Source organism: Diadema antillarum, unplaced genomic scaffold (assembly GCF_040938485.1).
Source record: "Diadema antillarum isolate AM-2024a unplaced genomic scaffold, OU_Dant_1.0 scf00000058, whole genome shotgun sequence".
Lineage (NCBI taxonomy): Eukaryota > Metazoa > Echinodermata > Echinoidea > Diadematoida > Diadematidae > Diadema > Diadema antillarum.
The window spans coordinates 356,749-617,500 of record NW_027270947.1 but is presented as its reverse complement, the minus strand read 5'-3'; the positions used below and the strand labels follow the sequence as shown (position 1 = coordinate 617,500).

Below are 260,752 nucleotides of genomic sequence, written 5' to 3'. Positions count from 1 at the left end.
GTATAAAATAGAGATGACATTAAAAACAAAGTTTCACTAATATGAAATAGGAATTTAAGTGCCAAGGAAGCGGAAGGGATAAGGAGACTTGCCATAAATGCTTGATTATGCGTAAATAATTAATGAGAATTCTGAAATTTGAAATTTGGAAGTAAAGGAAAAAAAGGGCTTCGTTACATCCTGTCACAAAAAAAAATGAGATCATGACGGATCATAATCATTAGGAAGCTGACTGCCGTGTGTCCGAACACTATCGGCATGGATCACAGCGTGTGGATCGTAAAAGAGGTGTGATGAGGCAATGGACATGTGAGAGGGGACCACAGAGTCCCAATTCGTGAAGTGGCTGGGCGACGGCTGAGGATAGTGAGTATGGGGCAGAGATGGGGGAAGGGGCTGAAATGTGTGGGTTTGCGAGGAAACAGTACAGTGAGCTTGGAGAGGGGGTTGGTAGTCGGGCAAATCAGGAGGAGAAGAGGTAGAGAAAGGGGTGGAGCTGTCCGAATCAGTCCCAGTGGGAGATGATGTAGGGGCGTCTGAGTCAGAGTTAAGGGGAAGAATGTCGCAGTCAATAGTAAGAGGGGAAAGTGGGCTAGAGGTTGGATGAGTGCTTTTCAGAGATCGGATTGGAGTCGGGGAAGATGGGGATGAGGGGTGGGAAATCACTGCACATGTTTGTGGCAGTGAGGGAGGCGGGAAAACTGAGGTGCGATACGAATTACAGGCCTCACAGTGAGAGCAGAGGTCTGCAATGTCTTTGCGCATCCCATGCCAGTAGCAGAGCCCTTCGATAAGCTCAATTGTCTTGGCTGTACCGAAGTGAAGAGCTGACATGGAAGCATGCATGACAGACAGGACAGTAGGGATCACAGAATAGGGAATGACAACCTGTTCTATCATTATCCCGGACGGATGTCTCTTCCGCCGATACAACAATCCATCACGAATTATGAAACGCTCAAACTGATGCCGGAACTTGAACAAGCATTCCTCATAATGAGGGATGGTCGATTTTGGGGGTACATGTCCAGAACGGATCCAGGCAGTGACCTGCCGGATGATTAGATTCTGGTGCTGAGCCTGATGAAGGCGTACACCATGTTCTAAGAGAACACTAAAAAAGGAGGACAGGTTAGTAGGAGGTGCGGGAGGAGAGGGAGGAGATGATATTGGCGATGAATTGGCATATGCTGATGCCGATGACGGAAGTGAAGCTACTTCAATCGGTATAGCCGGTGATGGAGATGAGGGAGGGGATGGATTATGACCTCTGTCTATTGTTGAAGGGAAAGATGAAGATACAGGTAAATCGTCATGGCCACCTTTGTAATGACCACCAGGAGAAGGAGGCGGGGGTGGAGAAGAAAGCTTTCTCACACCGGGGGTATCATGTGGAGGTGGGGGTGGAGAATGAAGTCTGGTGGAGGTTGGTTGGGGTGACCGAGGAGGGAAGGAATCATCCCGAGAATATGATGTGTCATGAAATGATGGGGTACGAGGGCGATGGGAATGCTCACGATCTCGGGGATATGCATGAGACTGAGAGCCCGTGGTTCCAGATAAAACCCCAGGAGAGAGTGTATTAGGGCCATATCGATAATGACTTGAATCATCATAACGATGATCGTGACCATACCGACTGGTTGAAGAGATGGAGTGGTTAGAGTAGTTAGAGTAATGATCAGGGGAAGGAGAACGCGAGTGATAGCGATGATGTCGGGAATAGGAAGAACTATAATCATGAGAAGGAGAACAAGGGCGATAGTGTGAACGAGAATGGGAGTAGGATGAATGGCGCTCCGGGGAGGGAGAACGGGAGTGATAGGGGGAGCGATAGGAATGATAGGAGGGTGAATGGGGTCGAAAACTGTGAGATCGATCGCGAGAGTAATTATGATCCCGGGAAGAATACATTGTGTTGAAAAAAAGGAATATCAATGTACAGAATCAATATAACCAAATGTCTAGAGTAACAATGAGGGGAAAAACAGCCAACTAAAGATAAGAACACCAACTACACATAAGATGGCAAAAAAAAATATCTAAATGTTATTTACACAATGGTAACACAAAAATGTCAATAAGGCCACGTTACCTCGAGGAATTCAAGAGAAAAAAAAATTACAATTATTAAGTGTATCTACAACACAGTGTGTTGTGTAAATAAATTGATTCAGGGATCAACATGATATGGTTCAAGAAAATTCCAATGCAATTTGAATGCAAACGAGGGGGGTGGGAATGATAGTGTTCAGAGTCCCAAATTTAAAAAAAATTAACTCAATCAGTGAACTTAGCTGCGACCACCAATAACTGGAATTATTATGCAAGGATGTGGAGAATCCGGAGGACATGTGTAGAAGGAACCAGCATGGACGCCGTCTGCTAAAAGATATGGAGGTTATAGCGGAGATCCCGACCAGGTAGATCCGCCAATGAGCTGAAGACAGGCCGTCAGCGAGACAGAAGAAGATGAAATAGGGTAGGATCATCAGATAGGATGAGGTAGCACACACCAGCACAGGATACGATGACAAAGCAGATATGACTGGGCAGGCCACCAGCGATGGACGTTCCAAGGAAAAGAAGAGGGCCGAGGTAGTGCATGTATGAAAAATGTCAGAGGAACTGGTAAAGGAAGCGTGCAGGCAACCACAAAGCGCGTGCAGGCATCCACAAAGCAATATAGAAACTTGTATCCAGTCTGAGGACAGCAGGAACACACTATAAGGATTCAGTTGTAGAGTCTTCCATGCAGAAACATACACATTGGCTAAACGAAGCACAGGTCAAGAAGATGAAGACATCTCAGGACGAGGCGACATCAAGTCATGTGGTGATGCTGCAAGCCAAGACAGCCAGGAACAAATTATCGGCGAAGTGAAATTGAAAGTCCGAGCGGTTGCGATGGCCACCAGTTTAAACCGCTGCTACCACTGTAAGAGTGCTGGTTTTATGTGTCGGTAGCGTGGTGTGCACTCTCAACTGTAGTATACGATGTCAAGCCACAGTCGAACATTAGTTAATGCAGGAGACAAGGTGGTGGTTCCAAGACATACACTTTAGTTTATTAGATATAATGATCAGGAATTCCAGAATGGTGCATAATACTGACGAGGGAATATTGTCGGTAGTATATGTAAAGAATACTGTTCCACTCCTTCTTGGCACATGACCGAACAGAGTCGGGGCCGGAGTAAGATCCATTCCTCAACTCCAGAAGCATAAGATATATAGGGACATGGATAGAAGTTAAGAGATTAGTAGGAGAGGGTCTATGATGTGGGGATTATAGGTTCATTGAACAGTACTGTGTAGGGGACTGGTGGTGGGAATTGTAAACACAGTTAGTCTGAATTTACTTAAACTTGATTGAGGACAAAGGGAAGGATTAACTATTGAGTAGAGATTAACCAAAGTAATAACAAAGATGGTTGGGTTCTGAATGGAAGTTTCATAGGAGGTTTGATGGTCTTGTTAATAAAAGGATATGAGACTATAAAGCTGGGAAGTGTACATAGGGTTTTGGATTGGACTGGTCGTATATTTAGACAGTATAATTAGGGCAGGAAATGGGGATAAATTCTTAACTTGGTCAATCAAAAGACACTTATAAATTACATGAGGTTTGTTCTGTTTTAAGGTATAAACTCCCTATTTCTCCATCTTACACTATGTATGAGGTATGTGTCTCGTACGTCGCCACACATAGTGATGGGGTGACTTTAGTCTGTTGTAGCTCCATGCTTTGTTTAAGCATAGTATAGAAAGTCTCCCCATACATTATACGATCAGTCTTATTTGAGATACGCAAGACAAAATAGGAGAAAAGGGCCATCCGTATGAGGCATTCTGCTGAGCTGCAGATAAGGTCTGCAACCCGTAATGTTTGGCGCCGCGCCTCCATCTTGTTTCGCTGCCCCCCTCGAGCAATAAGAGCAACAGATGGATGCCGTTTTGAGTCAAAATCGGACGAAATGAAGAGACATGTGACGCATTGATGTCAACTCTCGTTGTGACATGGCATGCAGAAACCTGATACCCTAAGTGCGTATGGCAGCGACTTTTCTGCTGTGGTGTTCTTGAGCGCGGGCAGCCAAAAATAAAGATTCAGGATATGTGATTCCATATTCTGTATCACAATTTTCATTCATGCATGATAACGATCGTCTCTTGAAATGTATCATTTTTCATTGAACATCCTTGAATATAGTGCTCCCCAAAAAGGGGAAAAAGACACAGTCCACAATCCAAATTTCAGCGAAGTTATCTCTAGTATTCCTTGAATTTGTGTATGTTTCATACAATTTTTACAATATCTTTTGTATGTTTTATTTCTTTGTTTGATAAAAGCTCAATTATAAGTTACGTCATCATAGCAATATGTCAATGCGTTGAAGTGAGTTTGCGAAGTTGTGACTAGTAATCAATATTTTGTCATTGTACAGATTTCCGACCAAGGATAGAAATAATGATAATTAATGGGGAATAAAATAACTGTCACCGTGCATTTCACGTCATGGGAAGGCCGCGCAGAAAAAACAAACAAAAAAAAAAAAACATTAGTTGACTTTGGTAATATACCCGTGTAAGCGTTACCGTGACTTACGTCTATTGCAGCATTTCACGAATGCATATGCATTGGCCTTAGGAGGTGAGCTATTCAGAAAATTGTAGGTAGAGATCATGATGAAACTACATTGTATTATATGATTAATTAATCATATATATATATATATATATATATATACATACATATATATATATATATATATATATATATATATATAGATATATATATATATATATATATATATATATATATATATATATATATTGTTTTTATTTTTATGTATTATTTAGGAAAGTATAGTGCACATGAATCCTCACATTTCTGCAAGTTCAACTTCCAGGCCAATTATAATTGTCTGACTCTCAGGTTGTAACGTATTTGTTATTTATTATTTTGAGAAAGATCTGGCGCTTCTTAAGCTGTTTGGGTGTAGTATACGTTGCATCGTTTGTCTCAACTTATTCAAGCGACTTTCTGCTTCATCGGAAACTGTCGAGATTATTTGGTAGACTGTAAGTTTTGCCGGGCACGGTAACATACTCCATGTGACACGACTACAATGTAAGCTTTCCAACGCTTTTGAATCGATAACTTCAGGGCGGTCGTCTTGCGTTGATCGACAATGGAACTCGTACGGATTATCCGTAGGAACAAAGAGAGGCCCGGTTCCTCCACGTAGCCCGTATTTTTATCGATGAGTTGTTAAAGCCAAACCATAGTTTTCGTATGGAGGGCGGATCCAGGCGGGGGCACACCGGTCGCCCCCTTTTTGTTAAAACAAAAGAATAAAAAGAAAAAAAAGGGGGTTCGCGTGCGCCCCCTTTTATTTTGTAAAGGCGCCCCCCCCCCCCCCCCTCCCTTCACGGAATTCCTGGATCCGTCCCTGGTATGCCATGCAGAACTGTTGATTTTTGCTCTAAAATGTACACATGTGCCTAAGAAATGCGTTAGATAACTCTGTCATAATATGATTTCAATCAGGTAATGACGAAAATGCGAAATATTAGCCAAAAGTTTCGCCGTAAGTACTTTAACCTCGAACTTACCCGATCGTGGTTACATTCAATTAAATCGATTACAATGTTTCGGGCTACAGCGGTATCCATCGCTCCCGAATCTGCATGCAATTTATGCAATGCACGATTGATCATCACGTACTATTTATAGCACCGTTCTGCATACCCATTACTAAACGGGGAGGGCGCGTCAGGAATAAAAGTCGATCGGTATACCGACTTTTATCATTTCACATCTTTATCTCAAAATACCACAAAAGTTTCTTGGTAGAACTTTCCAATACATTGCAAGCAACTATCAAATGGTGGAGGAATGAATGTTTGAGCTCAATCAAGCACATAAAACGATGAAAATTTCACCAAGTTCACAGACCCCTACAAAAATCTGGTATTTCAAATGTCTCCAAGAACAGAGATCACTGAGTCGCAAAAGCAAATAATGGAAGATGACGGTTTTATCGCTGCGCTAGTCTCCCATTTTCTTGCAAACAAATCTTCACGAGAGGCGTTTTTTCAGTGAAAACAAGGAATCAAATAGAATGAAATCTCGAGTTCAAACAATTTAGCATTGCCGACTTTGTAAAGGGATGAATGTTATCACTTGTGGAATTAGTAATGAAAATTACGATTTTTTTATTGCGCTATTTTGTAAACCAACAAATCGGAAAGCTGTGAGTCGATGACATCATCAACTCATGTTATCTGAATACTGTGACTGGCCGATTTTACTGTTCTATATATAGGAAAGAAAGAGAAACTTTAAGATGCCGGGAATTTCTCATTTTCTATCTGATCTTAAACCATCACCGTTTGCATGCTGACTTTTCTTTTGTTGTACGAATGAACACAGTACTTTGAACACAGAGTGGATTTTCCCCTCAAAGGATCTGTGCAGTGTAAATCCATGTTGATTTGCGTTGATTCATGACACCCTCAACATTACATATTGTGGCGAAACAAATATCTCGTTCAATTATATCATATTCAATGATATTTTTTCTTTTTTTTTCAGATTACTTGGATGTGCCCACAAAAAACAACAACAACAAAAACAAACAAAACAAAAACGCCCAAACCAAGATTCTGCTCGTGTGACCTCAACTGTTAATCATTGGTTAAGTTCCAATATTAACAAAAGACGTTGGGATGCACCTTCCCCTATAGATCGAGCATAACTTGCATTTTTTTTAAAAATTCATATTAGTAGGCCCTACTTTTGTAATGACTGACAGACTGATGAGGTCACCTGAGTAGAAGCTTGGTTTGAAAGTTTTTATTATTATCTTTTTTATTTGTGGGCGTATTCAAGTAATCTGAAGAAAATATTAGAAAAATTACCATAGAATATATGGAACGTATCTAGATTTTCATTTCCCCATATAAGTAATGTTGAGGGTAATATGAATCAGCACAAGACAACATGGATTTGCATCGAATAGTTCCTTTAAGTCTGGCAATGAAAGCCTCGGATGAGATGTCTAGTGGTTGACAATGGTGACTAATCGCCTTACATTATTCATTCGTCGTACGGAGGCTGCGACTTTTATTCACGCCATGCTACTAAACACATTTATTATGATAATCGTATCATTGAAATGAATAGCATTCGTCAATTAGAACAAACAAACAAACAAACTAACAAACAAACAAACAAACAAACAAACAAACAAACAAACAAACAAACAAGCAAACACCCCCTAAAAAAACCGAACAAACAACGTAATACAATTTTAGCCTTCACTGTTCTTCCACATATTCTACGTAAGGTGACAACTCTTAAACGTGTCTGACATCACAATAGCAATGCGTTTATTGAGTTGCAATGGAATTACTGTATTAAGTTGATGGATTGAATGTCTTTTGTCGCCTGTTTTATGAATATGCGAATGTTTCCTTCATATACCAGCATATGAAAAGAGACGAAAAGCAATATCTTGTCCAACTTTTTGTAATTGTCTTAATCCGTAGAAGATCTAATACAGTCCAACTTGCCTTGGCGGCTACCTGTCTATTTAGCGGCCGCAAGCCGTATGCGGCCACTAGAAAATCCCTCCGAGAGAAACACCATGTCAAATAACCTGTCTATAGTGGCCACCTCAGCTGTTTATAACGGACATTTTCGTCCTTTCGTGGCCGCTCACACACAGGCTTGACTTGTTCATGCAAAAGCGTAATTCGTCTGTTCGTCCCTTCGTTGTTTCAGTAATCTGAACCATCAAAGTTTATATAGAACGTATTGTTATACTTCTGCAATATTCGTGTTGAATCACTCATAATTTTACATCACCAATTTTATCTCTGTCTTTCCAGTTGACATGGTTACCCTGTGCATGAATTCTTCATACGCGCAAACGTTCAACGCAGAGGGCAGCATATACCTTTCGCTTCCTCTGGATGACGAGGACCGAGGCCTGATGGAGGCCTCACCGCACGATTCGCCTTCGTGTTCCTTCCAGCTCAGCGGCCAGTCCTCGTCCGATCGAATCATCCTCGTTCTTCCAAACGTCACGAAATCCCGCCACGCCGCGTGCTCCGAGTCGACGGCCGAGGACGAGGTCCACCTCATACTGACGAGACCAATCACCAACGAGGTGGAGAATGACGATTCCGCGTTGGTCTGGGACTTGTGTACGACCGCGACCACCACGACGACGACGTCGAGGGGCGGCAATGGGACCAACAACACGGTTCTGAACGACGAGTCAATGGCATTCCAAAATATGTTCTTCACTGCAGGCTCCACCGTCACCGTGATTATTAATTACTCCTCCGTCGTCGGGAATAACCCTGCGTACTGGCTGGACTCTTTTGACGGGAGGGACAGTATTTCAATCTACTTCAAGTCTTTCAAGAGTAACGAACGTTTGGAGGAGGGTAAGAAAAACATTTACTGCCAGAAGAGATATGTATTGTCAGTCTGATTCTACTGCATTGATCTTTATTTGGCTCTAATATTTATAGGATCTGCTTCTGTTGCTTCTGCTGCTGTTAATCATTTTAACATGTTGGAGTCTCTGGGTTTAGTGTCACCAATGTTGTCGGATCGTGGGCGTATACAATAGCAAGCATTCCAGACTATTAATCCAGAATAAACTAGAAGAAGAGACTACAGTTGAGTATTCTCCTTAGTTTAGGTAATGAATCAAATTAGCAGGCTATTATAAAGGTTTAAGCATATATTACGATGTAGGTGTAACATGCACTTACAATAAATAAATAAATTAATAAAAGATTATTACTTTAGTTGGTAATCGAAGGAAAAAACTGGACCTGCGCAAAAGCGAGCTTTTACAATTCACCAAATCAAAGTAGTTGCAACAATCAGTACCTAGGATATGATAATTGTGATGAGGAAGTTAAAATTACTGTTAACATTCTTTTGAGCCTGCAGAGATTAAAAAAAAAAACGGTTAGAGTGCTGTGAGGAATACTAACAGCTGTCCAATCTGTCGTTCTTTTGTAACCATCAATAGCTATGATTTCTGCAGTCTGTAAAACTCTTCTGCATTCTTAGATACTCATAACAGCCGCATCTAAAAGAGTGGAACTGAATAAAGTACTCATGAACTTCAGAAGACTGCTCCGGGTGTTGGAATAATTCCTATCCAACTGGATAGAATATCCGAATTATTCACAGGCATTAGTATCAAAACCTACTAACTGATTTTGATAGGAAGGGACAATGAACAGTTAAAATTACAACGAAGTCACACATATTCAAGGTCAAGTTTTTGTGAGACACTGTAACCCATCTTCCGCTTTCATCTCCTTCCTTTATCAAAGTTATAGTATATTGTAATTACTGTCAACGCCTAACCCTTTGTTTGCCGTCATGCAACAATCAGCATTGTAACAAGAGTAAGGAGGAAAGGTCACAAGATGGCGCTCTTTCACTAATTCAATTGTACTCCAATGCGCAGACGGGATCTTTTTCCCTCTTGAAACGCTTGTCGGAGGTGGGGATGGAAAAAAAAAAAGAAACGAAAAAAGAAACAGTGACAGCAGATGAGATGCTGGGCAAGTTAAGGAAGTCAGTGTAAAGGCTAACCATGAATATCTGTCCAGAAATGTCCTCAAGGCGCCAGGTCTCTTCGAGTTGAAATCCCCTGTATAATATTACTAGTATGTGATTGTTACAGTAGCGGTATTCATAGTATGCGTTTCATTGAGAAATCAACGCCTGCGAACCAAAGGGAAATCCTAAGGACGATCACTAGATGGCGCTATTTCATACATATCAGTGATGACAGATTGGGCGGGCGGATTTCACTGACTTACAACGCTTAGTGATTCTCCCCTATGTTATTGTAGTAAGTATTTACTGTATGTACTCATCTGCCGGTGTCGCATTGCGCAGCAATGACATCAAAATCCACTGAACAGACAAGAAATTCGTTTGTGAGAATACGTATGAATCCAATGACAAAAGCATGGCTTGTTAGCTGGTTAAATGATCGAGTTGCACGCAGGTTCCAAACTTTGCAGTAGAAAACAAGGGATGAAAACGACGGTGAGCGACGGAAATTTTTTATAGAGATACACTCAGTCCCATGACCGTGAGTTAGTATGTACATTCATAGTGACGTAGTTTCATATCGGCAATGTTGGCTGCACATCAAGTTATTTCAAGTCAACCCCCCCCCCCCATCTCCAATATCTAGATCTCAGTCAGTTGTCAATATGATGTCTTCGTATACAATTGTTATTCACATTGCATTTATGTGCATGATCATGCATAAAATTTGCATTCATGAGCACACACTTAATGTAGAGACTAATATGCGTGAGTGAATACGTATGTATATGTCCAGATGTCCAGTGCAAATTAGATTTGATCTTAAAACCGGACACATTTACAAATTTTGATTGCAGATTGCATGTAAGGGTATTGCTCAATGAAGCATATATTTGAAGAGTTTGTTTGCAAAAACCGATAGGGACCCACGTCCATTTTTGAAGATTTTGAAGTACGGTCTCTGTCATAAAGTACAAAATAATACCTTTTAAATGATATATTGGTCACTACATGTAAAGGTACATTTTTGAAGTTATGGTCAAAAGAAGCAAATATTTTCTTATTATTCTCTTTATTTTTCTTGACCTTTAATCGCAACTATCTCCATTTGGCAAATATGGACTTATCGGTTTTTGCGAACAAACTCTTCATTTGTTTAACTCCACACACAATCATACATGTATGCATGTATTCTATCTATCTCTCTATTTTGTTCCCACCCTATATAGATCTATGCTTACAGTGCGACCAGAACGACTCATGGGCGTGGCACGCGGGCATTTGTTCGGACTTCGCCCTGGATTGTACTACGTCCACCCCGGAACCCACGGAGAAAACGAATGTATTGATCACATGTATTCCAACAGGTATAACGACGGTTTATCACACATGAATGGATATATATTCTTGATGTTCTGCTTCTTTTTTTTTCCTTCTTTCTTTCTTGCTCTCTTTCTTTCGTTCTTCCTTTTTTCCCTTTCTTCCTTTTTTTTCTTTATTCACCTATTTAATCTTGTCTATTTGTTTCGATTTCTACTGGACATTAAAATTCGTGTTGAGGGAAAAAATACCTGAATTGCAATATGATTAGAAAGAATACTCAGTAAAATCATATTTCTTGACTTCTGACGTAAAACATTGCATTTATTGCAGCATGAAGTGATTAAACGCGAACCCAAAGAATAAGCGATTGATTAAGATAAACCTTATGATTCTCAAAGTGCACAAGATACGCATTAAACTTGGTAGTTTATTTGTACTTGTAAACACACTTATTCAAATTTATGAAATTCCCTGCGTCCAGTTGTTTTCATTGCAACTGACTGACAAATTGCCCTACATCGACATAACTTAGCAGTACCCGCTGTATGCTATAAGGATTCGAACTAGCAGTAGCTGTCGGGCGGAAGCCCGGCGTTCTGGTGGATAAGACGCCTGTTCGGTGATCAGGAGGGTCGTAGGTTTGAATACTGCTCTAGAATGTGTGCCCATGACTTCTTTTGCCTTGGCTACTACTAAAACGCTGATCAATTATTATCTATGTCGATGTAGGGCAATTAAGTGTCGATCATTTGCAATTGTATACACACTGCCACCACATTAAGTTGGTCTTGCATCCAATAAGGGGCATCAAAAGTTTCTTGAATGTATCTGTACAATGTTTCCTCACGTTCCTCGCTTCTTTTCGTTTTGATTATGATCAGGACAACTATATGTAGGTTATCCCTGTCAGTTTCATAATTTTGTCATTCAAGTTCATATTCCGAGCATTAAATTTCACGCATTCCACGCTCGAAGCACTGAAGGTTTATTGCCACTTGGTCTACTATCAGATGGTCTACTTACCAGATCGTTTAACACCACAACGGCTAAACTCGCTTTGTCTACTATCAATTTCGCCTAATGCCCATTTGGTCTACTTTTCACTTGGTCTAATGCCTAGTTTGGCTACTTATTGTTTCGTCTGATGACCAGATGGTCTAATTGCAGTAGTGTCTCCTTAGACTTTTTACTATTTTGTCTAATAAGCTGTGGGTATTAGACGAATTTGACATAGCCCACCTGGAAGTAAACCAACAGGTAATGAGTCTAAGTGGCAATTGGACTAAATGGTCATTAGACGAACTGGTTGTAGTGAAAACAGGATTAGACCATGTGGGTTGAGACTAAATGGCTATAAGACGAAATGGGAGTAACCCAAGTGATAGATCACCGCACTGAATCAGCAATCAAATTCAAAATTCGGTCATTCAAATTTTACTATGAAAACAATTGCGCCATTCAAATCTAAGATAGGAGCATGCATTTCTGCAATGAGCATTCATATTCAATTCAAGCGGGCAACTGAATCTCGTCGGTCATTCAAATCCGTGAAAAGGCAACCATGTTCCAAATAAGTAAATTCAATTTAAAAGTAGTCTAGCTTGTAGTTAGCTTGGAGTCGAGCAAGTGTGCTTTGTTCACTTACTTTGAATAGATTGGGCTTCATGATGAAGATTGATTATTTTGTCGTGTAGATCCACCCGTTCATCCTAAAAATAATGGCATCTAAGGTAACGCGAAGGAATATGTTTTCCTGACGTTGTGTTGTTTGGATTCACTGTTAATTGAACCTGATCATTCAAAATTTCTTGAAATAAAAAGAATACAAAGAAAAACACATAGAGCACCTTAAAACATTATATAATTATTTGCATAATCGTAAGCCTTTCTAAGTTGTGCATACCTATGCGTTTGTTCAACACTCTTAAAACATCCGAGTCAGAACTGACCCGGAACTGGGTCCGTTGGGGTCACACACCGTTCCGGGTCAGAAATGACAAGGAATGGGGTCAGATATGACCCATTCAGAGTCATGAATTGGGTCAGAGTGATCCCATTCGGGGTCTTCATGACCAAATTCCAAGTCATTTTTGACCCGGAACGGTGTATGACCCCAACGGACCCAGTTCCGGGTCAGTTCTGACTCGGATGTTTTAAGAGTGAATAAGAAACGTTCACCCTATCTCCCCCCTCACCCTATTACCCCTCCCTCAAAAAAAAAAAATCTATTCTATTCGTTTCATTACATTGATTGCACGAAGTAGGAAATTGATAACCTGAAAATGAAAAAAATAAAAGCTCACTGGGACTATCGCGTGAAGTTGAATGCACATGGAAATGTAATGCTCTCATTTGAAAATTGAACGCACATGCGTAAATTCAATTTGACGGAAATGAAACAGAGCTCCTACAAAAGAATAATTGGGGTTGTTCTGGGGGGTGTTTCATCAACGTTTGTCAGCGCTGACAATTTCAGCAAAATCCTTGGTTTTGATTGGATGAGATGCTCTGGTCACTGACTGTTACTATGGTGATTGTCAGCGCTGACAAACGTTGATGAAACCCCCCCGAACCAGTTCCCACGGCGATGAATGGCTATGATATCACATTGTGGTACTCTAACAATCCTCGTTCCTTTTTTTCTTTATTCTGCCTGAAACATCGGCTTCCTTGACAGATATGGCGGAGAAGAAGAAGCGTTCTGAGTTATACAGCATCATGATGGCCGGCGCCATCGTCATCACTCTCCTCATCGTCTCCGTCCACTGCAGCGCCAGTCAAGGTCCCGCGACACGACGACCCGCAGCCATGGACATAATGCTCCGGGACGACATATCGCGGAGAGGAGGTGGTGGCGGCATGGGCGGTGGGCGTGGCCCCTTTGGAGGCGGACGCAAGCACGGCAACGGGCCAGTCGCACACGTATGACGACGACATGGGGAGGGGTCGGCGTCGAAATGAGGCGGGACTATTGTTTGGCGTCACAATTCATGAGCGCGCTATATCGAACGTGAGGATTTCGATGCAACCGCCATACATACACGTCAGTTTTGGGCGTTCCTTGGATGACTGACAGTAGTGATGAGCTGCCTGAAGATTCGTCATTCTTCAACCATTTCGAACGTTTTCATTATTCTACATACTATGAACTTCACACTAGCCCTGGGTCCCGGTCCAGAAACCACTTTACAAAACTTTCAATAGCTGCAGTTATCACCACCGTAAGGGCGTCAAGTTAGACATCAGCCAGTTGTTGTCATACAGTAAACTACTGCTATTGCGATTGTGGTGGTACAGGAGAACACAAGAACAAACAACAGTGTTTTGTTTTTGTTTTGTTCTGTTTTTGTTTCTGTTTTTTAGTTCCAAACCATTCCTACTGTCGAAAGTGGATACTGGAAGGCGCCGTTGATATCACTTTTCTTTTACACCCATTTTGTGACAAACTCTTTAGGCACATTTTCCTGTCTCGAAGGCAGCGGCCAATTTATGTGCATGGAGCACAGTGCTAATTTTGAAACTGCCTATGGTATGACACTCTTGAATGAATATTTAAGTTTTAACACAACTTTGTTAAGTCTTCTCAATTTACATTTTGTGAGCTCTTTATCACCCTAAACAGGTCTTAAAGAAGTCAGAAATCCAATAAAGAGTTTGGAAACGAGGACTTCTTACATTTTGTCATAGATTTACTGGAGCGGGGGAGGAACTGCAGCCGACAGGACCGAAGTTTCGGTTCATCGAACAGTGACCCAGCTGCACCGGAACTAGTTTCATCATGATCAATGTGCACTCTTCCCATTGTCTCAAAAGATCTCCGTTGGACTGCACACTGTCAGGCTACGTACTAATTGCCAAGAGGCAATGGTCTTCTTTGCAGAACATTCTCCCCATGCTCAAAAGATGTCAAAACAGGGCACGTATGAAGAGCTTGTTCGCCCACAGCTAGAGTGTGGATCAGAGGCATGGAAGCCATAACACACCAAAACAGTACAAGGCCTTGAAGGAGTCCAAATCAGTGATCCAAAAAGCTGCTCGCTCCGCTTACCAGTCCCGACTACAAATGGCGTAGTATACCTCAGTCACGGCAGCCCTTGTATCCAGACTGGGATGGGATACCCTGCACACACGACGCCTCGCTGCACTATGCACCATGTTCTACAAAGTCCGCTACAATCTCGTCAACATTTCACTTCCGCCTTCCATTTCTCCAACCCCTTATAATCAATAAGCAGACACGACCACGAACCCAGCAATGCATGATATCCGAAGCTACCATATTGACCCCTACAAATATTCCTTCTATCCACGCCTGTATGGGTCTGGAATCACTTACAGTCATGTACCATGGAGCGCCATGCGGTGAAGCGACATTTGCTCCTGCGACAAGTGCTCCGGTCTGATATTTCCCCCAAGTACTTAGGGTTAGGGTTAGGGTCGGGTTGTGATAGCTAGGGTGTTTGGTCTAATTTGATGTGAAGATTAAAGGAGTAGGGTTAGGGTTATATATTGTGGGTCAGAATTTATGTTTGGCTTAACGTGCATAGAATATTTCATGGGAGCAATGTCGCAGGAGCAAACTATGGAACCGCGCCATAACATGCACCATGCAACGCTGTCACTGCACCTACTGCTGATCATACCTTTCATAGAGGGCTGCCCTACCAATCATCAGAAGGTTGCAGCCTCCCTCCTGTAGGATCCAAAACGGTGTAATCCTGACAGCTTGATTTCTACGCACGCATTTGCCATTTTATTGTAAGTAGTGAAAAACTTCAAGCCCTGTAGCCTCAATGTCGCCACGGCACAATCCATCCCAGTTAAGCTTTCTACGAGCTGCTGCAGGGGTTTATACCCATTCAAGGTTCAAGGTTCCCAATTTGATCTTGCCATTGATTGAATCAATCGCAGACGATCTCTCACAACGGTGATGCACGATTATGACGTCATGTTGGATTGCAATGAAACCAGAGCGTGCACACACAATATCATGCTTAGAACAGTGTGTGCCGTGATTACTGACACTGCCTGTCATGTCCGTTACCTGTGGTTGTTGATGAGACCTGATTGTTACGCCTCAATGCACGATTTCGAAGCATTGTCGCGTGCAGCTCTGATCCACTTTGAAATGAATATCACATAATGCATTGAGTAATGTGATCGAAGTTACATCAGTCTGATATTGATCGATTGCCGTATGACGCCTAAAGCTGCAGGAACATGACAGGAATTCTTAGGCTGCAGTCAACGAGAAAAAAAAATGTGATGGTACGTAAGTCGATCCATGTGAGCCCTGAAACTTCAAAAATTTGGCGTATGTACACTTTTTCCAGCAGGTAGATGTGTTGTGAATTAGACAGTGTTGGCTACAAATCACACAATATAACGTTTTACGAAAATTAACATTTTGATGAGTGTTACGTGGTGTAAAATCAACGTAGAGTTAGGATAGTATGAAATCGTTAATCAACAGCGCAACGTTTTTCCAGTGTCTGTGTTGGCTGAAATCAAAGTTTCATATACACTGTACACGTATATCTGCCTGTATATATTTCAGTGAGCCAAGCATGTGGACCGTATTTTGCGAATTGATCTATGACCCAACCTGTTTTCTCTTCTTTCGACATTATTTCATCTCTCTTCCTCTCTCTCTCTCTCTCTCTCTCTCTCTCTCTCTCTCTATCTATCTGTCTATCTATATATTTATCTATCTTTCTATCTACATACTTATCTGTCTCTCTAGATATTTATCTATATTTCTACCTATCTACCTATCTATCTCTTTCTACCTATCTATATATCTCTCTATCTCTATAATTCACTATCTATCTATCAATCTATCCATTTGTCTGCCTATCCATCTGTCTGTCTATCTTTTTATCAATCCATCTATCTATCTATCTGTCTATCTATCTATCTATCTACCTATCTATCTATCTATCTATCTATCTATCTACCTATCCATCTGTCTTGTTTTCACCATCAAATAAGTCCGAAGTCAGCGGTTAGAGTAAAATTATGATACGTAACTTTGATATGCTGCCATAAAAAAGCGCCGGCGTGGATTGCCTAGTGTATCGTGGAGCACGAATAGAAATATGCCAAATAAGCGATACAAAGTTTGAAATACCTCCCCCACACCAGAGCTCCAACATCTTTCATTGGAAAGCGTCTGTCAATCATTAGTGTTTCCATTTGAAATGATATATCATACTAGTAGTTGATGAGAATAGACACCGTCCTTCACATTGTTTTCGGATTCAGCACCGAAATTTTTACTGTGAATAATGACACGTTAGCATGGGTCAAACTTAAAGTGCACATAAAAATGTATTCATGTATTCAAACGATGGAAATGTGATTAGACTTTTGACCTCAATATTTCATTTTGTTTAGATGACTGAGGCGTTCTCCGATCATGTCATAACGGAATTGTCAAATTGTCAGTTGTCATACTCGTCTGGTATACCGATGTTTCTGGCAGCACGATTTAAAATTTAGATGTTATGTCTGTCTGCCACGTGGGTTGTATGTATAGGGTAAAGTGGAATGCCTAGTCAGCAGAGATTCACATGGCATCAAAGCGACGAACCGATATAAAATAATCATGTAAGGTACGTGCAAAACAGTATAAAAAGATTGATGTTGTTCATCTAATAAGGTTGGTAAACTGTGACTTAGAAAATAAAAATGGTCGTCTGGCTTTTCTGATTGTATGGTCGCCTACCTGATATTTCGAGGTTCCCATACGGCGCCATGTTGCATGACGTACTCGAGGTAATCTGCCGTGATTCTGCTGATTATTTTGCAGCAAAGGTAATTTTAAACGATCGTTCTTTTTAAAGCGACGATGGTCAGAAAACGGTAGATCGCGCCTGGCCAGACGGTGACAAACATACTACTAGTATGTACGAGTCGATCACATTCATACGGCACTGATCACATTCATTGCCGTGATGGCACTGATCACATTGTTGCAATAGCGCCCCCTTACGACAATTTTTGCACTTGGTGTAGGTTTACTGCAATTGAAGTTTACAGCATTGTGTTAAGTTTTTTTTTTCTTTTTTTAATATGAATAGTAAGTGATAATGATATGTAGCGAGTTTGTACTAATTTATTATATCAAATCTTCTTTTGTCTCTTAAAGCAACACAACACATCATCACACACACTTTGCCAGCAGACATTATACCGCCACTATACTGTACTACTACCACGAATCCTGCTCTTTGCACAATACCGATCCCTGGGGAGAATAATGCTGATCCCACTACGTCCCTCTCGACAGAGGTGTGTAATGAAATACCCGGTAATGTGGTGGCAATGACAATGACAGCGTTCTTTGGAAGAAGGATACACCCACTTGATAATCTCTCCAGGGAAAAAAAATAAGACCACAGTTTGATTTTTATCATTATCATTACAGCAAACAGTGTTTAAACTCTGCTTCGAAACGGGCTGTGAGCAAACAACTTCTCAACATAAAACGAATTATTTCGGTCCGGGGCAGTCCGTCCACTTGATGAAATTCAGAAGATGGGAATAAGTAGCGTTTATTTCAATACGAAGAAGGATCCCATTAAGCCAAACGTCAAGCCAAACATAAGAATCCATTAGAGCCTCACAGTAACTGGGAAGAATTTGCTAGGTATACATGGCTGTGAGCGAAAATGTTGGTATGACTGAAAATAATTGTCTGTTCTTCTAGCTATATACATGTACAACCGACAAATTAGTTTGTATACCCGAAGTTAGTGTACATTAAATTGTATGTGAAGGGGTGCGGAATTGTTATTATGATTTGATATTGCAACGTGATTGAGGAAATGAGTACATTATGTTCGCAGGTTTGATGAACAGTTTCAACTGCTCGACCCCATAGAGCCATCACAATTTTCTTGCTTGACAGTAATTGTTTTCATGTTTTCAAAGAAATACCAAATCGTTGTGTGTGTGTGTGTGTGTGTGTGTGTGCGTTTTTGCTGTTATAGGTGTCCATCCTTTACCAACAAGTAATACTTCTTTTACTTACTTCCCTACGTTAAGTAGCACCCATGGTTTTATTGTGAATTTTGACGTGTTATGTTACTGCAACATTGAACAAAAATAATTTGCCTTATCCTGATGCAATATTGTAATTTGATTGACTTTATTTCATTGCAACACTGGTGAGCTGAAATTCCCATCTCATTGTGTCTGTGTCCGTTTCAAGACTGATATCAAATTTAATTCCTATACTATACCGTAACCATGGTAACATAATTTGGAATCAACAAAACAGAAGAAGCTTCCATATTTTCTCTCCTTTCTAGTTTTTCTGGCTTACGTCATTATGATGTACATTTATAATGAGTACGATGGTTTTGAGAAGAAAACGCCCTAAATTGCGAGAAAGTTGTCTATTTGCTTGTTGATTTGTTGATTATTTGGTATGGTTTAGTTTGTTATTTCAACATGATTATTATTATTGCTTTCTCAAAGGCAATGAATAAGGAACTACTGATCAGTCGTGATTTTATCAAATCGTGTAAGCTATTAGAAAACAACCCGCACACTCACCTCGTAATGATGTCTTTTTATAGTCGCCCTGAATCCGCGACAGTATTTAGATTGTTTGCACCACAGTAGTCTCTGTGTAGCTTCGTTGAGGAATATCTTTATTTCTTCGACACTAATGCGTTGTTATTGTCTCGTTCAGGGGAAAACTGTATAGAGCGGTATCCATGCATGTGTTTCAAAGAGTATATCACATCATAAAAGGCGACATTTTTGTGTTTCTTCTCTCCGAGTTACTTTCAAGAGATTAGTTGCTAGTGATTACTTTTTCGCCTCACAAGGGATATTGGCATACAGCCAGAAAAATACAGCAAAGCCTCCTACATTATTATTTACCATCGATCCGGAGGGCATGCATGCAGGATTAGAACTAATGTACACATATAAATGAATCATGACTCCAGGTTTTCAGGGTATTTTCTTCTTTGTTTCTCTATTTTTTCTCGATCCTACAGGAAAATATCGCAACTGATAGAGATATGAATCTATAGATACAATACAGTGTATCCACTGTTCGTAACTTTGTTGGCTTTTCCAGGTGAATATTTTTTGGGGCATTTATGTACGTATTCTAGTGTATAAAACTAATATCATTAAATATCCTGCTGCATGAATACCAGTATAGATAGTGTCCCTCTACATAAGGTTACTTTCATTAGGAAATGAATGATAATTTGTCAATTCGAAGGCTGGGTGTTTTTTGTTTCTTTTTTTAATCTGCCTATGAATTTCGTTTTTCTTATCCTGATACATGCGACACGCATGTTAATGCAGCAATACGCCGTATTCGTGCTATTGTATTTTTGCCTTATCATACGCGGGAAAGTTCGCCTTTTGGGGGAGTGTATTTCTGACCTTCTGACATAGACACGCAAGATTCTTTCATCTGCTGTCTTTATTTTTTTTCTCACTGTACTATTGATTTTCTGTCTGGCATTGTATATGTGTTATTCTAGTTTATTTTTTATTAATTCACTTGAAATAGCAAATTGACATGGGATATTGTATTATTGTATGTAGCTGTACAAGGTGCCCATCTACATAATATGCCTAACTATGCCACATTGCTTACGCATATACATGTAATTATGATTACTATGCTTCATCTTTATAATCGATAGTGCAGTGTAATGTCGAACAATGTTGTAAATCTATATCCTTACGTGAACACGTGCGTTGGATTTACAAGTGCAGTGGTTTAACCTATCAACCATGTATGATATTGCACCAGAAAAAAAAGAAGCTTCCAAGACTTACGTTATTCATTACACAGTGCAGAGTTTGGCTGGTATATATTGCGACTTTTTGCACAATGCAATGCATATATATACTACGCAAAATTATGATATCGCCATTGTGAATTAAAGTGAAATTTATGATGTTGCAAGAAGTTACGTGTCATGTGTTGTTCATTTAGCAACGTCAGGACTAACGGCCAAGTCGAAGAGACCTTTCTTAATTGTTTACGCTGGAATGCCAAAACCAGGGAGGTGAGACACTAAACCTAGCTTGATTTCCACCAGCCACGTCTTATGCACTGTGCCAATAAAGCGATCTCTGTTTTGTGTGTTCGGGTGTATACAAGCTTTATGTATGTGTGTGTATGTGTGTGTTTGTGGGTGTGTGTGTCCGTGTTGTTCGTCCCGCTTGAAAGGAGCAGCTGTCAAGGCAGTTTGGTGGGTAATTCAAAGTCACGCACATGATCTGTAACGTGGACCTAAAATACAAAAATGCAAAATGATGAGTGTGACCAGGGACCATGGACCTAGGTAGGTCCATGGTGTGACTGATCATTATCCCTGTCGAAATAGAAATGACAAGGGCTACACAGTTCACTGATTATACTGTTTTTCGTTAGTCATGATTACAAAGCGGAGGGAATGACGACTTGAAGACTCTCGTTCCTTGGACATAATCTCACCCCTACCCACCCCCCCCCCAAAAAAAAAACAACAACAACCAACTATCTAATAAACAAACAAACAAAAAACAACACCTTAAACCAGTCTTCCATACCCAGTTCGTCATTGTAATTAATAATAGGCACAAATCAAGGGCTCTTCTACGATTATTGTGAAACGGATAGACAGAAAAAAAGACAATTCAACTACAGGTATGTTCTTTGATATAAACTAAACATTCAATACATGTATGTGGGTATCTTTCAAACATTCATAAATTAACTCGCACTTTTGAAATAAAACGTGTTTGATAGACTTCCTCGAGCCTTCAAGGTTTCCAGTAAGTACCAGACGTGTCGCAGTGTATAGACCATACCCTGTATACGCGTTCACTTCAGTATACAAGTAACTTATGAAACTGCACGTCTGACTCAAACTTATACGAGCTCTGAGCTCCATGCTTTGACTAATTGTGCTTCGCTACATGAGTGCAGTATTTACTCGGACAGGTCTGCGCTACTATAGCTCCATGCATGGGTCACACTACTATAACACCATTTCACCTGTCGAGGACGTCCGATTTTCAATTTCCCGCCACTTCCTCCGCTGGCGCGAATTGGACGCGGGACTCAAACAACACTCACGTGTGTGTGACCCTAGAACGAACTGATCGATCGGTGCCCTCATCTGGTCAATTCAACGAGTGACAATACAAGAACCCGTCGTTCGCGAAGTGTAAATACCAGCAATTAGCATGACAAAAGACTGGCAGGTCAGAATATCGCGGGAACTGAAAGCAACAGAGCAAGAGGAAAGAGAGGGAAAACAGAATGAGGAGAGAGGGGGAGAGAGAGAGGGGGGGGGGCGTGGGAGAGTTGGGGGAGGGAATATAAATAGATTTACACTGATATGATAGCGATGCACCTGACTCATTGCATCAACCACTGAAAAAATCTTCTTATTTTGGAAGCGCCACCCCCCCCCCCCCCGTTGCAACTCACAGTGTTTTAAACCCGAATAGGTCTGTAGCGAAGAAATTGGAAGTAGGATTGCACAGTGTAGTTATGAGGCTTACTTCATCACCACTGTTACTCCCCCTTCAAGAACGAGATTGGAGAGAGGGAACGTGACTTTGAACTATACACCCCTCTCCCTCCACCTCTGAGCTAGCTCATGGTGTTACGCCAGGTATATGATACACCATAGTACTTCTCTGAAGACAAAGTGCGGAATGGTGTGCGTCCTGTGTGCTTCCTACGTGCATTGTCTTGAACACGTGAATGTCACTTGATCTAGGTCACACCAAGGAGCTTCAATCGCAGTTTGCTTGTTATTTCTCATCAGACATCATTGGTTTTTGAATGAAACTTTTCCTCTTCTTCTTCTAGGCCTACTTATTTTCTTCCTGTTTTGTCTTCATCGTTTCTCCTCCTCCTTCTCTCCCACTTTCTCCCCTTCCCTCTTTCTTCTAAATCTTCCTCCCCGATTCTATACAAGTCATCGTTGTTACATTCTCTTTCTTCCTTCTTCTTTTTCTAGTTTCTAGTCATCTGCTTCTTCGTACATGTAAGTTTCTTTTAACAATAACCGCTTTCTTTCACAATCACCATATATATTTAATTTCTTACTTACTTTCTCTTTTTCATATTTGCCCGTTTCGATCAGAGCTTCAGTGATTTTTGTCCCCTTGATTCTTTTAAGGAAACGTATCTACACTGGCAGCTAGCTGTTTTCCAACATTTTTTTTTCCATCACGATGCTCATATTTCTGTCCCAGGTCTTTGTATCTCCACCTCCAGTTAGAATGTATGTGAAACTACACTGCAAAAAGTCACACCGAACTGGTGTTAAATTTCTGGTGCTCAGGTGGTGTTAGATTGACACTTCCAGTTGTCATTTCAAATCCTAAAATTGTTATTTTCTAAATATTTTCTTAGTTATTATACTGCTCTTGTTGATTTTCAACTTCAACAAGAATTTTCCGATAAAGCACTCGATTTTTTTTTTGAAGTGCGAACACATTCACACCACAGTAACACCAGTTGGTGTGGAATCCTATTGAAGGTGGGTGGGTGTTATTATACCATTGACATTAACACCAGCAATTATATCAACACCATGCGGTGTCATTGTTGAATTAACACCAGCGCAGTGTCAAAAATATCACCAGTTACAGTGTCAAATTAACACCACGAAGTGCCAGATGAACACTTTTCAACACCATCACAATATACTTTCTACACCTGTGGATGTGGTCCTCTATAAACACTTGATCCGCGGTAGATTTAGCACACATGGTGTTAAATCTAACACCGAGTTTTTGTAGTGTAAAGCCCCCAAATACGTCAAACAATATTGCATATAGACGACACGAACTGACTGTCAGAAATCAACCTAATCCGACATATTGACTGTTCTATGTGAGAAATAAAGAAAGGTGAAAGGCTGGCATATAATGTTACAACAATAATTTATACTAAATTCCATATGAGATTCACGCTTTCACTGAAAATTCACAAATTAAGCTGAAATATACATTTACATCACTATTCCTCAGGGATCTACTAGTATATTTTCATAATACGTATGATATCCTGCAGTCTGTAATATATCAGTATACATGTACAAAGCGAAGAATCTATGTACATATCTATACATACATATCAAGAACTCCTATAGCAAGCTTGAACAAAAACGGAACAGTTAGAAAGGGACGTGTTTAAAGTCTTTATTTGAATATTGCCACAGTTTCGGATTTCCTGATTTCTAATATATTCATCCCACAGCGTGGGGGCTATAACAGAAAAATAGTGCTCGATATCCTAATGTTATTTTTGTTTTGCACGTGTGTATGTGTGTGTGTGTATGTTATTATAGGTTTGAGTAGTAATGGTAGGCCCTACTGTAATAGTTAGGGGCTTGATGAACAAATTAGTGCCCTTACTATGATAGATACACACACATAGATATAATTCATTTATACATAATGCATTGTATATAATTATGTATAAATATGTAATATATGTATGCCATATATATATATATATATATATAGAGAGAGAGAGAGAGAGAGAGAGAGAGAGAGAGAATATATGTATCTTCTAGTATACATATATAATTACATGTATAATTACATACATATAAAATATATACATATATCATAGTAATATATCACAATCATAAATAAGAATAAAAGATAGAATGATATGAAAAATCAAAGTTAAAGGGATCGTATAGTTTTGGTTGAGACCTGATTTCAGGTTTCTAACATTTTTTTTATGAGATAATGAGAAACCTCTTATGAATTATTATGAAAGAGCATGTAATTCCATGAGGAATTCCATGTTTATTTGATGAAAATTGGTTTTGAAATGGCTGAGATATCCAAACCAGGGCGATTCTAATAAAATGTGGGACCCACATTTTATTACAATCGCTTTGTTTTACTTTGTTTATTGATGTTTAGTCATTCCAAACCCGATTTTCATCAAATAGACTTTGAATTCCTCTTAAGATGGTATGCTCTGTACTATTTGATAGTGTTTTCTTGGTATCTCGCAAAAACTTAAAAGCCCAATTTTCATCCCCACCATATTGTACCATCGCTTTAAGTAATTAGAATTGCATCTAACAGAAGTAAAGCGAAGTTTAACTTAGTGTTCGACTAATACATCTCAGTAGTTCTTGGTATTGATCAAAACTCACATCTCTGATATTGATAATACCTCCCGTGTTGGTCTTCTGCCAAAAATGCCCGGTATTATAATAATGTAGAAGTCACGAGAGCTTGGTGCATCCGTGACGACGCTAATACAGACGCGGCGTTAACTTGCATGTAGTCTGGCTTCTAGGCGTTAAAGTGTTTATTGCCGAAATATTGACGACTGGATAGATCGCATACTACATGCGGGCACAAACAAGAGACGTCCCAACAGATGGAGTGATCAATGTCCAATGCATTATGTTCCCAATGCAATCCTAGATGTTGCATGATTTCTTCTTTCTGAGAAAGATATGATTTAATATTTATACATGTATACCCAAGAAATTATCTAGACTGTGAGAAACAGTTTTCTTTCATCTGGCGGTCATATTGTACTAATTACAAGGGAATCAGACATTGAGAGAAAGCTGATGATAGAAATATGAAATTTTAGTTTACTTTTTGTCATACTTTTTAAAAATGAAATGAGGAATTGTTTCGGTCTGATCTGCATATCGTAATGAAATAAGGTCTGAAAAAAAGACTCAATTTGCCGTAACCCTGGACGCCAAAATGCCCATGCTGCCATTCAATACGTGTTGTATTATTTGAAATACAAAACAACTGGGGTGCGTTCAATCAATAACAAAGCTATAGGGTTGAGTGCGCAGTGCACGAGCGGACCTTAGGTTTTGTGTTTGACGAAATCACCCTATACCATCGTTGTGTGTGTGTGTGTGTGTGTGTGTGTGTGTGTGTGTGTGTGTGCGTTAGAGGAGAGAGAGAGAAAGAAAGAAAGAGAAAGAGAGGGAGAGAAGCGGTGAGAATTGAAGGCAGCAGAACAAACAGGAAAAATCGACTTGGTTTACGTTCATTCAGAAAGACACAGAGTAGATTACAGACTCTAATGAGTTTCAAATATTCGGTATTCCTTCAAATTCATCTTCTTCTTTTTTCTTGTCCGTACAGGAAGATGTAGAAAATATCAACAAGACTCATGATCACATGGCAATTCACAAGGGAATATGAATTCCCTATAACCCCTCGCTCACAGTGGTTTGAATATAAAGCAAGGCGCCCAGATCACTCGTGCGATACACAAGTAACGTGGCGGAAAGAGGTCTGCGTCGGTAAGAACTAGAGTCTCGCCTGGCGTACATGCGCACTCAGCCGCCAGGCACTTCCCTCCAATCGCTGCCAGAGCGGGTCCGAGCGGGTAGCGGGTAACGTCACAGCTTCGATAGAAGTCAACAGATTATTGTGATGAGGGCAGACAGAGGACAAGGGGGAAGTGGGCGTTGTCATTTATAATCTCCACGTGTATTTCGACAAGTATTTATAGTTCAGCTATATCTTACGAATTACTATCTCTCTCTCTCTCTCTTTCTCCACATAATTATTCAGTACATGGACATTTCAACCTCCGTACAATAGGCTAAATGTGATATTGACAAAAACAAAAATAGTCTCATCAAGACTTGTCAAGCATAATTTATTTCAAGGACAAGTACGTAGAGGCGTATCTTTCTCTCTCCCTACTTATATTTTCTTCATGATAATCATGACGATAAGTATCACAATTTTTCCATCCTATTTCTCCCTTATACCAAAAATCTGTCCTTCGTCAAATATGGTGAGATGCAAACAGGAGTAAAATGATGTAAATGAAAGTCATTATCAACACGAATGGTAAAGTATAATATGCATAAATAAAAAAAAGTCTCTAACCTGATAGTCTCAAAGGGAAATAAGACCTATACGTATCCAGAGGCAATATACAGACAACATTCTTCATGGCAACAATGGCAATGCTCTGCTAGCCACCTCAAAAAAACTTCATTAGCAGATGATATTTGGTAAGAGCAGCAATTTGGCGGCTCATCGGGAACAGTGTTGAGCTCACCGTGAGTTACATAAAATATTGTATTATCCCCAAGTTACACAATAAGATACGCCTACGGGAGATATGTCTGTTTTGTATCACATTCGGGAAAGTATAATATACCTCGGAGGAAGAGATTTAACAATCAGCTGACATAGTTGCAACCTTCGCCTTGTTATAAATCAATTTCCGGTGTCATCTCAAGTGCGTGTATAGCCATAGATGGTAGCATATCAAAACGTCATCTGGTGCAAAATATCCCAAAATCCTTTTAATGTTGAAACCTTGTGATGGAGGCAATGACGTGACATAAGTAAAGAGATGAACTCATAATAATAATCTATAGGGTCTTTTTTTACCCAGGGTATAGCCTCTTCAGTGTTCACTGCTATACCATCGAGGGCCCTGCCATTATTATTACAAAGAAAAAACAAACAAAAACGTGTATTCTCTCCTGTTTATTTTTCGTTCTTGCTTGTATATCTTTATACCCATAATATGTAAACAAATTTCTTCTTACATACCCATATCGGTACCCATTGCAAAATTATATGCGTATACATTTTTTCAAAGTTTGTTTGTAAACACGTGATTGTGTATATCAACCTTATGCATGTACATTGTATATCATATATCCATCTGTTCCTGTAGATATAATAGTATATATATATATATACATATATATATATATATATATATTCATATATGTGCGTGTGTATGTTCAAGTATGCGTGTGTCTGCCTGTATATATATCTGCACATGCATGATGTCACTTTTTTGTATTCTCAGTTGAGTTGGAATGTTTATATCATTTACCACTGGTTATTTCTTTAAACACTTTTCAATGTTCGATTTTTTTTTATTTCATTTGGAATCATAACAATATTTCAGACCTGACCCTCAGAGTGCTCGCCTGTGACACAGATTAGAATTACTTTTATAGCAAAACTATGTTGAGTAATAGCCTATAAATCAAAGTGTTTATTTGCAAATGCGTTTTTGTTAGGAATGAAATAAATGAAATGAAAAGATATGAAATGAAATAAAAAAAAAGATCAGCATTTGACAAAGTGACAATATTCTGGCAGTGACACCAACCAACTTATTTATCTATATTTCATTTTTGAAAACATTCATTATGTACGTTTATAATATTTATGGAGAAATGTTTAAAATCTAGATATGCCTCATGCACAATCATATCGATACGCTTTAACTGTTATGATCATACAAAGTTATGAAAGAAATCGTATGAGTCGAACAACTCCTTATCGTTTTTACTTTAGAGCATTAAATCTATACTATCAATCTGTAGTGAAGTTATACCTGGGTCAATGCTGGTGAACAAACTACTCAAACGCAGTCGGCCGTTTCTTCTTGTTGGGCAAAGCAACGATTAATTTTCTTTTTAGACCCATATAAACATAAGACTTGACAAAGTTGTATGTAATATAATGAATGCTGAAAAAATAAACAAAAAAATAATAAGTGTGATGCTTATTTGCTTGGATCTTGCATTTCATATTAGGCCTATAGGCCTACCTAAACGACGAAAACGACTTCAGTTCTGACGTGGTGCACCAGCTGTTGGCGAGACCGATGTAATCTGCTTTTGGGTGCATACACACCAAAACAGGCAGTGGCGTACAATCTTAACTAAAAAACTGGCTACTTGTATCAAAAAGTGGTTAAAATGAAACTCTGTACGGGAATTCCAAGGGAAGTTCAGTGTCAATATCATAAATTCTATGAAACTTGGCAGGATCTAGTCGTTCTCAGGAATAACACTCCAAAATGCATTACGTAATGCTTGGCGTACAGACGCGACGCTGTCTCCGTGCTCTGCCGAGTACTTTTCCACTCAGAAAGAGCCTGATAAAGTGGGGAAAATGCTTGAATAATGACTCGATGTTTGAAAATAATCACAATTGAGACATATTATCACATATTCATGTGAAGTTGGAGAGATTAAACTCGACAGAACAATAAAACATGACAAATACTAAGCCAAATCAGAGGGCCACTATGAAGTGTACCACGATCGAGGGAGCTTGATTTTCGTGATCACTGTCTTGCGACTGAATGCAAAATACGCCCAAATAGCAATCGGCGAGAATAACTCGGTATTCCAGTATCGAAAACTTGCCAAATTTCAGGAGAAGATACATTATATTAATATTATGTCATAAGGTGTGTCAAACTGAATGTAAAAGTCCTTTTCCGATAAAAATATGTCATTTTAAGGCGTTTCTGTTGGACAACACTGGCGGGCAGAGACCGTAGCAACCTATGAATCGAGCGGGATTTCTAGCGATTGCTCTGTGTTGCACCCCTAACATTTCGCGCTTTGCAAAGTATAGAAATGGAAAGTCTGCAAGAAAATATTCATTGATATCGTAAGAAAAGTATCTGTTCTCAATGTTTACATACTTTTTAAGTTGGAAAAAACAATATTTATATGATTTTTTAGTGGATGTTTTGCATGTTTCAATTCCAGTTCTGAAATTTCTAGTTTGTCACGGTATTTCCACGAAAATAACATCCAAAGTACCTAAATTTTGGTATTAAACTGAAGCTCAGATGGTTTTCTATCTAGTGATAGCAATGTTCTTTCCAGGGCAGGTCTCAGCTGAAGAGAAAATAAACATTTTCAAATAGCATACTAACACAGTTTATCACACGAATGCCAACATTGTGCGTACACATAGAGAATCAGTGTACGTATGGCCGCACCGAGGGAGAGGCTTTCCCCCACGTCCGCATAGAGGTTACTTATACCATGGAAACCGGGAAGTTCAATCAATTGTTGTATCGCACTCTCAGCACAAGCAACGAAACACTCCTCAGCCATGGCCCAGGTCAAGAAACCCCGTGCTAAGCCAGCACACCCCAGCTCTTCTGCTATGGTGGTTGCCGCCATCACAGCCCTGAAGGAGCGTGGTGGTTCATCTCTGCAGGCAATCAAGAAGTACATTGCTGCCAACTACAAGGTTGACATCCAGAAGCAGCTTCCTTTCATCAAGCGCGCCATCAAGACCGGAGTGGCCAAGGGAACTCTCGTCCAGGTGAAGGGCAAGGGAGCCAGCGGTTCCTTCAAGCTTGGCAAGACGAAGAAGGCCGGAAAGAGCCCAGCCCAGCTCGCAAAGGCCAAGGAAAGGAAGGAGAAGGCCAAGGCCAAGGCTAAGGAGGCCAAGGCAAAGAAGGCCGCCAAGGCTAAGGCCAGGAAGGAGAAGGCCAAGGCTAAGGCTGCTGCAAAGAAGGCTGCAAAGAAGGCAACAAAGAAGACCAAGAAGCCCGCCAAGAAGGCAGCAAAGAAGCCCGCTGCCAAGAAGCCCGCAAAGAAGGCAGCCAAGAAGCCAGCAAAGAAGGCCGCCAAGCCAGCCAAGAAGGCAGCCAAGAAGCCAGCGAAGAAGGCCGCCAAGAAGACCACAAAGAAGGCCAAGCCCGCCAAGAAGTAAGAAGCTTGCTTCCTTCTGGCTTGCACCCTTCTGCAACAAAAACCCAACGGCTCTTATCAGAGCCACCCAAATACCCAAGAAAGAATCAAAGAGTACTCTCTAAGTCTGTATACCAGTACATTGTATAGTAATTTTACTGTTACACTATTCCTATCCTATCCCTCTATTACTATTCCTATCTACTATCCCACTTACTTTCTTTTTTAAAGGTAGGATTTTTTTTTTCATGAAAAAAAAAATTTTGGGTTGAAATATAGAACTGCAGTTGCAGAAGTGCAATACAGTGCTATGCAGGTGCTTTATAATCTCTGAGACATAATGACTGTATAAATCAAGCAGTCTCTAGACTTATGCCTCTATAAAAAGTGACCTTTTTAAGATCCGAGAAAAGTTAACGAAGCACCCAAAGACACGCCACAAACCATGGAGGTATCAAGTTCTACCTCCATGCACAAACATAGCAGTCGAGGCCGAATAATGGTACGAAATACATGTACATGTACGTACGAGCTTTTATTACAGTAGACAAAAAAAAAAGAGAGAAAAAGACTCGGACACGGTACAAAAGCGAGCCACTATTCAAAGCGTGTGGCTAATTTACCATGTAGCTGTGATCTTTACACTTTACTAGCAGGTGTCATACAGCTATAATGTAACAATACTGTAAACAAAATGGGAAGGTTCTCTTTATCTTAAACTTAAAGCGCGGTTAGCACCTGATGTCATGACGTATCTAATAGGTGTACTTCCACTTTCTACATGTCTATCAAAACAAACTTACCTCAGCTGAAAAACACAGCAACAAAACATCTGCCAGGTCTTGAACAAACGTCAGGTCGTTTAATCCAGCTGAATACTCGGTACACGTACATTTACATACCCTGTACAATTTAAGGCATTACATGTACATGTAGGGCCTCCTTTATATACATGCATCGGGCAAAATTGATGCCGAAACCATTTCTGTACTGCCCTCTCAAAACGTTTGACATGAACATCAAAATCTGCTAAAAAAAAAAGACCCGAAAATGGGTCGTGTCGTGATGTCTTCTTTAAATTTATTACATTTCTCATAAACTCATTTCTCGCATAAACGCATTCGAATTGTTATTCTTTCCTAATATAGTTTTCCCCTTTGTTTTGTATTCATCACTTGTTTCTTCTTTTTTCTTCTTTTTCATACATTGTATTTGCCCTACAAATATGCTATAATATCACTAATCATTTCACTTTATTCCTCAGTCAGCATTATCTCCACAGACATCAACATCCACACAAGGTACTGTATACTAGTACTTCAAGCCTTCACAATCACTCGCCTGATCGTAACAGCCTGCATTAATGAGCAGTATACATGGGTCTACTCCATGTTTGAATTGACTTTGATAAATAGACTGATTTAGTAAACTAAAATGGATAAAATCAAAGTTAACTTCAACGGAGTCAAATAAAACCAGATGGTAGAATGCTAAAAATTTCATGATAATCCCGTTTTGATTCCAGTTTACATAAATTTTTAGATAAGACTTGGGTGTCTTGTAGATGGAAGGGAGACTTGTAGGGTGATGAAACTACAACTGTACATTGTATTACCTCAATTCAATGAAAATTGTGTACATGTAGTTGCAATACATTGTACTTGCACTATCATTGTTAAGGGAAACATAAAACTATAAATTTTATAACTTTACAAATTCTCTCAATAATGTTCGACATTGATTTTGTTGATGATTTTTGCACTTGTTGATTGTCGATTGATTGTACTGTACCTTATTCAGCTTTCTTCCTAATCAAGGTCAATCTCTGGTATGACCATCGAGTGGAATAACCCTTTCAGAACTTTCTGCCAAATTGATTGGCTCCTAAATCTGTCTGAGAAATGGTTCCATTACATTTTGCACAGCACACCATTCGCGGCAGTGAAACAGGGGAATCAACAGCTGAATAGATTGACTACTTACCGCTGCATTCAAACCTCAGAGCACTGTTGCAATGTTTTACAGTGTTTCTGCATACGGTATGTAAACTGGCGTTGCTTGGCAACATTCTCTGGTAACGATTTCAAAAAAAAAACCACTTTGGAAAGCTATATGCTGGTGTACATAGGTAATAAAGACAAAACAGAACATAACTATACATTCTCAATAACAGTCAAGAAACGTTTTTGTCGTTTTTTATTCAGTTTTAATACACAAAGTCTCCTTTCAAAACAGTTGACAAATGAAAGCATTGAATGCTTATATCAATTCATGAATGTAACATAACAACAACAGAAATATTCAAAACAAACATCAATCAGCATAACACTTTTGCTCGTGCATTGTTCCAACTTGATCAACCATTCACATTATCTCTATGATATATTGTACATCGTACTGTGATTTTGGTATACGAGCAATCATGGTACGCAGTCTGTACAGCGCTCCCGAACGTCGTCTTGTCAATGTAAATAAATCACAGGGGTCATAAATAAGTTATTATTTACATTTCATTAGATTGGATATACCTGAAGGTATTTGGGTCACTCAGTAAAGTGAAGGGCGTTAAAAGACAGGCTTTCATTTTCAGAAACAGGCAGAGAGAGAAAGGTTAGGGAAACGGACGGTTATTCCTTCCATATCTTATATGCGACAGCGAAAATCACTTTCACTCATTTTCGTTCTTTTTTCATTAGTGTTTTCACACGACGGTGCGGGTGATTAAATTCACCATGCGGATATATTTTGTTAATTAGGCCTCCTTGTACATATAGGATCTGTCATTCTGCCAGCAATACACAAGCACAGTACATGTAGCAAAACAAAACACAACAAAGCGCAAAGATCATCCATACACAATCGTTACATTTGACGATTAGCTTAGTCACAGAATCAACGAGAATATCAACTGATCCTAGTACAGTACTATAGTCATTACTCTTTCCCCGGTGAAAGTGATCGGTGATGATGGTGGTAGTAGTTGTTGGGATGGGGAGGTGGATGCTTATTTAATCTTCAAAATACATGTATCCATCTTAACACTCCACTAAAGTTGCTGGAAAAAAAAATATAGACGAGTGTTTTCGAATGAATTGCGTGTCCTTTAACTTGACATCGTTCCCTTTACAGTGTAATTTTACACATTGTTCAAGTGAACTTTCACAACATGGACAGCAAAAATAGGATGAACAGAGTGGTTAAATCTAGTCTGAATCAGACTTAGCACAATAATGTCGTGGGCTTTCAAAGTTTCCATCAGTCTCTTCACAATCCAACCCTTCCATTGGTTTGTACACAAACAATACAGTATTATCAAAACCATATTCTTCTTCGACGATCTAGCAACTGCATTCAATTTCTCCCTTAACCAACATCACAAGACAACATTTTAAGATTTATACTACATCAGTGTACAAGATTATCATAATTCAGTGCGAAGAGTACATCTCTTTCTTATTGATGTCATTTTAAGAAAAGGTTAGTATTGGAGAAGAATTTAAAAGTTTCGGTTGTTTGAATGCAAAAACAAACACGTCATTTTCAAGGGTTTTGAAGAAAGGACATCGAACTTTTTTTAAGTAAGGACATCAAACTGTTTCTTTAATGACATATACAAAACAAACTTTTGAATGCTACTGCACTCGCCCATTACAAGAAATTGTTTTTAAAGGTATTGTTATAATGACGTCAATATACATTTCGATTATTTTCTTCGATTTTCAGCAGCTTAGATCAATCTAAAATATATCAAGTTGATAAAAATAGATATATCGGTATTTGCATTAAACTCATGACTCGTGAAAACACACGAAACTTTGAAATTTCATGACTCTTTTAGTTTAGATCCGATTTAAGGAAATCTCTGTCATATACAGGCTGTTTTGATTTCATTCAATTTTTGAACACGATGTCGAATTCCACTTTTAGCCCTGTACGGCAAGATTGAGTGTGTATTAGACAATAATTGATAATACAACACACAAAATATGTGATTAAGAGTATATTATCATATCCCACTCATCCCTGGTCAGATTATACACAATAATCTTACTCCTCTTTCAGCACAGGACTATTATTATCAAACAGGCTACTCAGTTGATGAGAGCCTCGCAACCACACTCCTATCAGGTACCATATTCGAGAACTGAATCGCATCGCCATTCGTTCTTCCCAAGAACTGTAAGGAACTGGAATTCCCTGTCGTCAGAAATTGTGTCAGCGCCATCTGTGGGATCATTTCGAAACCGTCTAACGGTTGATCACAGTGGCTAGTTATTTTCGTCAAATTTTCTATGTGCTTGTAAATATCTGTAAATAAATTGTATTATAATGTAAATAGCACCAGTCTGCAAGAATCTTCAGTCTATTGAAGGAGGCAGACTTAATAAGAAGAAGTAGAAGAAAAGGGAGAAACGTTTATACATAAAGGTGTAACTTGTAAGCTTTAGCCAACTTTTTTTTTTTTGGGGGGGGGGGGGGTCGTGGAAAATATATGAAAATAATGGAGAGGCAAAAGGATTTCAAACTCCCATACAATTATTTCTTTCAACATTCAGTGCTAACAAAATGAAAGGAATCTGTATTGCGCACGTCAATTCCATTCACATCTTGTAAAACTTCACGAACAAACAAAAATATAAAAACATATTCGCCATGGTTGTGGGTGGCCAAGGGTAACTTTGTAAAGGATATACTGGTACATATTATTTTTCACCTTTACATCACTATACTGGCCAACAAAAATACATTTCTGTCATTGTAGCGGTCATTGTAGCAGTCTCATACACATATTTCATAGCTAAAACACATATACTTTAAAATTCAGTCAGTGATAGTACGTGTAAATGGTTGATGGGACATTTTTTTTTTCGATTAATTTCACAAACAACAATGTTTGTTTCGATTTTTAAAAACATGACTATTTTCTATGCGGCCAATGCATCGGACAATCATATCCAAGTCCATTGTTAGAGACGTATGGGAAGAATACGTCTATAGATAAAAACACACATATCAAAATTAGCCCATAAAATTAGCGCAACTCATTGCAGATTGTCTCATACAGGCGGTCATTCAAATAGTGTCTGCGCAGGCAGAAAAAAAAAAAAACACAAAAATTTTGAGATCAACAGATGCCGAGCTGTCGGTGTAGGGTCAACCACATCTGCAGGTTGGCTTTCACGTTGAGCAGGTCGAATTCCGTGCAGTGCGCCCCCTCTTGTTTCAGACAGTGCCCGTAATGCAGTAGGCCTTCGCAGAAGTCGTGCGCGTGCCTCTGTAACTTCTCGTGGAACGCCGCCGAGCAGGCTATCATAGTTGGCATGGTGCAGTTTCTTTCCCCGTTGCCAGCAGACTGCGCTACTTCGGGGTCATCTGTTAGTAATTTTCACAGTAAAAACAGAAAATGAATGAAGGAAACATTGCACTTTAATAGCAAATTCATCTTCATACATTTTACTTGCACGCAAGGTGAAAACCTATAAAGGCCGTGTCACACCTTTTCGGGCAAACCTTGCGTACGACTTGCGAAGAACAATTTTTACTACCCGGAGGTCCCCGCAGATGACCCGCACATGACAGTACCTAGCACGTATCTCATCCGTAGTCGCCCGGAGGTGCGCATATAAATCTTTTTACCCGCAACTATGTTTAGGCCCTGTCACACCTTTCCGGGCAAGTCACGCGGGCTTGTTGAGTGTAGGGATTTTCCAGCATACCGGACATTCCTGAGGGCGGACAAGGATTTGAGCGAGTCAGCGTATGTATCTTACTTGCTGGACGCGTTCTACCTAAATTCTACTTGCGAGTATACTGTGTGACCTTTGTACCAGTCGCGTGGGGGCTGACAACTCAGTGAAGGAATGCCTCTGAAGGAATGGCTGTAATTCCACAGAATGTCATTATCTTGGCTGCATACGAGACTGCGAAGTACCTGCGCGGGAGTTGCCTGCGAGGTGCTGCCGCTAAGGGCCTCCTACTGGCGTTCTGCGTGGACCTCTCCGGGCATTTCCGCGACTCACCTGGAAAAAAAATTTTGGTCATGCTCAAAACTTGGCTGCGGTTAAATCGGACTTGCGTGCGCACCTCCGGGCAACTACAGGTGAGATACGCGCTATATGAGGTACTTGCAGGTGCGGACCAACTACGGAGAGCTCCGGGTAACAAATTCGTTTCCCCGCAAGTCAAGCCGCAAAACTTCCCCAGATCTGGTTTGACAAGACCTTGAGCATGCTCAAAACTTGTTCCGAGTGAGTCATGGGGATTCGCTCGCCGAGGTACACGCAGAATACCAGTATGAGACCCTTACCAGCAGCACCTCGCAGGCAACTCCAAAGCAAGTACATCTCAGTAAACCTGTAAGTTGTTGTTCATTTTTGTTGTTCATTTTTCCATCTGTGCAGATGGCTGGATAGCCCATATTCAGCTACACTAAGCTGGTCTTCCATGGGGTCCAGTTGGATGTGGGGTGGGACCACTTCACCGGGTTAGACACCCTGCTCTTTGCGATGAATGAATGAAGCGGGATCTTTTACGTGCATGAGCTGTGACACTCTCATACACAGGACCTCGATTTTATGTCCTATCCGAGGGAGTCGCTCGTAACAGAAAACGGATCGGTTTCAAAGCTCTCACGCAGGTCACACAGAATACACGCAAGTAGAAGGTAAGTAGTACGTGTCTAGTAGGTAAGAAACAGGTGCAAAACTCGCAAACATTCTTGTCCGCCCGCGGAAAATTTTCCTGCGTGCGGAAAATCCCTCCTTGCAACAAGCCCGGTTAGCTTGCCCGGAAAGGTGTGACACGGCCTTCATTAGGAAAGGGTGACAAAATGAATATACATAATCGTTTTAGGAAACCTCTATTCAATGACGGTGCTCGACCATTAATTTCAACGGCGATTTATCAGTGATGGCGGCAATTAAAAGGTGGTACAATTATTTAACGCATTGGGAAATCAGTGCTAATCATATCGTATATGGAGTACATTCAAATATTAGCTTTATCTTGTTTCATTGAGTCCCAATCCATATTGTAATACAGGCTAATTCCAGTCAAGCGAGCCTCGTTACTTTTACGACGAAACAGGGCTGATTCTTCTAGACCAGTGTTGGAAATGAAATTGTCCATACACTGATGCAGATTGTTCGGTGTTATATAAACCCATCGTTTATTAACTGAGAACTATATTTGTTATTACTTAGGTTTTGATTACTTTAGTTTTTTTTTCTTTATAACTTTTCGCTGAAGTTGTTTAGTTCTATAGAGGTGGGCCCCCAAGTAATAATTGCTTGTGATCGACATATCATTTTGTAATTATTTTAATATTTTCAAATGATGTCAAGTTCAGTTCCGCGCATTACATGTTCAGCATACCCCAGTATGGAGTCCCTTAGGCGTTCACTCTCACTGACCTCTCATTTTTCATCAGGAACGAGTTGCTGGTAAGTAGTGTCTTATTATGATGGCAATCTATCATTGATTATTAGTGTGTGACGGATGGAATCGACTCACCCCATTTTCAACGATATCATAGTGTCAGAATAAGAGTTTTGTTTTTGAAACTAAAATTTACTGTAAATGATTATGAGCGTCAGAGAATGGCAGGGAGGAGGACAGACAGAGAGACAGACAGATAGAAAGACAGACACAGAGGGAGGAGGGAGAGAGAGAAGACGAGAAATTCAGGTATAATAATTATATAAAACCTGTCTTATTTACACAGGGTGAAGTCATTACACAGAGGGTCCTGCCGTTGCCATTACCCAACCACTGCAATGTAAAAGGAACACAGTAGGCCCCGTCCGAGGATCTATGCGCGCTCTCCTTTAAAGTGATGGTATAGTTTTGGTTGGGATGGGGTTTCAGGTTTCCAACTTTTTGTGAGATAATGAGAAACCAATTATTTAATACTAAAGAGCATACAATTCTATGAGGAATTGAAAGTTTCTTTCATTGGTTTTGAATTGGCTCAGATATCCAAAAACAAAAAGGTCCTAATAAAAGGTGGGACCTACCTTTCATAAGGACCACTTTGTTTTACTTTGGGTTTTGATACAATGTATCTCAGCCATTTCAAACCGATTTTCATCAAACAAACTTTGAATTCCTCATAGAATTGTATGCTCTTAACACGTGGTTTCCAATTTTCTCACAAAATGTTTAAATCTGAATTCCCCATCTCAACCAAAACTATACCATCCTTTTAGATATGCGTCGATAGAGTCTTATCCATGATAAGGTGCACCAACAGATGTACACCAATGCAGGTATAATACACGCGTTCATGATGGTACATGCATGATTTACCTTCGGTATCAGCCCTTTTCGGTCTGTACTCCACCAAGAAATCGTCATCGGCGTCGTGTTCCTGGTCTGACGAAATGAATTCCGACAGGTCGGCGGGAACTCCCACCGGTGTGGCGATGTTGGCCGCGACGTTGTCCCCGTCACCAGCATCTGCCCCTTCGTCGTCAGGGCTGGGGAGGGAGAGGACGGGCATGGGATCGAGGTCGGGGCAGAAGTGGACGGTGCGGTAGGTGATAACGAGATCGAGCACGGCCTGTGAGTAGGCCGTCATGTCACATGACACCTGCTCGTGTTTGATGCAGTCATAGTATGTCTGCAGGGAGGAACAATACATGGCTCGATTTGATTAAATGTCTTTTTTTTTTCCTTCCAAGCACACTAACAAATGGCAATTATCATGTCAAAGTATTCAAAATGATACAACGTGATATGAATATTAAAACAAAATATGCTTATTCTCATGATAATGTTATCACTATTGTGTAGAATACTAAAATAATGTTATGGTACTGAATACAAAGAACTCAAATCATACACTACATCACAATAATGACAGAAAAAATATGGAAAACCACTGTCATAGGTTGATTTTGACCTCGATATCGGCCTCATTATGGATTTAGGAAAAAGAAAACATGCTAAATGAACGAATGGGACATATATTATCAGAGTGTATATACGTCAAAAAAATAAGATGAAACAAATGAAACAAACCACACATTACCAAGGATTGTGTTATCATAACCATCACGCCATCTCATTCCTGGGACAACTTCCACGACTTTTTTTTTAAATTTGTTATTTTTCTTTCACTTTTGATTCTGACGAACGTTGAACTCTCTTGTTTGTTTGCTAAATTCTTTGAGTAAACTTGATCATGGCGTATTATCAATTTTTCACTCTAAGATATTGCACTGTACCTGGAATGCTTGGCACAGCCGGCTTTGTTGACCTCCCTCTGCACTTCCGGTCGGCTCGGCAGCTCGTATCAGGTAGACGAACTCGTCGTCGCACCGCTGGACGGATTCTAGCTCGCATTCTGGGTGCACAATATGAAATAAGTCACAGGTAATTTCAGGTATAGGGAGGGGCTACCTCCCTGATTCAGGTACATAGCTGCTCTAGTATTCAAGGAACAATGTACCTTTAGCTTATACATACAAGTCTAGTTAAATCACTTCTTTTGAGTAGTATTTATAATACTTAAAGATATAAGATACCACTCTTCTAAGTGCAGGTCGCTTCTCTTCTGAATAAATCAAAACAACCCTACCAATATCGATGTTGTGGTCTTATCTGATGGCCACGTCTCTTAGTGTAGGCACTGTAGGTTGTACAAGGGAAGTAGAAAGGCTCTTCCCACCTCCGTGGTTGTGCCAGGGGCCCTGACAATATCATTACTACCCCATGTGACAGGTAGGCATGTATTGACCTGGACCCCATTTAATTTGTAAAGATAGCAATTCTTCAGAGAATGACAACTTCCCGTAGCATCAGCCAATCAGGAAGCTGGATTCTTATCGTTACCATGACACTTTTTTCCTTATTCTTTATGAAATGGGGCGCAGGACCTCCTGCTTACGAGTTCAGAGCCTTTGCTCACTTTGCCTCATCACTTTGATTACACATTCACACACACACACACACACACACACACACACACACACACAGTATACTGACACACACACACACACACACACACACACACATACACACTATAATCGTCATAATCATGAATACTTCCTCCCCTTCACAATGTCCCTTCCGTTCTGCAGTGAATCACCCACCTGGGGCAGCAACCCAGAGGAACCCGTGTCTGACGAACTCGTCTTGGGACAGGCTGAGGTCCCCGTCGATGTCGAACTCTCCGAACAGGATGTCGAGTTCCTCTTCCGTCATGTTCCCGTTGCGCATGACGTATTCCCGCCGTGTCACGAGGCCGTCACCGTTGAGATCCGTCTGCTTAAAGACCCGCCTCCGCGCCGCCCGATTGTTCGTGTACTCTCGTTTCACCCTGCGAAATGAAATGAAAGGTCAAGTTCACCATTATTATCGTTGTTGCCGTTGACAATTAGTGATGTCCCACAGGACGGTACGCCCGCCGCAACGATTGTGGGGAGAAGGGGGCAGGTTACTTGCCCCCTTGGAGGTTTCAACGTGAGTTCCTTTTTTTATGGGACAAATACTCCAAGGAAAACAGAAGTGTGAAAATGGTTATCTGTTATCTTATATCTCATCTTATCTTATCTTATCTTATCTTGTCTTAGCTTATCTTGTCTTGTCTTACATAATCAACAATAATTGCCCACGGTGGTGGTATCCTGCATTCAGTAATCTCTGTTATTTACTGGGATGCATGTTTATGTATATGACTGTATACTGCTCAATACAATTGCTTATGTTTATTTATTTTTGTAATTTTATATTATCATTTTAAATCATTGCACTTGTTATTCTTTGTTTTTGTGCCTTTGAAATTTGTACACTGAAGTTTGGGATAGTCTCATTGTTTCAAAATTATATCATGACTGCGCGCAATTACCACGAATTTATATTTAGACGATTAACTTGATGGAATTCTAACTACACTTGTACCTGTTTCGTTTGTTTAATTTCCTATTTTGTAATAGTTGTTTTTTTTCCTACAAAAATACATAATACATGACGTGATACCTTAAAATCACTTACACTTGAACTAACATTATCGTGAATCCAATTTAATATCATGGGGGAAATGGGTGAAAAATACAAGATCATGCGCCATCATAAGCACTTTCTTGATTCCGATGGCGGCCTCGGGAAAACAAAGAGTGTGGGCTTTGAGTGAATATGTGAAATAATGCAAAAGGATGAGGGAAAACACGTGAAAAGAGAAGAGAAAAATAAATATAGAGAGAGTGTAAGCGGGATTGGTTCGAGTGCATCTTAGTACCACGTGTCAATTTATCATGGAAACAATTGAATTACGACACGTGTCAGTCAGCTGTTGGTGGTTGGTATCCCTTAGTGAACCTAATGTCAGGACGCTCATGTTCATCTTCAGCTTTACACGATGTAACCATGGTAAGTGATACATGGGTTGTCATGCAACCCGGAGGTATGTGTTATATTTATCCTTTACAGGCCCACATTATTCATGACCATGGGAACCGCGTGCGCTGCAGAAAGGAATATCACCGTTCAATATAGTAGTGTTGTTATCCATTCTGAAACTCATTTTATAGCCAAGTGCATAATTTGTGTCCGTTGTGGCGCCATCGTGCATGCATGGGGCGCGAAGGGTATGATGGCGTGGAATTTTAGTCTCCTCCTTTGTACGCAGCCGTCTGCAACAATCTGATAAATTTAAGTACAATCATATACGACTGGCAAGCTGCACTCGTGCAGAGAGCGCATAAAAATACATTGTAACGATTCAGGTCATTAAATAGTGTTGATGCTAGTTTCACATCACATACACACATTCTGCCTTTGTTGTCAAGCCATTTGAGGATGAAAATGACGATGATTAATTAGGCGCGAGTTTCAATTTTCACACCAGCAAACACTCATAAATGAAAACACCTCGTTTTACCAATAGAAAGGCTGCGCTATTAGGAAGTACTGACCGAAAAACGTCAATTAGCTTTCAAAAAAAGAATGTATGAGTAAGGGACATGAAAAGTAATGGATAACTACTGTAGAGTTCAAGAAAGCTGAAATCAATTCCATGTGCACCATTGCTGTCGGACAGTGTAATTTTAAGCAGGAAAAGACAAATGGTGACATGAATTCTGCAGAACATAGGCCTAATTATGGATCCATAAATATGATTTTTATCTACGCCTCCTTCACTTTCGAATGACTTTACGTAAGGATGCCTTTCTGAGGTAGAAAGGTCGAAAATCTAATAGGCATGCATACTGCGTTCTGAAAGAAGATTTGATCACCACGATTTTACACTGTACGGATTTTTTTTCTTACACTGATGATTTGAATTAAATTTAAAGCATATTCGCCGGTGTTTTTTTCCCTTCTTCTTCTTTCTTTTTACCGTCTCACATTCTGGAAATGTGGAAATATTCATTTCCACAAACGAGGAGCTGCAAGATTATTCATGTGTGTTCAACCTCATGGTAAGACAATTCAGCAGAAGGTGCACATTATTCTATATTGTAACCAAACAAAATGTGGTCGGCGCATTGCAGAGTGACGGAGCCTAGGGAAGTCACATTATAACAAAGACGCATTGACTTAAGTCATCATTTCCCTTCGAAATTGCAGTGATGGGGTCTTAACACAAGACGTCTTCTCCTTTCTGGCAAAGATTTGGAGGCAATCAAACCATTTCCTGGGTATTGCCAAAGGCTGGATTATACAAATGTTATTTCTCTCTTAACAATGTTTGAAGAGACGAACAGGTGAAAACCCTGAAAACGGTTCGCTTCATCCCCCCGAATGGTCGTAAAGGGGGATTTTATCTTGTACGCCCTGGATGTCGTGCAATTAGCCATCATTAAAGTGCCGCGAAATTGGCGCGAAAGGCGTGATGGAATATCATTACTCAGTCGTGTCGCGGCTATCATTGTCAAGGAGATAATACAGCGAGTTTGCCATGTATTCACTTCTGTACACAGTCCATGCATTTCATTTCTGTATGGGAGTTCAGTTTGTGTGTTTAATTAATGTGTCTCATCTCAAACACATACACGCATACAATCACATAATGTACCCACACACATACACATAGGCCTACTAGTACGTCATATACGCATTCACGACTAAACATGGAACTCATTTCTTGTATTAAAGGGGAATTCCAGTGCGATTAGGAGTCTGAAAAGAAGGAGTAAAATTTTCCTAGAAAAACAAGGAATATTTGATCAGAATCGGATGAAAAATAAGGAAATTATGACATTTTGAAGCTTCGCTATTTTTTCAGGAAACAGTTCTTGAACAGTCATTATGAAAATGCAAAAAGTGAAGTGATGACGTCGTTGACGTCATTCCTTCACGACTTGCCACAAAGGTTTAAAATTTTTAATTTTCCAGTTTTTCATTCAAACGAAATTTTACGCCCCCAGTTTCAAATCTTGATATATCTGACTGATCATCATTTTGAAGTTATTCAAGCAGGAATAACATCATGTTTTACCCTTTGATAACTGTCATAATCAGCTAATCATTTGTAATATTCATATCGAACTTTTCTGCAGAAATTAGTAAAACTTATTTCGTAATTTTCCGTAATTTTCCTAATTTCTATCCGATTTTTTCACCTTTATACTCGTAAGATTTTACTCTTTCTTATCAGAGTAATCTATAACTGGACTGGAATTCCTCTCTAATAGTTTAAATACGTGATGGCCCCATACATATTCCCATTTTGAATAAATTATTATTTTCAATGGCGTCAAAATCTGCATGCTATATAGCATCGCTTGACTGAGATCTTGTTCTTCAGGATAATAGCTAAATACATAAGCCAATATGTATTATCCATTATAAGGACCAGCCAATTCAAAACCTTGAAGTCATCGAACTTTGCTGAAGGGAAATGGAAATGAAAAAAAAAATATATATATATAGACACTGACTGATCGAATTCAAACGCCAGTTTCAGGTTACTTTTAATTCAAACTAATTTAACACATCTCATGCTCAACGTTGGACATGAAACAAAAGCAAATAATTTTTGCAAAGTTTTCTGTGATCGTTTCCTTAAAACCTCAAACGGCAACGTCTGGGTATTGTCTCCTCAAAATGTTTTCAAGAAAAGACTGAAGTATAAAGAGAAGATTGCGTCATTTCAAACAAAGATGTTTCTTGATTCTAAAAGCAAACGGAGCTACATAAACAACATATTTCAGGTGTAGTTTGATGTCACAAGGTGTTTACTACGATTTTGTGTATAAAGAATCAATTGGAGAAACTTTTGACGTCGAGAATGCTACTTGGCGGCGCACTATCGAATGCAACCGATGACAATGACAACAATTTTGTACCCGTGAAACTCAAAGAAAAACGATCGTCTCATTTGACGAGAATTAATTTTAGACAAGGTGACTCATGATATGGTATAGGATTTCATACCAGCAAGAGATAAACCTAGACACAACACACAATTGTTTGTTTAAAAACATTCCCAATTCTTTTCTGAAATGGGGTTGTCAACAGCATTGGTATTTAGGGTCGTCTTATTTTATTTTATTCATTTTTTTTTTTCGTAAGTGTCAGTGCCAATGTTTCAGGTGCAAAAGCAGGGAACATGGTTTATTTGTTAGTGAATCAAACAATGACAAACATCCTTGAAGAACCACAAAATAAAAATGTAAAAATTTGTAGAGTTTCTTGGGAAGGCAAAGAGAATCCCATTTCCCTTTGAGGCATATTGAGTCAGCACGAACACATTCTTCATTTATTTTCGGACAAGGGCGAGATACATGGTGCGCTTGGAGTGGGTAATTCGTGTGGGGCACCGTGGATATAACGAACCCCTCCCATAACCCCCCCCCCCGCACACACACACACACACACACACACACACACACACACACACACACACACACACACACACAAACATACACATTCCGACGCACAAATTGTCAACGATAAATGTTTACCAAAATTCAACGCGACATGGCTTGAATTGTTCGGCAACATCTTCAGTGCTTGACGCATTTTATCACTTTCGGATCATCGGTAACAGCACCCTATTTTTATTGGTGGGTCCCGCCTTTTATTAGCATCACTCTGTTTGGGGATATCTCAGCCATTTCAACACCGATTTTCATCAAATAGATTTTTAATTCCTCTCAGAATTGTAGCTCCTTAATATTTCATGTAAGAGATTTCTAATAATCTCACAAAAAAGTTAAAAGCTGAATCCCCATCTCAATCAAAACCATACCATCCCTTTACGTTTGGTTTATTATTTACTTGTGATAAATGTATATGGGGTTTATTTCACTACCATTTTTTTTAAATCAGTTTTCTTTCTTGTGATTTTTCCCCCGGTATCTGGCAACATTGACCGGAATTTCGGCAAGGTCAGTCGTCCGACAGTCAGCTGATGTAAGTAATGGTTGTGATACGTAATCCCTTGCTATCCCTTGAGCTTATAGTGAAGAGTTCTCTGGCACGCGTAGCTAATTAGGGGAGGAAGGAAGACGTTGTATCCTTATAGCAACGAGCAAATTGAGGTTTTCAGTGGTCGAAATTGAGTGAGTGACATGTGTCTTTCTGTCAGAATTAGCATGTAATCAGGTTCACTCTCTGATCCTCCCCCCCCCCCCCCCCCCCCCACCCCAAGCCTCTCCCTGGATGCTCTGCGTTGGCTTGTGATTATTGATTCATCAAGCAGCTGCGCGCGACACTCTATCAATTACGCCATCATTCGCCGCAACGACAGACAAGAAGACGCGCCGGAACGCGCTGCGGCCACGATTACTTTTCGTTACCTCGAGCGGTGTATACGTAGTATGAGAGAGGATATTGATCACAGCCGTAGCTATACGAATACTTTCCACACGCTTAAAGAATAAAGTATTATTTCGGAAAACATTTCCTTTAAGTAATAACATGTCACTAAAGTTACTCATTCATTTCAAAGTGGGTTACTAAACTATCAGATGAGATCTTCGTTTGCGGGGAAATCACTCAAAAACTTGCAGAACCTCGTTATACAGGAAATTCTAAAGTGCATGTCGTCAGGTCGGGTGCTGTTCGTTATTCCGAAGGTTCGTTATTCCGAAGGTTCGTTATTCTGAAGGTTCGTTAATACGAAACACACAAATTTCCTATACCTAGAGATTCGTTAATCCGAAAATGAAAAAGGGTTCTTTAATCCGAACATTTGTGGCGTTATTCCGAAGGTTCGTTATTCCGAAGGTTCGTTAATCCGAAAGTGAAATAGGGTTCGCTATTCCGAAGGCTCGTTAATTCGAAAATGAAATAGGGTTCGTTATTCAGAAGGTTCGTTGATCCGAAGTGATATAGGGTCCGTAACGAACCTTCGGCACAACAAGCTTTGCTTCATTTTCGGATTAACGAACCTTTTGAATAACGAACCTTATTTCATTTTCGGATTAATGAAGCTTTGGAATAACAAACCCTATTTCATTTTCGGAATAACGAACCTTCGGAATAGCGAATCTTCGGAATAACGAACCTTCGGAATAACGAACCTTCGGACTAAAGAACCTTCGGAATAACGAAACTTCGGAATAACGAGCTGTAACCGTCAAGTCACCTTGAGGAAAAGAATAACGCCCAACAAGTAAACTGGTTGAGCTCAAATGATTTAATATCACTGGAGATATCATTATTCTTACATACTTCTTACGAGATCGCTGTCTGTAGAACGTTTTTGTCTGTTCTGTTCTTTTCTATTACGTTAGCTTTGCCTCATTTTGTCTCGTCTCATAGTCAACTCTCCATTGTATTGTTACGCCTACTCCAGTCTCATTTCATGTTTATTTGTTTGTATATCTGTCTGCTTTTGTTGATCTATATTTCTAGTGGGCTTCCAGACTATTACTTTTTTTCTCAACTGATGTTTTTCCTCTGAGGGGCCCACAATCTACAAGCTTTGTCTTTTTAGTGGGTCCCTCCATTTTTCGAATTTTGCATACTGTATAATTACTTCTAGTCACTTGAGTTATATGATAGTGTATAAGGTGGTACAATCATTGTATATACATTCTTTCATGTTATACTTTACGCACCTTAATTTCTGTTATCAAAAAAGTGATGTTCATATCTTTTTTGTCGAAAAATGAAATAAAACATTGAATTGAACTGAATTCGTTGTCAGAATTGTCTGCGGGTTCGTAGAGAAACAATGGTAAACTCAGGAGGGAAAACTTACTGATTTCCTGTCCTTGTATCTTTTTTTATAGACGATCGTGAACGTTGATTGGCTGCTCAACTTTTCCAGTATTATCCCGTTCTGTGAATCGACCACTTGAGACACATCTGTCTGCTTTCAAGATGGAAGTAATTTACGGCTGATTGACTATTCTGGTGAATTTTCATAATAAATCATTACAAAATCTTTCTTTTGTTCTAATTATTTATCTTTATTTTTTGGTTAATCCTCGAAAGAGTTTAGTAAAGTTTGGTCTACACAGGGAAGTGAGACGTAACCTCCCTGGTCTACACCAGGGGTATGACACCTCCTCTCTACACGCAATGAATCTCGCGAAGAATTGGGGGGGGGGGTAGACACACTGACTAATGTTAGTTTGATTGACGCAGCAGACTGGAATGATGTCTCAAAGAGGAAGAAAGATCTCATTAACATGATAAGCCGATGATGGACTGATTATGTGCCGTGGACAGTCGGTGCGCTGTTACTCCAACCCTCACTCCACGTAGAAAAAAAAATACAAACAACAGAACAAAGTAGAAGAAAACAAGAGACAAACCATGAAACATACAGCTGACTGAGAATGAACAATGAATGATATAACGAGGCAACTATAAGAAAAATAAAGAAAATAACGAGGCAACTATAAGAAAAAAAGAAAAGAAAAAAGGGGGTGGGGGAGACAAAAAGAAAACACGGATCAACCTGGTAAGAAGCTGTCACCTCCCTGTGTGAATGCACTTCTGTCTGTTCGCACTCTGTGAGGAACATGGGTCTCCGGAATGGGGAATTGGATTGACAAGTCGGAAATAGCTACATCCAGGAACGGAATTATCCGAGTTCCATCACTGCATACGTTCGTCACGAAGGGAACGATGGGTCTGTGCGAATGAAATCATGGCACTCACCAACTCCATCGTCTTCAACGATTGGCTTAGATTCTTGGTTCTATGGATCTTGCTTCGTCTTGGTTAGATTTATTTTATTACAATAAAACAACAGCAACCATAACATCCAAGATCAATAATTTTCGGGATCTTGCATCAACGCAAATTGGCAGAATGAAGATAGCCGCCAATTTTACGATCATGATCACCAGTCAGTGCCAGCAGGTACAAAAATTTCCGCTCTTGACGTAAGTTGAAAACATTTGATAAAGTACGCTCAACCGTCTTGATACAACGCTTACATCATAACTGCGGCTAACCCATAAAAACTTTCATGACAAAACGAATCTAAAGAACTTGCCAGATACGAGATACAGGAGAGAGTATTGGATTTAATGCGTTTTGTTTGATTACAAAATCTTTACATTTTGAAAAGTAAAACGAAGATATCTACCGCACCAGAGAGATGTCTGTCCTTCTTGCCAATTCTTATCTAAAATTTCACAATAATAATAATGATAACGATAATAATAATAATAATAATAATAGTAATAATGATAATAATGATAATAATGATAATAATAATAATAATAATAATAATAATAATAATAATGATAGTAATAGTAATAATAGTAATAGTAATAATAACAATAATAATAATAATAATAATAATAATAATAATGATAATCCATTGTTTGTAACATGGTTCCCCTTTCTATATGCTTCAGAAGCGAGTCACACATTCACGCTGTTTCATTCTCAAATTTCTAGTTTGGTGCCAAAGTCATACACGTCTCTTTCACCGGGTGCACGTCACGACACCACGAATCATATACAGCCTACGAATCATACAGCCCATGAGTCATACAGCCCACGAGTTATACAACCCACGGGTCATACAGCCCATGAATTCGACACTAAGCTAACAAGGCCCACGAGACCGACACATAAAGCCCCATGTCGTATAATGTCGAACTCGTGGGCTGTTTTTACCTTAAAGTGTCGAACTCATGGGCCTTATTTGCCTATATAGTATCGAACTCATGGGTTGTATGTCTCATGGATTTTTTTCTTTCAATGTCGAACTCGTGAATGACTCGTGGGCGTCGGTCTCGTGGGATGTCCCCCTTTCTCTCCCGCCTCCATGTAAAGGAATATCGGACAGCAAACAATCGTAAACCACGAACTCTGTTTGGGCAGTGAAATAACACACATGACCACTTTTATCTATTCTCCTGATTTTCAAATTTCTTTGATTTCTTGGCGCGATGGACTTCAAAAGGAAGCGCAGTGCTTGTATGTTTTGTTGAGGCGTGAGAATAATTCCATTTTCCACTCGATGTCGATGTAGGACGGAATATCTCAGAACTTCTTGAATCTCGCAGGGTCTAATATTTCCAGAAATATCAGGGTGGCGATTGATGTGCTCAACAACAGCCACCTACAGTCAACACAAAATTCCTGAGCAAAGCTACCCGCCTATCTAGATATCCTCGCTTGGGGACCACCGTGTTGAAAAGCTCAGTCAAAATAAATAGCCATCTTCACGAGAAACTGCGCACGCCATAAAAATAATAGTAAGTGTAAGGGTGTTCTTAAACCAGTGCTGCTCGTGTGTTCGATCGATCTTGGCATTCTCAAAAGTAAAATGGCACTCCAATTTCACGTTACAATTGCCGTTAAATAATCAAGCAAACAGAGTGGTCAAAGTTTCATTAATATTGCTCATCTCAACTTTATATATATTTGTCATATAGTTTGTAAAATGACCCAAAGTCGATCTATGATTAAGTTAAACATGACGGTGTCATGGCCAATTCACAGATATACATTTCTGTGGGTTTCATTATCTTTTGACCACGGAGATAATGTAGACGAGCCTTGAAGCTCCATGAACTGACAACGGATGACCTCAATGTCTCCACTTCCTCTAACCTTGAGACGGGCCTGGTCGCGGAGCACCTGACAATCAGTGTTCATATTTGCGAGAAGCGCCGCCTTGTCTCCATTGCCGTGACGTCATCAATCACGTGGTAAAAGCAGTTATACGTGTCCCTGATTCCTTCGCAGTGTCTCCGCGCACATCCAATTAGACTCATTGGCTTGTAATGTTCCAAGCAAACATTATTATACCATGGGGATTTCCCGAGGACGGAAATGGTTGTTAAACAGGCCGTCGACATCTTGACTAATCACGTGACGCGTGCCTGTGCCATTCCCTGTCATATTCCATCTCTTCCCTCCATCTCTCTCTCTCTCTCTGTTTATATCTTTCTCTCTCCTTCTCTCCCTCTCTGTCCATCTCTCTCTTTGTCTCTTTATCTCTCTTTTCCTTTGCTTTTTTCTTTTTCTTAAGTCTGGATTCCTTGATCATTATTTCAGGCAATAATCCTCCCTTGCGGTCAAGGTATAATGCATTGCTGGATTACGTGGTGACCCAACAAAGGAAATCTGAGGCACTTCGATGTGTTGTGCTCGCGACAGTCCGGCTTGATTTTGACCTCTATATAGTTGGATTATGATCTGACGTAGGGTGCAGGATGTGCGCTGGCAAACGTAGACCTCGGTTCCTTAAAGACAGCACCAACATTTCATTGCCAACATGAGTTAGATGACAGTTTTGTATCAAAGCTTCAAGCTCATCTCAGTGATTATAGAAATTTTCTACTCGTAATCATAACATTAATAGCGCCCTCGGGAAAGTTTGAATAAGTGATGAGAACAGCTAAAGGGAAAGTCTGCACTCTGAACATTCAATCCATGTTGCCAATGATGTATTTAGGAGATAATGTGACCCCTTACATCTGAATGTGACTAATACATGTAGAAGTAATCGAGAATGACAGATAGGAATCGGAAGGAGTACCAAAAAACGTGTTTTTTTTTCTTTTTTTTAAATAGCTTTAGATGTGACGCATACCAATTCTATGCCAAATATCATCAATAGACAAGTTTTGGGAAGATATTCTTAAATGAGAGCTGATGTGTTTCCGTTCCAGTCACGGTCACATTCTCTTTAGCATTCCACGTGGAGTCAGACAGACTAGACTGCTTTTAATGTGCTTCTTGTTTCACAGACTGCAGATGCATGGGGGACACTCCGTCATAGTCATGGCCATAGTCATGTTTTTTCTTCTTTACAATGAAGAAGAAACCGCAACTGAGTGTGATCCTCTGTGGATGTGCGTGTGTGTTTGTATGTCTGTATGTGTATGTTTGTGTATGTCTGTGTGTCATCAATCATAGAGACAGAATGAGGTATGTTCTCTCTTCCGTACGCAGTTGTTTGGGACAAGACATATAGTGACAAGTTTATTTTCTTGAAGTTTTCAAAGATGACGCACATTGGCGATGGACATCAATGTTGCCTGTTGGTGGTCTGGAAGCGGAGAATAGAATAATAACGGGGTCAGCTGCAGACTGAAACCACGGAGGTGAGACGTCTCACCTCCATGCTGAAACGAAGGAGGTGATAGTGGTTCCAGCGGTCAGCGTGAAGAATGTGTTACTTCTCGTTTCTGAGAAAAAGTCTGGACATAAGCCAGAACGTCTTGTGTTCAGAAGCTGACCACATCATTAACTCTCTCAGAAGCGGTAAATTAAATACAATGTCATTGGCATTATATACGGAATACATGTAAAAGGCAATAACATCAGTCAAAACAGCGCTCGCCATTTTGTCCGCGTTAAAGGATCCCTAAACCCTTTCGGGACCGCCAAAACCCACTGACTCTGTCTGTGTACAAACAAGTTGCCATTAATTGTAAATGACAGAAACAATCGTTTATCTCTTTGTATGTTTTTGTTTCTGCATCGTCTCTTTTTTCCCTTTTTCTCTTCTAGGAATAGCTACGGTAAGCAGAGTAAAAATGACCCGGTAGAAGTTGCATTTTCCCGGTCAATTTTTTAGCTGGTATGACCTCAAATCCATTGCATGTATCATACATCCTCGGTGAACAAATCCCGAATATGATGATGATAATGATGATCCACAGCATTGGAGATGTGTAATGGACATCTGGAGAGTAAGGCCAGATGAACGAAGGCCAGGGCGAGGCTGACGACGCTCGATTACGGAAGACAGGTATCATGGGGCCAGACCATGAATGGCCTTAAAAGTGAGCAGTAAGATCTTGAAATAAATTCTGTTCTTGATGGGAAGCCAATGCAGCTAAGCCACGACAGGGGTGATGTGGTCATACTTCCTCAGCCCAGACATGTTTAATATAGGTCTATTCAAATCAATCCCATGTCCTGTGCAGGTTAAACGCCTATAATGTTTATTGTTGCAAACATTAAATCGCTATCATGTCATTTTATCAATTAAGAAATAACAAGAACTGACGTGAGTAACACTACCATCTCGCTACAAAAAAAGAAAAGAAAAAAGAAACATACAATTTATGCAAGAAGGTCCGAAAGAGTCACAGTAAATTTCCCCCTTGCTGAGTGAGACAATGTATTATGCTGTCACACCCCATCCCGACCCCAAACGCATCAAATTCTATTGAATTCGCGTTCATGCTTAGATAGAAGGGGCAATCGTGTACAATCCTGCATGTTGACACTTTTCACACCCGAACATATTTCATATACGGTGTGATGGTATGCATTGTATTTGTAGCAGGTTATTTTGTCTAGTGGAGGGAAGTATCTTATTTTCATCCAGGTTAACACATGTGGAAGTTGAGTCCCATGACTGCCGAGATAATCATATGTTGTCACCCGAGGCTGAAAAAGCCGTCACATATTTGAGAACATAGATCAAGTTGCGACCCATGATTGAAAACGTACAAAGCTATAGTGTACATACCCAACTCACTTACATCAAGCCCCAATTCGTCAACCGAACTTGATAGCAAGAGAACACGAATGCCGTGTAAGATAGCATTGTCACCTCTTGGGCTGTTGTCTGCCACTCTAAAATTTCACTTGTGTCTGAGAAGGATAAATGAAATAAAGCGGGGTATACTAACAACATGATATCATTCAGAAGACCCACATAAACACGATAAGGAGCTGCACACCAACTGCTTGTCATGTTCTCTGCCAAATATTTCACAATAAAGAAAGAGAGAAAGAGGAAAAGATGAGTAGAGACAAGACAGCGACAGAGAAAATCAACAGCAACCAAAAGAAAAACAAGGTTGTGATGGGTACATCTCTCTTATCAATTGGAATAGGTTGTCTATGATCAAACCATGAGGCCCATTACATTTACAACCAGGCCCATGCATGTATAGATGAACACTGATCATGTCAACCATAGCAAACTGTGCAATGTACTTACTAAATGAAGTATTCGAGGTTATAGCGTGTTGCTAATTGCCTCAGCGCAAATTACAGACAGTTTACAATGAACCCCAATACCATTTTTTTTTTACTTTAAAGTGTTATCAAGGCTATTCTTTTTATTTGCGTTAATTTGTATGAAACCCATAAAGCCTGTCGACAGTTTTTAGGCAATCGATCTTGTTTTTTACTGTTCAAGAAGCAGATAGCCTGCTAGCATTAATGCTGACGACGCATTGTGGAAACTCTGCAGAGTAGGCCCTATATGGAAAAATATACAAGAAATCATATCTTTACACGTTTCTGGAATGACTACAGTGATGGAGAGAAAGAAAATGAAAAAAGCGTCACAGCATCCTGTTCAGTATCCATTCTATGTAGCAGAAAGAAATCAACTAAAGTAAAGTGAAGCTATTATGGATTTGGCGCGGTGGCCTCTTTGGGTAACTAAAAACAAAATGGTCTGAAAAAACTTTCAAGTAATAACTATATCATATGCGATGTACACCAAAGGAGGTTATCTAATGGAAATTGGGCTTATACTAATGAGGCATCTCGCAATCTGTCTTGATAATTCGAATTACAATGGAGATCAAGCTTCTATGGGTAACGAGGATTTCTAACGAGAAAATAAGATCTACCCGGTTTTCAGTGACAAGAGAGGGGGCAGAACTTCTCCGTTTTTCCATCCCTTGAAGAAAAAGAAATGTGAGAGATACAAAGAAATAGGAAAGTGTAATGGGAAGAGTAAAACATGTTGAAATGAAAAGCAGCCTCATGCGGAGGCAGTGCGATGTCTGCTGATATCAGGCTTGTTTCATGTATTAAGAATTCTGAACTCATTATAAAGACATAAAAATCTAAAGAGAGGAGAAAACATCTACAGTTCCTACATCCACCACCGATTGTCATAAGTATATTCATTCTACACAAGACTGTGAAATCGCCTGCCGGGACCTATAGTAACTTATAATACACCGTCGACCCAACATCATTCCGAGGAGCTGCTCTATGTACAAATCCTCAGAACAACGCGGCCTTCTGTTAAATCCACCATGGTGTAGTAGGATCCATGCTGTTTTTACTCGCACAAGAGCACTTACTAACATTTTACTGCAGATGATATCGTGGGACTGATGTATGCACCAAATGGTACCTCCTTATGGCACACCATGGGGCTACATGCTCCATGGGCGCATCATCCCAGCATGGCTTCGTATGTGAGCTGCATCAAAGGATTATTGCATCAAATATCAAGTATATAAAGAGAGAAAGAGGGGGAAGTGGGGGGGGGGGGATCGAGGGTGAGCTGAGAGTGAAACGGTTTCCTCACATCATCCATCTTTCATCCATCCTCAATAGAAGATGATAGAGAGAAGGGAAGATAAAAAGAAGGAAAATAAGAGGAAGAGATCGACGTTCTTCTCACCTGGAGGACATCGAGTCTCCGTGAAGGAAGGTTGTCTCGTCTTCGTCGGCGGTGGTCACATCTCCTTCTAGGATCGTCTGCGACTCTGCCAGGAACCCGGCGATCACCGCAGCCAAGATCGCCCACTGGCAGACGGAGGATGGCCGAACTACCCTCAGCACGCTCATTTCAAAGCAGACGAAAATAACCTCCGTGTAGATACAGACCTTCTGCGGTATTTCTATTAAGAGAATTTAAAAATCCAATGGAAGATTCTTATTGATATTATGTCAGTAAACGTACGACAGCATGCAGAGAAATCTCCATGCAAGAAGAGCGCATGTTTAATACCGTCAACAGCAATGCTGTTCCCAACTCACTGTTTCACAAAACATAAATCTGATATATAATCGCAAAAGCCACATTTTCCACAATTTTCTCTGCTTGGAGCTCGATTATGATTACCATTAGTGCAGGCAGGATACACTGACGTGTTCTATATTTCTTTGTTACTATCTTGTTCCGGCTTCCTGAGGCTGACTTATCCAATTTGAGATGATGGCATCGTTTTAATGAGATTTTGATTACCTGCGACTAGATGCTCAATATTGCTCCAAATTTTTTCATCGTTCATCACGCAAAGCCCGCTAGCAACCGCCGCAGCGCTGCGGAGGAAATGACAACGGTGAAGGGCAGGCCCGTAGAAGGAAGGGGACCGCTTACCACAATATTGATGGAATCCTGCACTGCAGCGGTTATTGGCAACATCAGGTTGTCGCGAAACATTTACAACATGCGGCTGTGACGAACACGCGCAGTGACAATACTCATCGTTTCTGCCCCTCCCACCACCACCCCCCCCCCCCTTCCTCTGCATGCCATTACGCCTTTCCCGCAGGTCTCATATCAGGGAAAGCGGATGACATACAAAGGTAAAGTATGGAACTATGTGTAAAGCCATGATACGTGATTGAATCGCTGTCATTTCGAGTTTCCAAACAATAGTGGCAGGGGGAAAGCTTCATTTTCAATTTTACAATTACATGAACCGCAACATCACGTGTCACGTGGGTAGGCAAGGATGGGATACGAAAATAGTGCACGTTCAGACGAAGCCAATTACGACAAAACCAACACTGATAATGAGTTTCTTCTCTTTGTGTGTGCAAAGCGAAATATTCTCGCCCTTGACTGCCATAGCAACGGGCTTTTGTCATTGAGCACACTAGATATTTACCACTCAGCTCCGGTCTTGTTGGATTGTACGCATTGATCTGCATTTTATAATACGCCTGGACGACATACCTACATGATAATACACTGATTGATATCACAGGTGGTCTGATATCCTTTCAGACAGGGCACGCCAAAGCCGTTCTTTGGACACTTCCCTTTACCTAGGCCAGCACTTAATCATGTGCCCCATGTCTATCTCTCAAGTCTCTCAATTATCATATTACTACAGTGCACTCCCGTTATAGTCCTCAGAACTGTCGAAACTTCGTTTCGGCCGAACAATTAAATTTAAAGAAATAAAGATTGTAATTTTGGGACCTGAATTTTCATTCTGTTGTAACGAGAATTTCGTTATAACTGTGATTGTTATAACCGGAGTGCACATCAGTACACCCTCCACAATGACAATGTTTTCGGTGCGTATTTTTGATGAATGAATGTAATCATCATTTTCGCACCATACCGTTCTCGAGTTCTTACCATGAAGCATCAACTGAAAGACAAGTTGCTAAATAGACTCAACACGACTTTGTATCATCGCTTTGGAAACAAACCACTTAATATGCAGACTTGTGATGCAATTATGACGTCATCACCCCACTTACGTGCGATTCTGACAGACATCGCTGATTGGCGACAACAGGTGACAAATTCCACTACTTTCTTATTTTCTGTCCGACTTTTGTCGAAGCTTGTCACCGCTGAAGCTCACAAAACTTTACTCCTTCTACTAATAAGGTCCGGCACCTTCAACATGGGCTGATGGAATGTCCCGTAAATGATAAAAAGTAGGCACATGACTCTGAAAGTATGAACAAAAATCACACATTGACTGTCGCAGAACAAAAAGGACCTTGACCTCCACTTTGTCCACAAAAGCTGCGGTAAAGTATTAGCGCATAATATTATCATACATGCAAGCTACTTGGCTAACAGAAGAGTATGAACAGTATCTCTTGCCATTGGAAACCTCAAATGTAAAAAATTCTTTCGTAAAATAAGCATACTATTACGGAGGAAACAAAAGAATCCCATAAACTTGAGATACTATATTTTACTCGTCTTTTTTGTCCATACCAGGCATTTTTTTTTTCATCACATATCTTCATATACAACATACAATTTGTGCCATAGAGAAAATGAGTACACCGAAAGCTTGTCATTACGCGACACCCAGATTAATTTGAGCACGTATAGAATTACAACAGGATCAATGAATTCAATCCAGTACACGAAATAATTTCGGTAGTCCAGTTTCCTTCTTCTTGCACATTATACAAACTGGTAGTTAGGTCTACTCTCTTTATCTGTCCTATACTTACATTTCCAAACATCAGACTCTCCGGTCGTTCTGTTTCTGTATGACATGACTGTTACTGCTTTCTTGTACGAACACTGTATTGATTCATGATCATGATCTTGACGGCTCAATAGAACAACCCAACTGCCCCGTCGTGTTTTATTGCGATATGAGACAAATTTGGACAAAGGTCTGTTTTTTTGTTTCTGTTATTTTCTAGCTTTTATGTGTGTATTTCTTGTCCTAATTGGGATTCGATATTCCATGCCTGAGCGTTGTGGTCCCGACACCTTATACTAGTAGTCTGTATCCCCTTCTCAGCTTCGACATAGTACAATCAATCCTGTCTTTAACGACCACCAAAGGGAGACAAAAAGGTGGCTGTTATAGACAGGTGGCCGCTATGGACAGGGCCTTTTCGATGGCATTTTCTCTCATAGGGATTTTTCATTACTGATCTCATACGGCAGGTGGCCGCTAAGACAGGTTTAACTGTATTTCCTCTTTAGTATATTGTTGTATTTAACAAACCAGTGGTTAGACGTAGCTACTTGAAGACCCGGGGACTTTTTACAGAGACATTTAGCATGGAGCTCTCCATGCATTTAGTTTATACTGTCGATGGTCATGTGTTTCTTGTAAGCTTCTGTTTACACTATTCAATACGTGAATGTCAGTCCGAGACCCCCATCCGGCTTTCAGTCATCTGATTCTATCACGACATAGTCAAACAACACAAGCAAATGTCATGACGTTTGTGGGGGTGGGCAAAGATAACGCAAACATAATATACACACAATTTCACACATACACCCATAGTTGCAAAGGATAAAGCATACAAGGAAAGAAAACTAATATAACGATTCATTTGACTAATGAGACTGAGAGTCAAACATCTCATATACTCTAGAGACCCGCCAGGTAAAAGAAGAAGGCAGTGGCGGTAACGGGGGAGGGAGTTGGCGTGACGCAGCAACAGCGTTCGTGAAGACATTTGATTTGGTAATCCATCACCAAACCTCATCGGTCCCAGTTGTCAAATGCCTTGTCTGACCTCCTCTTTCTTCTCTGCGTGCAACCAGTTGTGCGGCCAACTCTCTAACTCGGCGGCAAAAAAGGCTCAGAAAGAGCTGTGCAGAGTTTTGAGGGTTATGGATCAGGGCTGATGTTGGGTGGGACACACCTTTATGATCTGTGCTTGAGATGGAGGTCGGTCAAATTCATGACGAAGACATGACAGCACAGTATATTCAATTTTATGAGGGAAGTACTTTGAAAATAATATCTTGTCAAGAAAATCCTATAGCTCAATGGAATATTACTTTTTTAACAAAAAGAATTCCATAGTCACAGAGGAGAATATGGATATGCCATGATATATATCTCAAAATCGCTACACGGAAAGATAGCCTCTTTGGATCAAAATAACACCAATTTTTTTATTGGACTTCCATTGGATGTTCATATTGCGTCGAATGAATGTTCCTGTTATATTATCCAGCCCTTCCCCGTCATCATTAAATACTTTCATTTATAACAAAGTTCTAACGACACTCACGACATCCAGAATCAAGAAGAAAAAAAATGCTATAGACCTGCAAATATGCATTCATTCATCTCCTTACAGAATATTCGATGCAACCCAAGGGTAAGAATCAAGAAGAAAAATACAGAAAGAGGGAGTGAGGGAGAAAGAATTAAAGAGAGAGAGAAAAAATAGTACTCTTGGGCATAAACCATGCAAAACAGTACAATACAAAATAAAAAGCAATGCACACTAGAGAGAAAAAAAAGTGAGGGTTTTCCGTGTTTGAACCTGGTCTATACCTGGGTAAAAGCCGCTTGTTCTTTGATTTGTTTTTCACCCTCGTCTACCACTGCTCTGTTCCACCCGTACCTCTCGGCATAAAATACCCCAAGCCAGACCTCGCCGCTCCATTCTTTCTTTAATTGGCTTCCGTCCTGACTATTTGCACGCGTTATTATGACAAGTATTTAAACACGCTATGCAAAGAAACGAGATACTCCAAACGGCGAAGCCGGGTTCTTGTCCTAAAACCGATAACTTAAATCTCGTGTCGAGAACTGATTTAGGCCATTCCACTTGGCACAGGTAGTGTGTCAAGTGCTTTTGCGGGGGTTTTCTCTTTTCTTTTTCATTTCCACCTTTTTGAGTTTTCTCGAGTATTTTTTTAAACCTTGCACATTGCTGGAATTCTCCTGCACAATGCACTCGCAGTGATTGATGTTTCACGAACGTGCTCAAAAAAATCATGTTGCCTTTGTTATTTCCGAAATCAACGTCTTTGACATACCGAGGCAAGAAAGCCGTAAAACACCTATTGCCCTATATGATTGTAATCGCTGAAACAGTTCTCATCAAAAACAGAATTAAAGAAACGAAAACACATAAACTGCGAAGATTAGATAAAAGCGTGCAAAGTGCCTTACATGACGTTTCTTTTATTAATTAGTGATGTCTACATGACTGGAGGATGATAATTTTATATTATGAAATGTTGAAAACTTTTTGGTTTCGTCTAGGGCGCGATGAAATCATACATTATGGCTACTTCGCAAATCTATGAGCGAAGTCTCCGACGAATAATAGTATCAATAATGAAATAGGCTAGAATTTTAACTTACCTGCGTAATTCAACTTCGTGAGGACGAGAGGTCTTCCCTCCCGTCTACAAGCGAGAGAAGCAGACGTTCGGATTCTTTGGAATCTTACTCAAGGCGCAGTATTTCACACTCTACGGCGCCAAATTGCACTTGTCAAGAATGGCGACCAGCACAGTTTCATATAATGATTGAGTCTGCTCAAATCCGTTCCCAAGAATTCGCTGCAAAGACAGAGTTAAAGGGAGAAAGAGAGGTATAGATAAAGAAGAGAGGTGGGAGAGGGAGAGAGAGAGAGAAAGAAAGACAGATAAAAAGAAGCTATTGTCTGCTCTTCTTGAAAGCTTGAAAATGAGGTCTCGGTTTTTAAGTCCCGCTTTGATGTCAGTGACTTCAAGACTTTCACAGGGCAAACCAGCTCCGCTCCTCTACATCACGCGAAGCTGCTGAACTCTCCTCGGTACATTTCTACGTCTTCAGTTGAATCCTTACGACATTCAAGCCGATTGTCTCCTATTTTTTTCCTTCATCGGCAGATGTACAAGCAACGATTTGTCGTCCTTCCCGGGACTCGGTCGGTGTTGGAGTGCTCGTCTGGAAGTGGAAATAGCATCGTGGGGCTCTGTCAAACACATTCGGGACGCTGCCGACAGCATACTATACACATGACTTCGCACCGCGCACTACATCGCATCGCGGCGTGCTCTTTTTACACATCGCATGTGACGACTGCTCGATCCCAATCGCGTGATAAACAACTGACGATGGGCCAAGGGGGTGTCGTGCGGTCAACATCTGCCCGAGTGTATGAAAAGACGTCTACAGGACAGACAGAAATTGGCCTAAATAGAGATAGGGGTGTTTTCCAGAGCGGGACAGCAAGCGATGGTGATGTCTCATGCATCCCTCTTCCCACTTTCGTCAGCCTGTGATTAATCGAGCTTTAAACGGGCTAAGATTTACACGACACGAAGTCATTTCTTAACATGGCGTTCCAACTCAGTCAGCACCCACCCAGAGAAGGACGGGTGTGAGACCGTTTGCGGCGGTCGCCAAGTTGAGTTTGGCAGGACCATCCTCATAGTCATAGATCGATCTGCAGTGCTGTACTGATATCGAGGTGTTGCAACTCATAGCTCCACACTATTTTTTTTTTTTTTTTTTTTTGGTGACCCATTCGAGCCACTAAAATCTTTACATCTGAAATTTTTCTGGCCCACCAAAAAAAGATATGCAGTGGCCAAAAATGAAAGCAAAATTATTTTTTTTTGTCTGTTCATGGACCTACTACATATGGACATTCATCATTTCCGTAATTAATCAATGCCTCTGTCTATATGTCAAAAGTGTCACAAAAGTATTTTGGGCATTCTTCCCTGCTTTGATGGTATGCACTCCGTCGCTGGCAAGCCGGGGCAAAACACAACGCAGCTTTGAAAAATCTCTAAAAGTAAATTAAATGCGCAGAAGATAACAACTGTCTTAAATCAAGAAAAATGCATGTGCAGTTTTGGTATGTATTGGTATATCACCGCTCAGATATGTTCATTAGCGAAATGCAGGTACTTTTTTAGCTAATTGATCATTTTGTTATCTCATTTTCCACCTTTCCCGCATATTTTTCCAGAGTAAAAAGAGTTAACAAGGGAAGAGGATATGTCTGTCTCACTATCAGGCAAGTCATATGTGTGAGCGCCAACGAGCGAATCGGTAATTTCCAATCCAATGAAACGAGATCAGTCATGTTCTGAGGTTTGCTGCTTCTCATCATTGGCGTTTATTCAAAGACGTTTCAGTCTGAAAAGGCGCATCAGCCAAATAAGACCATGGGAAACAATTCTTTTGCCAGTGACGATGCATGATTATGCAATCATCATTTTTGAGACACCTGTATGTGCTCATTGAGATGCGCATAGTGAGGTGGCGGCGGATCTCGTATATACTTCAAAGTGGTAGGTTTATATGGTCTGTTTCAGGGTTAACTTGTACTTATGGTTTGTGGAACAAATTTTTTTTTTCGTTTGAAATTTATACTCGGGTTAATTCTTCATTGCCTTGAACATATTTACATATAATCATACTTCAGCTGATTTATATGTGCCTATTCACACGTTGGTCATTTTAAGCATGGAATACATGAAGAAGCAGAATATATTAAAAGAGCCGATATAGGCAATAACAGTTTTGGTACACCATGTACATGAAGAATTTAAAACTGGATTTCACCAGTACACCCTATTCAGGATACGACATTCACAACAAGGCGCAAACTTACATTTGACTCTTCTCGTAGCACTGCAAATCTTAAAATAAGCCAACCGGAAAAATTCAGATTATTGATTTCAGTTGTTTGAAGTTGATCTTGATCTTGATCTTGATGGTACACGTTGATCAGCCCTGGTAGAGCAACACTCAACTTTGATATATTGCATGACAAATAATCTAACGATCCGGTGCCTTATAGATTAACGCGGAGGCAAGAGCGCTGAAAGCTCGTGCTGTGATACCAGTAATCTATAATTGAACAGATTGTCAGATTCCATGGACGGCAATTTTATATTCTTGATATCAAACCGGCACAGCAATCATCAAAAATTGATCGCAAGCAATTCAATCTATAGCAGCAGCACTGAAGGGGAAAGGCCAACTATGAGAAAAATGAAATATCTCTGAATTGTTCACGTTATAACCATGATTTTATGTTGAAAAATCGATGATTTCATTTTATCAAAATGATATCATACGCACGTCCTTGTTTTCTTCATTCCACAAAATAAAATTTAAGTAATCACTATCATGATAGATATTGTCTTTTTAGCAGATAAAGGCAACGTAATTGCACATAGGTGATTGCTTGGCTCTTAAATCGAAAAATGAATTGCACAAAATGGGCTTGCATATTGTACTACCTTTATATTCGTTATCGTATATCAATTTTTTTTCTATGTACAATGGGTGGTGAGCACTCGATACCTGAGAAACGCTGAACATCGAAATGTTAAATGTCGATGATAGAAATGCAGATATGTATGTGTTAGTGCTTTACTTACTATTATCAATTTGGTTATTATCTGACCTAATTTGTACAAAGCTCCCTGGTGTTTATTCAACTTAAGGAAATTATTTCGAGTTGTTTTTATTGAAACTGATTGACAAATAATTGTCCTACATCGTAAATAACCATCGAATTGATCAGTGTCTCAGTAAAATCGTATACAGTAGCCATGTCTGATTTAATATATATATATATATATATATATATATATATATATGTAGTATATATTTATATATATACATTGTATATACATGTGTGTGTGTGTGTGTGTGTGTGTGTGTGTGTGTGTGATGTGCATGCTTATCTTCTCGCAAGAATTACATTAATTTGTATAGATACCAGTTGCATGCTATAAGGACTTAGAACCAGCACTGGCCGTCAGCGGAAGCTTGGTGGTCAAGTGGTATGACGCCTGTACGGTGATCAGGAGGTCGTACATTAGGTTCGAATTCCGCCCGAGTATATGCATGCCCATGATTTTTTATCATGGCTATAAACTGTACGAAAACACTGGCTACTTCGTTGCTTATTTACGTCGATGATGACGGGCAGTTTGTCAATCAGTTGCAAATCCCTGGTCTTGTCGATAAATGAAGACAAAATTTATATACCCAACCACCAGCTGACCACTCTTCGCTTCTTAGTCGGCGACTCGACCATTCTGTTGTGACGTCATCTCCCTCCTAGTCGATGGCAAGGCCAAGACGACATGGTCATTTCGGACTCGTGTTAGCTCTTCCCCCAGAGTCAACACCCTCTGACAGAGGTAACAATAAACAGAGACGAAAGGCAATCACAGACAGAAGATGTGTTGTGTGGCGAAGATAAAACAAACAAAATGGGAGCGACCCCTGCAAGCACAACAGCGGCAGAATAATGTATACGCAATGGGGTTATTATGTTCTTCTTTCATGGTTTAAAAATGATCTACTTTCGCTGTAATGTAAAGTGTGGTGCCTTATGTAATGGTTTCAACAGATCTGATTAGGGCCGTTAGCAGTCATTTTATGTATAAAGTAAGGGAATCAATTACAGTATATACAGTGCATTTTTACTACTCCTTTAAAGGGAACCCAAGCATAAAGAACAATGTGGATTGAGTGAAAGCAGTAACATTAGTAGAACACATCTGTGAAAGTTTGAGGAAAATCGGACAATCGATGCAAAAGTTATGAATTTTTAAAGTTTTGGTGTTGGAACCGCTGGATGAGTAGACTACTAGAGGTTATGACGTATGCGTGGACAACAATATTAAGAAAATTCCACGAAAATTCACTTTCCTACTCTCTAAAAAAAATCGAGTGAAAATTTTCACTCTAAAAAGAGTGAATACAAAAAAGAGTGAATTTCTAGTGAAATTGGAGTGAATTTTGAGTGAAAATGCTCATTTTCACTCATTTTGGAGTGACGTCAGGGATCACTCGAAGATTTTGGAGTGATCCCTGACGTCACTCCAAAATGAGTGAAAATGAGCATTTTCACTCAAAATTCACTCCAATTTCACTCGAAATTCACTCTTTTTTGTATTCACTCTTTTTAGAGTGAAAATTTTCACTCGATTTTTTTTAGAGAGTATATAGCATAATGAAAGAGCACTTGACTAACCGCTTTCAGAAAGCAGGGGGAATAATTGCTATCCTTAACATTATGTCAGTATCAAGTTGATGGAATGTGCAATTTTCATGAAAAATGAATTTTTGTGGAATTCCCTTTATATTTTCTTTATACAGTATTGTTGTCCACAACACGCCATAACCTCTAGTAGTCTCCTCATCCAGCGACACCAACACCAAAACTTAAAAAATTCATAACTTTTGCATCGATTGTCTGATATTTTCCTCAAACTTTCACTGATATTGAAATATCGTATCGAAAGGCTGCTCTACGACAAAAAAACAAAAACAAAAACAAAAAAGCCCGCACGAGCCGCATATGTATCGAGTAGGCCCAATTACAGCGAGATTAAAATAAAGTGGTTAAATACAGTGCACTCCCTCTGTAACAAACATGCATGGTTATAACGAAATTCTCGTTACAACGAAGTTTAAATTCAAATCACCAAATCATCCGTTATTATTGTTGTCATTGTTCTTTACTGTTCAACTATCACGAAAGAAATTACAGGTCCCGAGGACTTCGCATTGGTTACAGCTCGTTATTCCGAAGGTTCGTTATTCCGAAGGCTCTTCAGTCCGAAGAATCGTTATTCCGAAGGTTCGTTTTTCCGAATTTCATTCTCGGATGAACAAATCTTCGGAATAACGAACCTTCGGAATAACGCCACAAACGTTCGGACTAACGAACCCTTTTTCATTTTCGGATTAACGAACCTCTAGGTATAGGGAATCTGTGTGTTTCGGATTAACGAACCTTCGGAATATCGAACCTTCGGAATAACGAACAGCACCCCTTCGCATTAAAGGGACTCTTACGGGAGTAGAGACAGTGTCTAAAATAACGAACAGCATGCACCCGTATACGCATTTCTGTCATAAGTTGTGAGATTTAAATTTCAATTCCTTCTGGGACGTGTTGTGAGGGGCTGCATTTATGATATGGGAAATTCAGTGTTGGCATACACTCACTTTCCACACTATGATCACAATATACATGTACTATTACGGTAGTCAACCCCCGGTGCAAATTTGTGGAGATAGCGTATTCAGTGTGGTCACACTATTATGTTTACATATCATGTGGCTTACCGCTTAATTAACAGTAACAGACTAGTGCATAGTGTCTTATTTGACTATAACGAGGTTTTAGATGAAGAAAAAAAAAGAAGACGAAAAACGATTAAAAAAAGAAAATATCTTATGATCAATTAACACGGGGGAGGGGGCTATAATGACAACACGGTGACGTTGCTGGTTTTGGTCTTCCCATCCGTTCTAAATTCGCACACAGTTCATTTACACTAGTTTCGCTTCTTTTGCGTTTCAGAAGAAGAAGAAGAAGAAGAAAAAAAAAGGTAGACATTGTTTCAGCCTATGATTCAGGTCTTACTTGTACAGGCGATTCCCGTTACGTGTAGGGCCTATATGGAGTCCTCGGGTCCGGCAGTTTTATTTCGTTATATCGAAATTACGTTATAGCCTGTCACAGCCGAACAATGAGGTACAATTATAAAGATACATAGACGATATTTGAAATTATTTTGTTTTGTTTTTGTTTTGTTTTTGTTACACGTGTTTATCACATAGGCTGGGAGACACTAACTTTAAATGAATAAGATAAGACAAAACAAAATTAAACTCACCAGTCAACAGTTCATTATTGAAAGTTTATTCACGTTCAAAGTCGATTTTATACACAATAGTGTCTTAAAAGAACCACACAAGCAACATTTAATGGAATGCGTTTTTTTTTTTTTATCATCAGTGATATTTTGTACATAACTGACTTTACAAAATTGACATAAAACAGTTCACACTTTGTACATCTCTAATCAATTGATACAAGAGGCGTTAATAGTACTGGTATCATTTTATAGTATGCATTATAAAAGCAGTCTCACGACTGTGCTAACTGTAAATACGATTACAGGAAGCGATAGTCTATAGTAATTATACTTAGTATTAAAAAAAAGCAACACACCATGTACAAGGTAGGAAAAAAGGTCAAAGTGGACATATCAGTCACAGAAATTCACGACGCAAATCATGACACATGTGTTCGTATAATTGCATTTTTTTACTCAAGGCTGGTATAAGATGCATTATAAGTGTACACTGTATAGGCCTAAGCTCATGTAAAGACAGATACATACTGCAATATGACCTGGGCTTCACGAAAATGACAAAACTTCCATGTACATGTACCGAGTATGCCGGTTGTCATACATATTGTGTATTACGACATTGCGAAATTCACAAGTCATGTGAGGATTTTTGGCAAGTGTTTCGACAATTATCATGTTCTATTCACTGCAATCTACGAACAAAGCATTCAGCAGAGTATTGATTTCCATAGCTTCCAGAAGGCAAATTATCCAGTGGATAGTTTAACGTACAGTGGGAACGTTACTTAACTGGCCACTGAAATAATAGAAGTCGACGATATCATATTACGACAAAGAAAATCTATACAGCAGTACGAGTACGATTAAGACACAATTTTATGAACACATCATACATAGAATTGGCATCAATTTCAATATAATGTACATGACAAACAGAAAAAAGATATTTTCCTTGATTTGCATATATGTATGTATATATATATATATATATACACGTATACATATATATATACACGTATATATATATATATATATATAAACGTGTGTATAGCGTATATATAAATCTATAAAAAGCTGAATTAACGGACATTGAGGAGAATCCCACGAGAGCAATGCAGTTAGGATATCGTTAATTTTAATGTTCTGAGTGGTTGACTGTTTAGAAACTAGACAGGGAAGAAACAAAAATATGGTAATTTTGCTTATTTGTCGAGAAAGCCAGCGAAGATTAATTATTCCTCTGCATGACTGTATGGAATCATCATGGAGCTACAAGGAATCTGGTTTCTCAAACAGACAGACACACAGATATGCTTTTACTGATTTTGTTTTTTCATGATTCTAAACGATGTGACAACGCGAGCTTTGTTGTTTGTGAACACACGGCTCACACAGGGAGAGACAGCAATCTCAACTTTAACGTACTGTTTTGCTTTCTTTTCTGTTTTTTTTTTTTAAATTTTACTTTGAAAGATTCCACACCTAGATATCCACGCTATCTCCAATGTTAGATCGAAAGCACAGAAATATCTATAGCCTTACGCCTATGACGCACTCATAGACCTGATTTAAAGAATGATAAATAAAATAATTATGAGATTGAAAATAATGAAGACGTTAGAGGCCATATCTTTATACATTATCACCTTTAATAGCATGACATAATGAGATCTTGAAAATCGAATTACAGGAGAAAGAACAGACGCACTATACATTGCAGCCTCATTCTGCATGATAATACCTTTTCTTTTCTTTTCTTTTTTCCTCGTAGGGTCTATCTTGGCTTAAATATGAAGAGACAGAATGCGAACCTAATACATGTAATTTCCTTCTGCTAAAATATAGCGGGTATATAGATCGTCATATAATCTATACATATAATGCCCATAGTTATCTGTGAAAGACAAGAAGCAGCACGAGCGAGCCTCTTGATTGCAGAAGCCGCCGTGCAAGCAGACATGATACACTGACGTTTTTATACATTATACCATACAATGGTTACGATATCAATACTCCATCAGGTACAGGAAATGCGTGTGACTGTGCAGTTGGGCAGATCACTCACAAAAACAACTCTCATTTAACCGTTTCATGGAACTCATGTATACGTTTATGACCCGTCTCCTATAGCTGCTCCGCTCCCTTCAGTAATACGGTACACACATTACAGTATATGCATATAGTGTGGGGAAAATGAAGCACAATTTACGTAATGCTTCGTGCTCATTTCTCTGGAATACGGAAAAGGTTAAACAGCGCACTGTCGTTAGTGTATCAAATATCAAACATAAATCCTCCGTGCGTGGATGATTGAGACTCCGCAAATATTAACACTATGCCTTACTTTATCGTCTCACATTCAGACTCCAAATTAAAACTAACTTGTGTGTACAGTATTGGCTTCTTAACGTATGTGACTTAGGCGCTCGCGTGGTCCACACAAGTCTATGCACGTGATGAACAAAAATAATAACGTAGCAGACATATTATATTTTTGGTCATGTCTATACACTTCTGTATTTCTATCAAATGATTTCTGTTTTGCTTTCCAATGAAAGTATTCGTGTGCGAACAACATCATAAATATGTTTTTGTTGTCGTTGTTGTTGAAAGTACATTTGTGATAATGGTATACAAGGGTATATGAAATTCCACTATATCAAGGTCCAATAAGTAGCTTCCTCACATCACAGAAGCTCGATGAAAGTTTTAGGGACACAATGCAACCAGGAAAAAAAAAACAGGAAGAACATTTTATTTTCGTAATGCTGGATAAGGAATCTAAAGAGTTATACACAATAATCGCCTTTGCGATCTCTCCCTTGTGACAGTCAGACAAAGTAAGCGAACATGATTACTATTCTTAAAATCACTCACGAATGTACGCCTATATTATTCGGTAAGATTCATGACTAATGATCAGGATATATTCAAGTAAACCGCTAACTATCTAAACTACCAGTTCAGTGATTAAAACAGCATACCACGACAATGCTATAACACGGGTGATTATCATAATACTCTTAACACACCAGAAACATATTGCATTTTCACAAGGTGATTATTATGATTAGAAAGGCACTTGGTAGACTAAAATCTTTACGTATTATATACAACAAAACGTCACGGAATCACGGAGATATTTCGTCTGCTATTGGCAGAGGAGGATATGCTATCTGCGCATTCCCCGACTTGCATTCTGAACTGTCAAGAAAAATCAAGTCATTACAGACAGACCAAAACTAGGCAATTTCGTAAATCGTGTTATCATTTTCGTACATGAAAAAAAAAAAAATGTACTACAAAATCGGTCATAATACAGCGCACACCCGTTACAACGAACACGGTTATCACAAAATTTCGTTATGACGAAGTAAAAACCCAGGTCCTAAAATTATCATCATTTACGTTTATGGAACGAAATTCGCTTATGACGAACGCGGTCACAGTAGATTTTTGTTATTTCCCAGCGACACCGACAAATAAAAGCAAAAGAAATGTGCTTCGTTGTAATGAAATACGGATCGCTTACGACTTTGCATAGCATAACAAACATTTTACATAGCGGCTCTGCACGCGCAAACGCTTCAAATTTCAGTGGAATCGCACTGCGTTCGCTCCCTGGGTTACACACCGTTTCCGAAGAGAGCTTTGCGTTATTCTAATTATGTCAATCCGAAATGAAATAAAGTTCGTTATTCCGAAATACACAAATTACGTGTAAGCCCCTATAAAACATAGATGTTCTTAAATCCGAATATGAAATAGGGTTCTTTATTGCGAGCATTTGAGGCGTATACCGAAGGTTCGTTATTGTCAAGGTTTGTCAATCCAAATTATTATGAAAAAAAAAAGATTCGTTATCACTAAGTTAATTCAAAAATTACAGAAATTTTCGTTATCCCCAAGGTGCGTTGATCGGTAAATGAAAAGGGTTAGTCAATCCGAAAATGGAAAAAAAAAATAGAGAGTATACTAACAAGCCTTCGGAATAACACATCTTGAACACTGTATCGTTTTCGGATTAACGAACCTTCGGCATAACGAACATTATTCCAGTTTCGGATTAACGAACCTTCGGTATAACGAACCTTCTTTCACTTTCAGAATTAGGAACTTTCGGAATAATGAACCTTCGGAATAACGAATCTTTGGAATGGAAAACCTTTGGAATAGCGAACTGTAACTGGATCCTAAACCATCACTTTTCATAAAATTAATGGTGTTTTCAAACTAAGCATGAAAGTAGGGCGTACAAATAACTTCATGCCACTTTTTAATGTAAAATTTAGACGAAATTAATGAGATAGCATCGCATTTAATGTTGCCGTTTAGCGTAAGGCGAGCATTCAATAAACAAAATAAAATAAACGCATGTTTTATTGGTTTCATCATAAACTGTATTTGTTCGGTTTTAACGAAATTTCGATGCAACGAAAGAATACTGCCGGTCCCGTGGACTTCGTTATAACGGGAATGGACTGTATGTCCATAATCGCGTGATACTATCCATGTCATCTTTTTATAGATTGTCCTTTGCTCTTGTAGGCATTGGGCTCCTAACATCATTTGCATCAACGACCTGACAAAATAAAGGCTAAAATTACAGAAACACAACTTGACGCGATGGAACGCACTTCCGGTAAGGAAATGGACATGGATATCATATGTACGTAACAATAAGCCCTATGGATGTCGAATGCTTCTAAATGTATTCATCATCGGCAAGACATCAATTTCTCACCTGTTGCACAAATCGAACGAAATGCACTGTCAAAATCGTATCTAGACATCATTCTGTCACGATCATGTCCACAAAGGTCGAAAAGACGATCGTTGATCTACGCAAATGACCGCCTTCATTCCATGGTACACGAAGCACTCTAAGTACAGACAAGATGTTAACGACGACATGGTTGTATTTTCAAGTCGAGAGAAGCAACCTTCGTGTCCACTCTCTGAAGAATGTGACGATGTTGTTGGAGGCCGGATCTGTCGCTTGTTCCCTTCTCGGGCGTCTGTAAAAGGACACCTTCAAAAGATTACTCGTGAAACAGTAAAGAAAGAAGGGGGAAAAACTCATTCCGATTGAAGATTTTCATACCAATATTTGAAAGAAATAGAAAGTCTGGTCATAATAAATATCGCTGAATCTGTATACAAAATTGTATATATATATATAACTCTGATTGTAAATAATATTGCAACATCTTTTTACATTTTAGATTGATGGATGGGCAGAAATCAGAGAAAGAAACGCATCAGTAATGACCTTTCATATCAATGATTGCAGATTTTGTACTTGGTGTGTTGCGTTATGATTTCAAACGAGATGAAATATTTTGGAGACGTTTCTTTTTTGTTTATGCAGCAACTACCCTTAGAAATACATTAAAGGTTGACGAAGTTAAGAAATTATATTAACATTGCAAGCCGAAAAATAAATATACATCCGTATGTGGTTTCCATATTCTTTTGATTAAATAAAAATCATCATTAGGCATATTATATAGCATTATTACATAGCAAATTGTGTATTTTTATGAACTCCAGGAATTAAATTATCTGAGATGGGCGTGCGTTTCCATGAAGTAATTTTTTTTCATGCAGACTTAACTAGAACACAAAAGCAGAGAGTACACATAGTCTATATACTTACACTTTCTGTTCCAACACCACTCCACACTGTTGCTTGCACTATATGGCAGTTCTTCTTGGGAATTGGTTGAACGTGTGACAGAGTGCACAGATGTACATCATGTCGATGCTGCAGAATAAAATATCTGGGGTTTTTTAGCACAGAAGAGATAAATCACAAAAAAAAAAGCTCAACATACGAGTTGAAAATCGTGGTTTAAAGTTTACATAGAGCAGGCAAGATAATCCTCCCCAGATTAAATATGTACAAACCGGCTAATATATCAAACTGGAAAGGAAAGTCGCAGTATCTTATAGCGTTTAAGTTTGCAAAGTTTATTCCTCCCCGGTCATATAACTTCAAAGCATTAAAAGTAACCGCCGACAGAAATACTGACTATCAATTTTGAACATTATTAATGCCAAGGCTTCCTTTTTTTAATTAGTAAGTAACTCACACATTTCATACTTGATTTTGCTTATCAATGAATTTTAATTTGAATACATTTCTAATAGTCGGTAAGTTCATTTGCAAAAAGCTTTTTAATCCAACCCGTCAATCCTACAAAAAGTCGGTCAGTCTGTTCTGTAGCTGTGAGTAAAGCGATGAATTAAATTCGAGCATGCATGACACTGAACATTAGGAGAGGGCAAATACGGTACAGATACAACGCCGCACATCACTGACGCTCTGTTGGAATTATTTTGCAATTATGGTACCCAATCAATACACTATCAGAAAAGAGCCGTCGGTTTTCTTTATTGAATAGCGAGGAATATAAATGAGGGATGACGAATATCGAGAATTATTATGCTCTGGCTAACACAAAAGACATGTATATCTTTCCTCTTCACCCATCTGAGGCAAATTTGATTCTGTTATGGCCTTCACCTTGCCAATGACCATCTTCATTTCCACTTCGTATACCCTACTCTCATGTTATCGTCCACATATCTACAACGCGTTTGCAACTGGACCTTCATTCAAAAGGAGTTAAATGTGCGACTCCACGCCATGTCCAAATTGATAAAAAAAGTTAGATGATCAGAATTCGAGTTTCATCGAACAGGAAATGAAATAATTAAAAAAGGTAGAAGTTTAAAGCTTTAAGTTTCCATCAAATGATGATACACTGGTCGCACGCACACATGCAAGTTGGAAGAGGCAATGCTAACATCACTTAACAATTCTTTCATTGGCTTGTATACAAAAGCATCATTAAAGCAACGTTAGTCTTTTGCAAATGCGGCTCGCTATAATTTGAGGACATGCACACAGAGAGCAGTGGACTCGTACACACAGCGCACGAGCGGCGAGCTGCAAGCGTAGCGAGCTCGCTCTGAGCCGATCGCTGTGTGCGTGCGAGTCCATCACGAGCTGCCTTTGCAAAAGGCTAGAGCAATGTGTGCATAAGTTGATATTTTAGCAAATGCTGCCTGAAATTACGTAGTGCTAGGTTATTATGAATTTCAACAAGTATCATGACTCGGATAATGCAACTTATTGTAACTATAATCTTACTTATTTCTCACTGATCGCGTTTAGCGAAGATGTATACAGTGAACGGGACACTATAGTCAGGTGATGATGCCGTATCATCTCCTCCAATTGCATAGAAAGGTTTGTGGTTGTCGCTGATATTTACTGCTGGATGAAAACATATGCACCTTAAAAATTCGGTAAGTGGAGTCTACTTCAGGAGCACTTTACCATTCTTCTGGCTTCATTCAACTCTATAATTGCTTACAGCTAACTTACAATATGGTGGAGAATTGCACTTTAATGACACTTACAGCAACACATTCTAATTTGGTGTATAATACATACACATAATGTAACAAGTACGGAAAGCGACTGGTATTTTCTTGTTGTTCAGTTGCTATTCATATAATTGTCATAAAGGCATTCAGTACTTTGACAAAAGTGTAGAGGTTACATCAACTACAATGCGCTCCCATTCTCACGAACACGGTTATAACGAAACTCTTTTTACACTAAGTAACAATTCAGGTACATGTACTTAACTTATTGTCTATGATATCTTTATACACATTTTTGTTTGGCTATAACGAAATTTTGATATAACGAATGGAAACTGTCGGTCCCTAGGATTTTGTTATGATGGGAGTTAACTGTAGGCCTACAAAGGCCAGCCATATAAGTGACACATAATGATTTTGCCGAATGACACCTTGACCCCAGCCAGTAATTCCTTTGTAATGTAACAGGTGTTCTACAAGTGACTTTATACATACCTTGTCTAGGTGAGGCAGTTCTGACATATGTCTTTGTGGATTGGCCTTTGGAGGGTTGCAGACCTGGAAGCAGAAGTAGACATCACAGCACTAGCTGTTGTGGTCCTTTCTGCGCTGGTCCATATCACTGATTTTAACTCATACAAAATGTCGGCCCTGGAGATTACACACTTGTTTTGCTCTTGTCTTCATCCAGTCTAGAGAAGTTCATGTAATGCTGATCTTGTAGATGGTTTTCTCCAGTGTAACTGAAGGAAGTTTAAGCTGGTGTGTCAGGCTTGCTACTCACAAGGTGAATACATACATCCATCCTGGGCTGGTATTTCACTTGTTGAGATCTTCTGGATACAGGGTAGAGATGTTCAAGTAGCCATTCAAAATGTGACGCTTTAATTGTTCTTTTCTTTTTGGAAGTTTTGCATGTCTATCATCAGTCTCAACTGATGACCCTGGCAAGGTGATCATTTCAAATAATGTACCGGGACAGCTGCTGGAAAATGACTAAAATTGTCTTCCCTCCTTTGTTAAGTATTCCCACTGAAAGCCTTTATATATTCTTGAAAGATGTGCACCTTACACATCCACCGTCATACAATCTTTCTTCCTGTTCCCTGGTTTGATGATATACTTTGCAAAGTGGGCCTGATTCTGGTGACACCGCAATTCCTGCTTTGATGACGCTGTAAACTCACAAAAGTGGCACTGTTGAATGACTGTTTCACATTTCAGGGTATTATAATATTCATTCACAAGCTTGTTTCTCTGTTTTGAGCTTCCCCTTGGTCTGCCTCTACAACGGCGTATCACAGGAGCACCAACATGTTCAGTTTTGCCGTCTTTCCTGGCTGGTTGGCTTCTAGACTCAGGAGAAGAATCAGAATGCACAGCAACCTCCAAATGAGTTGGAAGTACACTGAAGTCCTTGCCATCTAACTGCTTCTCTGTGGTGCCAGACTGAGGTGTACCACTCAATGATGCTGCCAGGGCCAACTTGTATCGCTTTTTGGGGCAATGCATTACAGCACCCGAAGAGGTCTGAACAATCTTGGCAGGGTCACTCCCGACTGTGAGATCTTCTACATTGCTTTGTACAAATGCATTTTCTGCTGTCACAGAACCAAGACTAGTGTCATCCTGTATGGGCTGATGGGATGGATGGAGAATGCCATCAGGTTTCTTGGGAGAGGATTCTGGTGAGGCAAATTTCTTTCCTAAAGCTGACTGAAATTGCGTTGACTGTGGGCTATTGGATGGTGGCGTATGCCTATCCCTCATTCCTTCATCATGGGGTCTATTATCACTGCTCAACTGATTACCTGTTGCACACGCTTGCATACTCTCTTTAAGTTCTATTAGTTCTTTGGGATCAATATGCAAATTGCCTTTAGCATGTTCTAAATATGCTTTAGAATGCAGTAGGCTCTGCAAAGTTGTCGACTGTGTCAAAGGAATACCAGAATTCAGAGATCTGGTGATAGCTAAGCCAGGTCCTTCACATGTAAAGCCTTTTCTTGAAAGATCTACGTATGACAAGGGTTCTTGTACTGTATGTAATTGGACATGAGATCTGCTACACGGTAGTGCAATTTGATGGCCAATCTGGACATGTCTCCTCAACAAATCACATCGTGATTGGGCCATAGGAGCTGACAAGGACACATCAGATTCAGTTGATTCTCTTCTTCCTGTGACACTGGCAAGTACATCATGACAGGCATCACTAGCGGTGTGGCACACGTTGCTTGATTGTTCTGGTTCTGAGACAAGAATATCACAGGAACTAGTTCCTCCACTATCCAGATCAAGATTTTTCTCCCGATGATCAATGGCAACCTGCAGTAAGTCATCCTGCTCATCCCCACCACCATGTCCAAGTAGTGCACTGTTCTTCAAAGCCATAGACAAATCAAGAGGAAGAGATATATCCCGGGGTGTATCATGAGACCTCCTTGTGTTGCTTTTGAGTGTCAAATCGAGGGGTACGTCATCTTCTATTTGGGAATTGTTCGTGCTTCCCATTCCATTCAGACTAGCTGGCGAGACTGGAGACGAAGCTGCTGCCAAGTTTTTTGATCGAAGAGGTGTAACAGGTGGTGTTACACTAGTCCATGATGTGGGAGTTCTGGATGGCTGAGGTGTTATGGCGGGGGATATTGTTTGGTGAGGCCATTCTGATGGCATTTCTCTGTAACAAGGTGAGGAACAAGGTGTTTTGGAATCATGATTGGGGAAGAAAAGTGCTGTTTGCATTAACCCAACTGCAGAGGATTCCTGTGAAGGCCTCTGCACAATATGATTTGATGAATCAACCATTGCAGTGTTTTTCGGGAAGAGCTGTGCACTATGTACCACTGGGTCACTCTGGATTGCATCTTTAGCTCTGAAAATGTCATAAGCATGGACTTGTGAAAGCTTCTCAAAAATGGCCTGCCGTGCCTTTTCATCTTGTTCACTGTGTAGCCTTCTAAGCTCTTGCAACATGATGTCTCGCTCTAACTCTGACTTTCCTGGACTTGATTTCTCAGTAAGCCCTCCTCTGTTTTCAATCAAAGAGAATCTTCCTTGTTCATTGATGGCCTGCTGTCTGAGAATTTCACTTCTTGATAGGTTTTTATGTTGGCTTGGGTAGTGTCGTGTCCACTGCCTCTTCCGTCCTGCGTTTAGGGATGTTCTGCCAGAGATCACTGCATCATGGTTGTAAAGTGTATTGAGATTTACCAAAGGCACTGATAACCCATCAGCACCATGCTGCATCGAATGGTTAACGTCATGACTGGGATGGAATACTGGCATGCAAGGCACAGGTTCATCCTGAGAGTTCTGTGGTGGAATGTTGTCTGCCGTACGAATCAGATATGTTCCCTGCGATGTTCTAACGTAGGCTGATGGGAAATTCATGCCTGAATGATGTGTGCTGACATCACTTGAAGGAATTGTGTTCAGGTTTCTTCTCCCAAGATCAGAGATCTGAGCTGCATCTGTTTGGTGCCTGTGAAGATGAACCAAACTGTCTGTCTGTTGCACTGAAGCACCTTTTCCAGCATATTTACTGAAATGTGGATGAGGCAAAAACCGTTTATCATTCAAGCCAGACTCTGCAATTCCACTTCCTTGAAGTCTAATCCGAGCATTGGCGTGTTTTCTCTGTACAGATTGTCTCCTCAAGGCAGCTAACTGCTTCTCTGCTATGAATCGTTCACTTACATGATTCCCAACAACTGTATGTTCACGTTTTCCTGACATCTGCTGGGAAACAGGATCTGCAGCCATGGCAACCAGTTGTTCATTCATAATCAGGTTGGCGTGCGATGCAGAAATGCTCCCATTTGCAGTAAGAAGCTGTCTCAGTTCTTGGCATTCCAGCGATGGAGCAGAATTATTGAGTTTCAACTGATTTATCACTTGTGCGGGGATCTGAGACATAGGATAGTGTGAGTACTGTTGAGAGACAGGCATCATGTGGTACGGCATTGAGAGATTCCTGGCTAAAGGTGATTCCGTTTGCCTCACTGTGGGCTTCCTTGGTTCCCCAAAGAAAGTTGTAGCCTTCATTTTTGTTTGTACTCTGTCCTTGTTGAAATGATTCTGTACATCATGCCGACCATTTGACTGACCCTGTATTTCATGCCGACCATTTGACTGACTCTGTATTTCATGCTGACCATTTGAATGACTCTGTACTTCATGCTGACCATTTGAATGACTCTGTACTTCATGCTGACCATTTGAATGACTCTGTACTTCATGCTGACCATTAGACTGAAGTGACATGTTGACTGCAGGAGCATCCATGCATTTGCTCATTACGGTAACATCCAGTGAGCACTGTGCACCAAGGGCTTTGTTTCCAGTACAATCAGTGTGCACTTGTCTTTCTGATGAATGACTTGCTTGTGCACTTTCTTCAGGATCAGAAATGACTGCAGTAGAACCAGATGACAAGCTGCATGTAGTGATGCTGTTTGGTGAGCATGTGGTGTCCTCATTTCTCACAGGACATGAAAGTTTTGACATATCTTCAGCATCAACCTCTTCCTTCACTGCCACAGAATTAGCAAGATCCATTTCTTCAACATCTGGTCCTCTGGATTCAGTGTTTTCATCTTTTTTACTCTCACACATGATGGTCGTCGCATCAACACTGTTTTTACTCTGGACTTCCAAAAAGTTTTCTTCACACAAACTTTCTTTCTTTTTTGGAATTACTTCTGGGTGAAGAGTTGGAGAAAGGTTTGTTGAAATGTCTTTTGGTGAAGAAGCAATGTCCTGTTGATCTCTCTTTGCTTCTGGGTCTTTCTTAACAGTTACCTCAGATTCTCCAGTACATGCCATTATGGATTCTGATGCATTTCCAGGTGATTTTTCTTCAGATTTGATCACACTTAATTTGTGCATTTCTGGAGTTGTGTTTCTGAGAATTGACACAGCTTCTGAGAGACTCTCTTCAGTCTTTGCCAAGTATGTCTGATGGCTATTGGAATTTGCCCCTTTGGAACTTAAGCTGTTTGGAGAGAACATTTCAGACTCTACCTCTTCTTCTTTGGGCTCCCTGACATTTGATGGTTTGGATCCTAATGAAACGTCCTTGGACTGTTCTTTGTGAGTATCCTTAAAAGGTTTGGGAGTTTTTGTCGAATTTTCATGAAGCTCTGTTTCAGAAGAAGTCTGAGCCGAAGAACCTGGCATACCTTCACCTAATTTTTCAGGCAGTTCATGTGCAGTACCTGAAGGGGCACCCCTTTTGTTCTCCTCCTTTGGCATCTCAAAGTTCTGCTGTTTGGTATATGGATAATGTTTGTTGTTTCTGCTTTTGGTGTTGTGTGCTTTCATGGTTGACTCTGTGGGACATGTTGGGGAAAGGGAATCGATTTCCTCTACGCTTACTGGAGAGTTTGACATCTCTTGACAACGCATGGGTGAAGAAGGCAGTTGTGTGATTGAACTTAAATCAAGTCCTTGAGACTGTTCATCTTCAAAGTCCAACTCCTCAATATCACCACAAGGATACGGGACTGTAGCATTTTCTGAGCTTGCTGTTGATAAGACATCATCATCATCATGATATTCTGCGACATTTACTTCTGCTGCTACATCAAAGGAATCCTTACACAGGGGTTCTAATAGTTTTACCACAGACACTGCTTCCTGACCTTTTTCCAACATCCAAGAGGGCTCAACATGTTCAGTTTTCACAATGTTTTCTAAACTTGCTTCTCTCTGACTTTCACACACTTCAGCTATGTGAGCACTTTTCACTTCTGATTCAGACTCTGAATTCCAAGAACTTTTGGGGAGATCGGCCTCCACAGAACATTCTGGATGTGTTTTATTGAATATATAGCTCATTAGTTTGAATTTCTCCTCACTTATTTCATCACAACCAATATCTTTGTTGATCTCGAAATGACTTTCTTCTTGCAAAGGTTGATTTGGGAGATCTGATGAGGGATTGCCCTTGAGTGATCCTTCAATGTCCTCTCCCCTTTCTACAGTCTCCTCTTGAATGTTTAAAGTGGCTTCATGCATTCCAGCAACACTCTGAATCTCAAAATCAACTTGAGTTTTCATTAGACTATTATGAGGTTGATCATGTTGTCCATACACTGTTATGCTTGCAAGGGGGGTTTTCGACTTCAAAATGCTGTCTGTATCCTCTGCCAGGACACCTCCATTGCTAATTGGAGAATCACACTTGTGCTGCTGTGTGTCTGCAGATCTTGCGATTTCACTGCTGTCTCCATGTGTTCTGATGATTTTGTCTTCAACCTCTGGACCTGCTCTAGTTGCCTCTCCCACATTCACAACCATGCCAGGTACAAAAGAGCAGTCACTGGTGGCTGATAAGCCCAGAGAGTGTACAGCTTTTTCTTCAGCCTCACAAACTGTGTCATCTGGCATGCTATGCATTTCCTGTGATATGCCTGTGAGCGGCACATGGTTATCCAAATCAGTCTCACATTGCTTCTCTCCTCTTGTTTCTGTATCATGAGGGTCATTATTATGAGCCTCACAAAGTGTGTTGTCAGGCATGCTACCCATTTCCTGTGATATACCTGTGAGTGCTACAGGATCCTCCATATCAGTCTTGCATTGCTCCTCTCCTCTTGTATTTGTATTACGAGGGTCATTATCATGGGCAGGAACACCTACTGAATGAGCAATCTGCTCTCCTGTTGCATTACTAATGCCTCCTCTATGCACATCTTTATTTTCATCTAATATAAGCTCCTCATGCACTGTCTCACCAACACAAGAAATGTAGTCACCTCTAAGATGTACTTCATAATGCTGCTCATTTCTGTGGTGGCAGGGTGGTTCTTTTTCTACAGGATCTTCCATACAATGTTTGCCATTTCGGTTTATGCAGTTGTTGATTCCACAGGTGTCATCAAGGTCAGTTGCACTGGCATCTTCAGCACTTTGTATTGATCTGGTTTCACTGAGCTCTTCCATATCAAACTCATCTCCCACAAGCTGACCCTCAGTCTTTGCAGAAGATAGAAAGTCCTCAGAAACAGGCTCACGGGTACACTGTAGTGCTGAAGGAGATGGTGGAGTAGAAGTCATTGGCAGGAGATCATGTGCTTGGTCTTTGTTCGATTCAGCAAAGCTTGTTTGCAAACTGTCATTCCTAACAGGAGGCTGTACTGGTGTGAGATGCAAAACACTGGCATGCACCTCTTCGCTTTCACTTTGAGTCTCTTCGTGACTGCTGGAAATGTGACTTTGTAATACTGGACTGTAGACTGTATGGTTGCTGATGGAAATTTCTGGGTCTTCACACTCTGGTTGGTCATTATCCTTACATGATTTCCTGTCATCAGGTGTTTCAAACTCAAATTCATCCTCATCTTCTTCACCACAAGTGAATGTTTCCACACAAGTGGATGCAAACAGAGGATTTTCCATGTCATCATTTGCTGTCAACTGGGTAGTATCGCTGACATCACAAATGTTGGGACAAATTTCCTCACTGACCATCCCAACACCATCACCTGCATAATATGTAGAGTCTTTCTGCGATGGAGCTACTTCACAGTGTGTATCTGATATTGCTTTCAATTCTATTTCATCTTCATTTTTATCACTACAGAGAATGTTCTCTTTCTCTAGCACTGGCAGGCTATCCGAACCTGGACTGCACAGATCATGCATGCATTCACTGCCACCATATGCTTCTAGCTGTGGTATGTCTAAATCAACATCTCGCTCTCCTTTGCCAATACCTTCTGTTTCACTTTTATATTCTTTTGAGGAACTGTCAGTCTTGCTCGGCAGCAGAACCTCTTTGGCAAGCATCTCTCCTTTGTTAGGGTACTTAGTCCTGTTCAGGCTCTCCTTGAGAGCCTCAAATATATTACCTCTTTCTTTCACTTGCTTAAGAGACATGTCATTTGTAGCATTAGCCATATAACTGTTCCAGACGGCACTACAGTTTGGTAGCTTATTAATTTCAGTTGATGCACTCCTGTCAGAAAAGGACACTGTGTCCGTCGATGCAGCACCACAAAGTGTAAAAGTCCTTGCTATTCTTAGATTTGAAAATCCCTTGGATCCTTTAATTGCTTCCTGTTGTGCATCCTTCACACAAGAAAATATTTCAGAATCATTGCTTTCCATATGAACAGAGGGCGTACGATCATTATGATTAATGTCTGATGAATGATATCCAGCAGAGCTTGCACTTTCATCTGTGGCTGAAACATTCTGACTTAGCAGTTTTGCTGATGACATTGACTCAGCATTAATAATTGGCACCCTGTCTGCATCTGTTTCTACAGCACCTTGATTAGTGATGGAAGTAGTAGAGTCAACATTGATTGATACACATGGAGAACTGTCACTAGGGATGGTGTCTGGCAGCTGGGAATATTGACACTTGTCATCTGATACAGGCAAACATTGCTCATTTGAACTTGGAGGAGTCAAACACATAAGCTGAGTTTCATCATTTTCATCCACATTATTAATGTCATGTGCACCTTCCCATTCTCTGATAACTGCAACATCATTTGCTTCATCAGTGTCAGCACAGAGTTTTCTCATTTTGTTATTGTCATGCAATGATTTTGAATGGATATCACTTTCTTCACTGCTGTGCATTTCCTGCAAACTTAATTTGTTTTCCAAGCGATGGGCAGCTAATTCTGAGAGAACCATGTTGTCTGAGGAGAATCTTGACTCTTGTCCCAACTGCTGATGCAAATATGTGAGTTTGCTTTCTGTTGAATCATCAGGCAAAGGAAATGTATCTCTCCTCTGGCACTGCTGTCCATCCTGCAGTTGATTTCTTTTTCGCTTTGGTGGCCGACCCCTCTTTCTCTTTTGGAGAACAATCACTTTTGCCGAATCAGGGGACTTCTTTGGTAACAAGAATCCCCCTTGATTGGGAACAGAAACTTTTGATTGAACACCAGCACTGACAACATATTTGCCAGAAATACCATCAGGTTCCACCTGTGCCACACCAGGATATCTGACAAATGAGTATGTGCTCCTTGGCTGTTTTTGGCAAGTTCCCTTTGCTGTGATGTCGATATCCGAATAAGAAGTGCCGTGAAATGACCTCTTTCCACTATGCTGGTCTGATTCTGGCTGAATTTTGCGAGGTCTTCCACGTTTCCTCTTCGGCTGGGGTACATCTGAAGTTTCATATTTACTGGGAGAAGGCTTACTGATAGTTGACTGTCTGAGTTTTGACCACTTATATGCAATGCTAGTGAGGTGTTCAATATGGCTAACACGTTTTCTCTTTCCACTTTTTTGTGAGTGGGTCTTTCCAGAAGCAGGAATGCTCTCATTACTTTGCTCTCCCATCTCTACATGACTGGTGGTAATATCATCACTGAAAAGTCCAGCACTTTTGTCAACATTTTGGTCAGCAACTTTCCTGACATTTCCCATTTGCTGGCAAGAATCTCCTAAATCAAAGCATTCCTTACAGCTAGAAACCTTGGTGCACCTTGGCATCGCACAGGAAGTTTCTGACATATCTCTGCAAGGTTCTGAAGCATGCCCGTTACTAGATTCCAAAATGTTTCTGATACAGGTCAGCCGCACCTTCGGAAGGAAGCACTGCAAATTGCGATTTTCTGTGAAGCGCGATATCATGACACTATCACTTCCTCGTAAATGCTCATTACCCACATGGCCATTTCTCTCCGGTCCTTGTCCATCAACATCCATGCTCTCCTGGCATCTCCAATGGAGGAATTTCAAGCTGTTTTACAAAATACTAACAGCTCTCCTCTTTGCTACAATCTCATTATTCCTGGGTCACTCCATGTCAATATTCTGCTTAGAGTTCTTCCCTCTCTGATGTGGTGGTCTTGGAGCAGATTTCAACACTTTCTCCATGGAGCCAGATGAACCAAGTCAGTACTCATGATGAGCTAAACTCAGGCATGGCCTTCTGTGGGTCTTCGGTGTGGATCTGTTAAAATAAGAGTGGAAAAACACACCAAATTGTCAATTTGTACATACAGGAAAATTACTGTATACGCTGTTATTTTCACATACAGATATTTATGTGAATGAGGTCACAGACATTTTTTTGTGAGGTGTTATTGACACAGAGACTTCATATGCGCACTATTACCTTAGCACATGGCGACATTTTTGCATGTTGTAACATTCGCAGTCCAAGTGTGATTCTTGAAATTCACGAAAATAACAGCTTATACAGTACTCTGGACCAGCTGCAAACACTAATGTTGGCATGAGAATTTATCAAGTGTTGATATCTGTCTACAGGTACAAGCTGCACTGGGTAGAATAACAGTAATTACAGGCATTCACAAGGGAGGGAAGGACAGCCATTACAGTGAATGCAGTTAATTTATTTGCACAACTTCCATGACTGATTTATTTTCACTGCTTTTGTCTGCTTATTCACTAAAATGGCAACCAATCTTTAAAGTGAAAAGCATCGTGGTGTCTGTTTTTACTTCTGAGCAATCAGGAATTGTCATATGACAGACTCCTGGAAAAGTGTCACTCCTGCTTTAGCACACTGGCAAAAACCAACATTCAGAACACTGCACATACACGTATATTAATGATGCTAGCAAGATAGTTGCTCACAATTGCACTCTTTGGCAAGATACTTCTTTTTTCTGCAAGATTCTGTATGAGTCTTCAAACTTATAGACAGAGTCACACAAGTCAGAAAAGCCAGTAAATCTAATGGCGCAGACGGGTAAATCTTATTGAGATCCTACATATTGCTGATTGTTAATTTAACACTATTCACATAAACATTGTCAGACACTATAATTTTGTGACATGAGTGAAGTCACGGTGTAAGTGTAACGAGAAATATATACACATACATATATATATATTATATATATACATATACATATATTTATATATACACACACAAGCAATTCCAGCATTATGGACATTGAATTCAATTTTGTGTGTGTGTGTGTGTGTGTGACTTTGTGAGCTTATATCAACAACTCAGCGTGATCATACTGAACCCATTGATGGTTTGTTCTAAAGCGGCCATCCTGAAGAGTTAACAGTCCAAGTCTTGGTTAGCTACTATACATCATTTGGTAGATACAACATATTACAAAAAATGCTTACCATTACAAACATTACATTTTTTTTTTGGATATGGTCATTTACCTCCATGTGGATGTGTTGAAAAATTTGAAGAATTTGAGCATTAAGTAAAAGAAATTTTCTTTTGCAATGAGTGCTTAGATCCTTTTTAAGTTGCAGATTGATAATTGTGTACAACAGATTCGGCTATTTACTCTACAGGTTTACCGATGTAGCATTACAGACGTAACAACTTTGTCCACTTTTGAAAGTCCCTGTATTCATACTTAAATCCAGTTTTTATCTAAGACAAGGTTAATATAAGTGATTTTTTGGTCCATTCTTAACCATAAACTACTTTGAAATAATTCTGAAGTGTTGATGAATATGGAATAATGAGAGTCAAAGATTGAGTGTTTTTACAAAAAAAAAGTACAGAAAATATTGCCCCAAAACTGATTTTTTTTTTTTAAAAAAGAATGCCTAGATATACTTTCAAAATATCACACAAATGAAAGAACTTTATGACAAGTTCTAGCATTTGATACTGAATTTTCCTTGACGCTCACACATTTCAAATTATTGTAGATTTATGATTTTTAGGAAAAGTATCATTTTTTGTGAAATTGCACATATATATACTTATATACACATATATATTCAAATATATGTGTATACATTCACTCTATAGTAAACGTTCATGACATGTCATCTTATTTCAGGCTTTTCAACAAATTTCTACAATTCTTGGGCCAATTAAGAATTTGAAAGAAAAAGTGTTGGTTGCCAGTCCCTGACAAAGAACAAAATGAGTTATCATTATAATCCTTACCACACAGAATGCAATACAACATAACCTTTTAATATAATGCAAATATACCAGTATAAATATATGGCCTATTTTGTCAGGGATAGCCACTTAAAGGGGACCTCCCGATGATTTTCAGACTTTTACATTTGAACAACCATAAATCAGTTAAACTAAGTACAGAGTGTCAGAATTTATAGTGATTGGGATGAGGAATGAGAATGTTTTCAAAATTTATAACAAATTGCAATGAACAAGGATGATGACATGGCAGCCTCACCATAAGAATGCATGAGTTGGGGCTCACGGAAGCAGAACAAAAGAAGAAGGCATGCATAGATTCTTCACAGGTGAACTTGTTGAGCAAGTGGTATTGTAATGGAATTGCATTGCTACATTTCTGAAATATATGAGGCTCTGATGTCATCAACACTGTTCAGTGTAATTTGTTTAAGATTTTCAATTTATTGGTTTCTCTGCTCAAGGACCACAACAAATCCCACGAATCTATACATGGAGCTGTTGATTTATGTACTACATGACGTGAAATTATGAAAATCGTGCGGAATGTCCCTTTAAGCGAAAGCTTAGTTACTCTCCCAAAGGGGCCTGGCAGTGTTGTCACCCCAGCACTGTCAATTATGCATGTACCATATGTCTTGTATGAGAGGGACATTCTTGGTATATGTAGACAACGCGTAAGTTCGTTATTCTGAAGGTTCATTAATCCAAAAATTAAATTTTAAAGTTTTTTATTCTGATGGTTAGTTAATCCAAAAGACACAAGTTCCCTACACCTAAATGCTCATTAACCCCAATATACAAATAGGGCATGCTCTACGGTGCACTATACTGGATTGTAGAACGACAAATACCAAATTATCCCAAGTGCTGTTTTGTTTCACCGAGGCCGCAGGCCGACGTGAATAGAACTACACGAGGAATAATTTAGCATTTGGAGTTCTACAGTCCAGTAGGCCTACTGGTGCATCAGTAGAACATGCCCTAATTGTTGGTCCCCCTCGATCTGTATTTTCTGTAGGTCTAGCCCCTAAATCTAACATTAGACTCACCATACTGATTTCTTGCATGCAGAGTTAACCGCAACCTTGTTTATGTACAGCGCGACGCTAGTACAGCCGCGTATGCGTATTGCATGCACAGAGCAGACTCGCGTATAATAAACTGCTACATCCTGCGTCCAGTGGTCTATACGCGCGCGTACGTTGAAATGCTTGGCCTTGTCCTAGTACATCCCTCGCTGCGCGAATCTCTGCATACATAAAGCGTAGGGGCACTGTAAGCGTTCGGTATAGTGGCACGGCCGTTCACTATACCAAAGTATTTACTATAATCAAATAGGGCTTGCTATGCCGAATATTTGTACCATTATTGCAAGTGTTTGATATTCCAAAGGTTCATTAATCCAAAAATGAAATGAGTTTATCATTTTGAATGATATAATCAAAAAATTAAAAACAATCTTTATGCCACAGGTTCTTAAATTCTAAAATGAAATAAGGTTTGTCATCCTGAAGGTTCATCAATCTGACAATGAAAAGAAGGCACTTACTAATGAACCTTATTTCATTTTGGAATGAACAAACCTTCAGAAAATTAAACTTTTTTCAATCTCAAATTAATGAACCTCTGGAATAACAAACTTCATTTCATTTGTGGAGGAATGAACAATTTGAGTAACAAACCTTACTACATTTTTGGATTAACAAACCTTCGGAATAATGCACCTTATTTCAATTTTTTGATTAACAAACCTCTGGAATAATGAACTGTAACAAAACACAAGCCTAATCCAAACAGATTCCACTGAGCAGAATTGACACACTGGATCTCTGCTATAAAGAACCTTGTACCTTATCTCACATACAGACTGTGATCCCACACAAACTAAAAATCATTATAAATTACTAGTTGGTGTGCACATGAAGTCCTGATCAACACACAGAGGCCATAAACTTTGAAGCACGAGGATCAAAACTGAACAGTGCATTCATGAGTATGCCTTCCTAATTTTCAATCTTAAGATTTCTTTGAGATTAAGAGCTCTCAACTTGACAATTGATGATGATTTCTTTGTAAGACAATGCTTTCCTACCAACTTTCATCCCATACAATAAGTATCCTAAACCTTCTTACCACATGCAAACCTTGCAAACATTATTTCATCACAGGGGAATTTCAAAGAAACAATGATGCAACAAACAAATGGGAAATTTTATAGGACATCAAGGAAATTAAGGAGCTTTTCAAAATCACTGCATCAGATATCTGTGGAATTGGTATTTATGAGAATTTGATATTATTGATCCTCACATACATCTTGAAAGCACAGCAAGTTTTTGAGCACACATTATTTTATGATTACTGTGAAGGATTGCACTGTAACATCACTCTCACACCAATTCAAGATGTTTAGGTACTCATGCTAACATGTTTTAGTTTGACAAATAATTTTTATCCTATTAGTAATACCAACATTCCATAGAAGTGTATGTATGATAGATACTGTCTTGAACAAGGATCATGCATATAAAGAGAAACAAAAAATTGCATTGATGCTTACAATGCACATTATTGGATACAGATAAAAAGCTTCAATCATAATTTACTGGGCTTTTCAGCAGCACTAGGCTGTATCATACTGCAAAAACATACCTACATCATGAACTACTAAAACAACATATCTGCAAGTGTGCAACCTACACGTATAGAATGAATCTGGCATAATATGCAGTCAACTATTCAATCACATATTTCTTGATTGTATAAATCCAGACATGTTTCACATCATTACACTTCTTGACGTCACAATTCACCCCAGCAGTATCAAGCTGCTACTACAACAATTCAGATATTGTGATACACATACCAACCGTCTGCAGAATTGATTTCATGTGCAGCAAACAAAAAAAAGAAGGAGAATTCCCAGTATACATCAGAAAACAGAACAAAACAGCAGACATTTCTGTGAAGAGCTTGTAGCCATTTTGAACAGCGTCAACAGCCTATCAAGGCAAAAGCTTGTTATCGCATACTGCATCAGAACATACATTATGGTTGAAAATGCCATGAGAAATTCCAGAGTCTCTGTTTTTTTTTCCTCTCTCTTTTCTTTCTTTTGAAACCCATTCAGTGGTTGGATGCTAGGTCGAGCGTGTACAGCATTTGTATTTAAAGAAACTCCTCATGCAAGACACAGCAGAGTTTTGTTGCATTTCTCTGTACACAGTCTCTTTAAAAAAAGGCAGACTTACAATGAAAAGAGCAAACTTTGTGGGGTGAAAAGAGTAATCTCACAGTGGTGGCAAAGCGTGGGTGAAGACGGAGGTCCATTATGGCACTACAGGAGTGAATTTGTATGCTTTGATGATACAATGCTCTCTGATCACAAATAATCAAGTGACCCTATTTCTTGTCTTTATGCAGGTCACTTCAGCCACTAAATGAAGACCCACAATTCTTCTAAAGTGCTGGTGTATGCAAAATCACACACAACATATACAGTATCAAGTACAAGCTGTTTACAATACGGTCTTCAAAATTTTTTGCTGTCACATTTTCCCATTAAAAAACAAGAAAATTTTGATTTTGTTTTGCATTCCAACTGATTTCAGTCCTATCTGTTTCTTTGAAGCAAGATCAACTGACAATACTCATAAATCCTTTCCTTCAAGTTAATATCATCAAAAATATCTCATCACAATCAGTATATGTCATACTCCATTTCATGTGGGGAAAAATTTGTCTGGGATGCATCAAAACAGAATCCAGTCCAAGTTATGGCGATGACGTTCTGAATGAATTTTCAATCTTCAAATTGTTCAGTTCTCTTATGAGCCACACAATTCTGTCACCTTAAAAATGCCTTGCCACAGGGCATGCATTTGTCACTAGTAATGAGTCAATAGCATCCTCTCTTCCCACCACAGAGTCCATTACAAAATCAATCCACCCAGTCTGACCTCAACCCAATCACTTCTTCGCACGTGACACATCTGTATAAACAGTCTTTCGAGATATACCTCAAAGGATACTACAGTGACACTTACCACTCGAGGAACAAACACATGTCCACCGTTGACACAGAGATGCTACAATTATCCACCAATATGCATCTCGCTCGTAGCTGCATGCATCCCATTCAAAGCTAGTCAGGTGGATGACTTGTTCATATCAACCCAAGAATGACAAAAATTTGCACCACATTTTGCAAGATGCTGCGTGCCTTGCCAAAGAAGGAGCAACTGCCTTACTTATAGGAGGAACTATTTTCAGCACTCTCGAAATAAGCCAGGATTATTATAGATGGGCATCCATGGCATTCAGCAACACCAATACTCTCACCACTTTGCCAGGGGGCGGGGTGGACGGCGTCCTTGGTGTAGTGTGCCTTGATGGAAATCAACCTGTTGAATGACTCATGCCGCTGCACACACCATACAAACTGCCACAAAGAGAGAGTATTAAAATTATAGCTGTATGATGTGAGACAGCGAGAGAGGGAAAAGCGCTGCGAAATTACCTGTGCCTACGATGCATAATTCATGCCAGAGCTAGCCTGCGAATCACATTACGACACGCTGGAGCAGCTCGACCTGCACAAGAGATGCATGCCCCTCCTCCGTAGTAACCATGGTGACGAACTCAATTGAGGAAGGAATTTTTTTGAAATTGTACTCCTGGCTGTAGACACACATTCCGTGTTGTAAAGGCCATCAAGTGGATCGGAGAATTGATGAGGGAAATGATTTCTTCCCAGCGCCTCACATATTATTGTCATATCCGACCAATAAAGCATTTCTTCTCTCTTTTATCAACAGCTCAGCAAAGTCAGGCTCCACATTTGCACAGTGCCTCCATACATAAAAGGAAAGCATGCCATGCATTGCTGACTATCAACAATAGAGGATTTATACAATTCACATGTTGATAGACTGATATGGTATGAAAAGTTCTCTCTGGTGTGGGACTGTATTATCAGCCCATTGACTGCCACGATACTGTTGCCTGTGGTTTCGCTCTGTGCCATATCAAAAAAACAAACAAACAAATGCACAGAGTATATAAGTATGTGTACACAAAAGACATAAAAGGTAGAGGCTGGTCTTAGTGAAACACTGCGTGATTCTGTCTACGTGTGCGTAAAGAGGAAAGTATATAAAATACCTTACTGGGAAACAACAAGATCTGACATCTCACTTCACCAGTATACTAAAAAAAAAAAAAAAATGAATATCTAGATAAGTGCTCTGCTAGCTGCGCAGTGATATTCTTTGAGATCCATCAGAGACAAGGAAATTGATGGAACCCTTACTGCTCACCTGATCAGAAATTTGAGCCAAACCTGGGGCCGTATTCTGAGAGCTTATTAAGTGTCTGATTAGCACTTAATTACCGAATTGGTATTCTGAGAGCATGATTAAGTAGGGGATATATTAACTACCATAGCAACAAGCGTTTTGGCGGGAAGGACCTACGCGTTTGCGCGTATCAATGCGCGTGCACCTCTGAGAGGACTTAATCACAGAGTTAATTACGAATCGGTATTCTGAGGGTGTAATTAAGCATGAAAGTTAATGGAAAACTTAATGATACCAAAGAGTGTCATTAACTTCTCCGATATCACGCATTACATCGTGTTTTCTCTGCCACAACGATGCTTACCGTCTTCGGTTAGCGAGGAGCGGTTGAATCTTGTTATCATGGTATCCGTAGAATTCAGAGAAAAAAAGAAATATAGCCGATCTTCGAGGAATTTTGTCATTTTATGTGACCAAAGAAGTTGAGATCTTCGCGTGTGTAGGTGAGGGGTTGTAATCAAATACCGGAGTGTGCGCACAGAGCTCTTGGGTTGTAATTACAGGCATGTGGGGGCGTGGAGGAGTGCGCATTGAGGGCATATTCGCGCGTGTAATCATCATTTTGGCTTCTAACAAAGCGTCTGATTGGATGGAATAACAATTAGATGGGAGGGACCTAAGATAATTACAGGGGACTTAATCATACCTTAATTACGTCCTCAGAATACCGATTTTGCCCATGATTAAGGGCCTATTAACTTCACGACTTAATCACGAAGTTAATTACAGACTTAATTACGACCTCAGAATACCACCCCTGGACACATATGCTACTGTTGATAAGTTGTGCCACCTCCAGTTGAAATACTATCTATGTGTGATGACCAATGAACTAGAAAGTGACTTTGGTTACCCAAACCTTTTGGCTCACTCCTAACTTTCAAATGCTGTACAAGTCCAACGGTGTTTGCACAGAGGTTCTGCAACATAGGTACATGCCATGGTTTGTTCCACACATCTAACAGAACCTTAAAGGAAAAAAGAAAATATTCCAGACAGATTGAGGCCGCCAGAGGGCCAAACAATACCGATCAAAGTCCAAGATCACATCTGAAGGAGACACCGTCCCAGAGAACAATAAATTCTGACGGTCTACCGTCACTGGTCGGGGCCCCCAGCACTTGATCCCCTTCAAATAAGGATACTTTGCTGCCCTTTGTGACTCCTAAGCATAGCAACAGACCAGAACATCAAATATTTTACTCCAACTGAACCCAAATTTATGGACCAGACTCCCACAATCCCATTCCTATGTTACATTACAGATTATTTTACACTCTAATCTCATGCATGTAACAGTGATCACAGGTTGAAATCAAAAATTCAAAGCACTGTATTACACATTATGTACAATTAGTCAGATATTTTATGTCAGCAACAGAGTAATGCAAAACAAATATTATGTAGCAGAGAGGTTCTACGCTTGGTTTCGTAAGGTTATGAGCCTAGGCCACTTTTTTTTTCTGCTTTTAAACACCAATGACAGCAGAAGAAGTTTTTGGTTGACATACTTCACAATAAGCTGACTGAAATGACAAAATGTCTTGTGTTTTTGATTTCACTGCCTTGTAGCAAAAAAACAACAACAACAAAACTGAATTGATTAAAGGAATTCTGTAATGAAAATACATGCCGACTTGTATTGATTCATAATACCTTTAATATCACCATATGTGCAAAACGGATATCTCAATACCTTTACGATATTTCATAATAATTCTTCTAGTATTTTTCTTCAGATTACTTGGATACACCCAAAAAAACCTTCCATACTAAGATTCGGCTTGTGACTTCAGCTGTCAATCATTGCTAAAGTAAGGACTAATATGATGAACACAAGAGACCCGGGGGTCTCGCGCTCATCTGAGTATCCCAATATCACCTTCTATGCATTCTCGCAGACTCTTACCTGAGAACATTGGAAACTTGTGGTGGGGTAGCTTTGAGAGCTGTGGGCATGGTGTCCATTTGCATATTCCATCATACTGGTAAAAATACCTGCCAAATACACTGCACTAGCATGGTGACCTGTTGAACAAATTGAAATCTTAACCTCTGGCATGCTACCTGTCAAGGTTGGTGAATATTCGTCAAGGAGTTTTCAGTGATTATGAACATGCACAATTTACATCACTATTTGGACCCATCCCACCCCACTTCCTTGGGTCCCGGGGGGGGGGGGGGGGGGGGGGGGGGGGGGGGGCACTTCTGATTCTGGAGAAAATCTGTAAAGATTCCTTACAGGGGGGGGGGGGGGGCATGGTGCCCATCTGGATGGAATTGAGATTCTATCCCCCTAAGGATGCTACCTGTCAAGTTCTGTGAAAATTCGTGATGGGGTTTTCAAGAAAAAGATGAAAATTTACAATTAAGGTCCAAATTTAGGCCCCCTGGGGCCTCCCAGGTGGGGGCATGGTGCCCATTTGATGGAATTGAGATTCTATCCCCCTAAGGATGTTATCTGCCAAGTTTGGTGAAAATTCATAATGATATTTTCAAGAAAAAGATAAAAATGTACAAATTGGGTCCAATTCGGACTATGTGGGCATATCCAAGTAATCTGAAAAAAAAATACTAGGAAAATTATCATAAAATACATGGAACACACTGAGATATTTGTTTGCCACAGAAGTGATGTTGAGGGCATCACGAATCAACACAAATCAGCATGCATTTGCACTGCATTTAGGGGGAAAAATCACTTCGTATATCTTTAGAGACAAGACTAAAATGTCAACACAGAGTCATTTCCAGGTCAACAAGGAAAAGTAGAAATTACGCGGTGCATAATATATGTCCCCGCCGGAAGTAGCATTTAGTAGCAAAATGTACAATATAGGTAAAAAGATGAAGGTCAAAGGTCAAAATTCTATGTAGAAGTTTTGAAGCCCTCACCTAGTGCCATCACATAAAGCAAACGGAATCGAAATCGGGTTAGAAATGGCGAGGGAGTAGCATTTTGTAGCCAATGTACAATATAGGTAAAAAAATCAAGGTCAAAGGTCAAAGAAGTCAAAGGTCAAAATTCTGTGTAGAAGTTTTGAAGCCCTCACCTAGTGCCATCACATAAAGCAAACGGAATCGAAATCGGGTTAGAAATGGTGAAAGAGTAGCATTTGGTAGCGAAATGTACAATACAGGTCAAAAATCAAGGTCAAAGGTCAAAGAAGTCAAAGGTCAAAATTCTGTGTAGACGTTTTGAAGCCCTCACCTAGTGCCATCACTTAAAGCAAACGGAATTGAAATCGGGTTACAAATGGCGAAGGAGTAGCATTTTTGTAGCAAAATGTACAATATAGGTCAAAAATCAAGGTCAAAGGTCAAAGAAGTCAAAGGTCAAAATTCTGTGTAGAAGTTTTGAAGCCCTCACCTAGTGCCATCATATAAAGCAAACGGAATCAAAATCGGGGTTAGAAATGGCGAAGGAGTAGCATTTTGAAGCAAAATGTACAATATAGGTCAAAGGTCAAGGTCAAAGGTCACAACTGAAATTCTGTATAGAAGTTACAAAGCTCCCATGTAGTGCTATCATATAAAGCAAACAGAATCAAAATCGGGTTAGAAATGGCGAAGGAGTAGCATTTTGAAGCAAAATGTACAATATAGGTCAAAGGTCAAGGTCAAAGGGTCACAACTGAAATTCTGTATAGAAGTTTCAAAGCTCCCATGTAGTGCTATCATATAAAGCAAACAGAATCAAAATCGGGTTAGAAATGGCGAAGGAGTAGCATTTTGAACATTTTGATCACACACGGACCCACACACGGACGGACACACGGACGGACGGACACACGGACACACACACGTACGGAGCCCGTTTCATAGTCCCCTGCTCGAACTCATTCGGCGGGGGACAACAAAAACACAATATAGCATAGATTTCATCACGGCAACTGCTGTACTGCACACATAAGTCTATATCGCCAGCTAATTATGTCATCTGTAACAAAATACATACTGAAGACATAATATTCATCAAAATTTCACAGTCAAGCTACATTTAAATAGGCTCTGTCAATGATGATTTTTTTTTTTCTGGTACAAAGAAAGCTGTTCATTCATACCCAAGAATCCAATGAATTTCCCTTGCCTCTGACTAGGACTGTTTTTGCCAAATCCATATTTTTCTTTTTCTGGCCCTAAATTTTGAAATTCTCTTGATAACAACGTAGGAGAAACTTTACATTACAATACTTTTAATTTTAAAATCAAAGAATTCTTTTAGAAATTCCTGTATAGCAGAATTACAGTAAAACCAGAAATATTCGCAGCATATAAATTTTTGCGAATTGAAGCTGATGGCCCTTACGGCGGCAAAACATTTTTGCGAATTGCCATTGGCATTAAATGCATATAGTGTAGACAAGAACTGTCTCATGCATTTTATTTTTGCAAATCTTGGCTCTCGTGAAATTCGATGCACATGAAAATTTCTGGTTATACAGGACTTACTAATAATCTTGCAAGCACTAATTCCAAGTCCTTTTTTTTAAATAATGGTTTATCGTCTCTTAATACAATCTCTTCTTAATACCTCTCATGCCTTGCATACTGTAAAACATGATATATTCGTGGCACGAAATTTTCGCGAATTGGAGCCGACGGCCTTTTTCGTGGCAAAAAAATTTTCGCGAATTCCTCTTGCGTTCAATGCATATAGTGTAGATAAGAAATTTCTCGTGCATTTCAATTTTGCGAATCTTGGCGCTCGCGAAATTCAAATGCACGCGAACATTTCTCGTTTTACAGTAATTGGTTTTGACCCTTCAACTCCTCTTCCTTTGGAATTTCCCACATCCTCTTCAGTCTTTTCCTGTTAGTCCTTCCATGCTTCAATATCTTTTTTTTTTCACCTTTTTATTTTTTACGGTCTCCTTTTACTTTTTTTTAAAAACAATTACGAGAGCTGCTAATTTTGTTTGAGAGCATGGGTATTTCCTGTGGTTTTGCTTTTTTTTGAAGGCAATTTGCCTAGTTCTGTTAATACAGCAATTAGATACTGTCTATGAGGAGACTGCAAACTACAAGCCCTGCATTTTAGCAATCCTCTCCATTTCCAAAAAATGTTGATTCTGTATTTGTCGTAAAATCACAACATCTGTTGTATTTCAGCTCACATTACTTTCCTTGACTACAATGTTGTAACTGATTTTACGTACTCATGTATACTCAAATGTATTTTTGCAAATGCATTTTTAATGTGGAAGTAAAATGAAATGAAATGAAATGAAAATTAAATGAAGCTACATTTGCACACAATGAGACTGATTACACAGTACACATCAAAGCTTTGCCATTAGGCAAATGAAATCTGACTTCAAATTGCATATAAATATGAAACCAGGAGTGAGCAGAACAGTGAAATACTTTGAAGGGGAATTCAAAGAAAGTGAAATCAATGTAATTCGGAGGTGCATGCTGCGGAAGCATAATATTACACTTTCACTTTGCAGCTTATGGTTAAAGCCCTTACTTGCTTGACAAGTCAGCAGAACATATCTGATACACAAAATCTTATACGGTCATGTAGTCATACCTTCATTAGGTTTCATATACTGTAAAACACAGAATGTTCGCGTGCATTTTAATTTCTCGAATTTCACGAGAGCCACGATTCGCGAATTTAAAATGCATGCGAAAGTTCTTGTCTACACCATATGCACTGAATGTTAGAGGCAACTTGCAAATATTTCATGTTGCGAAAAAGGCTGTCGGCTCCAATTTGCGAAAATTTTATGCCACCAAAATATTGTTTTACAGTAAATTGCTGCAGTTCAATGGCATCAGCCATGATGACCACTTTGTTTGTCAAAAGCACTGTCATATGTGTAAACATGTTTTCCAAATAATGCACCCACTACAGTGTTAGTGTATGAAAGAGGCCACATTCAGCATACTGGTGAACTTTGCATACCACGAAGGTCTCTTATGTCATGTTAAAGTGGGGGTGACATCTATCTTCTGCTTCAATCAAACCAGACAAAACAAACAAACACACACACACACACACACACACACACACACACACACACACACACACACAAACATTGAAAGCAAAGCCAGGCAGAACGAAGTATTATATGTGACCCTGCATCACAAAACCAACAAAAAGTTGCCAGACACGGATTTTTAATTAAGGCAGATTCTGAAAGAGCACACTTTAAGCTTTAAAATGATGTATAACCTGATTGAAACCGACTCTCCTAAAATCTAAATATTGGGAAAAAAAAGCACACACTCTGGAAAAGTGTGCACTGAGAAAAGAGGTTCCAAAGAAAAGGGTCTATTCAAGTGTTTCATCTTATCAAGTCGTGCTAACTGTGCTATGAATGGGATGAAAAACAGGGTGTAAAACACCATAGCATTATAGCAACAGCAGTGAAGGGGTTACCAAATTAAGCTGAAATTAAGCATGCTCTATTATCATATTCTATCCATTAGCTACTCATACCAATCTTCAAAGCAGTAGCATCATCCTTTCAAAAGTTACTGGAGTAGAAAGTGAAGAGTGTGTACAAAGGATTTTTAAGAAATGAAAAGGGGCCCTCTAGAAGACATACCTAATCACACTATTCTACAAAATAAGCATTCTAGAAAAACTGCTAAAAATGCAATTTCCTGTTCATTTTATGAACCCAAATTTTAAACTAGGTATAGAAGAACAACTTCTCTTTCAGAAAATATGAAAAACCCAAGATTGACCAGGTTGACCCGTTCCACCTATTTTGAGTCCTCATGTATAATCAGGGCATGCGACTTTTTGTTGGTTTTGTGATGCACAGTCACATATGGATAGCATAGTGAAGTGTTGGCACACATGCTAGATACAGTCTCAGTGTTTAGAGTGAAAGGGTTTTAAGATTATATTCTTCCTTGCCCATTTCATATTATATTCCTGCACTTGCCACATAACATCTGAAGATGCAACTACAAAACAACAGAATAATATCACTCTCGAGTGAAACTGATTGCCAAAATTTGGGAATTTCACTGGTGGACTTTTTGTTTAATGAACAGCGCAACAAATTGGAATCTACAAATGTCGTGTCAAAGCCCAGCTTTCATGAAATGGGGTTTTCTAGTGACAACTCATACGGTGAACAAAACAACACAGTGACACCACTGCAAAAATGAATAATACTAACTAATGTAAAACTCTTCTCAATACTGGTCAATTGTATCCCCCCCCCCCCCCCCCCAAGCAGTCACAGAGCAATACACAAAATTTCAGGGACAATTTTAGTGCTTTATCACTGTACCTAGAGCTACCAGCAGTTAAATACAAAGAAAAAAGAATTGTGACAGCAAACATCACTATTTTATGACAATTGGGAGGGTCTGCCAAAGATATGTACGTTTGAAAACGCAAAATTAATTGTTTCTTTTTCCATCCCCGCTCACTCTATCCATCCATCACCGGGTCTGCACATCTTTCTCCACAATTTGCTGTATTGGCTCTCCCACTCAACATAATTGGATGGCATTGGTGGAAAGCCTCAAACCCTATTAGCGAAATTGAAATCCCATAAATGAAGTATCCACACCATATCCATTCCATGAATAAATGAAAGGCAAAAAGCCATTGTTACAGAAACAGCATGATATTGCTGCATGCCATTTTTATTTCTTCAAATATGTCGGCGGGAGGGGAGGGGAGTCTACCTGTGGAAGCGGACTAAATGGGAATAAAACAAATTAAAAACTGCTTGCTCTGACCTATGAAAATGTGGTTTGGATGACACTGACAGCCTAACAATATTTACACACCATCGGGCAACTTTTCACACATTACACTACAAAGGGTCCTTTTTCAGATACATTTTGGTATAAACGCACTATATTTGGAGACCAACCTGACCAAATTTCGCCGTCTGAAAGTATTTTTGCAATTCAAAGCTGGTTGGTTAGCATGAAGCATATACCATGTCGAACGTTCTTATTTCCTGCATGTCCTTGACTGAACCTGAACACATAAACCTGCTTTGTCTGAACTTCCTTTACCTGGTTGCCAGCTTTCTTACATACTGTTTCTAAAATATGTTCTTTTGGGTGTTTTTCTTTTTTTCTTATAGTGGAACAAATCTTACATCACCGGAAAGTTTACGAGGCTGGAAAAGGACTAAAACAAGCAAAAAACATACCAAACTTTGGATACCAATTACATCAGGTGATTGTGGTGACAGGTCAAAAGTAAAAAAATAAGTCAAGGATGCCGCAACAAAGGAAATGATGGGTTTAAGAGATTTCTCATGACTCCTAATAACGCCATTAGAGCTAAGGAATGAGCAGCCAAACACACAAATTCTCGGTTGGAAAAGTTCCTATTCTTATTGTTCACTTCACATCAGTTCAGTCTATTTTTCCCTTTAGTAGCGAACTATTATTTCACCTTTTTTTTTTTCTTTAAGATGTTCAAGCCCTGGATATCCTTGAATTGTGGGGTAATGAGTCTAAACTGTATACAAAGAAAACAACAACAGTTTCACATAAAACTAGACAGAGATGTTTCAGAAGGAATCAACGTATCAATTTTCAACTACAGCCATAAAGCTGCTTAGTGCTGGTTGCTACTGGTTAGCAAACAACACTCACTCAGCTACACAATAATTTGTGCGCACCCTATTTGTCTAATATGGGTTATGAGGCAATATACAGTTATTTATGGAGCTCTCTTGTGTCTTTTTAATTTCATTTTCACCTTCTTCTTTTTTTCTTTTAAAAAATATGTCAATATTATCAGATCTCTCTCTCTCTTTCTTCTTCAGGGCATTTTATCACACACCTAAACTGTGCTAGTTCTGAAGGGTGATGAGTTTTAATTTAACCCACAGCTTGTAGAAATCAGGTGTGCCATAGTAAATCAATTGCAAAACATCATACATCATAGTCAATGTGTTAAAGCCCTGCTATCAGACGCTTTTAACATCAGGCCTCTTGTCACCTACAACTTGCAGCTACAGCTTACAGTGTCCAGCACAAAAACTATGACACCTGGATATGAATTCCTGCGACAACCTCTTTGCATTTCCTGCTAAATCTAAATTTTTGTGACATCCTCTTCATATTTCCGTCCGGAAAATCAGCATCAGGCCCCATGTACCATTGCTAACTCATGTTTATATTAACATATGAAACTATTATAGCACTGAGTATTTAAAGGAAACCAAAACCCAAAGAGAAATGTGGAATGAGTCAAAGCAGCAACATTAGTAGAACACATCAGTATGAGGAAAATTGGACAATGGATGCAAAAGTTACGAATTTTTAAAGTTTTGGTGTTGGTACTGCTGGATGAGGAGACTACTTGAGGTTTTGACGTTGTGTGTGGACGATAATATTAAGAAAATATAGAGAATTCCACAAAATTTCACTTTTCTAGCATAATGAAAGAGCACTTCACTACCAGTAACCACTTTCAAAAAGCAGGGGGAATAATTGCTACCCTTCACATATGTCAGTATGAAGTTGATGGAGTGTGCAATTTTCAGGAAAAATGAATTTTTGCGGAATTCCCTTTATATCTTTTCTTTTATATTGATGTCCACACGTGACATCATAACCTCTAGTAGTCTCCTCATCCAGTGGTTCCAACACCTCAAACTTTCACTGATGTGTTCTACTAATGTTGCTGCTTTCACTCAATCCACATTTCTCTTTGGGTTTTGGTTTCCTTGAAATGACTTCACAACAATGACACGAGGGCAATTCAAGACTCCCCAATGCACTGTCTGGACAATGATTATCGTTGAACACCAACAAAGTTGTCTGTAGTTCACATGCTAGAGCCTTAATCTGTTATCACCTGTTGCTAGTCAGCCTTATAAGTGCATGTCTATTCAGCAACTGATGGATGCTAATAAATTGAAATGTGATCATTTGCCCCTCCTGGACCTTCCTTCGCATCACCTACAACAAATGCACCCAACAATTTAGTTATTTCCTTGGCATTCTTGTTACTAGTAACAAGTAACTGGTAAGCACAAAATGAATGGGAAAATAGAAATAAAATAGAATAAAAACAAGAAGCCTTAACTTCTGGTATATAAAAATGTGTGTTTGCTATCCCAGTCAGTCACCAACTAGTTACCAAATGCTACTTTCTTCAAATTTAGTCAAGACAGTCCTCGACTCTGAACTGCCAAAAATTATGTACTTCAACAAAACCTACTTTTGAAATGTTAATGAAATATAGCCACAATCAGCCACACTGCTAATAGGCTTCACTTGCTTTGAGTTGAAATTAATTATGATTACTTTTAATTGTTGCTTTTTTCTTTTTGAGCGAGTTCCTGGCTACTAATACACGGAACCACTTACCTTAATTCACTCTGTAATGAAAGGCAACGTAACAAATGTACATCATGTGCAACAGGAGGTCCATTATGTGCTATGTTTACTCAGCAAGTAGTGCAATCATTCATGAACACGTAGCAAAAGCAATAGCCCACAGTTGTCTGTTGCTTCCGAAGAACTTCCCTATCACAACCCACAAAAGCCAACATGGCACATGGAACCGAGTGCGGTATTCACTACTGGCGACATTCAGAGTGACGCACTGAAATCTAATAAAAACATTGTCGTGATTCACCCATGCATTACCAATTACATTCTATACCTGATTTGCTCATACAGAAGGGACAAAGACGCAAAGAAGAAAACCCAACTTGATGTTGGTTGCAATTTCATTTATTTACTCTCATTCTCCCACCAGAATGTAATGCACCACCCACACCATCTCAAACACCGTCTCACAAACCATCTTACGCACCAAGCAATATAAAGACTATTACCTTTTGCTGTAGAAGTTCGTGTTTTGACCGTCCCCAATTGTGAGTCAGCTAATCCAAATAAGATTGCTTGCGTGTATCAAAACTGTCGCATTTAATGCACTGGGATGTTAGGAAGGGAGCCGAGCTAGGAAATGGCTGCCGATGCAATGAACAGGAAGCATTTTCTACTTCCTACAGCAGGATTTCCTCTCAAGCTTTTTGGGTTCCAGGCAGACACACTAAACACCAATCATTCTGGGTCTCTTATTTTTTTTCATTCTAGCCAGCAATTTTACACAATCAATCACATGACAACCCTTTGTTGTGCACATAATATATACAGGTATGCTACAGCAGATTTTGTTTGCAGGAGAGCGAGAATAACTCGTGGAAAAACTGAAACTGGTGATGCTCTGTCCCTTTCTTTCTTCTGAGCCAATTCATAAGTGGCACAAAACATACTATATGCTGTTGAGAGATCTTGAGAGAAAACGAAAAGTAAGCCGTACAGAATGAAACCAGCAGTGCATTGTGTCTCCCTAAATTTTACTTTGTGATGTCACAAAGAACAATAATATCCAGTAATCATCATAAACCCTTTGTTCTCTTGGCTAAATGCATAACAGCACTGAAAACTGAGAACAATAATAAAACATGATTTATGTCTTCTTTTCTCTCTCTCTCTTTCTCTCCAATATACACAATTAAACCTGATTTAGTGACCACATGAAAGTTCCCCTCTGAAGAAACGGGTAGTTCAGAACCTGTGTATAAATAGCATTCACGTACCTTTCACAACCAGCAACAATGGATTTGGTTTCTGCTGACTGACTGTAAAGGGTGTATGACAACCAACAACCATTCAATCCTTCAAAATATATCAGTCAGCCTGACTTTTTTCAATTTCAGATTTTTTTTTCTTCTCTCAAGTACGAAAAGGCTCAAAGCAAAAAGCCCTTCTTGGGGCTATCACCCCAGTGGCCCTTATCAGCACCATTTACTCCCAATGGCACTTTTCAGAGCTGGCAAACAAAATGGCTTTTTTCAGGGCTAGCAAACTCACTTACCATTTTCAGGGTTCACAACCCCAATGGTCCTTTTCTGGGCTAGCAAACTGTATCGGTCCTTTTCAGAGCTAGTAAACCCAATGGCTTTTTTTCAGGGCTAGCACACTCAATGGCCATTATCAAGGCTAGTAAACTTAATGGTCCTTTTCAGGGCTAGCAAATCCAATTACCATTTTCAGGGTTCACAACCCCAATGGTCCTTTTCTGGGCTAGCAAACTGTATCGGTCCTTTTCAGAGCTAGTAAACCCACTGGCTTTTTTCAGGGCTAGCACACTCAATGGCCATTATCAAGGCTAGTAAACTTAATGGTCCTTTTCAGGGCTAGCAAATCCAATGACCCTTCTTGCAGTTAGCAAATCTAATGGCCCTGTTCAGGGCATAAACTCAATGGCCCTTTTCAGGACAAATAAACCCAATGATTCTTTTCAGGCGAAGCAAATCCAAAGGACCTATTTAGGGATAGCAAACCAAATGGCATTTTAAGGGCTAGCAAATCCAATGGCCCTGTTCAGGGCATAAACTCAATGGGCCTACTTGGGAAAAATTAACCCAATGATTCTTTTCAGGGGAAGCAAATTCAGAGGCCCTATTTAGGGATAGCAATACCAATGGCTTTTTTTTAGGGCTTGCACACTCAATGACCATTTTCAGGGCTAGTAAACTCAATGGTACATTTCAGGGCTAGCAAATCCAATAGCCCTGTTCAGGGTTGGCAAACTCAATGGTCCTTTTCAGGGATGGCAACCCTATGGTCTTTTTCAGGGCTAGTACACTCAATGGCCATTTTCAGGACTAGTAGACTCCTTTACAGGCCTAGCAAATTTAATGGCTCTGTTCAGGGCTTAAACTCAATGGGCCTTTTCAGGGCAAATAAATCTGATGGTCCTTTTCTGGGCTACCAAACTGTATCGGTCCTTTTTAGAGCTAGTAAACCTAATGGCTTTTTCAGGGCTAGCACACTCAATGGCCATTTTCAGGGCTAGCAAACTCAATGGTCCTATTCACGGCCAGCAAATCCAATAACCCTTCTTGGGGTTAGCAAATCCAATGGTCCTGTTTATGGCATAAACTCAATGGGCCTTTTCACGACAAATAAACCCAATGATCCTTTTCAGGGCGAGCAAATCCAAAGGCCTTATTTAGGGCTAGCAAACCCAATGACTTTTTTTTTCAGGGCTTGCACACTCAATGGCCATTTTCAGGGCTAGTAAATCCAATGGCCCTGTTCAGGCTGGCAAATTCAATTGTCCTTTTCAGGGATAGCAAACTCTACTATCTTTTTCAGGGCTAGCACACTCAATGGCCATTTCCAGGACTAGTAAACTCAAAGGTCCTTCACAGGGCTAGCAAATCCAATGGCCCTGTTCAGGGCTTAAACTCAATGGGCCTTTTCAGGACAAATAAAGCCAATGGTAAGTTTTAGGGCTAGCAAATCCAAAGGTCCTATTTAAGGCTAGCAAACCCAATGGCCTATTCAGGGCTGGCACATTCAATGGCCATTTTCAGGGCTAGCAAACTCAATGGTCCTTCTCAGGGCTAGCAAATGCAATGCCCCTTTTCAGAGCTAGCAAACTTAGAGGGCTGGCATATCTAAAGGCCCATTCAGGCTAGCAAACTCAATAGTCCTTTTCAGGGCTAGCAAATCTAATGGTGCTTTCAGGGCTAGCAAACCCAATGGCTCTTTCCTGGGCTAGCAAATTCAATGGCCCTTTTCAAGGCTTAGAAACTCAATTCCCCTTTTCAAGGCTAGGAAATCCCATGGCCCTTTTCAGGGCTGGCACACCCTATGGCTCTTTTCAGGGTTTACATCACTCTGAGTGACAAACATCTCACACTGTAGCATCCAGAATGCATGAAAGCCAAAACATAGTTCTCAGAAGGGCTCAAAATTCATCTTCACCATCTGGAATTTGCTTGCAATACATCATAGGTGTGTACCAAGAAACATACTTGGCTGACACGACTTGACAGGATGATGAGTGGAATTTTCATCAACAGGCATATGACTTTTATTCCTCCAGTTGTGCTGAGTAGGTAGAATTTATGTTATGATCAATTGTTCCCTAGCAATCACATTTCCAACAAGCTGTATACAATGCACCCTAGCACCGCAGGTCGGTGGATACTGCTTTGGCCCTATTTGTCAATTATCAATAATTGATTACAAAATTCACAAAGCAACCACAACCAGGTATGCTCTGAAGTAGTACTTCCGGCAAACCTTTTTGGTTAGCATTTCATATTTTTGTCATCTCTCAACTGAAATTATGTTATTCTGGCATTCTTTGACACATTTCATAAGTGTACATTCTAGAGCAAAAAATGACAGTTCTGCAGGCATACTGATAACTCTGTCTTCCTTTTAATCCAACCTAGCAAATTCTCATACAGTGTATGTTGCACACAAAAAAAAGAATCAATATCTTAATATGATGCAACACACACATACGCATACATACACACACATACGCATACATACACAAACAAAATGAAATGAAAGTGAAAGTGAAAAAAAGCAAATGATGAACTCAAAGTCCTTTCGTGCATGTAAATGACTTTGTACCAATGGACTATTGAGGCGCCCAAGTAATCATGTGGGACATTGGAAATATTGATTACAACTGAACATCTGCAGCATGGCGACTGTCAAGAACGGCCACCTATCTATAACATCCACATTTTTTTTTTCCTCCGAGTGGTCACTCTAGAGAAGTTTGACTGTATATATACTCACATACACATACACACAGATATATCTCTTCAATATCTATAAATGTTTGTAAGTGTCAAAGTGCTTTGACACTGGGCCTACAGAGAAACATACAGACCAAAGACTACACGAGAGATAGCTGAACACAGATAATGAGTCTGTATACCAAACATAACCTCACATGCCAAGATTGATATAAGGTGACCCAGAACCTGACACATTCATGTCTCTGATCCTGACGAAGGCCATGAGATGTTGAAAACTTGATGATTAGAGGGAGCATTAGAGAGCAAGGTCCATCTTAGACTTAATTTCTCCAACATATAAACTTAATAATGAGACACTACACACATTCAGATTGGGAATAATTTCTTGTGCTTCTTAGAAATATGAATAAATAAATAGATACATCAATGATTATTCATATATCTTTGCAAGTAAGTTTGTTTTTCAGCTAAAAAAAGGATGCTCTGCATTCAGTCGTTCATTTCGTTTCTCTTTTCTGGTGGTGCTATCAGCTGCGACTTGATGCAGATAAAAGAAAATAAGGCATTTCTCAACCACAAACTCTGCATCCTACACGATTACAATGATGAAACCCCGGTCACTTCACTCACCACTTAAATGGACATCTAAAAAAAACAAGAAAGACATAAACGAATGCCAACCTTGGCCAAGTGGCTCTCTTCACACTCGGTGAAAGGAATCTTTGTCGGCGCGAAACAATTTAAGATCCTTCAGTGTGCAGATGACACAGCACTACTTTTAGATGGTACAAATGTTAGTTTCAGCAAAGCACTACATATTTTGGATTCAGTCGGAAAATGTAGTGGGCTGAAGATCAATATGCAAAAGACAAATGCAGTTTGGATTGGTGCACTGAAGGGCAATGATGACTTAGAAACAGAAAGACAAGTGCATTTTGTGTGAGATGACTTTTTTCAATATCTTGGTACAGATTTTAACCTTGTAATTGACAAAATACGGGATTATAATCATGATAGAATTTTTGATAAAGTAAAATGATTTCTTGGACTAAACGAAATATCATGGTTTCAGGAAGAGTACCAGTTGTGTAAATGGCTCTCTTCTGTGCTCAGAACATATTCTGTTACTTGACATCAACACTCTACACGTACCGCAGCTATGAAACAAAAATTGTCTTCACAGCAACTCCGCCACAAGCCAAGCTTTATCTATGCTGCTAGTCACCAAGAGCAAGATCTGCACGCTGTCTCGATACCTAGAATAATAACAAAAAATCAAAATAAAAGCTAGTGACAGACATCAAATCATTATGAGTATCACATCAAGTGAAGTAAATGCATAAGGGAAATCAAGCCTTACTCGGACATGCCATGCAGTATTATTGACATATTCACTGGTCATTAGTTTGTTAGTATGATACTTATTGTTTGGCCAAAATTACAGAACACACTGTTAAGTCCAATATATCTTTCTTTGTGTTATTAGCTATCCAAGCTACTAAGACAGTCATTATTACGGATCTGCAGGATTTTTTTTTTCTTCCGATGGTTGGAAGAGAGTCCTAAGAGGCTGACTAGATCACACTTTTATTAGCGTCATGTTTGTAAATCATTAATTACGCATAGCATTCGAGATGCAAGATTGCACGCTTCTGCAGGGACGAGGTGGTTCTCATATCGAAACCATACAGGCAGAGATGATGGTACCGTGAGCTGTACTGTGTCTGTGCCGAATTATAGAGTCGGTGAAATTTACATCACGATTGTGACATCATTGCTGCTTGGTTGGCAATATATGGGACAGTGGAAGGGTGGGGGAAGAGGGGGATATGGAAGGAAACTTTGACCCCTAATCATCACAACAATGCATGCAGTTTGGTAATATGTCCTTATCGGGGACAAAGATGACATATAGTTGGCAACTATCAATTTGTTCTGTGTGTGTGTGTGTGTGTGTGTGTGTGTGTGTGTGTGTTGGCAGAAATGAACATTGAACCCCTTAAAATCTGTCATGATGATGCCATGGTAATCGTGCAAGATTACCAGAACTTGTTTAGACTGTGCATTATGAGTAATTGAAATGGCACCATGCTCCACTTACAGAGGGACTGTAATCTACAGAGAACTTTGACCTTGTGATAACTGCCTTCATAATTGCAGAAATAGGGTTCCATGGATGGAACAATGGAAGGGAAATAACAGACAATACAACATTTTGTGAAAGTCAAACACATTAAAAACAAACAAATATGTAATGAAAATATGGACCAACAGCTGATGATGAATTCCATCATTACGTTCAAATCAAGACTTCTTTCTCTCTCTTTGATTTAATGATTCTTCAAAATGCTCTCAATAAAATTGCACCAAAGCTGGTTCAGTGGCAATAGTAGATGAAAGAAGTGACTAGAAATAAATGCTGACAGGTCTGATGACATCATTTCATATTTCATTATGAGAAACACTCAAAAAGAGACACATAATGCACTTATATAAGTAAATACCATCTGTATACATAATTATCAGTGTGTTTGTGTGTGTGTGTGTGTGTACATATGAAAGTGATACTAATAACTGAACTTTATGAATGCTAGATTAGTAAGTTTCTTTATTTAGAAATGTAATTCTGCCTTGTCCGTTTCTCTAGGATGTCATGTTTGCAATAGCTTTGAGCTACCATTAATCTGTTCCTGAAAACAAGGCTAACAACTTATTACAGCATAATACTCAGATGGGGTAAGTCATCAGTAATAATTACACAATATGCAACAATATGTACATTATAGATTGAAAATCGTTATGATTTGCCCAGTCAACAATATCCTTTTTTTTTTTAACTCGTGCCTTGTAAGTTCATCTTTGTTCATGATACAGTTCTAGCCTCAGTCAATATGCTCATCCACTCTGGCTCTACTACTGTAAAAGTGGAAATTTTCGCGGTGTTGAAATTTTCGCGCATTTCGCGCAAACCAGAAACTAGCGCGAAAATAAAAGCCCGCAAATATTTTTGCTTGCCATATGTTCCTGTGCGTGATGTCTTGATTCCGCGGAATTAAAAACACGCGAAACTCTTCTGACCCGACCAAGCGCGAAAAATTAGTCGCACGAAAATATCCACTTTTACAGTAACCCTCGTAGTTTACAAGCAAAAAAAAGTCTGCCACATGGTTACCATGGTAATGCTGTAGCGGCTGGCTCAATGCCTCACATGGCATCAGTTATACATCCTGGAGTACAACCATTAAAAAAAATATATATATATATGTATGTAGCCCAGATGGCTACTAGCACATATGATAAAGAATAGAATAGAAGAAGATAGAAAGTTAAAGAAAACAGAAGCATTACAGTTGTTTTCCAAGTCACCCGGTGATGTCAATATGAATCAGTCTTTTCCCCTTCTTGGAGTTTATGAAACCCTTTATTTTGCTTCCAGCTAGACTTCCCTTTTTTTGTCAATTTTCCTCTCCCAAGAAAAGTTATTGGTCCTAGGAATTTATGAGTTTGACATTGGCTATTTTCCCCGCTAGTGGTCAGTTCCCTGCACTCTCCGTCCCCAAAGCCCCAGTCCAAATTATGGGAATGACGTGTTTTTGCCCTCTGATCCCTAAAACATGAATGACCCTCGCTGGGCTAGGTCTTTCTCCAGCCAGAACTTCTCCTTTATTTTGATGTACTTTAGTGCAGTAGGTCAGACAGGAATTCCAAAGACAAATTCATGGACAACAACCCAGAAAAATGATGACGATGACGTTGGACGTCATAAGGACACTAGCATTCATTTGTTTTATGATTTTATTATCCAAGAAACAATAAGTCTTGACCAGTAGTTACAGAGAACAAGGAAATACAGAAACCAAAAGACAGTGGGCGAGTTAATCAGAAACTGAGATGAATCAGAGAAAACGGAGTTCCACAGAAACGAATGGGAGGAGCTAATGTGAGATCTGACCAATAAGAAATTAATTTCCATTGAAGAGCACACCCCAAAATAAGATTTAGCCAATGAAATACTTTTAGGGAAAGGATGCCAATAGTAAATTTGTTATAAAAGACCAAGTTTGAGCAAATAGAGGAAAGTTAGAATTGCAAGCACGATGGGAGCGGCTTCACACTATTTAGTGAAGCACAGGCTGCAGAGTATTCTGGAACTTTGAAGAACTTTGAATAGTTGGAGACCACATCTGAGATAGAGTTAGGAGATCCCCTTCCTTATCCATCATGTTCCCCTCCATAAACTGAACTCTATCAACGCTGCGAATGTGACGAGGATCTTGGTTGAACTGCCCAAGAGTTAACGAGTTACGCGAGTAACTGGTGGACAACGACAAGTTGAGAAACTATATACCACGACAAGACAGAACTTTGGTTTACACCAATCTGGGGTGTAATGAACTCCAAATAGTCGACTGGTACGTGTTATCAGAGATGTTGAAGCGTCCTGTCAGATTGCCACAACGTGGACGGCAGTGGTGACGAACTGTTTAAGGAAGCAGTGAAAGCAGACCGGTTAACGGACGCCCCAGCCCTTGGACGAGCTCGATCGACATGCAGGCGAGAACCTCATCCCGCGACCATGCCGACGTCGAGATAAGTGGCCACACCCATTAACATCATTATATCCCTATTAACAAAACCCCTCCCCTTCCCTTAAGAAGTGTTAAAGAAGTAAAGGTCTCCACAGGTGTAGAAGAGTTAAGCGATGTGATGTGTTCAATTGTGTAATAAGAAAAGGAATTTGTTTGTAATCAGTATCTATGTTTCAGACCTACGAGGAGGCAGGTCGGTGAATAAATATGTTGTTAGCAGCATTGGTGTTATCCCTGTAAATTTTATCCCTTCTCCCGCATTTTATATTCACTGTTGTTGTAAAGCAATAATTAGTCTCCTTCTGACTTTTGGAAATTTGTCGATGATTGGTGTCTATGTGATTAGCTAACCCCCGACCAGTACAGAGAGAAGCTAACAGACCAGACCAAAATTTATCCGCCTCTGTACAACATTGGTCGCCCCCTTGAGACGAAAAGGGGTGTGGGGGTTGCATGTATATATATATATATATATATATATATATATATATATATATATACATACATATACATAAATATGTATAGATATATATATAGAGAGAGAGTGAGAATAAGAAAATACAGCAATATTAGTAGAACACATCAGTGAAGATTGAGAAAGATTGAGGAAAATTGACAACCCATTCATTCAAAAGTTAACAATTTTCAAAGTTTCAGTGCTACCATCACTGGATGAGAAGACTACAGTGTTTTGTAATGTCACACAAGGATAATTATAAAAAGAAAATGTACAGAGAATTCCACTAATTTCATATTTGATGAAAAGTGCACATTCCCTCCTCTTGAAACTGACAAACATTCAGGGGATTTTTCCCTGTTTTCTGAAAGATGAAGTCAGATGCTTTGTCATTATGCTAGAAACATGAAAATATCTTGAATTCTCTTCTTCTGGTCTATTTACTTTATCACTGTCCATATATGACATTATGAAATGTTGCATAGTCATCTCATCTAGCAATGGTGGCACCAATACTCAAAACTTTTGAACAGAGTGTCCGATTTTCCTCAAACTTTGCTGATATCTTTTACTAATATTGCTGCATTCACGCAACCCACATATATTTGGGTTTCATTCCTTTTCATCACAAACACACAAACATACAAATATGGAACATGTTTAAAGGGGAGAGAAGAATTGAAAAGACCTAATTTGATACATTACACATTACCACATTGTAAGTGTACATGTCTGTCATTATATATATGTCAGAGATCATTTTGCCCTCCCAAAGGGAAACAAACAGATCTGGCCTTACCTTCAGGTTGGCAAAGAAACTTCTCTGATGACTTTCAGTAGCCCAGTCTTTTTAACTGCTGATCAGGCACCGTACAAGCTCTGTCAATACAAGTGTGCAAACATCATAAATTGTAGCCTGTGTATTTTTGCAAACATACATCCAAACACACACACACACACACACACATACATACACACACAGATACTATTTGAGTATCTATATGTATGTGGGCTTTCTAATACTACGGTAGAGCTACACACAGTGATAGGTTTATCACAATTGGAGTCTACTTGCCGGCCGGCCGTGACGTGTTAGCTCCCACTCTCCTGAAGGTCATTATTTTAATGGTATCCATAGATCAAGGATATGATCATAATTAAACATTCACATGTGCTGAATCCACACAGCACAATAAAGCATGTACTGTAAAGTATGGCAGTAACAAGATTGCCAACTTCTCACACATGCATGAGACCAATGACTTTCAGTTTCACAGCAGCTGTATGATAATTTTTACTTCTTTGTTGATGGGGGGGGGGGGGGGCCCGGTGGGTGGCTGGGATCTACAGTGCAGAAACAAATGTGAGATTTCCTGGTTATAGACTCACAATTACTACTATACTGTTCATAAGAAAATGATGGATACACAGCTAAAAAGAAATCATAATGATCCCATTCTACATGTAAATTTGAAACATATATTGCATGTTATAATTCACATACCAAAAAGAAATCTGGCTAATCATACAAGCATGCACCCGCATTTAAAAATGTTTTAAAAAATCAGCATACATCACTTCTCACACTTTTACCTTTTTCTTTAGATATATAGGTAGAATGTGGAATTATACACCTAATGGGTGAGTTCGTTCTTGCCACAATACTTGGCTCCAGTCCAAACAGGCTGTAAGCTGGGCATCTGATCAGTGCACGGCAATCTGTGACAACAAAAGTGCAAACAACAAAACAGCAAACAATCAACTATTTAGGACAAAAAGGTGCACAGATTTACAGCGTAGTTAAATGCATTGCAGACAGACTCTTTGATGTACACAAACTAGATATAAATGAAAGATCTACCATCGCCGGCTCCATAAAGATCCGCCAGTCTACTTGTATGTGTCTGAAGTATTGCTGCCTTGATGCAATGCACAGAAGCTGTGGCAACAAAACTTGATGAGCAGTTATGAAAACGCTTGTCGAAAATTTGCCACTCCAGTGTCCTTGCTTTTTCAGTGCTATCCAGGAAGTGTCTGTTTTCTCTGCGTGCTGCTCATTTGAGCATCCCCGAGTGCATAAGAGCTGGCTCGAGGCTCCAATTGGCTCTCCTTCCACTGAAGGAATAATAATAAAAAAAAATCAACAAATTAACTGCACAAAAATGTATGTGTGAGCAGTCATGCATCGCTGCTCACAGGGAGCATATTACAGGAAATGGTGTGCACGATGCATGCCTCAAAGTGAATAAATGGCTACAAGAACATCTAGCATGTTTGCTACCTTTATAATACAGAGCTCTATACAGAAATAATCCACGGAAGTACAGCCTTGGCTGCATGCCACTTATAGGAAGTGTGCATGGTGGACTTTGTCACCCTCGATAATAATCAACATTATCTCTTGTGGGTGGGTTGCTGCTCAGACATATAATTATACTCCACTCATTTATTCCTGTTCCTGAATGCAGTAAGGATTTGCCTCATTGCCCTGCAACGAATATGAATATGAGCCCTTCTCTCACACAACCCCCCCCCCCCCCCCCATACACTGAGGTTCTTTCTGGAACTAAATTGTGTTTGCACTTCCTGGTGGTTTCCTATGGTGAGCACGAGGCGACTGCAGGACGGACAACCAGTTGGGTATAATATCCGCAAACAAGATGTTATCTTACAAAGAAAGTTTGTCAAAACATATATCAGCGAGCAGTGAGGCCACACAGTTATAAATGTTTAGATATTGGCAAGGAAAATGAAACACTTTCCAACATTGTCTCATACTTTGGGAGAGATCTCCTACTAAAGACAGCCATCTTGGTCACACTCCTAGTGATTTTACTCAATCAGAACTTTGCATCTGTCTAAAGGGGCTGTACAGTACTGGTTGAGGGGAGGACTCAGGTTTATAACATTCCTAAGTGAGATAATGAGAAACCTCTTATGAAATCTGAAAGAGCATGTAATTTTAAGAAGGATTCGACGTTTATTTGTTGAAAATTGGTTTTCAAATGGCTGAGATATTAAAAAAAAAGCGATAATAACAAAAGGCGACAGGCCACGCCTTTTATTGGGATCTCTTTGTTTAACCTTGTGTTTGGATATCTCAGTCATTTCAAAACCGGTTTTTGTCAAATAAAGTTTTGATTCCCCTTGGAATTGTATGCTCTTTGACATCTCATAGAGTAGTTTCTGAATATCTCGCAAAACATTAAAAGCTAAATCCTCACCTCAACCAGAACTGTATAGTCCCTATAATTTCTTGCTGGTAACATTTTCTCTGTGCATGATCTGGAGATATATCCCAGAAACAAAATTCTAAACATTCCCCCAGAGCAGGCCAAACAATCTACAAAGCATGAAGGAAAGACATATATAATTTTTGTGCTTTGCTCACAAATTATCTTCCTGCTGCACTTTCTATTGCCAAGCTATGAGAAGTGGTGGTATAAAGGACAAAACTAAAGCAGGCCTTGGACTTAAAGTGCATCAACATATCATTAAGGCATGCATCTTTGCAAAGCTGTGAAAGAACATAACATCTATACCTTTCTTTAGCTATACACACACACACACATACACACAACACACACACACACACACATAAGTTATTTATATACACACATACAATGTATCTGCATAGTGTATACTTGTCTGTCCACTAAAACAAGCTGGACAGACAAAGAAAAACAAAACTTTACAAATTTCTACTTGTTTGTATCAATATACTACCCACACTCAATGTCACCCTAGAGAGAGTTGATAAATGGCAGCTCATGACGTTCATGCAAATATTTGCAGTCGCCCATTCCAAACTTATATATCCCTCAAAAAGACAAGCTCCCATGCCTTGCACTTTACAATGCACTGTCACTGCACTACAGAGGGCGCTGTTGCACATTTAGCAGTTCAATACAAATTGTTCAAAAAGGGCAACATAGAGCAAAAGTTGACATCCTGGCTAGAGGAAATGCTTGCAGGCAACTAATGATATGTACAGTATCTTTTCCACCAAAGTGTGGCTGGTAATATGTAATTTATCATATATCAGTTCATATGTACTCACCAGATTGCATTGGACAGTCCTAGTCAAGGTTAGACAATTCTGACAAAGCCTGAACACTTTCTGACATTTTCCTTTTCACTCTTAAACACTCAATGCTCAAAAGACACAGAAGTATAACCCTATTGTACAAGAATAATTGTACTACTTAACTTTTACACACCATATACAGTTGGAGACGTGAATATAAGAACGACCCAAGTCCAATTTTTGGCCAAATTCAGTTTGACATGGGAAATTGTAGCTTATGCATGGACTCATCTTATGTATAAATGATAAATCCTAATTACCCCTGGAAGTGCCTGAAATGAATGAGTTAAATCTTATATGAATGTAAGAATGAAGGACTTGGGTCATTCTTACATTCATATTATAGCGCCCTCTCTCATCCTTCTCTCATCTCTATAGCAGAATATCATGTGGATTCAAAGAACGACCCAAGCCCATCACACAAAATGGCCTCTCCACATTTAATGTAAATGTTAATTGTCATAATGAAATATGTTCTAATTTGTATCACAATGTTGCCTTCCCATCAGAGTTAAATAGAATATTATTGGACAAATAAAAAAGATATGAAGTTTTTTAAAGTTTACTCGAAATGGTCTTCCATGGACTTGGGTCGTTCTTATATTCAGATACTCAGTTGTATAGGATGTTACAGTTAGAAAATTGTTGTGATATCATAATTTCATACCAGGTACCTTTGATTCTTCAATCATAGACATACAAGATAGAAAGACTAGATAACTACATGTATGTAAGAAAGATTACAACATGGCCGGCGGAACCGGGGGCTCGAGCCCCCACACTTTTTGTGAACCATACAAAGGAATACATACGGTGTCATCACTTTGGGCCCCCCACTTTTTAACTCGGAAGTACGTAAGTGGCACTAAAAACAAATAGATCGAGATTTTGAAGTGTGATCGCAGTAAGATTATGTTTTTCCGCTGAAGATCCATTTTTGGGTTTGTTTTTTTTTTGTGTGTTTGGCAGCTGAAGAAACCCGGAAGTGGAAGGAGAAAGATGAGTTGAAGACCTTTTTTTCTTTTTTTTGCTTGGCAGCTCATCAAACCTAGAGGTGGCCCCCACTTTTGAAAACGCTCCGCTGGCCTTGTACATATAACTAGGTAAAAATACAATTGAAAACCTAGCCACTGACCAGACACTGGATCGGAAAAGTTGGTTCATTGGTACCATTTACAAATATTACAAAAAAAAGAAATAAATAAAAACAAATAAACAAATCCTGTTTTCAAAGATCCACACTGCAGTGTATTAATTTTTATACATTTTGCAAGTTGACCGATGTGAATGAAATAAACAAACCATAAAAATATAGCCTTATGTAACACAACTGCTGTGTACATTGTATCTAAGGTAGGAAACTGCTAAAATTTCCTCATGGAAAGATATAATACTTCATTCTCACTTTCTCAGTAGGTGTCAATCACAAATTCAAACATTCACAATAGCACAACATTGTCTTACTAGTCCCAATCTGAGAGATACTGCGCTCAAGAAATATATACCCCAATTAAGATTTATATTTTGTAGAGCTTGGTGCAGGTTTAAATCCAATTGTATAGAATAGATTCCTGACACAAAAAGAACTGTTTTGAGTCACTACATGACCGAATGTGTTTGATTGGTGCATTGATATTAACGATCAATGGGATCCGTATGGTAGGCTAAATACAGCATACAGTAGTTTGTCCTGCAGCTGTACAGGCCACTATGAAACCACTAGCTGTCACAACAGGAGAGATAAACACTAGTCAGAGTATGAATAACATGATCACATGACAGCCATCCATTTGTTTTGTTATCCCACAGGACTGACAATAGTGACATGCTGGGATGTACATTCTCCAAAAGGCAAAAATGCAAGAATTAGAAATATCAATTTCTGGCGCAATCGCTAGAATAACTGTATGCTTTCTTTATACCTCCAGAAGCTGAGCCACCAATAACTTCGTGATGTGATGTGTATAGATTTGTGACACGAGAAAGCTGCATGCATACAAAAATTGAGTTTGTCATGCACACAGAAGGCATACAGTCTGCACTGTGCCTGCCCTCAGTGCCCTGCCCGTCTGAAATCTGTAGTTTGTATGATGTGAATTCTGACGGGATTATGCGGTAACCTCCAACAAGAATGACTCTATGCAGGGGTAAACTCACTAAGTCCCTAGCCCTTGCCTTGCACAGCCATTCTTTGAACACACAGTTCTCCCTTCCCACAATACACTCCTCAATGTGCATTTGACCAATAGGGGCTTAGAAGGGGGTCTACTCATAAAATATGAATGTTAGTGTACCCCAGCATATAGCATAGGCTACAATTGTGTCATGACTGCCAACACAAAAGTGATACCCTACAGTGTGGGTATTTTAATACTAATACAACAAACCACGCATTACAATGCTAGTGTAAGACAGCTATTAAGTTGACATTCTTTGACAGTTTTTCTTTGGTTTAATTGTAAACATTCTACCAGTTTTGGTTCGGTAAAAGTTCAGTTTGTATCTGTCTTCATACATAAGGTTGTAATCCATTGGCTTTATACCTCTCATCACTTTCGTTCCTTTTCTATTCATATGTGTCAATTCATTCCATCTCCACATCTGACTCTTGATATGTTCAACATTCTGTCTCGTTGCCTTCTTCTTCCCACTTTCACTTTCATTGCCATTGGTAGTTTCGGTGAATTAGGTTCTCTACATTTAATTTTTAGTTTGGCCTCCTCCATTCCAACTCTGTTTACCTCTTGTCACAATGTCAGCATTGATGGTTCTCGTACTTGTAGCTTATTTGTTAATACAACAATGCAAATGTAGGGGGCTAGGGCCTATGCTATGTAAGTTCATGCTCATGCAAATTATGTTCATTGTGGTTAACAATCCTGAGGGCAAGCACCCCAAAATAAAATCGGTGCACCTCAGGCTCAGGACTTCAACTTAGTCTGCAAGACTCGTTCTCCATATCTTACCTGTGTCAAGCATCATGAAGCAATCAGAATAGCAGAATGCATTCGATGTACATTCCACATAGATTATTGGTCTATCTAGTATAGTACTACTACTACAGTACTAGTAGTACATGTACATTGTAGTAGTAGGGCTTTACCCAGGGAGGTGGGAAGATCCACCTCCCTGCTTTACCTCAGGCCTCACCACGTCGTTACTACGCGCGTCGTTATCTGCTCCCCACCGGCCACCCACCTCCCTGATTACTCTGAATAATACCGAAATCAGTGAAAATAAGATAGATATTTACCTGGAGAAGCTACGGAAACAACATCGCAACATCAACAGCCCTGGAAAAGGAGAAACGCATCTACGGGGCCGGGGGTAGTGGCTTCAGCTCCGTACTGGCTGTGATGTACGGTGGTATGGAATCCGAATGCATATAGAGCAGCAGAGCACGTGTCAACTTCGTACATGTTGTGAATGAGGAACCGCTGTAAACAAAGTGTTGTGAGCACGCGGAAAATTGGTGTAGCCTTTGACGAAAGAACTCAGGGACTACAATATTCCATGAAAATAATGTTCTCCACAGGATTACTCTCTGAGATATTTTCGTATAATTTTCAATAACATTATCATATGTATTTATTATCCCGTTGATATTATAATACCTCAAAATTGCACAATAAAGGAAATTTCTACCATTCAATGAGGAACATAATTTTTTAGCGCTATCTTTAGAGGCTATATACTCATGAAAACATCACCTTTGATCCGCACTTCTCCTCTTCCTCCGGTAAAAAAGAAAAACAAAAACAAAAACAAGAAACAAAACAACACAAAGCAAAATCTTGAAATGGGATTTGACCCCACTGATCTCTAAAGTGAGTAAGCCCTCGCTTGTAAGGACGAAAATTGCCATGAACAAGATGAAGAAGAAGATGAAGAAGAAAAAGCATGACAAAAACATCACATGCCAATGGAGAAAAGGCATACACAAACAAAGGACGATGTTTATGACGCCGCAAATTTGCATGAGCCATTCTTTCTCAATCTGTATCTATTATACTACGTAGTATACAGACAGAGAAAGTAGGGCCCTATATTGATCGTATTAAGTCTTCATCGTAACAAACCATGTTTATACCACTTATAAATATACCTGTTAATATAAGGCGTTCAAGTTTATGAACGTTAATTCATTGTTCTATACAGTTCGGTACTTATTAACTCGTGCAAGCATCAGTAGGTCGCGATGTCAGGCAAGATTCCCAGTTGTCAGGATAAAAACTAAAACTGATCTTCTACAAGTACCAGATGAGTCTTAGAGAATAGGGGGAATTGTGACTGTGTTCTTTGAATTTATCATGTCTTTTAAAAAGAAAAAAAAACAACAACTTTAGACCTACATTGGGGGGGGGGTGGGAGGATGGGGGCATTTCTTCTTTCTTTCATGACCACTTGTGTCGCTGGCTATTATTGATCTGACATTCTGTGACACATTATACTCGTAATTTGTTTCATCTTACGAAATTTGAAGAAGATGAAGAAGACGACCACGAGAAAGTAGAAAAAAAGAAGATGAAGGAGAATAACTTAGACAGAGGATTTGAGGAGGAAAGTATAGTAAACTGAGTAAAATCATGTTGCAACTATTTAAATCATACTCATTAATACACAAGTTAGTAGATGAGCATAAATATTTATGTGCAATAAACATATATACAAAGCATGTAAATAAGGTACTAATAGTAGATAATTTTCCAGTCAATTTGACAGAAATAATTGAATGCATGAAGGCTGGAAATGGATGGGGCAACAGAAGAGTGGTGTGAATTGGTTTTTGTTTGTTTGTTTGTTTGTTTATTTCAAAGAAATGTAAATCAAAATCAATACAAATAACCTCGATAGGATTAACCTCCCACCTCGCCCCAACACGTACTCCCGTTTCGTTAGAGTTATGATTGAGAATTACCCTCCCCTGTTCTGTCGTTTTGCTGAGATGCTGGTATCATTTTGGGAATAATTTGAGTGGTAATAATGAGAAAATCATTTAACATTACAGCACTCAATTTTGTTTGGTGCTTTTTTCTTGCAACTTAAATATATTACCAACGGATTATCGTATTGTTTTTTTTATTTTAAAACAAAAAACCTGAAACTATTCCATCAAAAGTGTGCATAAGATCGAAAGAAAATTTTTGTGTATACGACCATGAAGTCAGCTAGCGTTTCTTTCCACTCCTTTACATTTAAAAAAAAAATAAGAAAGAAGTGGTTGACATCTTCAGCAGCACAAATCCAAGGAAGGCTGATGCTCTCCTTCTTGTAAAAACAGGTTACAATAATAAAACTATATAGGCACGAAGAACATCAGAGGTTTTTCTAAATTGCTTATACATTCGTCAAACCAAACTATTAAAGGTAACATTAAGATCAGGGAGGTGAGACTCACCTCCCTGATTTGATTGACTTTTGCGTTTGAATATAATTTCCCTCCCATAGTAGGGTCTGGGAGGGGTTAATAAACTTTTTATGGATACTGTGTCCACTATTCAAATTCATGATTAATGTTTCCGTCTAGATGTTTTCATTGCAACTGATTGACAAAATTTTCCTACATCGACGTAATGAAAATATCTCGAAGGAAGAATTTAATGAATTTGAATAATTATACGCAGTACCCGCTGCATGCTATAGGATTAGAACCAATACTTGCTGTTGGGCGGAAGCTCGGTGGTCTAGTGAAGATGACGCCTGTCTGGAGCTCAGGAGGTTCGAATCTTGCTCGAGTATGTACGCCCCTGATTTTTTTTATCATGGCTACTACTAAAACACTGATCAATTCAGTGCTTATTTACGTCGATGTATAGGGCAATTTGTCAATAAGTTGCATAGTGTTCACTATTTCCAATTTTGAAACCCCTCCATAAAAATTCTTTTTCTTTTTTTAAGAACAGTGTATTTCTCTGTAGTTTGACTTCATTCTCAAGCGTGATTTTTCACAGCCAACAACTTTACGTGATTGAAAGTCATGCATCTGTCACAATGAGGAACCAAAGACACAATGTTCAGGAGAGTTGTAGAGCGCCCTCCCTCCTGTGTTCAATATGCAATCTCCTCTTTCTTTCTTTGTTTTGTCTTGTTGTTGTTGTTTTTTTTCTGGGTTGGGTATTTTCCTTCCGACGTGTAATTCTCATGGTCGACCCTATTCAAGAATATTATTCTTGAGTACTTATTAACTGTTTCTTGTCGTTCTTTGCAGTCAGTGTGTGTGTGTGTGTGTGTGTGTGTGTGTGTGCATGTGTGTGGTCATAAATAGGCCTAGTCTGTGACATAAAAGCGAACGATATAAAATTATCATAATGCGCCGACTCTTGTGCACATCTTCATAATATTTTTGTTATAAATCAAGTATACAAGTATATCAATTAACTTTAAAGAATTGAAGATATAGCCTTAATAAAAGAACAATATTAACAACAATGATGATAATAATAATAATGATAATGATAATGATTACAGTAATAACAATAATGATGTTGATAATAATAATAATGATAATAATAATAATAATAATGATAATGATAATAATAATAATAATAATAATAATGATAATAATAATGATAATATAGTAATGATACTAATACTAATACTACTAATAATGATAACAATGATAATAGCAATAATGATGATAACAATAACAATAAGAAATAGTCTTTCTTCAAAGCGCATTTCAAATAAACTGAGCAATGGAAAACTGTAAACTGAGCAATGCAAACTAAGCAATATTGTGTATAGGCATGTAGTGAAAAATCAACAAACATTACCCTGGGATTACAGGCAACCAATGTAAGTTTATTTGAGTACTAAAAGGAGATGCACAATCACGCGCCTACATTGAATATTATAGGCATGCTCTAAACTCAACACGAGCTGCTCGTTTCTGGACACATGCTTTGAAATCTTGCTACATCCCCACGTTCATCCAAAGCAGAGTTAGAGTAATTTAACCTAATGATATACTCAAAAACATTAAACACGATTTGTCATAACCTGTATACATACATCCAGTATCAAAAATTTAGCAACTCTAAATGAGATGTTATAAACAGTGATTGAGAGATTTGCATAATGACGAAATGTGGCTGGATATAATAGTGATGAATCAAAAAGCACTCCAAGTTTTCTAATATCAATCATCAATCTCAAATCTATAACACACAGTCAATTAAATTTTGTTGGGTGACAATACAATAAGGAACTCTGTTTTGTCTTTATTGAGTTCCAACCCATTTCATTATGATACTTTATTTAGCCTTTATCATACTTGTCGCTTCAGAAGGAAAATATCAAGTTGATCTGAAAAGGAATAAAACGTTATATTTTTTGAGAGAAGGTATAATAATCATATAAATCCACATACGCAATCAGAGTTTGTTTATTTTTATGTTTGTTTCATTTTTCCATCTGAGAAAATAGCTGAATAGCCCATTCTGCTGCACTATACTCTAGCTGGTCTTTGATGGGGTCTATAGTTGGATGTGAGACGGACCACTTCCTAGGGTTATGCACCCTATAGCTTGCTCTTTGCGATGAGTGAATTACGGGGTCTATTTTTTTTTTCTTTTACGTGCAGGAGTTGTGACATATACTTTTCGATCGAGGGACAGAGTAGAAGGGACGATGATCAGGCCCTACACGATTGCTCGGTTAGACCATGGACCTAACTGTTAGGTCCATGGTTAGACTCGGGATTCGAACCTGGGTCCTTTGGATCTGGAGGCATGCAGACGCGCTACCGACTTCAGGTCATAATCTATATGGAAATAACCACCCTCTTCATTCATCAGGGTCTGAAAAGTTAATTGTTCGGTGCCGAAAATGAGTGTCGACCTAGTTTACAGATCGTCTTTTTTTACAAAGTACTTTGAACTCTTATTTTTCAATTTTTTATGTTTTATTGAATCAAATGAAAATCACAATATTTTCAAACATTATGGGATGATTTACAAGAGTGAGGAAATAAAAGAAAGTGCAGAAGGAGAGAGAGAGAGGAAAAGAGTGCGTAAGAGAAAAAGAAAAGGAGCACGTAACCCATTAACACCAAGGGGAGTAATTTTCAACGTGTGCAAGAGGAGGATAAGTTTTACAGGGGCGTCCCGAGATAAGGCGGACTCTTTGTGCAGCACGTGAATGATAAAAAGCTTTTAAAGTGCCAAGAATAATAACAAGAGCACACAAATACAACAGATTAAGTGCATCTTGTTACATTTCAGTTGTGTGCATAGTTGTTGGAATGCGATCATTATAGGGTTATCATTCGTGATTCTTTGGCCGCTACAAGATTACACTCAAACATTGCACAATCCATGCTGTCCATGCACGAATAATATTCTCACAAAGTTGATAATCATAACGTCAAAACATCGCAGCTTTCCAACATACCGCCATCTTGTGACGTCATGCATTCTATATCAAGCCATTTTTGTATTTGGTCACTACTCGCGTATAATTTTTTTCACGAATAAAAAAAAAAAATGGAACCATTTCAATGATGCAGATGGGTTTTTATTGAGAATGCAAAATGAAGGCCTAAACATCATTATCCTTCATTTTGTTGCATCGACCATTCGGTCAAAGTGTAAGTGCACGCATGCCTGCGTAAAGTTCAAACCACTTTGATGAAGAAGCTATGTTATTGTGCTGATATACTATAGTATCTTTATGATAAGCTGCATGTTCAAAGATTCGTCTGTGTATAGTCCTGATCTATAAGATGAATCAGCTTCTATAGGAAGTTTCATTGCATAACATTTTGCACGATGATTTTGTGAGCTGCTTTTGCTGGGATGAATCATAAATAAATGGTGTAGTGCGAGCGATAATCACACGGATCACAACAATTTCTTAAATTATGTTGAAATACATGCCATGTATAAATATTTCATATCTGTCGGTTTTCTGAAATGGTGTCGTTTATATTTGCTTAATCTCGTGAAATGTTCGATCTTTTGTAAAAATAATAATAATAATAATGAAACATTGAAAGACTACAAGACTACAAGTTATACTATATAATGAATTTTATAGGTCCATCCCCCACACCCCCCCCCCACAATCCATATACCGCAATACCTTTTTAATACTTTTTTTTTACTACTAAGCAAACAATCTCATTTTGATTATATCATTCATTCATTACTATACAAATTGTATTATCTATATCCATAACACAAAGTGGCCTTTCTTCTCACCTTCATTTTACCTACCATTAAATATCAATATCCATTTGATTGAAGTTTGGAACCACACTGCACAATATTTCAGTTCGAGTGCGTCGAAAGGCATTTCCTGATGGTGGATGTGCAATTGTAGACCCTATTCTATAAAACAAAACCAAAACAGATTCTCAAATCTTTTTCCAGCTGTTCTCACTTTTCCAAATGTATTGAAAACGTATTACGTATTGCTAACTTTTCTTCTTCTAACTTATCTTGTTCTACAAAACTTTCAATCAAATATTCCGTTGGCGATGTATTATTTTTCCTTCCTAAACAAAATGTAATTTCTTGATCAAAATTATAGCGTGATTAACTAATCGAGCTTTTCCTTTGTCTGGTAAATCAATACCAAAAAGAATCTCTTCCCAACTCAACTGTCCGCAAATCAACATAATCGACAAAAGAATTGCTTTTTCCCCAAAAATTCTTTCCAGAGAATTCACGTGTATAAAATAAATGCTCAAAACTCTCTTTCTCCTTACGACGAAAGGACAATATATTATCATTTACAAACTAAATAAGTGATGATTTGTGTACACAACTCCATGCAATAATCTAAATTGAAAGTCCCTCAAAACGGAGCTCAAAGTGTTACTTCTTACCCTACTAAAAATACATTTTGCATCTTTATCAGAAAAATCACAAAAATATACATTTCTCATTTTTTTCTTTCACCAACGAATCTTCACTTCTACTTTCTTCACCGATTCAATTTAACATTTGGAAGTAATCTTTTCGAACTTGAGGGATTTTTCTGTCATCGGATGATCGATCAACTATTATCAGCTGTTTGCAACAGCATGCAGCCAGCGCATGATGATGCATGCGATCTAGCAACATTCAACATTCGCTGGTGCGATACGTGTGCACGTGTGTGAGGGTCTCCGAGCTATGATGGCTGAGCGGTAAATATTCAAACAAAAGACGGCAATCCGGAAGTACACATTGACAGCCCTTGGATGATGATGAGGCCTAGTAATCAGTAGTATTTGAAGAGCGATGAAATCGAGGGATCTTCTACAACCTATTCTAGGCTTGCTGTAGCAGTAGCAATCTTCGGGAGCAGTCCCTGCCCTGCGCCTGTCATCAACGTCGCGTCGCGACGACGGGTTCGACATGATGAAGGGACTGCTGTGGCTGCGGGACCGGTGGGGCTGGTTGGTGACTGTAGCCTCCTTCATACTCTACTTTATTACTCTCGGAGTGCTGTATTGCTATGGTTTGCTGTTTATCAGTCTACAGGAAGAATTTAAGAGCAGTGCCACATTAGTAGGTGAGTTATTCTGCATCATCTGTCTTCACTTACGGTATGTGTTTTTATTTAGTTACTAGTTAGGCAGAGACTCCAACCCAAAGCACCTTCTGATCTGGAGATTCTCCCGCCTGAAACCCCTAGCAAACGGGAGACTCCAAGTTGATGTGTGCGAAGCGCGAAGTTCCCAGGGTTCTAGATGCTCTCTGGTGCTATATAAGACTTAATTTTTGCAACATACAATAGCAATAAGTAAGAAATCCTTTCGAACGGGAGACACAGAGCCAGGGCGGGAGAAATTAAATCTCAAACGGGAGAACGGGAGATTTTGCAAAAATGGGTTTTCGGTGGGAGATCTCCCGTCGAAAACGGGAGAGTTGGAGTCTCTGGTTAGGTTCCTAACCTAGATCTATTCAACGCTAGAGAGGTGGGTTCAGTGACGTAGTCTATATAGGCCTAACGTTAGATCTGACGTTAGATAACTGCCTACAGTCTACACAATAGTTATACACTACTGCACAGTGACTAAATAACCAGTTTGCGGCAGGGTGCCTATTTCTGGCAGGGGCACTTTCATTCATCAATAAAAGTTAAAACAGCTAATGAACATCATGTGTGCTTCGTCCCACTTTAGAACACAAGCAGGAGTTATATTCGCAAGCGCATGGGATGCATTGGGGGCCTTTTCATCAATGAATGAAACGGTCCCTGCTGCAAATAGATCTAGACAATAGGCACCCTTTACAAAGCCTGCTGCAAACAGGGTGTTTCTAGGCCTAATTAGCTAACATGTTAGAGCTAGCATTCTGGTCACAGCCATTGGTTGGATGGATAAGCCCCCCCCCCCCCCCCAAAAAAAACAACAACAACAACAACAACAACAAAAACGTAAAAAGACAAGGAATGTAGTATGAAATTTCTTTTTTTGCTGTTGACCCTGCTTGGAACGGAGTAAGAAGTCGAGTTTTATTTGATACCTAGACCCTTCTATCTAGGATATCTCACGCATGTGGCCCTGTGGGTAAATGGTCGAGGTGGCTCACAGAGTCGCAGTCGCGTCAGCCGGCTAGCCATGTCTTGCAATCAGTCGGCTTGAAATTTCAACTTGTACATTCACCCCCTCACCCGCCCCCCTCCCCCCAAAGAAAAAAAAAAAAACCTACAATTATACCTCATTATCTTTTTGATAGCATGTCATTCTGTCACCTCCAAACTGGCCATACTCATCTGTGGAGGTCAACATTTAAGGTTGACCGACAAGTGTCTAATTCCGCAAAAAACTTCTCATTTATAATAATGACATTTGCTGGGTCAGTTTTTAAAGTTCGAGCGAAAAACTGATCCAGCAAATGTCATTATTATAAATGAGAAGTTTTTAGCATGACTAGACAGACTTGTCGGTCAACATTTAAGGGAAACGACCTTCTTGTTGCCATTGATGTCAAAAAGTATTTTAAACACACACCGATCCTGCAATCTCATTGGCCGAGAGCTATGTGTTTATTTATACTGGCCGCACGCTGAGTCACAGCACTTGGTAAACATGTTATCGCACACTTCTGGCAAGAGTACGCGCTCTTGTAACAAAGGTTCGCGCATTAAGCAAGCGTTCGCGCACTTCGTACGAGACGCCTATTGGCTAAAACAACCATGCATCAGTTTTTACTGATGCATGGTTCTGAGGAGAAACCATACATCCAGTAAAAACTGATGCATGGTTTTCGGGCTCTCGTCTATGATAAGCCAAAAGGAATTGCATCCAGTAAATTTGTCATCAGGTAACACGATAGAAAATGGGTTTTTTGGCAAGAAAATTACCCATTCTATAAAACAGATGACGCACATGTCTTTTCGTGTGTCAGTCGGAATATAGTGTACATGCGGTAACTATGGAATTTAGCCTAAACCCACATGACTTTGCCTCGTGGGTTAAGCATTCCATAGTTACAGTACCTTATATGCACACAATTCCGGCTGACGCACTCATCACCATTTGGTGGTTATTGGCAGGTGGTTAAGTATTATAAACAGGTGGTCACTATAGCAGGTGTAACTGTATAATGTTAAAAATGCCATGACATTTGAACAGCTATGAATTGTTTATACTGGGTACAGAGTTTCAGAATTCATAGTGATTGGGCTGGGGAATAAGAAATCACAACGAGCAAGGATAATGATATGACAACATTATTTGAAGAATGTATGAGAGTGGGGGGTCAAGGAAGCAGAACAAAAGAAGAAAACACACATGAACTATTGTGGGTGAACTTTTAAAGCAAGTGGTATTGAAATAGAAATACTTTGCTACATTTCTGAAATATGCGAGCCTCTTATATCATCATCCCGGGTGTTCAGTGTACTTTGTTTAGGGTTTTCACAGCCTTGGTTCTATCTGTTTGGACAACAGTAAATTCCACAAGTCTATACATGGAGTTGTTGATTTATGTACTGCATGATGTGAAATTATGGAAATTGTCTGGACTTCTGCCCCTTTGCACATGTTCAAGGTCAAAGGTTGTTGTCAAATTCTTAAAATTTCATCATTTCCTCCATATCTCTGCAGTGTCTTCAGGTATTTTCATGAAACTTTGATAAAAGAGGGCTGGATAATCAATGTTGGACTGTACTTGCTCTGTGAAACAATTTAGCCATCCAAATGAAACCTAAATTATATTAATTCTAAACAAATGCTGAACACATTTGTAGTAGTGCCAAACTTTCCAACATGTCATGCCATATTTTTTACTTTTTGCCAGTTGGGTGAAACTGTCATCTCACAATGTCAAGAAGTACTGTAGACAAGTTGGGGGAACAATGCAATATAGCGGAGGCATGCCAGTCACCACAGCAACATTTCTAGCTTCGGTCTGACTTTGATGAAACCTGACATAGCACACAATTATTCTATTTTGCTTTAAGGACGAATATATGCAATTGCAATAAATGCATTTTGACTTGTGTAGATTTATAATACCCTGATTATCACTTATGTGTCCATAAGAATATCTAAATCATTCAATGTATGTGCTTTTTATTTACAATAATTTTTCTGATATTTTTCTTCAGATTACTTACCCCTGGGAAAATAGTTTCAAAGATTTTGAGTAGTAGAATGTACTGTGCCCTTTTGAAAGGGATTATAAATACTTTAAAAGTGGATATTTTCACGCGACTAATTTTTAGCGCTAAGCGCAGTAAGAAGACTTTTGTGTGTTTTTAATTCCGCGGTATCAAGACATCAACTACAGGAACATATGGCAAGCAAAAATATTCGCTTGCTTTTATTTTCTCGCTAGTTTTTGATTGCGCGAAATGCGCGAAAATTTTAACACCTCAAAAATTTCCACTTTTACAGTACACTATTGCTTGCTGTGATGTCTTGCATATCATATTGTGCTTATTTGTATTCGAGGATGGATCGGATCCCTGGCTTGGGCCATCTCTACCCTCACAAGCCCCCTGACTGCCCTCCTCCTGCGCTGCTGCCAGACCCGAGCCATTGCTGCGCTGGGGGTAGTCTTCTGCTCATCTAGCCTCCTCATCTCGTCGGTGGCACCCAACGTCTACACCCTCTTCGCCTCGTTCTCCATCATGTACGGGATGGGCATCAACTTTGCACAGCACTCCACCCTGTGCCTCATCTACACCTACTTTCCGAACAAGAACTCCACGCGTACCGTGTCATTTGCACTCACCGGATGTCAAGTTGGTGAGACATCTAGATATTAATGGTGATGAGCTTGATAGCAAAATGAGGACTTTGAAAATGCATCATATGTGGACACATAATTTTAGACATAGAATGGTGTTAGCCTTCTTCCTTCCTGCTAGTCCTACCCCACCCCCCCCCCCCCCTCCCCGACACACAAACACAGATCTAGACATGGACTAGTTTCTACCACTCTCATCTGTCTTGCGTCCCGTTCATCATCAGACTAGCATTTCACTGATTTTAGATTAAACATTACATCATCTGTCCACAACACTGTGTATCACAACTCCCTTCATCAAGTTTAGCAATGAGAAATCAAAAGACTGCATTTCCTGTCATTATCTTATCACTTTCAAGCAATGCAACTGGTCTGTTTGATCCTGTGAACTGTTTAATAGTCTGTCAGAGGGGATCAATGTACCATGAATAGCAGTAATCTGCAACTGAGATTTGCCTTATATGAAACAGTCAATCAGTTTCTGCCCAGTATAATTTCTCGATAAATGAGTTACTATAATACTAACCTCTTGAAAAAACACCACAAACAAAAATAAAACATGCCATAAATTGAAGTGTTTTGAAAGAAATGTGTGAAACATAAGGGGTGGAGCTTCAAAAGCCTTATAGTGCAACCACGCAAGCAGCAAAGAGTTTGAAATACCAAAATGCCAGTGTTAGGTGTCATCTCATTTGGCAGTGTACTGTGGGGACTAGCCATCTTTGTGGTTATGTCTTTGATTTTGCAGGTTTAGAAATCCTCCCTTGTAATGCACTTGTCAATTGTAGTCCCGGCCCATGGGTACCCGGGGATGGCCGGGACTTGCATCCCACTTGCAATTTTGCGATGTTAAACCACCCGGCCAGGTCGGGCAAAATTTTCACGGAAATCCCCCGCTAAGTCCCCGGCAGGCCGGGCAAAATTTAAGTTGAAATCCCCGGCCAATTCCCCGACAGTCCGGGCAATATTTGTGCAGAAATCCCCGGCCAAGTCCCCGACAAGTCGGGCATATTTGCATAGAAATCCCCAGCCAAGTCCCGACCCTCAAGGCCCGGTCACACTGCCCAATCACGCAAGAAATTTGGTTGTGCGTGCTTGTCCGTTGAGAATTTTCGCTTATTTACGCGATGAAAATCACCGATGAATTGCGCAAGAACTGCGGAAATATCACTCAAAAATCACTAAACCAGGCACTTTCAGCGCATAGGCAAGCAATAAAGGCCCCAAATAGGGCGAATTTGTGGTTGTGCGCGACGACTGAGGTCCACGGAAAATTTATCACAATGAATTGCGTATGAATCACGCATGATTCGCACATGAACGTGATAGCGGCAACATTTTCGCAAACGATCACTGATATTCCACGCATATTTCGCGCGTTTTTCGCGTAAGGACAACGCAAACTACGCAAAAATTACATAAAACAGAGCAATACTGCCTATAACTTTTGGTTTTACGCGAAGCCGAGTTTTGAGCTGCTCAAAAACCTGGCCTTTGAGGACCTGTCACACATGCCCAAAAGTGGCGTAAACGCATGAATCACGTAAGAAATTCGAGCCTTATTTACGCGATACATGCGCATTTCATGAGTTTGTCTACAACGTGGAACCTTCGTAGTTTACGCAATTCCGGGTTTTGAGGAGCTCAAAACTCGGCTTCGCGTAAAAGTTTAGGCATTATTGCGCTGTTTTACGTAATTTTTACATAGTTTGCGTGGTTCTTACGCGAACAATGCGCGAAATATGCGTGGAATATCAGCGATTGTCTGCGAAAATGTTGCCGCTATCGCGTTCACCAACGACTGTCCGCTGACGATTAGCAGACATGAATAATGACGCATGTTTCGCGCTTGTAACACCTACGTATCACTGAAAATCACTGAAAAAAAAATATTGGCGTAGGCCTATGTAACATCTCTAACAGAACACGCAAATAAGCGCATGTATAAATTACGAAATGCTGATCGATAAATCACTAATGTATCATTAAGAACTCACGTATGATTGTGGCGCTATATTTTTGTGTGATCTTTCCGTAGTTCTTGCGCAATTCATCGGTGATTTTTCTATGCGTAAATCAGCGAAAATGGTCAAATTCTCGACGGACAAGCACGCAAAACCAAATTTCTTACGTGATTTATGCGATTACGCAACTTTTGGGCAGTGTGACCGAGCCCGCATGGAATCGCGTAAAGCGCAGATCCGGCGCACATCCGCGGACAATACGAGCGAAGGTTCCACGTCAGAAAAATGCATGAAATGCGCAAATCGCGCATGTTTCGCGTTAGGCTCTATTTTCTTATGTGATTCATGCGTTAATGCGACTTTGGGCAATGTTACCGAGTCCTCAATAGCGGGGAATTGCTAGTCAAGCGAAATAATTTATGGTCACATTACCGTACTGGAAATGGTACAAGTCATGGTCAACTCTCAAGCAAAATCTGGCTCAATCCCGGCCAAAATTCCCACCCCAAATGCCTGCCATTTGGTTGGAGCGAATTTCCCCCGACAAACTCTGGTTTATTCCCCGCCCACCGGGGCAAAATGAGTGAATCTCCCCCGACAAAGCCCGGTCCATTCCCGACCCACCGGGGCAAATAAATTGAATTTCCCCCGACAACACCCCGGTACATCCCCGGCCCACCGGGTCAAATTAAGTGAATTTCCCCCTACAAAGCCCGGTCTATTCCCGACCCACCCGGATGAAAAAAATGCTGAAATCCCCGCCCAACTTGGTTGCAAGTCCCGGCCATCCCCGGGTATCCATGGGCCGGGACTGCAATGTACAATTGACAAGTGCATAATGTACATGAAGAGGCCATACAATTGGACATTCTTGATATCTATCTCTGACTTATCACTGTCTATGTTATCTCTGACAGAGTCGTGACAAATTGATTTTTTTTTTAATTGTAGTTTGAGATGACAAGCATCACAGACACAACACAAAAGAATCTTGCACAATCAATGGTAGCCACACAGTCAAGACAATGCGATTGAGATTCTCATTCTAAATGCTGTGATGAATGTTATGCAACAAGTCATATATCTTTCTTCATATATCCATCATGTAATTTTGCTCTATTCCGTCTGACCTCCTGTTTTTATGCCTCCGTATGTTTTCGGGTTGTCCGTCCATCCATCCTTCTTTCCCTGTGTCCATCCTTCCGTCCGTCCTTCTGTCCGTGATCAATTTTGTGGACAGCGTAACTAAAAATCCTCAAATCCCCAAATACCTGATCTCTTAGACTGTATAGCCATTCATCCAATTACACCTAGTTCAAGGAAAGTATATACATTTAACACATTTGTGACAAACCTGTCATTTTAATATTTTGCCTATTATGTGAAACTGTCATCACACATTGTCAAGACATTGTACTATAGACCTGTTAGGAGAACAATGCATTATGGCGGAGGCATACCAGTCGCCATAGTGACATTTCTAGTTGATCCCTTGCGTTTTCAAACAACGAATTGAATGCTACATTGAAGGTTAGATTGAGTCTCTTTTGTTATTGTATTGGCTATCCAGGGCTATTTTTCCCCTGAAATATGCTGTAAGTCCCAAGCCTTCATAATCTCTATCACACAATCAATCTTATAAGAACTACTCAGTGGTATAGGTGATGAAGCACGATATGTCTTGGAAAGACTATTTCTTCTCCACTGGGTCTGTGTTCTGTTTCATCATCAATAATTGTGATGTGCAGGAATGTGACTGGTAATCTGAATATGATGCCACCCAGTCTTTTTTTCCTTCACTGTCTCTGCAGGTTTGCTTTCCTTGAATCCCCTCATGGCTTATTTCGTGGCTACGATCGGTTGGCGGCCGGCACTGCGCATTTTCAGTGCAATCGTTTTCGTTCCAGGAGTCATCAGTTGCATCATCTTGCTTCCCCCGAAAAAGAAGACCACCGTTGGGAATCCCGAAACGGGGAAACGTCTGGCCTTGTACAAGGACCCAGGTGATACAGACAGCCAAATGAAGGGTACAGATTTCTCAATGCAGTGCAAAGGACACGACAGTTCAGAGCCAAAGTTGAACGCTCGCGGTTCGCAGTGTGGAAAGTTTGACTTTTGCGAGTGCTGTCACACCGACAGTGGGGAGAGTGAAACGGAGGATAGGGGGAGCGAGGACAAATGTTTACAAGACATGACCAAATCTCCTGTCCAAGAGAGGCTGTCAAAACATCCTGACACTTACTTCTTTGTGGCTGCTCTGGCCACTCTTTCACTTTCCTGGACCTTCTTCAATGTCAACTTGGTAAGTATCAATAAAGCTGTGATGTTTCATTCCATTTGTCACACTGTCTGTGTAAACATGTGTATGAAATGTGTGTAACCAGGGCTCGACACCAACTTCTTGTCACAAAGATTTTTTAAATCTGAAGTGTTGGCATCCCAAAACAGATGCAGCTGCCAGAAATAAAAGAAAACATAGAATTCCATTTTGAATCTTAGTTGTCTGGTCGGGCCATCAAAAGATAGCCTTTTTTTAAAGTTTGGTGGCCAAACATTGATATTTGTGACCCTTGGCTGCCACTAAATACCAAGCTCTGATATAAGAATTTCTGTTGTCCAATAGTGTAGTGATATACATGTAGCATGCATTATGTGGTTAAAAAACAGAAGAATTAATATGTTGAAATACATGGATGACATCATGAAATCAGATGATGAGCTCTGATACATGTTCATGCTTCTGTGTGGAATATTACCACAGCACACTGATGAAAGAGGAAAGCAGATGAAAGGAAATTGAATAGATTAAAAGCCCTTTGATATACCTACATACAAACACTCCACAAATGGAATTTGACCTTCAGGAGCCAATTGTCAAAAAGGGAACACAAAAAACAATTAAGAAAACTTTTGATAAAAACCCTTGGAAAGCACATGATAATGACATACTTATCACTCACAATGGTATTTTTCCTTCCCCCCCCCCCCCCCCACCATTGTCTTATCCCTCCCATGCTTATCAAAATGACTGATAAATTTTCAGTACATCTTTCTCTCCCCAGACTGCTATGTCATGATGTATGATACAGATTAGTGTTCAAATGATTTCATATTTTCCATTCCTCATGTTTCATGACCCGCTACAACAAAGGGATCCGAAAGTCAGGGCAGGACAGTTTTCTGAAAATGACATGACATTATTCCCTTACTCTTCCACTTTAATTTCACATATAACACAACTCATAAAAGTACTCTGTTGTGGAGATATCGATGACTTTATTAGCACATGTCGAGTGGTCTAGGAAATCAGCGTTTCGAGAAAACTGCTTTCAAAGTTTTCCTTCCGACGCTATCATGATCAAGGGAAGGCAAGACAGTTTTCACCACTTGACAATAGAAGGTATGCTCCTAACAACCTCCGTGATGTTTTTTCAAGCTTAGCGCCAGCAGTCTACCAGGATGCCACGCACTGACCAATAAGATCACTCCCTCGTTGCTAGGGGTGGAGTCTAGCTGCGGCACTAAATCCAAATCTTCGGACATGTTTCTGTTCCGTTGAAAGTCGGAAAATCATGGCCCAGAAATTCGCTACTTTCTTGCATTTACTTTGATCCTTTAGCTTCGAAATTTTGGCAGATGATAGATGATACATTGTAGACTACAAAATTATGCCAAAAACAGAAATCCGATCATTTTTGACTGATTTTGATGATCTGACTTCAAACCTGACTTTCTCGGCTCAGCAGTCAGCAACTATAGGATCCTTTTGTCACATGTGTTTTGCGTGTGTTTTGCTATGAATGCTCTGTGAGGACATGAAAGAATAAACAGTGCTTGACCACTGAGGAAGCTACCGCAATGAATATGAGAGCTAAATAGATGGATGAAGAAATGTTATGTACAAGTACATATCATCCTCACGTTAGAATGCTGGCTGGAAATAAGAAACTTTGTATTCCTAAAAAAAAAAAAATCAAAAGTTGGTTATCCAATTATATCCTCCTGGAGTACTCTAAAATGAAAAGTTTTTTGGTTTTCTTTAAGCATTCTACTACTGTGTTTAATTGCCTAGCCTGTTGCACACTCTACGGCATCGCATCTTCAAAGCTTGATATTGTCTAAACTGTTTACCCGGTTGCCAGTTGTAGTATTATTTCTGCGGTTGGATTCTTAGAAAATAAAGTGGGACAAAGAAAACAAAATATCAGAGCTAAGAATTCTACTATTGTGTTTAAATGCCTAATCTGTTGTGCATTCCACAGCATCTAATCTTCAAAGCTTCATATTGTCTAAACTATTTACCTGGTTGCCAGTTGTAGCACTTTAGCCCTTTTTACACTTGTGTTTCTTAACCCCGTACTTTCTCTGACCCAGGACTATCGTTAGTCCCATACCAATTTTTTCAGCTTTTTACACTCGCCAATAAATCCCATACTAAGCTCTTGTCCTGGGCTAAGGAGAAAACTGACCTTTTTACACTCGTATTTCTTAGTCCTGTACTTTCCAAACCACATGAATATTCATGATACGCTGTGCGCTGTACAAGTACACGCACGCACCGGCAGCACTTGATTACCTCATTTCTGATTGGTCAGTGGGGGTCGGACTTCACCTCCGTCGCTTAGCCCAGGATTATTTTTTCGTTCTGTTTACACTCACTTGCTTGGCACCGCAATTGTGGGGTTAGCATGTGGTGCTGACCCTGCTATTTTGCAGGCCCAGATAGTACGGGATTATCGGTGGGGCTAGCCCACTTTGGTAAGAACAAGTGTAAACAGAAAATTGGCTAAGGAAAGTCCGGTACCAATGGTGGGGCTAAGGCCCCCCCCCCCCCCCCCCCCCCCCCCCCCTTAGCCCCACCATTGGTACGGGACTAAGCAAAAATTTGCAAGTGTAAAAAGCCCTTTTTTCTGAGGTTGGATTCTTAGAAAATAGAGTGGGACAAAGAAAACAAAATATCAAAGCTTAGAATTTTAGAATTTGAAATTACCCATATCAGGACCCCATGGCATAAAATTGTGGTAACTACAAAATTTATGGCAACTGCAGTCAGTGAGAACCATGCGTGATTTGTTGCCTTTGATTAGCTATGGAATAGTGTTGCTGTGGTAGTTATCACTGATTGCAGAGTTACCATTAATTTCAAATCTACCATAGTTCATGCAACAGGGCCCAGAAGTTTGATGCTTGGTGACATTTTTCAGGGTGACAGGTTTCAGGGTTGCTATATACTGCCTGAAAAGAATAAGACCATTTATCTCACAAGATACTGCCTTGTTATTATACAAAGGTTTAATTCAGCCGCACCTGAATTACTGCTCCATTATTTGAATGAACGCAGGAAAGACTTTGTTAACAAAAATAACTGTACTACAGAAAAGAACCGTTTGTGCTGTCTTACTGGTAGACAATCATTTCAGCAGTAAATCCCATTACAATTTCACTGGAGTTGAACCAGTTGAAATTTGCTGGAAGAAAGAAGATGCCCTAATTATTTTTAAGCTCCTGCATAAAATGTTGCCATCGTTTCTATGTGATAAAATAACAGTGAAACAGAATGCACATCGTATAAGAAATTCATGCGATATCCTCAAACTGAAAAATCCTATACAAATATGTTGAAACACGGATGTATTTATACTGGCATAAGTATTTTCAATGATCTCCCGAAAATATTAGAATATCAGACAGTCTGACTTCCTTTAGAAATGCTCTTCATTCAGTCGTAAATTTTCATACATGTACTCAGAGTTCACATTGAAGTGTTTGTTTAACCTGAAGAAGATAAACACCTCAGATGATTGCTGTTATTTTGTTATATTGATACCGTATTGAGTATGTTTCGTTGTGTTGTTTTTTGATATTCGTATCACCGCAATGTTTGATTTGATTGTGTTTCATTCTGTATCTTTGATTTGTTCTGTTTATGTCAAATACTTTGTTCATGGCCTCTCTGAAAAACAGCCTCTTGGCTGAGTGAAGGCTTTTAACCCCTTGATTAAATAAATAAATAAACAAACAGGTCCCAAGTGATTGTAATCTAAAATACTGTAAAAGTGGAAATTTTGTTGGAGTAATTTTTCATGCTTTGTGACATCAAATGAATTTTACATGTTTTCAATTCTGTAGGAATGAAGAGACAAGATATTATAATTACATATCACAAGCAAAAATATTACTGCCTTATATTTTTACACTAGTTCCATGTCGTGCTAAATGCACAAAAGTTTCCACACAGTGAAAACATCTACATTTATAGTACAGGGGACTCCCTTTTTAACTAAGTCCTTGAGACCAGCAGTTATCTTTTGTTCTAAATATCAAAATTTCATTGTAACTGAATGGCTAACATATAAAGATGTATGGGTGATACTTTTGGACCTGAATGTTTACTTTGTTCATTACAATCATGTTCGTTATAACGGGAGCACACTGTACTCACATGTGAGCTTGGTCGCGTAAAATGATAATAATAAATAACGCTTATATAGCACTTAATACTGACGCATTAATACAGAAAAAATATTAAATTAAAATACAGCATTATGTACATAATTACATGTGTAATATAACAACAACAAAAATTTCAGCTGTTTTTCAGCGGTGTCCTGTTTGTTTTACTAGGTGTTACAAAAAACATTTTCCACTGTAGATAACACTGTCACTGGTATGAGTAATAGCTGAATAGTGCACAATTTGTCGGAGGTGATTTGAATATGAGAGCATGAATCAGTTTCGTTAAATTCATGATTAATTTTAAAGTTAAGTTCCAGATGTTGGTCAAATTTGAACCCTCTGTACAAAATTGAACTTCACACAAGAACCAATGATGTGTATGTGAGTGTGTGCTTACAATGACCCTGAACAATAGAGACGAATACCATGAATACCACCTTTTCAGAGCTCTGCCGATTAGGCTTCTGGACTCTCTTGCTCCAAGGCACATGAATGCATTATCAATAATTCATGATGGATTGCCCCCCCCCCCCCCCCCCCACCACTGCTAGTCTTAATTCATGGTAAAGGCTAAAATGCATCCATATGAAAAAAATTAGCACATGTTTTCATGTGCTTGCATACGTTGTACACTACATTTCAGGATGAATAAAGACTAGCTGTGACAGTGGAATTTCTCAGGAATATGTAATAGAGCATTCCAATCCTGGCCATTGTTTAGGGCCATTGTTTGGGTGTTAATCACACACTGCCATTCACACCAATTGACCCCTGTGCAAAATTAAAATTTTGTGCAGAGGGTTGAAAACAGAGCAAAATCTGAAACCTAACTTCAAAATAAATCTTGAATTCTAATGAAACTGATTTACATGCTATCATTTTTAAATTACCTCCAACAAAATTGTACACTATTCAGCTACTGCTCATATCAATGTCAGTGTTATCTGATATGTAGTTTTTGAACTATTAAGGATGAAAAGTGGGAAATGTTTTTGTAACACCAATATTATGCATGCACACCCAGGTGAGTTACACGGACAGTGTGGGCATCACGGCCAACCACGGATCCATCATCCTCACCATCCTAGCGGGAGGAGAGATGGTCGGCAAAGCGCTCCTCTCCATCTTCGGAGACCACATCCCCTTTGCCAAGGTCTACGTCATCATCGTCTGCAACATCCTCTCAGCGGCCGTGTCTGTTGGCATGATCTTTGCCAGAAACTTCACTTCCATGATATCTGTCGCAATGAGTAAGACTCCTAAATACATCTGCAATGACCTTGAAAATATCTTATCTACAACATCATAGGAAGTGCAAGTAGGAAGCTTAAAAGTTATTATTTAGATGAAATTGCATGCGTCAAGTTTGTAGTTTCATCTATGTTCCAAAGGACAGATGTAAATTTACAGATCAGAGTACCTGCTTCGAAACTGGCCAGTTCCCATTGAAAATATAACAGTTACCCCTTCCTATAGTAGTGATAAGCTATTTCAACTGTTTTTGTGTGATATTGTCAACTGATGAGCTCCATCGTTGATTGTATTAGTCTGTACAAATCTATAAAGCATATTGAAGGACAATAAACAAATATCTGAAAATGTCAAACCACCAGCATAGTTTCATGTCATATAAGGAGTCACTCTTTACATATTACATTCAAGATCCACTGTCTCGTATGCATTTAGTCATATACATCTGAAGTACATAAAAATGTTGCAATTGCCATGTGATTTATGGCAATCACACTTCTCTGATTTCTTGCAAACCTGATGACTTAACAGAGGGCACTCAGCAACATTGACTTCTAAATTACACTGTTTAACAGAAAATTTTCAGAAGCAATATTTATGATTCATCTTGGCTTTGTTCATGGGACAGATGTACTAAGGCTCAGAGCATTGTATCCACTGCTTTTTGGTGACTGTTGATGGGGTCACTGTGACATACTTCTGAAAGAAAGTTCTTGATACATGTAAGTGGGTAATGGACATTGTGGTGTGAATTGGGTTTGTCGGTATAGTTCCAAATAATGTGATCAGTATGAGTGCATCATACAATTTATGTGTTTCACATGTCACCTGTGTATTGCTCCTGCACATAATCACCTATCTGGCATATCAGCCATAGGTCTTCTGAGAGCTGTGTTCAACACGGTGCCATTTGGGTTAAGCATTGAGCTGTTTGGATCCTCTCGCACAGCCGAGGCGTCTACCCTCACCATGTTCAGCTACGGCTCAGGATACATCATCGGATCAGTCATTCCAGGTTAGGCTATCTCTACACTACCTCTTTATCCCTTCCCCTCCCCCTCATACCCCTCTCCTTTCTCTCCTTTCTATTCCCCACCATATTCGCCTCCCGTCCCATCTCAATCTCTTAATCAATTTTTCCCTCTCTCTCTTCCTACCCCATCCCCCTCCTCTCTGCCTATCCCTTCCTCTTTTCTCTACCCCATTCTCATCCTTACCTCTCTCATTCCCTTGCTCCCCTTCCTCCATTCTCTTCCTACCCTACCAATTCTACCCTAACTGTCTCCTCCTGCTTTCCTTCTCCCCTTTAACTCCTCCCCTCCCCTCCTTCTCTTTCTTCTTTTTCCCTCTATCTCTTCCTCCCCTCCCCATCCCACCTTTTCTCCCCTCCTCTCTGCCTAGGTCTTTCCTCTTTCTTTCCTTCTATTTCCTCTCTTCATCTCTTCCCCTTTTCATCTCTCTCTCTCTCTTCCTCCCCTCCCATGCTACCTCTCCTCTCTCCTACCTCTACCCTTTTTCTCTTTTGCTCATTCTCCTCCCACCCCCCCCCCCCTCTCCCTCCCCTCCCCATCCTGCCCTTACTACTATCCTCCTCTCCAGGCTCAGTCAGACTAGTGAAAAGATCAAGGAGTGTAAGATTGGGAAGTCTTTGCAATCTTTTGTCCTCCGGTCACGCTAGCAGTCAAACTTCTCGATCTTGGATCGAGAATTTTGGGTCATTAGAGCGCTTGCGCAAGAAAGAAGAAAGAGTACGCCGTCTAATTGCTAGTGATTGTGACGTAACAATGAACACCTGTATAACACAGTAGCCATGTGCTTCTGTGACACCTCCCAAAACAGGTGACGGACTGTTCACGTGAAAAAGATTGCAGAGTTTCAGTTTCTAGCATTCACACTGGCAAATGATGGAGAAGTTTGGTGGGGATATGGAAATATCCCTAGTTGGAATTGAAGTTTCGCAAGAAGTTTCGCGGGAAGTTTTGTGGGAAGTTTGCAGTCACACTGGCAAAACTTTGGGATCTCAAAGATCAAAATGTTAAACTTCTTGATCTTTTGCCAGTGTATGCCTCTTCCCTCTTTCTCTCCTCCTCGTCTCCTTCCTCCCCCACTCCTTCTCTCCTTTCTCCTTCCCCCCTCTCTCTCTTCTCCTACTTCTCCTCTCCTCTCTGCCCATCTTTTCCCTCTTTCTTTCCACTTCATCCTCGCCCTCTCCTTCTCTCAATCCCCTTCCACTCTACTGCTCTACAAGGCTAATCTCACTTTAAATCAGTCACAACTTGTTGCACAAGTTTGACAAATGTTTCAATGAACAAACATTTATCCACTTAATCCAGAAAATAACCATTTTCAGAGTTCACAGTACATATCAAGTCATGATACAGTGTACCTGTAACCCTATCAATGCAGGAAAAGATGCAGCATTCCCCCATTCAGTACTGTGCTCCTCATTGTGAATATAACTTCTCCCAAATTGTTGGGAAGTCCCAATTTGCAAGAAATTAGACTTGCTAAATGTATGATATATACATGAATATGCCATGATCATGTGACATGCAGCTCTTCATGAGGAAAATGATTTGCCAGTTCTGTCCTTCGACAGTTGATGGACTTCTGCTGATATTCTGGAACAAAAACAGCTTTACCAGCCAGTGCAATCAGTAGAATTGTTCTATTTGTTTCCAATCCCATCTCCTCTTCCTCTCCTCCCCCCCCCCCCCACAACAGACATCCAAAATGCCCTCTGACTGCACAATAATTTGCACCCTCTTTGCATTGGATCATTAATTTTAAAGAGAGTTTGTGCGAGGGGGATGATTAACCCATTGAGGACGATTTGATTTTGCTACAACACACATTTCCCATAGACACCTGCCTGAGTATACTCGGGACTCGTCCTCAACGGGTTAAAGCTCTTGTGTTCCACTGGAATAGAGACCATAGTTTACCACTCAGCAGTGACTTGACCCAGTAACCACATGAATGTGTCAGAAAAGCTTCTCAACATGAAACACTAGTGTGTGTTTGCTGTAAAGGACAAAGGCCTATAATGCTCATGAACCAGAAAAAAAAATGCACATACGCACACACAACCCCCACCCCAGCCATTTCCACTGAATGCAGTTCTGCACCTGTATAGGAACAAAAAAGTGCAATATAGGAAGCTTACAACTTCCTTTACACTTTTGCACTGTAGGTGATCCATTACCCACCTGATAATCGGGAACTGCTTCAGCCGGAACTCTGTTTATTTTTCTAAATTTGTGCAACAAAATTCAATGTGACAAACTTGTTATCTATGGTTTTCACCGCTTAATTGGGGTCATAGACTGCTTGATCGAGACATATTTTGACTGAAATAAATTTCTATTGTTCATCATCAACTGTTGAAATTGATAAATGAATCATACTGGGATTTCATTTCATTGTCAGAAGGGTTCATTTCCAACCAACCCTGAATAGACTTTGCTGATTGCACAGTCTAAACATTTGCCATTTGGCCGTATAGCATGTAGTGCTGGTGCCCACATTGTACGTAGTTATACAGATAATTAAATGCACAGATGAATGTGCATTAGTGGAGATGCAGCGTACTTGAGGATATTTACAATGTTGCAACATGCACGAGGGGCAGCCAAGTGCATGTTGCATGAAATTGTGAATACTGAAGAGTGTAGGCCTACCGCATCACCTCCTATGTCACAAACTTGCACCTGTGCATTATTTAGTTTATATAACAGGCCTATGATCTGTCGTTAGATTGATATCAGCTGATGAAACTTCATATTTCGATACAATTGGGCTGTGCTTCAATTGCCTGTACAGATGATCATGTAAAGGTGATTGTTAGTGTTTGTGCTGTGCGCATGTACATTGTATGCACTCAACTGGCCACATAATGTATACAGCTAGTTACACTGCACCATTCTACACAGATGGCTAAATACCCCTGGTGGCTTTATACACCAAGCAATCAGTAATCTACCATAGGATAAAATACTGAACTGCTATGCTTTTTTTAATATTTTTGCTGCACCATTTATGCATGCATGTGCCTGTTAATAAGAAAATACAAGTGCTCGCGCATGTGACTCATTTCAGTGCTTCTTATTGGCTATATTTTTTAACCCATTTTTATAACCTATTTACTCACTGCATGTACTTACCAGGGTAGGACTACTCCTTCAGTGCAAGTATGCTGCCTCTTTCCCTGCATTGGTAGGGTTATAGGTACACTGTATCATGACTTGATATGTGCTGTGAACTCTGAAAATGGTTATTTTCTGGATTAAGTGGATAAATGTTTGTTCATTGAAACATTTGCCCAATAACTCTGAAATTGCTGTGTCCTTTTTCATTGTCATTTTTTCTTTGTTTGTGAGTGTACTGTATGTGCCGAACATTTCGCGAGGCTTTATTTATTTTTGCAAATTTTGCAAGTCAGGTGCTATTTGCAAATCTGAAAATATGCAAATATTAACTCTGATCCCGTTATCAATATGAAATGCATATGTGCACTTTCCCCCATTCAGTACTTTGCTCCACAATTGCGAATCTAACTTCTTGTAAAATTGTAGGGAAGTCCTGATTTGCAAAAATATTATACTTGCTAAATGTATGTTGTATACCAGTACTTTCAGCCATGGATTGACAGGGGTGTAATAACTGTGCATGGTTTTGTTAATAGTGAAAATGCCCACATACTACCTTTCATGTTGGGTGGTTTGCATGGGCCATATTTTAGCTACCGCTTGGACCGGAGCCCCACTTGGTAGTAAGAGGAGAAAAACTTCACTCCCTACCCCTCCCGAAGCTGTGACCCTCTGTACAAGCTGCACTTATCACAGGATTTGGGGTCACTTTGATGTTCACTGCCGCACACATCCTGATGAAAGCAGTGAGAAGTACTGTGCCAATACTTTTCCTTTCTCGCTTCAGGAGGCATCTATGATTTGACGGGCTCCTACACCTTGTCCCTAGTCTGCATGACGGGGTTCTTCGTCCTCTCGGCTGCCATGTTTCTCATTATTCCCTTCCGCAAGCGACTGGTGGAATTCATCGCCAAGGGCTGTCGTCCTCTCGGCCTCGGGAGACAGAGCAAGGAGGCATTTGGAGACCGGAGCGATACCCACGGACAAGGCTACCTCCCGGTGTCACAGGTCACACAGTCCACACAGAATGTGAGGGTAGATTTCCTCTGAAATAGAATTTGCAGATGTGTTCGTGTGTTCGTATGTAGTGGACCAGTCACCATTTCACCCACTGATGATATTTCAAATGGAGAAGCAAAAATAGGGTCCATATATACATCCAAAGTTTGATATTTAACTACCTCCTGTCAACATTCTATAGTGTGGGCATGTTTTGAAATGAAACATCTTTTTTTTTAAAGTTTTCTGTAGTATGTTGCTTATGGTGTTTTGAATTGAGCTGTTCTGTCTCGAGTACCAGATCTCCTGAGCACTTTGCCTATGTATAAAAATTCAACAGCCATTTTATTAAAGCTGTTTATTTGATGGTTTTCATTCCTGCTGCTTGTGTGGGAGGCTTATGGATATAGGAAAGAGGCGAATTCTCTATGATTGGAAAGCTTAGAGGTTGGAGAATTGTGACAATTGCTGGCATTGAGAACAGAGCAGAAGGGTATTTGATGACTCTTTTCAGGCTTTTGTGGTCACTGACTGGTCAACATCAGTGATTTTAATGCATCGTAGCAAAAGACTAGGGGCCACACAGGACAGATAACTTGGCCGGCCACATTTCATCTTTGCATGGATGCTCTGCACTCGTGTTTGGCTTGATCTCAAGGGACGTTTTTACGTTAGAGGCAATGTTTGTGGTTGGTTGGTTGGTGCAGTGTGTTGAGGGAAAGTGATTCTTGGGGGGGGGGCATTTCATGAAGTGTTTTGTCAGATATTTCATCTAACAAACTGTTACAAGCTACTGAAATCCTTGCATCTGATTGGCCGAGAGCAAATTTGTCTGACAAGTTTATCGAACAAAACACTTCATGAAACATCCCCAGGTCTCTGTCGAAATAGAGTTTCATCTGTCCTGCGTATTTTACAATCTGCCGACAAAGCACATACTTGTACAACAATGTGATGAATTGTGCCGTATGAGATGTGACTGCAAAAGCTGTGAGAAATGTTACACGTATTTTTGCGAGAAGGAGGGGATGGCTGCCACATACAGTGATTGAAAATGATATACCGGCAAAAGAAGGCTCAAAATTTATGACCAATTCTGCGATAGTTACAAAGGCCAAGGAGGTCCTCTCCCAAAAATCCTCTTTGAGTAAAGTGAACTGAAGTTGTCTCATTTAATTTTGTGCCAGCATAATTCATTCTGCTTAGTTCCATCTTCTCAGATGGAAAATGAACAAACAAACAAACAAACATGTAGATGATATTGCTTTGATAGTCTATGGAGCATTACATCATGATAGTATTTTGTATTATTACGGTGTTACATGAATGGGTCAAGATCTCAGAAATTTTCTCTGTAGCAATTGTTTTAGGGGGGAAACAAACAAACATAGGGCAGCAAGTCAGGATGAGGGTAATAAGTGGAATTAAGTGTGGAAATACAGAATGATATGAATATAAGATATATATGTATATTTATATGAAACGTCAGTTTTTAGCATATGTAAGGATATACTGTAAAACATGATATATTCGCGGCATGAAATTTTCGCGAATTGGAGCTGATGGATTTTTTCGTGGCATGAAATTTTCGCGAAGTGCCACTGGCGTTCAATGCATATAGTGTAAACAAGAACTTTCGCGTGCATTTTAAATTCGCGAATCTTGGCGCTCGCGAAATTCGCGAAATTAAAGTGCTCGCGAAAATTCCTCGTTTTACAGTACAGTGTATGTTTATTATTTTGCAACAGTGTAAGGATATACAGTGTATGTTTATTATTTTGCAACAGTGTAAGGATATACAGTGTATGTTTATTATTTTGCAACAGTGTAGTAGAATATGCAGTGTACTTGTTCATGGAAATATTTCCTGTGCTGCAGTTTGAGTAAACTATACATGTTGTTGCCCTATCTTTAACTAGACATGAAAAAAAGAAAAGAAAAGACAAACTGAAATGCAGCCTTGTTAGCCTCTGTGTTTAGCATAGTTTGACAAAGTGACTTGCTATCTCTCATGCGTAATGATATGTGTTATACATGCATGCACAGTTCATGCAATTCATATGGTATATTAGCCTTTTGGCAAGGTCTCGTGGCTGAAAAAGAGACTAACTGCGAGAGAACGGGTGAACGTGAGACCGAGCGGCGCAGCCACGAGGCCTTTTGAAACCTGACATGAATTTCTTATCTTGAGCCTTGTTTCTCGCCGATTCTCCTACCAAAAAGGGTAGTAGCCAATCAGCGACCCCATTGCTCACCACACCGTTGCATCTAATGAATACGCATAAGTATGCATGTCGGCGGCTTGCTCATCCGTAGCTGCCTGCATTGCCAGCGCAGCGTTGACACGTCCTTATTAGCATACCAACTGTAATCTGACTCATGAATATATGAATAATTCATATTCGCCTTCATCAGGAGGCGGTAGGGAAAAAAACTCAGGTTTCAAAAGGCCTCGTGGCTGCGCCACTCGGTCTCGCGTTCACCGGTTTCTCGCAGTGCTTGGTGTGGCGAGTTAGTCTCAATCTTCAGCCACGAGGCCTTGTCAAAAGGCTAATGGTATATTGGATGGCAGTGGTTGGGATTCCAGGGAATATTTCACGAGTTAGGGCCAATATTGCACATATTGAAGATGAGTGCAATATTAGCTGTAACATGTGCAATTTTCCCTGGTATTCCATGAAGTAAAGCCATCTGAGATAATTGTTCTTATCAGTGATCATTATCTGTAGAAGGCATAAAGTGTAAAAAGTGGTTTGGGGGATTTGAAGTAGACTCTACTCTGAAAAAAGTAGCGACTTGCACTTGTAACAAGAGTTCACGCACTTCGCAAAAGCATCTGTGCACATCCGTGCATGGTGGCTTCAACCTCTAGAAACATAATGCAGATTACTAACAGGTCTCAATGAACAGTAACGCTTTTTTCACTTCATGGGGAACCAACATGGTTGTCACAATTGTATCCTGTAAAAGTGGAAATTTTCGCGGTGTTGAAATTTTCGCGGATTTCGTGCAACCAGAAACTAGCGCGAAAATAAAATCACGCGAATATATTTGCTTGCCATATGTTCCTGTGCGTGGGGTCTTGATTCTGTGGAATCAAAAACACGCGAAACTCTTCTTGCCCAGCCAAGCGCGAAAAATTAGTCGCGCGAAAATATCCACTTTTACAGTATATCAATCTGGTCCTTTGTTTCTGTGCATGTGAGATACATGTTGTACGCATGTTTTGGATAAGAGGTCACTCAGGCTGTATGCCTTTCATCGCCCCCTGAAATAGTGCATGAGAGTTGAACACCAGTTAGCTGAAGTATGACTTTAAAAAAAGGTTAAAGAAACAGAATGTTACATTCCAGTCTTATCAAAGAGTCACAAACGTTAGTGGAAGCCTGTGTGCAATGCATATATCTACCAGTATTTGCACTTCTATTCTGAATTTTATCATTGTAGATAAAGGTGGATGTAATGTAGTCTTGATACAAAGATGCTTTCATGTAGATTTGGTGCTCATCAATTTTTATTCCACTCCTGCTTAGAATATAATTTCTGCATTTAGTGCCAATATTTAAAGTTTAAAGAGTTCACAAATGATAAATTGCTACTTTAGGTGGTGATATTGTTGCGCAATAAAATTTTTGTGGTGAGCAATTTGTGGGTTCTCAAGTTCATGTATTGCAACTGCTTACTTGTATGTTTTCATCCAATTCACAGAAGACGGGATTTAATGTGCCCTAGTGCACACAAACGATCCATTTGAATGTATGCCCTGCACAGAAAGCTACTGGTATATCACACACAAGGTCACATGAATGCTAGGACACATACACACTCGCACATAATCTATGTTGTACTAGTACTACTGTAGTTGTATTTATATGCTGATGAAGTGCACAGTTCAACCCATTCAAAGTGTGCCTAGACAGTCCTGAAGATATTATCACCGGTTTTCAGATTTGCACTAGCCTGAAGTAGCATGAAATAGGCAAGAATGTAGGTGAATGCTTCCAAATTAGATTTTTGCCATTTTCTGTGTGAGGCTACAATCCAGCTAGTTAATTCCCAATCTTTCATTTTGTGTCCTTTTATGAAACTAACACCACTCTTTGTCAAAAGGCTGCAAGTGTGCAGAGGGTTTGACCCTGTGATGACCTTCCGTGGAATTTAAATCTGTTCAGTGCATGATTGACTGCTGTGCAAAGATTAGTAATACAAAAGCGTGCAAATGATTTTTACATTGTACGTTAAGCAATGCATGGTTGACTGTCAACCTGAGGTTGCCGTCATGCTTGAAATTCTTCCAAACTCTAGATCCGGGCTTACCTTTTCATAGAATGAAACATATATTTAGAAACATTATGTATATTTTGAAATAATTTTTCTTCTATTTTTCTTCTGATTACTTGGATACACCCACACACACAAAAAAAACCCCTTCTAAACCAATATTCTGGTTGTGACCTTATCTGTCAATCATGTGCTAAAGTACCGACATGTTTAACAAAAGACATTGGAATGCACCTTCCCCTCGACTCAGCATAGCTTGCCTGTTTCTATGATATTAATGTGACTAACAAAAGACATGGCGAGGAAACATGCAAGTTTGTTTTGGTTTTCTTTTTTTTTTTTGATGGGTGTATCCGAGTAATCTGAAGAAAAATAGAAGAAAAATTATTCAAAAATATATGGAATGTTTCTAGATATTCGTTTCACTGCAAAAGGGATGATGAGGGTATCATGAATCAACACAAATCAACATGCATTTGCATGTCAGAGACCCTATAAAGTGGAGGTCCAGTGTTTATAATGAACAAAGTAAAATCAAGTAAGTAAGACTGGGCTTCATCCATGTGGGATGATGAGAGAAGTTGATGATATCATTGTGCTTCTAGCTTCCCTTCCTGTTGATCGATACACTCCGTACTTACAAATCTTTACTAAATATGCGCTATGTTTGACTGAAATAGATCTGGATGAAATGAATTGGAATTAAATGAAATAATGCTGAAATAGTATGTAATGATGACATGATGAAGGGAGAGGCAGGCTGTAGTGCCATTTGTCAAGTTGTTGATGAAATGCATGATTACAACCAAATATATATATTTTTCTCTGTATGTGTGTAGTGTACAGACCATAAATTAATTGGTTATGAGGTGATGTTTTCACCTCATCAGTTTGCACGTGTGATTTTGACCAGTATCGCTTTGATGTGAATGCATTTTAAATGTCTAATTTCCATAATGTTTGTCCTAAGTCCAATTTCAGTGAAATTTCCTACTAGTCTTCTGTGTTGGTTTTTTTCTACTCTCTTTCTGTACCAAAGATAATGTAGTCGTTCAATGGGTTTTTCGCTTTTACATGCACTTTTATTAGAGACCATTCCATATGATGAACACTTGCGTGGAGTTCAAATTCCTTGTTGTTGATGATGGCCAAATTAGCATCATGATTTCATGAAGCTTTCTGTCTGTACTTCTACTTATCAAGAAATATTTTTTCATATCCAGTGGGGGAAAAAAAAAATCACCCTAATATGTTATGCATTTCCCTGTGTAGAATTGCAATGCTTAAGTAGGTTGTAGTACTTTTTTATGTGTATAAATGCCGAAAAGTTGAAGAATGTGTGCAACGAGTCAGTCAAGTTATTGAATCGAATGATGATTATAATATGCTGGTTAGGATTTTATGGTGTTTTACAGAGCTTGGATTTTCTGACCGTATGGGTGCAATGATTGAAGCTCACTACAGAGCACTACAGTTAATGTTGGTTTAATTGTAGACCAATTTAGTGAAGGCACTAGTAACCATTTTCTTTCTACATCCATCGTCAGAAAAAAAAAAGCTGTCAAACCGAGATGTGTTAGTATTTTCATATTTCTGTGTTCAGAATCTGTGCCAAATAGCCTACAGTTGTGTGTTCTGCAGAGACTCCAACCCCAAGCACCTTCTGATCTGGAGATTCTCCCGCCTGAAACCCCTAGCAAACGGGAGACTCCAACTTGATGTGCGCGAAGCGTGAAGTTCCTTTTGGCCGGGGTCCAGCTCTAGGGTTCTAGATGTTATCTCGTGCTATCTAAGCTTGTTTTTTCAACATACAATGACAACTAGAGATTGTAATTTGTCATCACTGACAAATTAAGGTGATCCGATTTTTTTTTATCTATGATTCGAGTCCTGATCGCAACAGGCATGACCATACAAGTTTCATCTGTGTTTAGAGACATTGGCCGTGTGATGTTTGCATTCTCATTTAGCCAAGGGAGTCATATCTGCCATGTTAGGTACAAAATTCTGTATACACTATAACGAAAAAACAGCAACAAGTACATATGACCTTTGACCCACCTTTGCACTCCCAAGATTGCATCTGATGAAATAGTGGTTATTTTGTGAAATGATTCTCGCGACATCGTCTATACGTGTGAAAAATATGGGAAAGATAGGACAGGTATTCACTATGAAAGATACAAGATGAAACATTTATGACCTTTGACCCTAATTTACATACCCAAGATGTTGTCCAATCTAGTAGTTGTTATTTTATGAAATAATGTACGAGACATGAACTAAACATGTGCAAAATATGGGGGTGATAGGGCGTGTTTTTCTTGAGTTATTGCAAAGAAAGTTGCAGAAAGAAAGAAATAACTCAATACATAGAAGATAAGCTTTAATTTCAACCAAGTTTTTTATCGTAATCCCGACATTGTATGAAAAAACGAAGGTAACAAAACGATAGCGCAAAGTCTCAGCTACAACATATTAAAATCTGGGAGAAATTCACCGAAGGGTAAGTGAGCTAGTGCTCGATAAAGACAATCATGTCAATTTTCACATTAAAAAAAATCCCTCCCATAGAGATAACACGTCATAACGAAGATACAAAAAAGCGTACATATGACCTTTGACCTCAATTTGCACACCCAAGATGGCATCTGAGTAAAAAGTAGTTATTTTGAGAAATGATCCTTGTAACATAGTCTTTGCGTGTGCAAAATATGGGAAAGATAGGACATGTATTCACTAAGATACAGGGTGAAACACTTATGACCTTTGACCCTAATTTACATACCCAAGATGGTGTCCGATCAAGTAGTTGTTATTTTATGAAATAATTCACGTGACAGGAACTAAACATGTGCAAAATATGGAAGTGATAGAGTCCGTTTTTCTTGAGTTATTGCAAAGAAAGTTGCAGAAAGAAAGAAATATCTCAATACATCGAAGATAAGCCTGAATTTCAACCCAATTTTTTGATGTGATTCTGACATCGTATGAAAAAACAAAGGGCACACTTACGGTAGCGTAAAGTCTCAGCTACAACATATGAAAATCTGGGAGAAATTTACCGAAGCTTAAGTGAGCTAGTGCTCGATAAAGATAGTCATGTCAATTTTCATTTCCAGAAAAACTGCACTCCCATAGAGATAACACGTAAACTGGTCAAATTTGACAATATTACTTTCAATCCATTTTTACGAGGTGATACCGTTATCCAATCAAAATTTAATTTGTTATGTTTGAAAGAACATTAAATAAGCTACATCATACTGAAATCTGGGTGAAAATTGACAAAGGACTAGTGAGTTACGCTCGAATGAACTTGAAATTTGATGACGTCATTTTGAAAATTTACTTTTTTTACTTTATTAAGAAATTTGATATCTTTTAATCATTTTGTCAGCATTGCCACCCCATGAAATGACATGTACAACTCATAAGCTTTCAAAATATGTACAGAAAATGGGGGGTCACCGTCCATCCTGACGAGTAAAATCGGATTTAAAATTGGCGGTTTTTTGGCATAGTTGCACTGTATATCGCCATTGACGCGCGCGCGGAATTTCAACTTTGACGGGCCCGTATGACGTCATATTGAGTCGGATTGACTTGAAACTTCGTAGAAATGTTCCTTGACATTTCAGGCAGCCGAGAAGTGTGAAAAAACGGGAAATTTCTATTGCATATGAGCTGTGCGTGCGTATATGTGCGCGCGCGTACGCGTCCGTCCAATTTTTTCAATTTTTCAATAAATGCTCCAAATGATCTGAAACGTGTGCAAAAAAAATTTGAACTCGATTGGAGCATGTCAACATTTTAACGTGCGCGTACGCGCACGGTTTGAGTGTAAACTGAAATGTGAGAGAATGTGTAGAATACGCTTGATTTGAACTATATGTGACGTAAATTTCATTGAAAAATTCCTTTCCATTAATGAGATATTAATGAAAATGTGTTTTCATATAATGACGTCATAGTGACGTCACGGTCCATTGATCACAATGATTTTACAAAATCTGTCGTCTTTGTGACATGATACATATATGGTATAATTTTGAAATTGATAGGCAGAGGACTTTCTGAGTTAATCTCTGCACAACTTTTGTCCAGAAATAAAGAATCAGTACAGATACAATAGGTGATCCGAAGGATACTCGGATCACCTAATAAGTAAGAAATCATTTCAAGCAGGAGAAATTAAATCTCAAGCAGGAGAACAGGAGATTTTGCAAAAATGGGCTTTCGGCGGGAGATCTCCAGTCGAAAGCGGGAGAGTTGGAGTCTCTGGTTCTGTGTCAAGCACGCATGGAAGATTTAAATTTGTGCATTCGGCCTATAGAATTGTACACAGTGTATCACTAAGTGACTGTATAATATGTGTTAATTGTTCTGTGAGTAAAGGTAGTGTTCAGAGCTCTATCAATGATATTAACATTTGTGCACCCAGCCTAGAATGGTACACAGTGTATCACTAAGTGACTGTATAATATGTGTTAATTGTTCTGTTTGGTGAGTAAAGGTAGTGTTCAAAGCTCTATCAATGATATTAACATTTGTGCACCCAGCCTAGAATGGTACACAGTGTATCACTAAGTGACTGTATAATATGTGTTAATTGTTCTGTTTGGTGAGTAAAGGTAGTGTTCAAAGCTCTGTCAATGATATTAACATTTGTGCACCCAGCCTAGAATGGTACACAGTGTATCACTAAGTGACTGTATAATATGTGTTAATTGTTCTGTTTGGTGAGTAAAGGTAGTGTTCAAAGCTCTATCAATGATATTGTTCTGTGCCTCAGATTTTGAAGGGAAATAAACCCAGCACTTTGGGAAAAAAACCCCAAAAACATTAATCTCTTGCTTCCATGTGTTTTCCTTCCAACTGGTCCAACATGGATGATTGGTGCAAGACTGTTAAAATGCAGCAGAGGCAAAGTATGATACTGTACCTGCAGGGTCGGATCCAGGATTTCCTCTAAGGGGAAGCGCCTTTACAAAATTAACAAAAGCCCCCCCCCCCCTTTTTTTTTATTTCTTTTGTTTTAACAAAAAATAAAAAGGGGGTGCGTGCCCAGTGCGCCCCCTTCTTGATCTGCTACTGTACCTGTCAAGGCATAACAACATATCGCTTCACATCTATCCTGAAAGCTGAGTTGATTATACAGTATGTCCCCCCAAAAAAATTACAATTGGGTTTTCGCATTGGTAACTCCCAATGTGAGTAAAGTGTCTAAATGCTACTTCATGGTCTTAAAATATAACATCTGAGGTCTATTTTGCAGAAAACCCCATTCAATTTGGTTAAGTAGTCACAGAGAAATGTGGATTGTTGTAAAGCATGTCATGGGTCTGATTCTTAGTTTAGAACTGCATATTAATGTGTATAGATAATGGACAGAACTTGGAGGGAAGGGATTCCTGACATGCTCTACAAAACTCCTCATTTTTGTTTGACCATTAAAGCAAATCAAATGGGGTTTTCTGTAAGATGTGGGCAATGAGTTATAGTTTCATACCCTGAAGTTGTATTTGGATTGATTCACTATTTTTAAAGTTATCATTGCGGAGGGTCCCATTGTAATTTTTTTGTACATACGAAAGAGAACACACATCTCTTCATATTCAAACAGATTGCAGGTTGGAATGTTGAAAAAAAAAAAAAAAACACCCATCAAGACTAAATGGACCTCATACGAGTATGTGTACCAACGTGTGATATCATAGTCATTCACTGCCAATGAAGCTGGTTCTAAACAACCTCGCCTGGCCTGAAAAGTTATCTGTAAACACTATCGTTGCTAATAACCAAGCCCACATCTGGTTCCAACCCAAGCAGAACCCAACAAAAGACTGTGACATCATCTCCACTTCAGTAATCTACTGTGCCGATAATAGCCCTCAAACATTCATCGTGAGATTTCGATAATAGTACAGAATAAAAGTACTATTGTACTTCTATTGAAATGAGCCATAACGGAGCTGGGTAAAAATCAGGTCAGGTTCAGCAGTTTTGAGTCAATCCAAACTGCTATCTACTTCCAAAGTAGTTTTAATTCTTGCTCAAGCAAAAGGTATAGGTCCATTTGGTATGATTTTAGAATGGAATGACCAATGTCAATGGTGATGGATATAAGAAAAAAGCACAAACACAACGAAGACAATGAAAAAAGATAGCAGTGCACATAACACAATGCTCTGATGATTGTATTCTGAACCTTTCTGAATGCCTTGATCTTGCTTTGTGAATGTCATGGCCAAGGAAAAAAACCTAATCCACTTCAAGTGTATATTTCCATGTCTGTGTATTAGACGGTACAAAGTTCATTCAAAATCATTGCAATGTGTTAATCATGCGACAAAATAGCAATGACATGGAAACAATAATTATCCCTTAACTTGACCCGTGTGTATATAGATATGATATAGAAAAGATTATAGATATGATATAGAAAAGATTATAGAAACCATGGGTTATTGATGAATACATGGCTAGATGGATAGGTACATAGATAGTAGAAAAGAGCACATATAGTTGATAAAAGGCATAATATCTATAATGTATATCTATCAATCTATCTCTCTATACACATACACACACATTTGTGCACATATACATAATATACATACATACATTCATTCATACATACATACATACATACATACATACATACATACATACACACATAGGCCCTACATACACACTAACACACGAACCTTACTTTAATTGATATACTGGGCATATACACACACACAATACATACAGACTTGCGCTATTAAACATTGTGTACGAGAGCCACGTGGTTCCTGCATGTAATAGGAAGATCAAGATAGGGGTTGGAACTACAGTGCACTCCCGTTAAAACGAACACGGTTATAATGAAAATCAGGTTACAATGAAATAAAAATTCAGGCCGCAACATTATCGCCCCCATGTATTTTTATTGTTTTATTGTTCGTTTACAACGAGATTTCGATATAACAAAAGAAAACTGCCGCTCCCGAGGGACTTCGTTATAATGGGAGTCCATAAAATGTAAAGCTGTGTGATAGTGCATCGGGTCAGCACAAAGGGGACAGGGAGGGAGAGGAAGGGAGCTAGAGAAAATGGAGACTCCAGAGGGAAAGGGGTGGGGTGGAGGAAAGAGAAACAGACAGACAGACAGACAGACAGACAGACAGACAGAGATGGTGATATGGGGGGGGGGGGTAACCAATAGAGAACTTTCCTACAGCAATGTGTCCAGTACTACGCCAGAATGAGCTAGGCATATCAAAGCTTGCTTAACCCGTTGAGGACGAGTCCCGAGTATACTCGGGCAGGTGTCTATGGCAAATGCGTGTTGTAGCAAAATCAGTCCGTTTTCAACGGGTTAAAGGGACCCAAAGAGCAATTTGGTTTGAGTGAAAGCAGCAACATTAGTAGTAACATCGATAAATACATGGATAGATGGATATAGGCACATAGATAATAGAAAAGAGCACATAGTTGATAAAAGGCATAGAATGTATATCTATCAATCTATCTATCTCTCTATATACATACTCACACTTTTGTGCACACATACATAATATACATACAATACATACATAGTTTCATCGGTGAAAGTTTGAGAAAAATCAGACAATCGTGGCAAAAGTTATGAATTTTTATAAAGTTTTGGTATTGGAACCGCTGGATGAGAATACTACTAGAGGTTATGACGTATGGGTGGACAACAATATAGAGAAAATATAAAGAATAAAGTTCGACAAAAATTCACTTTTGTAGCATAACGAAAGAGCACTCGATTAACCGCTTTCAGATAGCAGGGGGAATAACTGCTACCCTTAAACATATGTTAGAATCAAGTTGATGGAATGTGTAATTTTCATGAAAAAAAATTTTTGTGGAATTCCCTTTATATTTTCTTTATGTTATTGTCCACACATATGTCATAATCTCTAGTAGTCTTATCCAGCGGTTCCAACACCAAAACTTTAAAAATTCATAACTTTTGCATCGCTTAAATTCCGATTTTCTTCAAACTCTCACTGATATGTTCTACCAATTTTGCTGCTTTCACTCAATCCACATTTCTCTTTGGGTTTGGGTTTCCTTTAAAGTGCAAGTGTAAGCAAGCAAGAAGGAGAAATCCTGAGACAGTGAGGGGAAGGAAAGACAGAGCCTAGGTACACAGATTAACAATGGAGGCATGTCAACTTCAAAACAGTCACACTACCTGTTCTATAAACACAACTTTTCCATACCCAAACACATACACTGGTTCATACACAGACACACAGACACAGACACACACACACACACACACACACACACTCACTGACATACATACACACACACACACACACACTGACATACAAACACACACACTCTGACACACACACACACATGTACACACGCACATACACACTGCTGTGATGAGATGAACTATGGTAGAATGTTTGAGGAAATATTCAAGAAAATTACACAAATACTGTAGTTCTTGTCATGTAGCCTCTATGCACCACACAAACCCCCTGTGTGCCACATTATTCTGAGATCGCAGCGCTGGCATGCTTTGGGAAAACATTCTCTTTGTCAAATCCATCTAACTTTTTACAATTTTTTTTTTATGAATGAGCAAAGTTGTAGAGAAAATGCCAAGCTCTGATATGATGTAAATTTTATGACAAATTTATAATTACAGGTACTTTTCTTTCAAATGAGCAGCAGCTACGTTATAGTACAGGCATGACTTGCACACAAAGTAATAACAGAAACTCATGTATGAATCTGACTTTAGAGCATTCTATATGGCGGCCATAACTGGGGGGCTTCCAAACAAGAACAAAAGCACTTTCAATGGGTTATGCAATAAGCCAGGTGCATTACTATGTCAGTGCATAGATTATCTTTTGTTAGGCATACTTGAAGCCTCTCATTTAGTGACAATGAAAGCAAAGTTTAGAAGCACAACTTCACACACACATACATCCACATCATACCTTGGGTACACGTACATTGTACTTCTACTACTTTAACCCGTTGAGGACGGTTTGATATTGCTACAACACGCATTTCCCATAGACGCTTGCCCGAGTATACTCGGGACTCGTCCTCAACGGGTTAATATAGACACACACACACACACACACACACTTCACTCAAACAACCACAGAAAGTACCAACATACTTCCACACACAAGCCAATACCAAGCACACGACACAACATCCGCAATCATACACATACATACAAATAAATGGCAAAAGCAGTGAAAAAAAAAATCTGATGAAAATGTGATTTGTCAAATAACATGACAGTAAACATAAGGCAAACATTCCATGCGAAAGCCTCCAACACTATTTGCTTAATTGCAGCAAAACCAATATGGCATAACAATGCAACAATGGCTTTTGACACACAGTCTAGTACACAGCCAACAGTGCTCATGTTTGGCTACTATACATCATTCCACACAATAGACAGCTGGAAGTCTGCTACTCCAAAGACAGTCTTTTTCGCCATATGTTTCCACGAGACATGAACAATGAAGTAAAATCAATACAAGAGAATAAAACAACATAGGGACTACAGAATAATGACTGAAAACCACAGTGGTTTTGTAAAAGAGAATACTTTATCAAGACAAGTGACAAACATAATACACAAGATGTACAGAAAGAGGAAGCAAGTTACATTATAGTGGTAACGTATTGACAATGGCATTCAAGTTTTTCCTCCATCTAAATAACATTGACACAGTTCATCCTGTCTGCTGTGCCAGGTACTTTGGGTGCTGTGTAAAACGCTGTGGGGGTTTTTCTGTGCTGAATTGATACTCAAAGCACACACAGGGCTAATACGTGATGTGGATAAACCAGAATAGCACCGGTACCCACTCGACCACTCTGCTCAGGGGCCTGTTTTATGAAGAGTTAAAATTGATTATAAAGTTGATTTCAACTGCAAGTCTATGGCAGCCTGTGTGGTAAGGAAATTTAAAATTGATTTTATCTCGCGATAAAACGGGGCCCAGGTTGACTAAACTCAACAATGAAATGACAACAACAGCATTGTAGAAAACACCATCCAAGCTAGACAAGATGTAAGAAAATTGAGGAGTTTTTTTAATGTTTCAAAGATTTCACTGAACAGTGTCAGTGGAAGAAACAATCCATGAACACTGGCTGAAGTATTGATAGCACAACCTCACAACTCTTCCACTGATTTTTACTCTAAAATATTTCCTGTGTTTTCATGTTATTTGAAATAATTCAAATTCACATTAAAGGCTTGCTAATTTCAGAGAAACTAATACCCACTCCCTTCAAGACACTTCATGGCTTGGCTACCACAACATGACAATAACTGGATGCAAAGGATATGAGGTTATCTTGTGATTTCATTTTTTCATTTCAAGAACAGAAATGGAGTAGCGGTATGTGTGCATGCCAATGGAAAGGTTATGAGGTCATAATGTCATCTAATTTGCATATATGGTTGTAACCAATATCATCATACTGGTTGGTAAAATTATGCAAAACACTAAAATTCACACAACTTTCTTATCTTGTGACTGAGTTTGACAAAGCTCTAGCTGCCATTAATTTCATTTTGTTTCATTTTGTCCAACTTGAACATGCTATTGTCAGCATTTTCGAAATGGAGTGGGTGATTTTAAGTTCGGTGTTAGTGCTATCTCAACACTAGCGCCAGTGATAGTCTCGATCTTCGATCTTGAAGTCAGGCAGTGTTAGAAGGTTGACCACAAGTAGCAACATACTGTTGAATGTCATCTGTTAAACTGAGCTCCACTTTTCATGATGGCGATTTATGTGTCCTTCCCCACAATGGATAACAACAGCTCATAGGGATTACTGTATAAGCGATTATCTTAGTGAGGGTTTAATTTTCGCGAATTTCGAGAATCACCGTTGGATCGCGAATTTAACAACACGCGAAAATGTCGCCATGCACTATGGTAACAATGCATGTAAGATAGCATTGGTGTCAATTCGCGAAAACAACATCCCGCGAAAATGTCTGTGACCCTCTAACTCGCGAAAATATCTGTACGCGAAAATAACAGCTTATACAGTATTGGATTTACCATTCAAAATTGGTGTTGGTGTCAGCATTGCTATATCTGTGAGATCCACATATCCACACTCATGTCCATGGATGCACATCATCCCATTCACATACTGTTGCTGGGGTGACAAGACCTTGTATCTCAGATTTTGGTGAAAATGACTTTCTTTGATTAAGGGCCAGATAATCAGTTTAGTGATGTTCTGTCCAAATCCTAGCTTTCTTACCCCAAAAATGAAGCCACCATGGCATGTAAAATGAAAGGCTATCCCATTTGATATAGCGCTTTGGCTGCTGTTTTTTTTTTTTGCTCTCCTGAACATTTGACATTTTGTAAATACGAGGTCTTGTCGCCATGCATGGTCTATGCTTATGTAATAGCTGCGTGTGGAAAGTACACAAGTGCTCTTCAGACACACAGCCACATCATCTATGTCTGGGAGCAAAGTTTAGAACATTGAATTTGTAGATGTAGAGAACTTTGTTGCATTTTAAATCTCCCTCATCACTTGTCTGATACAAAGCATTCATGGCTGTATCTTTTCATACCGGTAGTTGACTCGAACCAAACGTAATCACTTTTTTTTTTGTCAAGCAATTCCAGCGTGATCTCGTGGATTTTGCTGCAGTGTGATAATAAAAGCAGTGTCTGGGATTTACATGTATAGTCATGATCAGTACTGCTTGCATTAATCGGACCTACCACCAGCACTAACACCAAACATAATAAAATCATCCCATTGCAAAATTTTCTATGGTCAGTCTTGGTGTGACCAGAGGAAGGAGGGACTATCTGCTGCCAGCTGCATGGCTCATTAGGCAAGTCTTTTGTTATTAGTGTGCAAACAGCTGATTATTTATTTTTTCTTGATAATCAGAATAAAGCAAAGAAAGGTTTTTTCCCATGCATCAGCGAAATTTCCTTGGGAAACTTGGTCCTTTTTTTTTTCCATTCCAAGGTATTGAATCCTTGTGCCACAGTTGTGGTGATGACTGATAATTTTTTTTCCCCAGCATTTAAAGAGACATCATGCATCATCACAAAAGTACATTTACAAAAAGCTGTTTTCATGCTGCATTCTGGGCTGCATATTACACACTATAAAACAACCTGCACAGAAGAGTTACAAAAAGGTATGGTGAGGGGGGAGGGGGAGCTATCAGCTACAATCCTGCCACGAAGAAGCTTGCTATGCATGAAGTCTAGCATGAAGTCATCATCGCTGCAAAGACATGCTTCGTGCATATCTCAAGTGAGAGTGAATAGAATACTGTATACGCCATATATTTCGCGAGTCTAAATTTTCGCAAATCGGGAATTCCCGACAATTTCGCGAGTGGTTAAATTCGCGATCGTGGAGTCCTGCACTGAACGAAGAAATGTACACATGTACGTCACATCCACATCGGGATCAGTGTCAATATTTTCGCGTGTTTTTAATTTCACGAACAGCACCCAACACGCGAAATTCGCGAAAATAAAAACCTCGCGAAATATTCGGCGTATACAGTAAGCCACTGGATAAGAACTTTTACAGAGCCGCCCCATCTGTTTCGGACACATTGCAGCTAAATACTGAATCCCCCCCCCCCTTTTTTTTTCCCCAAATTCTGGGAGGATGCTTTCAGAATATCCTCATCCATTACAACTGGCAACTACTTCCACACAACATGTCTACCTTGTACCAGAGGAGAAACACACAACAGAGATTGCTTGAAGCATTTTGCACTTGTATCTTGACAGTCTGGTAATACTGGGTATGAGACTCATCCAAATGCAGTACAACCTTCTCTTACAGCATATATCACAAATAAAGATAAAAAGGCTATCTTTCTCTCCAGATTTTCCTCAGCGATTAGCCATTAAAGAAGTTACCATTAATTGTCCTTCTATCGGCGAAATGTAGTATAGAGACACGACCCAGAAATGTGCCTCATGTCCAATCAGCCTTGAAGAAGACTTGGCCAAGCTTTCAGGATGTCCTTGGTATCTCCAGTGATAAACACATGATTCGTATGTATGGAAGCATGGCCCAATGAGGGTCAATTTACAGAATTGTGATTCTTCTGTTTGTTTGCTTGCTTTCTAACCCTGGCCACACGTACTGTTGAGTGTCCAGATTTCATTGAGAAAACTTTGGCAATTCATAAGTACTGCTTGGCCATGGCCTGCAGGAATTTCTGCTGCCGTTTGCGAGCTGCCGTCGCCAAGAGATTCTCAGAGTTGCAGGTGTTGAGCTCCGGTTGACTCAAGACTTGCATCTAAAGTGGCAAACAAAATATACAACTAAAGAATTGAAAATGAGATCTGAAAACAACACTTATTTTTATGTACTTTTGAATATGCTTTCAAAATCTGTAAGCATAACAAATAAGCTACATTTGCAGAACAGAAGGTGATAATAATGTACAATGTAAAAGCAATCGTAGATAAGCATGGTGAATAATGTCATTGTAAAAGTGAAAATGTTGACCACACACCTATTCCGCATAATACAAATGATGATAATCAAAGACTTCACAAACCTGTCAGGGCCTTTACTGACAATATTTTAACAGATTTATCACTTCCTTCACTCATATATTTGATTATTGAATCATCCAATGGGCAAATCCATGTGTTCAATTAGTTAGATGAGTCGTTGAATTAACTCACGTCATGTTGTTCAGTATGAGTTCTTGCAAGGTTTCTGTTCTTTTTTTACAAAATACAAATACATTCCTGGAAGACTATCTGAAACATTAGCATTATTCAATTAAAGGGTGTGTACAGTTCTGGTCGAGGTGAGGATTTAGCTTATAACGTTTTGCGAGATATTCAGAAAGCACTCTATGAGATGTCAAAGAGCATGCAATTCTAAGGGGTATCAAAAGTTTGTTTGATGAAAATAAGTTTTGAATTGGCTGAGATATCCAAAACATGGTGAAGCAAAGAGATCCTAATAAAAGGCGTGGCATGTCGCCTTTTATTATTATCACATTTTTGGATATCTCAGCCATTTGAAAACCAATTTTCATCAAATAAACAGTGAATCCTTCTTAAAATTACATGCTCTTTCATATTTCATAGGAGGTTTCTCATTATCTCACTTAGGAAAGTTCAAAACATGGATCCCCACCTCAACCAGTACTGTACAGTCCCTTTAAACTATGTTTCCCCCTAAATAATATTTGCAATAGATTCTTGATTCTAGACACATGAAGATGTTGATATTTCTTTAAGCAGTAAAGATAACACCAACAAACTGAAAAAAAAGAAGAACTCACTGCTGCCTGCTTTTTGTCAACTTCACTCCTCTTGTGGTGGGTGTCTGTTCAATGATGGTTCAGGAAATTAAGAAAGACAATTTGACTGTGCCATCCACCTAGATAAAAGTTAGAAGAATGTTTGGCAAGAGAACAGAGTCCATGATGTCACAGAGGAGAGGGGTGGTATAGAGAACTGTGGAGAAGGGGGAAGGTGGGGTGGGGGGAGTAGAGGAGAAGGGCTTACAGAAAATCTGTCAAAAGATCATCAACCTACGTTCAAAGTCAAGTAGCAACATCTTCGCTCTGGGAGTACGTCAAAACCGAAAGGCTCGAGATTATTCTATGATCCCTGACAGTGTTTATCATATGTAACCACATATACCCACTGAAAACAAGACAATTTCTTCCTCTGTTGGTGAGTAAAGATTGAAAAACAAAAGATAAAAACAACAAAAGATGTAAACTGTACAGTCTCTGAGCAGAAACAAAGAAACAGAAAAAGAGAACAAAGTTCTCCATTCTCTTCAACCGCCAAGCAAGGTCAGTTTGTCTGCCGGAGTTGGTGAGGAAGACAACACAGGAAGACACTTCTACTCCTTGCAGGTGCAAAGGTCACATGTACTCATCATAGTATATACCATCATATGAACAGCCACTGACTTTTAACCCGTTGAAGACCAGTCCCGAGTATACTCGGGCAGGTGTCTATGGGAATTGCATGTTATAGCAAAATCAGTTTGTCCTCAACGGGTTAAGTACGAGCATCGAGCACTATAGAAACTTATAAACACACCACCATAGCACTAATTCTTTAACATGACAAGTGCACCATGCTTTAGCTTCATCTTACAATCCATTTTCAGTGGTTGTTATGGATTTTATATCTCGTATTTGTTCAACGCACAACAAATGATGACTCGACACACCTCTTAACCTGAATGTTAGTTTTGTTTGGGGCTTTTTTCTTTGTTATTAGTATGTAGTAAGCAGCATTCCAACATATTTGACTTTTCAATATTTACGCTAGTGGGATAGGAGCATCCAATCTAGGTAAGTTTTACATCTTACTTTAAATTGCAATATTTCCCCTTTAAGAATTTGACCTCAATTTGACCTCTGCTGTTGTGGTGGTGCACGGTCAAACGTAGATGGTCACTGCACTTTGTTGAACAGATTGCTTTGACAGATGTGGAAGGCAAACAGTTGACTTCTCCCTGCTTTTGCCGGACAGCGATGCACCAGATTGCGTACACGTCACTCGTGCAAATCCACGCAAGAAAAGGATACAGATAAGAAACTCCAGAATGGCAAGGTCCCAGAAGCAGTCATAGAGAGCGTCGCTTCCATCGTAGCTGTTGGGAGTCAAGAGAGGACGGATGTAATGGATTCATCAAGATTTGCACACTTATCAACCAGAAATATCACTGAAGTTAATTAATACCTCAACCATATTATTGCAGTCATAGCTGTTGAACATCATACAAATAGTAAATGGTCAAATGCGCAGTGGCACAGGATTTCGCATGAGGTGAAAGATGAGGTGCACTAATCAATGAGGCAATGCCAAGTCGATTTTAGTGGAGTGGCCCATCTCTCACCGACTTAAAAATCTAGTTCAACTTCACCTGCAAAGACTGTCCAGTATTTGTTTTATACACCTCGGACATCAATTAATGTGGCCCCCACTGACTCTTGATATTGTACAGAAATGGCCACCATTCTTCATGAAATGCAAATGGTTTTACAATTGAATAGTGGTGTGGTCATTAGTGAAAACAAAGGGATGAAACTGTAGACAGTAAATGAGTGATTGAGTGCACACGGCAAAAGTATGTATATTGTGACTTTAGAGGAGTGCAATTGTGCAAAACTGGGAGTTGACCATAATCTTATCATGGGAGTAAACATGAATGGGAGACATCAGAGTGCAAGCACACAACCTTTCCCAGCATGAAATGTAGTACCATCTGAACATTCAGTTCTTTATTGCATCATCACCACTTTGACTCTTTGCTGAAAACGACCCCTAAAATCACATCAGTGTTTTCCCCATTATCTTCCATTGCTGCTATGCATCTCATCATTTTCATTGTGCACCACACTCTTGAAAGTTGTCTTCATCATTGATCCCCACTTGCTCCCTGCTCCTCCCCTGGTGACACGACATTTGCTCCTGCGACAATAGCTCCGGTCTTATTTTCTCTAAGGACTTAGGGTTAGGGTTAGGGTTGTGATAGGGTTTTAGGTTTAGTTTGATGTGAGAATTAGGATTAGGGTTAGGGTAATGTTTATGGGTTGAATCTACGTTTGGCTTAGCATGCAGATATATCATGGGAGTAATTGTCGTAGGAGCAAATGTCATGGAACCCCTCCCCTCCCCTCTTCCCCCTTCCTCCCTCCCCCCCCCCCCCCCCCCCCCCCTCTTCTAACCATCACCCTAACAAGAGACACTGACCATCTCTTCTCCTGCAGGGCCTGGAAGGCGGTCACGTAGTCGACCGGCTGCAGGAACTGGCACAGGATGGCCGCCTGGGTGTGGCACTGGAGCTGGGAGCAGCTCTTGATGCAGCGCCGGTAGACCTGCTCCGACCACACCCCCTTTGGGACCGGAGACTCAAAGAAGTTGGAGGAGACCATGGCAGCCTGGAGGTAGAACTTGAGGGCCGCACCGTACTGCTTTTTGGCTGATAGGAGTCCAAGCAGAATGGATGTGGTAGATGGGTGAATATATTCTTTTTGATTATCTTTTCCTAAAACATCACTTGTATTCTAATCAGTGATCATAAGAATGATGAAAAATACATGAAATATACTCAGACTACAAACTATTATCATAATTTTTATCAGTTTATATTTCATGGGCAAGAGTTTTTCCCATGCACATTTTCATAGTTGTTTTGAATACAGTCATTAAATCATCATTGTCCTCATCATCTCGTCATAATCATTTAAGGACTTAGAAATGAACTCACCATAACATGCATCAGCCTGAGTGCACAGCCAGGATGGGTTCTTAGGGTCAACGGCCAATGTGTGACCTATGACCTCCATGGTGGTAGCAGTCACAGCTGTGACGTCTATGGAACTCTTACTGTGAGAATGGAGATAATCCATGGTTCAACAATATAAGAATTACAAGGAACACTTTTGATCGTGAGATGCAGTTGGCCCATTGCATCCCACATCCTGGGTACTTACAAAGGTGTTTAGATCATCTGCATGCACATCTACAGCGCTTTAAACATGACCTGTCACTTCAGGGTCTTTCGCAGCAGAAAATCATGTTTTGGATGTGGCTCACTTGTCAACAGGGTGTGTTCGTTTGTTCTGGCATTGGTCCTTACCACAGAAATTCATAGAAAACATGAATATAAACCATAATTCCACTCTATAAAGTCTTTGTGCATGCATAAGACTCAGCACAGCAATAGTATACCTGTCAACCCTAAAACTCAGTAAACAGAAAATAACTGGGAGAAAATGATGCAAACCTATGAATTTTTACCCATCTCCCATACATCATAATCAGCAGGTGTTGACAAAACTAGGAACACCACATTGAATAGAACTTCTTCTTTTCTAAGAAATACACATAGAAATGTATCCATTTAACAGAAACACTTGGCAGATAAGCAACAGTGACCCAGGCAAAAACAAAACATAACAAAAAACTAGAAATGTCGCTACGGCGACTGGTATGCCTCCGCCATAATGCATGGTTCTCCTAATAGGTCTATAGTACAATGTCTTGACAATGTGTGATGACAGTTTCACACAATTGGCAAAATATTAAAATGACAGGTTTGCCACAAATGTGCTGAATGTTCACTTTCCTAGAACTAGGTTCAATTGGATGAATGATTAAAACGTCAGAGTGCAGGTATTTGGGGAACTGATGATTTTTACTTGACTTTTGATCCTTTCATAAGTTTATGCATTGAATAATTTTCAAGGTATTGAAAAAAAGTATAATTTCAGTATCAAATGGTAAAACAGTATTATCTAAACCTGGCCTTTGACCTTTGACCTCACAGTTCCAAAGAGAATCACTGTTAGGTAGAACATGCATAAATATGTAAGTTTCATGATGATACCTTGAGATACTTGCGAGATATGGAGGAAAAAGTGCAATTTAGCACTTTCACTTTACCTTTGACCTTTGACCTTTGACCTTTTGGCAAGAAACTTCCAACAGAATATATATTGGGTAATACATGCATACATCAAGTTTTAAAAAATCCTTCAGGCATTGCATAAATATAAGGAAAGTAGTGATATTTTGAGGAGTTGACCTTGACCTTTGACCCCCTGACCTTTGACCCATGACCCCCAACTTCCCTAGATAATCACTGCTCATCGGTACATGCATATATACTAAGTTCCATGAAGATACCTTGAACCATTTGCAAGATATGGAGAAAAAACATGAAATTTCAACCTTTTTTTTCACAAATAACCTGTGACCTTTGACCTTTGACCCCGTGACCCTAAAATCCAAACAAAGTATTATCCCCCCAGGATATACCCTCATACCAAGTTTGATGTAAAACCACCAAACGGTTCTTGAGATATCGACAAAAACAAAATGGGACGGACGTACATACGTACGTACGTACAGACGGACGGACGACCCGAAAACATCATGCCTCCGGCCACTTCGTTGGCGGAGGCATAATTACAAATGAATAAAACAAAACCACAACCAAACCAAGATGTCCTTCAATGCTGCACTCATAATTTAATGTGCAGTATCAACTTTAGTAGTGTTTAATTCTTTTTGCATAAAATGGCACAACAGTGCAGCTGAATATCATTCAAAACTCACTTGGTGTTCCCCAACACTCCTTTGGTGTTACCCAAAACTCACTCGGTGTTATCCTACACTCACTTGGTGTTCCCAAAACCCACTTGGTGTTACCTAACACTCACTTGATGTTATTTGACACTCACTTGGTGTTACCCAATGCTCAATTGGTGTTACCTAACACACACTTGGAGCTACCCAAAACTTACTTGGTGTTACCAAAATTCACTTGGTATTACCCAACACTCACTTGGTGTTACCTAACACTCACTTGATGTTATCCAAAACTCACTGGGTGTTACCCAAAACTCACTTGGTGTTAATTAAACTCACTTGGTGTTACTCAAAACTCACTTGGTGATGGTGTTGGGCCAGAGGGCGGGATACTCGTGGGTGATGCTGTTGGGCATGTCGTCCTTCAGGATGTTGTACAGCTTGACGAGGCAAGACAAGAGCAGGCTGAGACATTTGGGATTATACAGCGCCTTCACAAAGTTGACAAACTCGACCCTGAAAAGTAATGGCAAAAGAGAACATTACAAAAAGTCTACTTAGGCATGCACATTGCTGGAAGAGTTGGTTAGATATTCCACACATTTAGTGCAAAGGTATCAGTGATGAGACCCATTATATAACAGTGATTATAATTATAATAAACACATTTATATGGAAATTTCGTGACTAGAAAGTAAAAATTCAGGTCCCAAAATTATCATCTATATATCTTTATATCCTTTCTATTTTTTTTTCCAGCTATAACAAAATTTTGAAGTAACGAAAGAAAACTGCCAGTCCCATGGACGTTGGAATCGGCTGTATCAAGCAATGAAGCTGCAGTGGCTGTGGGTATATAGCCCCCTCGCAAGGCTCATAAGCTCACCGCCGAGAGGAATTTCAATATAACTTATTTGCAAAAGTCATCTCTTGACGAGGCACCAAGGTAGTTACTGTTGGATACTGCAAATACTTTAAAAATTCACAGAATGAACCCTGAATGCAGGTAGAAGCTGAAAAGGTAGCATCTTTATCACGCAGTTTCATAAAATCTAGCTAAATGCTGCACATTATTTTCTTGGGTCTATTTATCATAGGCCCACAGATCTAATACTCTCATGAAAGTCATCGGTTGTCGAAAGTCAAAAGTTGTCGGGCACAAAAAAAGAAAAAGTAAAGACAGGTAATGAAGCTTTCATTGCCATGGTGGCATGCTCCTAGAATTTTTTTTTAAAAAATCTATAGAAGAGAATCACCAAGATGTATCATGCCAAACAAACTAAATCCATAATGCCTGAATACTTCACTAGACTGATGGTCAAATACCACTTGCAAAAACTGATGATTTTCAGCAAACTCTGGCTACTCAAACAGAAACTTTATAAGATTGCAATTTTCACTCATATTGACAGATTTTCATCAACAGTCCACTGTTTTACGCATATCATCATACTCATCTCATTGACAATATCATGGATTTGTTCTCTATGCATGGACATCATTTGCACATATCTACCTCGTCATGATTGCGAGGTTAGCTTCCCGTGTGACCGTGTTGGCCGCTGCTCCTGTCACCGAGCGTTTGGTCTGGTTAGTTGTGCTGAAGATGAGAGTGACAGCATTCCACAGCTCTTTGGCCACCGTCCGGCACTTGTTGGTATCAGCTGGGTCATCTCGCATACAGAAGGCCACTAGACTGCCAATCTGTGTATGCAAGAGGCAAAATACTACGCATTAGTACACTCATGATGAAAATGGTGTTAATGATGATGATGATGATGATAGTGGCGGTAATAGAACAGGGATCTCGCCAGCGTATATCACCCTTGTCGGTGCCGACAAGCGTGCGGTTTGAAGAAACAATTGCCGACAATGGTAAAACTTGCCGACAAGGGTAACACCACGCGTGAACTTGCCGACAAGGGTGACTTGCTTGACGAGCTAAGTTCGGACCAATTTCTCGCCTTTTTTAGTCTTTATTATCTGGCTAGAAAGAAGCTAGATGTTGAAAGGAGCAGCAGTTTACAAATACCAGCGCAAAAAAGTTATCCACGCAATCACGGCACCGATCACAACAACGCGGCTCAACAGAGCGACGTGCTAGCTGATACACACCACATCACACACTTGCTCACTCACATGCGCTCTGATTTGGGATCCACGCACACATCCACAAAGGAGGTTCACATCCCTAGTTAATTGCACCAGCCGGCCAGACAGCCGCCTGCATGTACAACGGTACAGTGTATTGTGAGAGGGAAAGAGAGGACGGAAAGAGAGGGTCGGAGGCCGAAGGAGGCTGAGGAAGGCTGACACGTGCTCGCTTGTTGTCACGCTTGTTGTCGGGTTACGCAAAAACAAATGATATGAAATGTCCGCCAATGATATATTCTGAAGGTTCATTAATCCAAATATGATTTTAAAAAATGTCCGTTCATTTCACAACGAAATCAGTTTTGTTATTTCGAACGTTTATGTCAGTGAAATTCCAGAACAAAACGACGGCCCCATAACGGTTACTGTTTTCTTTTACTCTGAAGGTACGTTACTGCGAAAGAATAACGATAAAATACTTAAGATTCTTTATTCTGAACGATCGTTAATCGGAAAACGATAAAGAAGAAATGAAAACGGTTACAGTTTTCTTACCCCGAGGGTTCGTTACTCCGAAAGAATAATGGCAAAATAATACTCTACATTCTTAATTTTGAATGATCGTTAATAGAAAAATGATAAAGGAGAAAATATTCGTTTATATCCAAACGAAATCAATTTTGTTATTTCGAATGTTCTGCCAGTATAATTTCGGAATACAACGGCCCCAAAACGGTGTTTTCGTATACTGAAAGTTTGTTATTCCGAAACAGTAACGATGATAGATGATAGATTCCTTTCTGAAGGTTCGTTGATCGGAAAATAATAAAGAAAAAATGCTTGTTAATCTTCGAACGAAATCAGTTTTATTTTGAACATTCATCTGTAGCACCGACCTTTGGTGTTGTTGTTGTTTTCGATTACAAACCTTTGAAGTACTCAGTAATGAATCGTTTCATTTTATGATTAAACAAACCTTCGGAATAATGACCATCATTACATTTTTGTATGATATCTCTTTGATGTCACGGCCAAACTACCGCAGTATACCCAGAAAGGAAAGTGCAACGATGTCCCGAAACTAAGTTCTCGATCGCTTCTCACGCATCTGCATGCAGTAAGCCTACCACGTGGTCGAGCAGACGGCGAGAAAGCAACACGGCGCGCGTTGTTGCGATGCAGAGACGGCTAATTATTGCAACGGTGAAACAGGAAAGGCCTAAAAGAAATCGGAACCTTCACCATCGGCACCTACTTCTCTTTCATTTATTATTTAGGAACTGCCGCTAACAAAAGGTATGGAGTTTCTGCATTGTTTCTGTGAGAATATGCCCCTCACAACGTTCATTACATCTCCGTGAAAATGTCGCATTTAGTGGCATTTTAGCGGCGATTTATCTGTGTTGTATTGAGCATTAGCGAAGGCTTCCGCGCTTCGCGCCGGAGGGGGAACCCCCCTCCCGTACCCACCCCCAGAACAGCGGCGCATAAATGCCGACAAGCGTGAAGAAATTCCAATTTTAAAGATGTTACTATGCGCTTTACATAACATGTACAATACAGGTAAAAAATCAAGGTCAAAGGTCAAAGAAGTCAAAGGTCAATATTCTGTGTAGAAGTTTTGAAGCCCTAACCTTAGTGCCATCACATAAAGCAAACGGAATCGAAATCCGTCGTTAGAAATGGCGAAGGAGTAGCATTTTGTAGCCAATGTACAATAAAATGTAGGTCAAAAATCAAGGTCAAAGGTCAAAGAAGTCACAGGTCAAAATTCTGTGTAGAAGCTTTTGAAGCCCTCACCTAGTGCCATCACATAAAGCAAACGGAATCGAAATCGGGTTAGGAATGGCAAAGGAGCAGCATTTTGTAGCAAAATGTACAATACAGGTAAAAAATCAAGGTCAAAGGTCAAAGAAGTCAAAGGTCAAAATTCTGTGTACAAGTTTTTAAGCCCTCACCTAGTGCCATCACATAAAGCAAACGGAATCGAAAATCGGGTTAGAAATGGCGAAGGAGTAGCATTTTGTAGCCAATGTACAATAAAATGTAGGTCAAAAATCGAGGTCAAAGGTCAAAGAAGTCACAGGTCAAAATTCTGTGTAGAAGTTTTGAAGCCCTCACCTAGTGCCATCACATAAAGCAAACAGAATCCAAATCGGTGGGTTAGGAAAGGCAAAGCAGTAGCATTTTGTAGCAAAATGTACAATACAGGTAAAAAATCAAGGTCAAAGGTCAAAATTCTGTGCATAAGTTTTGAAGCCCTCACCTAGTGCCATCACATAAAGCAAATGGAATCGAAATCGGGTAAGAAATGGCGAAGGATTAGCATTTTGTAGCCAATGTACAATATAGGTCAGAAATCAAGGTCAAAGGTCAAAGAGGTCAAAGAAGTCAAAGGTCAAAGTTCTGTGTAGAAGTTTTGAAGCCCTCACCTAGTGCCATCACATAAAGGAAACGGAATCGAAATCGGGTTAGAAATGGCAAAGGAGTAGCATTTTGTAGCAAAACGTACAATACAGGTCAAAAATCAAGGTCAAAGATCCAAGAAGTCAAAGGTCGAAATTCTGTGTACAAGTTTTTGAAGCCCTCACCCAGAGTGCCATCATAAAGCAAACGGAATCAAAATCGGGTGAGAAATGGCGAAGGAGTAGCATTTTGTAGCAAAATGTACAATATAGGTCAAAAATCAAGGTCAAGGGTCAAAGAAGTCAAAGGTCAAAATTCTGTGTAGAAGTTTTGAAGCCCTCACCTAGTGCCATCACATAAAGTAAACGGAATCGAAATCGGGTTAGAAATGGCGAGAGGAGTAGCATTTTGTAGCAAAATGTACAATATAGGTCAAAGGTCAAGGTCAAAGGTCACAACTGAAATTCAGTGTAGAAGTTTCAAAGCTCCCATGTAGTGTTATCATATAAAGCAAACAGAATAAAAATTGGCTCATAAATGACAGAGAAGTAGCAAACTGAACATTTTGATCACACACGGACGGACACACGGACACACACACGTACGGAGACTCGTTTCATAGTCCCCTGCTTGAACTCGTTCGGACGGGGGGCAAAAATAGTTTTCAAAGATTTTTTAAACTAGCTTGTGTCTGTCTCTGTCCTAAGTCTCTCTGGCAAGCTATTCCAAAAAAGTTAATAATGATAATGATAATAAAAAAACAAACACAAAAAAACAAACAAACAAAACAAAAACAATGTGAAATACATAGACTTACTCTCCAGAAGGGCATGGGAAGCTCCCCATTGAAGAAGCACAGCCAGCACTGACTGTTGAGAAGGAACAAGATGCACTGCTCAAGGACCGGCTCCCTCGTCGGGATATCACGATCTGTGGGATGTATTGGGGGGGGGGGGGGGGGGGGGGGGGGGACAGAAAGAGATACAGAGAAAGACAAAACAGCATGACATTGAGACAGGCAGCCATAGAGAGCCAGACAGACAGAGATGTGTGTGTGTATAACCACACCTGGATTGAAAATCTAATGCTCCTATTTGTCCTACAACAGACCTGAAATATTCCTAGGCCTAAATATGCAAATTGCATACTGGATAAGCTTTATTTTTGCGAGGGTTAAATTTTCGCAAATATCACAAATCACAATTGGATCGCAAATTTAACAACAGCACAAAAATGTTGCCACGCGCTAGGTTAATAGAGCATTTATGATATCGTAGGTGGCAATTCATGAAAATAACATCTCCCCAAAATGTCTGTGACCTCATTCGCAGAAAATGTCTTTTCGTGAAAATAACAGCTTATACAGTAACAGTAACAAGTTCTGGACACAGGTATAAGGCATTATACACATAAGATGCTATAGTGCAGAAATGCATGATACAAAATGCAAAGGAAATAAAAGTCGGAGCATGGCATCTACCTCAGCATCAGCAATACAAACCATGTTTGGCTCCCAAGAAAGATGAAAGATTCTACTCACCACTCCTGTTGCCGAGGAGGCAGACCTGCACCTTCTGCGTGAGGTCCGAGCCAGCGTGCATGGCTCCCTTCTGCTCAGCCAACCTGAGGAGCTGGACGTACAGGAGCTCGTTCCTCAGTCCAGTGTAGAGACGGAAGGACGTCTCCCGGGTGGCTTTGCAGGCTGCTTCCAGGTGGTCTCGGGCCGCATCGTAATTCTAATGAAATATAAACAAATAAATTTCTGGATAAGATAACAGGTCTTGCTTTCACATGCCTTGATTAAATCAGACCCTTCCGCAAACCTGCATCGAAGACATACGTCCACTTTAACTATTGCCAGAACAGGCAAAAAAGCTGTTGTGGCCAGTGAATCTCAACTTGGGTGTTAGTATTATATCAAGTCCAACTTTAGATGTGTATCAGGGTTTTTCTTTCTCTCTCTCTTTCTGTATGCTTCACACAAATGTGATGCTAAATATCTTGCCTCACATTATTACAATACTGCAAGAAGATATCTTAAGGCAAAAAGTAATAACCTTGACATCTTCTAATCTTTTGTCTTGTCTTCGAACTTTGACTGACCTGCAGAGCGCACTGGACACTTCAAAAACTTTATATTTGTCGGTTGCTGGATTAGAACAAAGTAAGAGAAGAAAACCAAATCAAATAGAACAAAGCACATTGTACCGAGGAGAAAGTACCTACATTGCAAAATCAAATCATGATAAACATCAGAAATTAGGCAAACACACCCTCTGCTGTAGTCTACATCAAATACAAAGATACAATGTTCTACAGCTTCCATCTTAAACAGGGCTCATACTCTTTCTCCTGAATTGAATACCATGACTTTCAATGACCTTTCTACACAGAATTCCATGAACTTTCCATGACTTGGTAATATATATTTTTTTTTTTTGAAAAATTTTTGAAGAACTTTTTGAAGAAATTTTACTGAAAAATTGATCCCAAATCAAAGCAAAGCAACAGGAATACATACACATCTCACGCACACATAAAAAAACCCCCAACAGATAAACTTCTAAAATTTTGCAATTCCATGACCTTCTATGACCTTTTCATGAAAATATAAGTTTTTCATGACCTTCAAGGCCTGGAAAAAGACTAAGCTGAATTCCATGACTTTCCAGGTTTTCCATGACCCGTATGAACCCTGTTCAAGCCTGTAGAAGATGAGTCCCGAGAACACTTGGGCAGGTGTCTATGGAAAATGTGTGTTATAGCAAAATCAGTCTGTCCTTAATGGGTTAGGGACTCGAACTTCAAAAATACAGCAGTGTCTTCTGTTTTCTGTCTGTGTAGTAGAATTCTTTACCTTTTTCTCTATGCAGTGATGAGCTTTGACCAGAAGGATGAAGAGGTAATCCTGCATCAGACGGTTGCCCATCCCCTCTATGATGAAGCCATAGGTTCGGTCAACTTGCCACTGGTTCGAAGTTTGATCAGAGAGAATCATTATGCAAATTAGAGGAGAATTTTGATAGTCTAATTATAAATAACAACACTGCATCCCAAAACAAAAAATTGTTTCTGGGTAAAACTGTGGAACTAAAAGCATCAGCTCAGCAGCTTGCACAGAATATGTGAATTTTCATGGTTATTATAATTTGATGACAATGTTAAGGGTGATGATTATTATTACTATTTTCATTGCTGCCATTTTTTTTTTTTTTTCATTATCCCAGCTATCTTTGCCATCATTATTCTTCATCATTCTTCTTTTTTTTTACAAGAACAGAGAACAAGCTTTTTCTTATTCAAATTAATGAATTCTTGCATCAAGTTGTTTTCTTGCAACTGATTGACATACTGGCCTAAACTGAAGTATATTTGTTGATGTAGGACAGTTTCATCATAACTCATCATTACTCCTGTTATCATTATTGTAAAACGAGGAATGTTCGCATGCATTTAAGTTTTGCGAATTTCGCGAGTGCCAAGATTCGCGAAATTAAAATGCACGCGAAATTTCTTGTTTACTCTATACGCATTGAACGCCAGTGGCAATTCACGAAAATTTCATGCCACAAAAAAGGCAGTCCGCTCCAATTTGAGAAAATTTCATGCCGCAAATATATCATGTTTTACAGTACCTTGCTGCAGACAGCCAACTAGCAGCCACTGGAGGCTATCCTGTGGAGTGACTTGAGCACTGCCTCCAGCTTTATGGGATTATCAAAATCATAATCATCCTCATCATCATTATCACTATCATCATCACCATCATCATCACCATCATAGAGACTCCAACTCCAAGCACCTTCTGATCTGGAGATTCTCCCGCCCGAAACCCCAAGCAAACGGGAGACTCCAAGTTGATGTGTGCGAAGCACGAAGTTCCTAGGGTTCTAGATGTTCTCTGGTGCTATCTAAGGCTTATTTTTTTAACATACGATAGCAATAAGTAAGAAATCCTTTCCACTAGGAGACACAGAGCCAGGGCGGGAGAAATCAAATCTCCAGCGGGAGAACGGGAGATTTTGCAAAAATGGGTTTTCGGCGGGAGATCTCCCGTCGAAAACGGGAGAGTTGGAGTCTCTGCCATCATTGTCATCATCACCATCATTGTCATCACCACCATGATTATCATCATCATTATCATCATCACCATCATCGTCATCATCATCGTCGTCATCATCATCATCATCATCATCACCATCATCAACATCATTCTTTCAAAGTCATTACCTTGCTGCAGACTGATAAGAAGCGGCGATTGGGTGCTATCCTGTGGAGTGATTTAAGCACTGCTTCCAGCTCCACGGGATCCTCTGTCAGTAGGAGCTGTAGCTCAAGCTGACCCATCTGGAGCGGGAGGTTGTCTGCAGAGTGATAAATGGTGACAAAGTCTTCGTAAGAAATGATTAATGAGGCAACAGTAGTGAACACCTGTAACAAGTGACACCAGTTTTAGAGTGCCTTCGTAGATTGTGCAGCTTAACACCAATGGAACTGAAAACCACTGATGAAGTAAACTTTGCAAGAAATTGGATCTGCAACTGATTTTTTAATGGCAGATTTGGTATGGTTCTCATAATCACTGCTCCTGTTTACGGATTTTCCGATGAAGGGAAAATTTCCCCTCTACACTGTCCACTGATCATGCTCCGAACGCTGCAGAGAAGTTACAGCAAGAAATAGACTGACTGAACACAAAGACAGAGTAAGATTAAAGCAACCTAAGTTGGAGAGACAAACTGGCTGAAGAAAAATGTTCAGTCGGTCAGCAAAGGGGTGTTCCCTATGCCCACCTGTCTGACTGGCCAGGGCTGTGTCCATCCTGGTCATCTGGTGGTCATCTGTCCTCTGGCTAGCACGCATGGCCTCCATGTCCGCAGCAGAGAAGAGCTCCGCGGGACAGCAGTCCATGAGCTGTCGACCCAGGTCTGGCTGACTACACAGCATCCTGCTCCAAGTAAAGTAAAACGAGTCCTGCAACATTCATTCTCCTTTCATTTTCTCACACACTTGAAGATTATATTCATTATAATTTTTGTTTTCTGTAGTCGTTGTTTAGGGGGGTCTGTATGTGTGTTTGAGAGTACATTTATTCATGTAGAAAATTTTGCCCTTTTGATAGTGGCGAGATGTGCAAAGTTGATACCAGCTTCAAAACTTACTGATGTACAAAGTCACCTGAGATGTTCAACAAAGCAATCCATACCAACCTCACCTGTTTTCCATAGTGTCTGTAGGTTACACTACTTTGCAAAGTCTGAACTCTTATAAAACTATTTGAGGGAAGTAAAGTGGGCATCTTTTAATGTGCATGCCTGTGAGTCTCTCCCATATTGGACCTTTCATGTGAGAAAATATGCCGCAGTTTTGGAAGCGGGAACTCACGACAACACAAAGCCCTGTGCATAAGTGGGTCTCACTGGGCCATAAACTCAACTGGTCTTGATTTTTTTTCTTTCCAATTTAGCATTTATTTCCAGCCATCCAACTAAACTTGAACTAAATACAAAGCATACCATACATGATTATTGTTAAAACAACCTTATTGACTTGATTACATGCTGAGAGCCAAAAACGTGATATACAAAGAGATGTTTACATGTTTGGCCTTCAGCTACATCTCTATGGGTGCGTTTATCAACTCTTTTTCTCGGCAGAAACAGGTTTTTCAAACGGCTTTCAGGGAATTTTTACGAGCTGATAAAAGCAAAGCTGTTTTGAAAGCCTTTTCGGAAAGCCTTTTCGAAAGCCGCAAATTTGTGCTTTCCGAAACAGGTTTCCAGAAACCTGTTTCTAGAAGCCTTTTGAAGCGAGATAAACGCAAAGCTGTTTTGAAACAGCTTTGTACTGCAGTTACGAACCATGCACGCCTTATATGACCTCTTCTCCTCGGGTCAAATTGCGCAATGCAGCGGTGCAGCGACAGGCCAGTTATCGTGTTCACGAAGAGTTGATAAACGCAACTATTTTGGAAGCCGTTTCAAAAGGGCTTTGGAAACGGCTTTCGAACAGGCTTTGGAAACGGCTTTTCAAAGCCGTTTAAACAGGGGAAAGTTGATAAACACAGCCAATGACCAATGTTTTCACAGCTTTTAGAAAAGACTAACTTTCATGCTACCAATGGGGCAAACATCCTTTCACCTGAGTAACGACTTGATGTTACGCTTCTGATCTTCTTTCTCTGTCGACAGTATCTTTTCAATGCACTGTGAGAAGTAGGGAGAGATAAATGAAGCGCATTTGAGTTTGTACACAAACATTTTATCAAATCAGGTTTTTGGTTGGCAATGTAGGCACTACAACCCCTTCCCCCTCATAGGCATAGTGACAATGTTTAAAGGAGACAACCTAAATTGAATGCACGAGATATGTCATCGTGTTGATTTCACATCAAAAAAGGAAATGTAGCAAAGATTTATGTCAAGGTCAATGGGAGACCTAAATACCTCATCTCAGTGGTGTAAGTGCTTGTGACTATCATGAAATGACAAGGATTTGTTTCATCATTTCATAAAACAAATAATGCACATTATTTTGTTTAGCATTAGACTAATTACCGGCACTCACATCTTTGAAACAGTTCAAACATCCTTGGCTATCAACTCAGGCATGTTAGACTGTTCCAAAGGCACTTTGTGCACATAAGTCTTACCAATTCTCCCACTAATGTGTATCACTTGTATAATATCGCTGTGCCATGAAAACATGTGAAGCCTCAAAATTCTATAACTTTCTGATTTCATGTCCCATTATGATGAAACTCTTTGGCACATTTTCCTTCTGTTCATCACAGCTAATTTGAACATAGAGTGGAATCATTCTTTTGAGGGAGTCACATCCAGATCCTACCTGAGCAAAGAACTGAAATGTGGAGGCTGAGCCGTGTATCAGAGCCGCCTGTAGCTGATGGATGCTGGGCCGGCCCTCTGACGCCCACCGGACCAGGTTGCACAGGGACACCTGAAGCTTGGTCTGGGCGTCGGCCACTGCAGACAGGGCCAGCTTGTCCCCAAGGCACTCCCTGTACCACAAGGACAGCTCCTGCTGGGCATTGTCCTCCAGAAGGATAGGAACAACACCCTTGTGAAGGGAAAAAGGTCACATCTTGATGAATTCAAACACATCTCTCGTTCTGTAAAGGGTGCATATTCCCCTCCTTAGAGATAGGAACAACCGGACACCCTTATGAACGGAAAGGGGTTTATATATCCTGATGAATTCAAACACATCTCTTATATTGTAGAAGTTATATACTTCCCTACTTAGTAATGGGAACAACACCCTTGTGAGGGGAAAAAGGCAATATCTTGATAAATTCAAACATATCTGTTATTGTAAAGGGTACAAACTTCCCTCCTTAAAAAAATCAGTGCAACTTTTGAAGCTCTGAAACATGTTACTACATTTCCTTCCACTACTTAATACTCAAGAAATGAAGTTAAATTTTCCTTGAGAAATGTAAATTTGTCACATCTGGATATTCATGTCATGTCTATATCCAATATTTGCTTTTTCAGACAAATTCTTTGTCATGCATTTGTAGGTTTTACTTTTTCCATAAAACTTACAGCTGGCCCATCAAATTTGTTTTTATGATGCAAAATAATAATCACACAAATACTAGACGTTATTACAAGAGTAAGCTCTGGCTCTTTCTCTTTAAATCATATTTGCATTACCATACTTCACTCAGGGCTCACACACTGGCAGTGAAAGACTTTGGTGGTGCTCTACCTTGAAGTTCTGGCTAGCGCATGCCTCCTCCAACTGTGACAGCAGTGTCCGCTGCTCACCCTCTGTGTCTACCTTGCCCACAGTCCGGCCAATGATGGCGCTACAGGCTGCCAAGTAGCCTTGTAGCTTGGGCACATCGGGAGTGCAGTAGAACGAACTGCCAACCTGGAGCATAATGATAAAACACTCTTGTTGCTGTGCTGGGAACGATCTAATTACTGGTTTCATGCAAGAGTAACTATCACTGCTTTGAAGTCGGTATTTTCTTGTCTATCCCTTCTTTTTTATTTTTGTTTTATTCTGAAACAAAAGGCATTTCTATTTTCCAGTCTTGGTGGACTGTTGGTTCAAATGATTAAAATCATTAAGTCTATTAAAATTTGAATTTTGCCAGGCTTGCAAAAACCGTAGACCAAACTTCAATCAAATGGTGCAATTAATCAAAATTTCCATGAAAGGTTACAATATCGTATAATACCTTTTCAAACAAAGTTCAATGACCTTTGACCTTTAAACCTAACCAGGCTGGGCTTTTTGGCCTGTTTTGGCACATACATTAGTTGTCATGTAATCTACCAAAGTATTAAAAAAAAATTGAATTTTTTCGTCTTTTATCTTTTATATTAATTAATATGCATGAAATCATAAATTTTGCACTAATTCAGACAATAAAGCTAATGGCATCCTAACTTTTGGTGACATTATTCCTTGTAGCATTCCTAACAATGTACTTGAAAAAAAAATCTGGTATCAAAGTTAATTTCTTATGAATTCTATTGTTTTATGAATTTCTAATGTTTTTCTGTATTTTTCAACCTTTTGTTTTTTTCATTTTTTTCCACAAAATTTATTACAGAACCTACTTCAAGCATAATTATGCTAAAATCAATTGATTTCAGCCATTGAAAGTGAAAATGATCATATCTTTTTGAATTAGGTGAGAAAACTCTATTTGCATAGACTTTGAAAGTAAAAAGTAAGCAAGCGGCGCGGTCAAAAAATTTTGCGTGGCAGAATTGTTGCAGAAAATGGCCCTTTTAGAGTTAAGGATGTACATCTTGAATGTTAACCTATTTTATGAAAATAAACACCTAAGCCACTTTGAGTTGAAGTCTGAAACATTTTGATTGACTATGACAGCTACAAGACTTTGGCTCTGCTCCCACCTCCAGCATCACTGACATCACTGTTGAAACCATCAGACTTCCATTATTATCTTATTATCTTATCATTATGACATCTACAAAACTATTCATTGACCTGTCACATTCACATGGATTATCTCCACAAGAAAATCAAATTACAGGTCAAAATTTGATTTTATATTCTCGTATAACACATCCATGTCTTCACACTCACAATTGGAAGCAGGTCCTGCACACGCTGGAACATCTCCGCTGCTTTGCCATACTGCTGCTGGTGGAAGTAGTAGCATCCGAGGTCAAAGTTCAACTGCCACAGGAACTCCTCTTTGCGGACCTTGCTGCTTCCATTGGGTGCAGGCCCCAAGTCATTGGTCACTGGGGTCTTTGGGTCGGGGGGAACGGCATCAGCATCGACGAATGTGTCGATGGTGGGAAAGTGGATGTCTCGGCTCAGAGGCAGACAGCGCTCCAGGAAGTTGAGGGAGTCCGGGAGGGTGTCCTTGACCTGGATGATAGGGTGACAGATGCAATGGCAGGGATGAAGATAACAAATCTATGAGGCCCTGGTATTCCCTTGTCTCCATCACCCTCAACCCTTTAGCAACTGAAGATTCTGTACATAATGGCCTATGGTTGCCTGGAAGGTACAGCAATATTGCTCTCATTTCGACAGCTTTCTAAGTGACGTAAAATAGCTCACTTCATGTTTATTTTTGTCTACTAGTATTATAAGTTATGTTTATTTGAATGCCTTTAAAGACTTTACCAAGAGCATGGTATACCATAGAAGTAATTCTGACATACTTTGTTGAGCTTTGGCCTCTTTCAAATTACACAATTATATATTCTACATGAAAACAAAAACAAATGGAAAACACATAAAACTTAACCCATCCTCCCCCCCCCCCCAAAAAAAAAAAAAAAAAAAAATTGATGGGTGGTTTTGGGCGTTTTAGGGATCAATAAGATGGGCGGTTTTGCGCACTTCAATAACTGATGGGTTGTAACGTCTTCTGTTTATATCAACAACATTCAAACAAGATTTGACAACTGGTAACTAGGAGACAGAGAAATAACTAAGGTGTCAGCCTTTGTGTAGCATGTTTTGGAAGGTAAATATCAACTACAAAAATGTATACACTGAGTATCCATCCATGCTTTACACAATCTAATGACATTGGATGTGTAGAACTTCTAGGAAGGGCTAGCACTTTTTTAGTCGAGCAACTGACAACTTCTTGGAGTCTCATGCAATATTTTCATTATCCACAGGGAAAAAGTTTTATGAATCTAGCAATCCCTTTAATTTGCACTACTCTCACCAAATCACACGACAAATAAACAAGATTTATTATTACAGATCACTCACTGTCTTCATCACCATGTCATTGACACCAGCCACATTGAAGGCCCTGTGATGGAAATCACACAGCCAAACATACATGGATAAACAACTAACAAACTGAATGAATGGGAATTGAACGAACCAATACAAATACAAATGAAATGATTTATTAATTATTGAATTAATACCAGTTGATGAAATAATGCACAAAACAAAAATACAAATACATACTGTAAAAGTGGAAATTTTCGCAGTGTTAATATTTTCGCGCACTTCGCGCAACCAGAAACTAGCGCGACATGCGAATATTTTTGCTTGCCATATGTTGCAGTAGTTGATGTCTTGATTCTGCGGATTTAAAAACACGCGAAACTCTTAACTGGCCGAGTGCAAAAAATTAGTTGCGCAAAAATATCCACTTTTACAGTACATGAAAAAACAGCATTCTGAAAACATTGATAAGAGTATTTTATACATGTTCACAAGAGCAAAGAACAGTTCTTTTGAGAAAACAGCTGAAGATTTCAGTAGCAAAGAAAGCAAAGCAACTTTAACTTGTTGGCAATTTAAGGGATATCAAGCTAGCTTGTAACATACCAGGTAAGTGCATCAAACAATGCACATCATATAAGCGACGGGTGCACTTGCCTTGCTCATTCAAATATCCATAGTCATATGTCAATCATAATATGTATTATACGAACAAAACATTGGTTCTGTCTAAGGAAGCTCAAAGGCATAAAAAAGTCAAACTTTTGATATAGTGAAAATTTTTTGGCTTTGTTTTCATGAAAACAAAATCTGGAAACAAACTTGCCAAGAAAAAAAATAATAAGTGGTGATTCTTATTGCAAAAAAAATCAAATAGCTTTCACATTTCCACCGCAATAGTGACTGATTAGTCTCTGCATATGACACACTTCTCAAGAAATCAGCAAAGCGGTGATGGAATACAAAGACTGTTTTCCGTAGTCTTACCCTGGAATGGCACCAACTGAAGTTTTGATGAGCTTTGAGGGTACAGCTCTCTCTACAAAGGTCCGCACACTCCTGGCATATCATAAACAATAAACACATAGTTTGTTGGTGTCAAAACTGCTATGTTTGCACAATTACGTGTGAGACAGATTCTATGACAAAGGTGACACAAGTTATAATCATTATGTTACATTCTGAAAGCTTGCAAATGAGCCTATACGCTGTGCACACTACTTCATGACATTATTCTAGATCTATAGCAGTTCAATCCATGGGTCTCTTTGATTTTAAAGATCGTTGTAGATTGTGAACAACATCACTATTCCAGTAAAATGCACAAAAAAAAGAAAAAAAAATATATATATGTATACATATATATATATTTGCAGCAGAAAGTATCAAGAAATATATGTTGTTTCACTCTTTGTTGGATGGAAATGACAGATAATTGAATCGATTAAAATTAATAAACAAAAACCACAGTAGATTTAGCTTCCACAAACTTATACATGCCAAATGTACAATAATGTAATTCATGGTGAATTTTTGTTATAGATATTTCATATCTATATTTCTATCTTTCTACAGTAACACATATCCTATCTAAATTCTAAATGTACACAAAACTTTATTGTTATGAGCCTGAAAAGAGAAAGCACAGAAAAATGCACAAGAAACAAAACAAAACCCCAAACCTTACCATCTGTTGTAGATAGTCAGGGCAACAAGAACAGAGTCATCGAGGCTGCAGACATCAGTCGTTGGTTGAATATTTAGCTCAGGGGGAGACACCCACTCTACAAAATCCTTCAGGACTTTGTGGACCATGTACAATGGCAAACTGCACAGAGAGCAATGAGAAGAAATGTGCAGCATAGAAAAATAGAGAATGAAGACATAAAGTAGAAGACTATTGCAAAATGGGAGAAACAATTGGCCATAGACCCATGAGAATTTGAGAGGTGAGCTCATAATTGGCACACAAGAGGAGAATGGTTTATTCCTGTTGACAGAGTAAGGTTGTTTCTGAAAGCAATTCATAACAAAATTAGCTATTCATAAATAATTTTCCAGGTTGCAGTTTTCTTCAAATTAGCAATACTCCCTTAGTTCTCTTAATATTTATTATCATCCTTACTATTATCAATTCCCTGTATACAAATTTAGCTGCTAAGAGAGTGCTTCAGTCTCACTTGTGCTGCAGATAGGAGAAATCCCAGTTGAGGTGAGCCGCAACTTTGAGGGCAAGAACCTTCAGGGAACGAATCTTGCGCATCTGGCTCGGGGAATCCTCATTATTGGCTTCCTTGATGGACTGGTCCACAAACTGTTCCAGGAGGAGAGTGGCCGATGGTTCTAGTATATCATGATCAAACAGTGAAGACCTGGTTGTAATACTAACAGATTTTTTTTTTCATTCCAATTCTAGTCATTTGCAAGAAAACTGACATTTGTATTTTACACTTTGTCTTTGCATCCATCAGGCATCAAACACAATGTTCTGGTGTACAAATGTATGTATAAAGTATAGACTCATGGAGTAAGAATAAGCATATAACAATGCATGCTAAACATGGTATAATCAAATGTCAACAAAGAGAAAAAAAAAACAGCCTTGATCATCTGAAAAAAAAAAAAAAGTTTAGGTCTCCACTGCAGTCATGGCAGTAGGCCTAGGCCCTAGGCCCCTACATGACCTTCAAATCAAGTAGTACAGACACACCTGTACAACACGATATTTAACCTGTTAATGATATCTTATGAAATTCCAATTTGGATTGCGAAGTGATACAGAGTTGAATGCCATAGAAAATACAACTACTGTACAAAGTTGTTTATTTGTTTTTTTTAGATTTTTAAACATTTGTCATATGATTAGGGTTGATCTGGCGCTGGCTTGGACTTAGACAGAATGATTCGTCTGTCCGGAGGAATCTTTTTTTTTTCTTCTTTTCTTTTCTTTTTTGACATTATCACTCTCCTCCGTAAAATAAGGAGGGGATCCATGAAGCTAGCAAGACGCAGTCTCTGCGGAACATTTCCCTGATGACCAGGGGCCGTATTCTGAGGGCTTATTAAGTATCTGATTAGCACTCAATTAGCAAATCGGTATTCTGAGAGCATGATTAAGTAGGGGGTATATTAACTACCATATGATAGCAACAAGCGTTTTGGCGGGAAAGACTTACGCGCTTGCGCGTATCAATGCGCGTGAACCTCTGAGAGGACTTGATCACAGAGTTAATTACGAATCGGTATTCTGAGGGTGTAATTAAGTATGAAAGTTAATGGAAAACTTAATGATACCAAAGAGTGTCATTAACTTCTCCGACATCACGCATTACAGCGTGTTTTCTCTGCAACAACGATGCTTACCGTCTTCGGTAACCGAGGAGCGGTTGACTCTTGTTATCATGGTATCCGTAGAATTCAGAGAAACAAGAAATACCGGTATAGCCGATATTCGAGGAATTTTGTCATTTTATGTGAGCAAAGAGGTTGAGATCTTCGCGCGCGTAGGTGAGGGGTTGTCATCAAATACCAGAGTGTGCGCACGGAGCTCTTGGATTGTAATCACAGGAAGCGTGGGCAGAGCTGCCAAGTCTCACGCATTCTGCGTGAGACTAAAGCATTTAGGGCCTGTCTCACGATCTCACGCAGGGCACCCATTTTTCTCACACATCGGGTGAAGTCTGCAATTTGTGCCAAAAATAAGGAGTATAGCTCAAAGGATTCAAGTGATAGTTGCAATTGAAGGTATATTTCCCTTTCGTCTTTCAAAATTAGTAAAAAAATAGTCACTTAAGTATGCACCAGATCGCATCATTAAGAGCTAATAATTCAAAAAAGCTCCCTACCATGGGAGGGGTGACACCCTCCTCGTTCGCGCGCGCATGCGCACGAGCGCTGAAACACCGAGGCATGAAAATCTCACTCATAAAAGTTTTTTTAACTTGGCATCTCTGCGTGGGGAGCGCGCATTGAGGGCATATTTGCACCTGTAATCATCATTTTGGCTTCTAACAACGCGTCTGATTGGATGGAATAACAGTCATATGAGAGGAGCCTAAGATAATTATAGTGGACTTAATCATACCTTAATTAAAAATTTATGTCCTCAGAATACCGATTCTGCCCATGATTAAGGGGCTATTAACTTCTCGACTTAATTACAAAGTTAATCACATACTTAATTACGACCTCAGAATACCACCCCATCGGCCCCAGATATTTACAGACCGATCTTTCGGTCAAGATTGTTTAAAATTAAATGTTTGGACTAAATTTATGGTGATGTCTCAAAAATTGAGCGCAGAATGGCTACATTTTCAAAATTCATCACGGGCTTCATTATCCAAAAGGTGTTACCACAAACCTGGGTTTTCAGTGCGAAGATGATCTTCCAAAAGACCTGGCTTTAGCAGAAATTCAAACCAGAGGAGTGGTGTCGGCGGTACTGTCGGCGACCCGCTTCTGTTTTGCACACATGGGACCGGGGAATCCCTGTCGCTGTTCATGTTGACCGTTTCAAGCTAACGTTATGCTTTTTGTCTGGTCTCACTGTGAGCTGTGGTTCACTGGAATTTTCTGCTCTCTAAATGGCAGGTGAAATGAAAATATGAGCTGCTCTGCTGTGCATCCACGCTAGACAGATCACACGTAGATTCTAGTTCATTATCATCAATGGCATAATGCAAGCATTGCAAAGACTAATTTTATCGGCGGCTCGGCGGCGCCGATCCATTCATACATGGATGGAGCACGCACAGCACAGGCAGGCAGGCGCGGCTAGGGCTACTACACACATAATCCCTGTCGTCTCTGTCGAAACTGAGTCCTGTCAGATTAATAAGACAATCATGGAGGACAAAGAACTAGAAGCACTTAGAGCTCGCAGGATGGCTGAACTGCAGCAACAGTTTGGAAGTGTAAGTGGAGGTTATTACCACGCACAAATATAACTTTGAGGCAGTTTGAGTTTCGTTGATAATACTGTTGGAGTTGAAACCTACATAGAAACGTAGTGGTGGGACCATGATGTAAATTACTGGGGATACTGGGGTGTTTCACAAAGAAATAAGTTTGACTTAACTTATGCGTAAATCCCCAAACCCTGCGTAAATCCCAAAGTCCTGCGTAATTTTATGCAGGACTTTAAATCCTGTTTCACAAAGCTCCAAGTCATGCGTAAGTCCTAACTACACGCAGCCGCTGCGCTGTCGCTTATGTCATGAAGCGACAGCGGCTGCACGTCTGTTCCTTCGCAGACGTTGTTATTTTTCAGCAGTGGGTGTACGTTTCCTTCATGAATATCTTTATTAATCGTGGAAAACTAAAATATAAGGAATCCCCGTAATCTATGATAATCATTCAATAATCGGTATGCGATTTTTTGTTTAATTACGTCAAAAACTCACCGAAATCCGTGGCTAAAGTCAGGTCTGTAAACGTCCGTATTGCTTCACTCCTCATCTGTGTGATATTACCTCCGCCAAGGGGGAGGTTATGTTTTCGTTACCGTTGGTTTGTTAGTTTGTCCGTTGGCAAAATAACTCAAAAAGTAGTCAACGGATTGAGATGAAACTTGCAGGAAAGGTTGAGAATGACACAAGTACCAAACGATTAACTTTTGGTAGTGATCCGATAATTTTTGGGGAATTTATGAAGGATTTTTGACATTTTGGCAGGTAGGGTCAATGAACTTGGGAGTTCATGACGTAACAAAGGCTTCTATATTGGGAAATCAGGCAACTTTCAGCACACAATGCTGGGTGGAAATCACTGATATCTCTATATTATATGGAAGAGCAAGATCAGTGGTGAAAATGATTTGCATGCTTGGCGGAGGTCTGCGCTCTCAGAGTGCTTCTCTAGTTTGAATGGCATTCACTCTCGTATACTATGTGCTACAATGTAGCTAGTCGGGGAGCAGAAGTGATGAGCTAGTCGGGGAGCGGAAGTGACCCATAAAAAGGTCAAATCATTGCCGGCGCAGCACGCGCGGATACGAGTGCTGTAGCAGACGACGTTGTTAATGTGTAACTCTATAGTAATTACCACACGCATTATGCATTGTACATCAATAAACCCTGTTATGTTAAAATCATAGTCCTTCGCAGTGATTGTTTTTAGCCATGTTTAATTCCCTAGAAATTTGGTGTGAAATATATATACATCTTTTATTCGCACAATTAAAGGCAATCAAATAACATAGAAATCACATCTACAATAAATTAACGTGAAAAAAAGAAATGTTGACAGATTTAAAAATCACATTTCAAGTCACACACAAAGAATCAATAATTTCACATAATTCGGTTCAATTAAAAAGATCACAATGTTTGACTCCATCCCTAATGTCTACTAAATCCCTCACTGACTGGGCTTTACACTGTAACTCACTGTCTAAATTTAAGCTAATATTGTTATACCCAACGTTAAGGTGCTCAGCCTCCTTCACATTGCTACAAAAAATAGAATTCGGATTTAGGCATGCAACCCTAATGGTAGATTTCAGCAAATTGGAACCAAAGTGAAGTGCTTTGCTGTGAAATCTCATGAAAATCTGTACGAGCTTTTGCTCAAGGGGAACACTATAAGATAATTCAGCCACAAGATCGCAATGAGTTCTAGTACTTATCTTCCATATCTTTCTCAGAGCCTTTCTCCATGCAATACAAATATCACTAAATCCCTTACTCAAAACAGACCAAATAGGTGAACCATAAAAGCTACAGCAGTATTGCTTAAAAGCTGACACTGTAAAGATGAGTAAATATGTCCAAAATCAGATCTGAAAATGTTAAAACTTCTCCAAAACTGAGCAATGGCTTCATGTACACAACTTTCCTGATCAACAGTACTCAAACAATGTCCCAAATGAGTAACCCTTTGAATATTTGAGACAGAAATACCATTAACTATAACTTGGCAATCTATGGGTGGGTTGCCTCTTCCCTTAAAAATCAGAAACTGGCTCTTCTTACCATTAAATAATATATTATGTTCTTGAGCATAATTTTCACATATATCTATCAACTTTTGTAAACCCCTTTTTGTTGGAGCTAATAGTGACAAATCATCTGCATAACCCAGACAGCCTGCACAACTGTCACCCATTGTACATTCAATTCCACTCTCCTGAAGTCTTAAATACAAATCATCAACATACCAAAAACAATACAGGAGATAATACTCCACCCTGTTTTACTCCATTCTGCACAGAAGATCTATCTGAACATTTTGTACCCCATCTTACATGTAACATTTGATTAATATATGAACTCACCAACACCCTCAAAATTGCTGGAGATATATTCCTTTCTTCCCTTGCAACAGCTTTCTAAAAAGTACTGAATAATTCACCCTATCAAATGCCTTAGATGCATCTAATAACATAACATATACATCACTTCTGTTGTAATTATGATAAGAGATAACCTCAGACATAACAAACGTGCACTGAGTTGTTGATGAGTGCTCTTTAAATCCAAATTGCATATCAGAGGTACTCAAATGATCTTTTTCCAAAAATAAAATCACCCAATCAAATACCTTTCCAATAATACTGCTGAGAGTAATGGCTCTATAATTATCTGAACAAGCCAAAGATTTTCTTTTATCCTTCGGTATAGGAACCATGGTGCCCCATGACATGCTGGTAGTGCAGACTCCATGAACTACCATGCAATTAAATAAACATGTCAACCAAACAATCAGAGAGTTTGTTCCATTTATGACATGATCAGAATACATACCCTCATCGCCCCCACTTTTACCACTTTTCAATTTTGATATATACCCTCTCTAACATGATTAACAGTTATCATTTTCTCTAACCCCTCAACCATTAATTTCTTATCAATTTCCTTACAAATTTCCTTAATCTCATGAGACTCATATGGTACTGAATTATAAAGGCCATTATACTTTACACTAAAAACCTCTGCAATACCCTTCTCACCACTTAAGCCATCAACTGTATTGGCACGTAAATTAATTTTTCCCTTTAATTTCTTAACCTCTTTCCATAAATCTCTGTACCTGTTATCACATAATGCAGCACCCATACTTTCCATTCTTAACAATTCAGAGTCTCTAATAACCTTCCTAACAGCTCTGTGATATCTAGCCCTACTCAACCTATGCTTGTCGGCAATCTCACCAACATGGGGGCAACCAGATGCCTTCCAGTGGTGGTGCCACATAAGAGATTCTTGTCTTAAGGGCTCAACATATTCACTCCAACCAGGAATATTTTCACATTTCCTACTTGCCTGACTGTCCTTACTTGGACCAGACTTGGGGATGCATAATTCAGAAGCATCGATACATGCTGAGATGATATCCTGATATAAACTGTTTACATTATCAAGATGCTCAATACAATGTACATTTGTGCATGTTAGCACATCCTAATTACAGACAATCCTATCCAACATATTATCCAGAGTAGCTTTATACTGTAAAATATATATTCATTTCAGGCTCTTTCCCATACTAATTTCTGTACATTTGGTCTATGCGCATAGTCACTATAAATTACCTCCACATCAATGACCAATTCAACTGGGACATGGTCTGATATCAAGTGATTGTCTATAATATGACATGATATGATAGATGATGTTAATGCAGAAGAAATTAGAAAATTATCAATTCGTGAATTAGATCTCCCACCTATAAAAGTATAAGGAACAATTGCATTCTCAACATCAATCCCTATAGATAAACCTTCGTTGTCAGTGAACTGTTTCAGAACGACAGAATGTGGAGAATTTCTAGAAAAGTCAGTATTTAAATCCCCTCCAAACAATATGTGTGAGGGATTAATTCTATGTATAACTTGTTCTACTTCATCCAAAATTTCCACAAATTCCTCATCTTGACAGTTATTATCACAAGGCATGTAAGCATTGATAAGCAAAAAATCACATGAATCCCTACATTTAAGACGACCAACACACAGCCTGTTATGTTTGCATTCTACTTCATCCAAACTAAACCCAGCTAAAGCATTTTATAATATAGCACAGCCACCATAGGGTCTTCCTTTTAACATAGCATTCTCTGACATAGAGCTTTTGCCAATCAGTTCTACATTATCCCCACATTTCTTAAGTTTACTTAATTGACTATTATACAAACAATGTTCCTGTATAAAAAGGACATCATGCTTTACAAACGCGACTTTTATACAATGTTTTTTTTTTCTTCAAAAAGTCCCTATACCGTGGGAGGAGGGTACCCCCCTCCTACAACCTCCCCCACTCGGTCGCTTCGCTCCCACGCAGAGGATCTCACATCCTCACATAAAATGTGCCCTCTGAGAAATTTTGCCCCCCCCCCCCCAAAAAAAAAAACCCACCAACAACAAAACAAACAAAACGAAAACTAAACAAACAAACAAACAACAAAACAAAACAAAACCCTGAGTGTTCCGGCGCGCTTGACTCCCTCTGAAGATAAAAATATGAAGATGATAATTATGTCCTGATTGTCATAGTAACTGCTCAATGTCAATTTCAAGGACAGTCCCATGATTTGCATTCATGTAGAGTTACACGGCACAAGATTAACACCTTCGTATAATATCTTTAGATGACATAAACCGACTGTTATGCTCAGGATTTATTTCTATATCCCGATGATTAATACCACAATAATTTCGATAATCAATATAAAATCATGTATAACATCTACTATTTCTGAATGGTATTTTACTTTTTCGATGTGGAAATGGTTGCATACAGTGTATAAATGTATCAATTTACTGTTGTTGACTTTGATCAATAATATCTGCTGGAATAATTTGATCTGTTGCAGATCTGAAATTAGTGACTATCTATTTCTTCTAACACACACAGTGTTAACCGCTTCCAACCACAATTGAAATGACGAAGTCTGTTATATTACAATTTTATTCTTGATTATTGAAATCTTGGTCAAGCTAGAAAATATGATAACTAGATTATAAAACAACAATAATTTTGAGAAATTATGTGATTCAAAATAATTGTACTAATCCAAACATGTACCTTCAGGGATCAGAACTACAAAACGAATGCTAACTCAGCTGCTGCTACATGACTAGGTGTGTTTGAAGCCACTTGATTCAGGCCCTGGGTACCCTTTTTATAAAATAAAAGCTGAAGTGCGGACCAAAACTGACACTGTCTACTGTTGTTCAAGAGCAAAGAGGAAGCTTTTCAGCATTGTTTAGGTGTTTCCAAATACCAAGTCTTGTGTGTAATCTAATTCATTATGGACTGTATGGTGCCACTTTATATGCTCATAATTAAGTACATTCCTACAAAATTTTAAAATCAAATTATAATGATGATTACTTCGATTTCAAGTGACCCTGACATTTTCATCTTCAATATTGGTACGGAAAATCAACTTCCATTCCAACTTAGAGTACGTTTATTTCGTAGGGTTTTCTTTACGTTCTTAGGTACCAGTAAATGTATAGAATTTACTATATTTCAATTCTTGATTCCAGGCAATTATCACTTCAGATGATACTCTAGCTCATGTTAACATGTACACACACACAAAAAACGTTCCCATGGCAACCATGTACTCAGTTTCTTTTACAAATGGCAAAGATTCCTATCAATACACAGGTTACTAACATACATACTCACATAGTCACATCCCAGGACTAATAATACATTCGTATGTTACATATCATAATGTCTGCAACCAGCGAAGGAGAAAGTATCCATGGCAACCATCTACTCAGGTCTTTAAAAGAAAATAGTTTCGATTATTTTCTGCCAAATTCGGGTCAACATATCCATCATGCAACAATCACACCCCAAAACCTGATTCCGTGCCATTTTTTAGTTGATTTTGTGTATTTTAGGGATTGTAAGCTAATCATTTAACTTAAACCATTGCAAATGTCTGCAACAAATGTTTTAAAAAAAAATCATTCAAGTTGATGGACCTCTGGACAAATGCTCCAAATCCAAACATCGGCATATTTTATAATCTCTTAAAACATAGATTACATTTATTTTCCTTGTTTTAGGGCTGCATGGCGGCCATGTTGGTGAGAGCTCCACATCCACCTGAATATCATTGTAAAGACCCCAAAGATGAATAATCAACAGAGAGAGAGAGAGAAAACAAAAAAGTATATCAGAGAATATAGATACTTCGGCCAAAAAATAGCTTTTGGCTGCCGGACTATGACAATAGAAAGTGCGCTCCCAGCAGCCTCCGCGACGTTCATTCAAGCTTATTAGCGCCAGCGTTCTATTTACGCAAGACCAATCAGTAACCAGGATGCCACGCAGTGACCAATGAGATCACTCCCTCGTTGCTAAGGGTGGAGTCTAGCTGCGGCGCTAAATCAAAATCTTCGGAAACGTTTCTGTTCCGTTGAAATTCGGAAAATCATGGCCCAGAAAGATGTTTTTTTCTTGCCTTTCCTCTAATCATTCAGCTTCGAAATTTCTGCAGATGGTAGAAGATGCAGTAGACTACAAAATTTTGTCAAAAACAGAAATACGAACATTTTGATGGATTTCGATTTTCTCGGCTCACACGTTAGCGACTTCAGGATCCTTTTGTTGTAACGGGTCGAATATATATATATATTTTTTTTTCTTTTTTATGTATAAACCCATTAAATTTGAATAATATTTTTCGATTTCTTTGTTAAACATTTTGTTTTGGCTCGCAGCAGGCATCGCAAGAATTTAATATTGGCCTGATCTCAGTTTGTACCGAAATAACATTAATCTATTAATCATCATTGTCTATTTGAGAAATAATACATATAAATTTATATTGCAAAATACCATCTTTGATTTTTTTAAAAAAAATAGGGGGTATGTTTGTACAGGCCATTTACCATGCCCTCCGGGATTTACGCCAGTGCTTAAAACCCTAAATGTCATTGATCTCACTGAGATCAACATTGGTAAAACGGCCGTTTCTCCCTCAATTACAATTTTTGTTTTGATTTTTTTATCACTCTCTGACACGACAATGGAAATGGAAATAAAATTGAATTGAATTGAATTGATAATTTCACTCAATCAATGCATTGAGTGGCTGTGTAATTAGACTCAGTTTGGTAATACTCTTCCAGGCCATGCTGTGCATGGTATTCCAGTGTGAAGGGTGTAATACTAAAATGTAAGGAACCATCCTTACACTGAAAATGACCTTGAGATGGGACGGGGCGGTAGTCTAAAGAAAATGAAAACTTGATAATTGATCATCATGAAAGAAATGCCTGATTTTGGGGATCATAATACCTACCAATTTCCATCGACGAAGTACTAGCTTTGAGGGTCCTTGGAAAAGGCCGGCGAGCGTTCTTCCGCCGCATTTTCGACACCAGGAGTTCGAAGCAACTCCTACAAATGAAGATTCGCCAATCAGAATTTGTGAGTGGCTTCCTGAAGACTGCCGTGAAAGTTGTTGGCGACGTGATTGTTGTCACCCGATGACGATAAAAACCCTTGTTCTTAGGCGTGAAATTACTACTACAATTCAAGCAGGTACTAGTAAATTCCATTTTCCTTGCATGGGTATTCAAAGGAATGTGATCATACATCGATAGGATATCATGTACCTAGCAGACGACAAGCTTTACGTAACACATAAAACGCACGGGCGTACATAAAACGCAACCACTTCCGGTTGCGCATGCGTGGTAGTTTGTTGATTTTGTGAAGCTCTCGAAGGAAAAGATGCCACCGCACAATCTACTCCGAAAAATTCAACAATAAGGTCTGGATACCAACAAAACGCCGAATTTAACTCAACCATCAGGAAAATACGCTGTAGGTGAGTTTTAAAATTATCTTACTCTTAAAATCAAACAAAATAAAAGGCATCTTATGTGATTTTGCCGTCAATAGTGACGGTCGTTTACAACGTTTAAACACTAATACATGTCAGACCGCTGTGCGAAGCACAGCGGTCTGGTCAGGCTAGCATAAGTCCCATCAAGTCCTGCTTAATAACTTTACGCATAGCCATAGCATAGCCAGGCATAGGCATGACACGGCCTGATGGTTGATGAAGCCATGTGTATAAATTAAAAGTCAGACTTAAAAATTCCAAAATGGGAAGTTCAAAAGCATAATCAGCTCCTAATCATTAATTTCTTCCACTTTATCTTATAACGAGTGAGATGGCAGTATATTTTTAACAAACTAGAGAATCACTAACGTCGTTAGTTTGGTAGATCAGAGCAGGTTTAACTGCAACCAGCAGCCCCAAAACGCTTAGCGTAATGGGTAATGGGTAATGGTTTATTTAAAGATTCTTTTGCAGCCATGGAGATGGCTGAATTGCAGAATTCTGTACAATATCATTTCATTTTATAATAACATACATAGTCATACAATCATTCTTAGATAAAGATATAAAACTACACAATTATATATATATAAACACCTGATGACCAAAATATCAAAATTAATCGAATACACTTGTACATACACATTGAAAAAGCTGTGAGAAAAATTAAACATAATCTTCATGTCACCAACATATTTCAATACACAAACTTATAGACTAAAATATATCAAATATACACAAATCAGTATACTTCTCCAATAACTTTCAAATTTTGTTTATACATATACTGAAAAAAATTAAGACGGCAGTGATGACATAAGAAATATTAAACACTTGCGTATAGAGGCGGAGAGAGAGAAACACAGAAGGGGTAGGAAGGAGATAGCAAGAGAGCTAGGAAGAGACAGAAGAGAATACTTGGATGGGATGTACAGAGAGATATACAATAAGGAATCTATTTCTTTTTCATCTTATATTTCTATTCAAATCATCATTTCAATCCATATAATATTTTAACATTAGGCCTACTATCTTTTTAACAAAATTATATATCATTAATGATTAGAATTATACAAAAATCGAAATACCTTATACATATAAGGGGGGGGGGATACCCATGCATATACAGTAAGCATGCAAACATAACAACATTCATTTATATTTCACATTTCATTTATTCTCATAACAAAATTATTTTCTGATAATGATCTGATTACATAAGCTCAATCAATATCATACAGAATCACAATTCAACTCATTATCATTATTATGAAAAAAAAATATGTGTGTTATAAAAGTTGCACCATCGTGAAAAGAATATAAAATTGTCAATATAAATCGTATGATAAATATAAAATGTCATTTTTACGAATGCAGATTTTAAATATGTACAAAATATGTCGATCAGAAAAAAGAAATATTAAAAAACAGGAATTATTGCAATATCATAACATTCAGGAACAGTTATTGCACGACAGGAATATTGCAGAAGTGTGGCTTGCTACATTTTAATTACATATTATTATGACCACTGCTGGACGGGGAGGGCGCCCCATGAAACCGTATCAAACAGACATGTTGCTAGGGAAACTCTTTCGATCTATAGATATGAATATTGCAAATAAATCTCAAATGATAACCAATAAACTCTGAATAGAATGGTGATTACAACATTTTGCACTATTTCACATAAAGGTAGTTTGAAGAGAGGGAGAGAGAGAGAGAGGAAGAAAGAAGAGAATGAGAGGGAGAGATAGGAGAGAGCGAGATAGGTATAAAAGCTCATTCACATAATGCCTCATAGATAGTGCAACTGAATAATAATAGAATGCAAATTATGTAAGATGCAACCAATCTGCAATTTAATTTTTACAATATACCATACAAATAATATCATATTATCAGCCTGATTAAAATGAATTCAACAAATAAAGTCGATAAGAAGTTGAGGGGCCATGTTCAGAATGTGCACTTGACTCCTCTGGCAAACCAGTGCTTGCTTCTCCCATTGACGGTTGGTCCGATGAGTGGTTCACGGCCTCGTCCTCCCTGATCACCTTGTTACCCGTCTGCTTGGTGGACCATGAGTCAAAGAGTGGCTGGTGATGAACTTCTAGTGAAGGCTTGCGTTGGAGGGTGTAGTAGTTGGTGATGAGGGAAAACATTGCCTCCAAGATGTTTATTTTCCCCACAATCACTCTATTCCTCCAGATGATCTCACTGAGGTGCCCCTCAAAGTTGTTGATGCTTGTGCCGTTTATTTTCCTGAAATGATCCTTAGCGATCTTCCATGACCCCTCGATCGTGTTTGTGTGCACCACGGTTTCTTCCTCGGTTGCCACGTCTTGATAAACTTGCAGAAATGCACTCTTGTGCTCCACGGTGAAGTGGCGATAATCGCGGTCATTAAGTGATGAGTAGGCTTGCCATCCATCTAGGTGTAGATGGTTGCTCCTTTCTCCACGTGCCTCTCAGTGAGGGGGATGAGAGTATTCTCATCTCTGCTGTCGACAGGATACAGGATAATCCTGTTGCTGCCTTTCTCGACCATGCCGAGAATCCAAACCTTCTGGCCCTGCGGATCACCGCGATGGTACTTACACTGACGGCCGAACAGACTCTCGTCGATTTCAACATGCCCAGCAAGCATTGACTCTCGTCCTCCGTAGTACAGTTCGTCGACGAATTTCCGCATTAAATCCCGAAAGATTTTGCCCAATCGACTGAGGTGCGCTTGTAGTTCAGGCCAGCTTCAATGGCACAACGTTGGAGCGAAGATCTATGGGCCCATTCTCTGATGAACACCAAGAGTCCACGAACATCGAATTGCGATCTCTCAAAGATAGAATGGTGATGAATAGAGTACATTTTATCGTGTTTCCACGTGACACTTCCCTTGCATCTCCACACTTTTCCACCTTTCTTTGAGCAATTGAATATCAACTTGCAGGGCCTTGTACATAGCTCACAGCGCATCGAACAGGCGATAAGATTGTGCTGTTGCAACCAATTGTATAGCTTGTTGTCGTCCAGCGCTAGCAAGTTGAAGAAGTCGAAGGGATTTCTCCAGTGGGAGAAATCTCCAGCAGACGTATCACGCAGCCTCTTACTCCAAGACATGATTGTCTGAAAATGCAGTGAATGAATTGATGTGAAGGCAACAATGCTGACTGGAGGAAAGTTTTGGACCAGTAACATGTATTTTGCATAAATTATAGAATACTCGTCGCTCATTGGTCAACAAAGGTGTAAAACCATTAATTGCAATTATGGGGGTGTTTTACTTACCATTTGATTAATAATGTACCACCGAGATCGTCCGTCGAGGTATTCATACCCTTCTGGTTGAAATATTCCACGCGTAAAAGACTGTAATTCCTCCCGCTCTCAAAAAGATTGAAAACAGCTTGAAAATGTCGAAAACTAGCCCCGTCCTTGCACATTCCCATGAGCTGTGGAGCTGTGCCCACTCCAAAAACATGATCGGGTTCAAACCGTTTAAGTACACAAAGGCTGCAACCCTGATTCTGTCCCAGTGTCTTATGTTCTTGCTCCAAAATAGTCTCCGGATTCGAAGTTGCCATTGTCTTGCATCTCCACTTATGTCTTGGATGTCAGTCCATAACAGATAAATTCGTCGATTCCCAGTTGGAGGCATGTTATTAAGAATACTGGCAGTATGTAGGTATTATGCTGATATGATAATCAGATTAATCTGCAGACGACAAGAAATAATCACCGTAATATGTAATATTGTCTATCAGGCCTCCTAATTTGCATATTCTCGCCCTAGATGAAATCTTAGTTTAATTAGTGATTGGCTCTATAATACAATATTGTATATCCCAGCACATGCTAACGATGGTTAAAAGTACATTATGATTTGCAGATTTCTCCTCCGACACGCAAGCGTCATTTTATTGTGTCATTGTTAGGACAATCATGGGACAATAGAGTGAGAACAGAGCGTGTCTCAACCTTTGTTCTTAATTGCTTCATCAATCATCAAGCTTGCAAAGAGTGGGGGAGGACAGCCATGATGTGAAGCGGCTGCAGGGTGGCAATTACTCATTCCCAGCCCTCCTCTTCCAGGAGCAATCCCGCCTCTGCCAGATTGTTTTCACTGAGGGGGCTGACATCTGCATTCCAGTGCTGATTGGTGTATTCCACCAGTCACTCTAGGCAATTTGTGCCAAGCAGGAACTGCACAATCCTATGCAATCCTGCGCAGTCCCATGGCCCTCTTCCTTAGGGTCTCTGCCCATGCAGTGCCTTGTTCTGATTTTCGGGATCCGTGTTCTCTTGTTTCTGATTTAAGGTTTTTGCCGCTTCTGCATAACTGATTCGATTCTCTATTCTGTACGATTGGATTTCATGCGCTTCCTTCAACTCCGGGCACCCCCCGTATGCACTGTTATGCTGGCCGTTACATCGGACACACAGTGGTGTTTCTTTGTTTTGACTCTTGTCAAAGGAGTGATTGCTGCCACACCTGACACATCTCATCTTTCCTTTACACTGGGCCTGACTATGCCCTAATCTCTGGCATTTCAAACATCTCATAATGGGTGGTACATAGCGTTTCACTCGGAAAGCTTTGTATCCACATGTGACAGGCTCAGGTAGCTCTTTACTCTGGAATGCTGAATGCTACAATAGGGTCTACAAAATTCAAGGAGTGATTTACAGTTAAATGTTGAAACCATGCTGCTCCGAGATAGTCGTAAGCTTTCCAGCAATTGCTCACAATAGTTGTTCCTGCTTTGTTATATTTAGTGATGAGAGGTTCCAAAGTTGCACTTGCTCTTTCTCTCTTTTGTTAAACCTTGTACCTTGTACCTTGTATAAGTAATTCCTTTTGCAGCTTGTTCTGGAAGCTAAACTGGGATAGGGTGCGTGTGCAGTCAATGGCCAACAGAGAGGTTTGGGAATATTTTTTAAAAAATTAATGATAATAATAAAAAAGTGAAAGGTGCAAGTAAAACAGAACTGGTCAGTTTACAGGAACAGAAGTCCACTGAGGTGGCTACATGCTTCTGACAGCTGGGAAGGCAGCCACCTGGAAAGAGATGAGAGAAGAGTTGCTAGCTGCATAAGGAAGTTTACTTCAGATTCTCATGGTACATGTATACATATCAGTCCATTTAAATTTCCACTAAAATGAGAAATTCTTGTACAAAAAAATTCAATATGATCGTTCTAACTCAATGTACTATTGAATACAACTCACACACAAAAAAATACAGATTCATAAGATTTCAAATGTGTTTCTCCAATTTTCAAAATCATGTCATCAGTATTATATTGTACTCTTCTGCGTTTAAACTTGAACCAATCATATACTTGAAAAAAAGATTTTAATCTGAAGATTCATTAAGAACATTGATATCGTTATGAGAGGCAAGAAGTGAAGTGTCATCTGCATGTAAAATAAAATGAGATTCATGACAAGAGTTTACAATGTCGTTTAAATAAACAAAAAACAGTTAGGGTCCAACACATGGATCCTTGAGGCACACCTGTATCAATATTTTAAAAGATGAATTAAAAAAAAATCATGAACAATAAATTGTTTTCTTCCGCATAATTAAGATCTAAACCCTTTCAAACGTACACCTCCAACACCATGATGTAGTTTTTGAAGTAAAATTTCATGAGAAAGACAATCAAAAGCCTTTGAAAGATCCATGAATGCTGCTAAAACATCTTTGCCACCATTAATTTCATGAATTATTCTGTCCTGGTTTTCTATAACTGACATATCTGTGGACAAATTTTGGCAGACCCATACTGACTATCATATAATAAATCATACTCAAGCAGGAAATCACCAAGATGAGTAAAATCTACTGGTATTTTTTTCTAATATTTTTGAAAAACAAGGCAAAGTATATATGGGACAGTAATTTGTAAATAAATTTTGTAAAAAAAAAAGTACTTTCTTTTAATGCTTACAGAACCAAGGTAACGAGAAAGAGCAAGCCGAGGCGCGAAAAAGGTAAGACAGGCAGTGGACTTTTCAACATACTACATGTGGTCTTTGCACTGGCATTGAAGGAATGCTCAATTATTGAATTGATTACCCAGTATTGATATTGATCTGAAATAACTTGTGATATGTGAATAGTGTCTTGATTATCTTGTACATTGTGTTTGAAGTGTATCACTTGAGGCTATGACCACAGTTTTGATCTGTATGATCTCGCTATGATGACAACCATGTTTGAAGAAATGAAAACAACTACCTATCATGTTTTTAAATTGGAACCAGCCTTTTAAAGGCTGCTCTTTGTACTTGTTGTAGTACAGTTGGTATGTGGAAGTTAAAGGATGGAAACTGTCTTTGTAATTATGGAGTTGAACAGAGCAGTTGGTATGAGGTAGAATCCTGCAATTTTAGTACTTTTTCCTCCTTATCACAGTCAAAACAAGATAACAAAAATGTTCTGATTTGTATAGTTTTGCAGATCTACCTATTCAAGTAATGTTAGATTTGTAAGAATGTAATGCTACGTAATAATGAGCTGAATCATGAAATTTGCTCTCCTTTTGGGAAATAGAACTATTGAAATCCTGACATTAAGCTGTATTAATCAAGTCACATGACCAAAGCAATAAACCTAACAAAGTTTTGAATGTGTGTGGGATAACTTATTAAATGATTGAAGACCCCATAGCCACAACAGATGTGAAGTTCCATCCGTCTTTCACATTTCCTCCACTTTCTCCTCGCACATGTTTTAGCTTTATAGGAACTAATTTTTGCATCAATGGATAATATTCCTGTCCTAGCACCTTCGGAAGTGATGTTATCTCTTCCTTGGCACCACCAGTTCTTTGATAGAATGCTTGTTTTGTCAAGAGTTCATTGTGTAAGTTAATGTCTTTTTGGTCGTGACATTTTTTAGGGAGCAAGAGATGAAGAACTCCATGCTGGCACAGCTTCTGGATCAGTCTGCCAGGGGCAAGATGTAAGTTTCAAGACAAACAAACAAACAAACAAAGCTGATCATGCACAACATTTTGCACATACAAGTCTATATTGATTTTTTAGGGTAACGGGTATAATTTTTCTTTTTCATAATATTTTTTTATATTATTGCAATTGATTGGAAACCAATTCTACATTGATCTGCTGCAATAAAACACAACTTTGCACAAGAATCATTAAGTTTGATATTTTTCAGTTTATCAAGCAGCTGCAAAAAATAAACACAACCTGATGCAAGAATATATATGTATACATACATGTTTTTTGATAATTAACAGCATAGTTAGTCAGTACCACAGGTGCATCGTTTGTGTACATTCCAATCAAATTTTTAGATGATTGTCATTCAGAGTATTGACTAGGTTTTTCTTCCTCTTGGCTGTTTTTATACATATGTTGATGTATTTGTGTTTTTGTTTCTCACATCCAGTAAACAGCATTGCTCTGGTCAAGCCAGAGAAGGCTAAGATGGTAGAAGACATGCTGATCAGGATGGCTCAAACTGGCCAGATTCCCGGCAAGGTACTTTTTTTGTTTTTTACAATCTTTTATTTTTCTGTCTTTTTTCATATAAACAATATACAAATTAATTCATAACAAAATAAAACAATTTATTACAACATAAATTCCTTATTGTCGATATTACGAATGAAAAAGAAAGAATTTTATAAGTAAAAAAGGAAAAGAGACAAACGCATCAAACAGAAGGGAACACCCCCCCCCCCCCCCCCCCATATCTGGTGAACCCACTCACAATCTCACTTACTCAAATGCTTAAAATTACAAAATTATAGTACACTGTACACACACACACAGACACAGGCATACACATGCACTCCTTGAATATCCAGCTCTTCCTTTTTGAGGTCATTTCTGCTAAATCTCTCACTCTCCTGCCTGAGTTTGAATTTCTCTAGCTCTGGCTGTGTGTCTTGTGACATGTTTTTCTCCAGCTTAAAATGTAGCTTTTTTTCCCGCCCAACTTTATATTTGTCATGTATGTTAAAAAATTATGGCTAAGTAGCTCCATGGGCTATTAGATAGCACCAGAAAGCATTTATAACCTATAGCTTCCAGAGACCTTAAACGGGACCTGGACCCGGGCAGCAAGAGATCTTGTGCCTCACACTCTCTTTCTTTCTTTTCTTTCCTTTTTCTTTTTTTGCCCTTCAGTACCATGAAAAATAATAGATGATGTGGGACTTTAGAATAAATTCAAGTCAGTGCACAGTCCCTAAGTGTGGACTATTTTGTTCTTTTTTTGTTCTTGGGGTGATATTTTTTTTGACATATTTGTTTTGTAGGCAGTTGCATTTTAGGATTACTCAGAAGTCTTTTTGCAGCTCTCATTTTCATTATCAGATAGGTCTCTGTCTATCAGCAACCTGGAATGCTCTGGAGTATGTGATGCACTGCTGTAGTTTGGTTTGCTTGACTGAAACTTAAATTGCTTGTTGACAAAGTTTGTATTTAAAGACAGGAGGAAAAAAAAAATGCAACGAAATCATTTTTCTTTATGGGGAAAGTTACCCAGTGGATTTACACCAACAATCATTTTTGTTTTTAATTCAACAAGATTGGAGAGGAGCAGTTGAAAAGCTTCCTGGAGCAGGTCAGCGAGAAAACAAGCAGATCAACAAAAGTGAAGGTAAGTTTGGAGATTCATTCATTGCAGTCCAGCCAATTCTGTTGATTCAAAAACTTCATGCAACACTAAAGACAATTTACACACAGCATTGTGGGAGCAAAGCGTCACTGCAAGTCTGGATGTAATCACAAAATAATAGCTCTTCACCAGAATGAGATGTTGTCAATAAATCATAAATGTCAAACAGTATGGCAGCTTCTTTACTGCCTTTTGACAGTCCAATAACTGTGTAATTGCTGGCATTTTGAGAGTTTGTGCCAGCCTCCCCACTATTCAGAAGCTAAAAGCATAGAGCACACACAATGTTGCCATTGTGGATGATACTGCTTCTGTGGAAATGTGATTTTAGTTTTCTGATTTAGTTTCTCTCTCTCTCTCTCTGTTCAGTTTGACAGGAGACGTGTGGATTCGGACGATGATGACGACTTCTGAGATCTGCTGTCGACAAGCTGAAATGAAAGGCTCTCCAGGAAAGAAGAAAATTATGTTACATCTGTTTTTGAATTTGAGGGACAGCATGCCATGTTTGGCGGGAGATATGTATGCATCATGTTTTCTCAAGGGCAGGTTTCTGAATGAAAGCCATCGGTTTAAAATTGACGTGGGTGACTTTGATATCATTGATGTCAGTCACCATGCGTTATGTTTAGCAGCAGCATGCTGCATCAAACAAGAACCCAAGGAATTACTGTTTAATACTATTGTCAGCATTATTTTTTTTTTTTTTGATGGCTCATTCATGCTGCAACAATGGAACTTGTCATGAGTGCTCCATCACTTAGCACTGTGCATATTGCATCCTGCTAATTTTTGCTTTGAGGTGTCTTATTTATATATTTAATGCATAGCTATTAAAAACCTTAATTTGCATCACTTTAGAAGATACATGTAGTTTGATAGCCTTCCATAGAAGCTGATATAATTTTCCACACAATCTATTAGATGTCTGTTGAGGTGAGCAAACAAAAAGACAAACACTAGAATTTTTCTTATATCTAATAACCATCAGATACAGACATAAAAAGTAAAAGATAAGACTATGTGCCAGGTATGTAGTTCTGAGAAAAAACAACAACTAATTTTGAGGCCAATCCTAGATTATGTAGGAGAGTATTCCTGAAGATGTCCGATTTCAAACATATAAATCAGGTTGACTGAGTGTTTTGTTACGGAGGGATTGGTGGGTGTCAGTTAGGCTTGGCACAGACTGAACTTGGCCAAGAAGGCGATCAGTTTATCAGGTTTTACAGATGATGCAGATTTAGCTGGTGATGCAAAGTGCCTCGTCATAATATTTCATACCTTTCTTCTTCTGTATTTTAGATGAAGAAACATTTTGACAGAATGTCCTGCAATGTCACTAATACTGATAGAGTGACTTGATTAAAGTCGGGCTAAATGCAGCATACTGACCAGTGGAGTAAGACTGCTTGTCAAGATCCTAGAAGCAGTAACCCATTCCCACAAGTCTACTGTCTTCCCTGGCTGTGGTTGGATGCCAATGTACTTGTTGACATCTCACACTGAACTCCAACATGGCTATTCCAGTATCTCATCCATGGTGATATTCATGCGATGTTTTTGCTTTTTTTTTTTCCTTTGCTTTTGTCTTCTTTTTGTTTCTTCAGGCTTTTGGAATCACCCAAAATGTTAGCCAAATGTAATACTGTGTTTGAGAAGTAAAGTCAACCTCGTACAAGTCGAACCATTGCTAGTAACATACTGAGGTATGTCCCTGACAGCGTTGCAGCCGCATAAACCTATTCTCTTTTGTTTTAATTGATATGAAATTGTCTATTCAAATTGATTAAATTCTTGCATCAGGTCATTTTTATTGCATTTAATTTACTCATTGCCCTAAACCTCTATGTTGATAAGTTTTGATATCAGTTCCAATAAAATTTTCTAATCACAAAGATGGTATTACAAGTATTAAAGCTAAAAGCCTTCCTTGGTCCCGACCAGCTTGCCTAGGGTATTGTTGAGAGTATGAGTTTTTCAATACAGAGATGAGATTTTTGAGCAGTGATGCTGTGGTGGGGCTGATGATGTTTAACTTGCAAAAGTTGTATTTCTTTTTTTCATGCTATACATTTTCCAAGTCACAAGAACTTAATTTTTATAATTAAATTCTTTACAGAATTATCTTTTGTGAGTGATCCATACCAGTTTTGCCATTGTCCTTTTTTTTTTTTAGTACAGTGTCACATGGAAGCACAGTAGATGTATTTTACTCAAGACATTCATGTATGATACCTATGTAAAGGATGAGGATATAAAATCAGTGTGACCTTTGTAGGTTCAGCACATCAAACTTAAGAGGTACTCAAGTGTTTTTAAATGTGCTGAATCAATTTGAGAAAGTGATACAAGGCAGTTTAACTTTTGCTGGGTTTTTCCTGAATACATTTACAATGTACACTGCATGCACTACTGTATACGCCGAATATTTCGTGAGGTTTTTATTTTCACGAATTTCGCGAGTCAGCTGCTATTCGCGAAAGTAAAAAACACGCGAAAATATTTACTCCAATGCCGATATGAATGTGACGTACGCGTATACATTTTTCCGTTCAGTACAGGACTCCATGATTTCCGAATTTAACCACTCGCGAAATTGTCAGGAAGTCCTGATTCTCGAAAATTTAGACTCGCGAAATATATGGCGTATACAGTAATTTACCACACATTCATACTCACTGTAAGCAGTAGCCCAACGCATTGCATGCAAGATGTATAACACTCTCTTATTCATCACCGTCTTTTTTTTTTTTTTGGCTGATGTACCATTGTGTTTCAGTTGTTATTGATGTTATCAAACTAAAGTGGAGCTTGCACAGGAGTCCAGGAAGTATTACACAGTGCTGAGTGGACTTTCAGTGTAAAGTACAATGATAGAACAAGCTCATTTGAAACATTGTTCCAGGAAAATTTTTTCGCTCAAAGTTCTTCTTTTTTTCTGTACTCCAATGGTTTTTAAAACCAGATATTACAAATATTGGATACAAAAAGAAAAAGAAAAATATTTTCACCAGTTTCATGGAATTTGTTATACCAAGAGTCTACAATACTGCATAGCATAGTGGACAACGAAAATGAAGGAAAGACAAAAAAATGGATAGATAAATGTTTATGTGTTATGATAATTTTCTGAAGAACCATAATGTAGATTCTTATAGATGGGAGAGATGAATGCTAAACAAGATTGTTGAAGGTTAAAGATCCATGCAGGAATGTTGTTGAACATTGTGGAAGTCATCATCCCCTTTCAAACCCTCTCTAATAGTATATTCAAAGCAGAGGAATCAATTATTATTATTTTTTTAGGGGGGTGGGGGGGGGGGGGGGGGGTAGGGGGAAGATATGCCAGACAACTTCAAATTTCATTTCAATGCACACCGGTACAAGGTCGAGCAGAAACAACTTTCCATTTACCTACAAAATGTTGACACTGAGCAAGTATCATTAGCGAGAGACAAAAGGCCCTCCAGCAGCCTCACATTGCACTTTTGGATGCAAGGTAGAAAGCTGTATGTGCTTGTTCCCAACCAGCTAGGCCAATAGGTCCCTTGCGCAACATTACAAGTTTTGGCTAGTAAAGCATGTGTGCAATGAAGTGACTGATCGATACATTGTATGAATGTAGGTAACATCTGGTCAAAGAAAAAAAAAAAAGGCTTTGTGCTCATATGAAAAAAGTGCTGAAATTACTTTGACCCTTGTGTATGTTCCTTTGCTATTGACCCCAACTCGAGGGACATATAGCCAACACCGTTGAAATGTTCTTTGTTTAGTCACTTTTGTGTACTAAAAAAATAGCCATTATATACCAAGTATTGGTGTTTAAATTCTGTTCATTTGTTTGTAGAGAAGCGAAAGATACCAAGTTTTAGGTGACATGCATTTCTCCAAAATTTCAGTTTCTTACAAGTACACAAGTACCTTGTTATGACAAGAACCCAAAATCAAGACAGTTGACTTGTATCAGGCTTCTCACTATATCAGGGTACATGAAGAAATGAAGAGTTAGGACCTGCAAAATCACCTTGTTATAAGATGGTCTGTTATAGCCAACCTCTTCATATCAAGGTTCCACTATACTGACTTTGCTCTTTTATTGTTGAACTAAAATCAAAGCAGCATCAAGTGTTTGGAGATGACTACAGGAAAAGTGAATTCAGCTGGGTGTATGAATGGAAAAGACCTTCAGCACACTGATATGAACCCAGTTACCATAATTGGCTGTGCTCAACATGCTAGTTTCTGCTTTGATTTCTTCTTCATGGCTGGTAAAGAGACTATCAAACTTGAGTCAGACAAATGGTGCTCGTGTAATAAGCCAGTTCACAGTTAGCACTAGTCTGCAATGACCTCTCCAACCACAGACTTTGCCAAACATGGAATAGTCTTCAAGAAGAGCAGTTGAAAACTGCCATGCAGGAAGTGATAATTTACATGTCAGTGCTGCATAAATGGCTTTTGTTAATGTTGCTGAAAAGAATGCACATTCACGTGTAAATACCAGTCTTCACCTGGTTCATTTAAAAACAGTTGTCATGAAGCCCTATCTAGATTTAGAATACCTCAGTGGCAAATCCATTTCAAGAGATGGTCTGCAATGACGTTTATCTGCACATGCTCTGACTGGAACTATGAACTGGCTTATTCTCATCCCCAAGTTAATGTGGGGTTCGACATTACAAGGATGTTCAAAATACTTTGTGCATCGTAATTTCCTGGGACCTGCCTTCGTAATGCAAAATTTTCATATTCTCTTCATTTTTATAGTGCAGTAGTGTACAGGTAAGCAATATTTGCTGCAAATTGTTCAGTTTTTATGTATGGCATATTACACATGTATTGTTTGGTGTCTTGACTGAAAAGCAAGTTGTCATCTGCCAATTTTTTTTTTTTATTTTTTTAACTAGTACAGAAGAGTGCTAGTAATACAGGGAAACCTTGTTATAATGAGACCACGAGGACTGCCGATTTTACCTTGTTATTGCTGGTACCTCACGACCATACTAAAACAAGAGACCTGTCAAATACAGTAATGAAAATCCCGGGAGTGCAGAATTCCTCTTGTTATAAGCAGTACCATGTAAATGAGGTCCGTTGTAACAGGGTCTCCCTGTAGTACAATGTGGAATACAATATGTATGAACTTCATGTTCTCATAAGTTTCTAGAATTCTGGGAGACTGGGGATGTGCCAGTTTGATGCAGAACAAGACAGACTGTCTAAATGAGAAAATATGCTCTACATTGTGCCTGGTAATGAACCAAGCATATTTCTATCAAACAGTCAAGAACTACTTCATTTGTTTGTGTGGTGTGATTAAAATGTGAGTGCTGTAATAAAATGTACACTGTAGTACATTGTAATCAAGTCAATTGAAAATGTGTGCTGGTACCTATTCATTTGTTAGTATCTGTACATTCACATTATTTGCTCAGGGGTATTTGCCAAATGAAGGTGGTTTTCCATGGAACCTGTCAACATATGTCCTCTTATCTGTCTCTATCTATCTATCTATCTATCTATCTATCTATCTATCTATCTATCTATCTATCTATCTATCTGTTTATATTGACTAAAAGGGATTTGATACATCCACAGTAGAAGTATCAAAAGTTTCTCAAATGTTTATGGGAAAAAAAAAATTGGTAGACTCCCACAGTTAATACGTACAGGTCTGTCATATACAGTTCAAATATGTACTTCAGGTTGTTAGGGGTCTATTCATTGAATACTTGGAAATTCAAAGGTAAATGGTGACTTTACACCAGTATTAAAGGGTGTGTACAGTTCTGGTCGAGGTGAAGATTTAGCTTTTAATGTTTTGTGAGATATTCTGAAACCACTCTATGAGATGTCAAAGAGCATGCGGTTCTAAGGGGTATCAAAAGTTTATTCGATGAAAAATCGGTTTTTGAAATGGCTGAGATATCCAAAAACAAGGTGAAAACAAAGAGATACTAATAAAGTTGGGGCATGTCGCCTTTTATTATTAGCACTTTTTTGGATATCTCAGCCATTTTGAAAACCAATTTTTCATCAAATAAACGTTGAATCCTTCTGAAAATTACATGCTCTTTCATATTTCATAAGAGGCTTTTCATTATCTCACTTAGGGAATGTTTCAAAAACATGAATCCCTACCTCAAACCAGTACTGTACAGTCCCTTTAAAGCAAAACTGTGCTGCACAGACTATACATATACATTAGCATGAGTATCAATTTTTATGGAAAGTTAAACTCCCTAAGAACCAGTTGCTACAGCTGTAGTTGTCAGATGAAAGCTTGGTACATATGTATGTTGTCTTGTGAATAAGATGCGTGTCTAGTAATCAGGAGATAGTTGGTTCGAGCCTAACCCAAGAAAAGTATGCCTATAATATGTCATTGTTGCTACTACATGTACTAAAAACACTATCATTTAGGTCGATGTAGGGCAATTTGTCAATAAGTCCACAATAAATGCTGACGAAGCATCAAACTCAACACACAAAAGTCAAACAAGGAATCATAACCTTGTCTGCAAACAAAATAATCATTTTATTCCTTCTCAAAGGCTTACATTCATATCACACCTTTCACCTCACTTTCGTTTGCAACAATATCACAAAGTCTTGTGCAACAATGGATCGCCTGGTGTAAGATTGCGGGATAGGCCACTAAGTCTGCAATATTGTTGAATAATTTATCATAAAACAACACAATGTCACAAAGTTGTATTGCAAAACAAAATGACAATCCAAAATGAGTAATTCTTGCATCTAGTCATTTGCTGTTGTTTGTTTTTTTTTGCAACTGATTGACATATTGCCCTTCATTAACAATGGTGAAGGGCAATTTGTCAATCAGTTGCAAACAAAATGATAATCTATTGCCTAAAATGTTCACATTTTTCTTTACAGGGCATTGCTTTTATTATTGCAAGAAAAATTTTATGACCCTGTGTATCTGCAATGCAAGACTGTAGCGGAGTCTACTCAATTGTCAGCAAAAATGTCCAGTGTAACAATTTTGTCTTGATGTTAATAAACTTGTAATTCAAAAGAGAAATGCTCTCACATTCCTGTATACATGCTGGTTTTTGCAGGGCTGGGATATGAGATGTAGTGGCTATCATCTATATACCACACTCAAGATTAATTCAACAAAAGACAAAAAATTTATATCCTTCCTCTTTACCATAGCAAACAAAGCCTGTCATGCATAAATGATGCAAAATCTAGGCTATCAGAAAGAGAAAATTTATCAAAAAATAGTTTTATGTGTTATTGATAGGATTTTACCTAACATGGTCCTTGAATAAACTCAGGGAAACGTGAGAGTAAGATTGAGCGAAGTTCAGAAACAGAAATCTCTTGCCTGGCTGAAAATCATAATTTCATACAAGTTCATAAAAAAGTGCTTGGTGAGTTGTTGTTTTGTTGTTTTTTCATTCTAGGCAAGTTGAATATAATAAAGGACAGGCAGAAGTGTTTTCTCTCTTAGGTCCCACTGGATATGACTTGCATAATACTGAGTGTGTGCAATTGTCAACTAACTCTCAAATTCTGTACCAACACATAAGAGAGATGGATGCCTGCATACATCACGGCTGCCAAAAACAGGGCAAACCATCCCAAAATCTACAAACAGGAGCCTATCACTACCAAGATAGTTTGAAAAAGCACAAAACTGTGCATATTACACTGTACAGAGCCTACTGAGTTGATAGGGTTCCTCGTCTAAACTGATCATGTCCCAATAATGGCAATATCATCCTGCCTGATACTTTCACTTGGAATGTCACAGAAATGGGCCTCACTGCCAAAACTGTTTGCTTGAGTTTAATACAGTATAAAGAATGATTCCAATACTGTACAGAAAATCTGTGCCACTCTAATAATACAGTTGCTCAAGGACTTAAAAAGAAAGCACAACTTTCAGTCTTTGTGTTCCTTTTTGTTTTCTTCGTAAGACATTCCATACTCGTTGATCCGCGTCTTGTCCACAGGGTACAGCCTACAGAGAGGGGACAAATAATGGTACATGGCTATAAATACCTCAAGCATAAGTAATACTGTAAAATTGGAAATTTTCGCGGTGTGGAAATTTTCACATTTTTGGTACAACCAGAAACCAACATGAAAATAAAAACAACAAAACGTTTTTGACGTCATACATTCCACTAATAAATGTCTTGATTCCGCATAATTCAAAATCATGGTGGTCATGCGATCTTACCCAGCCAAGCACGAAAAATTACTACCGCGAATGTAACCGCTTTTAAATTATTTCATACAGAGGGCTACTGCAATGTACAATTGTTCTTGTCAAAATTATGGCAAAACATTGATCTAACCATGCATTACAAAATTATTCTTCAAAAACTTTTTCATTGAAAAACATTGAAATCTTGATTACATTCATGCTCTAAGGTTCAGTTCTGTTGACAGGCACGCATGCCAGTTGGCATTTACAGTCTCTTAAATAGCTCAGGTGATGTTGTGTGAATTCGCACAGTCAAAATTTGCAGAATACATGAAATATATTCTAATCATATGAAAGTGGCATAGAGTGACAAATTTGTCATGACAAAATATTGTCATAAATTATCTTTAAACCAATCTAGTGACTCTCCCACAATATGTACAAAGACTGTTTTTTAAAAATAACACAATAATCAGGTCACATAGTATGAGAGATACGAAATGAGAAATACTTACCATCTCTGATAAAGATATATGAGGAAGACGACATCATCTCGGAAACAGGCAAGGCGGTGCATGGTAGGCATGGTGATAATGAAGGCAAATACGTCATCTATAAAAGTATTGAAGGCCTGTGGAGACAGAAGATAAAAATGGTGATTTGCATTGTCTAGTATCTCGCCACAATTCCATACACGTTATGCTCTTGCACATCTCATTTTTCTTTCAAGTTTTCTTTTGTTAGAGCCTTGTGAGTTCCATTTCAGCCATTAATTCCGCCCTTCTGCACAATAGCACCAATATCCCTTTTTTTATGACTCCCTGCTATTAAATAGACTGACTTTCATTCATCTATTCATTCTTATGATTTCAAAGTGATACACTCTCGCAGACATCAATACATGACACTACAATGTACAGTCTGACCTGGATTATGTGAACCTCTTATTATCTACACTTCTCTATCATCCAGATGCCTCTAAGCAGTGAAGACACACACAAAAAATGAAAAAAGAAAAAAGATTTTAAACAATTAAAACTCCTACAAAACATGCAATTTACCTACATCACCTCTGAAAACATGTTAGAAATTTTCCATATAATTTCAAGTATACTGGCATAAATTACACTACTGCTGCAATGTACACTACTTACGTAGGTACCACTGGAGTGTTGGCATCATACATGTACATGTATTCATATACATGTAGACATAAGCATTGTTTTTCCCATTTGCATAATTGGCATAATTTTTACCTTATACATGAAGGCTCTCCAAGGCAAGTGGGCAACAGATTTCATCTGGAGAAGACAGAGAAAGGGGAAAGATTGAAGATGTTGTTATGTTTTACTTGGTGTTCTACTGGGAAATGATGTTCAATCTTTAATCATTATAAAGCTACTGAACACATAGCTAATTACTGCTAATGAATATCAAAGTCAAGTTCACTGCCAAACCAAGCCAAAGATGTTGATCCACGCTCCACAAGCAATATTTCCAGGAACATGACATATACTGTATACGCTATATATTTCGCGGGGGTTTTATTTTCGCGAATTTCGCGAGTCGGGAGCTATTCGCGAAATTAACAACACGCGAAAATATTACCTTCCAAAATGAATCCCTTGCCTTGATGATACGAACATTTCAGTACTAGTATACCATGTCACGGCTTACTGAACAGACCATACTGGCTAAGATTGTTTACGCATGTCCACGTCTACTTACGAATACTGTAGAGAGCCAATCCATTATCGCAAGGGGACCACTCGTCAGAAATCTAGCGCGAAGGACTTAACCACTTCAAAAATGTTGAACTCTAACTTACTAGTTCGCAGAGTTTGGTAAGTTTTTTTTCATGCAGTGTATAACTAGTATCATTCTTATTTGCTAGTAAGTTGAAAATTCACACTTTCTTTGCCACTTCATATTTTCTCTGGTCCCCCAATCACGAATTTAACCACTCGCGAAAATGTGTGACAGCGGCAATTCGCGAAAATTTATGTACGCGAAAATTATAGCGTATACAGTAATATATTTCATCTCATTAAAAAATGAGGGGAATTTCTCTCTAGAGTATACAGGTAACACTATTCAGTAATCCAGGGTGGTCCACGAGGGGTTTTCGCATGTCGCTGCAACATGCTAAAATTCTTGTGCAACATCCTAAAAAGCCAGCAACATGCTATGCAACATCCTCAAGAATTTGCAACAAGCTCAAAGTAAAAGTATTCAAAAATGTGCAAAACATGTGTATAACATAAGAAACATCAAACTACCAGGTACTTTAGATATTTGTGTGCAAAACATGAGAGAGAACATTGAATGTAAGCAGCACAAAGAGAGATAAGCAGCAAAATATTGCGTACTACAGTATGTACTCATCGTGTACGCTCCGCGCATATTCAATTTCTGCAATATTCTCAGATTCTGAGCTTGCAACATGCTAAAATTTCAAGTTGAGGACCACCCTGGTAATCCAAGGTAATGTTCCTAACCCTTTCAGAAGCATTATAGTTCCAAATACACCTAGGCAGTTAGGCTGATTGTGTTTAATATCAAATGGCATATACACTACTATAACAGCACTTATTCCACTAGAATAATATTTGTCATTCAAACGGAAACAAATTTTGATCAGCCAGGTATTTGTTAACACTTGGCAATTAGTCCGAAACATGTAGTAAACGAGTAATATATTTGGTATGTAAGCACAAACTGACCTCATCAATAAATGCAATGACTTACCTTGTAGTTTACAAAAAGTTGAGGTAACATGAACACAAATCCAAAGGCATAGACCCCGTTCACCAAACTTTTTATAAGCCATGAATACCAGCTGAAATGGAAGAAACACAAATAAACAAATAACTAAAGACAAATTCAGGAACCAGTGAGTTGAAAATTCTTCACTCCTATCCCCTCATCAAACATGTACAAGGTCCTACCAGTCTTGTTTTGGGTTTTATTTTGCGTGTGTGTGTGTGTGTGTGTGTGTACAATAATTTAAAAGATCATTCCCATTACTTTTCATAAATGTTTAATGCTTCCTAAAGGTACTAATATGAAGAGGATCTAATGCAACTGATTGACAAATTGCTCTACATTGACGTAAATTAGCACTGGATTGAATCATGGGCATGCATACTCGACCAATTTCATGAATTTGAATGAGGAGGATCTAGTTCATGATGCAATAAATTAAAATTATGAATTTCATGTCAATTAAGATGACAACGAATTCATGAAATATAAATTCAGATCTTTACAAAGAGAACATACAACTGAGCGTTAAAAACTTCCAATGTGCTTGACACATTTAAAAGGAACGCTTCATTCACATCTTTTCGACTACAGGAAAACCACGGTCAAAGTAATTTAAGGGGATGGCTAGTACCTGATCAGAGGGAATCAGTGGGAATACTGGGGAATGATTGTTCCAATCCTTGTGGGATTAATTTAAGAGTACATTATATATCTATTGTTGTGTGAAAATTATTTGCTTCAGAATGGTCTCATATTCAAGTAATGTGCAGTTCAATGTTTCCAGGTTAGCATGCCTGTACAGTGACGGGGCATTAAGTAAACATATAGTTTTCACACAACAATAGATATATATAATGTACTCTTAGATGAATCCACAAGGATTGGAACAATAATCCCTCAGCATTCCCACTGATTCCCACTGATCGGTTACTAGGCATCCCCTTTAAACATGGCAATAATTGCAGTCACTGCATAGATAAGTTTCATCTCTCTTTAAATGCTGTGCGAGTTGAAAGTGACAATTGTAAGGATTCTACAGCCTCTGTATTCTACAGCCATACGTTAGTCAAATATTAAAGTCCCTCTTGGATATACAGCAGAAACAGAGCAATAATGATGTGCGGTCAAAAATCTCGCCATGAACCTGGAAAAAGCGTAAAGAGATACACACAGACATCAACCCACCTTTTGTGAGGCACATAGATGAGAGAATAGATTGCACCCAGTGCACACAGGGGGTAGAGACCATACGACATATACTTCATGGCTGTGGAATCAAGCTCTGCTGTGGCTCTCTCCGAATCACTTGAGGAGCCGAACGAAACAACGGGCTTCCACCCCTCGAACGAGATGCTGAATTTAAAAGCTTTCTTCACCTTCCAGACCTGCAGGATGTGTGGACGGATCGACAGAACGGATCACCTTGTTAATCTCTCTCCAGCACAGCTGTCCCTACTAACTCACTGCACTCACACAGAAACATGGATCAATCAGCTGCAGTATGAAATTACACAGGGCAATGTACATCACAGAAACAGATTACTGCATATGCTGACATTTTCGCAGTGGTTTCATTTTTGCAAATTTTGCGAATAAGCTCTCAATTGCAAAAATAACAATTCACAAAAATATTGGCAAATGAAAACATCAAATTTGCCCTGCATACACTGTCTCCGGCCAGTTGAGCACACTTAGCATTGCAATATCCAGCAACTATTGAGCCCAGATGCTACAGACATACCAACAGCATTCCCTGGTATAGTCTAAATACTAGCAGTACTAGTTTCAAGCAATGTTTGGACAAAACTATTTGTTTGAAAAGTCACACTTTCTTCTGAAGTTTTGTCTTTTGCTCTTTTTTTTACAATTATCTTGACCACAAAACACAAATTCAATAAATCAAGAACACAAAAATATCCTATCAGCCAAGTGCCATTTGCAAAAATATCTTTACAAGAAAATATCCGCACGAACAGTATTTTCATTTTCCAAGAAATTTCAACGCAATTCAACTCAACAGCGGATGAGGAGAAGAGAATCTGTTTCATGGTTATAATTGAAGAATACAATGACTGGAAGGATTGAAAAAAAAGAAAGAAACATATTGCTGGAGATTGTAGAGAGTTGGGCTGCTGGTCAAAAAGCTGTAGCATCATACAAACAGCTTCATATATGGCAAAGAGAGATTCATGTGTTTCAATGCTGCTTCCTCCTCACCTCAATAATTGCACCTATCCCACAAGGCACTAGTACCAACAGGCTGGTGTCTTCCTCCATGAGATATAGGAAGATGATCAGCTGGCTCACACATCGCCATGTCACTGAAAAGATACAGAAAAGCGACTCAAAATTTGCAAATGTTCCTGCAGGCTTGATTGCGACACTTGCATGTGATTTGCAAGGCGCTAACATCCGCAGACAGGCTTCTTTCTCCACGCGGTACTGTAGAAGTGGACATTTTGGAGGTGTGGAAATTTTTGCACATTTGGTGCAACATGAAACTAGCATGAACTGCATGAATAAAAGCCCACAAACATTTTGCATATGTGATATCATTTCATATTCTGGTTCCACAGAATTAAAAGTATGCAAAATTATCCTACCCAGCAGACACAAAAGTATGACAAGATAAGTTAGCTCACACATCACATGACTGGAAAGGCAACCATGACAGTTTAAAATTTCCTACATATTTTTAGGCTTGGATTCAATAGGACGTGGTTGCCGAGATGACCTGGAGCATCTAAAATTTGAGTGTCAGACAGACTCACATTTACAAACACAATGCTATGCCTGACAAACTGGGAAATTCTAACTTTATGATTTTGAGGCGGGGGAAGCAAATACAGTCTTAAAATAAAACTAGAAATGTCGCTACGGCGACTGGTGTATGCCTCCGCCATAATGCATGGTTCTCCTAATAGGTCTATAGTACAATGTCTTGACAATGTGTGATGACAGTTTCACACAATTGGCAAAATATTAAAATGACAGGTTTGCCACAAATGTGCTGAATGTTCACTTTCCTAGAACTAGGTTCAATTGGATGAATGATTAAAACGTCAGAGTGCAGGTATTTGGGGGAACTGATGATTTTTACTTGACTTTTGACCCTTTTATAAGTTTATGCATTGAGTAATTTTCAAGGTATTGAGAAAAAGTATAATTTCAGTATCAAATGGTAAAATAGTATTATCTAAACCTGGCCTTTGACCTTTGACCTCACAGTTCCAAAGAGAATCACTGTTAGGTAGAACATGCATAAATATGTAAGTTTCATGACAATACCTTGAGTTACTTTTAGGATATGGAGGAAGAAGTGCAGTTTAGCACTTTCACTTGACCTTTGACCTTTTGACCTTTGACCTTTTGGCAAGAAACTTCCCACAGAATATAAATTGGGTTATACATGCATACATCAAGTTAAAAAAAAAAAATCCTTCAGGCATTACATAAACATAAGGAAAGTAGTGATATTTTGAGGAGTTGACCTTGACCTTTGACCCCCTGACCTTTGACCCATGACCCAAAACTTCCCTAGATAATCACTGCCCATTGGTACATGCATATATACTAAGTTCCATGAAGATACCTTAAACCATTTGCGAGATATGGAGAAAAACATGAAATTTCAACCTTTTTTTCACAAAATAACCTGTGACCTTTGACCTTTGACCCCACGACCCTAAAATCCAAACAAAGTATTATCCCCCCAGGATATACCCTCATACCAAGTTTGATGCAAAACCACCTCACGGTTCTTGAGATATCGACAAAAACAAAACGGGACGGACGGACGGACGGACGACCCGAAAACATAATGCCACTTCGTTGGCGGAGGCATAAAAAGTATGCCAGTCTGACTGCATCAATATGTAGGAGTACAAGAACACATAACTCCTTTGCTAGAAATATCGGGTTAGACTTTCCCTCTCTTTCTCTGTTTCACGCTCACAAAATCAACAAGGCTTATTCAAAATAGAACAGCCAACAAGAGGACATGAAAAGTCAGTATTGCTGGTAAGGTTCTACTGAGACCATAGTAGGCCTACAGGCACGTACCAGTTGAAATTGCCAAGCCAACCATAGAGTTCCTCTTCTGCCAGTAGGAAATGTCGTTCTTGAATGCCAGGAAGTCAAAGAGAAGCTGCAAATGGAGAAAAAAAGAGCAATTAGAAGTGACAAACTTTGCAGGGCCACCAAACTTTTCTCTCAGCATCTGATATGATTAGTGTAGAAAAATTGCAAGCATACTGTAAAACGAAGAATGTTCGCGTGCATGTTAATTTCATGAATTTCAAGAATTTTGCAAATTTCGTGAGAGTCAAGATTCGCGAAATTAAAATGCACATGAAAGTTCTTGTCTACACTATACGCATTGAATGTTAGATGCAACTTGCGTACATGCTGCGAAAAAGGCAGTCAACTCCAATTCGTGAAAATTTAATGCCGCGAAATGCAAAAATATTGTGTTTTACAGTATTAAAGTTAACGATCGTTGACAGAGAAAATGCAGCCTAACTCTTTGTGTGCTTTGAGTGCTGACTGGCACAAAAAAAAAAAACCTTTAGCATTGTGCACATTGTCCAAAGTCCCTTGCACAGATAGGATGAAGACAAATACAGCATTATGGTATCAACCCAGAGTTTACGGGAACTAAGCGTGCCACATGCTAAACCTGTGGGTAGCGACGAAATCTCCAAGGCACAGGAGTGCACATATCATACTCACATGGAAAAATGACACAAAGAGAGTTGCTCCCAGCATCAGCAAGCTAATGTCTGTGAAGATTCCCATCACTTCCTCAATGTCTTTATCATGAAATCCTACACAAAGAACCAGGGCATAGGGAAGACAAAAATGCGTAGGAAAGAATTGCAGAGCATTAAAACAAGAACAGTTGTCTTCCCATAATCGGGTAGTGTCAGGCAGAGAGCATTTCTTAACCCAAATGTGCAGTGAACCCCAAAAAAGTGCTCCTTGATTATGCAAAGACAACTGTAGAAACTTACAAATCATTTAATACAACAATATTGTCAAAGCATCTTTTACTGCTGCCAGCTAAGTTTCAGTCATTGTTCAAATTCATATGAAAACCATGAAATGGCAACAGTAGATCAGTCCTCTACAATGCTGATCCTCACATTGGCAACATATCAAACCAACTGGCATGCAGCCAACACAAACTGCCACAGATAATCTATAAACTTAGAAGTGCACACTGAAATTTTTCAAATATACCCTGTTCACTGGACGATAAATGCATAGCTCCTGAAGCCTCGAAGAGAGGTTTATTGTCCCTACCAAAGAGGCATGGTGGTTAGACATTTACTTTATTCATCCAAGTCTACAAGGCAAAACTGATAAGGGGTAAGATTTTGTATGTGACCTGTCCCTAACAGTAATCTGCCATAGAAGTTGAGAAAGTGCAGTGATTTGGCTGAGAATTATGAAATTTGACTTTTGAACAAAAGTCAAACTTAACTACCTTTGGTTGGAATTTACTTTCAGTTTTCATTAGAAGCATGCTACTCAGGTGCTTCAAATTTAGCTAAAGGTACATGCCACACCTCCTACATACAAGCTTGACTGCAACTAACTGTAAAAACTGCTTTTTTAGCACTCATGGGTGGCTGTCCAACCGTGTCTGCAGTGGACTTGGGGAAATAAAATGGAAGAAATAGGTTGGGTCTGGAGAATTTAATGATACATGCACTTCGTTTAAAACGTTGATGTTCTGTGTCTTTTACCTGACTTTTGTGGTGGCAAGTAACATATGAGGTAGCTGCTGAGGATTACAGATTTTACACGTAAAAAAGAAAGTATGAACTTAGGAGCTATATGATGAGTTGTAAGGAACCCTCTGTGAGACGGTGAATTCATACCAAGGTCTCGCATCATTTGGGTGCTCTGCTCCAGGTTACTGAAGAGCCTCAGCTGCCCGATGGAGAAGGGGGCATAGTGTATGGTCAGTTCTTTCTTCTCGCAGCTTTCATTGATGGGCTGATGGGGGTCAAAAGAGGTCATTTGAAATAGATTCTAAATGATAGTGATAATAATGGTAGTTGAATGATAAAAGAAGTAGCATTGATAATACTGATATTAATGACAAGGATGATGATGATGGTGATGGTGATGATGATGATGATGGTGATGATGATGGTGATGATTCATGATCTTTATGATAGTGATGATGGAGTTGATGGTGATGATGATAATGATGATGAAACATAGCAGATAATAAAGCATTTGGTCTCCAGCTTTCCAGAGAAGTCTCTTTGATGTCAGCTGCAATTATCATTATCCTTGTATTTCTACACCTCGGTAAAGATGGACACGGTGCTTGATGCAGCTTGTTTGCAGACATAACCACCTGGTAGGAATTTTACCTCAGATCTCCAGTTTAAAGTCCACAGCCTTGCTCATTACATCACAGTACTCATATCATGCACAATTCATTAAAAGAAAGAAACAAACCATGTTTTAAAAGCAGCCTCCAATCATAAACTCTCAATTGAACCATTAGAGCTTCATCATTGTAACCAGCACTGTATGCCAAAGGACTAATATCAACCTTTCAATCACCACAAACATCACAACTGACACTACCATATGCACTCATTAATTATTCAGATTATGCGTCAGACAGTGTATACAGAATAGATAAATAAATACCACCTACAAAGAAAGAGGGCAGAAGACAATCTGGAACAGTATTTTTCCAGACAACTTACAGACCTTTCAATCTGACTAATTCCTTCACATCATTCTTGATATATCACATATTATATCTTCATCCAAAGACCCTGCCACTGAAACACAGCAATGTCCAAAATTCAGTCCTCTAGTCAAATCTTATTTCTGATATTTATGCAAATGTGAATTCATATACTGATTGATAGGTTTGTATGATGGAGGATCACATAGAAAAGACATACAACATACCTGTAGATCTTTTGCTTTCTCCGATAGCTTGTGCACATACAGAATTGGCAGGTAATCATTCTGAGGAGACAGTCTGTGCGTGTGGATATAGTGATACATAGGACACAAAAATTTGTTTCCTCAATAAATGGTCTATGACTTTAATATAAAAAATTACAATGAAAATATTTGTTCTTCACAAGTTGACATGAAACATAAGATAATAAGCATAAAAGAAAAAAAAATGAAACAATGAGCGAGACATATCTGGCCGTTAATCAAAACTCATTTCTTAACTGAACATTGTATGATGTCATCAATTCGCTGCTGTGAAAACTTAGAGCAGTTGGTTGCTTGCGATTCTTCTCATCAGATTTGAAGAGTTCAGAATAGAGCTGTCAGAATTTTATACAACCAGCGCAAAACTGTGTCAAAGTGAAAAATAAGTGAGCAAAAAATGCAAGTGTAGTGTGGACTCACTTCAAGAATCTGTAAACATCGGCTGGAATCTCCATCCGATGAAACGTTACTGGCTCGACGACACTCCTCAGGTAAATTTTAGACTTCCAGTGTGCGACAGGAATTTCTGATTTTCCACTGGATGTACCCTTCTGAAAATATCACAAAGTGTGATAAAAATGTAAATGATGGTAGTCAGTGAAAATTAAATCATATTTTCTTTCTGTGAAGCTCAGAATGCAAACATATACAAAATCAATAGTTAAAGAGTCAGTGTTATTGGCATTATTTACCATTTGCAGATGAAACAAAAACCCAGCTTTAGTGCTTCAAAATACAGTTGTGTAGTTCTAAAATGTTAGTTAGGGATAGAAACAACCCATGTAAACATTTGAATCAACATAATAAATGTTAAATATACAAAGAGTGAAAAATAGTTATAATAAAAATGTTTCTACATTAAACTGTCTATAGTTTTGCCTTTATACTGAGAAATATACTGATATTTCCTTACATTTTGGGCTTTATTGCAAAATTTTGACATGGTAGGATGTTTTGTGACACAAATGACCATATATATTCATCAAATGTGATATCTCAAACATTCTTTAAGTCACTGCTCCCAACTGTAAGCAGTGCCTTTAAAATCACATGTAAAAGAATCCCAAAATGGTTGATGGCTAAATTTTGCTGCATTGTAGCCATAAACTTGTATGCAGTACCAGTATACATAAGCATTAAACTTTAAGTGGGTACTGCAACACACACAACACTTAATGGTGATGATATCTTTGGGCAATAAACTTTGAATGAGTACTGGTAAAATCCAACCGAACTATTAAAAGAAAAAAAAAATCTGAACTATTAAATTCATTGTCTCAAGTATAACATGAAATATCACAACAGCCATGAAGCATATTCATTATGTGGGTTTTCAATGTACAACCAAATCTAAACAGACAAGAGACCCGGGGGTCTCGCACTCACCTGAGTATCGCAAGTTCACCTTCCATGCATTTCAGCAGAATCTTACCTGAGAACAAGGCTGGCCACCAAATTTGCCCTTTTTTTAAATTTGGTGGCCCCGGGCCACCGGGCCACCGTTAGTGTCATGCATGTAAATAACATAACGTTACACTACTTTGACAGGCAATGTTCACACAAACAAGAACACACAGAATTACGTAAGCACCACAGGCTTCAATTTGCTATGACTCATCAAATTCCCCTGCTTTAGAATGAGAAAAACCTCGCAAGCACACGCACCTCAGCCTCGTCCTCACTCAGCAAATTAAAGGTCTCCATTCTGGGCAGAGAATACTTGGTAAGGCTCCAGGTCCGATGGGACGCCATGTCAGGCTCAAGCTTGTTGGAGCCAGAGGCCTGCAGGAAGGCGTGGATAAACAGGCTTCCATTCCGGCAAGTTTTAGCGGGTAGGGACACATTGACTGTCCTGGAAGAGAGAGGGGGGAAATAGAAAAGGAAAGACAGCATTCATAGATATTACAATTATAAACATCAGCATTCTAAATCAGAAGAAATGGACAGAGAGAGTTCCTTTCTGGCAAATTCATATGGGGGTGGGGGACAGAGGAGAGAAGATTCTCTGTATTGGGAGAGAAAAACACATCAGTTACGACAATCATATTAAATACAGCTGGGCCCTGTACTCTATTTTCTTGGGACATTTAAAGCAAGATAACAAGAAAAACAGGATACAACATTGGCAACTTTGCACAAGAAGAGTGTGCCCTCTGTTATGAATGGCAGAAAGAGGAAGATATTTCCATCAGTATCATTTAATTTTACGTTAGGGCAATATACACATCACTGATATGACAAACATCTTCAGGATCATAGCATCTATATTTCACCAGTTTTATGATTTATGATTGCCCATATTTGGGCAAGTGGAATAAAAACGACATCGCTGTGTACAATATGGTAGGTTGCTTAGATGGACTTCTTTGTTTAAGTTGTTTCATCTTCTTTTCTTGGGCCATTGTCATCTATACATACACATATATATATGAAGAGTTTGTTTGCAAAAACCGATACTTCCATATTTGCCGAATGGAGATATTTGCGATTAAAGGTCAAGAAAAATAAAGAGAATAATAAGAAAATGTTTGCTTCTTTTGACCATAACTTCAAAAATATACCTTTATATGTAGTGACCAACATATCATTTAAAAGGTATTATTTTGTACTTTATGACAGAGACCATACTTATCGGTTTTTGCGAACAAACTCTTCATATACTTATCTGTGTCCCAAGAGTCATATGGTTAAATCACTTGGGGACATTTTTGTCTCCAGTCTTCTTCATGTACATTTTAACGTCACAAGTTATGGAGACTCACTTACCAGGATGTCTCTACAGTGGTATTCAGTCTGCTTACATGAAGAATTTCGTCCTGCTGCTTCAGCTTGGGAGGGCTCGCGGAGCTTAGTGACGTATAAACTCTGAGCTGGTCAAAATATCGATAGTAAGAGGTGGAATTTTTAAGGGCATGATGAAAAATGTGATGGAAGATGCAATAAAAGTGCATAGTTAATATATTTTGATTGTAAATGCCTGTTACATACTCAACATGTCATGCATACAGAACCCCAACTGTGGTTAGTAGTTACTGTTTGATTCCAACAATATATTGTCCACAACATAATCACTGACATGAGACTACTAAAGGCCAACTTCTGTCTTCATAGTGACTTTCACAGAGGAAGCACCTCCTGAGTGTCTTTGCATTTGCCATTTCAACTTCGCATCACTTCAATTACGCTGTAAAACAATCATTTCCTGTATTGGGTAATGTGGGTCAATTACATCTAGAAAGCACCTGCCCTGTATATGAAGTGGCTGTGGCAGGGCCATAACTCCATTTTAGAAATGAATGATAAAACCCCTGGCACTGTGGTGTTGCCACTGCTGTTCTGTATTTTTCTACACTACAAAATACACTGAGTTATCAATACCCTTCAGCTTCAAATAGCCTTTTTTAACAGCTGCACATTTTGAGAATAAAGATATTGACCAAAAAAAAAAAAATTATGTTTTAACTGCAGGGCATACTTGCTAGTGTAGAGACTTCTCAAATTTTGAGATAATGGAATAAATTTCATACAATCATGATAATGGGAAACCAAATGTGTACAAACTAAAATAAGTCTATGAATATCATATAGGAAATAAACGGTACAGACTTTAAAATATATAACTTGCAAATGAGATTTACTGGGGTAAATTCAATTCTTGGGCATGGAAGAAGAAGAAGAAAACAAGAAAAACTGACATTACTTATTTTTATAGCAACATAGCTTGCTGACCACAACAACACAACTTGCTGACATAACTGAATTTTTATAGCAACATAAGATGGCTCATAAATGTTACCTGTAGTTGTGACTTTAACTTTTTGTTTTCATATCTGCTGAGGCACTTGCTCTTCCCTTCCTTGGCAATGTCACACTGGGGTGGATTGAAGAGCTGGTATGAGGTATAGATGACGTTGCACAGGTAGCCCAGGAAGAGTACAATCAGGACGTTGTTGAAGAACTTACCAATGGATGCCATGACTGCGCTGTCAGGAAATTTTGATTGGTCATGATGAGGCACAGGTTATCATGAGATTTCTCCCACAGAAAGAATATAAGGATCTTGACCTTTGGCATTTCCTTGGTTACTATGAACCCTCAATCACAAACGGGATTTATGTTTTTAAAAAAAAAGAAAAAAAAAAGGAAATTTGCTCTGTACTTTGTAGTCTGAGTGGCTGAATTACAGAACTGAACTTGTGACATTAAAAATACTTTTTTTAAACAAGTGTATTGGCTAGATCTGTTCACTTCAGGCTAGAGAAGTTGCACTTTATCATTCACGTCACAGACAGTTATATTATCCTTTGAATAGAGAGAGTCTCAAGAGGCAGAATCAGGTATGTTAACCAGGTGTGTTAAGAGGTAAATTACACTGATCAATAACCTGAGCAAGTCATAGACCTAAATTTAAAAAAAAAAAAAATACTGTTTATCATCAGATATGCAAATGGAACCAATTTGCAAGAGGTAGAAAAACACATTTTCTGGACTAAGGAAAAAAATGCCTACAATTTCACATCAACACTAGACTAGTGTTTGAGAAATTCTCAACTCAGCTTACAGAATACCGGTATGTTCTGTTTGCTAGCAAGAAGGAGGAAGTTGCACTTATTTTTTCATCTTATTGTTACTAACGTTAAGGCTAGACTAGAGGCAGAGCTTGATGGGCTGAGCTCATCACATCACACGATTTGTTCTCATGTCACAGAAAGGGCAAAAGCACCCCGCCCGCGCCCGGCCCCCTGACAAGATAACAACAGTCTATATGCTAACCAGCTCTTGAGCCTCTAACTCAACATGTGCGGTGTTGCGTACAGGTGTGAATATTTTCGTTATCAAACATCACAAATTAGGCTACGGCTATATTTTCTACATTGACAAGGTCCCAAGGTCAAAAGGAGATTACACATGAACACGAGACCCTGAAGACACTGCACGTTTTACACGTTCCCACATATTCATATTCATGTAAACAGTCATATCTTTCACGGTGTAAGGTCTTCAAAATATTTAATTCTGCAATATCCACGTGCATTAAAAACCTCACTCTTTACGAAAATTCCGACACATGATGTAGCATACACTCGCTCAAAGTACTCACTTTACGGCAAAGCACTGATCTCTCGTAGTTTCGAAACATTACTTACTTTTAGCAAGGCAGCCAAAGAGCCGGGGTCTCAGTTCTATAGCTGTATGTCGTAGCATAGCGAGTAGCGCGCTTATTACACCGCGATCACTGAACTCTCTGCTACTCTGGCAGCGACGCGGGGAAGCGGGGTCGGTACACAGAATGAGTTCTGTGGGTCGGTAAGCCTCACTGTAAAGCCGGTAAGTAGGCCACAAGCTGTGACATCCCTGGATGTAGAACGGGGTGGGGGGCGGGGGCACTTAAAAAAAAAAAGAGAGATATATAGGAATACATAGCTCTAGACTAATCCACTTGGGGCCACCAGTGTTTTTAGGGGGGGGGGGGGTCGTTTTGTTTTTTGTTTTTGTTTAATACCCCGAAAGTGGCACTAGAAAAATAAAACAAAAACAAAAACAAAAACAAAAACAAAAACGTGGTTACTAAGCTTATTTTTCGTGCTGCTCTGTTTTGTTTTGTTTTGTTTTTTTTTTTTGCTTGTTAGCTGATGAAACCCTGAAGTGGCACCAGAAATATACTAGTAAACTGTTCCCCCTCCCCCCCCCCCCCCCCCCCCCGCTTTTAAGAACGTGGCGCCGGCCGTGACGATACCCTAGCTGCTACTTCCTCAATATCCGATCTTCACCTGGGCTATAGTGATTGGGATGAGGAATAAGAATGTTATCAATATTTATAACAAATTGTAATGAACAAGGCACCACGTCCCAATGCCTTACTCGAGATGAGTTTGGGGTCACGATAAGTGAGAGAGCTGTAATTCCATCCTTGACAACCATCACAACAGTGGCGGATCCAGAGGGGGCGCACCGGTCGCGCGCTCCCTCTCTTTATTTTTGGTTAAAACAAAAGAAATAAAAAGAAAAAATGGGGGGGGGGGCGTGCGCCCCCTTTAATTGTGTAAAGGCAACTCCCCTTTACGGAATTCCTGGATCCGCCCCTGATCACCACCTTAAATTTCAAATTGAAATAGTTACACGCAACAGATTGCCGATTATAGTAGTTATCACTTCAGTTGTGAAGAAATCTATGAAAAGGGGCGTGTATTCTTCTTTTCCATTCTTCTTGATATTCTTTCTCATCTTTCATCTTTTTTCTTTCATCTTTTCCCTTCTTTTTCTTTTGGTTCCTGTCATCTCTTTCATTCCACTTTGTTAAATTTCAATTATCACGTGCGTTTGTGGTTCAACGCAAGTTGTTTGTTTGTTTTATTTTGCATAATTGCGTACAGTACAATTGTTAAAATAATGAAATAGCTGATTACATAATTATTGTAGACTGAATCAAAGACATAAATTTGAATTTGATGTGCCAACATTACTAGGGTATGTATAGGTCCAAGACTACAGGATTTCTCAGGCGGCGATAAAAATTGGAGATACTAACAGACCTTTCTGAGGGAATTAAGCGACAGAATGGGAACGGTCATAGTGAAGGGTATAGGGTCTCATATCTTTTTGAAAAATATACATCTATATTTCTTTTTCATCTTTAACTATGGTTTGAAACGTATATCAGCCATGAAGCAACTCCTCTGATCTTCTTCGTATACATACCTATAGGACCTATACTGCATTGTTGAACCTGTATAGGGTCTACCAATTAACTAAGTTCAGCATTATCATTTTTCATGGATTTGTGTTCTTCTTCTAAAGCGGGCCACAAAATGGGGTGTATCAGCGTATCCCATCGTTGATATGAGCGTAGAGTAGACCACCTACTTTAAAAACAGCACTGAAGATGTTAATCACGCACTAATCAACCACCACTTTCTGATCACTTTTCCTATACGAATTATAGCCCGACCGAAATGGCCGCCGGGGCCGGGGGGGGGGGGGGGGGGGGGCAAGATTATATAATTTTTAATGTAAATATGTTTTATTAACAAGATAATAAAACAAAGATAGGCTCTACTCTTTATGGTACACCATGGTTTTTGTCTAAAATGATCCATCAGAACCAATAGGAGAAATTTTATAACATACCTCGATGTGTATAACAGACAATACCTCCCACACACAGTGTGCACACACACACACACACACACACACACAAAACAAATCTGCTTCAACAAGCAGAAACTGTCAACAATATTAATGTTAACTATTCAATATGTCAATCAGCTTTGCAATGTACTCTTTTTCAAGTGCACTCCTTGTAGATTATTTTGAGCTATCGACTGGCTTGAGTGACAGCACAGGCAAAAACAGATCATGAGACCAAAGTACGAAAAGTGTTTAATCGTATATACATCACAGAAGTCGAACATCGTCGGAGTCAAAACCAACAATCAGTCTGTTGACTCGAGTTATGCAGAGATGACAGTAGGCCTATAATTTGACATATTTTAATCACAATCCTCAGGAGGACAGGATATAAAGATAAACAAAATAGGCCTAATTTGTTCCGTCGTCGGGTGATATATACTATACACAGGCAAATAGATGAATACATAGATAGATAGATAGATAGATAGATAGATAGATAGATGGATGGATGGATGGATATATAGATAGATAGATAGATAGATAAATAGATTGAAATAGATAGATATAGATATAGACATATAGAGAAATAGCCATAGATAGGGCCTAGGTGTATATAGAAAAGATATAGTAATTAAGAGAGAAAGGGGGTAGGGAGGCTAACTAGAAAATTGCATAGGCCTACAGTTCATTGCAAGATTATATGAACTTGAGACACAAGAGGAAATCAACGAGACTATTCTGGGTTTCATTCCCTTTAGCATAAATGTATATAAAAAAATGCATGCAAGTATGATTGATTGATTTAGGCCTAATATGATGATCAATTAATTTCTTTACTATTACCTTCATTGGGTAATGATTTTGCTTCTTGTTTCGAATAATTTTACAAAAGCTTATTTGGATAGGGCCTGTCTTTCATGCAGTGGCGTATCTAGGGAAAACGGCGCCCGGGGCAAGCGCGAAAATTGCGCCCCTAATTTCTGAAAAAGTGTTCCACCCCAACCCCATCCCAGTAGGGACTTTAAACACAGTCCACATGACGTACTTTTTCAAGCACTTAAAAGGGGTCCTTTTGAGGGTGATTTAAATGTAATGAATTTTGATAAATTTTGGCGAGCGAGCGCAGCGAGCGAGCCGAAAATTTTTGTATTTCAGCTAACAAAACATGGAATTCTTGTCATTTTTGCTTATTAAATCTTACAATTCTAATCAAGATATAGTGACGACGATAACGATTTATACCAACAAACTGAGGACTTTAAAAAATACTCTAAATTAGTAAGCGCGAGTGAGCTAAAATTTGTATATTTCCGCGGCATCATCACGATTTGTTCTTAACTCTTTTTATATACATTTTGGCGAGCGAGCGCAGCGAGCGAGCCGAAAAATTTGTATTTCAGCTAACAAAACATGGAATTCTTGTCATTTTTTGCTTATCAAATTTTACAATTCTAATAAAGATATAGTGACGGCCTTATAGATAACGATTCATACCAACAAACTGAGGACTTAGAAAAACTACTCTAAATGAGTACGCGCGAGTGAGCCGAAATGTGTATATTTCCGCGGCATCATCACGATTTGTTCTTATCTCTTTTTTAAATAAATTTTGGCGAGCGAGCGCAGCGAGCGAGCCGAAAATTTTTGTATTTCAGCTAACAAAACATGGAATTCTTGTCATTTTTTGCTTATTAAATCTTACTATTCTAATCAAGATATAGCGACGACGATAACGATTTATACCAACAAACTGAGGACTTTAAAAAATACTCTAAATTAGTACGCGCGAGTGAGTCGAAATTTGTATATTTCTGCGTCATCATCACGTTTTGTTCTTATCTCTTTTGGGGGGATAAATTTTGGCGAGCGAGCGCAGCGAGCGAGCCGAAAAACTTTGTATTTCCGCTTACAAAACATGAAATTCTTGTCATTTTTTGCTTATTAAATCTTACAATTCTTACAAGATATAGTGACGACCCAAACTGAGGACTTTAAAAAATACTCTAAATTAGTACGAGCGAGTGAGCCGAAATTTGTATATATCCGCGTCATCATTACGTTTTGTCCTTATCTTGTTTGTTTTGGGTTGTTGTTTTTTTGCGCCCCCCCCCCCTATGTTCGAAACCGTTGGCGCCTTCTTTTGATCCAATTGGCGATCGCTTCTGAACGAAAGAAATGGCAGCCGCTGCTCCGTGAAACATTTGCCTGCTAAATATAAAGTGACATGTGAGAACACAATAGACATTGTCATTTTGTCCATGTCATCATCACGTTTTGTTCTTACCTTCTTTTTTATATAAATTTTGGCGAGCGAGCGCATCGAGCGAGCCGAAAATTTATGTACCTCAGCTTACTTACAGAACATGGAATTCTTGTGTGAACACAATAAACATTGTCATTTTGTCGGCGACATCATTTTTTTTTTTTGGTCTTGTTTGATGTGTGGGGGCGCTGTGGCATAGTGGATAAGACTCCCGACTCCCAAATGGAGGACCGTGAGTTCGAATCCCGCCCAGTGCTTACATCCTTGGACAAGATGTTTTTACCCACAATGTCCCTCTCGACCCAGGTGTATAAATGGGTACCTGGCAACGCTAGGGTAATAATAATAGCAGGGCCCTCTGGTAGAGCAGTGGCAACACTGAAGAGGCTACCCGGGGTAAATAAGACCTTATTATTATTATTATTATTATTATTATTATTTGGTTTTCTGCCCCCCCCCCCCTTTTCCGGGCGAGTTTTTTTCTTCTTCTTCTTCTTCTTCTCTTTTTTTTTTTCTTTTTTTTTTTCTTCTTCGTTTTTTTTTCCTTTTTTTTTTTCTTCTTCTTCGTTTTTTTGCGCCCCCGGGGAGTGGCGCCCGGGGCACGTGCCCCCCTTGCCCCCCCCCCCCCCTAGATACGCCACTGCTTTCATGTCCTTTTCACAGCTGTCGAATGGAAACAAAGCAAAAAAAAAAAAGAAAAAGAAAAAAGGTCTGTGCTGTATATCGAAACATTCATCATTATCTAGGTTTAGAGTTTGGAACACAGGGATTTCAACAACAACAACAAAAAAAAAAGAATAACTACTGTGTGATGAGTATGACGCGAATCATGCCTGCGATACTTGGTCTATGTCGCTTTGGAGAATGAGTAAGCGGTTTTGTCAATGATAATCCTCCTCGGTTGGGTACTAGTATTACGTGTAGGTCATCGACATCGACCCGTCGAGGTCCATGTATCAAATACACGTAAAGACGAGACTGACCGACCGGATCGCTAAATGTGTCGTAGTCTCCGCTATCGCTAGTTAGCAGGTGCTGTGCGAACAAAGGTACAAGAATCAACACTGAAGTACTAGTATCCTTGTGGAAGCTTGATTAAGGTGAGTGTGATATCTAAGTGCTCTTTTAAACTTTCTTTTTGAGTGAGTGTCCTTCCAGTAGTCAACAGCAGTGTCGTTTGCAAACAAAGCTCACTTCTTTTGCATGCATCACATGCAGAGAAGAACTCGACAGCCGATATTGCAGCGAGTCAATGTAGTTCAGTCCCATCTGTTGTAATATGTGCTGGTGATTGCTTTAGCGCATGATGTCCTGCGCGCTGCGTATTAAACTTCATAGACATAAACAAATAGATCTACACCAAGAGTATCCAGCTACAATGTAGGTCTACTACTGTAAATTAGAGTCCAGACGAGATCATACGAGATGTTCGATGTTGTTGTGGTGTGTTTTTTTTTTTTTTTTCATTTTGCAAAATCGGTGAGATTATTTCACGAGTATGCAGTAATGGCAGGGGTTATTTTATGGCATTTGGTTTTGTTTTCTTGTGTGTGTGTGTGTGTGTGTGTGTGTGTGTGCATGTGTGTGTGTGTGTCTTTTTTGAATGAAACCCCCATACATCTGTGTCATTTCGTGCATTTCGTGTTTTAATATTTGTTTAAGGTTACTATGAGTAAAATTAGTAATCTTTTGAAGATTTGTAGGAATAACACAAAAGGCTCAAAAGCCAAGCAAGCACCCTGATTACATTTCATCCCCATGTCCAGGCAGATCAAAACATGGAGAACAGCATCCAGGAGGGACAGCATGTGTTGCTCGTCTGGGGTCAGGGGAAGTCACCAGAGCATATCAAGGAGCTTGTGGAGAGACTAAGCAGTAAAGTCACTGCAAGAGGGAAGGTTCAAGTCGAAAATGAAGAAAGATTAACATTATGTGAGTTGATTTGTTCATTTAGTGACAAATATTGCTGCGACAGAATGCAGTCAGATAGTGTCACTTGACGTTTGACTGGGAAAAAGTTATTTAAATGATTAATAAAACATTTTGAAAACAAAACAAAGCAAAATACTATGTCTAAATAATACCAAAGTTACAGGATGTACAGCATCTGTCATTCTTTTGTCATTACCTTTTCTGCCAAGGAGATACTGTAAACGTCAATATTTTTGCGCGATTAATTTTTCGCGCTGAGCGACTCGAAAACATATTCGCGGGTTCTTAAATTCGCGCTCCGCAGCGGGTTAATACACAGTCGCTGTTTTCATCCAGCGATGCCAGCGTACGATAAGCGATGTAGCGAGCGGCGCGAGTGCGAGTACAAGCGCTCAACTAACCTCTTTGATTTTACTCAATACAGATGTACATGTACTGTAGTACAGTACTCTCCGCATTATAATCGGGTAAGCTCGGGCAGAGCGTTTCTTACCCAATTAAGCGGAGTACCCGATTAACAGAAGAACACGTTTCATTCACAATTGACACACACAATGCGTATTTACATGCATTATATACTGCACCAAACTCCTACGCTGTATGCTTAACACCCGTGCTTGCACTGCACATTTTAAATACCTTGCACTTGCTCAGTCACGAGCAATATAATTTACAGTCTTTTTTATGGACAAATATGTCTTCAGAACACTTTGTCGTTTGACTATAGACTCATTGCTAACACGCAGACGTTTTCCGAAATGAACACGTCTCTTTGCGTGTACAAGTCGCGTAGAACGTTGGGTTACTTTTCGAGAAGTGACTGGGGATAAGCAAAATTTTATGGAGCTGGCCAGATGGTGCATGGCCTGATTTTCGTTGCAAGCTTCTCGTATTGTGAATGTTGTTGCGGAGCAAGGCAGGAGCGCAAGTGTGTTCAACTCCTGTCTGTCGATGCATTTGTGAGTGCCAGCTACATTTGTAATGTTCGTTTTTGTGTGGCAAGTGAAGTCGGTATGTGTACAAGAAAATTATAGTGTTTGCATGTTTAATCACCCCCAAAATGATAGATCTTCTTTACAAATTAAGCAGAAAATTGTGATTAGCCGTGAAAAATTTGACATGCATGATTTCTTAAAGTGTTATATCTGCGATAAAATGTGGGTAGAAACTAGATTAGAAGAAAAATTTTTACCCGTTTATGCGGAGAGGCAACCCGATTATCAGGTAATTTTAATGTGCATTGGAACTGACTCTGACAATACTACCCAATTAAACGGAGTACCCGTTTAAGCGATACCCGATTACGCGGAGAGTACTGTACATACTAGTACTGTAGTCGCGGGGATGTAGCACACCAATCGGCCTGGGCTCGGTGCGTGCGGTGCGTGCGATGATACTGCTATATGCGTAAACATGTCTGTACTACGTAGCAGTATCATCGACGAAGCACACACAATTCAGGCCGTTCAAAATGTGCATGGAAAATTGCGAAGATATATTCACGCGTTTTTGAATTCGCGCTAGCCGAATGTAGCGCGAAATCCGCGAAAATTAATGTACCGCGAAAATTTCCACGTTTACAGTACTAGTACCACCAAACAATCTAGATTTTTAAACATATTTGAACTTGTCTACTCTGTGTCTGTAATTCTTGTACACTTCCTTTGTTCACCATTTAACACAATGCAGATGTTCCATGAAATTATTGAGAAAAACTGTACACGTCTTTAATCTCACAGTACTTTGTTGATACTATTTACGATGTATATATTGTTATTATTATCAATATTGTTATTATTATTATTATTATCATTATCATTATTATTATTATAATCATAATTATATTTTTCTTTGTTTATGTTCTTCTACAGCCGCACACAGGCCATCGAGTTTTGATGTTGCTGTAGTTGGAGCACTAGACCCTCCTACCCAGACACACGCCTTTGAAGTCCTGGCAGAGCTGGCCAAGGTCTTGAAACCCAAGGGACGATTGTTGCTAAGAGAACCTGTCGTAGAAACAGGTGAACACTTTCTGGATGTTCACTGGCCCAGCCCAGCCCAACAACCCCCCCCCCCCCCCCCCCCCACTCAGATGGTCATCTGTACCACATGCGCATTCCTGACTTTTTAATGAGAAACCTCTAATGAAATATGAAAGAGCATGTTATTTTAAGAAAGATTCAACGTTTATTTGATGAAAATTGGTTTTCAAATGGCTGAGATATCCATAAAAGTGATAATGATAAAAGACGACATGCCACAACTTTATTAGGATCTCTTTGTTTCACCTTGTTTTTGGATATCTCAGCCATTTCAACACCGATTTTCATCAAATAAACTTTTGATACCCCTTAGAATTGCATGCTCTTTGACATCTTATAGAGTGGTTTCTGAATATCTCGCAAAACATAAAAAGCTAAATCCTCACCTCGACCAGAACTGTACACACCCTTTAACATTCAGTGCACCAAGGGAAAAGGGAGGAACCAGCATTGGATATGAACCTGAAACTTACTAGTTATTAGTTACTACTTACTAGTTACGTGGCACTGCCAACTGTAGTGAAGCCAGAAATTGGAGCAAAAACCCAATTGTTAACCTTTTTTCATTTTCTTTGATGTACATGTAATTACTACCAGATATGAGTCAGTCTCCAGGAAATTATATCTACTGCTAAAGTGTAGTTTAGCCTACCATACCATTGTGTAGTGTAGCATATTTATAAAGCATGTTACTGCAGTATCTCTCTGTTGTTTAGAGCAGTAGAATCATATATCATAATGCCCTTTTATTGTCGTCTGCTGCAGAAAATGGGTCAGGACTACGAACAGCAAACAAATTGAAATCAGCCTTGAAGCTTAGCGGGTTTATCAACATAGAATTGGTAAGTGGAATGTAGGATATGATTGTTTGTAGACTGTTAATTTTCTTTCCTAGTTTTCGTATATGTGAAAAGAACATGATTACAGATATTGCCGAGCTGTACTCAATGAGATAATTTGTGTTTGTCTGAAGTCAGGCAAACTGTTTGATGATAACGAAGATGAAGATGATGATAGAGGAATGCATCGGCTGTTTTATGTCAAGTCAAGTCAAATATTTCTGAATTTTTTGTCTCGCCCACCGGAGGTGAAGGCGAGACTAAGGGATCCAAATGGTGTCCGTCCGTCGTCCGTCACAAATGTTAAAGTTTACCTGCAAGACTCTCTTATGATGCATAACTTGGCAACTGTTACAGCAATGGCAGCCACACTTGGGTGATAGAAGCACTAGGGGTATCTTCATGTTATGGTGTTGTCGGAGGTCATGTGATGATGTCAAAGGTCATTTGAGGTCATATATTAAAGAGTATGTGCAAGACTCTTTTCTATGTTAAAGTTTACCTGCAAGACTCTCCAATTTTGACAAATAACTTCACATAAGTTGCTTGGATTACAACCTAACTTGGGTCATAGATGCACTGGGGGTACCTTCATGTTATGCTGCCGTTGGAGGTCACAGGATAAGGTCAAAGGTCATTTGAGGTCATACGTTAAAGTTTACTTGCAAGACTCTTATCACACGTAACTCGACACATGTTGCTACAATGGCAATCAAACTTGAGTGATGGATGCACTGGGGGTACCTTCATGTTATGGTGCCGTAAGAGGTCACATGATAAGGTCAAAGGTCATTTGAGGCCATACGTTAAAGTTTACTTGCAAGACTCTCTTATCACACGTAACTCAACACATGTTGCTACAATGGCAATCAAACTTGGGTGATGGTAGATGTCTCTTGGGAAGTTGAAGGTAACCACAAGGTCAAAGGTTACAGACGGGGGTCAACGAACTTTTAGGGCCCAATGTTAAGTTTTTAGGGCGCATTTCCCTGTCCCTTAGGGTGTTGAAGGTCACCACAAGGTCAAAGGTCATAAGCAGGTCAATTAACTTCTGGGAGTTATAAAAAATGTTAATTCCTTGTACGCGAATGGGCGAGACACAATTTGGCGATTGCCTTGTATTCTCTTCATTTCCAAATCTGGGGAAACATTAAGCAATGCCATTGAGCAGTAAATAGATGGAGCCACTGTGGCTCTGTGGATAAGACCACAGACTCTCAATTAAGAGGTCTTCGTTTCAAGTCCTGTAGCCACAGCAGTTTGCCCAATGGCAAGGTACTTGCCTGGTCCTTTGGAAGGTATAGTACTTCCAGCCATTTGTCCTGTGGTAGCTTGGTTATACCGGTAAGCGTTCAAGCACTTCTGTGTTGGCCACATAGAATAAGTTCAAACATTAATGCATTTTTGTTTTAGCCTCAACTCTATTTCTGCTCTTACTGTAACCCATTGCTAATGGGAACATGGTACAGACCTTCCAACCACTCTGAATTTGGAGGAGAGAACCTGAATTTTGACCATTCCCAGCTCTTGTTTCAATAGAACTTTCCTGTTTTTCTTAATAATTTTACGACAATGTCCTCTGGAAACTGCTCTATCTTTCCTACTTTAGAGCAAAATCATTCTTTTTTTTTTTCAGTCAGAAAGGTTGGAAGATCTGCATGGTATGACATTTTGCAAACTTTGTTGGAGATTTCAGATTCTCATAGCTAACCCTGGTTGATTGACTCATTCCTTCTGGTAAGTATTTACATGTATTTTCTTTTTCTGTCTGTTGTTGTTTTGCTTACCCCCAGACTGAAGTTTCTCATCCCAGCGCTCCTGACATCGCCCGGAGCCGAAATCTCACAAACCACACAGCGCTCAGGGTGGTGGAGACGAGCTCCAGCAAGCCTGACTTTGAGGTTGGATCCTCAGCCGCCTTGCCTCTCTCCTTCTCACTGAAACCCACAGCAGGTGGGTCAATTATTGGTTGCCAATTGGTTGTCTTGTATGACACCTGAACACATCTTACTTATTTTTCACATTTTTTTGTTTTTAATATTCTCAAGAAACATAATCTCCACATTACCCTTAAAAAAACAAAAAACTTTAATGCATAATTCCATTACTATTACATGTATGCATTAAAATTGCATTTGTTGTTGCTGTGTTTTTGGTTTGGTTAATTGCATACCAATTTTTATACTTTCATGTATAGATTTCAGCTGCTCAGACTGAGGCTTTATTCTGAAATGCAGTTTCTATGATTGACTAGCAGTACTCATGTTCTCTTGTAGAAATTTTGTTTGTTGTCATTGGTTCCCTATCATTTAGTTTTACAGGTATACAGACATTTTATTTCAGTTTGCATTGATGGCTTTGTCATTCAATTGTAAGCAATTACAAGATAAAGATAAAGTCACAAAGAACTTTGTTTCTATTGATTCTCTTCCATAGGAGTGATTAAAAAGAATCCATCCTCTAGGGCTAGTAGAGTACAGCCTGTGTTTTATGAAATTGTGTCAAAGGGCTTACTCTGACCATGTTTTTGTGTTTTAATGTAACTGATATGAACTTAACATAGTTATACATATTGATAACATGTTTGTTTACTCAAATTAATGACATTCTTGCATTGTACATGGCCCTTCATAGATGTAAATAAGCACCAAATTGTCAATCAGTTGCAATAAAAACAATTCAACACAAGAATTTCATTAATTGGAATACATATGCAGTACCCGCTGCATGCTATAAAGATTAGAATCAGCACTGACTGTTGGGCGAAAGCTAGATGGTCCAGTGGATAAGACGCCTGTCCAGTAATCAGGAGGTCGTTGGTTTGAATCCAGCCTGAGAATGTATGCCTGTGATTTTTTTACCATAGCTACTGCTAAAATATATGTTTACCGTTGTTTCCAATCAGAGCCCATGCAGAAGAGTGGAGATGTGGCTAAAGTATGGACACTGTCTGCATTTGATATGGCTGATGATGATGTAGTAAGTCAAGTTTTCTTTTTTCTGTTGGTATTCCCACAAGATGAAGTTTTCATCAATGAAGAAAGGAGAAGGAAAGTTATTTTTGTTTTATTTTGTTTTTTGTATCGAGTGCCAAATATTTTATTTCATGAATTGCATTTAAGTTGGGAGGGCAACAGATTATAAAACATATGACACCATGATGGTAATTAGTCAATCAATTGACAGCACTTTTCATGAGTTGAAATACCATTCCCATGTTAATTGCTTGTAGGTTCTGCCAGTCTTATTGAAGGCATTAGGCAGTTGATGAAAACTAAATATATTTTAATCTGATGTACTTTGAAGTGATATTGTAAACATTGTCTCACTGATTGTGTTCCCAGAAAGTGTTTTCAAAATGACATGTTTAAACTGTTAATGATTTATCAAATCATCTCAAAGCATTTACCAGGCTTCGTGAAGATACTAAAACTTTACACATACTCTGACTTGTTAAAGGTATTGGATTTAAGATGATGATGGATGGTTTATTACATAGATATCTAAATCAAAACCATTATGGAGAATTAACTAGTTTAACCCTAACTAGGCCAGGGGGGCCTCTGAGGCCCCCCCCCCCCCCCCGACGTTCTGCGCGATGCATCACTAACGCAAAAAGCTATCACCGCGACGTTTCATGACTTTTTTCTTTCGAGTCTCCCGCATCTTTTGACACCAAATTTGCGATGCCCGGGCGCGCGGTTTCGAAGTTGCGCATAAATATGTATGTGCATGTCAGACCAAAAATTGCTCCAAAACGTGAATTCGTGTACAATTTCAATGCAAACTGTGCTTACAGGCAAATTTCATAAAAGCATGATTATTTTGGGGTTTTATCGATTAAAATCAATTAATAACATATTTTCTTGTTCGGAACAATGTCGCGGACAAGTTTCATAGAAAAAACAATGAAAAACGGCTCTATGATCTACCTAAATAGCCCGGCCTAGTTAGGGTTAAATTTTTCATGGATTGTATGAGCTCAATCAGAAATACGAGTTACATATTTTGAGTTCGGGGACTTGTTAATTGACACTCGCATTCCGTCCACTCTGTTTTGTTCATGTGACAGGACATCATTGATTCAGACACGTTGCTTGAAGAAGAAGACCTGAAGAAACCTGATCCCTCTTCGCTCAGAGGTAGAACTTCCCATTTGGTTATTTTCACAATTTCCTTTTTTTTTTCTCTATTTGGTATACTACTAGTAGCCTAGCTCATTAGTTGTAAATCAAAATATAGTAATGTAGCTTTGATTTTATGTCTTCTGTGGTCATATGCTGTGAAGAATGTTTATCATTTGCAAGCTGTTGATGTACCTTATTTGTGATACATTTTCTTTTACCACTTTTCACAATTTCAAATTTCTTGTATGAATCTTATGCCATAGTTAATTGAATTATCTCAAAATGTGGCAGTATTCTCAATATTCTGATGTTTGTGGTTCATGAAATGGTAAGTTTCCAGTGAAATGCTCTGTTCTGATGTTGAAGTATTCACCATATTGAGTTTGAGCAGAATATTATTTGCATCATCATTTGATCACAAAATTATTAATATGGCAGCCTCAGAGCTAGTTCAATCATTTTTATACACATTATATATATACTGTGATAATGACAACAGGTTGATAATCAATATGAATTCAATGCCATACTATACCACTTGCATAATGGCAGACATTACTAAAGAGAGGAGATCATGTACGTGTATACATGCAAAGCAGTGAACCAGTGGCTTATCAACCTAAAAATGATACATACAATGTAATTACCAAATCAACTATTCTTTTGATTGTTATTAATTAAATATTTGTAATTCATGCAAGAATCATATTGAGACTTCAAAATGGCATCAAGGTCATGTGACCAATATGAAGAGCAGTAAGTGTCTTCTTTTGCTCTTCTACACACAAAGAGAGGCAAAATCTGTTCTCCACGAAATTGATTTGACAGATAGTCAATTGACATCGAAATAATGATATTTAGAATAAGAGTATGTGACAGGAAATGTGTGAATTAAAAAGAACTGCTACCTGCATTAATAATTCTTCTTTAAAAACTACAATTAAAAGATGTATGGTATATTCGTGGAACATTGTAGAGAAGTGATTAAAAGAGCAACAAGCATCAGTCTCCTGTTGCAGACTTCCTTCTTGTAATGACTTGAAATAAGTATTCATGATTACTTGTTGTTGTTTGTGCTATGTTTTATTCTTATATGTACCACTTTCCTCATCTTTTTCTGCAGCTGAATGTGGTCCAAATTCTGGAAGGAAGAAAGCATGCAAGAACTGGTACAAACATTTGATTGATTTGTTATAAAAAAAAAAAGATTCTGCTGATCATATTTGTTGTCATTCGGGCTACAAAGCATATTAACTTTTCGTGCTCATTTTCGTATTCACCATTTGATTCTTGATTTTATTGGTTTAAAGTGGCCATTGTCACAGATACCTAAAGACACAGAGTTTCTCGATGACAAACTGGATTCGTGAACAATAGATTTGTATTGTGTCCAATGTAATAATTTACGGTAGTCATCATAGCCTATGCTTGTCAAATGATAACTGAAGTGTAGCATAATATAAGTTTTTATGCTCAAAATAAATATATAGTTGAATCATTTGATCTGATACTGTCTATTTTCACTACTATGATATTCAGTCAAATACATTGTATGCCATGCATGTATCTCTGGCATTTTTCTCTTAACAGGACTTATAAGACAAGTTTTTGCAGTTTTATACAGCAATGTAAAGCATGAATGTGCCAGAGTTGCTTACTATCAAGTATGTGTTGCATTGTGAACTCCCACATACAGCATTTAGGTGCTGGGTGTTGTACCATAATGTATTGTTCCTTTTTTCCCCAAAATATCAGTTGGCTTGGAAGTTCATGAAAAAAAGAACTGGCACAAAATATTCGATGTAGACGGTGAGTTCAGAATGTTCTCCCTTTGTCAAAAAAACAAAGCAAAACAAAACAAAACAGAATGAAACCTCAAGACCCAATTATTTGTCGAACAGTATTGATGATTTTGTAATATGTGGATCATAGTTGATATATATGTGTCTGTTTCCTGTGTTAACTCTAAAGCACTTGAAAACATTTTGGTCATAATTGTAGTATAAATTTTTCATATTATTTATCTGTTATTGTGCAGTTCGTGTGGCCTGGCTGAGGAGCTGGCAGAAGGGAAGGAGGTCAAGACAAAACCAGTGACGTCATCCTGTGGCAGTGTGAGTATTCCCACAATTCTCAATTTTTCATACTCTAATAGTAAGCAAATAATCAACGTTGGTGAAGGTGATGGGACAAACTATCACTTCCGAGGCGATCTGGATGTAGCTATCTTTCCGAAGCGCAGCTGAGGAAAGATAGCGTACACATTCAGATCGCCGAGGAAGTGATAGTTTGTCTAATTGCCTGAAACTAAAAGTTGATTATTTGCTTTATATTCCACATCTAGGGTCCCAGAAATTCCCATTTTATTCCACATCTGAAACCATTTTAGCTGTCCTTAGGTATCCTTAGGGCTTAGGCTATGTGTGTGCGTAGATGACAAAACAATGAATTTGCTGCGCGCATTGCGCGGCACCGAAGTGAAAGTGCGTTGCACTGTGTACTATCAAGTGACCTAGGTCACATGATAGTCCACAGTGCAACGCACTTTTATTTCGCGCGTACTCATCTTGCGTTAGGACTGTGTGGACTTTGTGGAGATCAGCGAAACAAAAGGAACTATCAACATAGAGTGTAACGAACTTTTCTTCCCAGGTGATGTGATGGGCAAAACTACACTTCATCACGTGATCAGCTCTGGACCAATCCTATTGCAATATTCTTAGTATGTGGAATATAATGATATATGTTCTTGTTTTCAATCAAAATAAGTATCATTACAGTGTGTTGTTGTTGTTTTATATTTACTTTTTGCTGGTCATTGTCTTATCTCACACGTTAGCGATAGTACCAACAAAGATAAAAGAAGAGGAACAGTGTAAAACTGTAAAAGTGAAAATTTTCGAGTTGTTGAAATTTTCGCACATTTCACGCAACTAGAAACTAGCGCAAAATGAAAGCATGCGAATATGTTCCTGTACTTACTGTCTTGATTCCGTGGCATTAAAAACATGCGAAACTCTTCTTGCCGGGCCGAGCGTGAAAATTAGTCGCGCGAAAATATCCACTTTTACAGTATACCGGCGCTGTAAGAATCTGGTTTGTGTGTATCAGAGCAGTTTTTGTCGAGCCCACCGGAGGTGAGGGGAGACCAAGGGATCGCCTGCGGCGTTTGTCCGTCCGTCGTCCGTCCGTCCGTCCGTCATCCGTCCGTTGTCTGTCCGTAACGCTACAAAAACTTCAATAACTCTTTACTCTGGGCTTCAATTGCAATCAAACTTCGAGGGAAGAGGGGTCATACAAAGTGTCACATTTTACCATATATGAAGGTCACCTCAAGGTCAAAGCTCACAGGCAGGGGTCAATAAATTTTTAGAGCCCAATGTTAAGTTTTTATGGCGTGTTTGTATTATGGGTCATAACTTTTGATCCATAACTCCATTTGTGACCAAACTTGGATAGTAGATGTCCCTTGGGGAGTGGATGATCACCACAAGGTCAAAGGTCACAAGCAGGGGTCAACAAACTTTTAGGGCCCAATGTTAAGTTTTTATGGCGCGTTTCTATCATGGGTCATAACTTCTGATCCATAACTCCATTTGTGACCAAACTTGGATGGTAGATATCCCTTGGGGAGTGGATGGTCACCACAAGGTCAATGGTCACAAGCATGGGTCAACGAACTTTCAGAGCCCAATGTTAAGTTTTTATGGCGCGTTTCTATTATGGGTCATAACTTTTGATCCATTACTCCATTTGTGACTAAACTTGGATGGTAGATGTCCCTTGGGGAGTGGATGGTCACCACAAGGTCAATGGTCACAAGCATGGGTCAACAAACTTTTAGAGCCCAATGTTCAGTTTTTATGGTGCGTTTCTACTATGGGTCATAACTTTTGATCCATAACTCCAATTGTGACCAAACTTAGTTGGTAGATGTCCCTTGGGGAGTGGATGGTCACCACAAGGTCAAAGGTCCCAGGCAGGGGTCAATGAACTTTAACGGCCCAATGTTAAGTTTTTATGGCATGTTTCTTTTTTGCCATAAATTTTTACCCTTTAATATCTTTTTATGTTATATCTCTCTGTTTTTTTGGCTGTTATATTCCATTCACATACAATTTCTTGTACGCAAATGGGCGAGACACATTATGGCACTTGCCTTGTATTTATTTATTTATTTTTTTGGATGCACACACATACGTGAAGAGCTACACAGATATGATCTGATTCATTTCAAGGATTGCATTAAAGAATAAATAGTGACCACGATTTGAGATACTTTTCATGTCTAGATTCATAAATAAGAATTACATCAATGTTGATTGAAAGATAAAGTTTGACAGGGATTTCTGCTGAATACTATGTAGAATATACTCTATGTTTAAAAGATTTATTTGTGCTGTATATGATGTAAAAACTTTGCATGGATCTATGCCAATCATTTCTCAGTGAAATGAAATGCAATTTGATGATCGAGTGCTGCTGATGTACTTGCATACAACAGACAGGGTTTTCTCTGAATCTGGTCCGTAAAGTCAAGGAAATTATGTTGCTGTACGTAAAGATTCTGGGTTGATTGTCACATTTTTACTGATGCAAGGTTTGCATATTAATTTTCCATAGTTCAGATGTTTTCAGTCTGAATTGTAAATGTCAAAAAAAAAAATGTTAAAGTGGAAATTTAGCAATGTGAAAATTTTCTTGCATTTCACACAACTTGAAATGAGCAAAAATAAAGGTGCAGGAATATTTTTGCTTTTAATTTGCAGAAATATTTTATCTCTTTGATTCTACGGAGTTAAAAACATGCAGAATTCATCTTACACAATTGAGCGCAAATAGCAATTTATGCGAAAATTTCTACTTTTACAGTATGTTGAATGCAACAAGGACAAAAACGAAATATCATTGAAGATGAAGTGTTGTGATGTGATGATGCTCACAAAGAAATGTTGAGTAAAATTTAACCTTCTGTGTTTGTTATTTTATTTATTTGTTTGTTTGTTTGTTTGTTTTTTTCCCTGCAGTGTTACCTGGGTGATGCCTTTAGATGCGCAAGCTGCCCGTATCTTGGCATGCCGGCTTTCAAACCTGGAGAAAAGATTGCCCTATCCTCCAGACAGCTCAATGCTGATGCGTAGCTATTTTGATTTTATTTTCGATTAATGCAATAAGAAGATGTATATTTGTATGAATATTCAGATAATGATAAGCTTTGACTTTAAAAAGCCACTGCATTACCTGATTTCTCTATCTTCAGGTGTCTCTGTGTCACAGTAGTTAAAGCCATCTCATCAGATGAACTAGCTGCGTGTTTTACAGGCTTCAGTGAAACAGATCATATGTGACCCTGCACCTCAAAACAAACAAAAAGTCGTCAGACATGAATTTTTAGTTAAGACCATATTCTGAAAGAGCAGACTTTAAGCTTTAAAATGATGTATAACTCAAATCAAATGGACTCTCCTAACCTATCTAAATATTGGAAAGAAAGCACAAACTCAGGAAAAGTGGGAACTGAGAAAAGAGGTTCTGAAGTACAGTGTCTATTCAAGTCCTTAATCTTTACCAAACCGTGCTGGCTGTGCGATGAATGGGACAATAAACAGGAAGTAAACCACCAGAGTAACAACAATGAAGGGATTATCAGATTAAACTGAAATTAAGCATGCCTCATTAATACATTCTGTCCATAATTAATGCCAACTTTCAAAGCAGTAGCACTATCCTTTCAAAAGTTATTAGAGTTGAAAGTGAAGAGTGTGGACAAGGTTTTTCAGAAATGAAAAAGGGATTCTGAAGACACACCTAATCACACTATTCTACCAAAAATGTTCGAGATAAACTGCTAAAAAAACACACTTCCCTGCCCGTTTTATGATACCAAATTTTAGCATAATGTAAAAGAAGACCCGCTCTTTCAGAAAATATGAAAAAGTCAAGTGCGACTAGGTTGACCCATTTCACTTATTTTCAGTCCTCACGCAAAATCAGTGTGTGCGACTTTATGTTCGTTTTGAGGTGCACGGTCACATATGTTGTATCTAGATGAACACGGCCCCTCACATTAAGGGGTTTAGAAAAAAATTCACCTGTAAATATCCCTTCTTAAACTTATTAATATGGATTATGCCTTTCTTAACTACTCCGTGACTGAATCACTGTAACATTTAGAGTGATTTGATCAATATTTCACTCATTGACTGATATTCTTTTAAAGGTATACCTTGTAATGAAACATCAGTAGATTATTTACCATTACATATCTAACAGATCACCAAAAGAGCAAGAATTCATCCAGCAGGTGCTGTAGGAAACAGATGGATAGAAGGAAATTTTCCATGAATTCAATCAAGTCCACAATAATATCTCACGCCAAATTGTTGATAAAAAGCAGAATGTAATAATTCAGCTATTTAGCATTAACATGAGTCCTTGTTGTTACATACAAACTGTGGTAGCAGTCCCACATCGTTTGTTTAAGGTACCTGAAAATCGAAAAGAAATCCTTCAAACTTGTGTAATTTGTTTCTGTAATTTTTTTTTTTTCCGTCTTGCACTGCTTGTTTTTTGTTCTTGTTTTTGTTATCTAAGTCAACAGATCCAGAATGATTTTTGTGGGGGTTTTTTATGTCTTTATTCAACAAATTTTTAACAGTGTATAACAAAACACAAAGTGAGTATGTAGAATGAATCTTTTACAGTGTTATCTTTCAGTTACATATGAAGACAGACTAAATCAAGATGAGAAAATTCTGTCTTACCAAAAGCATGTTTATGTCAATCAGAAATCAACCTGCCATTTCTTAAAATTAGTGTGAAGCTTACCCTTCCCTGCAGCAATTTTATACTCTACATTACATTTCAATTTGACCAAGTTCAAAAAAGGCTTTAAAATCAAGTGAGGATTCTTGAAACTTTGATATAAAGATATCAGATTTCAAACATAAAAATAAAAGATTTATACCCACATCTTTGTGAGAGTTAACATCAATTCCAAAAACAAAATCAAATTTTGAAAGCTGTCTAGAAGAAGTCACCTGTTTATTGATTAAGTCAGACAGTTTGTTCCTAAGAGGACCGACCTTTATACAATCATAGAACAAATGAATAAGCATTTCTGGTACTTCCTCACAAAACTAACATTTATCTGTATCAGAACGTTTAATTTTGAACTAAGATTGATTAGTGCAAATAGAGGTGTGAAAAAGTTCGGGGTAGAAAGCCCTCATCTTGGTTTCTATGGAACAGGTAAAGTTTAAATACTGTATCCTAAACCAATTTATGTCTGATTCATCTAATTCTAAGGATTTTTCCACCTTTCCTGTACTTTGAAACAGCAGTTTTTGTAAGAGTTTGACGAGCATGTTGTGGAACTTTATTAACCCTGATCAATGTTTCTACAGTCATTTCAAATAGGCTCCTATCTACAAACCCAGAATCTTGGAACCACTCGGGGAGTATACCTTTGATCAGGGGGTTATACTTCCTTCTGTGGCTCTTTAGTAACCCAAATTCTGACACTATTTCATCAAAGGTTTTTCCTTATTGCCACATAACAAGTCAGATACATTGGTAATTCCTTTTTCGAAGCAAAGGGGGTAAAAAGATATGACCAAAATTTCAGCCTGATATTCTTGTTCTACCACAAATAATCTTCTTTATAAGCGTAATCTACTTTACGTCTATACTTATACCATACCTTAATCGACTCAACCAATTGACAATTGCCAAAAGAGCTTAAAAGAGAATCTTGAGATTCTGATCTCCGTATGACTGTGACATCTTTACACAATTTTTCAAGAGGTTTCAATTCAGTTGTTTTCAATACACTGGTATTGAATGTTGTCATCAAGTAAGTATTTAACCCCAAGTTATTTTTGGCTTAAAGCATAAGCATGTATATGTATATGTATATGTATATATGGCCATGGGCATGTTGGTGTGCCATGGGCTCTCTGGATGTTGAATCTTAGGTTAGGATCAACTTTTGTGAGGAGTGACGACAAAAAAAAGCCTCGCATGATGAATGGCCAGACTCTACCCCTTCTGGTACATTGAAGAAGACGAGATTAGACCGTCGAGATCTGTTTTCCAGTTCATCTATCTTGTCCATACATGTCTCTAGCTTCTTCCTCAACTCTTCTATGGCCTCATTACATGATTCTTACACTTCCTTCACTTCAGCACTCATACACTCGTGTGAAGTGTCATGAATCTTTGGTCTAGCTGTTTCTCAAAAGCTGCAAACCACGCGGACGGCAATAGCTTGGACTGTAGATCGGCAGCCGAGTCCCGGTGTCCGGAGACAGATATTCAGCAAGCACCGTTTAGCGGCATTCTTATCTGTGTTTTCAACTTTTTTCCTCACTCAAAATCTCACTAAATTTCCTTTTTTGTGACTCTTGGCTTTCTTGGGTGTCTCCTTTCTTTTGTGCTTCTCTGACATTATGGCTACTTGGGTTTGAACCGAATATTTGTGTTGAAAGGGAAAGTTTTAAAAGAGCTCCCTCATACTGTGTCTACATCACATATCTGCCATAACTCCATCCCAAATGACTTGTTGATTCAAGTAGCTCATTGATAGGTAAAACGACCTCGTCTTGAACCAGTGAGCATCAATGTAGAAACGTGGCCGCTATAGAGTACAACTGTATATGGATGAATTGTGTTTTGCTGTCATGACGATTGCAATTGTATGCTACCATGTACAATAATGAATATTGTATAAACACAGAAATAAATGGATTCTTCGTGTCAAACAGTTGTAGCATCAGAAACAAGCAGTGTTACATTCAGCCAATGGTTTTGATGCTAGCTGAAATGTTGCAGTGGGATATACATGTGCTGCAGGGATAGAGTGAACATTTTGTAGCACAGGTGGCTATACCTGCAGAGCTCTCAGTTGATTATGCCATGGAGTGTGTAAGGCCACTTGTGCACTTTCATTTGACCTCTGAGTGTGTTTTATAGATAGCAATGGTCTCCTGTTTTACACAAAATCACTCTAAGCAGCAATGCTTTGTGAAATACAACCCCTTTGAAGACATATACGTGCTGTCGTTGTTGTTGCTGTTCACCTATTCTGTATATATGGTCTCCGTTGTGACTCTTTGCCCTCATGTTCTGCCTGTCTGGTGCCACCTGCATGGCAATATTGATGTAATGTTGCATGCTGTTGTCACAGATGTGCTACCCTTTGAGATTGCACACTTTGATCTGGTATTAAACGTAAAATGTGATTTGGGAAGTTGTTGCTTGAAGCCGCCCTTTCACACAGAGAGTGTGAATTGGGAAGTTGTTGCATGAAGCCACCCTTTCACACAGACCACATTGCAAACCTGTTTGCAGGTACCACATGGTTGCATCCAGGTGACTGCTATGCTTGGCATAAAGAGGTGGATTCCGAATGCAAGTTTTCTCCTAGCATTACTTACTGTTTCCACTGCTGAGATGAAAATGTAGCGTGTGAAGAGTCCGAGAAGTTTCCATCATGAATCTGTAACTTGAATTTAGCACATTGTCTTTGCAAGTACAATCTTTGTTATCTGTGTACTATTATATGTCATATTGTTTCTTGTCAAATAATTGAATTACCATCAGGACACTATTGTATCACCTGTTACAGTACAAATTAAATGTATGACCCATGTGCTGGGCATTGAGCTGTTCAAAGCTAGCCCTGTGATATATTTTCTTTTGAATTCTTGCAATGTTTCATGTCAGACATTATATCTGTTTTTGTTACGCAACTGTCCATTTATATTGCAATGTCACATGTTAAGAGTCTGTTAAGCATAACGTGTAGTAGGAATCTCAGTGTAGCTCATTCAGTCATTCTGCCACAAATCTTGAGAGAGAGATTGGGTACATTATTGTCATCCTGCTTGATTGAAGAATTTTTGTCAATGTGTGGAAACTTTTCTTAAGGATAAGAAACCCTCCCTTTGCAATGCCTCTTTCTACTTAACTTCACAACCTGTATTTGAAATGAGCAAGACAGATTGCTCGAGTTATTCTGGTTTTGAGTGTCCTGGAACGCTGAAGACATTACCAGGATGCTTCATTCTTGCAGCTTTCAAACAGCCGATGTAAATGTCATCTGATGACCATGACAAGAACAATGAAAGTCACACCATTCTATAAGCGATCCAAGCTGCCAACATTTCTGTGTGATTTTGTGCAAACCTCCCATGTTATCTCACAAATCCAGCTACTACATGTATGCATCCTCCCAAATATCAGAACTTTGTGATATGCAAATCAAATTGCACTTAAAAACACTTCATAATACACAAGCATATTTTCTGATGGTTCTTTTCATAAAGGAGCTCGAAATGACATAAGCTTGTTGCTTTGGTAGTTCTCTGTACTTGCTTGTCATGATCAAGTCAATTCTAGGTACTCGTCTTTCGTTTCTTGTCTACGTGCTGACTAAATTTGAGACAGAGTATTATGAATCCACAGGCCATTGACTTTTAATGCTAAAATACTACATGGATTGTATATGCAGCTAAAATATATATAACTCATCTTACATATGCTTTATAAGTGATCAAAAAAGTAATAGTAATGATGATCATTGTGATCATGGTCATCCTAATTATTATGATTATTGTGAATAATGATAGTGATGGTGATGATAATGATAGAATTGGTAAAGAATGATAATGATGACGTTATCATTTTTGTCATCAATATTGTTACTTTTTGTCCCCGCCGAACAAGTTCGAGCAGGGGACTATGAAACGGGCTCCGTACGTGTGTGTGTCCGTGTGTCCGTCCGTCCGTCCGTCCGTCCGTCCGTCCGTCCGTCCGTCCGTGCGTCCGTGTGTGCGTCCGTGTGTGATCAAAATCTTCAATTTGCTACTTCTCTGTCATTTATTAGCCAATTTTGATTCTGTTTGCTTTATATGATAGCACTACATGGGAGCTTTGAAACTTCTACACAGAATTTCAGTCGTGACCTTTGACCTTGACCTTTGACCTATATTGTACATTTTGCTACAAAATGCTACTCCTTCGCCATTTCTAACCCGATTTCGATTCCGTTTGCTTTATGTGATGGCACTAGGTTAGGGCTTCAAAACTTGTACACAGAATTTTGACCTTTGACTTCTTTGACCTTTGACCTTGATTTTTGACCTGTATTGTACATTTTGCTACAAAATGCTACTCCTTCGCCATTTCTAACCCGATTTCGATTCCGTTTGCTTTATGTGATGGCACTAGGTGAGGGCTTCAAAACTTCTACACAGAATGTTGACCTTTGACTTCTTTGACCTTTGACCTTGATCTTTTGACCTATATAGTACATTTTGATACTAAATGCTACTTCCGGCGGGGACATATTTTACGCACCGCGTAATTTCTACTTTTCCTTGTTAATAGTGTTGCGACCCTTATAATTGAAATGTGCTCTTGCTGGAAAGGGAATTTCACAACAAATTTTTTGCTTCTTCACTATGTCACGTGGTACTCTGAGCTTTCTGTATCATTCTATCATGTACTCTCATCCTATACCACTTTATCAAAGTTCAGAGGTTTGCCCCCCCCCCCCCCAAAAAAAAAAAAAACAACAACAACAATGGAAGGTTAGAATTATTAACTGGTGGGTGGTATGTTTGTTTGTTTGTTTTAGAATTATTGGTCTCAATTTAAGTTTGTATCATGAATTATTTTCCTTTTCAGATTGATATTTTCAGTGATGATTGTCCATCAATTAAAAAAAAAAGACATCTAATGGTGGGTTTGCCTTTATGTCAGTTTGGCATAGTTCTCTCCGTTGTCAGTGAAGTGTATAGAAGAAGTGAAAGCGATGGTGGGAATTCAGTGTGTGGAGGGAGTTTGAGTGTAGCAGTCTGTTTGGTATTGGACAGAGTGTTACAGACTTGACTAGAAACAAAGCACTGACAGTGGTCCCTGTGGTAATACACATAATTGCTTCTTGTTTAGACAGAAAATTATAAAGAGGCAAAATTGATGCATTCATGATTGGAGTCATATGTGGGTTTGTCTGTTAGTGTCCACTTCAGAGATAATGTGTTTGATTGTTTGTTTGTTTGTTTATCTTATTAAGTCACAGGGTTAAAAGCGCTCAAGCAGCCAAGTTGCTGTTTTTTTTTTCAGAGAGGCCATGAAACAAACAGGTGACATAAACAAAAAAAAAAATCAAAGATACAGAAATGAAACAAAATCAATTCAAACAGAGAGGTGATACAAATATCAACAAACAAAACACATCATAACAAAACAAAGAATAAGTATCTATGAAAAGCAAGATAAAATAACAATTACCTAAGGTATTTAGCTTTTTCTGGTTAAAACAAACACTTCAATAAGAGAACTCTGAGTGCATGTATGAAAATTTATGACTGAATCAGTGTGTGTATGTGTGTGTGTCTGTCTGCATGTCTGTGTGTCTGTTAATCTGTGTAAGGTTAGTTGGTATTTCACAAAATCTCAACAGCAATAAGTAAACCTCGTTGCAGGAACAGCAATATCAAAGGAATATTTGCATTCCCACAGCAGACAATGCAACTTTGTTGTGAATGTTATTTTAATATCTTGTACTCACTGACCAATAGTGTCTGCTCAAAGGACCCAACTCAAAGGACCAACAAGTGAGCTTTGCGAACACAGCCTGATCACTGACAGGTACAATATACAGTTTTACACAACTGGTAGATATAATGGAATCCACATACTTGGCAAAACAATATTCACTTCTGTCCATATTTTCATAACTATTATTCTAGTGATCCATACCTCGAAGAGTAGGCTAAGATCATGTGTAGTAGATGGGGGGGGGGGGGGGGTATTGTCCAATATGGATATAAACATCTGTGTAGACTACATCAAATAAGTACATGTACTTAATTAGCAGTTTTGTAGTTGACAATGAGCAATGAAATGAGTCGATAAACAATTCTGAAGTCAATATCAGTTCCTCTTCAGCATTTGGCAACTTGACTTGTGTTTCTTTCCTTCTTCTTTTTTTCAACTTGATAGGGTCAAAGCAAGCAGTCTTTTGCATCAGCTTTTAAGAGAAAACTTGCTAACTCAACTTTGTTGATTGTTTATCTTTTTATGCGCATGCTATGTTTTGTTTGCTCCTTTCTGGTCTCGTTCGTATTAATAGAATTCAATATTGATCATCCCAAGCCTCAGCACTGCCCCCCCCCCCAAAAAAAAAAAAAAAGTTGGTTTACTTAGGTTATGAAGACAAAAAAAAAAAGTTAAGTTAATCTCCTTTGTAAATTATGAAGATATAATCTAATTTAGCTCTATCTGTGGAGAATCATTTGGAGGAGTGAGACCAAACATGAATACGAGTAAAAGATAACACACCAATCCTCAAATATTGTTGGAGACCGCGTGCTCATGCCTCATAAATTACTCAAGGGACATCAAGACCCCTCTACGGGAAAACCCTGAGTATCGTGTATAAGGTCTCTAACGTAGAGGGCATCATACTCCACCGAGTATATCGATACATTACTTGTTGTACTTTGAAAAATATTCCAAAAGGCTAGCATCAGAACAATATATACAGTAAAATTATCAGATTAATGGATATCAATACGCAGAACATGATACTTGAGCTTATCATGTAAAATATCAATTGGTATGATGATCATATTATGGGATCTAGATTCTCGGGATTGGTCTTATTTCAAATAAAATAAAGGTGACCATTACCGGGAAGATTTCAATAGTATATTGTGCCACAAGCAGGATTCTCCGTATGTGCTTTTTAAAAAGATTATTAGGGATTACTGCTCTCTAATTTTTAGTTAAGATTGTGGAGCTGTGACCAAGTTCCTGCAGCAAGGTAGCGCGTTGTGACGTAGTTAAGCAGGAAATACTTTAATGGTAAACGAGGGTGATTTATCCTTATTTGTTTATGTGTTTTTGCCTTTTAATTATATGCGATTGTGTGTCCGTCTATCTTCTTCTTCTCTTCTTGTTTTTCTATCAACAAAGCTGTGAAGCTTAAAGATGGCACTTCGTTTCAAAGAAATTCCTGCCTTATCTATTCTTTAATTTGCGTTGTCAATGAAATCAATGAATTTAACAGTATTCACGAGATTAATACTCAGTTTTTCATCGGAAATGATTATCGAGTCTTGCACGGTATCAGCGTTCTTATAGCATTTGTGTGTTTGTGCATGTATGTGTGTGTGTGTGTGTGTGTGTGTGTGTGTGTGTGTGTGTGTGTGTTTTGGTTTTTTTTTGGGGGGTGGGTCTTTTTTTTGGGGGGGGGGGGTGGTGAACGAATACCTGCATATGGGAGGGGGATATCCACGTGTCACAGATTTCAAATAGATAGTTTGATACATTTAAGGACACATATGTTTTGCGATTATGGTTGAACATATTATTATCAATAAACCGTAAAAATAATCATGGACTTCAGCAATATGATTTATTTCTCTCAACGGGGAGGGGGGGGGGGCCTCAGGTGCACCTGTCCTGTTACTGTAGCTCCCTGTGCAAATCCTGATCAGGTAAACCTGTTCGCGACTAACAGTGGAGAATAGTTTTGGACGAATCGTTAAGAAAAAATATCGATGCAAAAGTCTCAATAAACAACCATGAATTTAAGGGTAATTTTTGTAATTCTGATGGTTCATTATACGAAACACACAAATTCTCCATACCTAGATAATGTTCGCTAATCCGAAAAGGAAAAAGGCGTTATGGAAATAAGGTTCGTTATTCCGAAGATTAATTCGTTTATCCGAAAATGAAGTAAGGTTGTTGTTTCACAGATTTGTTAATCTGGAATTGACAAAATCATTTTTCCGTTAATCCAAAAATGAAAAGAAGGTGCATGCTATTTACCAATCTTCGGAGTAACGAACCTCCGACATAACGAAGTGTTACTGGGTTGTTAAAACCACGCGTGCCTATAACCATGTTGTGGAAGATTTCTCACATTCTTATGTCTTATACGTCTCAACACATTGTCATGTTCTAGCTTATATTTGAAGAGTTTGTTCGCAAAACCGATAAGTCCTTATGTGCCAAATGGAGATATTTGCGATTAAAGGTCAAGAAAAATAAAGAGAATAATAAGAAAATTTTTGCTTCTTTTGAATATAACTTTAAAAATGTACCTTTATTTGTAGTGACCAATATATCATTTAAAAGGTATTATTTTGTACTTTATGACAGAGACCGTCATACTTCAAAATCTTCAAAAATGGACTTATCGGTTTTTGCGAACAAACTCTTCATTTAATAGTTCCTGCACTATATAGCTAGAAGATGTCAGGGAATTTCACAATCTCTTAGTCAACGGGTTAACTCGATCCTTATTTGATATCTTATCATATGATACCAATAGGGAGAAGACGAATTAATACAGACTGTACAGAAATGGAATAAACAAAATAATACCGGTCAATTGCCCGAGAGCTATGTTATATATAATATTATATGCGCACACTGCATAATCGCTTCTTTTTTACACCACGTACCCTCTTTTATCCCCCCCCCCAAAAAAAAAAAAAAAAAAAAAAAGATGGTGGACACGTCCGATGTGTTCAGAGGAACTGGAAAAATAAAACCGAACGCATCGTAAATGAAGAAAGAGGAAAGAATGAGGATACTAACTTCTTTAATGTGCAGTCTTCACCAAACCGGCTTTGCCAAGCCGTGTTCTTATTGCGCAATATCAGGATGGTTACCACAATGGCTTTTCATTACAATACATCTACCTGTCCAGTTTGTTTCGATGTGACTAATCCTATATGATAGTATTATCTACGATGACACAGAATGAATTCATTCTTCTTACAAAGAAGGATCTGCCTTTGTGTTTCATGACGTATAAGGGAAATGACGGGGACATTGCATCCGTGATGATATTTCAACCCTGCGCCCAAACACAGAACGCTCCTTTCGTTTCTGTAGAGTAGTATCATTATGTGGTTTCGAAGTAGTTTCATTCTCTAAGATCTTATAACTCTGTATCACTCGAAGTCTGACTATAAAAGGTGAATTTGAAGATGTCGTTTTGATTTTATGATATCGGGTTGAAAAGTAGACTCATGCTCCTCATAGAAATAGAATGAAGTAAAAACAATCTAATATCATTATCTAACTTTATTTTGCTTCATTTTCTTTTTGGTTTTAGGGAATTCCAGTGCAGTTGTGTGGTCAGAAGAAGGAGTGATATTATTTACCACAACGATTATTGATCAAAATCGGATAAAAAATATAGGGAAGATGTGAAATTTTAAAGTGTTGCTGATTATTCGCAAAACAGTTCCTATAAACAAAAAAAAAAAGAGTCCATTAAATAATGAGAATAGTGAAGTGATTTCCCTCACAACTTATCATATTATACTTTGTACATAATTCCTAACCCTTCTATCATGACGTGGGCTTATATCTGTTTATTGTGAGGTTATGACTTAATCAGTTCATTCATTTGCATGTGATATTCAGTACAAGAATTCTTCTGCAGAAATCAGCGAAATTTCACATTTTCATAACTACCATATTTTTTATCCGATTTTAATCAAATTTTCACTGTTGTGCTTACTTTTTTTTTTCCACTATAGTACTCTTTCTTATCAGACTAACTTAGAACTGGCCTGCATGTCTAATTCCCCTTCAAGATGCCTCTGACATACAGCAACCTTTAAAACTAAGACCTGATTAAAACATCTTGGGTATAAACTGACTTAAGAGATATATCATATTCACCGCAATAACATATAAAAGAGAATATTCATAATATACAACATCATGGTACTGAGTAATAAAATGTGGGCTGGGCTATACCTTATTTGACATGCGGCACGACGAGTCTCAAAGACAGTGGAGTTTCTCGTGTACAGTAACATTCAATTTACAAGTTTACAAGTTTATTTTATTGATGATCCTTCAAGAAGCCCCACAGGGATGTACAAGGATACAGCGAACAAGTGTAATCACCAATGGGGAGGTCCACTCGCTACGCACACGGCCTGGGCATAGGATCGAAGGGTGTGGTCATGACCTTAACGGACAGCCACATGTCATAATAAGGGCCGCGGATGCGTAGCGAGTGTAAGAGGCCAAAGTTCATTCACAACGGATTGACAAGCAATAAAAACAGCGGTAAGATATTTTGAAATCTATACTAAATTTACGTAAATAATATGATAATGACTAAAACTAAGACAAAGTAAAGCGAAAAAGTAGTAAAGAAGATTGCACGAAGAGATGAGAAATAGAAGAAGGGAAGAAGAGAAAAATAGATAAAAAAGAAAGAGAGAGCAGCAAAGGAAAGAATGATAGAAGAAAAAGAAGAAACTCTTCAAAGACGAATGTATAAACAATGGCAATAAAATATACATGAATACAAGGAGATACTTAGCATTTGACTATCAATTTCGTAAAGAGAGCTAGTTGTTAGATGTCATTTATGTACAGTGGGATTAAAAAGAGAGTGCGTTTTGAATGTGTTATGATTGTTTAGGAAACGATCATCGCGGAGTGAGATTCTTTCTCGGTCAAAATGACTGCACGTAAAAATGTAATGAACTCATCTCCTATCCCAGAGTTAAACAGTGAACAAATTCTTTCTTCACTGTCAATATTGTATCTACATTTGCCAGTACTTTACATTAGTATTGCACCAGAGAGGGAGAAAGTTCAATGTAGTAATTTTTCAATTTATGAACTGTTTTAAAGATTCGATAATTCACACAGGCACTAGATTGATGGATATCAGAGGACCAACTTCGACGAAATTGGTCGTTAAGCCGCCGGAGAAGAGATTGTGACCCATCCAAACGAAAGAAAATTTATTATATTCTAATGTGTAAGCTATCTTTAACATCATGAATACATAAGATTATACAAAATACAAGAAGTTCTACACAAATCACTTGTGATTAGTCTCCTCCAATAAGTTATTAATCTACATGTAATATGAATATCTAATGGAAATCGCTTATACAGAGTTCTCCAAACACGATACAGCTGAGTGTTGAGTTTTTAACATGCATTATGATTTACAATATCTTAAATGCAATTTTCTATCAAAGAGTTATTTTCAAAACCCCAAATTTCGGAGCCATATACAGAAGTATTGGAACAACGAGAGAATCAAAGAGGTATAATCGAGTACTTATACACTGTAGTATCAATTGGCAAATTTAATTTTCTAGATTTACACATGAGAGCATATACATTGCCGTTGCTGCTAAGATCGAAAAAGAATTTTTTAGCCTTATCAAAGTTTCATTGTAAGTAAATATAATACCCAGATACTTTTACTAAAAAAAAACAACTTCTATTTTTCATTCAAGAAAGTAAATTCAGGAATGTTTCTAATTTTCCCCTTGAGAATAGTATCTTAGTTTTCTTGATATTAACTGTGAGATTCTAGTCCGCACAGTATAGATTGCAAAAGCGTTCAGTGCGTTTTGCCACTCATATACTTTCTGCTAAGACTATGGTATCAACAACGTATTGAGTCGTAAATAAATAACATGTATATCATCAAAGTCAATTTCCTTCTCAATTAATTCTGACAAAATTGTGAGGCCCAAATGCTTATTAGCAAGTTCAGATTCAAGATCATTTAAATACAGCGCGAAAAGTAATGGAGAAAGATTATTTCCTTGTCTAACATCAACTTGGGAGGGGAAAATTTCTTAAATAAATCCACTATGGTGCTTAACATCTGGCTTATTCTTTTTAAAATATAGATTGGCAATTGTGTTTAAACTCTTACCGTTAATTCCATTACTAATTAACTTGCGCCAGATCTTATTTCTACTTATTGAATCAAACTTGAGGCTTTTTTGAAGTCTATAAAGGCACAATATAGTTTTCTATTCTTCAATCGAGTATAAATGTCAATAATACATTTCTAAGAAAACAGTATGATCAGTTGTTGAATATCTATGCCCGAAACTTGCTTGGTTTTCAGTTAAAATACCATAAATCATCAATATAGCAAGTTAATCATCTAAAAGTAAAGTGAACAATTTACAAATGCAACTTAAAATTGAAATGCCATTTTTAAAAATTATTACAGGGATCATCAACAGGTCCACTGTTTTATACACTGGGGTTATAATACCCCGTGAATGCATTAGGCACTCGACCAGTATTGATTACAATATTGAATAGTTTCATAAGAGTAGGTGAAATATGAGAAGTGTCTTAAAGAAATTCATTCACAATCCCATCGAAATAACAAGTTTGGTTCCTTTTCATCTTTTTTTTTAACTGTATGCTAAACTTCATCAAGAGTAAAATCACTATTAATAGGATTATCAAAGTTTTCAAAGTCAGGAGGTTGAGAATCATCAACAGACTACAGGGAGCGACAGCTAGGGCGTCCTTCAAACCGTACGCGTGTCCTTCTGATCGGGAAACTTCGTTCCACACACATCATTGACTCTATATGTGGGTGCAAAGAAAAAGTATTTAGAAAACAGTTTAACGTTTATCGAATATTGAAACAAAAGCAAGAATGTTATGGGATTCAAAAATATTTTATCTTTTCATGAAAGGGTGATGTTGGCAACAATCGCATGGGATGTTGATCACCTCGATCACCTGTTTGCCATTTACCTGGATGCGAATAAATCGTCCGTAAAAAGAAAGCCATTAAAACTCGCTAATCAACCAAATATGTAACTAATACAGGCCTACGCATCTTAATATTTCCGTCAATCAATGAAACTAATATTATAGACCAGTGCCTGGGAATTTATTCATCAGTCAATGTTACTAATATATACAATCCATCACACATCAATCAAAAATTTATGTGACTCTTAATATACATCAATAAAAAAGAAATGAATTATCCTCATATAGGGAAATGGGATAGACCTTTATATACTTATTTAGCCTTTATATCATCGACTCGTCTTTTTGTTTCAAAATAGCAGATATCACTGTTTTAAGAAAAAAAGTGGAACTTAAAAATTCCATTATCGTTTACAGTCAAATACAAATGAATTGCACCTTGCTTCGTTTGTTTGTTTGTTTTTTTTAATCGCAAACTTAAAGGAAGTAGTAATGGTATTACATAGGGGGCATACACCACGGTTTGTACTTTGGCTGTCTTGTAAGTCCAAATAAACACACACACACACACATAGGCCTACACACAAAAAATGTTATTAAGATTGATGCTGTATGTTTCTCAGCCAAGGACTATAAAAAAAAACATATTATGGTATTGGTTTGTATTTACAATCTCACCGCTAATTTACTGTACTTAGTATCTGATCAAGGGATGTCTTTTTCTTTGGTCGTTGTTGATCCGATGACTTTTTTTGTTCTGTTTTGATTTTCTTTGTGACTCAAATAACAAGTAAAATATAACAACACAATTCATTCAAGAGTATTGTAATAACAATAAAAAAAACATTTGTAAAATCTATTCTCTGCTGTAACGAATTTTGTATTCTATTGCGTCGTCTAAAAAGTGAATACAGTAACAGATCATTATAATCGTTCATTTGTTATCTTCAAAAGTCTTCTTATTCTTTTTATAATTCCACGAAAGCCTGTGTTTCCATTAAACAAGCGAATTCAAGTCATTAGAAGTACTATAGTAGTAGTTAGCGTGTCCACGAAAAGGAGCTCTTTTCTAGTTAACGTGCTATTTTTACACAATCTAGCAACAGCATCATCTTGATCATGCGCGTTGGAATCAACCTCCAATTAATTATGTGCGTACCTCCACCTACGGCCCAAACTGAGTAATCAGGCACGGCTGCGAAGAAGCACCGTGGAAGTCACAGAACTCTTTCTGTGGTAGAAGTAACAGAGGAGACACTGGTCGCATGTGCTGTGTATGTGATGTACTGTGCAATCTTTGTACACACAGTGTAAGAACGTCTAGGCGAATGCGAGACGCACGGGGACGAGGCGTAACATACAGTCTAGTACACCCTGCGCTGCTGGCTTGAAAACGTGAGACACTCGCGTATTTTGACTGCTGCCCAGCAAATTTTG

General features: G+C 38.9%; 8 protein-coding genes and 1 long non-coding RNA gene across 11 annotated transcripts in view; 5 read left to right on the top strand and 4 right to left on the bottom strand.

Annotated features, from left to right (window-relative positions):
- LOC139715959 (uncharacterized) overlaps positions 1-14,905 on the top strand; it is a 65,292-nt gene extending 50,387 nt beyond the window's left edge. Inside the window, exons 2-5 of the mRNA XM_071627506.1 lie at positions 7,900-8,463; positions 10,834-10,971; positions 13,605-13,849; positions 14,741-14,905. Of these exons, the coding sequence (XP_071483607.1) occupies positions 7,900-8,463; positions 10,834-10,971; positions 13,605-13,849; positions 14,741-14,905 (1,112 nt within the window). The remainder of the gene's footprint in view (positions 1-7,899; positions 8,464-10,833; positions 10,972-13,604; positions 13,850-14,740) is intronic.
- Positions 14,906-29,789: 14,884 nt separating this feature from the next.
- Positions 29,790-30,518, top strand: LOC139715968 (uncharacterized). Its single transcript, XM_071627516.1, has one exon. The coding sequence runs from the start codon at positions 29,822-29,824 to the stop codon at positions 30,428-30,430; it is 609 nt and encodes a 202-aa protein (XP_071483617.1). The 5' UTR covers positions 29,790-29,821; the 3' UTR covers positions 30,431-30,518.
- A 4,370-nt stretch (positions 30,519-34,888) lies between these two features.
- LOC139715967 (uncharacterized) lies at positions 34,889-61,223 on the bottom strand. Its single transcript, XM_071627515.1, has 6 exons — positions 60,333-61,223; positions 55,172-55,391; positions 40,503-40,729; positions 39,636-39,754; positions 38,716-39,028; positions 34,889-35,781 (listed from the first exon to the last, which is right to left on the bottom strand). The coding sequence occupies exons 2-6, from the start codon at positions 55,336-55,338 to the stop codon at positions 35,534-35,536; spliced, it is 1,074 nt and encodes a 357-aa protein (XP_071483616.1). The 5' UTR covers positions 55,339-55,391; positions 60,333-61,223; the 3' UTR covers positions 34,889-35,533.
- Positions 61,224-75,016: 13,793 nt separating this feature from the next.
- LOC139715973 (uncharacterized) lies at positions 75,017-113,032 on the bottom strand. 3 transcript variants are annotated; one of them, XM_071627523.1, is made up of 5 exons: positions 112,679-113,032; positions 112,411-112,536; positions 111,617-111,696; positions 106,924-107,027; positions 75,017-83,930 (listed from the first exon to the last, which is right to left on the bottom strand). In XM_071627523.1, the coding sequence occupies exon 5, from the start codon at positions 83,681-83,683 to the stop codon at positions 75,071-75,073; it is 8,613 nt and encodes a 2,870-aa protein (XP_071483624.1). In that variant the 5' UTR covers positions 83,684-83,930; positions 106,924-107,027; positions 111,617-111,696; positions 112,411-112,536; positions 112,679-113,032; the 3' UTR covers positions 75,017-75,070. The 3 variants fall into 3 exon arrangements, with proteins under 3 accessions (XP_071483624.1, XP_071483623.1, XP_071483625.1); XM_071627522.1 differs by lacking the exon at positions 106,924-107,027; XM_071627524.1 differs by lacking the exons at positions 106,924-107,027; positions 111,617-111,696; positions 112,411-112,536; positions 112,679-113,032 and adding an exon at positions 102,028-103,426.
- An 11,994-nt stretch (positions 113,033-125,026) lies between these two features.
- On the top strand, positions 125,027-144,624 carry LOC139715966 (monocarboxylate transporter 13-like). The gene is made up of 6 exons (XM_071627514.1): positions 125,027-125,404; positions 128,796-129,092; positions 132,869-133,359; positions 138,538-138,763; positions 139,636-139,779; positions 143,700-144,624. Exons 1-6 carry the CDS (start codon positions 125,248-125,250, stop codon positions 143,960-143,962), a joined length of 1,578 nt encoding a protein of 525 aa, XP_071483615.1. The 5' UTR covers positions 125,027-125,247; the 3' UTR covers positions 143,963-144,624.
- Positions 144,625-161,405: 16,781 nt separating this feature from the next.
- Positions 161,406-186,576, bottom strand: LOC139715958 (integrator complex subunit 8-like). The gene is made up of 21 exons (XM_071627505.1): positions 186,386-186,576; positions 184,203-184,365; positions 183,710-183,850; positions 183,010-183,081; positions 182,056-182,098; positions 180,901-181,191; positions 179,542-179,706; positions 178,657-178,887; positions 177,949-178,031; positions 176,601-176,755; positions 176,038-176,171; positions 174,665-174,775; positions 173,348-173,543; positions 172,625-172,737; positions 168,824-169,011; positions 167,668-167,823; positions 165,482-165,600; positions 164,965-165,193; positions 163,797-163,861; positions 162,528-162,571; positions 161,406-161,522 (listed from the first exon to the last, which is right to left on the bottom strand). Exons 1-21 carry the CDS (start codon positions 186,525-186,527, stop codon positions 161,406-161,408), a joined length of 2,958 nt encoding a protein of 985 aa, XP_071483606.1. The 5' UTR covers positions 186,528-186,576.
- A 234-nt stretch (positions 186,577-186,810) lies between these two features.
- On the top strand, positions 186,811-201,802 carry LOC139715965 (uncharacterized). The gene is made up of 3 exons (XR_011709867.1): positions 186,811-186,938; positions 200,796-200,836; positions 201,747-201,802. It is a non-coding gene; the product is annotated as an uncharacterized lncRNA (long non-coding RNA).
- A 9,613-nt stretch (positions 201,803-211,415) lies between these two features.
- On the bottom strand, positions 211,416-226,629 carry LOC139715964 (lipid scramblase CLPTM1L-like). The gene is made up of 15 exons (XM_071627510.1): positions 226,581-226,629; positions 225,230-225,416; positions 224,200-224,303; positions 223,099-223,285; positions 221,854-221,981; positions 221,395-221,467; positions 220,335-220,452; positions 219,181-219,275; positions 218,512-218,596; positions 216,667-216,770; positions 215,635-215,834; positions 214,432-214,522; positions 212,940-212,984; positions 212,199-212,314; positions 211,416-211,494 (listed from the first exon to the last, which is right to left on the bottom strand). Exons 2-15 carry the CDS (start codon positions 225,407-225,409, stop codon positions 211,416-211,418), a joined length of 1,605 nt encoding a protein of 534 aa, XP_071483611.1. The 5' UTR covers positions 225,410-225,416; positions 226,581-226,629.
- Positions 226,630-233,772: 7,143 nt separating this feature from the next.
- On the top strand, positions 233,773-245,111 carry LOC139715957 (anamorsin homolog). Its single transcript, XM_071627504.1, has 9 exons — positions 233,773-233,776; positions 234,631-234,780; positions 235,567-235,643; positions 237,434-237,593; positions 238,546-238,619; positions 239,713-239,782; positions 240,891-240,936; positions 241,806-241,881; positions 244,795-245,111. The coding sequence occupies exons 1-9, from the start codon at positions 233,773-233,775 to the stop codon at positions 244,906-244,908; spliced, it is 771 nt and encodes a 256-aa protein (XP_071483605.1). The 3' UTR covers positions 244,909-245,111.
- Positions 245,112-260,752: the final 15,641 nt, after the last annotated feature.

Bases quoted from the DNA above. Each gene is read 5' to 3' on its own strand.
- LOC139715973 (XM_071627523.1), bottom strand. From the start codon at position 83,683: ATGGATGTTGATGGACAAGGACCGGAGAGAAATGGCCATGTGGGTAAT.
- LOC139715958 (XM_071627505.1), bottom strand. From the start codon at position 186,527: ATGAACAGCGACAGGGATTCCCCGGTCCCATGTGTGCAAAACAGAAGC. The intron at 176,172-176,600 runs GTGGGCATAGGG...ATCACTCTGCAG, and splicing joins AGCCCTGGCCAGTCAGACAG to ACAACCTCCCGCTCCAGATG. The intron at 169,012-172,624 runs GTAAGTCTATGT...TTGCATACACAG, and splicing joins TTCCCATGCCCTTCTGGAGA to ATTGGCAGTCTAGTGGCCTT.
- LOC139715957 (XM_071627504.1), top strand. The intron at 238,620-239,712 runs GTAAGTCAAGTT...TTCATGTGACAG, and splicing joins ATATGGCTGATGATGATGTA to GACATCATTGATTCAGACAC. The intron at 239,783-240,890 runs GTAGAACTTCCC...CTTTTTCTGCAG, and splicing joins TGATCCCTCTTCGCTCAGAG to CTGAATGTGGTCCAAATTCT.
- LOC139715966 (XM_071627514.1), top strand. From the start codon at position 125,248: ATGATGAAGGGACTGCTGTGGCTGCGGGACCGGTGGGGCTGGTTGGTG. The intron at 129,093-132,868 runs GTGAGACATCTA...CTGTCTCTGCAG, and splicing joins ACTCACCGGATGTCAAGTTG to GTTTGCTTTCCTTGAATCCC. The intron at 138,764-139,635 runs GTAAGACTCCTA...CTGGCATATCAG, and splicing joins CATGATATCTGTCGCAATGA to CCATAGGTCTTCTGAGAGCT.
- LOC139715964 (XM_071627510.1), bottom strand. From the start codon at position 225,409: ATGGCATCCATTGGTAAGTTCTTCAACAACGTCCTGATTGTACTCTTC. The intron at 218,597-219,180 runs GTGAGTATGATA...CTCCATTTGCAG, and splicing joins TCTTTGTGTCATTTTTCCAT to CTTCTCTTTGACTTCCTGGC. The intron at 216,771-218,511 runs GTACGTGCCTGT...GTATCTTTTCAG, and splicing joins TGGCTTGGCAATTTCAACTG to TGACATGGCGATGTGTGAGC.
- LOC139715968 (XM_071627516.1), top strand. From the start codon at position 29,822: ATGGCCCAGGTCAAGAAACCCCGTGCTAAGCCAGCACACCCCAGCTCT.
- LOC139715967 (XM_071627515.1), bottom strand. From the start codon at position 55,338: ATGAGCGTGCTGAGGGTAGTTCGGCCATCCTCCGTCTGCCAGTGGGCG. The intron at 39,029-39,635 runs GTACAGTGCAAT...TCCTCCCTGCAG, and splicing joins GGCTGTGCCAAGCATTCCAG to ACATACTATGACTGCATCAA. The intron at 35,782-38,715 runs GTAAATCATGCA...AATTACTAACAG, and splicing joins GAAAAGGGCTGATACCGAAG to ATGACCCCGAAGTAGCGCAG.